This window comes from Desmodus rotundus, chromosome 5 (genome assembly GCF_022682495.2).
Source record: "Desmodus rotundus isolate HL8 chromosome 5, HLdesRot8A.1, whole genome shotgun sequence".
Classification (NCBI taxonomy): domain Eukaryota; kingdom Metazoa; phylum Chordata; class Mammalia; order Chiroptera; family Phyllostomidae; genus Desmodus; species Desmodus rotundus.
In genome coordinates this window covers 139,005,049-139,293,406 of record NC_071391.1, presented here as the reverse complement: position 1 = coordinate 139,293,406, position 288,358 = coordinate 139,005,049, and the positions used below count along the sequence as shown (strand labels likewise).

The following is a 288,358-nucleotide window of genomic DNA, read 5'->3' as shown; positions in this document are numbered from 1 at the left end:
TCTTAGGCCATACATTAAATACACAAACACTCATGAAAACTGATGTGCCAAAAAAAATAAAGGTTTTAAGTAAATTTACGATTGTGTGTTGGGCTGCATTCATAGCCATCCTTGGCCGGGTTGGATACTCCTGTGACTGACTTTACACTTACATGACCTGACCAAGAGGGGATCACTCCAAGTATCTTCCTAGAATAAAGAAAATCTGCTCCAAGATGATTTCCTGCCTCTACCAAGCCCTGGAAGCAGCAGGAAGCCCTTAGATTGCTGCTTTGAGGGCTTAAACAAAGTTGCCTATTTTGCTTAGCCATGTACCCATTATATCCACAAGCCTGTCAGGTAAGAGGATCTGGCTTTGGGCCTGAACTGCACAGAGCAGCACAGTCAGAGGTTACTTGGGTGTGTGGGGGCCTCCGTGCATTGTGGGCCGGGGAGAGGTCCATTTCACTCCAAGGGTACACAGTGTGATCCATGGGGTAGTGAGAACCCTGGGGGGCTTCTCTGGAGCTTATCAAGGTCAAGGTCTTTTCTAATGAGGGCCATTGGTGTTTAGGAGTGGCTGCCTTCTGTGACCAAAATTCCCAATTAGGTGCAGAAAAGAAGAAACTTTATTTAGGTGAAACAGTTTGCAAACCAGCAAAATGCAGTTTCCAGTGAAAACCAAAACTGCACTCCCTGAGACAAAGGAGAGGCTGTCTCTTGTGGAGAAAGTTCCCTCCCGGATTTCCAATTGATCCAATTTTAAGCAAATGAGGTTTCCAAATTTATGCAGTTCTGATCGGTTCGAATCATGCTGCTCTGATTGTTTGGTAGCATGCATGCTGATTGGTCAGTATAGAGTAGTTCTGATTGGTCAGTGTAGATGCAAATGGAGATATAGTTGTGAAGTTCAGATTGGAAGGGACAGGTCTCAGTCTATTGGTTGAAAGACAAACCCAGGAAGTCCCTTGTAATGGTTGACTCAGATGGCAGGAGCACAGTGATGCTAAGAGTTCAGTCTGAAGTTGTTCTGGGTGTACAGAGTACATGAGAAGCTGGTCAGCAAATGCTGCTAGACTCTTCCTAGTCATAAAAGTCGGGCCCTTGGTTGACCACAGAAAGTCCACCTCAACAGAAATTTCTTCTTGGGGTTCATGTCAAATGAATCTGTCTTCTTGGGTTCCACACTTCTCTTCATCACAGCAGGAGCTAGAGACCTGAAGAAGACAGGCATGGGTCCTTGTCAACCCTGGCCAAGAATGGGAGTGAGAGACAAATTCTTTGCATTCACCTTCCCCATGCCAGGTTCTGCTTCCCAAAAAGCTTCAAGGGAGCGCCTATTTTTGTGCAAGTCAGACTCCTATGTCCTGAGGGATTCAGAAAGAGATAAAGTGACAAGAAATTTACCATCTGGCAGAGGACAGGCACACAAGGCAAGGAATTAATGTCCCAAATAAAGTGTAGGAGAAGAAAGACTTTCCCTCTATCTCCTTGGGTTCAGCAGCTGGGTCTATGGAAGAACTGACTACAGGCAGATTAACAAGAAAAAAGGTATACACATTTATTAATTTTTAATATTACATGGAGAAAAGAATTTGAAAAAGCGAATACCCAAAAATATAATGGGATTTGTGAGTTTATATGCCATCTTATTAGAGTAAGGGCAGGGGAGATGTAGGTCTGTTAGGAGAGAGTAAATAATTTTTAGGAAAGATGAATGGACGCTCAGAAAAATAGACGAGAGATACTATAGTGGGTGACAAAGTTTGTCTGGGTGTGGTGTGGACTTCTTGTCACCTCTCCTGTGATAAGAGTCAATCTTCCCAGGCTGATGAAAATCCTGGGGAGACAGGAGGGGATTTATGACAATTGGGTTCCTTTTGGAGGTTGTGTCTTTAGGTAGGTAAGTGGAGTTCAGAGAAAGCCTCTCTCTGTATTTGCTGTTTATCAAGTGTCTTCAGCTCAAAAGAATCAATACACCAAAGCAGCATATTTTGGAGTGGCATGTCCTTCAACAGCAAGAGAATGCAGAATTCTGTTCACAGAAGTAATCCTCAAGCTGTGGGGGGTGTTGTTCTGTGAAGGCTGTTGCGTTGTTTTTACACAACTTCGGTATTCTTTGAAATAACAGCAGAAACGAACATCATAAAATTTTATTAGGTTCAGATGTATACTAAGCACTCTAAATGCATTAATCTGTTTAGTTGATATAACAACTCTAAAAGGAAAGTACTGTTATTATTATCTTCATTTTATAGACGAGGTTAAATGCTGTTTAGAGATGTTAAATGCTATTCCTGAGATGGTCCACCTGTTAAGAAGGGGACCCAGAATTTTGGCCCAGTTTGCTGTAATGCTAAAGCGTGAGTTGTTAATACCAGACACCCAGATGTATTGACAGGCACATTGAAGGGATCTCTGAAGATGTGGGTGCTGATTTTGGATCCAGTACTATCCAGCCTACAGCTTCTTAAGTCAGTACTTTGCTGGCCAAGGCTTTGGTTTCGTCCTAACTTGTTTGTTGTTTTCACTTCTGAGCTCAGATCAAGTGTAGACACATTCATAATTACAAAGGTCAGTAGTAAAACCTTTTCATCATTGCTCAGAACTGATCAGACTTTCATACATATTGTACATGTCCTCTCCCCCCAATCGGATTCCTCCATCAGCAAGTCCTCAGTTACCCGTTGTCACCTTTATACACACACACACGTGCACACCCTTATTGTTATAAATTACTTTATACTTTTGCTTCTCAAAACTATAGAGATTATGCATCAGGTAGATTGGAAGGTCTTCTGATGCTCAGATTTGGCCATTTTCATCTTTGATCCACTTCGGTAAGAGCAGATCTCAGAGAACCTCCTCACACACGTGCCTCCCATTTCTAAAATTCCCTCAGTCTCGGATTTGCATCACTGTTTTATATGGCTGATCCCAAAGAACACTGAGGAGGCAAGTAAACTGCATTGTACTCACATACTCTGACTTCTGGGAAGGCTGCTAAAAATGGCCGAGTTTGGTGACAGGGCTTGAGAGTGGAGTCACAATTGCATTTGACAAACTTGCTCTAATACTTATATAGTGTGTATCAGAGTTGACTGCTTTGTCAAACAGCCCCCACATTTTAATGGCTTAGCCCAAAGGAAAGCTTCTTTCTCACTAAGTGGCAGTCCAATCTAAGTGTCCTAGTTCTGTGACTCTCGTACGCGAGGCTCCCCAGGAACCCGGGCTCTTCCTGTCTGCAGCTCTGTCTGTCTCTTAGGTCCTCAGAGCCCTTTTCTTCCAGCTCTGGAGGATCACATAAAAGGCTTTTAGGGTTCAAGTAGTGATATCTCTTACTTCTGTCCCCTTCCATTGGTCAGGATTGATCACATGATCCCATCAAACTTCCCAGGACAGGCTGTGATCTGTAGACTCAGTGTGTGCTCAAAAGGAAGCTGCCTTTGATGAGTACATAGTATTCTCTATAGAGGTCCATAAGTAGCCAAGCCAATCTTAAGAAAAGTAAAACGGGAACTTGCCCAACCAGTCACGGAGACTCTACTGCTGTCCTCTGCAGGTTGTCAGTGGACCCCTTTCCCACCATAACTGCTCGAAGTGCTAACTTGAGTATCTGTGGGCAAGAATAAAGTGGACCCCTTTCCTTCTTTGGTTCTTGCAGAGAAGGTAATAAGGCTTTCTTAAAGTGTGTCATAGTGTTACCGGTATAAAGTCCATGTGCCTGATGCTTTAAAAGGCCAAAACTCAAAATGTCAGAGTTTGGAGTAAGGAAAGGTTTATTGATCCAGAAGGCACTAACCAAGAAGATGGGAGACCTAGTGGTTCCTCAAATGTCTTCCCAAAGTAAAGGGAAGGGGAAATGGGAAGAGCAAGAGGTGACTGACCACCGCAGACGTCTGGGAGTCAGCCGGGGTCCGAGGAAGATCATGCTAGTTGATGTCAGTCCACTCACAAGGTTCTTGCAGTCTTTGATAAACACCGTGATTTTTATACATACTTCCCTATCTCCTTAGGAGAGACACTTTCTGGTAAGGGGCTGTTTTTGTTACACTCAAGCAGCAAGCAGAATTCTTCCAACTGATTCGCATGTCTACAGGCAAGACTAAGCAGAAGCTGTTAGCCCGAAGGCCATGGAAACAAAGCAGGCTTAAACAAGGTGGGGTCAGAGAAGCCAAGTGTTTCACTCTTACAATAGCACTTTCTTCAGTGTCTTTTCCTGGGATCAGAGGTAATAATAATAATAGTAACTAGCATTTATTGAGCACTTATTGTATACCAGACACTTACACACATGACCTTAGAGTATGAGTAAATCTCAAGGTCTGGATGAGATATGAGGAATTGAATAATTCATTTAATTTTATTTTTTAAATAAGTGGCCTTAATTTCTATTTTAAATGCTCATTCTCCTGGGTAGCAGAAACTTAATCTCAATTAATTTTAGCTTCTGCTCTATCTCAAGTTTGTCCAAGTTCTAGGTGAGAGGGAGTGGCTGGGACTCGACGTCCTACAGTTCATCTATCCATAGTGGCCTCTGCCATTGCATCCTCTGAATGACAAAACTGACACAATTTGAGTTTGATACCCTTTAGTCAAGGAAAAACAACTAATAGGCTAAGTACAGTGCCTCAAAGGCAGTGGAATACTCTTTCTGAGGGATGATTGTGCAAGAGCGACTTTTATATGGACTGTTAGAAGGATCCAGCAACTCAGAAACAGAACAGGATTGGCTAGGATGCCAGGGATTTCCTTATAAGGCTAGTAGGTCCTTTTTTCTAGGGTAAGATAAACTAAAGCTGAGTTGGAGGCTTGTGATTGGTGTATGCTAGGTTTCCCTGACAGGTATTTCCTTTATCTGCAGGCTGATTTAGGCTTAGATCTGTGCCTCCATGGGCGGCCTCCATTTTGTGGGCCCCAATATACTAATTAACTTCGCCAATCCAATCGCTAGACTTTACATTCCATCAGGCCCCTGTCTGGGTTTCTTCTTTGCTTCACACCTCAAAGCCGTGGTTCTCCCTGCCGTCTCAAAACCACCTCCCACTTCACAGAGAACAAGCCAATGTTTCCAGCGCCTGGAAAGAGCCATATATATTTCCCATCTCCCTTCTCAGCACTTCTGCCTGACAAATTCCTCTGTCTTAGAGCCAGGAGACCTACCCTCACCCCACCTCCCAGGGAGCAAGCCCATTTCTCTGGGACCCTACTATCACTATTTTGCCTCCTCTCCCCCTCTGCTCTCCCTTCCATAGTCTTGATAACCCTTATATGCCTAGTTCTCTGTTTTTCCGTTTTTATTATTTATGGCACAAACTTGATGCTTCAGCTATTCAAGGGTTAAATTTTTACAGGTCAAAAGCCCTCATTCTTACCTCTTGCAACTAGTTTTCTGGCTTTTCTGCCTTATCACTCCTCCTCTGAGACAATGACTGCTACGCCTTCCAGATGATAAGGAAAGACTGCAGACTAAATTGGGAGTGGAGTAAGGGACCTTAGAAAATACATAATGGGTAAAAAATGTGTAAATGTCTCAAAATATTTTCTCATCACAATCTCATTTAATTCTCAAAGTCCACTCTATGATACAGGTGCCATTACTACCTCTATCTGACAGGTTAAGACCCTAGGCTGTTCTGAAGAGCTATTCTGTCAGGACACTTTGGTGTATGGTGGGAGAAAATGGTGAAGGTCATTTTGAATTGGTACAAACCATTTTGAATTGGTTTGGAGAAGGGCTACTTGAAATACATTCACTGTTATTACTTTTGTCGACATGAGAACATCCACACCTGTAGAGAATTTTTATGAGTTTATCTGAGCCAAACTGATGACATATGCCAGGGAGCAAGATCTCAGATCTCCAGAGAATGAGAGTTTTGCAGCTTCTTTTATTCATTTGAAATTAAAGAGGGTCTGTGAGGACGATTGGAACAAGATTATGTGCTCTCCTGAGGGTTAATACACCTTTCGAGGATTATTACTTCTGGTATTTCAAAGGTGTGTTAACCTAGATGCACAAGAACAATGGACAACACTCACTTAAAACCTTTCACTGAAGAAGTTATAGGCCTGGGGTGTGACTACCCACCATGGCCTGCCCAGTTAGAAATTTATGATTCGATCACCCTGTGCGGTTACTTTCCATGCATGCCCCCCCCTTTTTTGTCCACACTTTTAAGTGCCAACCCAATCTAACTGATCTGAAATCTTGTCTCATGGAGATAATACTTAGGCTTTCTTTAACAAATACCTAAGGTACACTTGAAATTTATATGAAGCCTATTATTCAGAATGGATAAGACAATAGGTTTGAGAACTATCCTCTTAATTAAGTTAAACTCCCTCTTGCAATGTTTTCTAATGATTAGTTTATTAGAAAAACCCTTTTACTTACCAACAGTGTGAATATAAAGTTTGCTTAATCATTCAATAAATATTGATTAGAACCATTTCGAGCTCCACGTCTAAAGAATAATCAGGTTTTAAACTCTCCAATTTGACACACTTGGAGTCTTTAAGCTGCCTCCTTTTTTTGACTTTACAACCTTTTTCTCAAACTTAATGGTAAAGTTTCTTTACCATTGAACACAGTGAAGACAGGAAGCAGGAGGCTCTGCTCTGTGGGTGGAGTCTGGAAGACCCTCAGAGGCAAGAAGGTAGGCGAGGCCAGGGAAGAGGTGCTTAGGATGACAAGAGGGCAATGGCGGAGCCTGGCACAGTGCAGGCTCCAAGGAAATGTTTGAGGAGTGAATGAAATCTGCATGGTACTGAAGGAATGAAACACCCTCTTCACTCCTATTGGGAGAATACCTCAATTTTCCATAGAATGTTTCCTCACTGACCTGCTTTGACTGACCCTCAGTGCTTTGGGGTGACTAGGCTTTTCTTGTACACCCCAGTGAAGCCCATTTATCCCTTAGTCTTATGGCGCCAGACAGCACAGTGGAGAAATTGAGACAAGCATTGGACACAACAGAAGAAATGGACCAAAGATGCATAGTATGCAGACGGGTCTTTGAAGAGGTGGGTTACCATTGGGACAGCGGGCAAGGATAGATGTCAGGGGACTGTGGCTCAAGCTCTTATTTCTAAAAGGAACCATTGTACAGTTGTTTTTGAGGCTCACAGACATTCACTCAGGATTCCAAAAAGCACTTCTTAGAGAACCCCCAGAGAACTCCTTAGAGTGTTCAGGTTCAACTAGGGCCCATCAACTCATGGTAAAAGAATCAGCCACTTCAGAAGGAGGCAAGCCTGGCATCCCAGAAGCTTTACAGGCATTGAGCTCAATGATTCCCAAGACACTCTCATCTTTTATTAGAAAAGACAACAGTTTCCTATGGGTCATGGGAAGAGTGGGGTCCTTCCTGGTAGAGCTTGGTGCATCCTGCACTGGCCTCTTTATCAAGAGTCATCTAGCCAATGTTGATATTACCACCCAACTTCCTTTTTGCAGACCAGAATCGATTGTGGCCATTTCCAATAGTTGAGCAGGTTCATAATTAAGCCTGAAGGTGGCTGTAAAAGAAGGAGTCAGGCCAACTGGAATTCAAGTTCTGACTTTACCATTTTCTAGGTGTGATAGATTAAAGGTAGCTACAAATTCTTTTCCACTCCCCCTCCCATGAGAGATAGAGTATATTCCCCCACCCCTTTAATCTAGGCTGGGCCTGTGATTCCCTTTGACCCAGAGGTTGCAGTAGAAGTGATGCTAAGACAGAAGGCTTGCAGCTTGCACCTGGGTCTGCCAGAATGCTTGTTCTTGCGACACTCTCATTGATAGAGGTCCCATGCAGGCACTCTGGGTGACAACCCCAGCCAGTATTTGTTCAACAAGGTTACATGTGGACATTCAGCTCAGTAGAGCCTTCAGATAACTGTAGCCACAGCCAACGTCTAGCTGCAACACATTAGAAACCCCAAGTGAGAACCACCCACCTGAGCTCCAGAGAATCCTAAGTAATAATAATAAAGTGTTCTTTGAAGCCATAATGTTTTGGGGTATGTGTAGAGTATGACCTCAGGTGAGATCCTTAACCACTCAGAGGCTGGGTTTCCTTCTGTAAAAGGGGCAAAAAAGCAGAAGCCACTTCTTAGAGTTTTTGTAATGGGAATATAATAGTGGTGGAAGTGCCTAGCTTAGTGCCTGGCACACGGGAGGCCGTCCATCAATGCCAGGTTCCTTCCTGCCCCTGCTCCAGGAGGTTATATATCCCAGGTGTGGGTGAATCTTGGCTGCTGCTCTGAACTTCCTGGGCAAACACCCAACTTCCCTCAAAGGGAATGCCTAGGTTCACATTTGAAAAGGGGGTTGGAGAGAGATGATTTTTTTTCTTTCTCGGGCTACCTGTGATCCCCTTAGGAAAAAAATATCAGAGTCAGTGCCATCCCGTATAAGGAAAATTGTTTGTTTTTTCTTACCCTTCAATGAAAAGGATCAAACAATTGTCTTCACCTCTTTAAAAAAATGTTTTTAAATAACAAGAAATATGCCTGCTGACACTGAAAAGTAGCGGCATGAAATAAAACAACTCCCCTTCTGTTTCCCAGCCGGCAGGTTTTCTCCAACACCGCCAGCCCTGGGGGGCCACAGATTGCACAGCAGGCAGACTTTGTTGAACAGATGAACGACTGTGGCTTAATCTGTTTTGAAAAAAAAGTCCTGAAGCAATTGATAAACAAGAGGCTGAGGTCAGTGTGAAGGAAGAGTAAATGCGGCCAGATTGGGGAACGTTGAAACTTAAGCCTCTTTTATCCCCTGTCCTGGATTGGGTGTGTGAGAAATAGTCAAGACTAATCTGTTGGGAAAGGGGCTGAGAACCTCTTCCATTGTGTGAATTTGGAGTTGTTTTCATTTTTTTCACAATTATTTTAAAACTGAATTCCATATAATTTATTTACTTATCTTGTTTATTATTCCAAATTAGTTTTAAAAACTTTGTATCAGAGTACAACACAGAAAAGTGCACAAATCCTAAATACAGACAAATGACCATTCAGCAATGGAACGCCTCACGTAACCAGCACCCAGGTAAAGAGCGGCACCCTAGAAGCCCCCCATGGGCCCCCATAAGGAGAATCCCTATCCTGACTTAGAACTCTGTCGTTATTTTTAGTAGCTCATACACAATCATGTGTATTCTTTTAGAGATATTTTACACATCTGTAAGAATATGCACATGTTATTATTCTGTTCAAATGTACTAAAATGTATTTTGCACACTCTGTAGCATGTTATCCAGACGTTCTGCCTCTGGCTTTTTTCACATTTATCTTGGTGGTCATCTCAGACCAATACGTAGGAAGCAGCCGGGTTCCTTTAGTGGTCATGCAGTGTCTTATTGACTGAATGCACCAAATTTATTTAATTTTATTAAAAGGCAAAGAGGTTGTGTCCAACCTTCTGGAGCTGGCTTGTAAAAAAAAAAGTCTGGGGGCACCTTTTTTGTCCTTTAGATTTAAGGTGGCAATGAGGCACTGCTCTCTGGAAGACTTAAAAATGCTACTACTAGCTCTTACTCTATCCTGCAGTGTGCTGGGTGTGGTACCACCTGTGGTGGTCGCCTATTTTATTGCCTTGTCCTGTTAGAACTCAGTTGTTCCATGTTTGATTATGTATCCAGGAAGTAGAAATAATGTCCCTGACACCCCCACTTCCTTTTCTGGCAAATCGGTGTCCGGTGAATGAGTCCAACCACTTTCACCCACCCCCCCTTCCTTCAGGCAGCTGCTTACTTACCCAGCATTGTTCTGGCTGAAATCTGGAGACTTCAGAAGCTGGATCTCATGAGCTCTTCCAGACAGGACTAGATGGGGGAACTATCGTTCATTTTGATTAAACCAAGCCTTCCCTTTCTGTCTGCCTCTGCCTCCTCCTGTGGGTTCTCTTGTCCTTACTGCCAACCCCGGCCCCAGTCTCTGCTCTCTCTGCGCTCTGAACTCAGATCTCAGAATCATTCAGACTTAGTGTGAGTTCAAGTCAGTGCCAACTTTTTTCTTCTAGTGGTATTTGTCCTTTAAATTTCCTACCGTAATTATAGAACAAAAGGTTTGTCTCCTTAAGACTTTTCAATTCCCTGACAGCAGGAGAAGTTGTATATCTGGGGGCTGGGGCACTCTCCTCGCCTCCCTCTTTTACTACCAGAATCTTGCCTGTCCTTTCCCAGAGGACAGGCCACAGAGGGCAGGCCTGGCTGGTTTGTAACCTCAGGATGAGGTCAGAATGTCACAGTATCTGTTACCTGTAGCAGAAGGGCAAATGCCACCAGCTTGCGAAAAAGGGGTGCTAAGGCTGAGCTGCAAAAACTTGTCTTCCAAAGGCAGGGTCACAGTCAAGTGTCAGAGACCCAGGGTTAAGGGGGACAGAAGAATCCTCAGGGGGTGTAACACCAGGAGGTTAAGGATCACAGGATCTCCTCTTGGAACTGGTAACCACACACTTTCTCTGGGCCTCAGGGGAGGTAATAACACTAACCCCTCCTAGAGCCATAATAAAGATGAAATGAGCTGCTATATAACCATGGTAAGGGCTCTGTAAATGTTAGCTCTAATTACCATGTGAGGTGGGCCAGACAGAGCGGCCCCACTTCCAGATTAGCTCTGTCACCACGGCACTTGTCTGACTTGGTCTGCTCTCCTTTCTGGGTTCCAGGGGACAGACAGCTCAGGCTCTTTCTGCCTGAGCCACTTGCCAAGTCTCTGCAGACCCTTTCGCGCCCCTTCCTCATGCCTGCTGCCTTGGTCAGGAAGCCTTCACTCTTCTGCTGTTCCTCCGCAGGATCACCACTGCCTCGCCCTCCTTTCACGAGGGAACGGGGATGGGGGGGAGAGAGCTTTCTCTCCTAGCACTTGTGTGTTTCTTTTGTTCCCAGTCTTTGCATTGTCCAATCTTCTTCTGAACTTCCAACTCTGGTGTCTCCTCGCCCCGCCCTTCTTGTGTACCCAGGACAGACTGGTGATAGAAGAAAAGAATGCACAATTCTGATGCTTGGAGACTCTCCTGAGATCAGTGACAGCCAATCCAGAAAGATAAGGGCCAGAACTGAACATTTTAGCACAGTGAGGCCCTACTACAGACCTGGCCCTGTTCTAGGTATTTTGCATTTTACTCTTTCATTTAATCCTCACAGAGGCCTGCTGACGTAGGTATTAGGACCAGTCTGTAGATTTTCAAACAGGTTCAGAGAAGGTACATATCAAGGTTTCACCATTTTTAAGGAGCAGAAATGGGACTTGAACCCAGGTCTGCCTGACCCCAGAGCCCATGGATGTTAAAGAAAATTTGAATCAGTGTGATTTTGAATAGTAATGTTTTACACTCTGTTTTGCATTTGGATCAACTAGCCCAAGATGCAGTGTTTTCTTCTTTTGAACTTGGCATGCACAATGTCTTAACTGAGGGCTGCAAGCTTGGTCTTGTCCACACTTAGATTTGATTTTGAAATAGCCAGATTCTAAGCATTTGAAAGTAGTTGTGCTGAGACTTACGTGGCACTTACCTTCCGAATTACATTCCTCCATAAATAAGTCTCCTTAGCAGGGAGGGGCCCATCAGGACAGAAGCACAGCAGAAAAATGCTGACAAGAGACCCAGGGAATAGGACATGGCCTCCCATTGTGGGACCTTCTAAAATGACTTGAGAATTTTATTCAAAGTGAGCAATGCTCACCTCCATGGTTGGCCCAGACAAACAGCATTCAACTACCTTCTTTTGGAGCTCCAAAACTGTCAGAGATTTATGACATGTCTAAGTGAAGGGTCAATCTTACCTTCTGCCTGTCTTCCCAACCTGTTCTCCTTGAGATGTACACTGCTGCCCCTCGGATCCTTTGCCTGAGGCTCTCATTTGAGCGTAGTCGGCCTGACGACATCTGTAGTTTTTCAGTTAAACAGAGAGGCTGCCCTGGGTTGAGTGGTGTGCCCCCAAAATGCATGTCACCCAGAACCTCAGAATGTGATCTTCCTTGGTAATAGAGTCGTTGTAGAAACAATTCGTGAAGATGAGGGTGGACCCTAAGTCCAATGACTGGTATCCTCCTAAGAGAAAGGAGGAGAATCGGACACACAGACACGAGCAAAGAATAAGACCATGTGCCAATGGAGGCAGAGATTAGAGTGATGTGTCTACAAACCAAGGAACACCAAGGATCGGCAGGAAGCAGCAGAAGCTAGAAAGAGTCAAGGAAGGGTTCTCCCCGAGAGCCTTCAGGGGAAGCGCGCTCCAGCGGACACCTTGATTCGAGACTGCTAACCTCCAGAACTGTGAGCGAGCACATTTCTCTTGTTGTAAGTCACCCCGTGTGTGGTCATTTGTTATGGAAGCCCTTAGGAACTAGTACAGGGACTCTCATTTGTCTCTTTAAATAAAAAGTTTCCTTTATTATGAAAATTTCCATTGGTTTTGTCTTGTTTTTAAACAAGGTTCTGGGCCTCAATTTTCTCACCTGAAGATTGTGTCTCAGCCAGCTATTTGTGCATTAAAACCACTCCGCAACTCATTGGCATAAAACAATAAGTTGTACTACCAGGCTCACAAGTCTGTGGGGTGACTGGGTGGCTCTACTCTGTGTCCCTCGTTCTTCTGTGACTTACAGGCCTCCTTGGCATTCTCTAATGGCAATGGCAGAAGTCCAAGTCGGGAAGTCCCACTGTGTAAGCACATTTAAAGCCCCTGTGAGTGCACATCTGCTAACATCCCATTGGGTAAATCAAATCGCAAGGCCAAGTCCAGCATTAATGGCAGGGGAAGTACACTCTACTCATCGTGAGTGGGGAAAGGGAGGGAATATTCATTCAACAATAATCCCAACTGTCACAGGTGGATCACACCTGCTGCTATGGACTGAATGTTTCTGCCCCCATTCATATATTGAAAACTAATCCCCAAAGTGATGGTATTTTGAGGTAGGGCCTTTAGGGAGATTATTAGGTCCTGAGGGTAGAGTCATCATGAATGGGATTAGTGCCCTTGTAAAAGAGGCCCCAGAGAGCTCCCGCACCCCTTTCTCCAGGTAAACACACGGTGAAAAGACAGCCATCAGTGAATCAGGTAGTTAGTCCTCACCAAACAGAATTTACTGATTCTTTAGTATTGGGCTCCATAGCCTCTCAAACTGTGAGAAATAAATTTCAGTTTGCTTATAAGCCACCTAGTCTGTAGTGTTTTTGTTATAGCAGCCAAAATGGGCTAAGACACCCATTTAGCAGGGTCATTGAGAAGTTTATACATGTATAACTAAACTAGTATAATAATAATCAACATATATGGAATGCCTAGGATGTGGCAGGTACCTTTCCAAATGTTTTACAGTTCTGGTTATCTATCACAGCGTAAAAAACAGTGCTAACACTTAGGGGCTTAAAACAACAGCCATCTTACTTGCTCACGTTTTTGCTGGTCAGGAATTCAGGCAGGCTCAGCTGGATGGTTCTGTTCTACATGTGCCAGCTGGGGTCACGTATTCCACTTCATTCAGCTGGTGGCTGGGCTGGGCTGGAAGGACCAGAAGGCTTCACTCACTTGTTTGGCAAATTGCCATTCCTCCATGAGGAAGCGTGGGCTTCCTCACAGCGTGGTGACTTAGCATAGGTGGCCTGCTTACATGATAGCTGACTTCCAAGAGGGATGAAATTGGAAGCTGCAGATCTCTTAAGGCCCAGTCTTAGATATTACATGGCATAACTCTGCCCTGTTCTATTGGCCTGTATTAGTTTTGTATTGCAACTGGAAAAAAAAAAAGCCCAGAAATTTAATGGCTTAAAACAATGCAAATTTATTATCTTACAATTTTGGAGATCAGAAGTCTAGATGAAACTCACGGGGCCAAAACCACAGTGCCATCAGGGCTGTGGTGTTTGCTGGGGGCTCTGGAGGAGAATCCGTTTTCTTGCCTTTTCTGTTTCCTAGAAGCTGCCCACATTACTTGGCTAGTGGCTCCTTCCATCTTCAAAGCCAGCAATGGCTGGTCAAGGCTTTCTCACGGGGTGTCCTTCTGACTCTGACTCTCCTGCTTCCCTCTTCATTTCTAATGACCTCTGTCATTTCATTTGGTCACTTGGGTATCCCAGAATAGTCTCCCCACCTCAAGGTCAGCTGATTAGCAACCTCAATTCCCCTTTGTTATGAACGTAAAATAGTCACAGGTTCTGGATACTGGGACAAGGACATATTGGGGAGCGTGGGTCATTATTCTGCCAATCACATGATTAAAACCAGTGATAGGAACACACCAGGCTCAAGGGGAGGGTAAATAGACTCCACTATTTAACGGAGGGGATACTAAATCATTGGCGGCTTTCTCTAACCCACCCAACATGCATTAACTCACGCAGTTTTCACAACAGCCCCCAGAAGCTGGTACGAGTATCCACATTTGAAAGTAGGAAACTGAGAGCAGAGGTGTTACTAACGGGGCTCAGGTTAGCCAGCTGTAAGCAGGAGAGCCGGGTTTCCAATCCAGGCCCATTGGTAGCTGAGTCAGACCCCTGTTGTTCCTGGCATGCCTGGTGCTCAGCAGAGGTTTATTTTGTTCTTCTTCACCGATCCCATTTTTTCAGCCCCTTATTAAGGGCAGGAAGTTGGCACCACTGGTACCCCATTATACACACGAATCTCTCTCACACATATACGCACATGCACCTAAGGGCTTGTGATCAAGTCCCCTTAATTAACAGGATGATGGAGTGACACCCTTTTAAGTCAATATGAATTCCGTTTTGATTTTCTGACCGTGTCCTGACTGATTATTAGTTTTCTTGTGATTTTTCTCTGTCTGGTCCTGGCCTACCCATGGAATTACCAACCAACTTCTACACTTCTTTGGCTTTTTGGGCTCAAACCCACTTTTGGCTGCTAGCCCTCATTCTCAGATGTTGTCTTAGTAATGTGTGGGCCCCTTCTCCTCTCTGGGTGACCCCCAGGCCCAGAATTCCAACCCCACCCCAGGCCCAGACTGGTCTCTCAGAGCAAACCTCAGCTCTGCCTCAGTTGGGACTTCACACAGCACAGGCCCCAGAACCGGGACCAGAAACTTATAAGGCTCTGTCCAGAGGAGTGGAGGTGGCAGCCATCAAAATCAGCATCTTGTCTGAATACATGAGAATGTATTCGCCCGTTTTGAAATCACTGTGTGGAGCACTACTCCAAGCACTGGAGTATCGTTGTGGGTGTGACACGTTAGCCTAAGTAACCGTTTGGTTTGAGCATAATTGATTAAATCCTCAGTCACTGGTTATTGATTTAACCTCTGGTGCCTCTGCCCTCCCCAGAGGTCAGGTGGGAGGGACTAAAAATTCCAACCCTCGAATCCTCTGGTTGATTCTCCTGGCAACCAGCCCCCATCCTAAGGTTATTTTGGGGCTTTCCAAAATTCACCTCATTAAAATAAACTCTGGTGCATTTGAAAGGGGCTTGCTATAGAAATAACAACAGACACCCATGTCACCTCTATGGCTCTTACCATCTAGGAAATTTCAAGGGTTTTGGAACTCTGTGCCAGAAATGGGATGAAGACCAAATATATTTACTTCTTACTGTAAATCACAACATCACAGGGTCCTTGCAATGCTTGCATTAGGTTAACCTCCTGTTACACCAATGCTTTCTATATTTCTTTATATTTAACAAATATAGTACAGATTGAGGATGACATTAGCCTAAAATGACTTCAATTAATGCTGGCGTTGGAAGCTTAGGGAGATGACCGGCTCAGTACAAAAGGAGGTAAGAAAATGTAACACAGTTTGTTAGTTATTCCTGGGAATATGACTTCACATTTGCAATGCTGTAAGTTGCTATAAACAAGCCTTTTACGATGACTTTAAAAAGCAGAACAGTGAGTAGTTATGTTGGAAAGACCAATGAAAACATGAACTGACTAATGCTATGCGAATGGGCACTTTGTGGTTTGGGGTAAAATTTCCAGTGACAGCGTTCCATACCGGGTCCAAGAGAATCTCCAACAATCCAAATGAAAGTGAGAGCGCCTAACAAATGGCTCAAGGAACAATGAGGGTGCTGATGACCTAGAGGCGCGTGAAGAGTTTGAATAGAACTGTTTTATGAAATATGAGAGTAGAGAAAAAGCAGTATTTATAAATTAATTTATTACATTGTATAGGTGGTTTTAAACATGTATGTATAACTAAATTTATAAACTGAATAAGCATATCACTATTTTGTCTATGTCTCTAAAGGTTTTATGTGCTCAGATTGACCAAAATATTCTGGGAGGATTCCCCACTGGAAAATTTGGGGCTGCTTTATATTTGGTGCCAACTTCTGTTGGAACCTTTTCCCCAAGTCAAACAACTAGGACGGCAGACTCAGATCTGTCTGCCCCACCCCGTGTGTTTGCCTCCATTCTTCTGTCAGACACGATTCCATAAAATCTAAGACCATGATCCCTGATGACATTGTCCATCTGTTTCACTCCATTTCAACTCAGAGCATTTATTGAGACCCCGATACAATGGAGGAATTGTTTTTTTAAATCTGTAAATCACTTTTAGCTTTGAACTAAGAGTGAAGAGCCTGACTTTTAACTGAGGATTGAGGGAAAAGAGTCATTTTGACTAAGAACAGCACTGAATTTGGGTTTCATAGGCCAATCTTCTCTGTACTCTTGCTTACTTCTTGAGAAGGATTAAAAAAATGCCTGTAACTTCAGGCCCAATTAGGACAGTCACATGGAGCAAATAAATGTACAATTTCCCTTTGTCAGCTTTAAAATAATAAACAAACAACCCCCATTAGTCAATTTGGGTAATAAGATTTTACTTTTTAAAAATTTTTATGTTTTTAAAAGATGTTATTTATTTATTTTTAGAGAGAGAGGAAAGGGAGGAGAAAGAGAGTGAGAGAAACGTCAATGTGTGGTTGCCTCTTGCACACCTCCTACTGGGGACCTGGCCCACAACTCAGGCATGTGCCCTGACTGGGAGTTGAACCGGCAACCCTTTGGTTCACAGGCTGGCACTCAGTCCACTGAGCCACACCAGCCAGGGCTACTTTTTAAAACATTTTAATACTTTTCAGTATCATGTAAATTTTCTACATGAGCATGTGTTATCTGTAATCAGAAAATATCAGTAAATATTTATTTTTGAAAATATGCAACTATTAGACTACAGGATTTCAATTTCACTTGCCAGACTTGTATTGAGGCCACGTCACATTTAACCCCTTTTCTTCCTGGTAATGCAGGATAAGAGAAACAAAGCCCTTGCCTGTGGGTAATACAGGCAGGGCTCCCGAGATGCCCAGAGAACTGTACATGAAGGAAAAGAAACAAATATGCCCAGCGAGCTCGAGCCACATTGCGTGTGTATGTGCATGTGTTTCAACATTATGGTATCTCTCCCTGAGATTGTCCTTTAAGGCCACCTTCTTGAAGATACATCAAGTTCCTGAAATTTCTGTGAAATAAAGTGGAAGACCCTGTGTGACTCAGAGTAAGCCCTGCAACTTCTCTGAGCTAAAGTTTGCTCATCTATAAAACAGGAGGTTGGATTCAAAAGCAAAAAGGAAAAAGAGCATGGCTTATGGAGACAGACGTGACTGGATTAAAATTCTGGCTGCTTATCTTGGAACAAGAAGTTGAGCCTCGGTTTCTCCATTTGAAAGCAGGTGTCTTGAGAAGATTAAATTTAATATATACTCTATGCTGTATAACATATACTCATACATACTATGCACTAAACAAATTGTAGTTATGTTTTTCGTGATAATTACTACTATTACTTATGTGAAAGGGCCCATTTCATTCAAAACCATAAAGCATGAGGCTGCTAGTTCAGCAATAAAAGCTGTGCACTGCACACCTCCAGGGGGTGCTGTCCTGTCCACATGGAACACAAGGTCATGTGTCCTGTGACAGCTCTACACAAATTTTAGATATTACTTTTATTAAAAATAACAGGGAGGTAATACAAAACTTTATGGTATAGCTCAGGCATAGCTGAGGCCCCTTTAATTGAAATAAATAGGCGATAAGAACACCCTCTTTTTAAAGAAAGGTGATGGACCTTTGGGGCAGGATTCGTTAAATAAAAAAACAAAACAAATCCCCAAAAACTAGAGTTCTGCATTTCTTAATCTATCACTCACACACCTTTAAGTGATTCATTATAAATGTTAGTGATGAAGATAGTAGGGAGAGAGTTGCCCTGGAGTCCTGGACATTTTCCTTTCCCTTGGGCCAAGTAAGGGGACCCCAGAGGTGGATACAGAGTGTTTGACATGGATTTCCTACAGCTGGGAAGATGGGAAGAAGTCAGAGGAGAGGTGTTGGCTGCCTCTCCTCCTGCTGGTGGGGCGAGGGGCACGCTGCAGAGGAACGAGCCTATGTCCCTCCAAGGGGTCTCCAAGGGTCTCTCTCCAGCAAAGAGGGACCAGAATGCACATGGAGGAGGAAAAGAATTAGCTGGAGTTGTTTTCAATTTCTTTTAAGATCTTTTTAGCTCTACTTGCTGGGGCAGATGACCATGCGGTGGGGGAAGGGGTGGCTTGTGTGTGTGGAGCCGAAGTGGGGTGTAAGTGGTGGGCTGCAGGGGACTGCCCTCAGTAAGGAACACTGAGTGCATGCCCACTGCCCCTGCCCCGGGGTCTCCAGAGAACCTAACAAACCTGCGGGGTCAGCTGTGCCACTTCACGTGGCTCTTTACTATGGTCCCAGACTTTGCTGAGCCTGAAGTTGGAAGAGGGACGGAAGAAAAGATAAAAAAAAATGTGAACCATTTAGGATTTGCAAGCCTGAGGGGAGCGAGAGAAGCTTTAAACTAAGTGAGAGAGTGAAGGTGTGATGGATGTTGGGCTAGGAGGAGACTTTTGAGTAACACCTAAGACAGACTGGAAAAGCAGCAGGATCTGTCCTGGTGATGTCCAGAGGTGGGGGACCATCACAACAAGATGTGACGAAAACAAAGCCATTTCCTGATTTCAGCCAAGGGCCCAGCTGCATTCGTTGGAGTGACATCCTTGGTAACTGACAATGCTGCGTCTGCTTGTCCCTCCTTCCAGGCTCCGGCCAGGAAAAGCTGCCCTCCGCTGCAACGTCTGTTCCAAGCACCTGCCTCTCTGAACCTACGTTTGCTTATGTCTCCCAGATAAAATAAATGTCCCCCAAGGGCAGGGACTTTATCTCTTCTCATCTTCACTCCTTAGCACAAAAGCCATTCAAAGTTTATGATCCGAGAGGATGAAAGACTGTGGGCACCAGAGTCCAGGTGTGCAGAAAATGATGGTGGGGGTGGAGGAGGACAGAAAATGGAGCCGATGGCCACAGCAGACAAGGTTCGTGATCATCATCTCCCCTCACATCTGAGACGGCCGTGGGACTGTGCTGTTAGAGCTTGGGAATGAGGGGAAATCGTGCACTTCCCTCATAACCTCTCCAAAACAGTATGTCTCTGACTTAACAATTCAAATAGAAACTTTACAGAATTATATAGTGAAAGCTTTGTTTTTCTGGCCTTCTGAGATTGTCCAATTTATTACCTATCCACTTCCCATGAGATTAACTGGTGCCCCTAGCAATGACGTGAGACGCTGAAAGACCCTGAGTGCTGATGTCCTGGCCACCTCAGAAAGTCTAGTTCCACGGCGTCAGAACTGGGTGTGAAGCACGTGTCCTGTACATTTAGTATCCAAACGGTTGCTCTGTATCGACAACTCATTCACCTGGGCATCCTATTCCCCAATCACATCAGATGAACATTTCTGATATTTGATGACCAGGATCAACTCTGAGAGATGTAAAAAAAAAGTGAGAAAATTTCCTTCTTCTGTTGCTCAAGCAAACCTCAAACTGAGTCTCTCCAGGGCTGACTTCAGATGAGTGACGTTCAACATGAAAGAACGTGATGGACCTACCTGGAAACATAGACTCCTTTTCTATTTACGTTTATAGACGAATGCCTCAGGAACTCAAGAAAATGCCTTTCCCCCTTCAAAATACTGACTCTACAATTTCTTGATGGTTCACAGGGTACACTGGGGAGACCGAATTACTTTACTTTAAATGTGTAGAAACATATTGTTCTCAGAAAACTGTGCTGAAATCCATCTGTGTGTCGGCTTGTCTGATCACTTAGGGCTGCCCCAGCTGTGCAGTAAATGTTGGTTTATCCTTCTGGACATCACAGGGTTGCTAAATCCACCCAAAAGTTGTGAGTTTATCTGAATAACATCCTTATGGCTACAGGAAAGTGTATGTCCACGGTGGATTGATGTATAGGAAATTGTTAGATGTTGAGGGGAAGGATGGGGGATGATAGGGAGAAAAGTTTTTTTAAAAAAACAAACAGGGAGGTTATCTCAGAGAATTAGGAAACCCACATCTTTTCTCTTATAAGCCTCAGATCTTTCAGGGATTCCATCTGGCTTTCATTTCTAACTCCTTGTCTTCTCACGAGGAGGATAAAGATGGTTTTAAGACTAAATGTGAGCCCTTGCAGGAAACAAGAGCTCCTCTCTTCCTCTCGTTAGCCTAGTAGCAGAATTTTCTTTTGCACTATTAAAAATGGCGTGGGCCACCTTTTCTCCAAAAACACACGAAGCTGCTACATAACTCTTTTCCAAATAATTAATCTTTCCAGTGGAATCTTTCAAAGCCCCACATTTCCTGTTATTTTATACAGCTGCAATTTGTAACTGGAGCTCCTGCCCAGTGTTCCACGGGCAAAATGCCAAATCCACTACATTTCACCTACCAAGGTGCCCCGCACAAATAATCCTTAACCACAAGTTAAACAGTTAGGTCCTGTTCTAGCTGAAAAGAAAAGCCTAAGGAACAAAAGACTTTTTAACATACTTCAGTATTAAAATTTTAGTGGATGCTCACAATATTTTATTTTCCAGGGTAAACCTTTGGAAGTATCGCCATGATGCCACAACAAAAGAAGAGTTTTCAGAAATAGATTGGTTCTTGTGGAAAGCTGATATTTTTGAGTCATAAAAATGACACCCTCTTAGTTATCTGGGAGCCAGCAACTGTGAGCTGCTGTCTCAGACCCACCTTACTGCTTCCTTGTCTATGATCTGCGAGACCAGAACTAAGATTGGTTGAAGGGTAAGCAGAGAGGCAGAAGTTGGGGGGTTGTCTGTGACCCCCTTTCTTCTTCCCTTTGCATTTCCCTTCTTCCCTTCACCCAGTTACCTGTCCTCCAAACTGCCCAGGAAGGAAGTTTTTTCGAGATCACTAAGTTGGGAATTTCTTCTGTTTCAAACCCTGTCCACTCTCCTCTTACCCTTCCCATTCCTACCACATATTTCTGCATATGACCTGCATCCTACTTTTTGAAAAATTGAAGCCATTGAACCAGACCCTCAACTTCCTGCTGCAGCCCCACCTTCCCTGGCGCCATCCTCCTTCCTTTCCTCCCATCCCTCAGTGGATGCTTTCTACCCCGAGGTCAGGCCCTGCTTCCGGACCTCCACCCCTCCTGCTTTTTCTGAAGCCTCACACTAGAGCATGCCTCCTTTCCCCTGGATGCTCAGCCATTCCCCGACACTGAATCCTTCCCATGCTTAAGTCACTCTCAAGATAGGAAAAAAAAAAAAAACAACCCGAAACAAACCCCACCTGTCTCAAACCCACAACCCCTTCCTGATATTTTTCTTACTTCTCTCCTTCCGAAAGAAACCTCTCGAATGTATTGTTCACATTCCTCTTCCTTTTCCTTAGCTCCCCTCACTCCTCCGTCACTTTGGCTACAATGACTAAGGCACGCAATGTTGCTAAAGCAGAGGACTCAGTCCTCAGGTCCCCTGGCCTCTCTGGGTCTCTTCCCTCCTGAAGCTCTCTTTCCTGAGGTTCCAGGACCCGCAGCTCTTTTGGTTTCCTCCTAACTCGTTGCCTGCTCTCTATCTTCTTTCCAAGCCCATTTTTCTCCACAGAGACATTAAATGTTTAAGTTTTTAAGCTTCCCTTCTCATTCTATATTCAATCCCTACCGCCCACTTCTACAGTTCCAATAATCAGACTCATATATTCAGTTGCCTGCTCCAAATCTCCAGCTGGGCTTCTCATAGGCACAAGTCCAAACTCCAAGTCAGGCACTTTCCTCCCAAACTTGTTTCTCCTCCGCAGATTCCTATCTCAGCAAATGATGCCCCCATCCACCCCACCAGGTTGCTCAGGTCAGAAACCTGACATCCTCAATGCTTTTCCCTATTTCTCAAATCCAACCATTCCCTTAGCCTTGGCAATTTTACCTCCTAAAATTTCTCATAGCCGTTTACTTTTCTCCATTTTCATATTCACCATCCCAACTTTAGACGCCATCTGCCGTCTTCTAGATCATTGCAATAGCTTCCCAGGCGGTCTCTATGTACCCATTCTCCACCCTCTCTAAGCTGTTCTCTACAATGTTGCCAGACCATGTCACTCTCTTGCATAGAATCCTTTAATGGTATGTTGGACACAAACTCTATGTACTTCTCAGATCCCCCTTGACTATGTCCTTCTTTTCCTTGTGGTTGGTGTACTGCCCACATCTCAGCTTCCAGGGTTCGATGAAATGCGTGCGCATGACCACTGAGGGGCTGCGTGATGCAATCTGGGAAGCACAGGAGAATGTGTTTTCTATAGAGTAAAACACAAATAATGGGCAATAGCAGATGGGAGAACACTATGCAGATAAATTACTCCCTCCTTTCTTCCTGTGAATTGCTCTGAAATACGGTGTTCCTTGTAAGCTCCCTGGAGAAATCCTGTGTATGAAATGAACACACCTGGTGATCAATCACCTGTGTTTCTTTGCAGCTGCAGCTCCTGTGACTCAGTGATCAGGTGATAAGTACAACCTCTCATGGCCTCACCTCTTTCCTTGCCTCACTTCCCTTTGCCCTCAGTCCCGCTGTCCTGGATTTTCACATCCCAGTATGGGGTCACTACTTAAGTCTTTAACACCGACTTTACTTCCTAGAGGTCCCAGGTGAGACAAATGCTTAGGATAAAGACCAAAATATCTATCCAAGACTCATCAGGGATTGATTCCTGTTCTGTTTTTTAGCCTCTCATGTCTTACCACTTTCTCATCATTTTTCTATCTCCATTTACAGTAGAGAGTTCTTCACTCATGACAACTCCTCACATGCAAGAAAATTTATCTGGAAAACTCTTCTTTCCACTATGCCCCCTGCTTTACCGGGTTAACCTCTTTCCCACCAGATCTCAGTTTCCAAGTCACTTCCTTCTGCCAGAGGAAGTCTCTAGACATTCTCCCTGTTCTCTCATGCCTCACATCAAGTTCCCTTAGCTAGGGACTATCAGTGACTTATGTCAGGATTTGAATAGTGTCCACCCCTCCCCACAGTGACTGAAAATTCCACGAGAGCAGAGAGGACATCTGTTGTGGCTCTCCTTGGCATCCTCGGCACAGACCTAACACTTAGCCAGCATGCACCGAGCAAACGAACTTGTCAAACCCAGCTCTCTTGCTTTACAGTGGAGAAGCTAAAATTAAAGAGATCAGGGACTCATTTAAGCTAGCTAGTCAGTGGTAGAGCTCAGTTGTACCTTCTACCTTCTTCTTAAACTAAGAGTCATCTGCCCTAACTGGTGTGGCTCAGTTGGTTGAGTGTTGTCCCACAAAGCGAAAGGTCCCCGATTCAATTCCTGGTCAGGACACATGCCTGGGTTGTGTGTTTGGTTCCCCGTTGGGGCGCGTATGAGAAAGGCAACCCATCGATGTTTCTCTCGCTTTCATTCTCCCTCCCCTGCCCTCTCTCTAAAACTGAGTAAATAAAACCTTTAAAAATAAATAAGTAACCAAATAAATTAGGAGTCATCCTTCTTAATTATCTGAAAGACAGATAATAAGTCAATGAAACAGAATAGAGAATCCAGAAATAGACCTAAATACTTGCTTCAACATGTGAAGAGTACTTGCCCTCATTTATACAGAACTACAAATGTAAAATATGAGGTGACTTTTTAAATCTTCCTAATTGACAAAATTCACAAAATTTGGTCATATTTTCTCTTCACGAGGGCACTCTACAACAAAGCGCCGAGTACATGAGGGCAAGTCTGTGAGTGCTGGCGGAGTGTGTAAGTCGTCTCCCTGGAAGAAGGACAGCCTGCCATAGCGGTCTGATGGCCGATAGGCCTCGAAACTGCAAGAGCGTGCGCTCCTTGCAGTTCAAGCCAGTAGTTCAGGTCAACTTCTAGATATTTGTTCCAGAGACAAATTTGCCCAGGTGGGAAATAGAGAATGGATAGTTACTTATTACAGCATAATTTATAATAGCAAAAGATTTAATGTGTATCATTTAGGCACTGATGAGGTAAATTGTAATATTTTCAGAGTAGCAAATTATGTAGCTGTTAAAAAGTAGGTAGTTCAATTCTTTCAAATTCATATTCCTATATGTAAACTATTTCATATTCCTATTCCAAAAGGTTCCTAACCTGGAACCCTTCCCACAATACATAAGCAAAAAAACAAGGCACATAGTAGTTAATATAGTATACCACCATCTGGGTTAAAATGAACAAAAACTACAAATAAAACCAACTGGATTGGAAACTACACTCAGTAGTGCAGGGCTTTCGTGTAACTTGTCTTTCTTACATTACACACAAACACTCAATTAATGTTTTTTTATTAAGTTTAATAAGAAGAAATGTTCTAAGTGATAAAGAAAAAGGGGGCAAAGGAAAAATAGATAAGTAGTCGTCATTTACACTGTCTGCCAACTGGGTGAAATTTCATGAAAGGAGAAAATGAAATGATAGTCAATATGATGGTTTTAGTTCACCTGTGGAGTTTTTGTTACCCTCCATGAATTAGTTAGCTATGCCCATGAGAACTGAAGAGCGGCGCATTCTTAATTATATTAACTCCTTTCTACCTCAAACTAGAAAGAAAAAGACACTCAATAAAGCTGTCTGCCTAAAGCATACTCAGAGCAGGCCTCTGTTATTCGCATGTCTTCACTGCTGGGTTGACCTGATTTCTCACTCACATACCACATCAGGAAGATCAAGTGAAAAGATGCTTATGAATTGGCTGAGAGTTTTGCTCATGCTAAAGAAACAGGTATAGTTTGATTAACTCTTATTTTCTTATTGCTGCCTGCATGTTCTTTTGGAAGATGTTTGCTATATAGCGTAGTCCTGGGAAGTAATAACTGTGAAATATGGCTGTTGCCAAAGTAAATATCTGCATGTTTTCCTGTCAAAATGCTCAGTGTGTATGCTCGCTGTGCCTCAGTGGGGACGTTATTGCTACAGAGACACTGATGTTATTTTTCCCCTTGATTTGAAGGCTTTTTTCCTAAATAGTATTGAAGTCTCTCAGTACAAAAGATGTTTTCTAGTGTGACAAAGACCCAATGATATTTATAACATTAGGATGCTGTTGTTTTCTTATCCTGAAGTAACTATATTAGTGGCAAGGAGGGTCTTTTCCACTCACCAGAGAGCAGGCAATGGGCTCTTGGTAGAACTAGCCTTGACCCTTAGGCTTAATCTCAGGCATTGTAGGTAGGTAAATAGACAGACACATACACATATATACATAGTAGATACAGATGTAGACAGATAGAGCACTGCCTTACCTAAAGAGAGGCACGGAATGAAGACAACATTTCCCAGCCTCTCTTGCAGCTAGATATGACTAAACAATGATTTGTTAATAATATCGTTGTGTGGGTCTTTGAAGAACTTAAAGGAAGCTAGAACTTATATGTACAACCCATGGACCTGAACGGAGGGGGGAGGGGATGCACGTGGAAGGTGGTGTGCAGGCTGGAGGGGAATGGGGGGGAATGGGACAACTGTAATAGCATAATCAATAAAATATATTTTTAAAAAAGAACTTAAAGGAAGCTGAATTTGCTGGGATGAACCCCTTTCTCATACTTGTGGGTTTGGCGGCCTGTGGTAGAATGCCCATGATGCAACGTGGAAATGAATGAGACGTGGCCCTTTTGTTTGAGGCATTCATAATCAGACACACATCAGAGGTCTAAAACTTCCAGAATGTGGAAGAAAATGGAGTTAATTCTGAGTGAAGGAAATCTTGAAGGCTTCACAAAGAAAAAACAACCCAAGCTGGCCTTTGAAGAATGAATTATAACAATAATAAGTCAGATTTATTGAGACCTTATCACATTCCAGGCAGTTTACAAAATACTTTCAAGGCATTATCTCATTTATTCTATATGACATTGCTGGCATAGTCCTTATGATTATGCCCATTTCACAGATGAATTACCTAGAGGGCAAGGAGGTTAAATGACCTGCCAGAGATCAGAGAGCTAGTGAGTGGCTGAGCCAAGGTCTGAAGGATAGCCCTTCTGACACCCCTAAGGCTCAACCCCAGCACTCAGCTGCCTAGGACTGAAATGGATGGCGAGAAGGGAAGAAAAGCATAAGCCACTCACTTTGATCATGAAGTCCAACAATGGTCAGTGCAGGGAATTCAGACTCAACTGGTTGTTAGATAGAATTTAGGCCAGTGTTTCCTAAAGTCTGTTAGCATATTTGGCAGAACATCAGTCTTTTGAGATGCTCTATAAAGAAAAAAATAAGATAAAAGACAGATACAATAACATTTAAAGGTCCTGAGAAAGTCTATGGTAAAAAATTGCTTAATTTAATTGTGTTAAAGTTAGAATTTCTCAAACTTATTTGATGACAGAATGTTTTTTTACTTTGAATTATAAAAATTGTTGAATGTAAATAAAAGTGGGGAGTGTAAGAACATTTATATACTCATCACCCAGCTTCACCAACCATCACTACTCTGTTCTGCTTGTTCCCTCTGTGCTCACTTTTCTTTTCTCTCTTTTTTTTGATGCAGTATTTTAAAGAAATTCCGGATAGTATGCTATTCTATCCTTAAATACTTCAGTGTGTATTTCTAAAAAAAGGTGGGAGGGGGAGATTTTCTTACATAAAGTGTCATTATCATGCCTATCAAGATTAAAATATTTTCTTCATGTAATTTAATATCCAGTTCATATTCAATGTCCCTGATTATCTAAAAAAAAAATCAGAGCTCTCCACCCTTTTTTTGTAAAAACCGTTGGAAGTCTCTGCTTATTATTTTGATTCATTTTTACAATCGAATGCCAGTCCCAAGCAGTCACACATTAGAAAAATGTACAATAGTTGATAGTTCTTTTTTAGGACACTGTTAAAGAGTTAAAGCTCCCTTAATAATTCAGCCCCAAAAATACAGGACAGAGTATGTTCAGTCCTTCACCCCCAAGATGTCTCTTGGCCAGGGGAGGGTCTAATAACTAGATTGTACCACTCCTTTTCCCTCACTTGACTTTCCAAATAGAAACAAAACAGAATCCTTTTAGCATTCCAAGAATATGTATTCTGAGGAACACATGTTGGAAAACCTTGATTTAGACAAAACAACCAGCTAAAAGAGGCTTCATTTTACTTGACTGTTTTGGTATTTAATAGCTATAGTTTTTGACTCTGATTCTGTTGGTTTTTCTTTTTTAAAGTCACTTCATTTTTAAAGGGAAGGGCTTAGTAGTCAGTCCTGGTTGTGACTCCTAGCATATCTGTGATATTAACACACACACACACACACACACACCCCTCTGCAAATCTTAAAACAGCTAGAGAAGCATGGTTGTAAAGTTTAAGTCAGCTCAAAACTATCCGAAGCAAGTGACTAGGTTATTCAAGACCTACGTGAAGGAGACGAATATTACAAGAGATTCCGGCAGTATAGATGTGCCAAGTGACAAAGTAATAAACCATACAGCATGACAGCAATTCAGTTCCCCAATCTGTGATAGCAGCTAAAACAAACAACTCACGCCAGCACACTGCCAACGGTATCTTCTCAATTAAAGAACAGAAGAAATGATTTAATTAATTGATGCTTCGATGTCTCGCTAAACATTTACACACCCCACAAGCACTGTACTCAAAATTTACAGTAGCAAAGCAGCCTGCAGCAACCAAAATATTGATTGAGTCATAAAAACTCAAGGTCATTAACCCAAATATCTTCTTGCTTTGTAGAAAACTAATTGCTAGGCCAGAGAATGCAATTTCTGAGACAATTACCAGGAATTGGGGCTTTAATGACTTTGTCTTAATGTTTTACATAAATAAATACTAGCTGCCTAATCCAGGACACTGGGTGAGTTTCCTTCTGCAGCTCCAGGTTAATCAAACGCATCTCTCACCATGAGCCGCAGTGATTCTTTACCTAAAGTGAGATCGGTGCACACTCCACATTTGAAATGTGCGTTCCTGAGGCAGTGCACGTCCTTAGGCCAACATCAGTATCTGATGATACATGATTAACTGTGAATTCGTGCGAAGGAAAACAAAGACGTATCAGCCATCAAACAAGGAAATGCGTCCCTGTTACCAAAGCCCAACATACGACATTTGCTGCTTTGACATTGCAAACAGATGTGGCACTTACAAGGTCTGTTTCCTGCCAGGAGCCAGACAATCCTTTCCTCACATACCTCAGGACATAGTCAGAGGTGGCCTAGTACAGGGCAGGATGGACAAAGAAAAGTCAGGACCTAGAAGCAAATTTCCCTCCCGGAGTGGACAGATTCCAGGGACACAGAATCAGCTGAAAGGGCAGTGAAACAAGAGCTTGGAACATTTAGGCCAGGCAAACTTTGGTAGTGCCAGCAAGTAGTCCCCATTAGGCAGCTGCACGCAGTTTAAGCCTTTCTGACTTTATGTACCACTACCTGGACCTCAGTCTTTGCTAGCATCTTTTGCTATTACCTTTCTGCCATAGATATCCTTGTAAGACATGCATGTAGCTCTTCCACTGGGAACTTGTCAGCGGTTGCACCAGATAAGCTTAACTTTTGCATCACCACCCCTTGGACTTCTCTGGAAACTGGAGCGGTCTCCCTGGTTACTGGACTGCTGGCTGTCTCATAAAGCGCATGGCTCCAGCTGCCCTGCTTGGCTTATGCTGGGAAGCAGCCTCAATTCCATCCCCGCAGTTGCATCTGGTCCCAACCCCTTGGCTTACCTCTCTGTCTCCAAATTCATTCTCTTAAGCCATAGTGGGTTTGGCCCAGCATCCACCGCCTCTGCTCAGATAAGCTGGTCTTCTTGCCTTGGCCTGGCACCTTTAACCTGAAAATCTACAGTCATAAATGGTGGGTTTTGACTCTTCACTGGGGCTCTGTCTGCGTGGGCACTGCTCTCCTGTGCCACTATAGCACAAGAAAGTCTTTGTAATCAACAGGGCCAGCGTCAACCTTTTCTCCTGGGTCTCCCCGTTGGCCTGGAGCAGGCAATACAGGCCTGGTACCAGTGGGACCTCTGCTCCCTTTCTGAGCCATCACCATGGAGACAGATGACACAGTGGGGCCGTATTCCTCCCCTCCTGTCTGTTCCCATTTCCCAAGTGCTCACCTTCCAGGGGGCTCTGTCTCTCCCATTTTCCCTTTGCATACGTTGCTACTATTAAAACCTTCTCTTGTGCATATGAAGGTAAAAGTGGCTGATATGGTGGGCCCTGAACCCCTAGTCTTCAATCTTCTTCAAGGAGAACAGGACTCCAACATGAGAATGGGTGGCCCCTGTTAATCACCCCAGACACAGATACTGGTGGCTCCTAGTAGGGTAGAGGGACATTCGCTTCAGAGGATTCAAGGCCAGTGTTCAACCCTGGACTTTTGGAAGCTAAAGGGTCTAAGCAGGGCAGAATGAATCACTCTGAGGTGTCAGGGTAAAAGGCTCCGTCTGCCTCACCCCTCCCCTGGTGCAGAAATTCAGGTGTGCCCTGCTCGTGGTCACACCCTCGCTGAAGCCGGCCTCCCTGGTATGCCAGGTTGCAGTCTCCATTCCTTGACCTAGTTGCCATAAGCCCCACTGACTGGAAAGCAGATAAAGCAAAAAAAAAAGCCAAGGGATTCGGTGAACACTTCTGTGCCACTCATGCAGACTTCCCCTAGCCATAATCTTCTAGAACTCAGACAGAGCTCTAGTGGGAGCCTGGGGTTAGATCATGAAGGGTCTCGAAAGCCATTTGTAAATGTTGGTCTTTATTCTAAAATGATGGAGGGGCCATGGAAGGCTTTTAGGTATGGGGTGACAGGCTCAGATTTAAACGTGGAAGATAGCTTTGGATTCTGTGCGAAGAATCGACTGGAGTGCGGTCATAAAGAGTGAATGCTCAGAAATCAGATAGGGACACAGGTGACAGAGAATGGCAGCTTGAATAGGGCATTGGCTGTGGTGGTGGAGAGAAGTAGACCGACTCCTGAGATATTAAATCTGGGGGGAGAAGGACAAAGAACACACAGAGCACTTACTATGTGTTACGTACTGTCCTACGTACTTGACATTAAAAGCTTACAGTGACAATCTTATGAGGTCTGTCCTATTATAATCCTCATTTTTCAGATGAGGAAACTGAGGCACTGAGAAACTAAGTAACATGCCCAAATAGTTTCTGATTGGATGAAGAGATGAGAAGGAGGGAGAGAGGAAGAAGTAAGCGATGGTGCTGGTTTCTGACATGAGTACTGGGTGGATGCTGGAGCCATTTCTTGAGATGGGGGACAGGAGAGGAAAAGAAGGTTTTGGGGGGAAGGAGATAATGAATTCTTCCTTTGACCTGGGTTCAAGAGATGGAGCTTTCCAGCCATATCTCTTTAATGTTCCCTTTAAAAGCAGCCAGTGTGATGCCATTTAAGCATGTCTACCAGAAAGGGTTATGAGGATGGAAAAATATTCAGGTTAAAAAAAAATTCAGGTGTGAGGAGCTGTGAGTTTCAGTGATGCGGAATTACTGGTGTGGATTATTTTTAGGGCTGTTGGGTTTGGCCTATCCTTTGAGATTATTATCCCCAAATCATGAAAGGTAAACCTTTGTCTTTTCACTAGTAGCCACCACCTCAGAGCTTTTAATTCTCTTGCTTTGCATGTAAAGTCACTTCTTTGAAAAGGATTCTTCACTCCAGAGACCAGAATGAATCAAGTAAATATGTCTTTAGACAATTCCTAAAAATCTGTAGTTTAACCCAAGAGACCAGAATGGTTCCTGTCTCCTAGGTAAACAGCAATTAAATGGTGTATTAAAATATGTATTATGTAGCCGATTGGTCCACGGGGTAATTATGTATTTTAGGAATATTTTTAAACATGTGTTCTGCCTCCCTCAGCACTGTTTCAATCCATCAAGTAACTGTATACTTAGAACATGTGTTCTGCATAGTGAGAGTCGTTTTAGAAAGCTCTTGTTAAAGGGAACCAAACTAACAGGCATCAGCTGCAGCCCGTTTTTCAGAAGTGTTTATGCCAACCAAACGTAGACAAAGGAAAACAAAATCATAGAGGCAAGTTGTCCACCATGGACCCTCCCTAACTGACTGCAGAGCCTCCAGGGTGATTCCAGACCATGAAGAGCAGATGTTGGGGCTCACTCCTACACCTTCTGGACTTAGGCTAGAAGATGTAGAAAAAGAAAGCAGGAAGAAGTGTTATAACACAGGTTATCGCCCCAAGGGAAAAATTCACACTTCCCCTGAAGAGAATGAAAAGCAGGTGTTCTCTTGACTGGTTGGTAATTGAGAAGCAGTAGGCCAAGGTCCAGCTCTGTCCAGTATGGGGTGTTCACCAAGGGGTTGGAGCGGATGCCAGGTAAGTTGGGCACTCGAGGGAGGCGAGGGAGGGAGGGCACAACAGGAGAAGGAATGGCAGGGCCCCCCTATCAAGCCTGTGGCCACTGGGTTGTCTATACCAGCCAAGGCTTCTGAGCTCTCCTGGCCTCACCACTGTTCTCCAGGAGACACGGCAGGCAGTGTACTTTCTTTTTCAGGCTCTCCTTAGTATTTATAATGTGCTGTTTGCATGGTAACTCTTCCAGCCTCAGAGTCTCTAAACCCATAGCCATTAAATAGAAGGAAACAAGTCTTCACACTCACTGTTGGTGGGAAAGGGAATTAGGAACTTTCTGAGCCAAGGTGGCATCAATGGTATCTTAAAGGCCAAACCCATTATGCAGGAGGGGAAAGGAGCTTAGGAATGTTCCCTCTGGTAGGGACTTCAGGTGAGGCAGGTGACAAAGCAACTCTCTGGAGGCTAATAATGCACCAGGCAAAAGTAGAGAGAAAAGCAATAGAAAAGAAAAAGAAGAAAAGAAAAGACAAGAAAGGAAAAGAAAAGAGAAGAGAAGAGTAGGCAAACAGGAAGATGAAATAATAGAGAGGCGCCAAACAGAAGTAATAATTGGAGGGGAAATGTGGAAACGCAAAAGGGAGGAAAGGAAAAGGAAAACTTTCAGAGGAAAAGTCAGGTAGTGTCAGAACACGGGCTTTCAGGGTGTCGATCAACAACCTGGTTCACCAGGGGGAGAGACAGCAAGTTTTCCTCCGCATGTAAAGAGGAGAATTCACTCTGCAGAAAAGATGGCAGCACCTCCTTCTTTTAACTGCAGTATCATAACAGCTCACGGCACTGGCTATTATCTGGGAACTGGGGAATTCTTTTGACGTTATTTTTGGACCCATTCCTAATCAGTTTTAAAGCATGACACAGATTCATTCTTCTAATGTTTAATGTCTAAAGTCATTGATGCTGCTGGATGAGGAAGGAAATGAGCTACGTGAAATGCCTGAGTGGGCCTTGGCAAAGTCTTGCTGCCATAGAAATAGCTGTGTCCTCAGAACCTGTGGCCAGGTAAAGTGGCCAAGTGAACTTGGCCTTAAAAATCAGTCACATATGTATTGCCATCAACATTGTTGCTGCACTGGAAGGGGTGGTGGGAGTATTAACCCCACCTCATCATCGAATAATCCTCATTTATTGGGCACATACTATGCACAGGCATCACCACACATGGGTCCTGTTCATCATGCCTGATTCCTACAGCAACTTTGCAAGGTAGACTTCATCTGCTTTGTTTTTACGAAGGGGGGTATCTAGCATGATCCTGGCCCCACGAGTGACTTTATTCTTCAGTCCTGCCTGCATAGCTACCTGGGAGTGGTGTCCTTACTGAACTGAGTTATAGGTGCTCCTTCTGTACAGGACACCAGCTTGTCATCTGTCCAGACTGTACTCCTGTTAGGGTATAAGCAGGCCAGCAAGTTGAAGGCAAATAAGAGATAAAAGGAGCCCTATAGGGGACAAGGAGTGTCGGGTTCAGTAAACTAGAAAGACAGCCCACTCACCAGAGTCTACTTGGTCATCTGCCAGGGGCTGCATGGGACATTAGGGGATCCTTATGTCCGAAGAGCTTATGGCCTATTCAGGAGATGAGTCATAAAAAATGGTTCAGTTGATCAACCACAGTTTATTGAGCATTTCTTCCACTATGTGCTGATTAAGGCCTGTTCTAGGCCTTGGAATAGAACAGCAACCAAAATAGAAATGCCTGCCCTCATGGAGCTTATAGTCAATGAAAAGAGAGGAAAATAACTAGAATACATAGCATGTTAGACAGCATGGGGGAAAGAGCAGTTTAAAGAGGGGAAGGAGCAAAGGAATTGGCAGACGTTTTTGCACTTTTAAGTAGTGTGGCCTGCGAAGACCTCCATGAAAAGGCGACAATTGAGTAAGGACCTGAAGGAAGTGAGGGCACTGGCTAGAGGAGGAGATTCCAGGCTGAGGGAATGGCAAGTGCAAAGGGTCTGGGACAGGAGAGGGCCACGTGCAGCTGCAGCAGAGGACGCCAAGGAGAGCGTAGTGGGAACTGAGCGCAGAGAGGAAAGGAGGCAAGGGTTGGGGCCAGAGAGAGGAGGACCTTACAGATCCTTGTAAGAACTATGGCTTTACCAGGACAGAAATGAGATGTCATTGTCAGGTTTTGAGTGGAAGAGAAAAAGGATGCTAATTTTTTAAATCATCTCACTGGCCACTGTGTCGAGAACAGTTTGTATGTAGTTGAGCCTTGAACAACACAAGAGTTAGGAGCACCGACTCTCTGCACAGTTGAAAATCTGCATATTACTTTTGACTCCTCCAAAATTTAACTACTAATGGCCTACTGTTGACTGGAAGCCTTACCCCTAACATAAGCAGTTGATTAACACATATTTTGTATGTGATATGTATTGTATACTGCAGTCTTACAGTAAAGTAAGCTAGAGAAAAGAAAATGTTGTTAAGAAAATCATAAGAAAAATACATTTCTAGTACTATGAGTATTTAATGAAAATCCACATATGTGGACCTGCGCAGTTCAAACCCACGTTGTTCAGAGGTCAGCTGTAGTTCTTAGACAAGCAAAGACTGATGCCAAAAAACCAGTTAGGATGCTCTAGAAGTTTCCAGAGCTTCAGTCCTCCTTCCCCACCATCTAATCCATCACCGATGTTTAATGATTCTAGCTACATTCCCTCCTTGCTGTTCCTTCTGCTACTGACTTCCTGCAGAACCTCATCTTCTTTCAGGGGGAGCATTGCCAAGCTCCTTGGAGGAGTCTCCCTGCCTCTCATCTCTCACTCCCAAGCCTTCCTCCACATCACTGCTGGTGTAATTGCTTTAAAACACCAGTCCAATATTGTCACTTCTCTAGATAGCATTGATATGCCAGATGCTGGGTAGATCAAAACATGATACACAGATGATCCCTGCCCTTGAGGAAGTCACAGTCCAGTGAGAGACACACAGGAGCGATGACCTGTGACACCTGGTGATGTGTGCCACCCAAGAGTGGGGACCCAACATCTGCTAGTTGCGCGGGAAGTGTATAACAAGCCCTTTAGCAAAGCCAATGAAGAAGGCAGGAGGATGTTACAATATGCCTGGTCTTAATGGACTATAAACAATTCTTCAGTGGTAAAGAAGAGCATCCGAAGCAGGGAGAACAACCTGGGTCCACTTATTTCAACTCAGGAAGATGAGGTGACCCTCTCGGCACTCCAGAAGGGGCTCTGTCTCTCAGCAGCAGACCCACATAAGCCCAACTCATAATGTTTACATCAGTGTGAAGTTTTAAAAAATAGACTATTTTTAGGAGAAATTTCAGATTCACAATAAAATTGACCAGAAGTTACGGAGTTCCCACACACCCTGTCCCCCGCCACACACAACCTCCCAACTATCACAATCCTAAACTGGAGTAGTACATTTGTCACAATCTATGAACCTGTATTGACCCAGAGTAATCACCCAAAGTCCATAGTTTACATTAGGGTTCACTCTTGGTGTTGTACATTCTATGGGTTTTAAAAAATTGATTGTGCTATTACAGTAAAGTTATATCATTTTCCCCCTTATACCCAGCACATCCACTCCCTCCAGCGATCCCCCCTCCTTTGTTCATATACATGGGTCATGCATATAAGTTTTTGGCAACTCCATTTCCTATACTTGCTTTTAACATCCCCCTGCCTATTCTGTAACTACAGATTTGTATTTCTTAATCCCTTCACCTTTCCCCCAGTCCCCTAGACACCCCTCCCCACTGGCCACCATCCCAATGCTCTCCATATCTATGATTTTTAGAAAATAAGATTGGTTATTTTTTTAAAAGATTTTATTTATTCATTTTTAGAGAGAAGGGAAGGGAAGGAGAAAGAGAGAGAAACATCAATGTGTGGTTGCCTCTCATGTATCCCCCACTGGGGACCTGGCCTGCAACCCAGGCATGTGTCCTGCCTGGGAATTGAACCAGTGACCCTTTGGTTCACAGGCCTGCACTCAATCCACTGAGCTACACCAGCCAGGGCCATATCTATGATTCTGTTTGTGTTCTGCTTGTTTGCTTAGTTTGTTTTTTAGGTTCAATGATTGATAAAAAAAAATTTTTTTTGCCATTTTGTTGTTCATAGTTTTGATCTTAAGTCCCTTCAGCATTTCATATATTAATAGCTGGGTGATGATGAACTCCTTTAGGTTTACCTTGTCTGGGATGCACTTTATCTGCCCTTTAATTCTAAATGATAACTTTGCTGGATAGAGTAATATAAGTCGTAGGTCCTTGTTTTTCATCATTTTGAATACTTCTTGACAATCCCTTCTAGCCTGCAAAGTTTCTTTTGAGAAGTCAGCTGATAGTCTTATGGGAACTCCCCTAAACTTCTTTTCTCTTACTGCTTTTAAGATTCTCTTTACCTTTAACCTTTGGCATTTTAATTATGATGTATCTTGGTGTAGGCCTCTTAGCCTCCATCTTTTTGGGGCTCTCTGTGCTTCCTGGGCTTCCATGTCTATTTCCTTCACCAAATCAGGCACATTTTCTTTCATATTTTTTTCAAATAGATTTTCAATTTCTTGCTCTTTCTCTTCCCCTTCTGGCACCCCTATGATGCGAGTACTGGAATGCTTGAAGTTGTCCCAGAGGCTGCTTACACTATCCTTGTTGTTATGGATTCTTTTTTCTTCTTGTTCTGATTGGTTGGTTTTTGCTTCCTTATGTTCCAAATCATTGATTTGATTCTTGGCTTCATCCAGTATACTGTTGTTTCTCTGTAAATTGTCCTTTATTTCATTAGTGAGTCCTTTGTTTCTGACTGGGTCTTTGTTATGCTGTTGAGGTCCTCACTAAGTTCCTTGAGCATCCTTATAACCAGTGATTTGAACTCTGCATCTGATAGATTATTTATCTCCATTTCATTTAGTTCTTTTTCTGGAGTTTTGACCTGTTCTTTCATTTGGGCCATGTTTCTTTGTCTCCTCATTTTGGCAGCATCCCTGTGTTTGTTTCTGTGTGTTAGATAGAGCTACTATGAGTCTTGGTCTTGGTGGCATGGCCTAATATAGTAATGTCCTGCAGGGTCCAGTGGCACAGCTTCCCCTGGGTACTTGAGGTGAGCCCTCCATGTGAGCTGAGTTCACCTTCCTCTTGTAGTTGAACTTTGATTGTTGTTGGCAGGTCAATGAGAGGGATTTACCTAGGCCAGTAAGCTGCAAGGACTGGCAGTGACCACTGACCACCAATGTCTGCCCTCCATGGAGGGTCAGCTGTGCAGGGGCAGGGTGGGGGTGCTCCTGTGTGGTCAATGCTGTCCACTGGGTGTAGCAGGCCCTGGGATTTCCTGGGTGGTACAAGCTAAGCTCAGCCCCACCTGTGTTTTGCCCAGGGCCACCCTGCCTGGGCTATAAAGCAACCTGAGATGGTGCTACTTGTTTTGGGCTTGGAGATTCCCAGGCAAAGCCAAGCTATGAATCTAGACTGGCTGCTGCTAGTGCCAGGCCTGGGACCACTTAGCAAATGGTATGGGGGTTAGGGGCTCACTGAGGCAGCTGTTGCTTGTTTGAGAGGATTTAGGATGTTGTGAAGTGTGAGCCAAGACCAGCCATTCATATGGACAAATCATGGTTAACAGGTTGGGTGGGCCTGTAGGTTGGATGGGGTGGAGCCTCAGGGGATCTCCAGGGTGGGGCATACGTGTTAGTTAGCCAGGTTGGTGGAGTCTCAGATATGGCACCTGCCTGCTGGCTCTATGGCTCTGTTCGGGGAGGGTTCAGGAAAGGGACAATGGCCTCTGCCCACCTTTCTGTCTGGGAAAAAGCTGCCCCCCAACTCTCACCTTGATGCCAGACAATTCAGTTCCTCCCTGTATGCCACTGGTGCCTTTCAATCTGCTACCCCAGTGCTGGAACTCAGAGGGAGTGAGTTTGAGTAATTCCATGTATGGGTTCAGAGGAACTGCTTGGGGCTCCAGAAGTTTCTTCTACTGACTCAATCCCTGCTGGTTTTTGCAGCTGGAAGTTATGGGGACTTACATTCCTGCCACTGGGACCCTGGGCTGGGGGCCCTGCTTTGGGACTGGGACTCCTTGCCTGAGATATCCTCCTGATTTTGTATCCACCACATGTGGGTGTGGGACCAGCCCATTTCATGTCTTCGCCCCTCCTACCATTCTGGATGGATATGGTTTCTTCAATTCTATAGTTGTCAGATTTCCATTCAACTCAATTTCTGACATTTCTGAGTGATGGTTCTTTTATATTTTAGTTGAAATTTGATGTGGTTGTTTGAGGAGGCGAGCTGTGCTTACTACCTATGCCACCGTCTTCCTATGGGTTTTGACAAGTGTATAATGACATGTATCCACCATTGTGGTATCAAACAAAAGGTTTTACTGCCCTAAAAATCCTCTGTGTCTTGCCTATTCCTCCCTCCATCAATTTTCACAACTTCTGGCAACCACCGATCCTGTTATTGTCTCCATAGTTTTAGTTTTTCCAGAATGCCACATAATGGGAAGCATGCAGTCTGCAGCCCTTTCAGTTTGATTTCCTTCCCTAAGTAATGTGCATCTCAGGCTCTTCCATGTCTTTTCATGGCTTGATAGCTTATTTCTTTTTATGACCAGATAATATTCCATTGTTTAGATGTGCCAACATTTTATCTATTCACCTACTGAAGGATATCTTGGTTGCTTCCAAGTATGGGCAATTATAAATAAAGCTGCTATAAACATTCATGTGCAAGTTTTTGTGTGGACATAAGTTTTTAACTCATTTGGGTGAATACCAAGGAGCAAGACTGTTGGATCATATGGTAAGAAAATGTTTAATTTTGTAAGAAACTGCCAAAATGCCTTCCAAACTGGCCATATCACTTTGCATCCTCACCAGCAATAAATAAGAGTTCCTATTGCTCCACATCCTCACCAGCGTTTGTTGTTCAACTTGAATTTGAAATAAGAAATCTGAATCCCTCAGAAGGTTTCCATAGACTCACATTTACTGATTGGATTTCTCTTACCATAGGCAAACCCGCATGGGAAGCCATGTGAAAACCAGCAGGTTGTTTGGCAAACAGGCAGGTTGAACAAAGGGAATTACCTGTATACTCTTAATAGCTGGTATCAGAGTTGGTGGCCTCTGTCCTCAAATCAACTCCATGGTTTTGTGAGCTGAAAAAGTGATGTTCTCTCCTTTCTCAACTTCCCATTGCTTCAACTCTCCCACTGATTGCTACTTTCTATACAATATGTAATCAGATCTGAGGCCATTCCTGCTCTTTGAAGTAAACATGCTTAATTTAACCATTTTTGTGCCATGGGCCTCTTTGGTTATCTGCTAGAAGCTATAGACTCCTTTTTTTGGATTTCCTTTTGGAACAATATTTTTAAATGTGTAAAATAAAATGCATGGAATTACAAAGGAAACCAAATACAGATATCAACAAATAAACTGTAACACAGTTATATATGTACTTCTTTATTAAAACATTAATTAACATGAACTAATGGTGAATCTAATAACTACTATAATTTTGAAAAGATATGAATGTTAAAGGTATTTCCAGACATATGTAACAACTATAATGTGATTTGAAGACATCAGATTTCACTGTCGACAGAGTCATAGGTACTGCTGATGCTATTGTAGTTTGTTCACACTCAAAATTGGATGGAATGCTAACCTTCAATTACAGGTTAAGGAAAACAAGTTTGTATCTTTTCTCATTTATGTTCATTGAGCCCCTGAATTTTACCCACGGGCCTTCAGAGTGAACACCTCTGCTTTAAGCTGATGGCTGTGCGAATCTTCACTTGCATCTACTATGTGTGGTTTTGTCACTAACTGTCTCCTGTTTTCCTCCAGGAAGCTTTCTCAGACTTCTCTGAGCAGGCCCCTTCCTGTGATTCATTCCAAGTACAATGAACCTCTTTTTCGTAACTGTCCCCACAGTTAGAGCATTTATTTGTGTTTTCCTTTTTTAAAAAAAGTATTAAACATAACAATTTTTTTCCTAATTATATAAATAATACATGCCCATTGCAACAATTTGGAGCATTGTATACAAGGTCAAGGGAAGCAACAAAAATCACCTGAACCCCAGCTCCCTGTGATACCAGAGTCCATATTAGGTCAGAAAAAACTTGCCTTTATCTCTTTGTGTGATGTCTTGATACCTGTTGGTCTCCCCTGCTGGACTATAAGCCCTATGAGGATAAGAAACTTGCTAAAAAAGGAAAAATAAAAGCTAAGAGCACAGAAATTAAGCACTGAACGGATATTTTTTTCTCTTCTAAGAGAGCCTGATTCATCACAATATCTGGGCAATGGGAGAGGAGGTGGGGGGAGGAAAAACAAGGTAAATCATGTAAAAACAAAACCCCTGCTTGTTATCTCTGTCCCACATTAATTAGCAAGTGAATTAGTGCTGGCTGTGCCAGTTGAAAAAGCACTGACCTGTTTGGGTGCACACCCTGGGCTTTAGGTGTCCAGCTGCCTTCTATGGCACTCAGGTCTGAGCCGTGCTAGCAGGCTGGGGGGCCAATTCATGTTTCATCATTGGAATCTGATCTCCAGCAGTGCCTGGCACATAGTAGAGGTGCAGTAAATATCTGATGGACTTTATCTCCCTGTATTCCCTACAAGGTGTTCTACCTGGTGATAGTCTTTGAAATACCCTCCTTTCCTCCTTTGACCCTGCCCACTCTGGGTTCTCTTGGTAATAGACTTTTCTTCTCCTGTCTCTGAGAGATTTTGAGCTCTGCTCAGTAAGCTATTCTGTACTTCAGTGGCTATTCCACACCATGCTTCATTCACTTGAACACTAGAAAGAGCTTACTTCATATAGAGCAACACACTGAGTTTCTGTCCCTGAAGTCTCCACGTAACTTCAGAGACTGGGTTGCTGACTGCTAAGAGCTGATGAGGGAAATGAAAATTACAAGGTCTTCCTGTCCTCAGAGAGGCCTTCCCAATTCACTCTGCAAAGAGACCCTCCTCCCTAAACCATGCTCTATTTCAGCTCTTTGTTGGCTTTCTTCATAACATATCAGCACTTGTCATTGCTTACTCTGTTTACTTCATTTTTGTCCTTCTTTCTGACTAAAATAGCAACTCGATGAGGGCAGAGACAGTGTATTGGTATCTGTGTCTCCCAGGACACATTACATGGCATACTCTAGGTGCCCAGTAAACATTTATTGATTGAATTTTTAAAATGAATGCATGAGTAATTTCTCAGACATAGTCTTCACTCCCATGATAGGTTAGGAAGCCCTCTGTACTGGGTCTGCAACTTGGTCTGCATCTCTGTTCTCCCTGCAGAAAATGGGTCTGCAGTGATACCCACCTGCCACCTGCCGCAGTCTCCACTTTCCCTGCTTGTCTTCATCAACCTCAATGCTACTTCTCTCGGCTTCACATGTTTTTAGTTCATACCATATGATCAATCATAGCTGTTCTAGTAATTCACCGTCTTTGCAATTCTAGCAATTACTAGAATTACTAATTCTAGTAATGCGTCTTTGACACATCCTCAAATTCCTGAAATTTGGTTGTGCACTTAAGACATTAAAAGATTCAAAGAAGTGAACAGCGATTACAAAGCAATGTCTTCCAGTAACTTTACAAGTGCCTATAGTTCCCACGGTGGTATCATCAGTTTACTTATCTGACTACATACCCATCCATATTCTAGCATTAGATGTTACTTCGTTAGTATTTAATATATTCCCAGCAAGTCATTCAGAGGTCCATACCAAGTTGCAATACTCGTTGACTAAGGTTGTGATAATTGATGTCACACTGTACAAAGAAGACATTTTACACACTATTCTAAATTCATCCACCCGTGCAGGGTTTGCAGCTCATCAGCACATTACTGTCAGTCTATGGACTGTCAGCCTTCTGGTGATTGGCTCGAACCAAATGCAATAGAGCCACTGTTGATACAACTTCTCCCATTAAATATGGGTCTCTAAAGTGAAGGTATATAACTCTGTAGGTGGCACAGTGGTTTTATATCTTCTACTGAGTATATTTCTGTCAGGTGGAGCTGGGTATTTCTCTCGAGCTATGTGAGGATCAAAGAGTGGATAAAGGGAACTGAGAGTCAGCCAAACTGGCCCTGGCCAAATTAGGAACTGTACCAAGAACAGGCACGACTGATTGGCACCGGTCACCACACACGATCATCAGAATGAAAGAAGATGAAAAGCCAAGGGCAGCCACATGTCCAGAAGAGCACCCTGCAGGTACTCCACCCACCCTCTGTCTCCTAGGAAACCACCCTCAATAGCTCTCTAATTATGATGAGGTAATACCAAGACAGAAGAGAAAATATAGTCAACTGAGGTACGATATTTTGTAGCTAAGACATTGTGGAAAGAAGGGCAGAGCAAGGAGGTGCCTGAGCAGGAGTTTAAAGTGGGAAAGGGCAAGGAACAAAGAAGGGGGTGAGAGGGTTGTAGTGTGTGTGGATTAGACCCCACACTTCATCACTGAATTCATGGGCTGAGGGTTTGGAGTTCCCTGACAGGAAAAGTTGTTAAGTGGGAATAAAGTGCAAATCATTCCAGATACACAGCTCAGATCTTTCAGTAGGGGTGATACTGATGCTGGGTTCCTGATGGGCTCCAGGTGATGATCGCAGGTGTCTGTGCCAGTTATTAGGCACCACTAATATTCTGGGTCTATAACCAATGTTTTGTTATTCAAATATATTACTCTCAGGAGTGGTTTATACAAGCTCCAGCCTCCCCTACTTCTCACTTACCTATAATTTACATCTTGTAAGATCTTCAATGTAAAAATAAAAAGAGCTAAGAGAGTTTGTAAAACTCAAATTAGTTTTACTACTATACATACAAGCTCTGGTTTAAGGTTTTTTTTTTTTTTCTGGGGAGGAGATTAAACTGACAATATTAGCAAAAAAGTAAGATCTCATAATTTTCTATGGATTTCATTTAACACTATGAAAGCACCATCTCTCATACCACTAATTATCAAGAATTAACCACAGTAGAATGAGAAAACTGAAACAGTTACAGATATAAATATAGACACATATGCACACATTCCAAATTTAATATTGAGAAGTCATTATAAATAGAATGATTTATTGTTAACAGACATTCCTGAGTTATTTTACCATGGGAAAAATTACAAAGTTTTATATATTAAATATTACTGCTCAAAAAGCCAAAATAAAAAGTATCCTATTTGTTGAAAGCTAAAATGTAAGTCACAGTGGTACCTCGGCACTCGTCGTTAATTCATTCTGGAACTCGTGAGGAGGGCTGACACTGAGGAGAACCAAGCATGCAACGAGCAATGAAGTATTTTCTCTTGCGGGGCGGCATCTTGACTCACGAGTTCTAGCAAGTGCGATGCATCCCGAGCAAGCGCAGACATTGCTGAGACGTTGTTTTCTTGCCAAATGTGACAAGTGCAGGGTTTGACGAGTTCTGAAGCCAACGAATACTGAGGTATGGCTGTGTTTTATTTTATTTTTTTTCTTTTTCATGCAGTACATAGAGCTCTACAAAAAGTATTCTTTTACTGTATTTTAACTAACACACAGACAAATGGATGGGTTACAGTAGAAATCAGAAGTGGGAGAGACTTAGACATCTATTTACATGATCTATTTGAACCAAATGAAAGATTTCACTCACTCAGCGCTAAGCAGATAGTATAGACAAACTAAGAGATTAGGCTAAAATAGCCACACTGTGACCAAGTTTTTCTAAATTCTTGGTCTTCATCAAGCCAAAGTGACTAATCTCCCTCCTGTGTTATACTGGGCACAGGAAAATAGTGGATTCAATTTCAAAACCAGGTCACCAAGTCAACAGTTTTAAAATCAGTTTTTCATAACTTAATGACTGATTTCTTCCCAGTTCACCCAAACACCAGCTCTTGGCCTATTTATTTCTTTCATTTACATATAATAAAAGGCTATAAAGAGTCTTGAACCTATTCTACACTTTTTAGTGAGTTAAATGAGGGTTCCCTTTTTATTTAAGAGGGGAAAAAAGGCTTTGATTATTCCACACAGCTATTTGAGGTTCAGAGACATGGCCTTGCCTGAACACCACTCATTTATTTCTGTATAAAAAAAGCATAGTCATTTAGAGTTGAAGGGGAGAATCTTATAAAGAAGCTAATCTATATCAATCAGGGATTTGGAGGTTACAAGTGACTCAAGAAAACAAACTTGAAGTAGTGTGGGCAAAAAGGACAATGAACTGGCATCAGCTGAGAGTCTCATTTAACTGCAGGCAAGGCAGGGGTACCCATGGGTCTCAGAGACACCTGATCCAAATGCTACCAGAATGATTGGTCTCTTACCTCTGTTTTTTACTGCATGGAAACTTCTTATACTTCACCTGTTGGAAACAAGACTGCTAAGTGGTCCTGAGCCCTCTTCTACTTACTCTACCCAGAATTACTATCTTTTCCCAGTTCCAGTTCAACAATAAAAATAGATATCTCAAGGAAGCACTCTGATTGGCCCAGTTAGGGTCACATGTCAACTCCTGGATCAATCAACTATGGCCAGGCATGTAAGAAAATGGAGGTCCCAATAGTGGGTGTATGGGAGAAAAACAGTTCCCAGAAGAAAGGGGAGATGATGGGAAGACCCTCCCTATTATACATGCGAGAAATCCACTCCTACTCATTTTACAGATGTGGAAATTTAGGCTCAGGGAAATTAAGTAACTTACTCAAGGTTACAACTTATATGTAAACTCAACTCATCTAGCACCTAGTCAAACGCTTGGCTCACTCCCCAACACTGCCACTCATTCTGTGGAATCATTTCCTGCTCTTTCAGTAGAAAAGGCAGGAGGACAGAGGTGGTGTGGAGTGGAATTAAGAGTCTTATGCTATGCTTAGACTTCTTTCCAGTCTTTTGCTGGAGCTCTAACTCCACCAGTCTTTTTGTTGTCTGGTTTTGCTTCATTTTCTTGTTGGGGAATGTACATGTGAAGCGGGAATCTCCCTCCTGCCTTCTGCCCCTGTCGGTCCCAAGGGCTCATCCTGTGTCAAGATGGATGATAGCATGACAGCTTACACTGTGAAAGGACTTACACATGCCAGGGACTGTTATAAGTGCCTTGTATGCATTCTCTCAGTTAACCCTTGCAACAGCCCAAAGGGAGAATCATTCGCATTATTATCTTCCCCAGTTTTCAGAAAAGAAAACAGAGGCACAGAAAAATTAATTGACTTGTCCAAAGTCATAGTGTTGGCAAGGGATGGAGGAAGGCTTTGAACCCAGCAAGTTTGGCTTCAGAGACTTTGCTCTTAAACACTGCAAAGCGCTCCCTCCTAGACAAACACCTCCAGCCTGTGGCTGCTTGCAGGAAGCCCTGTTAGTGTCTAGGACTCTTCTGATGACCCCTGACCTAGAGTCGGCTCATCTCTGTTGCCATCCTGTCTCTGATCAAGGCCCCTCCCACTGCAACCTTCCTGCCTTAGACCCTCATCTTTCACCACTGTGCCTGTCTTGTTTGTCCCATCCTACCCCAGGCCTGCCTAGTCACTGCTGACAGAGGCTGCTCCTGTGGCTGTTGCTGGTAATGAGTCTGCCCTCTTGCTGCTGCAGAGAGCCAATCCTTCTGCCCCCAGTGGATGCGGGTTTGTTCCCCAACCTTGATGGCAAGGTTTAAGGTGGAGTGTTTTTGTCCTCTCAAGGAAGCCTTGCTCTTTCAGGTTGACACATTTTCCTTAGAAGAACTAGAATCAATTTTCTAAGGGACAAAGGTGACTGTCATAGTGAACTTGTGCAGACCCCCATGGCAACACAAAGTGGCTGGCCCCTGTGTGGCACACAGGGCAAGTCACTCCAAATCTCCCCCCAACCTCAGGATGAGTTCCCAGGTCCTCATAGCTGGGGACAGCCTTTATCTCCTCCCCTTGTTGAGAGAGGATTATAAAAGGTGCTTTGAAGCTAAATTAGGCCTTGAGTCCTGGTCTACCACTCACTAGCCTGTCACTTTGGGAAAATAAGCTCTTAGCCACTACTCTGTGTCTTGGTTTTCTTACGTGTAAAATGAGGGTAGTAATAGCTTCCTCAAAGTTTTGTTGTGAAGATTAAATGATACAACGTTAACACTAATAATACTAGCATAAAATAAGTTGCAGTAAATGATGATATTATTATTTTTGAGTCTTAACCCCAGAGGCTAGACCTGACTTTTGGGCCCCAAAATCCTTAACACTTTTTTGAAGGGTGTAAGGATGGCTTATGCAAATACGATTGCTCATGACCTATAGCTTGCTCTTGATCCACCTTCAACCTAGACCCTGGCTGGAGGAACGTGGGTTTGGTAACTCAGACAGGCAGGCGGAAGTGGTGGCAGGATGGAGAGAGGCCCCTCAGTCCACAGCAGCTGCTGAAAAAGGCAAACCTGCCGCTTACCCTCCACTTCCCTCTCCTTAGTCAGGTGCCTCTTCCTGTTCTCTGGATGTTGGCTGTTTTTTTCTCTGTCATGGCTGCACCAAGTTTATTTCTGATGTCACCTGCATAGAAATGTGATTTGTGCTATCTTCAGGCCCCACCCAAACTGAGGATCAGCCCTGGCAAAGCAAAGGCCTCCTTGAAATGTGTAATGATTACCACCCCCCCCCCACCTCACCTACAGCCATTCATTACCACCTCCAAATATTTCAGCCACCAAAGGTGCTTTTTAAGGATTCTAACCATTCTTTTGCCTGGGTTTCTTTCTTTCTTCATTTTTTTTTTCCTTTTGGCTTGGCTTTTCTTTAGGTCCCAAGTCTAGGAGTTATTTCTGATTTATGTGGATGATAAAGGGTTACACTTTGTACTGCAGACCAGACTCAGAGGAAAGAGCCAGGTGGTTAGATTCATTCCACAGAGGGGAACAAGTACAAAACAATGACCAAGGAGAAGACACTTCATGGATGAATGAAACATACCCACGTCCTGACTTTCAAATGCTGTATGACCAAAATTTGGCTTTAAAATAAGTGTGTATGTGTGTAAAGTCCATATTCAGAGAACTAATTTGAAAATACTGCCCCCCCTGCCGCTTTTCCTACATGCCTTTTTATTATAAGCAAACAGCCCAGAACCCAAGACATTACAGAGCTATGTGATTTCTTCAGCTTCAATGGCCTGACCTATATATAAATATAAAACTTCCCGCTAGCCCAGACTCTCTGAATGTGGAGCTGTATGACAGTTCTCCGAGATAAAATGCAATGAAATCCTCTTGGTTTTTGCCAGGAACCCTTGAGTCTTTAAGGTGACAGAACTTTCGGCAATAGGAAGGAAAAAAAAAATCATGCAAAAGTAGTTGCTGTGAAAGAAACACAAAGGAAAGAAGGAAATAGAGGAAGCAAACTGCAATTAAATCAACACATAGGAAAGGGCAGGGGAACCCAATGCAGGTGCCAGTCAGAGGGAGAAAGCACTGGAGGACATGCATGCACACACATGTGGGTGTACACACACATAAATTAGAGAAAGGGTGCAAAGGAAACAAAATTGTATGTGGGGGAGAGAGGAAAAGAAGGAAGAAGAGAAGAAGGAGAAGGAGAAGAAGAGGAGGAATAAGAGGAAGAGGAAGAAGAAGAAGAGACAGGGTCGAACTGGAAGAACAGGCAGAGTAAGACTGGAGACTGGCTGGGGAATCCCAGAACAGTCTGTTTACAAAAAGGGTGGCCTGTGGAAATTCCACAAGTGACTTAGAGATTCAAATCCGAAATAGAGAAGAACCCCAATACACACGCCGTCTGTGTGCATTTTAACCAACCGCTGATGTTTTACATAGACTAGAAAAAATTCTCCTGGCCTTGAACAGACACTGAAATTTTAGATTTCGACAGACCTAAATCACCTTCCACGTGGCCTCCTACACGGCGCGTGGGGGCCGGCTGGCGGGAGCTCGCTGGGCGTGGGGGGCAGCCCCCTTGGAACTCCCCTTGCATTGTCTGTTGGGCCGCTTGCTAGGTTTATTGTTCTCCCTTCGCCCGCAGGGAGGCGGGGTAGGATGGGGTGGGGGAAGCGGCCTGGAACACGGCAGTGGCGCCAGTGGCGCCCCGCCACCACTGGAGCAGGGGCGCCTCAGTCCAGGGCGCCCCACCTCTCCGCCGGTGACCATGTGCCCGGGAGTGGGTCTAATCCAACCTGGGGCTGGGCTGATGTGGGGACTGAGGGAGGGGTGGTGCCTCCGCCCACCGCATTCTCTCTCCTTCCCGAAAGTCTCCAGCTCTCGGGAGGGAGCGGGCACTGGCCGAGCAGGGTGCGGACTCCGGGGTAACTCACTGTGGCTCCCGCGGCCGCCAGCGATTTCATCTTGGGGGAGGGACACTGTGACGCACCCTCCCGGTATTAGAACACTTCACCTTCTATTTATAGACACTGCTCAGACCACAGACCGAGCTTGCCCTCACTCTCTTAGAGCGAAAAATCATACCTGGAATGGGAGAGCCTAAACATAATGATAAGGAAGAATCCTATTTTGTGCCTTCCTTTATAATTCCAACTACTGTATACATTGCAGCTCTGGTGAGCTCTCTCGGGCACAAGGAGTTCCCCAATTTTCTAAAGCTTAAAAACCTACAGGACTTTATTTTACATCTCCTAAACACGGCCAGTAAATTCGTCTCTTGTGAGTCCATGAAATATTCGCCAAGAATTCGCTCAAGTTGGGTAAGACGCTGACCCACTGAATTCAGGGAAAGGATGTTTCTAGCTGGCTTTCTGTATTTTGCTAAAAAGCAGCCATTCTAACCGTGCAGTTTACTCTGGAGAGGGAGCATGTAAAAGGAAAATGTAGCACATTTCAAACAAAAGCAAAGTTTGTCTTGGGGCTTTTGTTTTTTTAATTGTGGCTTTTGGATACTGACTTTGTGTTTTTAGATGTACAGTAGCCATATAATTATAGGTGATGAAAAATAATTCTTACCTAGTGACATTAACATTTGCAGTAATTAAAACAGGGAATTTTTTAAAACTGTAATTTATTTCTCATAATTTGGTTGCTTGTGCTGCAGTCAATGCTAAAGAGGAAGCCTTGATGACTATTTTTCATCTTGGTTTCCATTCAGTTTCACTTTCTGAACTCCAGAGTCAATCAAAGAAGTTCTGCCCTTTAGATTTATTAAGAAAAGGGATATGCATATGTAGCTATAGGACTTTTTAAAAAGACTTTGTTTTTTAGAGCAACTTTAAGTTTAGAACAAATTTGAGAGGGAGGTACAGAGATTTCCCACATGCATTCTGCCCCAACACACACATAGCCTCCCCCATTAGCAACATCATTCACCAAAGCGGTACTTTAAAGAAAAAAACAACAACCAAGGATGAGCCTGCACTGATACATCATAATCACCTAAAGTCTATGGTTTGCCTAAAGGTTCACTCTTAGTGTTCTATAGGTTTGGACAAATGTTTAATAATATATGTTCATCCTTGTAATATCATCCAAAGTATTTTCACTGCCCTAAAAATCCTCTGAGCTTTGTACGGGACTGTTTTTGAAAGCTTAGCTGAACCACAGATGGGTCACCAGGCAGGTAACTCGAAGACCACAAGAGGCAAGCAGAGTAATATCCAAGGTGCCATTCTTGCTAACACCTAGTCTATAAAGTGAGAGGTGTCTTGGAATAGCAGCACTATAATGTGATTTTGCTGTGGAGAGTGCTGTGGCCTGCATAAGAACTTAATAAAGTTACAGAACAACCACAATACCAATTGTTATAGTGCATTATAAAATACCCATTTGATGCTAGGACCCCCATGAAAGACAATTTGGCAATAGCCATCACATTTTTAAATGCACACTCCCTGGGACTCAGCGTTTTCTCTCTTGGGAGTTTATCAGAGCAGCATACACAGTGTTTGTACTAACAAAAGGCTAGAAAGAAGATACATGTCCTGCAGTTACGGTACATGTATAGGATAAATGATTGTATTACATAGCCTTGAGGCTATTAAAGCAGCCCCTCTTTGTACTGGTAGGGAAGTATCTATAAGGTATGGATACTTCTTTTATCAGTGAAAAAAGAAAGATGCATAAATAATATAAAACATTATATTATCAAAAGATATATGCACATATTAACTTTTAGAAATATCAAATATATGTGGAAATGTTTTTGAAACTGGTAACAATGTTTGCCTCCTGGGAGGTAACTAGGAGGCTAGGATAGGAAAAGAACTTATTTTCTATTATTTATCCTTTTGTATCTTTGAATTTTGTTCCATGAGTGTGCATCATCTGTTAACATTTTTTTAAATTAAAAATACCTTTCATTTTTTCTTTCTAAATCTATCCGTACACAGTATATCTCTCTTTAATTAATGGAAATTCTATATTGGGGCTTATTGCCACTTTAGAGAAGTTTACTGTGATGAAACAAAACTAAGCTTAGCTTTTATTCTCAGCCTTCTTTTCACCTCTCTCTACCAGATCCACGAAACATCCAGAAATGCATTGCCCAGAGGTTGCTAGAACTTTATTACCAGCAATTTTAGAGAAGGCGCTCTGTTGTTGATTTTTTTTCCTCTGTGCTTGTGCGCATGTTATGAATGGACACAGGAGGAGAGTTAAAGGTCTACTGAGTACCTATTATAAAATAACTATGCAAAGAGACATAACTCATCCATTTTATTTTGCACCATTTTATCACCTAAAACAAAGTCTTAGATTTCAAAATGTTGTAGTGTGCACAGAGTACTTCTACCTCCATTACAAAGTGAAAAAAAACAAAACAGGCATTGGGGTAGAGGAGGGGTGTGCACTGTGGGGGTTACACGAGAAGTGAGCCAAATTATTTATATTTTTATTTCCATTGTAGGTATTTTTTTTCTTTTCGGCTTTATTGAGACGTAGTTGACATACAACACTGAGTAAGTTTTAGGTGTGCACTTACTGTGAAGTGATGTTGTAGGCATTTCTTTCATAGGTTCATGTAAGTTTATGTTGTTACTCTCCAGTATAACAACAGGAATGGGTGCAGTTTACTGTTGCCAGGGTGGCTTCCTCTGAGGACCCACCAACCAATGCCTTGTGATGAAGAAGATAATGAAGACAAGGAGGGGTATCTCTAAACAAACAGAAATGTCGCGTTTACATCTATATGGGCTGATGTATGGAGAGCACTTTGCCAGAGTCTGGCAGATAAAAAGGGCTCAGAATAGAGTTACTATTACAACGGGAGGTTTACAGTAGTCTCCTGGGTCATGAATTGTGTTTGAGGTCATAGGATAGGACTGCCCACAGCCCATGTTCCACTTTCTTAAGAACCAAAAAGTCTCTGTGCAACCACTTTCATAAACCATGTCCATGAGAAGCGAACCACTTTTCATAATAGTGAAGCACAGCTATACTATTACTCATACAGTTTAAAAAACCCCATTAATTTAAGCTAACTTTGCTCTCTAGCTTAGCTTTGCCCTAAACAATAATCATGGCTTTTAGGTGCCAGTGGTATGTAATAGTGTGCATGCAATATTAGAATAAAAAATGTTTGTCTGTGAACCTGCTGACAGCATCTTCTGTAGCATGTGTACTAACTGGAAGGCAGGAGAGATCACCATGTCATTGTTTGTCCTTGACAATCTTGCCATAACATGAAGAGGACCTTGTGAGACATTTGCCAGCTACTTCTCCCCTTCAGCATCTTAGATTTGGTTTGGGATGGCTGCTCCGGAAGCTGGAAAAGCCTGATATGCACCTGCTACTCATGCTGCAAAGGCAGACACTTTCAGAGCAGAAAGCTCTTCCAGCTTGTGGCCATGCATGATTAGACCTGCATATATTCATGTGTCTGCGTATTCATAGTCTGATGTACGCTTGCGTTGCTGCTGGTCTCAGCTCAGAAACGACATTTTCAGATAAATATACTCTAGTCAGCTATTTAAGAACAACAAGATTAAATGCTGTGCACAGAGAAGAAGTTGGGGAGGGTGGGGATTTTGCGGGGTCAGGGAGGAAGAGCCCCAGTTTGTATAACTTGTCTGCAAAGCCTCATGGTACAGAAGAATGAGGTTGGGGAAAATGTTATCTTTTGGAATTGGCCTAAGATATACTGGCCTATATTGTATCATACAAAAGAATATAAAAAATGAAAGTCTAACATGTTAAAAAATAATAAATTGAACACACGAGTGTCTACAGCCCAGCTTAAGAAACAGAACATTACCAGTCCCTTAGAAGCCTCTGCATGTCCATCTCTCAACACGTCGCCTCCCAGGCCTCTCCTCAGGAACCACCTTCCTGAATTGTATATTATACTTGTAATGGTTATGTATGTATTCCTGAACAACATAGTGTTTAGTTTGCTCTGCCTTTTGAACTATAAATAGATGGAATCTTTGATGACTTGCTTTTTTCACTCAACATTCTATTTTGAGCCTCCTCCAGTCCCCTCCTCACTTTCCTCATTGCAGACTCTAGCCCAAATCCCCTCTTGAATTCTTGCATTTATTTCCTGACCAGGCTCCCTGCTGACAGATTCTTCCCTCTAGAATTCATTGTGCAAAACACCGCCAAATATTCACTGTAAAATGTGAAGTTATATTTAAAACTATTTTCTAGAAGAATATTGGGTGGCACGAAAAATGTTTACCACACATTGTTATACATTTATAAATTCTGTACACATATAGACCAAAATTTTAATAGTGGCTGTCTCTGGACAGCAAGATAATAGATAGTTTAATTTTTTTCGTTGTGATTTTCTATGTTTTCCAAGGTCTCAACAGATGTCATGAAGCCTTGGTAGCGAGGTTCAGGGTTTTACTGCTTTTATTTTGCTCACCTCCCAGTGATTTCTGGGGTGCGATCTGGTGGGAAGATGGAAGAGTGGGCAGAAGAGGAGGACACAGCCCCTTTTCTCAGAGACACATTCATATTTAGAGTTCTGGCTCTCTCCCCACCCTCAGTTTAGAGCATCCTTAACTCATCTGCAGCAGGGCATCCTGGCCCTTCATCTGTCTTTCAAACAGCGTCATCAGTGCAGTTGCACAGCATCTGCAGTCGTAAGGGCACTCTGTTGCTGTGCTGTCTCAGATATTGATTTTATTTCTGAATCTGTTTTATATGGAAAATCCAAGCAGCCCTGGCTGGTGTGGCTCAGTGGACTGAGTGCCGGCCTGCAAACTGAAAGGAAAATCCAATGGGACAATAGAGCATGAGCAGAGGGATGTGCACGCACTGTGTCTCTGCTGCTCTTGCTGCCCCACAAGCACAGAATCCTTGTTGTCTCACAGTCCCAGGAGTTCAGCAAGATGTAAGCTGTTTCATCTTTGATTGTGTAATTGGCAGTGTTGACAGCCCTGTGGGGTTATGCTTTCCTTCAAACCAGGACTCTTTTGAATGCAGAAAAAGGGCAATGGTGTTCTATAAACACGAACAGCCAAGGAGTCTTATCGTACGTATTCTTTCTTACTTTTGGTACTTCCCTGTATTAGCCAAACACATATGCTGAAAATGAAGACATAGTAGGGAAGGGAAATATAGGGCACCCCATAGTTCCTTTCCCTTTCAGTCCTTCCTTACTCATCAGTAAGGTAAAAGTAGAGTGTTGATAGAATGTATGAGGGGGGACCCCAAAACCCCCAGAGTTTATTTATAAAAAATGTGTATTTATTCTTACATGTTTAAACTTCAGTCGCCTTCAAAGTACTCTCCATCTGATGCAATACACCTATCGAGACGTTTTTTCCACTGTTCAAACCAGTTTTTGAACTCATCGATTTTGATGCTCTCTGCTGCTTCTGCCGTTTTTTGTCTCACTTCTTCCACATTGGCAAAACATTTCCCTTTGAGGTCTTTCTTCATCCTGGGAAACCAACAAAAGTTGCTCTGGGCGAGATGGAGTGAATAGGGAGAGTGGGGAATGGGGGTCATGCTGTTTTTGATCGAAAACTTCTGAACACTCAGCATGATATGGGCAGATGGGCATTGAAGGAGTCTTCAAAAAAAAATTCACTAAAGCCTTACTCAGCCTCTCGCAATAATGCCAGATGGTACACTAATACAGATGGGTTCCTAGAACACTCACCTAGCAGGGAAAGCCTGTACTACAAGGGGCCCACTCTCTGAAGAAGATAATTCTGGGGGTTTTTTGGGTGCCCCCTCATATAAACATCAAAAGGTGAAAAAGAAAAACTATTGAGTTAGTTTTGTGTAGCATTTCCAGTGTTCTGCTGGGGTAAGAATAAAATATAATACGTGTCCAAGCTACAAAATATGAATTGGATAATTTCAGTAATTCTGCTTGGAAGTTGTATGCTCTTATATTTGCATTTAAAAGTGGTATTGCACAATGTAAAAATGAATAATAATACTCAGGCTAATAATTTGAATTTTTGACTACTTAAAATGACATTAAGTAACACATTAAAAAAACCAACACAAGTTGAGAAAAATACTGTAGAAGACAGAGAAAACATCTATATTCTAGTACCTTTAACACACTCTTTTCTGGGCTCCACAAATTATGCTTCAAAATCTATGGTTTAATGTTGCCTTGTACTTTATGAAAACTCAGGCCTTTTCTCTAGAACTAGTGTCTCTACTTTGAGTTCTTAAAGTGCTTTTAAGACCTGAAAGTCAAGAGTTGTCCCTTCTTTCTTTCTGAATCTCTGCTGTGCATACACATACGCTGAGGGAATGGACTGGGGCATAGGAAATGCAGGGAAACTACGTTGGCTAATATCTGTAAATACTACCCCCTATATTAAAAACAGACACAGAACAATACCTAGCAACTATACATTCTTTGAAGGCAAAGAATTTCCCTGTGCTTACCATATAGGCTTTCCTGTAATAGGACTTAATAGCTTTGTCTTTTCCCCCAGTAAGTGTTTGCTCAATTAAATTTAAAACATTTTTTTCATCATGCCATTGCAGTTCTCAAACACCTTCAAAGGCTCCCTATTGCCTTATCCTATAAATTGAAAGTCTTAACTAGGCATTTAAGGTTCTATAATCTGGGCTCAATCTACTTTTCCAATTACATCTCCCAAGACTGCCTAGAACTCACTAAGTAATTGTTCAACAGATGGGATCACACAGCTCCTAGGAGTTACAGAAACTACAGATGGATAAATCATTAGACCTTTTAGGGTTAGGGTTATATAATAGATGAAAACTAACATTAATGCTCCCGTTTTGGGAGCTAGTGATGAACATTACAGCCCCTAAATGGAAATCGTAAGATAAGCTATTCTGAGAACAATCATTTCCACAGGCTCACATTCTGGTTTTTGCAGAAATCAGGGACCCAGAGCTTTTGGGAGAGAAGCCTGCAGCTATTGCTCAGTCCCCCAGGAAGGGGTATGTGCAGCTGGGCCTCATTTGCTACCCTGCAGAGCTCCTACCTGGGCTCAGGCAGGCTCCTGCATATGGGAGTTTGAGGGCCATGAAATCATAGCCATTATGAAGGGTCAGAATTTCATATGCTAGTAATGAGCCATTAAGGAAAGCTTTGGGTAGAGACAGGCTTTTAAGGCAGTATAACCCGAGCAGGGGCTATTTTCAGTGTCCATTTGTGGGAAACAATTGTGTTTCTAACATGCCCACTCGGGGAGATTCACAACCTGACAGGGCTGGGAGAAATTTCAAGAGCCATCGCATTCATTCCTGTCTTCAGGTTAGAAAACCTGTAACTCCTCTATCTATCCGAAATCTTCTGGTAACTCCTTTACTTGTTTATCAACCTTGATTTCAGGGATCTATTTCTGATATCTAACCTAAATCTCTACAGCTCATCATTTTTTTTTCATCTCATCCCTCTCAGTCAACTTTAAAAGGCCTCAGTGTCTACTGCTTATTGACACAAAGCTAATATTACAATTACTGTCATCTCATCCTTATGGTTATTATTAGCACTGACAGCACCGTAGGAGGAATATAAAGATATAATACATAAGCAAACACGTTTTTAGGTCAATCTCGAAATAAAGCTTTCTAAACTCCGGAGATGTTTGGGTGCTTCTCATTTGAAAATGGGGACATAGGCAGGTGTGAGTAGCACAGTAGCAAGATTGTATTTCACGTCTCTTGAGGCCCACTCCTCAAGACCCATCATTCATCTCCCACCCAGCCTGAATAGTAAACATGTAACCAGATAAATGTATACTAAATGTGTATGGGGAGCAGGGAGGTGACAGGGGATGCCATGGTGGTGGAAACTGTAGGGCCTGTAGAAGGAGTCAATGTGGAACATGGGGGAAGGGCCTACGTGAAAACCCGCAACAACTTCATGTGAAAACTGTAGGGCGATGTTGAGAGCAGTTAGTGGTAACAGCACCTTCCTGGTCTTTCCCTCTAAGTGCCCCAGCTAAGAGCAGAAACGAAAAACACAATGATGTTTTTTATTTCTATAATGAAAGACATCCTGAGGCCTGGGGCTTACGTGATCTCGTTCTGTTTCTTACCTTTTTTCACTCATAAAACCTTTAAAAGATTTATCTGTGTTGCGAGATGTACATTTAGTGCATTACTTGCAACAGCTGCATGTTATTGCAGAGCATTCACTGTCTTACCATTTTAGAGGTGATGTGTACTAAGTTCTCCTATAGTGTGCTGCTCCCTCAAATGTTGCTGTGATGAATATTCTCAGTTGTGTCCTCTTAGGGACTTGCGCAAGATTTTCTCCGTGTGTACCTTCCCAGGAGTGGAACTGCTGGGCCTTTCAGGAAAACACGTACTACATCTCATTAAGTGTTACATGATGATTCCAAAATGACTGTAACAGGACTTAAGTTCTAACAACAATGGCTTCCTCCCAGCCTCGCCAACACTGGGTGTTAGCCACCTTTCACAGTTTTGCCTATTTAATGAAGTAAAGAAGTATCTTGTTGTTTTATTAGGCATTTAGCTGATTATAAGTGATGTCGTATATCTCTTTATCTACTTGTTAGTCTCTCAAGGTTCCCTTCTGTAAATTTGAACTGTTCATATCCTTTGACTATTTTTCTATTGTTTCCTGTTTTTTTTTTTCTCAATGATTTGCAGGAATTCCTACAATACTCTAGATATTAATCTCCTTTTGTTTTAAACCTTTAGAAATACCTCTAATCTATCAATTTTCTCTTAACTTGCCTATGATGTTCTCTGTTGAAAACAGAAAACTTCAATTTTAATGTAGTCAAGTTTATCATTCTTTTGGTTTTATAGTTTATGTTTTCAGCATCTTATTTAAGAAGCCTTTTCCTAGCCTAAGATTTCAAAGCTATTCCACTTTTAATTTCTATTGGCTTTGTAGTTTTCCATTTCACTTTTTAGGTTTTTAAAAATTCATTGAGAGCTCACTTTTGCATATGGTATGGGATATGGATACAACTTTATTTTTCTCCACAATGAAGCAATTTTCCCAACATTATCTACAAAACAAAACCTCTGTTAGATTGGTTTATTGTCCCCAATCCTTCATATTCTTCCTGCTATAGGATGATATACCCAGGCCCTTTGCTATGTGATTTTGCAGCACCTTCCACTATTGATGTTGGACTTGGACATGTAACTTATCTGGCCAATGGAATGTTAGAAGAGGTGGTGGGAGCAGTGGACTTACATGTGTTTGAGGGATTTGGCTTCACCTCTTCAGCTTCCTTCATTGCCAGAATGAAACATGTGATGAAGACCTGAAATTAACCTGTGTCTTGAAGCCAAGCCCAGCTGAACTTGGCTAAACCCAACCAAGTTTTGATGAGCCCAGGTGAGATCAGCAGAATCTCAGTTCACACACAGGTCTGTGAAGGAGAAAAAACAATAGTTGCTATAAGGCACTGATATTTGGGGACTTTTTTTATTAGTTAGTTTATTATTGCAGCCAAAGTTGACTATCTCGGCATGATTTTGTTATAGATTTATGTGTGATGTTACCATTATCGCAGACCAAGTTCTCATAGGTAAATGGGTTGTATCTGGGTTCCCTATTGTGTTCTATTGTTCCACGTGTCTGTTACTATAATTTATAATATGTCTTACTTCACTGGGAGGGTAAATTTTCCCTCCCTCTGATATTCTGTTAAAAAATGGCCAGATTAGAATGGAATTTAGTCTTCTTTATGCATTTCAGAATGTTTAAATTTCTCAAATCCTGCTACAAGTTTGAAAGGTTTACACTGAGTTTATGAATAAATTTGAGATCATTGAGAGCTTAATAATTTTATATCACCCTATCTACACGTATTATACAAACCCCTACTTAGGTCTTCTTTGGAGTCTTTTAATAGAATTAACATTTTCTTCCATAAAGGTTTTGTGCATTCTTTCTTAGGTTCATTCTTAACTTTATAGTTTTGTTGTATTTTCTAGTTTGTTAGTACTAGTGTGTAGGAACAGTTTTGGTTTTCATGAGTTGATTTTGTATTTAGGCTTCTTACTACAGCAGTTAAATTAGGTTTGGCTATAAGTAAAAACAAAGGCACACTGAGAGACACAAACTAAAATAACAGCAGCATAAGTGAGACAGAAGTTTATTTGAGAAATTTGAGAAGATTGGAGATGGACACTTTAGGGTTGGAGCTGGTACAAAAGGTGCTCTGCCATGTGTGGCTTCCATACCCAAAGTCAGCTCATGCTCTAAGTCTAGATGACTGCTGAAGCTCCAGTCATATGTCTTCATTTCAGGTGGCAGGAAAGAGGAGGAGGCACACCTCTTTCTTTTAAGGATGTATGTACCAATAGTGCTTTTAACCCATTGCCTGCAACATGGCAATACTTAGCTACAAGGGATGCTGGCAAATGTCTTTTGATAGGTGGCTAGATCTGGTTGGCCAGGTGTCTTGTTTTTAAAAATCCTGGTACTGTGCTATGAAAGAAGGAAGAACAGCATCTTCATCACCTTGCTGAATTCTCTTATTATTTCTAATAGCATACTGTTTTTTACTGGGTGTATCATGTGGTTGATCATATTAGTGCAAGCAATCTCAGTTTTATCTCTTCTGATTCTTCTATTTAATTTCTTCTTCCTTTTACAAATCGTGTTCTGTTAGCCAGGCCTTTCAGTATCACATTAAACAGCAGTGGCAACTTTTAAATAATATTTAAAGTCAACCCATTAAATAATATTTTTGCTATATATTTGGTCCTGTATAAAATTAAGAAAATTCTTCCTATTCCTAATTTTCTAAAAGTTTTTATTATTAAAAGTGATATACTTTCTCAAATGCTTTATTTTTGTTGTTGTTGTTGAGTTACAGTTGTCCCACCTCTTTCCCCACTGCTCACCTCCACCCTGCCCCCCCACAGTAAATGCCCCTCCATTGTCTGTGTCCATGAGTCCTCTCTTCATATTTCTTTGCTTGCCCCTTCCCCTTCTTTCCCCCATTGTCCCCCTCCACTCTGGTCACTGTTTGTTTGTTCTTTATTTCTAAGTCTGTGGTTCTATTTTGCTTATTTGTTTGTTTTGTTGATTAGGTTCCACTTATAGGTGAGATCACGTGGTATTTGTCTTTCATCGCCTGCCTTATTTCACTTAGCATAATGCTCTCCAGTTCCATCCATGCTGTTGCAAAGGGTAGGAATTTCTTCTTCTTTCTTTGTGCTGCATAGTATGCCATTGTGTAAATGTACCAGTTTTTTGATCTACTCATTTACTGATGGGCACTTGGGCTATTTCCAGCTCTTGGCTATTGGAAATAATGCTGCTATGACCCTTGGGGTGCATAGGTTCTTTTGAATTGGTGACTCAGGATTCTTCAGGTAGTCCTAGCAGTGGGATTGCTAGATCAAAAGGCAGTTCTAGCTTTAGTTTTCTGAGGAAATTCCATACTGTGTTCCACAGTGGCTGCACCAGGTGCATTCCCACCAACAGTGCACTAGGGTTCCCTTTTCTCCACATACTTGCCAGCACTTGTTTGTTGATTTATTAATGATGGCCATCCTGACTGGTGTGTAGTGGTATCTCACTGTGGTTTTAATTTGCTTCTCTCTAATGGCTAGCGATGTTGAGTATCTCCTAATTTTTTTGATATGAGTTACATGGATAGGTTCTCTGATGTTAAATTATACTTGAATTTCTGGAATAAACACTATTTGATTTATCATGTTTACATGAGAGGTGGCTAGATAGGTAGCTAAATAGATGTATGCTAAACTAAAGACAGGAGCGTGAGTCCTAAAATTTCTCCCAGTTCACCAGACAGAGTAAACATGTTGGATTCAGTTATCTAACATTTTATTTAGAATTTTTATATTTATGTTGATAAGTGAAATGGGCCTATTCCTGTTTTTTGAACTATCCTTTTTTATTTTTTAAAAGATTTTATTTATTTATTTTTAGGAAGAGGGGAAGGGAGGGAGAAAGAGGGAGAGAAACATCAATGTGTGGGTGTCTCTCACGTCCCCTACTGGAGATCTGGCCTGACTGGGAATGGAACTGGCAACCCTTTGGTTTGCAGGCTGGCACTCACTCTGCTGAGCCACACCAGCCAGGGCTGAACTGTCCTTTTTTAGATTTAGAATCTAATTCTGCTGTTTTATTTCTTCTATCTCTGCTTACTCTTGCATATGGTGGCTTTTTCTTCATTCATTCTATAATTTGGACAGTGAACTCATGTTTGTCCAGGATCTATCTGCAGGAATTCTAATGCGGCCTGGTTTGAATCTTCTATCCTCAATAAAGAATTTGCTGTAGCTTCCCAGTCCATGTGTGCAGTGTATATTCAAGTTCGTTGATAAAAAGCTTATAATTTAATTGAGAAGATTAGCTACAACCATGTAAATATCTAAATAACAGTAAAAAGGAAAGTTTTATTATCACATATTGCTTTAAAAATTTTTAATTTAGATTTTTAAAGAGTTATACATGTAACTCATAATCATAACAGATTAGAAAGTACAGATAAGCAAAGGGCAAATTGATAATGAACGAAATCCTTCTTATCTCGAACAAACACACTTGAAGTGTTCCTAGACTTTTCCTCAGGTTTCTATTTAAATATTGCATGTGTGTACTTTTGAGCCTCTCAATTAGACTGTAAGTTCTTTGAGACAACAAAAATATCATGCAGTACTTTTTTTTGTAATTATAGTAGTTCTTAGGACTTTATCAGTCTCAGCACACTGTTTGGAAGAAAAACAACAGTAACAATTTAAATGTATTATTTGTATGTTGAAATTTGCATTTTGAAGTGTGGCTCCTACATATGAATTCCATTTCTGTGTGCTTTGAAATCATAAACTAGAAAGTTTCCTACACATTGTAGATTCACATACCACATCAACTACAATGACATTATTAAGCTTATAAAATTAATTGATTTTCCTATACTTCTAAGTATTACAGTAATATGTTATGCTGATGGTATTTATGAAAGACAATTTTCCAGCTTCATTCTCATTTTTAGGGATCACCCTGCCAGTGTGTAACACAGTTCTGTGTATAACAAAGGTAGAAAGGGAAGTAATCACAAAAATGAGAAATGGAAAACATTTAGGAGAAAGGAAATATATGTGGAAGAAAGGAAACATACATGAAAAAGGAAAAGAAAAAAGAAAGGAAGGAATAAACAGGGGTTCTCAAATCCAACAATTTATTTTAATATTTATTCAAGTCACCTAGGGTATTTGTTTAAAAAGCAGATGTCCAGGTCCAGCCTACAGAAATAATGATTCTAAGAGCAGATCCAGGAATCTGAGTGGGCCTTGGATGACCATTAAAAAATACTAGAAGAGGGAGAATTAGAAAATGACACATGTTTGGGACTGGAGGTGTGCCAATAACAAATGACAAAGGGGCGACATCTACCACAGGATGCTAACCCTGAATATCCGGAGATCCTTTGGAAAGATTTTAGTGTATGTCTAGACTCAAAATCTTCTGTGTTACAAGTACCCTCCACAGTAAGCTAACATTCTCACCAGTTATATTCACCTGAGCCACAAAATGACCTAACAGTGGAAGAAACAAGAAAAAGGCTTTCTCTAGAATGCATCATTAGCACATTCTTAAAAGTAGTACAATAGTTCATATTAGAAGGAAAGGTGATTTTTCCCATATGAGGGATCTAGTTTGTCTAGATTATCACACGGTGAGCTGGCAAAGGGAGCACCGTTCACCTTCTGTGGATCACTGTGGCCTGGGGTGAGGACACTGGCCTCCTCCCACTGCTGAATTTCAAAGGAATTTCAACACACGGAAGGGCAACACACACACCAGCTAGGCACTACAAAAAGTTTGCAGCGCAGCTCGTTTTCTCGGGTGGACTCAGGATTACAGACTGAAATCATGGAGTAGGGCTAAAATAGAAAGGGAAGAGGCAAAAGGTGTCAGGCGGAGTGTCACAACTACAGTTCAGGGGAAGAATCATACCCTAAAATGACAACAATCAAGAAAAACTTCAATATGACCAGAGTACACCTTCATGTTCTCCTCTAATTCCAGACCATTGTAGGTTTTGATCTTACAATTATGAAAAAAAAAAAAAATCATTATCTCGTTCAGGACCGTGAACAGATTCTAGTTCTCTCTAGGTGACTTGTCTGTGGCCAATGGACAGTGGCTATTCTAAGTAGTTTTGAAAATCTCTTTTTGTAGAGATGTGATATGAATTGCCTTTCCTTGGTTTCTTTATAGGTAGCAATTGTAAATTTCATGGTGCAGAAATGCACCTTGTGGGAAAGAAGGTGGATTTGTGCCCGTGTAACTGCTTTTGTGGGCATTTCTATTCAAGTCTATTGCTAATTACAATTACTTCCACGTACACATGCGTACGTAGAAAGGGTTAAGGTCTGTAAAATGATTACTGGACCGTAGGCAAGAAATTGAGAAAAGCCACAGTTCCTGGGAATGAGCAAAGATCTAAGAGTGAGTGCTCCTCAGCATTGCCATCAGGTAGCAGCTGAGGAGGGTGGGCAGAGAATGGGAGAGAGTGGTGCGGAACGGAGTACTGGAGGAAGCCAAGGTACATACATGCATTTAAAAAACAAAGCCCGTACAGTTTCGCTTATGCCAGATTAAGAAGTGCCTTTTCTAGAAACTCAATCAAGAAATGGTATGTATTCAGGAGCTGTTCCAACCTGTCCGCACCCTACGCTGACTTCCCCAGAAAACAGGCAAGGAAGGACGCAAATGCCATTGCCAAGCCTCGGGTCTCTGGCTTCCAGCTTCCTCAGATCCCAGAGCACAGCCTCACAGGATGTCACACGGAGCTGTCTCTAAGAGCGGGCACTGCATGGCGGTGGGTAAAGTTTTGATCTGATTCACTCCAAATTGGCTGCTCCTCGGCTGTGGAGTTTGGCCGCAGGGGCTCCCCGGCAGCTCAAGGCAGAGGCTGAGCAGCAGCAGGAGCAGCAACACAGCAGCCTGCAAGCTAAGGAGCCAGCCTCCGCCACCGCCTCCTCCTGCCGGCATGGTGTCGGCAACACAGCCAGTTCCTATCGCTGTCACGCTGCCAGCAGCGCGGCCCCGCTGCCGTCCGCCACCCCCACCCCCCGCGCGGCCGGGGCCCTCGCACTGTTATTTGCGTGACTGACCCAAACCCAGCTGGAGGGAGGACCTGGACGCAGGAGGGAGGGGAGGGCATTGGCCCGCCTACTTCTTCCCCTCTGTCTCGCCTAGAGGACCTTCTTCTCCTAATTGGTCACACACTTGCATCCATCACCCCCATGCCGCCCTAGGATTGGTGGAAGGTGCACTTCTGAAGCGAGGCGAGGAGAGTGACTCCGCGGGTCTCCGGTGCCTCATCTTTCCCTCCACCCCTACTTCAACGTCCACCCACCTCTCCCCACCCCCCACTCCACTTCCCCCGCCTCATTCGCAGCAGTGTCCTTAGTAGACTCATTGGGATAGGGGCGAAGCCAGCCGCCTATTGAGCAGCACTATTATTGGCCGACACTCACGCCCGTCGAAGCGGGGGGCTTCCCCATTGGGTGAGTCCTCTTCGTTCCCCGCCCCCAACGCCTCGCCCTCTCAGTCACCTCCTCCCCTCCCGGCTCTTCCACGGACCCCCTTTCCCCGCCCGTCCCCGCCGCATCTCCCCTGTCCAGCTGGGCGGGGACTGCTGTACGACTCTGTAAAGTCTGTGAGTCACTGCACAACCCATCAATCCAATTAAATGTCGTGAGGGAGCTGAGCTGGCGGTGCTGCCGCCACCACCGCTCGCCCCGCCACGGCCGCCCCTGCTCGCAGCGCCCCTCTGATCCATGGCTGTCTGTCTGTACTTGTTACGGTGTAACCTCCTCCGCCTCCTCCTCCTTCTCAAGAGCCGCTGCAACTTCCCCTCAGCCAGCCTCCTCCTCTGGTTGGGGACTGCAAAGGCATGGGATAGACCCAGAGGCACTTCTCTCTATCTCCCCTCCAGTCCTCGCTCAGTTTCCCCGGTTTAAATTAAAGTCTGTTCCTCGCTTCTCATCGTTTTAGAGGTTTATTTACCAGTCTATTATTCCCCCCGATTTTATTTCCTCTCCCTGGGCCAGAAGGTCGCAGGGGCTGGGGAGTTTATTTTAGGGAGGGGGCTCTCCACCCCCACCCTGTTTCTCCTCCGCTTTCGGCCGTGACTTGATTTCCCTGCTGCTCTCGGCTCCCAGCCCTCGAACTCACCGTCCGACACTGGAGTGACGCACCGACACCCCCCGCCCACAGCGCAGACGTCCCCTCCCTTGCTGCCACCCCGACCCGTCTGGGAGCCGGACCCGCTGGCGACTTCTTGGCGGAAGGGTGAGTACTGTGCGGGATCTTGCAGGGGTATGGAGAGATGTTGTAGTCGTCCACTTTGGGGAGGGCAGGGATCACATCGTGGGAAGAAGGCTCCTGGTCCCGCGTGGATTTTAGGTGGCGACTGCCTCCCTCCGTAGCGCTCTCTTCCTCCGCCCCTCGACTCCTTATTCACCAGCCCTGCTGTATTTCTAGGATTGCCAGAGTTCCACCATCGGAGCATTATAACGCTTATAAAATGAGCGATAATGGCATGCTTTCTGTCTTTGGGATGCTTGGTGAACTGTAATAGTCAGCAATGGGATCTGATAGACTCTGTGACCTGCAAAAAGTGTAAAATGGCTAATGGGTACATTTTCCTCCAAATCAAAGTTAAACTTTTATTTAATAAAGGCAAGACAAAAGGTATTTCTAATTTGAGTGTGTGGTAACAGAGCAAGAGAACACAGATTGCCTGGTGGTGTGGCTTGCTGTTTTTATTTTAAAATAGTTTTATAGATTCCTTTTTGAAAAGAATATGAATTCAGTATTAAAGTAAAGGTTATGAAGTCTTTGAACCTGTTGGAGGAAAGCAAGGTAAATGAAAATCCAGCTTCACACTTCAGCTTTAGTTCATTTTTTTCCTAGCAAGAAATTACAACACAGAATTTTTTATTTCTCAGTCACTGGGCCCAGTGGGGTGGGTTAAGGATAAAAATAGGTATTTTTTTTGTTTTGATATCCCTCTTTTGTATTCTTGATTGCTCTTAAACAGTGTCATGCCACGGAATTTGTAAAATTTTAGTTTGGTTTCTTGATTGTTGGTAGCTCAGAAGTACACACGCTTGCCCATATATGCTTTATGAGAATCTTTCCTTATGCATCTTTAGTATTTAATTGGAGATAAAAGTAAAAATTATGAGAAGTAGTTGCTCTGAATTGGCTTCTGAGGTCACTTTTGAGAATTCAGCCTATTTAAAATGGTACTACTCTTTTTGAATCAAGTTCTGGTCTAGATGTCCACAAGATTCAAATTAGGCTAAAACAAACAGGTTTTGAAATATTAAAGTACAGGAAAGGCCTCTTAGTAGTTCATTTCTCCTTCTCTTTCAGATTAATCAGAATAAGTTGTTACTAAATTTAATTTTAAAGCATAGACTGTTCCTGTACTGAAATCTGCCATTTTTCTACAGAAAGATTTCTTTTTAAAGAGCACAAATGTGTTTATGATCAGCCCAAAGTAGTAAAGTTGACTCAAATGCAATGCTATTGTAAGGAAATGCTTGTCATAAGCCCCCAAACCTTGCAAAGTATTTCGGGAAGACTTATACAAAGCTTTTTTGAATTGTTTAATAAATTTTATCATGTGGCCTTTTTCATGAGGTCAAGACTGGATCACTAAGAAGCCCCACAGCACAGGAGCCAGACTGCCTGAGTTTGCATTTTGTGCCGTCCTTAGATGGCTGTTGCACCTTGGGCAGGTTTCAAACCTGGCCTGTACTAGTTTTCTCCTGTGCATGTGAAGGATGACTTTTCCTCAGAGGGCTGCTGAAAGGATAAAAAGAATGCGTGTCACAGAGCACTTGTTTGTTATTAGCTGTTCCATCATTATCACCACGCTTAGAGAGGATGTCTAACATAGTGGTTAAGAGCGGGGACTCTAGAACTAGCTTCTGTAGGTTCAAATCACAGCATTTCGTTTTGCTGTCTATGCGACCATGGTCAAGTTAACCTCAGACTCCCCATCTGTAGAATGGGGATAATAGAAACAATTACTTCATAGGGTTATTGTGAGGTTGGGGTGAGTTAATATATGCAAAGATCTTGACTAATGTTGGTACATCTTTACAAAGATCTTGATTAGCATTTGGTACTTTTCAAGTTTAGTTCTCTGTTATGCTCCTTGTATGTCTTGAAACATGAGTAAGTTTTGGGTTTTTTTTTTTTTTTGTGAAGATAAAGAATTAATTGCTGTCAAGCATGGATATACCTGGAGAGCATTATGCTAAGTGAAATAAGCCAGTCAGAGGAAGACAAATAACCATATGATTTCACTCATATGTGGAATCTAATGAACAAAATGAAATGTCAAGCAAAATAGAGACAGACCTATAGACTGAGAGCAGGCCAACAGCTGTTGGGGGTGGGGTGTTGGAGGGGCTGGGGGGTGGAGGGATTGAGGGGTAAAAAATGCAAAAAAGAAAAACTCATGGACATGGACAATAGTGTGGGGACTGCCGGAAGGAGGGGGTGTGGGGGAGATGGAGGAAAGCATAGGGGGGATAAATGGTGATGGAAGGAGACTGGGGTCGGTGAACACACAATACAGTGTACAGATGTGTTGTGGAACTGTTCACCTGAAATCTGTATAATTTTGTTAACCAGTGTCACCCTAATAAATTCAATAAAAAGGAAAAAAGAATTATTGCTCTCAAAATAAGCAGAATTCTTATCAACATGCATGATGTTGTATGGGAGTTATACTTTTAAACTAGTGTCTATGTGAGTCTTTATGAATTTTAGTTATTTGATTAGTTGAGCAGATCACTCTTTCATTTAAACTTGCATAAGAGGATATACCTACTTCTGTTATTATAATCACACCTATCATGCATTTGCTATCATCTGTGATTTTCTCCTCTACTAAACAGAAAGCTCTTTGAGGGTAAGAATAGTGTTTCATTCATAATTTAATCTCCAGTGTCTAGCAGAGTGCCTGGTACATAAAGAAATTTAGTGAATGCTATTATTTGTATTGTTGAGTTGAATTTTTACTTATTACTTTTGTAAATAGAGGACAAATGAGGGGAATTATAATTAACATTTTATTAAGAAGATATTTCTCATTTTGAAGATTAAACTTAAAATAGTCTGAAAAGTACATTTGATACCTGACATGTCCATTTTTTATTGAAGATTTTCTGACTCCCAGACTTGTCCCTGAGGTAGATGTTATTATAATTAATATGAATTATCCAAATTAGATTTTTGAATGTCCCAAATGATATTGTGATATTATTATCAGCTTCAGAATTAATAATAATAAAGAGAATTTATCAAATTAACACTGAAAATAAAATGACATCATTTCCTTAAGGACCAAAGCTCTATGTCTGTTTTCGTTCAAGAATGAAACTCTTTCTCTTGAGTAATCTTAATGAATAATTAGCTTTTGAAATAGCTGTAGTAAATAATGTAATAGGAATCATAAAGGACGAGTACATAATTAGTAAATAAAACACTTTAAACTTCACCACACACTTAATAGGCATTACACAATTAAGGGAATATATATTTTTTAAATAAACAAAATTGATGGGGCCCACTCCCTGCTTCATTTACAGAATTACTCTATTTTACTTGTCAATAAAATCCAGTTTAATGATCATATCCCCTGAAATTATAAAATGCAAGAATATCTTTTATGAAAGAGAGATCTTTAGTAATAAAATCTGAATACTAATAGACTCAGAACTGTTACAGTGTTCCATAACATTGTTAAAACTTTTCAAATACATATACAAGGTACTACAATGTGGGTAATTTTGTATCCATGATCCTTTGTTTAACCTAATCATTAGTTACTCAATTTAGCTGTATATTATTCATTTTCATTGGCTAAAAACAAGTAATTTAGAAAACTTGCCCTTTTTGTTCATAAACTTTTAAAGTAGCTAATTTAAAATGAAACCTAAAAAAATTAATTTGTAGGCACTTGGAAACTACACTTAAGTGTCTGGTCTTCAAGATGGAAGGTCACTTGTTTTCTGCTTCACAGATTTTAGCACGACATTGTCTCTGTAGCTCACATCTTTTATCTCTTCCGTTAACGTTTTGTGCAGGCATTTGAGTATTAGTATTTTACAGACATGTATAATGTATCCAACTTTGTTTTCTTACTTTATTTTTTATTGTTTATTCTAGTACAATTGTTCCGACTTCTTTTCCCTTTTCCCCCCTCCACCCCGCCCATTCCCCTCGTCCACTATCAATCCGATCTTCACTGTCCATGTCCATGAGTCATTCATACATGTTCATTGACTAATCCCTTTCCCTCCCTTCCACCATTCCGTTCTCCCTCCTCCCTTCCTACAGCTCTCAATCTGTTCCATTCCTTCAGGTCTTTCTATTTTTCTCATTAGTTTATTTTCATCATTAGATTCCAGTTATAAGTGAGGTTATATGGTATTTGTCTTTTGCCGACTGGCTTATTTCACTTAGCACAATAGTCTCCAGTTCCATCCATGCTGTTGCAAAAGGTAGGAATTCCTTTCTTTCTGCTGTATAGTATTCCACTGTGTAAATGTACCACAGCTTTTTAATCCACTCATCTACTGATGGGCACTTGGGCTGTTTCCAACAGTTGGCTATTGTAAATAGTGCTGTTATGAACATAGGGGTGCATAAGTTCTTTTGAATTGGTGTTTCAGGATTCTTAGGGAACATTCCTGGAGTGGGCTCTTTGGGTCATAAGGCAATTCTTTTTGGTTTTTTGAGAAGATCCCATACTGTTTTCCACAGTGGCTGCACCAGTCTGCATTCCTACCAACAGTGCACTAGGGTTCCCTTTTCTCTACATCCTCACCAGCATTTGTCATTTGTTGATTTATTAATAATTGTCATTCTGACAGATGTGAGGAAATACCTCTTTGTGGTTTAAATTTACATTTCTCTGATGGCTAGTGATGTTGAACATTTTTTGGTAAGTTTATGGGCCATCTGTGTGTCCTCCTTGGAGAAGTGTCTATTCATGTACCTTGCCCATTTTTTAATTGGGTTGTTTGTCTTCCTGGTGGTAAGTTGTATGAGTTCTTTATATATTTTGGAGGGTAAACCCTTGTCCAGTGTATCACTGGCAAATATGTTCTCCCATACAGTCAGTTCCCTTTTCAGTTCGATGATGGTTTCTTTAGCCATGCAGAAACTTTTTAATTTGATGTAGTCCCATTTGCTTTTTTTTCTTTTATTTCCCTTAATGTCTCCAACTTTCTAAAAAGCAATGTTTTTGATGCAGAATTATTTGGAAAGATGAGAAGGAGGTAGATAAAGCCTTTAGGGCTTGTAATTTCTGTCCTGTCTTCTAACATTAGGAAAATGAATAACTATATACTAAGACTTGACTTAACATCATCTGTTGCATCTGTGACTTTAAGTGAAACAATGTAAAACAAAACCAGTTTTACCATAGCCTAATTGGTATAAACAAGAGTTAATTTCCTACATTATAATGAAACAATGATGAGCTAAACTACATCGATTGAGGACCTGCTATACTGTCAGTGATCAAAAATAGAGGAAAATTATGTATGCATTATCTATTGACATAAACTGAGAATTAAGGTCCATGGAGTTCTAAACTGAGCAACACTTATTGGCACATGACCTTGAGCTTTACACTTAACCTCTATTAGGGCTGTTAACCCTACCCTCATTCACGGGAGATGTTGTAGGGGAAAGTTGTAAGTGCTTTTTGAAAGCATTGGAGAAGGACAAAATGCAAGCAAATACAAAGTAAACATCAGCATTTAGAAATGGATATTTGTTTATTCTTATTTAAAAATTGTGACCTTTTAGCCCTGGCCGGGTGGTTCAGATGGTTGGAGCATCATTCTGTACACCAAAAGGTGGTGGGTTTGATTCCCGGTCAGGGCACATACCTAGGTTTTGGGTTCAACCCCCATCCGAGCACATATGGGAGGCAACTGATAGATCATTGTTTTTCTTTCACATCGATGTGTCTCTCTCCCTCTCTCTCCCCCTCTTCCTCTCTCTCTAAAATCTATTTAATAAAAATAACTCATATCCTCTGGTGAGGATTATGACATTTTAGATCTTTTGTCCGAAGGGTGCTTCTCCTTTTAACTTTATATTTGAAGAGAATTCTTACTGACGTGTTCACAAGAATATATAAGTTACCTTTTAGAGGCAAGGAACTGTGGTTTAGTTGAACAGGATTTCCAATAGTAACACTGAGTTTTGGTCCATCCTGGGCTATAGCAGAGGTTGATGTTGTAAGAACAAACTTTGGGTATCTAAGACATACTGCATCTTACCAAGTTAGAGCTTGTAGAACTTGCTTGCACATGGCAGAAAACATGTTCAGATATATCAGATGCCATTAGAAGTATATTCAAAGAAAAAAATTAGTTACTTACTTTTAACTTTCAAAATGATTATTTAGCTTTTGGACCCCCCTTATTTATTTTATACCTTGAATACAGTGAAATGTGCACATTTCAGAATATAGTGGTTTGGAGGATTTAATTTATTCCAGCTAATCTTTTATTGAGAAGGTGAGTGAAGACACACGTGCAAAGGCTATATATTAAGAAATTAGTCTTTCTTTTCCTGTCCCTAAAAGTGAGTTGCAGGTCTTCAGAAGCCAAAAGCCCAGAGTTAGAACATTATGTAAGTTTGTTTTAATTCAGCTTTACCTCTTGCTTGTTGTTAGTAGAAGAGTTGCCACAGCCTCATGATAGTACTTTTTTAAGTGGAAGTGAAATTCTAGTGTACTCAGAATAAGACCTGTCAAAACAAATGGATGTACAAGGAAATATTATTTATTTAAACTAATATTGAGTATAGTGAACCAATACCCTCCAACATGCAGTTGCTAAGCAGAAAGCAACTTTTAAAACCAGAGTGTCCTTTTGTCCTTATTGTTCAGCCTCCAACTGATGACAACTTAGAATGTTAGATTTTTTCTCCACTTTGAATTTAAAGTCCACATTGATGTTTATAATCTTTTGTGTGGTGGTATATATAACTCTTTAGTATATTGAATGTTTACTTTAATCATAGTAAGTAAAATGACCCAGTTCACTTTTAATTTAATTTTTTCCCACAATCCTCTTTCCTTTGTTCTACCATTGTTTCTCAGTTTTCTTAATATTTCCACTAAGTTTGTCTTTTCTTTTTACACAGCATCTTAATTTGTTCTATCTTCTTTTCACAGTGGTATTCTTTTTCCTGATCACGGCAGGCTTTTTCTTTAGCTGTCTTTTGCCTTTGCCTCTGTGTAGGGTATGAAGTTAGCAGTTTTCATTCATTTCAGTCTGCTTTTAGGAGACTGAAGCAGAGTCCTTCTACATGGAAAGTTTGTTTTGCTTTATCTCAAAAGATGAGCTCTCTGATCATCTAATCTACCCAGAACTTAAGGAGCCATTTTGTAAACCTAAAAACAAGTTTTAGCTTAAGCGAGGTGGGGAAAGGGAAAACTGTAACATGTTTATTATTTACTGCTTTCCTATTAAACTCTTTTATGTGGGATACCCACAGAATTTTTTCTGTCCATATTACCTTGAAACATCTCAATCATCCAAGCTTTGTTTTGCTCCACGTGCAGTGCCCTGGTGAGCTCTGGAGGCCGGCTGTTTCAGCAATGACCATCTCCACCTGAGTACGTGGGAGGTTGCTGGCCTGAGAACATCACATTAGACGGAAAGAGCAGCTCCTTTATTTTGTTTTGAGCTCCTTCAAACCAGACTGAACATCAGACCAAGTCCACTGCGAGGTTTTCCAGAGTTCACCATTGTTAAATGATTAATGGTTCCCGGTGAAGCAACGATCAGCTTCATTGTCTTCCAGGGCTTCAGCTGAAATGAAACGTGGCCCTTTGAGTTAACTTTTGTTTTATTTTAAGGGTTCTTTTCACCCAGGAAATCAAAGGGTAGAAAAATGCATATGTTTTATTAAACAAAAAAAGGTTTACATAAAAATCCTTTGAGTAAAAAGTTTTCCTAAATACCAAAATCCATTGATTTGGTGACAGTGTTTTATAATTTCTCAAAATATCTGACATTCAGACATCGGTAATAGAAAACCTTTCAATTTGATTAAACAAAATGAATCCTTTTGATTTAGAAAACAAACAGTCCATTGTTATTTTTTATTTAAACAATTAAACTATAAGTTTAGATAAACTGCATTGTGGAGTTAGAGATTTTCTAGAAATTATACTTTATAAAATCTGTGCCTCATGGAAGAAGTTTGGTATTTTTTTTCTTTCTTTTTTTTTGCGTACCTATGTATCATTCCCAATTCTTTCTTTCTCTCTTTCCCTTCCTCTCTCTCTCCTTCCTTCCTTCCTTCCTTCCTTCCTTCCTTCCTTCCTCCCTTCCTTCCTTCCTTCCTTCCTTCCAGTTCATTCAATGGATATTTATTGAGCACTTACAATGTGTCAGCTTCTCTTACTAGGCACATACATTACAGCAACGAAGAAAAGACAAATATTCCTTTCCTTGTAGAAATTACATTCAAACAGTTTACTGTTACAGAGCTTATTATCTACTGTTTGGATTAGTCATACTAAATATTGTGTAATAATGGTCTGGAAAAGAGTAAGATTTCTTTATATGGATTTTATGCCCTTTGACTTGGTATAAAAGGAATCCTAAATCTTGAAACAATACTCGTTTGCGTGGACAATTTTCATTTGAGTTTGAGCTGAAATATTAAAAACATAATGTAACTGGGTGTTTCCACCAGAAATCTGAAATCATCCTCATTTGTGAACCCTAGAAACCAGACAGTGGACATGGTCTGAAATTTTTCTTCGGTTTTCTTTATATATTTTAAGTTTTTTCTCCATTTGCTTTGTTTTCTTTGTAACAGAGCCTGAAAAAAAAAGTGTAACACTGAAAATTGCACAATGGAAATGTATCATCTCAGTTATATTGCACAATTAACAATAAAATCTTAAATTTGCTTTGTCTAGTGCACAGAAAGAACTAATCTTTTGTTCCTTGATTGTAAAACTATGTAATTTCCTAAACAAACAAATAAAACTCTTGTGTATATTTCTACCTCAAATATTAAAGTAAATAAATCTAAGTATTTTTTAGTAAAATAGCATTAATGCGATTTAATATAATATAAAAATTTTCATCAATTTAATTTTTATTTATAAACATTTAATAGATGTGACAAGTGCTTGAGGGTATCACAGACTAGTAAGACATGGTGCCTGTCCATAGTGGTGTTCACAGTCCAGTTGAGACAAGAGAGCTCCATGCGAAAATGAAATCTCTTGTATTAAGGGTTATAGGATTTAGTTTGATGGGAAGTCTGGTGTAGGCCACTGTAGTAAACTGAGGCCTGGATCAAATGGGCTTGCCCTCTGGAGATCCTGGGTGGCCTTCGCATGAATCTGTCCTTTCTTTTAAGTTGGGGCAAAGATGGTTAACAGGTATTCCTTATGCCTTAGGCTCCTCAGGATAGAACAGGTCCCCTTTTTAGCTACTGCAATTGTTCAGCAAGGAAGGGAAGGGGAAGGGAATGGAGCACATGTCCTAGCAGTTTATTACCTTCCCTAGCTAGGACCTCATGGGAAACAGAAACTCTGCACCTGAGAGTACAGTGTGTGGACATAGCATGGGTATGGATTAGGTTCTCGAGGACAAAAATTGCTCCATAGCTTTGGGAAGCCTGGTGTGTCAGTGAGGGTCCCATAGACAAAGGAGTTCACTGAGAAATGGAAGAAACACTGAAAGGGGGAGGAAGGAAGTGGAGGTAGAGGCTTTGAGTTACTGGAGCACACTTTTTTCCCCCTTCAGTTTTGCCTGAGGTAGCCCTGCCTGTGAAATGGAAGTGCTGTAGGCCTAATATTCCAAATTTAGGAAGTCTGTGTACATTGCGATGATATGTAAGTATAATCTTTCTAAATTGTTATGCTTTGGAATAGTCAAACTCCTGATGTGTGTGTTTAAGTTTTCAAACATAATGCTGTGTGACTATGGCTTTTGTTTTTATTTTCCTGGATGTTTGAAAACATTAAGAATCTGTTCTGCCTGGTGTAGCTCAGTGGATTGAGCACAGGCTGCAAAACAAAGGGTCACCAGTTCGATTCCCAGTCAGGGAACATGCCTGGATTGCAGGCCAGGTCCCCAGTGGAGGCTACATGAGAGGCAACTACACATTGATGTTTCTCTCCATCTCTTTCTCCCTCCCTTCCCCTCTCTCTAAAAATAAATAAATACAGTCTTTAAAAAGAAAAGAAAATGTTAAGAATCCCTGTTTTTAGAGGGCCTTTGTTTGTTTATTTGGACCTAAATCTAAGATAAAATAGCACAGTATATGCTTATCTCTTAAATTTCAGTTAGGGGAGGAAAAAATCAAAGCCTGATGAAAGCATTTGGACATTTCTGTGGAGGCTTTTTTTGCTTTTTTCAAGAAAAATTACAATTTCCATCACAAGTTTTTTTTTTTTTCTTGAAAGCTATACCTATGTTATGACACATCTATTTGATTCAGAGGCCACCTAGGATAGTTATGTTTATTATCTTGATTGCTGTAATGGTTCTAAGGGTATATATGTATATTAAAACTTACAAATTATACATTTTAAATAAACACATTTATTACATATCAATAAAACTTTTTTAAAGCCACATAGGTTGTAAGTGAAACCTCCATCATAAGAATTATATTTAAAATTTTTTTCATTTATTTTTTATTTCTCTATTTTATTTCCTCTACCATTTATTCACCTCTATCCTATACCCCAGACACACATATATTAAGAAATACAAATAGAACTGAGGAGGCCTGTGTGTGAGCTGAAATTTAGATATAGGACCTTAGAGAGCTTTTTTCCATATGTAAGGCTCACTGGAGTATCTTTAGGTAATTTGCACGAATTTGAATTTGGAGAATTGGAGTTGCGTATTTTTTAAGGAATCCTCCTTTCCTTATAGTTTAACAGATTATGACTCATCTTTGGCATGGAGTAAAGAGCAATGATTTAGTAAGACTTTTTTTTTTTTAAAGAGGTTAATGGCTTAATGCTTCTCCTTAAATATTGTTCCTTTTTTTTTTTTTTGACATTTTTATCATTCGAATTTTGGCATGTTGGATCCTAGACTCTATGAATAGATTTGGTAGGGAAAATCTAAGTCTGTCCATTCTTTTTGCCCTCATGGTCTTGAGCACAGCACAGGAAAGTTAACACAGATTTGTTAAACTGATGGTTAATATTAATTGAATATTTCTTATGTCACCCAATGTATGTTTCAGGGAAGTTTCTGTATTTGTTGTTAAGTTTAAGTTTAAAATTATGTTAAGTTTAAAGCCCTGGCAATTTTTTGTGAAAAAAAAATAGTCTACAGAAATTTTTGGGTTTGTCTTTATGGAGCTGGGACTTTAATGAGGTGTAACTTTAAAATTCAAGCTCTTCTACCATGCCAATGGGATAAATTGGAATTACCCATGCCCAGGCCATAGGTCCGGGTGAGGCCCTGGCTTCAAGATTTTTCAAAGTCCCCACGTCATTCTCCCGCAGAGCCACATGGTGCTCTGCAGTGCTGTGTCCCACACCATATCCCCCCATACCCATACTTTCTCTTGTAAAATTTTGCAAACATGTAGCAAACTTGAAAGCATAATTCAATGTACACCTGTATTCCTTTGTACTTAGATTCAGTAATTGTTAACCTTTTGCTGTATTTGCTTTATGACTGTCCCTTTCTTTCTCTCATACATACTTTTGTATCATGGGAAAGTACGTTTCATATATCATAACTCTTACCATTAAATACTTCACTATGCATCTCCTGAGAGTAAGGGTATTCTCCTATATAACCACAATACCATTATCCCACCTAAGAAAATTAATAATAACTTGGACTGCTTTTCAAGAGCTCAATTCCATTTATTAAAGGCATGTGAATTCATATTCTACTAGAAATTAAATGCATATGAAGTGAGAAGTTCTGCAGAATATAAAATTCTAAGAACTTTTGCTAAAGATATGTAGATGAGGCCGCTACATTTTCATGAGGTACAAATGCATTTTGTTTTTATGGTGAGGTAAGATCCTTTCTAGCTTTAACATTGCATGATGGTATCATGAGAAAAACATTCATCAAAGTTCATGCCACAGTGTGGTTTAGTGGAAAAAGCTCAGTTTTGAGCAGGAATGATGTTAGTTCATATACTTGCTCTGCCACTTACTGTAGGTGACCTTGGAGAAGTTATTCTTTATCAGTTAGGGTATTTTCAGAAACCACCCTCGAGTTTGCTGGAATCATCGGGAAATTTATTATTTTACAAGTTCAGAGGTAGAGCAGGCTCAGAGTTGGTCACATCTGAAGCTCAGGGTCTTAGTGTCTCTCTGCTGTGCCAGACTCCTTGCTGGCATCCAATTTCTTTTTTGGCTCCTTCCTCAAGCTAGGTCACGTTCCTATACTATAGTATTCAGAGGAAGTCAGATACCTCTTCACAGGCGTGGACTGTCAGCCTTTCTGTCTGATTTGGCAGCTCTGCCCCTATCTGAACAATAACCTGGGAATGGGGTACTCTTAGGGGGAAGAAGTAGGAGTGGACATTGGTGCTAACAGTGTTCATTATTCCTCTCTAAGCCTCGGTTTTCTTTGCTGTAAAATGGGAACAGTGGTATCAACCTCTGTGGTTATTAACTAATACACAATAGGTAAAGCAATAAACACAAAGCCGATATTTAATAAACGTTAATTTCTATTTTTTCTCCTTTCCATCTTATAGAAAACTTTGTCTTCCTTTGACACTGCCACACTCCATACTAGTAAGCATATACGTAAGTGACTCTCCTTAACTGGTCTTTCATCTGTCCTGTCAGCTCAGTATCTAGGACATAGGATTTTGTATACTTTGCAATTGGTTAGATGCCCTCCATTAATCTGTCTTGGGCCAGCTTACTTTTTCCTTATGTATTTCAACTTCACTTATATTATTCCAAAGCCACTGATGAAAAACTGTGAATAGCATGTACATACTTATCAAACTCCAGATCAAACATGAACAAAAATCTCTCTAACTCTCTGTAAAAACATGAGTCAAAATAGATTTTCTCCTTTTATTAAAAAAAATTGCACCATGACCTTTGAAAAATAAAATGTTCTATTTGAAATATAGTATCTTAGTTGTCCAAGATATACCAGGTTTTTGATACTTTGGGAAAACCTGGGCTTATCATGGTAGTTTAGCTGCTTTGGTTTCTCCAGAACTTAACTTTCTAAAAAGAATTGTGTCTAATTTACCAGCAAGTCTTTTTTGAATTGTTTGGTCTTGAACCCTGTCTCACCCACCATGAGATAGTCATCTTCAAAAGGCGTGTTTTCCAATATATGTGCACACTCCAGGGTCTTTGTTCAGGCATGCCATTTTCAAAATATGTAGAGAAGGATTGTCATTTTCCCCCCCTGTGGGGTTTCTAAAGCACTCCCGAAACACCTGCAAAATTATCACAATCACATGGGAAGATCTTCACATTAAAAAAGAAAAACAATTCTACCTAAACAACAGGGTCACTCTTGAAGGAGAACAATTGATCCTTCCTGACCCCTAAAGTAAAATGTTTAATTCCTGCCAGCCTCTGTGGCAAGGGAGCAGAAGGGTGCAAAGTCTGGTATCTCTGTTGAATTGGAAGATGCTGAACCTTGACTTGTCTCTTTTCAGTTACAGTTTTTTTACTTTGTCTTTAATTTTTATATTTAGTGTTGACAAGGTGTCTATTGATTTCAATACTGAATACTGAAAATACTTAGATTTTGAATGGTTCCATCCATAATTCATGCTTCTGCTGGCATGAATCATTTTGGCCAGAGGGACACTTTCTAAAGGAACTACTGAAGTGTGTGTTGATGTGTCTTATACATCTCAAATGAGGTTCTGCAAATATTAAATTATAAAGCAGCACAATGAAAGCAGAACTCTGAAATAAATAGTAATTTTATTAAAGAAGCCAGAGAAGGGGACACTGTGGCTATAATTTCAGTTAAAAATGCTAGAGTTTAAAAAAAAATGTTTGAAATTTGTGTTGTGTTTTCTTGAAGTGCTATTGGTTACTTCAAAAAATGGTGACATATGATTTGGGCAAATTTTTAATTTTAGAATCGTGTAGAAAAGTTTGTGGACAAGCTTCCCTTTGCTTTGTAACAAATGCTTTTACTGTTTAGCTAAGGTTTGCTACCAGTGGCTCCGAGGCTGAAATGAAAAGTGAAATGGCTGTTGTTTCCCATCTAATACCAGAATTTATTTTTATTTCCACTACCCAATGTTAAAAAAAGAAATGAAAAGAAAACAAAGATCAAGATCCAAAAGCTCAAACTAAAATTTAATTTCCTAACTAGAATAAGGCTGGCTTTGCCATGATGCGAAAAGGCACGCATAGGAAACATTTGTTCATGGCTGCACAGTTGGTCCTCCTGATTGCTGGGATTAGCAGTTGAATCAGAAATGCATTTCTGTCTTCAGACACTCAATCAGGCAGGTAAGAAACCAACCAAGGCTAAGCAGTTGGAACTGACCCAATTTCTTTTTTACCTTTCTACTGAGAAATGTTTCTTCTGTGCTTCTTGCCCCTACTTTTTAGTCTCCTTGAGAGAATGGAACAAAAGTCCAAATGAATAAGTTGGAGAACAGTTCATTATCTGCCTCTCCTTGCCCAGGACTTAATACTGTAATCATACAGTAATTGCCAGAGTTTTTGTCTTCCTTCTTGATTCTATCATTTCTGTGTTCTGTTTTGGAGCTTCTCATGGGTGGGATCTAAAGTGTGGAATGGATTCTAAGGGTAAACTCTTTTTGTCCCAGGTCATTTATTGTTTTCATTTTTCATAAGGAGATCTTATTTTGACTGAATATTGCAGTGTGACCAATGAGCAACTCTTAGCCACCTAAGAAAATATATTTACAGTAGCTTTTACAAAATTTTAAAAATGTGTTTATGATTTTAGAGGGAGGAAGAGAGAGAGACGTGGAGAGTGGGGGATCGAATGGTTCCCTCCCCTACACGCCCTGATGGGGGATTGAACCCATAACCTAGGGATGTTCCCTGATGGGGAATCAAACCCCCACTTCTGGGTGTTTAAGACGACATTCCAACCAACCAAGGCATACCAGTTAGGGCTGTTTATAGTAGCTTTTAAAAATTATTTGGAAAAGTTGATTATACTTGGAGAATAATTTTTGTTATTTCTGAAAGACCCAAATACCATGGAGAAGTTTTAGGGCCATGAGTCCAATTTTGCCATATTAAGCATTGTGCCGTTCAGTTTGGGCATCTTTAACTGTGCTCTGTGACTGAGTTGAAGCATTTGGGGACACTTTCTGGTCAACTTGAGTTTTGAGAAGTAATTTAAAAAATTGCAATTGGACAGAAACAAAGGGTAGTTTGAGAGTATTATTAGAATTGTATTGTGGAAAAATTTGATGGTCAGAAAATTTATCTGTAGTTAGCCATAAATTTAGTTTTGTTGTGGATGAATTCTTGAACTCTGCCAGTGATGCGGTTGATTTTCCCAATTTAGCGACAAAATCTTGTGGTACGGAGACACTCCTGTTTTCTCAGCACTCTTGTCAAGTTCTGCAGCTCATTTCGCGTGTTATTGCCAACATAGCGACTACTGCGTAACAAGTGCACTGAGTTGACGGGGTCGTGGATTTGGGGTTTTGTTTTTGCAGTACTTATCACTGTAAGAACAGTATGGTGAAGATGGACCAGTGTCACCCCAATGAATTTAATTAAAAAAAGAAAATGGAAACATTTTCTATTTGGGCTAATTCAGGCTCTCTGAATAGAGACATAAAAGCATTTGGCCAGTATTTGTTTACTTGCTTTGCTCTCACATGATGACTGGACACAGAGATGGGTAAAGAATCTACATGTGGGGGTGGGTGACAGAGAACAGGTGCTTGTTGCCGCCACTTTTTGTTCATCTGTGTAATCACTCAGCACTCCACATGTTCTCTGGTGCATGTTCTGGTGACTTAGGGGTCACTTCTTTTGGACTCTTCTGTGACTCTTATTTTTGAATAATTATATGAGTAAGAAAGGGTTTTTAATGGATTTTTTATTTCTTAAAATAAAATGAAAGCTTTTTCTTTGACTCTTCTGCTTCATCTTATATTAGCCATTTGCACACTTAAAGGAATTGCTGGAACAAGAATTACTCTTTTGAAAACTATCAAGTTGTTTTTCGGTCCAACTTGTTAATATTGCAGCTAATAGTATTCCTACTTCTTAGCCTAGGGATACAAAATGAGATGCACTTTGGAATGTGATTCCTATAACTTTTGAATGCTGGATGCAGGTGCTAGTGCAAACTCAGCACACCATTATGTGATGAGGAAACAAAGAAAGAAATGTTTAAGAGTAGGAAAAAGTACTTGGCAAAAAGTGCTGCCCTGTTCAGTCAGTTACTGGAATGGAACTGAGTTTTCTTTTATCAAGTATGTCTTTGAAGTTGCAATGATTTAGTAGTCACCTATGAGCATTAGTGTAGTGACTTCCTGAAGCCGTCTGTGCTCCTGAGGAGTCAGTTTGTGAAGCAAAAGTGTAGCAAACCATAGAGCAGACGATGTTTTGGCATACTGGAGGGCAGCAGTTGAGCCATAATATGTTAAATGGCAATTCAGGCACTTGGTCAATCCAGTTATAAATTTCCACTCTTCATTTGCCCTCGTTTTCTTGGTGTGCATTTGTAATCGTTTATAGTGATCCTGTCCATTTGACAAACAAGAAGAAACAAAAATAAAAGTCCAAATTATTGATTTTAGAATTTTAAGTAAGTTAGATAGGGGAGCATATTAAGTATAAAGATTACTATTAATTCAGTTTTTCTTACTGTTCCTCTTGCTGATTGCTCTGACACGTTGACTGCTTTACTTTATGGAAATGTTTATTTCTTTTAAATTAAAGTTCATGAACCTGTACTGACTCAAGATAGGTGAGATTCTGCTCTAATCACTCTTCTCTTCGGTCAATAAAATTCCTGCACTTTTAAAATATCCCAACTGCCGGATTATTAATGTTCCTACATGCCTCCACTTTGTTACCAGTACTTTGCATCATCACTGACCTCTGTATTCAGGTGTCCTTCCCTACATGAAGGAATGAAGTTAGTAACAGCCACTTTCAAATATAATCTAAAATTACTTCCATATTTTTCTACAAAGTTTTCCGTTGTCCATTTTTAGTATTCATGTGAAGGAGGAGCCCAGGTATGGCCCTTCAGGTTTCTTGATGTGTTTAAGAAGATGTGGCCAATGTTACTTGTTGGAACTAGCCCTGGAAAAGTTGAACTGGTGCCATATTTTTCATGCTACTGTTATGTCTCGCTGTAAAATGAAGGAAGTGTTAATAACACTTCCTACTTGTTTAGCACGTTTTCCTCCCCAGCTCTCAAAGGAGTTGGCCAATATCGGGCTGGATTCCCAGCCCATGTTTCTATTATTTTCTAATTCCTGTAATGTAATGTTAAATGAAAAGTTTTCACTTATTATATTTTTTCTTATGCTGTCCTAAAAATTGAAAAATAATATTTGCTACTAACACCCTCATTTCTCAGATACTAAGAATTTGACCTAGGATTATACTGTAATCAACCACAGAGCCAGAAACAGAACTCAGGATTCTTCCTCAACTTCATTTTATTACTGAGCCATAGTTTCTCCCTTTTCAGATATACTTACAACAGGACCAAAGAAAATACATTTCCAGGTACCACAAATATTTTCCGTGTCTCTTCTTCAGTGTTCCAGTGCTGGATTTACACTGGATTCATTGTCTGAAGTAAAGTTTCAGCGCCAGTTGTAAACATGATCTGTTCCCATATTATTCCTGATTTGACCGCTATCCCAGAAGGTGATGGATAGTTGAAGAAAGAGTATAATGAATGCAGCCCCTATTTTCTTTTTTCCCTTCTAAATTTGATTTAATATAAAGTTGCTTTCTGCCAGGAAATTTCATGAATGGGCATATGTTAATAAGCCAGATTTTTTTCCCTTTGTAGTCATAAACTTAACAAAACATCTCCCCAAAGTGGACTCAGTTAGAGTATGTTAATACTTGAGTGAGCACTTCCTGAACTTATAGGAGGAAGCAACTCCAACCACTCTGAAAATGAAGTTGTTCCTGTAAAACTTGGCTAATGCAGTCTGAATATATTTTGAGCTTTGAAACACATCTTCCATAATTCTTTTTTGTTAGTGAATGTTTGTCAAACTAAAGGAGTCTGTAAAAACTAGTATTGACTGCTCTGCTTTAAAAATGTTTTCAAGAAGTCAAACTGAGGAGGAAGTTTCTGAGTGGCAGTTTTTTACATTTTCCTTCAGAGTAACAAAGTGAAAGTCACATTTTGATTGATTTTCGTTAGTCTTCTTAGTGAAAACGTAAGCCCCAAAGCGTGGGCTGGTGCGCGCACACAAAGCAGTTTTCTTGTTTTGGTGCCCTTGCACGTGAACCACTGCATGTACACACAAGCCACACGGAAAGAGTCCGTTCTTGCTCACACTCTGCCAAAGGAGGCTGGCCGCCGCCGCAGTCTTCTGCTCAGTGGAAATTGGCAGCCTTTCTTCTTCTGTAAACGACAGCCCCACGTCACTTCATGCAGCAGTGATAGCAGACCCACTTTAGAGATTCTCGAAGAACTGCTGAAGTCCTGTCATTGGCTTAATCATCGTCAGTCACACTTGAGTAAATGCAATGCAGAGAAATTCATTCATGTCAGGCATACTGGGGAAGCTCTTAACACTGTTTATAAAGCGCCTATCCTTGAATTTCCACATATAATCCTAGCAAGACACCTGTGTAATGAGCAGGAGAACTGTAGTTATTCCTAATAGAAATGAGCTAACTCAAGTCCAGAGAGTTAAAAACTTAGCAACTGGTAGAATGACTGAAATTCAAGCCTTCAAAACACTGTTTTGTCTCTCTTTTCATTATATTAAATAACTTCTCCAGTAATTGTTAATTGTTCTATTCTGTTACTTCCTCTCCCACCTAAAATGTGTGGGATGATGATTTATGAATTTTTTCTCCAGTCAAGACATCTGTGCATTAAAATCAGTTACAGTCTTGTTGCATTTGGGAACTCCTAGACAGTAAGGTCACCTACTCCCTTGCCTCAGAGAGAGCCTTTTGGAAAATCTAGCGTAAGTCTGCACTCACAAGCTTAATGGGAAAGATTTATTAACAAGATGATCCTGTTCTTCATTTAGCCTCTGAGAGCTACGTAAAATTGAGTGGGTGAATGATAGTAGTTCTTTTGTGTTGTTAACTGGAGGAGACAAAACCAACATGAAAACTTCTATTAGGAAGAAATCAGAATTTTATCGGGAATTGAGAGGGAGAGTTGAGCCACTGGTTAAAATATAACTTGTTATATAAAATAGTTGTCTTTCTCACTTGCCCACTTCTAGCTTATTTTCAGGTAGTTGTACAAAGTGGAAAAGAACAGTTATCTTGCATGATTTACAGTTGCATATATGGTTTGGGAATACTTCAGACTGTAGATAATGTGGTTTTCCGTTTGTGACTCTGAGCCTGTTTTCCAGTGTGACATTAAGAATAGGTGGGAAGCGTGTTTAGATACGTGTGGACTATCCACAGTGAATTTCTCACACCTTAACTTCCTGCTCAATGCCCCGCTTGAGCTCGCCCCCTGATTGTGAGGGATGTGTGTGTTTAGGGATTGCAAATTAATGTTGATTTTAGCTTACCTCGGCAGAAAATGTGTTAAAACCCTAAATATTAAAAAGGGCAAATATAATTTTTAAAAATTAACTGCTTTCTTAAACTACATGTTGGTACATAATGAGCATTCAAAAATAAATGAAGCTGTGATGATCAGCAGTTAACTGTGTTAGCAATCTCCACAGGCAAGCACAAGTAAGTTGACTAAATTATATCCAAGGCAAAAAGTGCATTTGGGGTAGAAGAAACATATTCTATTTTATAACTTCAAATGAACCAGAAGAGCAGTTTCTTCTGTATTTTATTAATAGGAAAAAAAATGCTTTGCCTTTAAAAGATGATACTGCTGATTTTAAAAATTACAATGGGAATAGAGGTGAAGTACATAAAATCTGCTTTGACAAAGAAAACAAGTCACGACCTTCTCACCATCTTCACTTCTTTCTGTGAGTGACAAAGAATAAGGAGCAAGTAACAGCTGCCAGTCCGAGCCTCTCACTTCTGTTGTGCAGGGAAGTTTCAAAGTCTAGGTCTGCTGCAGGAGCAGAGCAGCCTTTGCAGTGAGTGGCCCATGCGGTGTGCACACCAGTGGCGGGCTTCCCCGTACTGCCCTTGGGGGAAGCCCACACCCACGTCTTACAGGAATGGCCGCCCGGGTCTGCCCAACCCCACTCTAAGTTAAAAAAACTGAAGCCCAAAGTGTCCCAATTTATCATTTAACGGCAGTGGAGTTTCTCATCATTGCAAGAGGCTATTTGTAATGTAAACAAATAGTAGTGAGGGCAGAGGACAGATGTGAGATAACTGACGTCCGTGGAAGAGCAGTGGAAGAGCCAAGTTGGACTTCAGTTTTAACTCAGGTAATTATTGTGTCGTCTCTTTCATGGCGGACATAATATGAGCAGAAAACAAAGTAGAATTTTAATTTTTACCCTTCATTCCAGCATTAGCTTTTTATTTTAACTGTTCAGAGTTTGTTGAACACCATTTCGGCAGATGTGTGACAAGTAGCCCTACCTCCTGGACTTGTATGGTTGGTGCCTGGCAGTGTATAAGCATTCTCAGGACCATTATTCTCTTTAGCACCTGCAGCTGCAGCCACCTTGTGTGAGGTATTGCCCTTCCCCTTTGTAAAAGAGGAATCAGAATTCTGAGAGTTTATGAGTTATCGAAGGGCACACAGTTAGTAAGCAGTAGAGCCACGACGGGAATCCTTGTCTTCAGACTTCTGCTCCACTATTCCCTTCACCAAGCTAGGAACAAGCACGTTGATAACGTCCAACTTTATGGTCTTCCATCCCTCTTTCTCTCATTTCTGCACACAAAACCAGTCAGCAAATCCAGCTTAGTGACCAGTCATGTTGCTCACAGTAAGAACATACGTATCATCAAAGGGCAAGTTCTTGATTGATTTTGACATTAATATGCCAATAAAAAATAGGAGCCTCGTTATTTCTTGCTTAGAATCAGAATGGCAGCACTGAATGAACCTTAGGAATCATTCAGCTTTAATATACAATTTAAAAAATTTAGAGTAAACCTCTTTATAAGGAAAGTGAAACTGCAGCCAATGCGGAGACTAGGGACCATTTCCCCAGACTTAGACCCAGTGTTCTCACACCTCCTTAGCCCTGGCTGGTGCGGCTCAGTTGGTTGGAGCATCTTCCTGAACATTGAAAGGTTGTGGGTTCCATTCCCAGTTAGGGCATATGCCTGGGTTGCAGGTTCGGTCCTTTCCCATCAGTTTCTCTCTCTCTCTCTCTCTCTCTCTCTCTCTCTCTCTCTCATCAATGGATATATCCTTGGGTGAGGATTGAAAAGAAAGAAAGAACACTTCCTTAAGCAGAATTTCCAGTTCTCATCCCAGGAGACTTTCCTGAGCATCTATGCTTTGCAAAGCCCTGTGCTGGAACCAGCCCTGCAGGAGTTAAGGATCTAGTAGGGGAGACTTAATCCAGGGTAAAATGTGCCCAGTGCTAAGTGTTCAGCCACATAAAAGACTAAGAATGTCACAGATAGATTCATGGGTAACCCAGATTTGGTCTCAGTCTTCTGGAAACATTTATGATGAAGCCCTTTTTTATATGAGCATGTCTTTGTATGAAAAATGACAACTGTAGCCACTTTGGGACCTTTCAGAATAATGCTGCCTGTCCCTGAGAAGCTGAAGTATTAAGATCAAAAGCAAATCAAACTGATTGTTAGCACCAGATTTCTCTTTAGGCATTGTCCCTAGAAGTTTTGAGTGTGAAAATCATATATTACTTACGCTTTGTTACAAAGTTCTACTAACTTTTAACCCCTTAGCATTTATTTTCAGAGAGCTGATGGTGAGCAAGTCACATGCTTGCTAGCCTTCTGTAAGAGCTGTTCAGCTGAGAACCTAGAGAGCCTTTTTGAAACTGCTGATAAATTGGGCAGTCTCCAAGTCAAGCTGAATTGACAGGGAATGCAGAATTGATCGGAATAATTAGAAGTTTCATTCTATAAAAGGGATAACTATGCCAGGAAAAAACCCCTCACAGAATGCCTTTATAGACCTAACTTGCACCAGAATTAAGTGTGTCTTTCTCGGTAGTTACTTCTAAAGCTGAACAAACTTTATTGTGTAAATGGGTCAGTTTCTGCAGTGTGCTGCATGAAATATTCAGGTATACACAAAGGCAGTTGGATTATAAATTTCAAGGGCAAACTAGCCTCCAGTAAAACAGATATAGGATGAAGCTGTATTTATAGTCTTAGAAGAAGAGAAGTTTCTGTTAAACTTAAAAGCTGCATTCAGTTTTCAGTCTCTTGGATTGGATTGTACTCACCTCTGTCAGCTACAGGTTTTGCTCTTCAGCCAACCTCTCTTAATTCTCTCATATTTCTGTATTTAAGTCCTTGAATCATACTCAGCATATACTTGGCTATAATCAGGTGACCTTGCCCTCACTCCATTCTCCAGGCCCTAAGAACTTGATGAAATGATTTTCGGATGGCTTAAAAAAAATAAACAGATACCCTATTGACTTAAAGTCTGTGCAGTATCTTCTACCATAATGTGTCTCACTGGTTGCATTTCAGGTCACAGAGGCAAAATTTTATAAATGGTACATATGTGAACTTTGCTGAAGAGGCTTTGAGGGTCCTGCTTCCACTAACTGTGTTTACCCCAAAGTATCCTTCATTTCATTTTGGTAGCGAAGACCAAAGTTGAATTTCAATAACAATCTTTTTTCTATTTGGAGCTTTTTGTGACTTGTACCAAATTTCCCTCTTAGGTGATGAATGGTGGAGGGGGAGTTTAGGGCAAGAACCTAATTCATTATTCATTGAAACTTAAAATTTCAGCGCATCACTACAGCCCCCAAGACTTCAGGAGAAATACAAGCGTTGCACGCATATCTCTATTTGACGGGAAGTGTCAGAAACCTACGAATCTGAGAAAGGCTTGGGCCGCCAAACTGTGGGAAGAGCAGTACTGCAGTTGGCCCAAATATGGCCAGAACTCTCTCCATCTTTCACCTCTGCCTCTGTCTGCATGTTTACTTTATTCCTTCTAGGGCAGACCGTTTTCCCACGTGGCTGGAAACATGGCCACCACCAGTTTATGTTATAACTTCTGTCACCGAAAAGTTCTCTGGATGTCAAATTTTAAGAAGTCATAGGCAGTGAACTCATCAGAACAAGATTGGTCATGTGTCACTGAGTAGGGGTCAGGGAGGTGGGGGTCATGTAGAAACATGGCAGCATGTGTGTTTACCCATACGCCTGGAAGTGGGTAGGTATTTTCCAGGATAAGAGACAGTTGTTGGGAAGAAAATTCCCCAGCATGTATTGCTCACTACAGCGTATCAGACTAGTACCTTTTAAATGTTTTGACAGAAGCCCATAGTAAAAAGTAGACTTTACATTAAGACACATATAAACACACACTTAATTGAAAAAAAATTCATGACATAATACCCTCACTATGTAAGGACATTCTGATCTATTTTATTCTATTCTATTCTATCATAGTTCATTAAAAAAAATACTGAGTATTACCCTGGTGTGACTCAGTGGATTGAGCGCCAGCCTGTGGACCAAAAGGATGCTGGTTCGATTCCTGGTCAGGGCACATGCCTGGGTGAGAGAGGCAACTGATAGCTGTTTCTCTCTCACATCATGTTTCTCTTCCTCTTTTTCTCCCTCCTTTCCCCTGTCTCTAAAAATAAATAAATGAAATCTTTAAAAAATACTGATCATAATTCACGTAATTGATTTTACTCATTAATGGATAATGATCTATAGTTGGAAAAATACTCTCCTAGATATTAAAAGTAGCAGATGGGTAAGTTCATGTTTAAACAGATATTTTGGCATGGATATTTATTTATTTAGTCTTGTTGAAGAAATAACTTACATTGCAGAAAGATGCTGGTGTCTCAGAGGGCGACAAATATGTGACAGGAATGCCCTTTCAAGTTCCCATGGTGAATATGACAGTGCTTTTCCTACTGAGGAATATTCTGGAGCTACTCCCCACCCTCTTTAAAGTAAGGAAAACAAATGCATTCAACTGCACTCCACTGTTTTGGATTTACCTTTTGCTGAGAAAAACTGAAATCCTGTAGACCTAGAAAATTTCCCAGAGTGCTTTCAGTTCTGTCTTAAAACAAAACATCAACACAGCCTTCTTGAAAACTTTGTTGTGGTAGCATGAAGAGCAGCTTTCTTGTTCATTGTCACATTATAAAGGGGTGGATGATAGCTTTCCTTATCCAAGTGGCAGTTGAAAAACTAAGGTCTCTTATTTGTGATCTTCTATTGAAGCATTTGAATCCCCAGCCTTCTGTCTCTTAAGGTAAATTGAAAGATAACCGGTGGAAATTTGACAGTGATACAGAATGACTTCTGAGTGAGACATGAAGACACAGAAGAGTGGTTGAGTTTCTTATTGCAGGCAGAAGCCCACAGAGATCCTAAATAACTAATAGGATAAGCCTGTAGTAGATGATAAGCCTGTAGTGCCACGGATCTCACTGTGAAAAGCAAAACAATAAAATGTTTAGAAGAATTGGAGAATAGAGAGGTAGGAATATGGAGAGGTTTCATAAACAAGACATGAAGTACTGACCATAAAGGAAAAGATTGACAAATTTGACTACTCTTGATGCATTTCTATTCACTAAAAATATTGGAAAAATAGATTGGGGAAAGTATTTAGAACACATATAACAGACAAATATATCAGGACTTATATTCAGAATACATAAAGAACTATTGGTAGGAGTGTAAATCAGTACAACCATGGTAGGAAAACGTTGGGCAGTATCTAGTGAAGCTGAAGACAAGATACTCTGAGATCCAGTGGTTTCACTCCTAGATTTACACCACAGAAGCAGTTCCTCTAATCTTTCGATCTGACTGTACCCTTTTAGAATTGTTGAGCAACTCAAAGAGCTTTTGTTTATGTGGATCATATCTGTTGATATATACCTTATTAAAAATAGAGAAATTTAAAAATATTTATTCATTAAAAACCCCTTGTGTGTTAATGTAACTTAGTTTTTATGAAAAATTACTTAAAAATTAGTGGGAAGAGTGACATTGTTTTACAGTTTTGCGGGTCTATTGAAGGTCTGTCTTTACAGAAGACAGTGGAGTCTCCTATCTACTCCTGCATTCATCTGTTGCGGTATGTTGTTTTGGTTAAAGTATACAAAGAAAAGGTGACCTCACACAGATACATAGTTGGAAAAAGGAGGTGTATTTTAATAACCTTTTCAAACAATTGTAAATATTCTTCTTTGATACTCAACTAAAACTACAAAAGGTAGTTTCTTAAAGGTTGGTGGCAATGTGAAATTTGAAACCATACCAATAAACTTTTAATTATTTTGCTACATTAAAATCTTTTAGTTTACCTCGCATGTTGAGTAGATTTTTACTCACGCAGGATTTTGTAACATCATACAGTGATAATTTGGAAGATGCTGGCTTACTCAGTTATGCAGATCTTTTCATTGTCGACACATTTCATTATGTAAGATTAAAATGTCACATTCTTTAACTTCACCACTGATCCCATCAGAAAAGCGTTTCTGACGGGAGTATCGGGAAGTTGTCAAGCACATAGTGGCAGATACAAGTTTTCTGAAATTGTAATTTTCACTTGAAAGTCCAGATTTTATCATTGGCACCCAAACTGTCAGTTGTTTTCTCAAAGAGATAGGCTGACTCGTCTGCCAGATACTCGAGTCTGAATAACCATGGTTTGTCCCGACTGTCACTCCATCAGTAAAAACGGTGTCCCGTGAAAAAAGCAGCTGTGCTCACCCAGCTCCAAAGCAAACAATTGCCCAAGTGCCTTTCTCCAGGCAACCTTTGTACCTTGGTATGTGGCAGAAGTGCTTTATGTGTACTCTCCCACTTCGTCACACAGAATATTAAAAAGACATGTGCTGAAGGGTAGAGATTGAAACATTTTTAACTTTTCCATTACGGTTGACATACCACATTGTGTTTACCTTAGGTGTACAACGTAGTGATTAGACATAGTTGTAACTTACAAAGTGATCACCCCAGTAAGTCTAGTACCCATCTGACACCAGACACAGTTATTGCAGTAGTATCGACTCTATCCGCTATGCTGTGTTTTACATCCCCGTGACTGTTTTTATAACTGGCAGTGTACATCCTAAAGAAGAAATTTAATAAAATTTATTTTTACTGTTCACAAAGAACATTTTAACGTGAACTTGGCATATTTAGAGCGTGGAGGTGAGGAATACGACTGCTAGTACAATTGGATGCCACTGCCTTCATCATGTCATCTTGAACCCACCCACATTTTTCACTTCTTCCCAAAAGTGTAAAAGGCAAATAACCTCTTAGAACAATTACGAAGATGGTTTTGACTTTGTGCACTCTCTGAATGGATCTGGAGATCCCCAGGGGTCCTAGGATCCTTCCCTCCTCCAAGAGTTGGACCACAATTGAGAACTGCTGCCCTAGAGAACTCACAGCTCTGGTGTACCAGGACCCATCAAGGACACATGTACATGAGTCGGGGGGGGAGAGGGCATGTGATCAAGGAGGAGAACGTGGTGGCAAGGGTGCTTCTGGGATGCTGACGGTGTTCAGTTTCTTCATCTGGGTGGGGACGTTTGTTCTATAATATGTGAATCTGTTCATTTATATTTATGCTCTTTTCTATACCTCTCATTTAAAAGAGCAATTCTCTTACTACTATTAGCATTTTTAGTTTCTGGTTTAGAGATATAGAGGGTGTTCAGAAGTGAGGAACTCCCCCTCCAGAGCATCCCTCTTTGTATTTTCTGCAGGATATAATTTGTCCAACCTTGTCTTCTTTTTGTTCCATTGGTTACGTTATAGTGGAGGTGGGAATTCAAGTGCCTCTAGTGTGTTTTCCCCCTCATGGTTAGTGACATGGCTAAGGCAGCGAAAATTATGAGGAGAAAACATTTTTAAAATTTAAAACCTTATGTAGTACTTAATTATTTGAGACTTAGGAACCTTACCATAGAAGCTGTTTCCCATATCTTTATTTTCTGGAAGGACAACAAAATGAAAAGTGACGAGTAAGAACACAAGTGAAAAATAAAACCTTTTATAACTTCTTTTGCTGTATTAAATCATAAGAGTATGGTGACTGCAAATGAAGTAAGTTAGTAGTAAGATTTTGGCATTACTGGGTTATCTTCTGCTCTTAGAACACATTTCACTTCAGTTGTCTAATTTTTATCTCCATACCACTGAATTAGGCACAACAGGTACTGATAACTTCCATTTCATAGATTAAAAAAAACAACAACAACTGAGGCACAGAAAAGATCAGTAATTAATTCAGCAGCAAAGTCAGGACTCCTAGAATTTCCTTTTCCTACCAAACTAGTTTAATTGTAAGGGATTCAAGATAGTCATCACAACCCGGGCATTTTTGCCTTTGCCTCGTGGGTCCTCTTGCTGTAAGCTGAGCTCTTCCAGTTTGGATCAGGAACCCCTGTCACTGTTCTGTATGAACATGAGCACCATCTACTGTGCTTCCTGCTGTTCTGAGACTTGGAATGAGAACGTTTAGAAAACCACAAAGACTTAGTTCCATTTCAATTTTGTCTGTTAGAAACTGAGTCCATTGAGGTATGCATTCGATGCTGCTAATCATAGCCTTCAGCTTGAACTCAGATGCCATAAGCTAGAGGAATGTTTATTCTCCACTTATTAGCTGTTAGGATGACTGGAAAGTAGTGGAGTTGGACTGCAGGTAAAGCTGATTAACTTTCAGATGTACCTGATCTCCCATCAGGACTATCTTGTTCCTTGGCAGAGGTTCAGACACTTGGGATTTGTGTGTGCGTAAGAGCGCACGCACTAAGAGAAAAGAATTACCCCAGCTTGGTTGCAACAGATCGGGGAAAGATCGCCTGGACTCTGGAGGATGTGTGGAATGGCATGCCCATAGAATGAGCTCTGATTTAAATGGACATGTGAAGGCTTTACGAAAGTAGCTAACAATCTCTGGCAACAGAGTGACATATTTAGCATAGGTACTTTTTTTTTTAATCCTCACTCAAGGATATGTTTGTTGACTTTAGACAAAGAGGAAGGGGGAGAGAGAGATTGAGAGAGAGAAGAAACATCAGTCAGTTGCCTCCCATTATGTACCCTGACTGAGGATTGAACCCACAACCTAGGTATGTACCCTGACTGGGGATTGAACCTGCAACCTTTTGGTGTATGGGACGATGCTCCAACCAACTAAGCCACCCAGCCAGGGCCTTTTTTCTTTTTTTAAAGTAATAGTTACCTTTGTTAAATGTTAGTGTCCCTGAATAAATACAAATATGTTTAGATATTATAATCCCTGTATTTCACAACCAGGATCCAATTCAGTAAATATCTTTCTCATTAGTTCCTACCAGGATATTATTTCTAAGATTTAGGTCCTAATCTAAGTCTTTTCACAAGTGAAATATAACAGAAATCTAAGAAACGAGTCTACTAATTACACTTTTCCTGATGCATTTCAAATAGGGCAGTCTAATTATAAGCAGCTCCTAAAAACAAATGGCTGCTACTCTTGCCCCAGTTTTCCCCTCTGACCAGGCCCAGATGCCGCTGCCATGGAAGGCATTGTCAGTGCTCGCAGAGTCTGAGAGTCGGAATCAAGGAAGGACTGGGCAAGTGGACCCCAGGAATAGAGCCCATCTGGTCACACTAGCAGTGTCCTGTCCTCTTGCCCACTGCCAGAGTTCTTTTTGTTATTTATCCTTGTCAGGTGCCATTGAACAGATTGACACGTGTGGGATAATAAGGAGTCTTCTTTAACATACAGCAAGGAGAATAAGAGCACGAGTTTGGAGTCAGACACTTCAGTCTTGATATTGGGTGTTGCCACTTCCTAGCTGTGTGACCTTTGGGCAGGTTGCTTTACGTCACCTGTCAAATCTGTTTCGTCTTCTGTGAATGAGGGTAATTGTACCTACCTTCCATGGTTACTCTAGAATTAAACAGAGACCTGTATACATACAGTGTACATGACCCCATGCCTCGGATGTAGTCAGTTCTCAGTTCTCAGTATATGGTAGTTCTTACTGCGTATGCAGACACCTAAGAGGTTCATTCATGGTTCCTACAGCATAAATTACTTTATATGACAGTGCTTGTTATCCCAAATATCTATAGTAACTGAAACTATAAAACTTGAGAGGGTTAGAACTGTAGGGACTTTTAGCAGGGAGATACTAGGGAAAAGGGCAGGTCAAGGTGAGAAACTCAGGAGATTTAGAACATCATAAGATCCTGAGGAAATGAGGAGAAGATGACTAAAGAGTAGGACTGGGCATATTCTTTCCCCAGAAAACAGGGAGAATTCTTCTTCCTCTTCCTTTTCCCTGTTGAACTTTATACACTTTGTTGCCAGGACCCCAAATTCAGGCCAGCATTGTTAATACTATATCTGCACATTCAGTCACCTGCAGAACTTAAAAAAAGTACCCATGCCCTGGCTGGGAGGCCCAGTTATTTAGGGTGTTGTCCTATACTCCTAAAGGTTGTGGGTTTGATTCCTGTTTGCGGTACCTACCTACGTGGGAGGTTTGATCCTGGCTTGTGTGCGTATGGGAGGCAACTAATCCATGTTTTTCTCTCACACCAATGTTTCTCTCTTTCACTTCCTCTCTCTCTCTAAATCAATGATAAAAACTATCCTTGGATGAAGATTTAAAAAAAATAAAAGGTACCCATACTTGGGCTCTGCCCCAGTCTCTCAAGTGTGAATTTCATAGGGGATGAGTCCCAACTACATGCAGGTCAAGTATACTTGGGAAGGCTAGCCTGGAAATCTGCCCATTCTGAGTTCCAAACCAGTGGGGACTCTCTATGCACTCATCCACACACGGGCATGTGCGTGTGCAGTCTAAATTCACCAACACTTGATCCTTCATTGATTCAGTAGTCATGAGGGATATAGAAGAGATGTTATTGTCAATTCTTTTAAGGTGGAGAAATCAACTCACAAAAAACTACAAAATGTCTAAGCCATCAGGAATGCCATCACAGAGGCATAAATTAGGATGACAGTTCGGAGGAAGGACAAAGTACACCATTAGTGCCAGCAGAGAAGGCTTTTGGGAGGCAGTGCAATTTGGACTGAATCATAAAGGACGGGTAGGGCTTTGGACAATGAGGATGAAGAGAGGAAAGGCATTTCAGAAAGACGGAATGTTGTGAGCAAAGACCTGGAGATGGAAAGCCCAAGGCATGGAACAGTAGGTCAACCAACTGGAGAGAGAGCTGGGGTTTATCCTGGGGACTTTGGCAAGCCTACACAGGTTTTGAAGAGGAGGATGACATGGATAGAGCTGTCTGTTAGGAAACTGAATCTGATAGTACACTGAGGAGAGAGGACTGGACGTGGATGCGTTTTTATAGATGTCTGCTGAAGAAAAGAGGCCATGTGAAGGAAGGAGGGAATGGTACACCTTGAACAATGAGCAATGGTGGTAGGGCGGCATGGAGAGCATGGGAAATGGGAGGGGAGGTGGCTCAGGGGAGAGGAAACTCATTCTTCCACTTGACCCATGCCTACATATTATTTCCTAGTGTCTACATATTATTCTACAAGATCTATGTCGGCCCGTTTCAAACCACTGTTTGGCTTGTTCCTAGAGAAAAAAGCTGAAAAAATTTTTTGAAAACTACATTTTTTCCCTGGATTTTTTTCAGAAATTGAGTACAGAATACTGGAAAAATTAAGATAAGGTATTTGTGTTACAACCTATTCATAACTACTGATTCCTCCCAAATTATTTCTAAAAACCTGGCAGTAGAAAGACTTCTTTAGAAAATCATCTGCAGCTCTCACTTCCATCAGTCTCTGTCTTTGTCAGACATTCTTAATCGAATGGCCCAGATAAAAGGAACTCTTTGGGAGACTCCAAGGGTGTTTTCAGTTGTGAGCGCAGAGCAATATTTCTTTAGAAATAAGAAGGGTTTCGTCGTAAGTCAATCCATGTGGCTACAGAACCCTCCTATCCAAAAACTGAAAAAGGTGGGTGAGTATGAGAACACTTCTCTTGGATTTGCCTGAGTTAGCCCTGTACTTAGAATGTTTTTAGAAGGGATAGTGATTTATGTTATTTTTAGTTAATGTAAGTATTAAGAATGAAAAGAAATATTATGAATTATGCCTAGAAATGAGACTAATCGAGCAAAATCATATGTGGGAGAAGTTATATGGAATCTGTGAGATTAGAGATGAAAGGTGGCTTTCCCTTAGGAAGTTTCCTTTACTTTAAAGACATTAAAAAATCAATATGGATAGTAAAATGACAAAAAGACAATAGAATAAAATTTACAGTTTTTATTTTAACTACAACTCTCAAACTACTGTTTTTACTTTTGATATTGCCTTAGTCCATTTATGTTTTTATATCCATACAGTAATGTATTCTGGAATATGCACTTAAAATATAACAATCATCTTCTTGGATTTCTATATCATTTTTATAATTGAAATTTATTTAGTATTATAACTATTATATTTACAAATCACATTTATCAAGCAATTCTAGAATTCTGGATTATTAGATTGTTTCTTACTTTCAGGTACTAGAGAAACTGTATTGTATATCTTCTACAGATGCCTTTTTGCTTTCATTCCCTAGAATAGATTCATAGGAATAGGGCTATTTAGTCAAAGGGTATAATATCTTACGGTTCTTATATCAGTTCCTTTCAGACAACGGCTACTTTCTGTATCTGCTCAACACTCTAATGATGAAAATCCTAGAAACTATAAAAATTTCCTCATTTTGCCACATTTTTTATTTTAGTTTTTAATCTCAAATTGACAAAAACTATTATTTCCTTAAGTTTAGCATGTTATAAGTATATTTACATCTATCATAAATTAAAAATAAATTTGGTTCCTGAATTTATAATGATTTAAATAAGGCATATCCTTTATTGTATAAAATAAACCCCACATACTATCTTCTCTTTTCTTTACTATTTCTAGAAAGTCTATATCACTAGTTTCTAAATCCCTATAAAAATCCTAATATTTTTCTTCATATATGCTAGGTTAATTTAATGATATTTACATATCTTTTATGTCTCATAGTTTACTTTAAAAATTGATGTTTGTGCATATATATGTATATCTTTTGTTAATTTTAAAAAGGAAAACCCCAACTTTTATTTGGACTATTATAGTATATAGATCTGGAATATTAAAATGAAATTTTCTGCAAGCTACATTTTGTGTTCAGGTGGGTGTTTTTCCAGGCAACTTATTTTCCGTGTCTGACATATAGCTATGTTAAGACCAAAATAAGCCTTGTGGCTTAGAACAGTCTCCTTGCCAGTCAGCCTCTGCCACACTTTCCTTTCCCCTCCAGCCCATCCTACTCATTACTCCCAGATTAATTTTCCTAAAATACTGCTTAGTGAAAAACCTCACTAAGCTGACTGAAAAACCTTAGCTGACTCCCCATTTCTAGATGAACTGAATATAAACTTTTCACCTTAGCATTAAAGATCTACAACAAAACCTCTTTGCAGGCTCATGAGAACCACTGGTGGCGAGGAGGTTAGCATGCTACCATGGTTCCCTACCTCAGATTTAGTCAGAAACCTCTGGGGGCAGGACCCTCTGAAATCTCTCACTCTCTCTTTAAAGCTCCCCAGTTGAAGCACCGCTAGGCAGGGTGATGAGTTCTGGTCCTGGAAAAGCGCAGACACAGGTTGACATCCTGGTGTTGCCACTTACCAGCTCAGTAATTTCAATATCAGTGCAGGCCTCTCTACGCTTAGGCGTTCTTTTTCTTTCTGAAAATGGGATCAGATAGTATCTTGTGAGAATAATTGCAACTATGCGTACGGTAATTGGTACAGGCTAAGTACTAAACAAGTATTGGCTGCTGCTATTAGTCGTCATAAATGTCACAAGCTTTGCATTCAGGCAGATGTAGGCTCAAATCACAACTCCGTTTCTCCTCTGTCTAGATCTTACCCAGATCACCTAATTCTGACCCTCAGTTTCCTCATCTACAAGCAGGGCTAATAATGCCTCCCTTATTTAATATAAGACATAAGGTATTAGCACATTTCTACATAGTAGGCAGGAAATTATAGCAAATGTTTTGTTATGAGCCAGGTATTGTTCTAAACTCTTTGTGTTATAACAACTCTTCCCATGAACTCTATGAGATGATACCACTATTATCATTATTTTACAGATAAAGAAATTAAGACATAAAGAAGTTAAGTGACTTGCTCAAGGTCACACAGCTAGGAAGCCAGGAATTTGGACTCAGTCCTCTGACTTCAGAACCCACCCTCACACACCATGCAGTTTTCATTCTCATTGTATTGCATAGTTCTTCACTAACTTTATTTGCCTATAACCACCTCTATCAACATTAGCACCCTTAGAAAGGTAATTTTTCTTTATATCTCCTAGCAGGTGCCTGATCTGTAGAAGATACTTAACAAATGTGTGTTCAATTGAGCATAATAAATATACCTGTTTCTCACATCTGGTCACAAGGAAGCTCCTCTTGGCTGTAGGCAGCTGTCTTCTGGGATCTAGACCCTCAAATCAGAGGACTTTAATATGTTCATTTAGCTGCTTTCCAGCCTCTTCCCTCTGAGCTTTAAAAACCTGTGTACTGAGGATGGAAGCATGGGTCATAAGACTTGGTAGGGGCTCTCCGGAAGGATCAGGCACCTGGAAGGCAGCCTGGTCAGGGGTGCTGGAAGGTAAGAGGCCAGATCAGGAAACAGCTGTCTCAGGGAAGGCAGGTTTAGCTGGCCACTATGTTGCCCTTCCCCCATGACTGCACTGGTGAGAAGCTTCCGCCTATAGTTAACCCTGTACACCCCATGGGTTTCAGAGATGTTGAATTCATTTCCCAAAAGTATGCTTCTGTTTGACTTACTGTTTTAAAGGGGTCATTTCTGAGGTGATTGCCGTGTCTTCTCTAACCTCTTTCCCATACTACCAGCATATTGTGATGATCATTCCCTTTCATGCTGCTACACTTTGCTGGATTTCAACTTACTCCTTAAAAGATCCCTTTTTCTTAACTTTCTCCAAAGGAGAAATTTAAGTGTATATCTCCCTTTTTTTGGGTCACTTAATATTCTAAAATTGGGAGATTTAGTCAAAGTTCCTATTTTCCTGAGTGATCTGAAATTCTGTATTACAGTTGTGATTATTTTTCTTTGATATTAAAAGTTTATCAGTATCTTTGATTTCTTCTTTTATAACACCTGTTGTATTTCTTCTTATTATAAAATCACTTCATCGTAGCCCTGGGTGGTGTTGCTCAGTGGATTGAGCACCAGCCTGTGAACCAAAAGGTCGCTCGTTCAATTTCCAGTCAGGACACATGCCTGGGTGGTGGGCCAGGTCCCAAGTTGGGGGCATGTGAGAGGCATGCGATCAGTGTATCTCTTACATACGTCGACACATCAATGTTTCTCTCCCTCTCTTTCTCCCTACCTTCCCTACTCTCTAAAAATAAATAAGTAAAATCTTTTTAAAAAATCAGTTCATTGTAGAAAACTGTAAAAATGCAGAAAAGAATAAGTGAAATAAAAACTAAGCTACATTTTTATATTTAGTGATAGTTGCTTTTAATAACTTGACAATAATAGACATACATAATATGAACATACATATATAATGTATACACACAAATACCTTTCTTTTATAAAATTAGGATTTGGATGTATGCACTGTATCTTGATTTTCTTTTATTGTATGATTTACAAGTATCATTCTTTGACTTGTTTAAAAAATAATGGAAATGAATGAAAAGGGGACTTTGTGTACATTCCTGATAATTAACTTTAAGCATTAATTACTGACACATTTCTTAGGACCTAGGCAGCCTTTTGCTGGAGCTCCATTTAGAAGTCTGTCTCAGTAGTAAGAGTTGCTAAAAGAAAATGAGCTTGACAGGGACTTCTGAGGTGGTTCCCTCTGCGGGTCACAGACGCTGGCTTCCACCCTGCCATTTGAGTCCCATTACTGAAAACAAAGCTGGCTTTGGACTGTGCACTAGTGTATGTGGTACTTGATTCTATATACCTTGGTTTTCCACATGCCTTGCCAAATTGGTTTCCTGACTGTGACCTTGTAGTTCAGCATTTCCCCTCCCCTCCACCCGTTTCCTGCCTTTGCTTTTGATGATCAGGATTTCTTTTCACATGAATCCCACAGTAGTGATGTAGTAGTCAGACCTAACGTCAGGAGACCCACCCTTGCTTGGTCTCCCAAAATTCTTTTGGAAAAGTACATTGTACAGTTCTATACTCAATAATTGTAATATGAAACCACAACACAATTTTTTAAATGTCTTTTTAATAGCAAATTTTGGAATAGACAAACATTTTTTCATTATTGCTGACATTGATGTTACCACTAGGGAGTGTTTTCAAATCTTACCTGTATGCATGTGACTCCTACATTTTGTTCAGCCCTCACCTCTCCCCTCTGCTCCAATTCTGTATTTCTATACACTTTTAGGACATCTCCAGTTCAGTATAACCTTGTCACTGTCAACTTAACCTGTCTTATTCGGACCTCATTATCTTGCATACAACCAGCTTCAACTACCTGTCTTTTTTCCTTCCTGTGGAACCTAATACTCTCACTCTTCCACAGAACTATTAGAACTACTAAGAGGAAACAGTAAGGTGGCTGCATGCAAAGTAATTATGCAGAATCTAGCAGCTTTCCTTCACATCTTCAGTGATCACTTTGAAAATATAATTAAATAAAGGCCCAGTCACCATAGTAATTAAAACTATAAGGTAAGTAGGAAAAATTTAATAATAACTCTATAAGATATATATTATAATTTTTTTTTGCTGCAGGGCTAAAGATGTAGAGAAACATATTCCTAGATGAAAAGATGCCACTTCTTTCCAAAGTGATCTATAGATTCAATGCAATTACAACCAAAAGTCCTAATGGAGTTTTTAATAGAATTTGATAAGCTGATTTCAGTGTTTCTTAAAATTTGAATAAAGAAAAATGAAAAGAATCATCCTAGCAGGTAGAAATGTCTACCTAAAATCTAAGATAGTTAAAATATGTTTTTGGCACAGGAGAAGACTAACAAATCAATGGAACAGAATAGAATCCAGAAAAAAAGACATAGAGCCAAATTTAATATATAATAAATACAGCATTTACAGTCAGAGGGAAGAGGATGAATTGTCCTGTAAATTAGAGAGAGAAGACAAAAAGAACATTGCAAAGGCCCTCAAGTGAGAGAGCATGCACGGAGCATGTCTTGGAGCAAGAACTTCCCATGACTGGAGAGGAGGAGTAGGGACAATAGAGAGGAATGATGTTAAGGAGATGAGCAGAGGTCTTTCTTTATATGTCCTTCTGAGGAGTTTGGACCTTTTATCCAAGTGCCTTATTCATCCCCAGATTAGTAACAAAATTATCATGTATTTTCTTCTGTATTCTTTTATGGTTTCCTTTATTACATTTAGATCTTTAATTTATCTGGAATTTATGCCCATTCATTATATGCAATAAGGATACATCTTTCATTTTTCCTAACTAAATAGCCAATTATCCCAACTTCATTAGTTGAATTGTCTTCCACTGATTTTAAATGTTGCTTTAAATGTTCATATATAAAATTACTTTTCTGGGTTTGTTTCTGAACTCTATTCTACCCCATAAATCCATCTGACTATTCCTGTGCCTATATAAAATGCGCCACGTCGAATAATCTTAAGCAGCAGAGTAACATGGTCATATTTACACTTGTAGAGAGATCACACTGACCAGCTAGGATTCTGCTGCAGTAAAATTCAAGCTAGAGATAGACTCAGCCTCAGCCTGAATTGAAATGAAGCAGTTGGGGCAGACTGCGCAGAACTTGGTGCTTGCTGAAGTGTGGTGGGCTTAGAAAGAAGAGATGAAGATGATGCCCAAGTTTCTGGTTTGAGATACTGGGTGGATGATGGTGATGCCTTCAGCTGAGAAAGAGGAAGAACAGCAGGTTTGAGGAGAGGTGTGAAAAGAGGATGAGTTGAATTTTGGACATGTTGAATTTAAAATACCTATAGATGAGAGTTTGCAGGGAAAGAGATAAGGGAGCAGATGAGGACTGCATCCTCAGGAATATCTTGAAGGAGAAGATCCTCCAAAAGAGACTGAGGCTGAGTGGCCAGAGAAGTAGGGGGAACTTGACTGTAAAGTATTTTGGAAGCCAGGGGAAGAAGAGAGCATTTTACATGGATAGAATGGTTATTAGTGTACAGTACTGCAAAGAGTTTAGGAAAAGCTAAGTTCTGAAAGGTTTCCATGGACTTAGTAATAAGGAGGCCCTTGCTGACTATGAGAAGAACCAGCTGGATGGAGTGGTGGCATGGAAACTTGTTGTAGTGAGTTAAGCAGTGAATGGAAAGGAGAAAAAGTGAATGTAGACTATTTGTTAAGAACTTTGACTGCAAAGGAAGAGAGATGTGGTACCCAAGAGGTTATGTGGAGTTGAACAATTTTTTTAGTTTCTTTTTTGAAAGTGGGAAAGGCCTCAATATACTGAGATGCTGATGGGAAGAATCCAGAATGGGGAAAGGAGATAATTAATAGGTCTTAGTTCCCAGGGTGGCTGAAAACAAGAGCCTCAGCAGGGTTGGGGTGCACAGAAAGAGTGCATGTGTAGGTAATTTTGTCAAGTTGGGGTCAAGTGAACGTTGAGTGTAAAGGCTTGTATTTTCTCTATGAAATAAGAGCAAGATTTTCTGCTATGAACAAGAAGAGATGTGGTAGAACAAAGAGTTTGAGAAAAATGCAGAAAGTTTGAAATAGCTACTACGTAGAAAGGATTGAGAGGCAGCTAGCACAGTATTTTGGGCATGTGGAGTTTGAATTCAGAGGGACTTCATCTCTGTGAGGTAAGAGTCTAGAGCTGAGGCTTGAGTTCAAGATTAGATATGGAGATTTGGGATTGTTAGAAACCTTAAATTAAGGGTTGAGAGGAAAATGAGCAATTGGCAGAGCAAATGGAATCAGAGAAGGATATGCCAGACAAGGATATCAAAGAGGAACAGTAGAAGAAACAAATAGTAAGTAAGTATGAAACAGAAATATTAAGTATGACAATAATAAGTATGGTGACCAAGAGTTTCAAGTAGAAAAGTTGAGCTAGGGAGTGGAGTCCTTGTTGTAGAGCTGTGGTTCTTGACCTTGGATGTACATTCAGGAGCACCTGGGGAGCTTTAAGCAAGTACCCAGCCCTCTGCCAACTCAAGACCAATTAAAGTGGCCCCAGGGTGAGACCCTGGCATCAGTATTTTCCTTGTCCTTGTAATTTGTAGCCAGGGTTGAGAATCACTGCTGGAGAGAGGGTGATGAAGACTAAGACATGATTGGACTTGGCAACCAAGTCATCAGTGGCTTTTGAGAGAGCAGTTTCAGTAAAGTGGTGAGACTAGATTTCAATTTGTAGCAGGAGGGGCTGGATGAGGATATAGTTTTGTGGTGAAAGTAGGATAAGTGGAGAGAATTGATATGGCATGGTCCCCATCTTCTTAGAAAGTTAGTGTCGATAGCTACTACCTAAATGGGTGTGGATTTCCCTGAGACCTTGCAGAGTGGGGGGAAAAAACTGAACAGACACTATGAGGAATGTAGGAGACTGCAGAGCCATGGCAATGGCCTAGATGAGCATGCGTTGCATTCTGTAATTATCCGGCCTCTATTACTGCTGTGAAGTAATGCATACAGCTGTGATGTGTGTAGTGGAGCTGCATCTAAGGCAGGAGATAAGTTTTGAAGTTGCGAAGATTGCATTTGGTCAGAATTGCTCTTGTTAATCCCTTAGGAAGGTGCACGGTAGAGACTGACATTCCATCTCCCTAGAAAGCCAGTTTTTCCCAGCAGCAGTTTCTTTAGCTGAGCACCAGATGAAATAGTTGACTTACATATAACTAATGTTACATAAAAAATGTCTCTTTACATTAAAACCACATTCAACTTAATTAAATACTCTCATTAAGGAGAAGTACTTGGGTCATTAAGGATGGGTACTTAAATACCGAAATGGAGTAAGGTTACAAAAGAATTAGTTTCCCGTCTCTGTCCTTCTGGGCATACAATGAGTAAAACGGACAATTATCTATACTACCTAAATTGTTATTTTCTAGTGCTCTTTTTTCAGTTGAGTACATATAGTTAAATTTGAGTATATTAAATGCATGATGATGCAGTCATACCACTGTATTTTTATTTCTTTCTTGCCCAAAATTATCTTTGAGAGGGTGGTTAAGAGCCTGAGTCCTGACCCAGACCACCTGGGTTCAGATTATGTCAGTGTCACTCACAATATGTGTGACTTTGGTCATGTCACCTAATCTCTCTCATATTTTTTATCTTAGAAAGCTAGCATGAAAATAATATCTAAGTCATGGGTTTATTGTGAGGACCAAGTAAGTTGATACACGGAAAACACTCAATACTATGAGAAATTATTACTGTTAGTTGTAGTAACAATGGCATATACTGATGCATAAGTGTGATCTCATTACAACTTACATCACGAGGTCAGACATTTATGAGAGCTTAAGCTGTGGCCCAGTAGACCATCTTTGCTTTTCAAATCAAGGACCAGGCAGAAGAGCTGCTGGCAAGGTTCAGACGCTTACCACCAGAAAGGGGCTGCATTTGTGACTTTTAAACAATTGAAACTGCCACAAAGGGGCCTCTCTCAAGTCTCAAAACAGAACAGATGCACCAGTCAAGTCACAAAATCATGGTCTTTCAACTAGGATCAATGGTAAATACATCAGGATGTTTCTAGTAATACAAGTTTTATAGATTGTCTACCAAAAGCAGAGGTGCTGTGTGTTAAAGGCAGACTCTTTGAGGTGAAATGATCTGATGAGTTGCCAGTACTTAGGCCTTGTGATTTTTTACAAAAATGGAGATACATTTATTTTAACAGGCCATTCCTATTGGAAAGGGACAATGAGATGAAGTCTAGTGATATGTTAATGAAATTAAGGGATGGTTAAAAAGTGGAATCATAAAGAAGTAAAAAGAAAGAAGCTTTATTTTGCTAGAGTGGGGAAGGGAAAGTACATCTAGGATTAGAGTACTTTCTAGTGCAAGGCTTTTCATATAGCTGGATTTGCAATGGTCCCTTTCAAATTTATGGTAATTACTGCCATAAACTCCTCATTACCACTTCTTTGAAGTATATGTGTCATGTTTGGAAAATTTTGGGTTTTTTTTTTTCCAGAATAAAACCTGCACGCAACCAATAAGCATATTCACTTTTAGAAATTGTCTATTTGGAACAAAAATTATCACATTTTGGCTCAGAAAATAAATAATTAGATTAAGCCTTTGAGTTCTTTGAAACAATTGTACTATATAATCTTGTGAATAACATTTAGTTAATGAAGAGCTTTGAGGAACCTCAAAGAATTAAAATTAATTATTCACTACTTTTTAAAAAAGCCAGAACCATAATGAGTTGAATTATATAATTCCTTAAAACTTAAATTTAGCTTGGTTAATTCCAGGGCTACCCCACAGCATTAGAGTACTAGAATCATCTTTATGTCCTGTAATCACATAATAGCTCGTGTTTGGGGGACATTCTCTGTGTCAGGAACTATTCTAAGTGCTTTGTGTATATTAACTCAATTAGTCATTACAGACCTGAAGCAGGTCTTAGTTTGCCCAGGACTTGCTGGCTAGTATGTGGCAGAGTCAAGACTTGTACGCAGATCACTCACCTCCAAGGCCTTAACCGGTATACTAGACTGCCCATATTTGAATATGTAAGTTCTGGGGTGGAGTTTAACATGCTTGAATTTCTAATATCTTAATTTTTAAAGAAGTGGAGATCATTTACAATATTAACGTAGATTTATTGCACAAATTATGGTACCCTGCTGAGAGGCTTCTGTTTCAAAGGTAGAATTCTTGAGAATTTAAGTGCTTTAGAATATTACGGGCCATTGAAACAAGACTTTCAGGTGCACTGGTTGTGCTATTTACTGTATAGGGCTGACAGCTTGTATTGTTGTACCTGTTCCTGGTATCAGTCTTGCCTTCCATATTACATGCCAAGCGTTTTACTTACTACTTTTAAAATTGATTATATGTCTCAGGATTTTGGGATAAGTAGTGGGTGAGTCTGTTTGAGTTTGCAGCAGAATAAGAGACATTCTGGCACTGTTGGACAAAAGAATTCCATCGCAGTTTGGATGTTTTCAGATGTAGTTTTCTGACTGGTCAGAACTGATTCAATGCGTATCTGAGTAAGTGATGGCCTTGGTTTGTTCCCTCATAGTTCCTCAGATTCCTTGCTTTTTTGTGTTAATTCAGAAGAACATCATTTATAAGATTTAATTACATTTCTTTTCTTAGGATGCTTTACCTGGGTAGCTGCTCTATCCTCCATCTTTCCCTTGGGTCCTATACCTCTAGAATGAAAAGGGGAATTTTATTCCCTATTAGGCCATTTTGGTAAATTTTTAGGCTTACATTGCCATAATGAAAAGATTAAGATTCTCTCATGTCTTATCTGACTACACATTATATGTAATTCCTTTGGAAATTGCACTAATTCTGTGTATGTGAGTATATGTGTCATTTTTATTAATATTTGGTACATTTATAAAGATAAAATGTTTTTTCAGTAGATTCAAACCATAAAGTATAACCTCCCCTAAGCCCTGCACTCAGAATCCACTGGCATCATTGTAGTGAATAAGCTTTTAAACCATCCCCCAGGGGATATATAAGAAATAAGTAACTTTATTAAATAAAGTAATACTATAGATGCTGTTTTGCTTTCTGTTATTTTCAGTCATGGAACTCTTTCCATGTCAGCATAGATTATCTTTTTATATAGCAGCATATTATTCCAATGTGAATGAACATAAAATAATTTATTCAATAAACCATTATTGCCAGACAATTGTGTTGTTTTTCATTTGTCCTCCTGGAAGCAATCTACTGCTGGGAACATCACTTACACTTAGATCTTGCACACTTTTTCATTTTTCTCAGTAAGATAAATTTGTAGGTATGGGCTTGCTGAGTCTAGCGGAATGTACATTAAAACATTTTATAATATTGCCGACTTGCTCTCCAGTGTCTGTACCAGTGTGTGCTCCTACTAACAGTACATGAGAAGATCCGTTTATTATACCCAATTGCTCTTTTCTAAACCAATTCATTCATTTATTTAATAAATATCTGAGTGTGTATTATATGCCAGGGTATTTGGGGATTTCAATAATAAACAACACGGAAGTAGTTTTTGCCTTCCCAAGATTTGTTGTTTTTGGGATTCCAGTATTTTTTTTAATCTTTATTTTTTTCTTCTCATTAATTTGAATATTTTTAAATGTATGTATTGACTAGTATGCTTTCATGAATTGCATATTCACATGCTTATTTTTCTGTAATTTATTTTTCTTATTTTATTACAAGTATTAGATTGTTATGTAGTCAGATCTATCTTTCTAGGCAGACTGTTTCCACCCTAAGATCATAAAATTGCTTGCCCATTGGGCTAGCAGCATTCTTGGTTGCAAAAACAGAAACTGACTCTGTTCTAATTAAGCCAAAAACGGTATCAGGTGCTCACAGAATTGCCAGGAAGGATGGAAACAAGGAGTCAAGAGAAGCTGGGTGGCTTGCAGCAGAGTGAGACACGTGACAGGGATCGGCTGGTAAGATCAACCGTCATATCCCGAATCTGCCACTGTCCAGATAATAGCATCAGGAATATGTAATCTTACTTTTCACTATCATTTTCCCCTGTGTTGTCTTCATTCTTAGCTATATTGTCCCCATGTGGTGGTAAAGACAGCCAGAAGCAATAGTCTCTTTAGTGTCCTTAGCAGAAAGAGGGCACTTCTTTCTCAATAGTTTGTGAAGAGCCTTGGCATTGAGTCTCATTGGCCTATCTTGGGGCATGTATGTATCTGTGAACAAATCACTGTGGCAAAAGAGGATGAAATGCTTTGATTGGCCAGGCATAGGTTAGGTGTCCATATCTGGTAAAAAGAGTAGAATCAGCTGGATGATTGAGAAAAGAGGAGGTTATCAAAAGTGGGGTGCTATTATGGAAGAAGAGAAATGGTTGCAACAAAAGTAGCAGATGTGCCCTGTGATCACGGTATTTGACATTTTTAATAATACCAGATTCTGCATTCTTTCAATAGAGCAAAATGCCACTTTGCAATTTATTGTTTCAGAAAATTAAACTGTCTTTTTATTGAATCAGTTCTTTCTCAGTATACATTCTTACTATACAGTCACTACGTAGAGGAAATATTAAAATCCTAATGAGGAAAGTAAGTTTCATCCTTCATTTTTGAATCAATTATATTGAATGCAAGAGAGCTGTATAGAGGAATAAAGAATTGCTTCTTTTTCATTGTGTACACAGAACATGGGTTCTTAAGGATGCAAGATTTACACATGGTGGAGATGTACATTTTACTAAAAATCCATATACTACTGACACCTGATAGAGTGTTAAAAGCGTGTTTAGAGGCCCAGGTAGTAGCATATACTAGGAAGGCCAAAAATAAAAAACTGAAAAGAAAAATGTACATACACTCAATCACGTGGCACGAAAACTCACTGCAGCGCATCACAGCACACTTCTGCAGTCATTCAAAACTGCTTCCTCATTTGAGTCAGTCCTCGCTCAGTGTATTTTCTCCCATAAGTGTGGGTGACAAACAGAAAAATATCAAGAAACAGTGAAGTGTAGTGAAACAAACATAGGTTTTAGACTCAGCCAAACTTGGGTTTCAATATGACCTTAATGATGTGACCTTGAGCATGCATCCTTATCTGAAAAATGAGGTAATACTTGTCTCATGAGTTAAAGGATTAAGTGATGTTTATATAATAACGGTAACTATTGTTATCACAATTTGGAATTATTTGGGGGAAATGTAACATTCTTTTGGAAAGGCAGTTGTGTCTATTCAGAGACAGTTGTGTACGTGAAAGAAATAGAATGCATTTCCAAGCGTGTACTGGGATCTTCTTTTGATTTCTGCAGTTTGCCAACAGGTGCGGTAAGCCTCTTGGGTGAAAAGGTGGATTTACCAGAGATAGGCTATACTGTTCTGACTTGAATTATCCCAGTGCTTGAGGATATGTGAGACACTTTCTATACATTTTCAGGTGCAGGAAAGAACAGCAGTGGCCCAGAGTGCCTGGTCACTGTGCTGTCGCCCACCACCCTAAAATTGAATGAACTGTCTGTGGAGTTAGCCCAGTCTGGCTCAGCCGCTTTGGAATCTGGGCCACACTTTAATTTGATTAACACTTTCACTTATTGATGGTCTTGTTGTTTTGGCACTTTGTCCTTTGGGCAGAGCATGTATTTGTTGTCTAACTACAGAGCTTAGCATCAAATACTTTTTATGACAGACCACATTTGGCATGCCTAGTTATTCAGGGAATTTTCAAAGAACTGTAGTGGGACTTTTTAGTCACACATCCTCTCTGTTCTTAGTCATCTGTTCCTTTTATGGTAGTCATTAGCAAATATCTTTCAATCTCTTCTATAATGGTTAACAGTGTAAGCTCTCTGTAGTGTTGGCTGTTTTGAGCTCTGTGTACTTAATTATGATAGTCAGCATATACTTGTAAAAACATAAGCTAAACGTTGCTATATTCTCCACATGGTTTCTTTTTACAGAACTACAGTTGTTAATGCACACATTAAACTCCTTCAAAATCACTAATTAAAAGATTTTTCTCTTATATACTTTTTTGGGGTATTTTCCCTCCTCCGGTTGTACCACTTATCTAAGTGTGATTGATTCCTTTCAGAATTAAGGGCGGTGGGGAGAAAAGAACTGAAAGGCAGGGTGATTAGAAGTTTTGTTTTAATGCCTAGGAAAGTAGATATTTTTACATTCTAGGCAATCAGAAGCACCTTTTACATTTAATTACTTGATCCTAATATTCTGGTTGAATTCCAATGTTGTACAATTACGTTCTATCTTCCCTAATCCCTAGTAAATCCAATTGTTTGGCTACCAGCTATTCCTTTAAGTTTAAAATATGTTTGTGGGGTACTCCAGAAAGTGTACTTGTCATCTTTTCTAAAAATTTGATAATTTTTACTCCAACTCCTTCTAACCCTTCTACTTTCTCCCCAAACTCAGACATATTTCTTCAAATGAATTCAACAGTGTCCTTTTTCATACATCCAAAGACATTGAGCATATGGTTAAAAAACACCACTAAGGTAATAATTAATTAAGGTAAGAAAAGGTGATAATGGGTAGGAACTTTCTCCTGATCTCCAGGAAGATGTTACAAAGGGTCCTTCTATGTGTCTTGCAGGTCCCTGACTTGGCATATTCTGAGTTAACTTGTCTGTCTCCCCAGCCTCTAGCTTACCTTTCTAAATGCTCTGTCTCCTGGTGTGGCATTTATCTCCATCCTTTCATCATCTTAACTGGAACCTCAGTTCTGTTCCTCACAATCCATATCTAATCCTCTCAGCCCTTGGGGGGGGCAGGTAGGGGTGGCCCTGGGAAGCCTCAGTTCCCAGGAGGCCCATCTACCAACTGGCAGGTCTGGCCCCTCACTGCAGCATGCTGTACAAATGTCATTTTCTTTGTGTGCCATGGTGTGAAAACATTTGGGAAGTCTTGCTCTACAGGATAAAATGTGTATTCCCATAAAGACTGTGCCAAAAATGACCCCAACAAGCTTCAGCTTCTCCCATCCCCCACCCCCAGCCAAGTGCATTTGATGTTACAATCTCATTAGATGAGTCTCTACCTAAATACACTTCGCCATTTCATTCTCCTGCCTAGTTAGCTAATTTTGTGGTTGCCTCTCCCTGTTTCTGCCAGGTGAAATTTTATTTATCTTTTAAGGACAACCCAAATGTTTCTCCTCTTGGGAACCACTAGGCAGAATTAGTGGTGTGTCTGTTGTGACTCCAGACCTTATTATGCTTTTAACCACTGTGGTGTGGTGAACCAATGAATCTCTATTGTGCTGCAGTTGGACTACCTGGGTTCAAATCCCAGCTGCGTAGTGGCTTTATGATCTTGGGCGATGATATAAACCTTCAAGGACTTAGTTTCCTTGTTTGTAAAATGGACATAATAATATAGTCCCTAACTCATGGGGTTGCTGTGAGGATTAAGTGACAGATAAAGCTGTTCAGTACTCAGTAAATGTTATCTTAAAGCTCCTGAAATGTTACTGCATTTCTTCTTGTTGTGTGCCCTTTGCTGAGTTGTTAACTCTTTGGAGGAAAGGCACTATGTCTTCTTACTTTTGTTCAACATCCACGATAATACTTCGCACTATTATTGTTATTATTGGTAGTAGAAGTAAATGCTCTATAGATCTTCCTGTGTACAGGTACTGTTCTAAAAACTTTATTAACAGTATCTCCCTCATAGTCTTGTTGAGAAGGTCAAACACCCTCATAACAATGCTATGAATGAGATACTATTGTAACTGTTTAACTTATGGGGAAACTGAGGTATACAAGGCTTAAATGTTTGTTCAAAGCTACACAGCTAGTAAGAGGAAGAACCAGAATTTGAACCCAGGCTGCCTGGTTACAAATTCTGTGCTCTTAACCACTACACTAGGCTCCCTTATGGTAGATGCTTCATAAATATCTACTGAGACAAATAAATGAAGAAGATTCAGATAAATAGGCATGTGGGACACAGTGCTAGGAGATGGTCTTAGTCAATGAGATATAGGTAAGAAGCAAAAATATCTTCAAGTGATAGATTGAACGACTGAAGCAAACATTGGTAAATAGTGGTAACATAGGAGATTGATCAGCACTAGTGACCATGCTGGCTAGTGCTTTACAGATGCATGATTGTTCAGCAGGCAGTATAGGACTGTGATCTCTGAGAGAGAGAAGTGGGGTAAGCCCTGAGATCATCACAGGTATTGGCCTGTAGGCACTGTTTGTTCGCATCGTAGCTGAGCTGAAGAGAGAGAGAAATTAGAGTTTACTGAGGCTGAAGAGACTGGAATTTGTGAGTCTGAGTACCAGAGAAGGGGGAGCTATGCAGACATCTGCACAGAGATTGCTTGAGTCTGTTGCTCAATGCTGAGCTATGCATGTCTGTGGTTAAAATCCAGAAGGCTGGGTATGTTGGTGGTCCCCAGATCATCATCAGTTTGATGATTCTTTAGGAGGACTCACAGGAATTGGCATATAGTCATACTCTTGTGAAAGGATACAAAGCAAAAGTCAGCAAAGGGAAAAGGTGCGTGGGGGGAAGTCTGGAAGAAACCAGGTGTAAGCTTCCAAGAGGCCTCTCCCAGTGGAATTTCTGCAGCAGTGAGTTGTGGCATCACATGTAGAATGTTGTCTACCAGGGATGCTCATTAGAGACTTAGTACCAGCGTTTTCATTAGGCGCTAGTCATATAGGCACATTCTGCCAGGCAAATACCAAAATTCCAGACTTTCACGAAGAAAACTGTTTGTACTAACAGTTTAGGTACAGAGAGTCACTCTTATTAGTTAGGGTGTTGGGAGAGCACCTGAAATCCAAGTTCCTAGATGCCAGCCCAGGACTAAGCTTTAAGTAGGCCTTTCAAAAGATAGCAATCAAGCCTGCTATGTTAACTAACTCTTTTCTGTATACCAGGCAAAGAACTGTTTACAAAAAAGTAAACTACACAAATCAAAAGAAACTGCTAGTGGCTGAGTCATTATCAGACAAAGTAGACTTCAGAGTAAGAAATACTACCAGGAATAAAGAGAGACATTGAATAATGACTGTGTTAGTTTTAAAATGTGTCCTCAAACTGTTTGATATGCAGTTCTCTAAGAAGTAAAGCCTAATTCTTCTGCCTTTGAGTGGGAGTTTGACTTTGTAACCCGTGAGTAGAATATAGTGGAAGAGATAAAAGGTATTGATAAAAGATCAAGTAGAGAGCAACTTGGTTGTTCTCCATTGAATTATTTGCTGTGGAGGAAGCCAGCTGCCACTTCATGAAGATAGGTTCCTATGATGAGGAACTGAGGCCTCCAACCAAGAGCCAAGTGAGAACCCGTCTTGGGAGCGGATCCTACAGATGGCTGAGCCAGCCAACACTGCAGCTGCCACCTCATGAGAGATACCGTGAGCTAGATCCACCAAACGAAGCTGCCCCTGAATTTCTGAGCTTCAGAGCCTGTATGAGATAACATTTATTGTTTTAAGCTGCTAAATTTTATGGTAATTTATTACACAGTAATAGCTCTAATAGAATGATTTAAAAAAAGGTGGACTTATCACGAAGTCTTCTAAATCTGTATGCTGTTATACTTGTATGCCCTCAATAACAGAGCTTCAAAATATGTAATGTAAAACCTGGCAGAATTAAAAGCAGAAATCTATAATCCATAATTACATTGGCGATTTCAACACTGCCCACTGAGTAAATTGATAGAATAAATAGACAAAAATTAGAAAGGAATTAGAAGACTTGAAAAACACTATCGACCTAACTTAATTGATTTTTATAGACTATTCCATCTAGTAGAAGAATGCACATTCTTTTCAAGTGCATATAGAACATTCACCAAGATAGATCATACTCTTCATTATAGAAAAAGTCTCAAAAAACTTTAATAGATTGAAATTATGGAGAATATGATCCATGACCACAATGGAATCAAAGTAGAGATCAATAATAGAAATATATATGGAAAATTTCCAAATATTTTGAAGTTAAACTTCTTCACATTTTTCAAGTAAAAAAGTTTAAAGAAGAAATCACAAGGGAAAATAGAAAATATTTTGAACTGAGTGGAAATGAAATCTCAACATATCAAAACTTGTGAAATGCAGTTAAAGCAGTACTTAAGGGAAATGTATTATACTAGAAAAAAAAAGATCCAGAATCAATGACTTAAAGTTTCCACCTGGATACACCAGAAAAAGAAGAGAAAATGAAACCCAAAGTGAAGAGAAGGAAGAAAATAATAAAGAGTAATCAATAAAGTAGAAAAAGTGCAAAAAATGTTTTAAAAAAATCTTTGAAACAAAAATTGGTTCTTTGCAAAGAACAATAAAATTGATTACTTGTATTGTGAGTCTGACTAATTTTTGCATGCTTAAAACAATATAATACACTGTTAAAATGAATTTTTGAAAACTAAAAAGCAAACTCCTTAATTGTCCTTTCTTTGAGGTAGTTCACCTTGTTTTGAGATCTAGGTATTGAGCTACAATAAAATTTATTTAAACATGTCAGTTACAAGTTTAGTCATGATCGATTGTATTTATTTCAGAAAGATTTCTTTGAAAGATAATTAGTGATACAAGAAATAGCATTTGGAAAAAAATCATCCACAGTTTCTCTGTTAACCTCTGTATTTTATTTTCAGTTTTGGACAAAAAAGATATATTATGCTAGTGATGAAAATTTTCAGATCAAGAGCAATAATATAAAGTTCCAGGAAAATTCAGTTAGAGATGCTGAAAAACACACATTGGACATTTGTAGGTATCATTTGCAAGAAACATGTTTTCATAGAACTTATTTACTGCAGGGTGTCTTACTCAGTATCACAGGTATTAAACAAATACCCGGCACAACAAATAAAACTGTACAGAGACCAAACCACCAACCTACAAAATGATGATGTACAATCTTAATAATCTGTGCCACTATTTATAGTGTTACTCAGTTCCAGAACTCTGATGGAAATGATGAAGCAAGGTAAAATGTATACGGAATAATTTTGTCCTTAAAGAAAGTGATCTTAAATATTTGATTTTATCCAAATTGTAAGATAATAAATTACTTAATTGTACTTTTCACCAATACTGAATACGAGCCAAAGGAAAAACTAAAATCAAGTAAAATTTTCTTAATCACTAGGATATTTGGTAAATTTATATCCTTTCTTGATTATTCATTATCAGATTATTTTGTTCATGGATTATATAGGTTTTCTCTTTTGCTTATAAAATATTAGAATCAAATGACATAATCCAGCCCCCTTATTCAGTTGCCTTTTGCTCTTCATCTTTTGAAACACCTCACTGATTATGAGCCTCCTAGATAGAGGAAGAAATACTTAAAACCAAACTAGTCGGTTCTACTACATTCTAATAATGTTTTTAAAAGGTTTCTTAATGTAGGAGGTGGCAGTAGGGGAAAGATATACAGGGGTTGGCAAAAATTGGTTTACGGTTGTTTGTATGGAAAAATAATACAGTAATAAAAAACCAAGAATAAACTGTGTTTTGTGTTCTCACAACTATAAACCTACTTTTAATTTTTTTTCTTTTTATTGATTCTAGAGAGAGGGGCAGGGGGATAGAAACAGAGGGAGAAAAACATTGATGCTGGAGAGAAACATCTATCATCTGCCTCTTGGACACGCCCTGACTGGGGACCGATCCTCAATCCAGGCATTTACCCTGACCAGGAATCGAACTGGTGACCTGTTTGGTTTGCAGGTTCACACCTAACCAACTGAGCCACACCGGCCAGGGCACTGTAAACCTACTTTTGCCCACTCCTGTATAATGATATAACAACCAAAATTAGGATTTCAGGATTGTAGGTGGAATTCAATTTCAAGTTCTAATTTCTGTCTGCATTTAGTCATCTCATAGTTTGTAATATGCTCATCTACTGGGTTCTCAAGAGAAGTTTCTTTCTATTTTGGGTAATCTGCCTTCTGAAGTATGAATTTTCGTCCAGGCCAAAAACAAACAAGCAAGCCAGCCCACACCTGGGAGTTAATGGACTGGTAAAGCAGATGCAAGGAAAATTTTATAAGGATTCCTTTTCTGGGGGAATTTTGATGATTTGATTAGACAGAGTAGAGTGCTCAGAATTAGTAGGAGACTTTGGACTGGCCCAGAGCAGAGCCAGTTGTGAGGACAGGAGTATCATTCGTCCTGCCTGTTGTACAGTTTCAGCTTCCAGGAATTCTTTCAGTGCTGTGAATCCCAGAGATTAAGTGTGACAGGGTAATAGCTATACTCATTACGGTTGGGAATTGGTTGCACTCTTGTTTCCTTTATGCATGTCCTTCCACATTTTTTGAATTTGCTCTATGTATTCGACAGCTGTGCATCAGTGGTATTTTTATAGTTCATAATACTGTAAATAGAATGTGCTATCACTGGAACTTTGCAATTTTTTTTCTGAGTCTCTAGTAGGAGGGTTTGTTTTTGTTTGTGGCTGTATTTATAAAATAGTGGGCGAAAACACCAAACAAATTTGAATTCTAAGATTTATTATTGCAGAGGATGAAACCAGAAGCCATCATACATTACCAGAGAGATGTAAAATTAGTAAGTGTTACATGTAGACAATGGAATACTACTCAGCCATAAGAAAAGATGAAGTACTGCCACTTGCAACAATCTGGATGGATCTTGAGAAGATTATGCTAAGTGAAATAAGTCAATCAGAAAAAGCTAAGAACCATATAATTTCTCTCATATGTGGGATATAAGACTGAACCTCATAGACACAGACAGACAACAGCATGGTGGTTACCAGAGGATAGAGGATGAGAGGGGATAGTGGAGGGTAAAGGGGGCCAAATATATGGTGACAGATGATTTAACCTTGGGTGGTGGGCACACAATGCAATATACAGAACATGTATCATAGAAGTGTTTACCTGAAACTTATATTACTATATGAACCGATTTCACCCCAATTCATTTAATTTAAAAAATGAATGAAAGTGACCATCCACACTCAGTTTGCTTTTTTTAAATAGACTTGTTATAATGATTGTTTCCCTGTTCTGAGTTCAAGTTCTCTACTTATGCTTTCCTTTTTTTCTTATTCCTAGTTGTCTCCTCCTAGGCCAGGCAGTTCTTGATTATTTCTCCTCAAGACTTCTCTATATAAAAAGAAAGGCATGACTTTTCTAGAATAAGCTTTCTTACAACGTTTATTTGGCAGATCATATTTTTTTTAAAAAATGAGAATTGTGAAATCTGTAAATTTTCCAGTAAAATGGTTTTCTATCATAGTGGGCAATCATTAATGGTTTAATGAAATAAATTCTTACACTTACATTTAATACAGTATTGAGAAATACCAGATCATAGGAGTCCCCAGAAAAGGATCAGTTCATCCCAGATACTAAAGAACAATAGCGTGTTCCAATGGTTTTGTAATTTTGCAGAGTCTGACAAAAGTGAACCTTTAATTATTCAGTCAGATTGCATAAGAAGAGGAGAGTGAACTCCATTCAGCCAAGTTGCTTCCTACCTGGAATAAGCCAGGCACTTTGCCGGTTTGGGATATCATGATGAACAAGATAAAGAAGGTGGCACTTACTTTCCAGGTCCGCTGAAAAGGCATTTCCTTAGATAGAGGCAGTGTCTCTCATCTGCTTTCCATTTTCTCCTCTTTTGGTTCTCAGACTAGGTCTAGGAGCCTTCTGTTATATGCTGTGACATCGTTACCTTCGAGCTCATATCACAGTGTATTATAATTACAGGTATACCTTTGGAGATACTGTAGCTTCAGTTCCAGACCTCTGCACTAAAGCGATTAGCACAATAAAGCAAGTCACATGGACTTTTTGGTTTCCCAGTGCATATAAACGTTATGTTTACATTATACTGTAGTCTGTTAAGTATGTGATAGCATTATGTTTTAAAAAACAATGTATATACTTTAATTTAAAAATACTTCATTGCTAAAAAATGCTAACTAACCACTATCTGAGCCTAGAGTGAGTCATAATCTTTTCACTGACAGGGGGTCTTTCCTCATTGTTAATGGCTACTGGCTGATCAGGATGGTGATTGCTGAAGGCTGGGGGTGGTGGTGGCAATTTCTTAAAATACGACAACAATGAAGTTTGCAATATTAATTGACTCTTCATCCCAAAAGATTTCTCTGTAGCGTGCAATGCTTTTTGATAGGATTTTACCCACAGTAGAAACTTTTTCAAAACTGATGTCAACCCTCTCAATTCTACTGTTGTTTTATCAACTAAGATGTAATATTCTAAATTGTTCATTGTCATTTCAATAATCTTCACATCACCTTCACCACAAATACATATGATCTCAAGAAACCACTATTTTCTCATCCATAAGAAGCAACTTCTTATCTGGTCAAATTTTATCATGAGATGCAGCAATTTGGTCACACCTTCAGGTTCCACTTCTAATCTAGTTCTCTTGCTATTTCCACCACATCTGCAGTTACTTCCTCTCCTGAAATCTTGAACCCCTCAAAGTCATCCATGAGGGCTAGAGTCAACTTATTCCAAACTCTTGTTAATACTGACATTTTGACTTGAATGACAAATGTTCTTAATAGCATCTAGAATGGTGAATCCTTTCCAGAAGGTTTTTAATTTACCTTGTCGAGATCTATCAGAGGACTGGGCAAGGAATTAGTATCAGAGGAATTAGTATTATGACAGCTACAGTCTTTTGAAATGTATTCTTAAATAATAAGGCCTGAAAGTCAAAATTACTCCATGATCCATGGCTGAAGAATGAATGTTGTGTTGTCCTACATAAAAACAACATCCATCTCATTGTACATCTTCATCAGAGCTCTTGGGTGTCCAGGTGCAGTAATATATTGAAAGGAATCTTTTTTTTTTTTTTCCTGAGCAGTAGGACTCAACTGTGGGCTTAAAATATTCAGTAAACCATGTAAGTGCATGTGCTGTCACCCAGGCTTTGTTATTCCATTTATAGAGCATAGGCAGGGTAGATTTAGCATAATTCTTAAAAGCCCTAAGATTTTTGGAGCAACAGATAAACATTGGCTTCAACTTAAAGTTACCAGCTGCATTAGCCCCTAACAAGAGAGTCAAGTGAAGTTTGTAAAGTTTGAGGCCAAGAATTGAGACCCCCTCTGTAGCTATGAAAGTCCTAGATGGCATCTTCTAATAGAAGGCTGTTTCATCCACACTGAAAACCTGTTGTTTAGTGTAACCACCTTCATACATGTCATAGCTTGATCTTCTGGATAACTTGCAGTTTACACAACAGCACTTACTGCTTCACCTTGTACTTTTATGTTATAAAGACAGCTTATTTCCCTAAACCTCATGAACCCACCTCTGCTAGCTTCCAGCTTTTCTTCTGATGCTTCCTTGCCTCTTTCAACCTTTATAGAAATGAAGGCAGTTAGGGCCTTGCTCTGGGTTAGGTTTTGGCTTAAGGGAATATTGTGGCTGGTTTGATCTTCTATCCAGGCTACTAAAACTTTCTCTGTATCAGCAATAAAGTTGTTTCATTTTCTTATTATTTTTGTGTTTACTGGAGTAGCACTTTTCAACTTCCTTCAAGAACTTTTCTTTATATTCACTTGGCTGTTTGGCACAAGAGGTCTACCTTTCAGCCTGTTTCAGCTTTCAGCATGCCTTCCTCACTAAGCTTAATTATTTCTAACTTTTGATTTAAAGAGACTTGCAACTCTTCCTTTCATTTGAGCGCTTAGAGGCCATTATAGGGCTATTAATTGGCCTGCTTTCAATGTTGTTGTGTCTCAGGCAATAGGAAGACCCACAGCAAGGAAGAGAGAATAGGGAAGAGCCAGTTGGTGGAGCACTCAGAACACACACGATATTTGTCAATTAATTTCACTTTTTTATATGGGAATGGCTTATGGTGCCCTAAAACAATTACAAAAGGAACATCAAAAACCACTGATCACAGATCACCAGAACAAATATAATAATGAAAAAGTGAAATACTGCTAGAAGTACTGAAATATGACACAGACACGAAGTGAACAAATGCTATTGAAAAAACACCACTGATAGACTTGCTCGACACAAGGTCGCCACAAATCCTCAATTTGTAAAACCAAAACAAAACAAAACGAACCCTGCAATATCTGTAAAGTACAATAAAGCGTATGCCTGTGCTTATATGTCTCTTCTTCTACACTATAAGAGACTGTCTTTTTTTTTTAATTAATGTTCGAATACAGTTGTCTCCATTTTCCCACCACCACTTTCCCCAGCCCTGCCCACCCCAACCTACCACCCTCAATCCTACCCCCTTTTGGCTTTGACCATGGGTCCTTTATACATGTTCCTTTATGACCCTTTCCCTTCTTTCCCACGTTATCCCCTTCTCTCCTCCCCTCTGGTTACTGTCAGTTTGTTCTTAATTTCAATGTCTCTGGTTATATTTTGCTTGCTTGTTTGTTTGATAGTTAGGTTCCACTGATACGTGAGATCATATAGTATTTGTCTTTCATTGCCTGGCTTACGTCACCTAGCATAATGCTCTCCAGTTCCATCCATGCTGTCACTAAGGGTAGGAGCTCCTTCTTTCTCTCTGCTGCATAGAATTCCATTGTGTAAATGTACCATAGTTTTTTGATCCACTCATTTACTGATGGGCACCTAGGCTGCTTCTAGCACTTGGCTATTGTAAATTGTGCTGCTATGAACATTGGGGTGCATAGGTTCTTTTGAATTAGTGTTTCAGGATTCTTAGGGTATAATCCCAGCAGTGGAATTGCCAGGTCAAAAGGCAGTTCCATTTTTAGTTTTTTGAGGAAATTCCATACTGTGTTCCACACTGGCTGCACCAGTCTGCTTTCCCACCAACAAAGTACTAGGGTTCCCTTTTATTCACAGCCTCTCCAACACTTGTTGTTTGATGATTTGTTTATGATGGCCATTCTCACCAGTGTGAAGTGGTATCTCATTGTGGTTTTAATTTGCATCTCTCTGATGGCTAGTGATGCTGAGCATCCTTTCATATGTCTCTGGGCCCTCTGTTTGTCCTCCCTGGAGAAGTGTCTGTTCAGGTCCTTTGTCCATTTTTTAATTGGATTTTGTGTCTTCCTGGTGTGGAATCGTGTGAGTTCTTTATATATTTTGGAGATCAAACCCTTGTCCGAGATATCACTGACAAATATATTTTCCCACGTGGCTAGTTCCCTTTTGTTAATGTTTTCTTTAGCCTTGCAGAAGCTTTTAATTTTTATGAAGTCCCATTTGTTTATTCTTTTCTTTATGTTCCTTGCTCTAGCGGACATATCAGTGGAAATATTGCTGGGTGGAATATCTGAGATTTTCCTGCCTCTGTTCTCCTCTAGGATTTTTATGGTGTCACAACTTATATTTATAAGTCTTTTATCCATCTTGAGTATATTTTTGTGTATCATGTAAGTTGATGGTACAGTTTCATTTTTTTGCATGTAACTGCCCAGATGTCCCAACACCATTTGTTGAAGAGGCTATTTTTACTCCATTATATCCTCATGTTCCCTTTGTCAAATACTAATTGACCATGGAAATGTGGGTTTATTTCTGGCCTCTCCACTCTGTTCCATTGATCTATGTGTCTGTTCATATGCCAGTACCAGACTGTTTTGATTACCCTGGCCTTGTGATATAGTTTGATGTCAGGTATGGTGATTCCACCTACTTTGTTGTTCTTTCTCAAAATTGCTGCGGCTATTCAGGGTCATTTATGGGTCCATATAAATTTTTGAAATGTTTGTTCTATACCTGTGAAATATGTCATGGGTACTTTAATAGGGATTGCATTGAATCTATAAATCGCTTTGGGTAGTATGGCCATTTTGATGATGTTAATTCTTCTAATCCATGAACATGGTATATGCTTCCATTTATTTGTGTCTTCCTTAATTTCTTTCTTCACTGTTGTGTAGTTTTCTGAGTACAGGTCTTTTACCTCCTTGGTTAGGTTTATTCCAAGGTACTTTATTTTTCTTGTTGCTATAGCAAATGAGATTTTTTCCTGATTTCTGTTTCTGATATTTCATTGTTGGTATAGAAAAACGCCTTTGATTTCTGAATATTGACTTTGTATCCTGCTGTTTTGCCAAATTCACTTACTAGGTTGAATAGTTTTTTGGAGTCTATAGGATTTTCTATGTACACTATCATGTCATCTGCAAACAATGACAGTTTTACTTCTTCCTTTCCAATTCGGATGCCTTTTATTTCTTCTTCTTGTCTAATTGCTGTGGCTAGGACTTCCAATACCATGTTGAAGAGAAGTAGTGAAAACGGACATCCTTGTCTTGTTCCTAATCTTAGTGGGAAAGCTTTTAGTTTTTGTGTGTTCAGTGTGATGTTGGCTGTAGGTTTTTCATATATGGCCTTTATTATGTTGAGGTATGCATCCTCTACTCCCACTTTGCTGAGCATTTTTATCATAAATGGGTGCTGTACCTTATCAAATGCTTTTTCTGCATCTATTAATATGATCATGTGATTTTTATCTTTTGTTTATGTGATATAGTACATTTATCAATTTGTGAGTATTGTACCATCCTTGCATCCCTAGGATGAATCCCACTTGATTATGTGTATGATTTTTTTGATGTATTTCTGGATGCGATTTGCCAGTACTTTGTTGAGGATTTTAGTGTCTATGTTCATCAGTGATATTGACCTGTAGTTTTCTTTCTTTGTAGTGTCTTTGTTTGGTTTGAGGATTAGGATGATGCTGGCTTCATAAATAGAATTTGGGAGTCTTTCCTCTTCTTGGACTTTTTGGAATAGTCTGAGAAGTATTGGGGTTAGCTCTTCCTTAAATGTTTTGTAAAATTCTCCTGTGAAACCATCTGGTCCAGGGCTTTTGTGTGATGGGAGTTTTTTGATAACTGCTTCAATTTTGTCAGCTGTTATCAGTGTGTTCAGGCTTTCTGCTTCTTGGTCATTCAGTTTTGGAAGATCTTATTTTTCTAGAAATGTGTCCATTTCACCTAGGTTTTCAAACTTCTTGGCATATAGTTCTTCATACTAATTTCTTACAATACTTTGTATTTCTCTGGTATCAGTTGTAATCTCTCTTCTTTCATTCCTGATTTTGTTTATTTGGGTCCTCTTTTTTTTTCTTGATGAGTCTGCTTAAAGGTATGTCAATTTTGGTTATCTTTTCAAAGAACCAGCTCCTGGATTTATTGATCCTTAGAATTATTATTTTAGTCTCTATGTTGTTTAATTCTGCTCTGATCTTGGTTATTTCATTCCTTCTACTCTCTCTGGGCTTTGTTTCTTTTCCTCCAGTTCTTGTAGATGTAGGGTTAGGTTGTTTATTTGAAATGTTTCTGTGTTTATTTAGATAGACTTGCATTGCTATGAACTTCCCTCTTATGACTGCCTTCACTGTGTCCCATAAGTTTTGGACTGTTGTGAGTTATTTTCATTTGTTTCCAGAAACTTTTTGATTTCTTCCTTTATCTCATTCTTAACCCATTCATTGTTTAATAGCATGCTACTCAATATCCATGAGTTTGAATGTTTTTGAGTTTTTTCCTTGAGGCTGGTTTCTAGTTTCAGGCCCTTGTGGTCTGAGAAGATGCTTGATATGATTTCAGTTTTCTTGAATTTATTGACGCTTGTTTTGTGTCCTGTCATGTGGTCTATCTTTGAAAATGTTCTATGTGCATTTGAAAAGAATGTGTACTTTGCTTCTTCAGGATGAAAGGCTCTCTATATATCAGTTAAGTCCATTTGATCTAGGACATTGTTCAGTGTTGCAATATCCTTGTTGATATTATGTTTGGAAGATCTGTCCATTTTTGACAGTGGGATGTTAAAATCCCCTAGTATGTGTTGCTATCTATATCTTTTTGAAGTCTTCCAAGATTTTCCTTATATATTTGGGTGCTCCTATGTTGGGTGCATATATGTTTATAATGTTTATGTCTTCTTGATGAATTCTTCCCTTGAGTATTATAAAGTGTCCTTCTGGGCCTTTTTTTATGGCCTTTGTTTTGAAGTCTATTTTGTCAGATATAAGTATTGCTACCCCGGCTTTTTTTCCCTGTCCATTTGCTTGGAGTATTTTTTTCCAACCCTTCACTTTCAGTCTGTGTAGGTATTTTATTCTGAGGTGGGTCTCTTGCAGGCAACATCTGTGTGGGTCATGTTTTCTTATCCATTCAGCTATTCTATGTCTTTTGATTGGAGCATTTAATCCATTTACATTTAAGGTTATTATTGATAGGTACTTATTCATTGCCATTTCCTCCTTTTGTACCCTTGTTCCTTTCTCTCTCACTGTTTTTATTCCTCTTCTTAAAGCAGTCCTTGTAGTGCTGGTTTGGTGGAGGTGTATTCTTTTAGCCGCCTTTTGTCTGGGAAGCTCCTTATTTTGCCTTCTGGGTACTCAAGGGCTGTTGGAGGGAATCTCTTGGTTTATGGGCCTCTGTCTAGAGTAGCTCACAACATGGCATCTGACTGCCATCAGAGCAGTCGAGCAAGAGAGGGTGAGCGTGATGGAAGCCACAGACTTTTTGAAACCTAATTCTGAAAGCAACATCCCACGTTCGCTGCATCTATTTGTTGGAAGTGAGTCACTAGGTCAGCTTCTGCTGAAGGGAAGGGAATTTCACGAGGACATGAATATAAGGAGGCAGGAATAAATGTGACCATGTCAGAGGCTACTTCCCACAATATTCCTCTCAGAAAGTTCTGCATATATATATTTTAATTTAGAATTCATTTTTATTTTATTTTATTTTATTTTATTGTTATTCAATTACAGTTGTATGCCTTTTCTCCCCATCCCTCCACCCCACCCCAGGTGAACCCACCTCCCTCCCCACTCTCCACCCTCCCCCTTGGTTTTGTCCATGTGTCCTTTATAGTAGTTCCTGTAATCCCCTCTACCCACTGTCCCCGCCCCCACCCCCCACCCCCGCCCTGGCTATTGTTAGATTGTTCTTAACTTCAATGTCTCTGGTTATATTTTGTTTGCTTTTTTCTTCTATTGCTTATGTTCCAGTTAAAGGTGAGATCATATGGTATTTGTCCCTCACTTCCTGGCTTATTTCACTTAGCATAATGCTCTCCAGTTTCATCCATGCTGTTCATTTTTAATTAAGAGTACTGTGGGCCAGCCTCACTGTGTCCGCCATTTTCAATTTTTAGAGTCTATTGACTGTAATCTTGCTGCTTATATGTATCTGTGTTTATATCCGATCTTTATTTCTGTCCAGCCTTCTGCACAGAAATAAAATGATTGCTGGGTATATTGGAAGTGCGCCAGCACTGGTGAATAGAAGAGTCCTTATGTTGTACTATGTTGAACAGGGATGGCCTACAGCATCCTCTTCATACAGTAGCTTGGAGAAATACCTGACTTTAATTGCTATTAGATTTCAATGTAAAAAGGGGGCTTATCTGCAGAAAATAATAGAAAGAATGGTTAACTTTATCTCTGAGATAAATTTTCAGCTGCTGTTCTCTATTTTGTTATTGGACCAATGTTCTATATAATAACGAAATAACGGTTTATTACTCAGTTTGTAACAATCTCGGTACTGTCACCACAGCATTACATTATGCAGATGTCATTTTGTCATGTCCAATGCCAGTTTTTACTGAGGTGTCTCTAAGGTATACATAGTCAGAAGAAAAAGGTAAACTATTCAAGTTCCTTTCACTGTGATTTGGAAGTGATGTATCTTTATAGAATGAGACAGTATATTGGACTAGCTATTTTATTGAAAAAAAAAGGTTCAATTTGTGTTGATAAGGATTGCTTTCATATTTAATAATACTTGCTTTACCTCTGGCCTCCCTGTTTTGAGCATTAACTAGAGTACCTGTACCCTTACTGAACTTTGTAGTTTACGACAGGTTTTGAAACTCTTTACGACTTAAGAGTAGTTTGGGGAAAATTCATATTTAACATAAAAAAAGTTTAGAACAACTGACTGGTGTAGTAGCCTCTGAAATCTCTCTGGTTAAGCATAAATTTGACCGGTGAACTGTCATTCTCTAAAACTACATTCTTGGAATGAAAAGAACAAAATAGAACAATTTCAAACTGATAATCCTCAAAAAAGAATATTGTTGCATCTCTTGAAAATAGTAGTGATACTTAGACATATAACAGATAAAGATTGGGGAAAAATATGCTAGAACTGTTATTACATCCCTTTCTATCTTACTGCTCCACTATTCCTGGAGCATTACTTTTGTCCAGGATGGCTCAACACCCACTGAAGCAGCCATTGGAAAGGGGAAACGGAGAGGGGGTTAGGGAGTGGCAGGGTGGATGGGCACAACCCAGAAGTTGTAACTGCCATTTCAGCTCATATCCCATTTGCCGGAACATAGTCACATGGCCACATGGCTACACTCAGCTACAAAAGAGGCTAGGAAATTTAGTTTTTGGTTGAGTACTCATAGGCTCAGCTAAAAATTATTACTGAAGAAAGGGGAAATATATATTTGGGGAAAGCCAGAAACCTCTTCCCAAAGTTTTCAACAGCATTAAAATCAACTGTCACATGGCCGTGCACTAATGTATTTTACTCAGAGGTGAGTAGAATCACGTCCTCCTTTGGAGTCTATTACTCTTAATTTAGACAGAATTCTTATTGACTTAGTTACAGGGCTTCCCAAACCACTGCAGATTAGGAGGTAGTGAGAAGCAGGCATCTTGACAGTTGCAAAAATTGAGAGCAGAATGTCCAGTAACAAATACAGATGCATAAAAAGCCGAGGCAAAAACTAGGCAGGCTGTTCAGAGGAATTTGGTATAGCGGCAGCCAGTCCTGTGAACTTTAATAGCTCTGAGGCATTGCTCATTTAACAACATTACCACAAAATAAAATACCTAGATTTAGTAACAACGATCCACAGTCTTCCATAGTAGTTAAAAGAAAAAACATTTTGGCACTCTGAAAGAGGTAAGCTTCATCAGTTATCTGGAAAATTCATTTCAGTAGAACAGCCTATAAAAATGATCATGTCAAATAAAGGAGAGGCCCCTCTCCTCACAATACTCTTCACCTTAGATAATTACCACCACATTATTTGTATAGGAAAATTCTTCCTGTGTTCCATTTCTGGTATCTAGAATTATATATTGTCTCAGAGTGCATGGCATTAGTAATTTCTTTGTTTTTTTAAAAAAGTGTCTGTGTTAGCCAATCTCCTGATATTTCAAATGGTAAATAAGAGCAACTACCCCCCATCCCTTCCATCCGGTAGAGGGTACAGGAGTATTGTTGTAAGTATGGACTTGCCACAAGGCTTCTCCAATTCTCACATTTTGAAGCCAGCTGACGGCATAGCTAGTGTTGCCATTATCATTCTTTAGCCTTGAATGTTCTTTCCCCTTTCTCAACCTGGGCAAACTCTTAACTCATTTAACACTCAGTTCTGTTACAAAATAAATTGTATTACACATGAAAAGCATGATCCATAAAAGGAAGAATTGAACAATTAGATCATCAAAGTTAAGTTTGTTCTTTGAAAGATTGTATTGAAAGGATGAAAAGACAAGCTCCAGACGGGGAGAAAATATTTGCAAACCATATACTGACAAAGGGCTAGCATCTGGAACAGCGATTTTCACCTGGTGTGCTGCAAAATTTTTTTAAACATGCAATACCTATTTAGTCAGGGGCACTGACCTCTTTTCCTTTATTGTCAAATTTTAAAAAATGACCACCAACACATCAATAGCTATTTGTGTGAATGAATCAAAATTATACCTATTTTTTGTTAGATCAGCAAAAAATATTTTCTGGTGTGCCGCAGAAATTTAGTAATTAGTTTATGTGTGACATGAGATGGAAAAGGTTGAAAGCTGATGATCTAGAATATACAAAGAACTCTCAAAACTAAACAATAAAAAAATCCAATTAAAAATGGGCAAAAGACATGAAAGAGACATTTTACCAAAGAGGATATACAGATGGCAAAAACCTGTTTGACATTATTAGATTAGGGAAATGCAAATTAAAGGCACAATGAGATATACACGTATCTCTCAGAATGGCTAAATAAAAAAATAATGATGACACCAAATGCTGATGAGATGCTGAGAAACTGGGTCATCGATACATTGCTGGTAGGAATGTAAAATGTTGCAGACACTTTGCAAAACCACTTGGCAGATTCTTTAAAAACTAAACATGGCACTACCACACAACCCAGCAGTTGCATATCTGAACATTTATCCCAGAAAAACAAAAGCTTAAGTTCATACAAACACCTATATACAAATGTTTATAGCAGCTTTATTCATAGTAGCCCCAAACTGGAAACAACTCAGACCCTTCAATGAGTGAATGGTAAAACTATGGCATGTTCAGCACTAGTCAGCAACAAAAAGGAACTGAATAGTGATATGTGCCATTACCTGGATGAATTATGCTGAGTGAAAAAAACCAATCCCCAAAGGTTGCATACTACATGATCCCAAGTACATAACATTCATGAAGTGACAAAATTATAGAAATCGAGAAGAGATTAATGGCTTCTAGAGGTTAAGGAAGGGGAGGGGACTGGGAGGGAAGTGGGTATGGCTGTAAAAAGGCAACACAAGGGATTTGTACCACGACAGGAAAGTTCTGTATCTTGACTGTATCCATGTCAATAACTTGTGCTATATGGTAGTTTTGTAAAATGTTACCCTCGGAGGAAACTGAGAAAGGGCACATGATATCTCTCAGTATTGTTTTTGACAACTGCATATAAAAAACAATTATCTGAAAATGAAAAGTTTTAAAAAATGTGAGCTCCTTAGAACTCCATTGTACTGTGAACTTCACAAGGGAAGGGGTATGTGTATTTCACCTGCAGCTATTATAGTGCCTGACTCATAGCAGATGCTTTAAAAATGTTTAAAATTTTGTGAGTTGCCATAAGAGAGATGCTGCACATTTGAATGTAACCCCATTAGGCACTTGTAACTGAAAATATATCCCAAAATGGTGTTTTTCTGTTGACCAATTCATTTAAAAACTATCTATTGAGCATCTACCTTATTGTACACATTCTTCTAAGTGCTGGAAATAAAACAGTGAACAAAATAGGAGGGGAAAATCCCCGTTTTTCATGGTGCTTACAGTTTAACTGACACAGAAGACAATAAATGTAATGCATAAATTATACAATTAACATTAGGAGGTAAGTTCTATGGAAAAAAATTTTAAGCAGTGTTTAGGGGGTGAGGATATGGAAAAGGCTGCAGGAGTGAGTGGGTTGTAATTTGCAATTTTAAACAGGGTTTAAAAACTCTGTTTTTAAAGTCTTGAAGGAAGTCGGAGAAAACCCGTGTAGGTATATGGAAGGAGAGAGCTCCAGGCAGAAGGAATACCCAGTGTAAAGGCTTTGAGGTGGAAGAGTGTCTAGCATGTTCAAGGACTAGCAAGGATGTGAAGACAGTATTGGGAAAGAGTAGTTTGGTGAAGAAGTTAGAAAGACAACAAGAGTCTAGCACTTGTAGAGCCTTCTAGAGTGTTACAAAGTCTTTGGGTCCTGCTTTGACTGAAATGGAGGGGCATTAGAGGGTTGTGAGTGGAGGAGGGACATGACCTGACTTATTTTCAAAAGGGTTTCTCTGGCTGCTGTATTGAGAATAGACAGTAGAAGAATGGGGTAGAAGCAAGGAAGCTTTTACTTCAGAAGCTGTTTCAGTACTCCAGGCAAGAAGTGATGGTGATTCAGATTGGGGTGGTAGCAGGAGAGTCATGAGAAGTGATTGTTTGTATTTAGATTTTAAAGACAGAAAAACTGGATTCGCTGCCAGATTGGATGTTGGGTATGAAAGAAAGAGGAATATTGATGACTCCAAGGCTTTGGAGCAGGGACTCGAACAAACAAATGGTATTGCCATTAACTGAGATGGAAAAAGAAGCTGCAGGGGGAAGTTGAGAAGCACATGTTGAGTTGGGGACATCTGAGTGGAGATGTTGAGTAGGCAGTTGGATGTTCCAGTATGCATTTCAGAGGAGAGACATACAGACTGGAGATATAAATTTGCAAGTTGTCAACATTTATATTATATTTAAAGCCATGAAGCTAGATGAGATCTCCAAAGGCTCAGGAGTACATATAGTGAAGAAGTCCAAAGACTGAGCCCCAGAGACCCTTTAGAGGTCAGGGAGAGGGCGAGGAGCCAGTAAGAGAGGCTGAGAAGATATGGCCAGTGAGAGAAGAAGAAAACCAAGAGTGTAGCATCGTGAAAGCAAAATGAACAGTGTGTCTTGGAGGAAGAGGGAGGATCAGCTGATCAACTTTGTAGATCAGGTAAGATAAGGACTGAGATTGACCATTGAATTTAGCAATGTGGAGGGAACTGATGACCTCCATACAGCAGAGAGGAAGAATTTTAATTATTAAACTGATCTATGACTCATTACAAGGACAAAATTAAGCTTTAGAAGATTTATTTTAAAAAGCTACTCTTCAGTTCCTCAAAAAGTTCTAGATATGATCTAGCAATTCCACTTCTAGATCTGTACCCAAAATAATTGAAAGCAGGAGCTCAAACAGATACTTACATGCCAATGTTCATAGCAGCATTATTCACAGTAGCTGAAAGGCAGAAGCAATCTGAATGTCCATCAACAGAGGAATGGATAAAGAAAATGTAGTGTATATATATAATAGGATATTACTCATTTTTAGAGATGTAATATTAATACATGTAACAACATAGATGAACCTGGAAAACATACTAAATGAAATAAGACAGACACAAAAGACAAATATTGTATGACTCTACCTACGTAAAGCGCCTAAAAAATCAAATTCCTAAACACAGAATGTAGAATAGAGGTTATCAGAGGCTGGGGGCAGGAAGGAATGGAGATTTACTGTTTAATGTATACAGAGTCTCTGTTTGGGTTGATGAAAAAGTTCTGGAAATGGATAGTGGTGATGGTTGTACAGCAGTATAAAGGTACTTAATGCCACTGCACTGTGTACTCTAAAAAGGTTGGAATAGTAAATGTAAATTCCACAATATAAAAAGTATAGGATGCAGGTAAAACACTGCCTAAAGTGAAATTGATGATATATGTATGTGAATATATATATATAATACATATACACACACACATATATATATATAAATAAAATCAACAAATGAGCAAAAAAAGCCTTTTTCCACTTATTTCTGATCTAACAACTAAGTTTGCTTAAGGCATCGTCTGTGGCTTGGCTTTATTTGTAGATTCTGTAGAACATGTTTGTTACACTCCTTTCTTAATGGCTCAAACCTTAGCCATTACAGTGGAAAAACTCCTCTTATGAAGGTCATTATCATCAGAAGGGCAGGAGAAGAGTCGATTGTTAGAGTAATCCAACTAATTATGATTTTTGGAAAAAGAGCTCATCTTTTAAAAAATCTATCATCTATCTATTCTCTCTCTCTCCGTCTTTCCCCCTCCCTCCCCTCTCTCCCTCTCTCTCCTTCCCCCCATTCAGAAAAACCTTTCTCATACAATGGTCCTTTAAAATAATGTTTCCTGAATGTACATGTAAATAATTTTCCTGCTAAAGCGAGCATTTTTGATAATTAAGCAGAGCTGATACGGAGAAAACCTTGACTACTGGAAGGTTCTGTGGCAGAGCATATTTAATAACCGTGACAACTCAAGAATTTTAAGCAGACTCGCCTCCTTGTCTGGGATCTGTCGGCACCAGTATGTCTCTACTGGCAAGCCCTTAAATGTACTATTTCAGCCAAAACTGTGCTAATGACGGTCTACCAAAATTTAGCAGGATATTTTTAAAACTTGATATTCTCACGATTAAAAAAAACAAAACTTTCCCCCATTGCTTTCAAAAGCTGCCACTCTAAAATATGCGGCAAAAAAAAAAAAAAGGTCTAAAATTGCTTTACAGCCGTGATGAAACAAAGACTGGTGTGTTGGTGCGGCTGCAGGGCGCTCTGCGCTCTTTTGTATGATTTCAGAGGTGAATTTAGATGGCTGGAAGATAGATGGCTGCCAGATGCGGTTTGACATAGATTCAGGCAGCTGCTCCTGGGCTAGGTTTCATTAGCGGTAAGTGCGCCAGCAGAAGCAGCAGAGCGAGGCCCCAAATGCCAAAATGACAGTGAGAACAGTGGAACAATACAATATTCACTAAGTGATTTTAATCTCAGAGATTAAATGTCACCCAATCAGTTTGCAGGTTTTAGAAATCAACTGGTAGGAAGCCATTAGAGGGCCCAAGTGTTTGTCTATTGGGGGGGAAAAGTTTTAGTTAAAAATTTTTTTTTAAAGATTGTATTTATTTATTTTTTGAGAGAGGGGAAGGGAGGGAGAAAGAAAGGGAGAGAAACACTGATGTGAGAGAGAAACATTGGATTGATCGATTGCCTTTTGTATGTGTCCCAACAGGGGACCAAACCCACGACCCGGGCATATACACTGACTAGGACTCAAACCAGCGAACTTTCACTTGGCGGGATGATGCCCAACCAACTGAGCCACACCAGTCAGGGCTAAATAATTTTTTAAATTAGTTTTAGAGCAAACAAAAAGTGTTACAAACCCATTTTGGTAATATACAACTAAAAAATCATGTCAACCCCCTCTACTTACACACCACGGTAAAAAGAAATGTATTCATTATTGCAACCAGGCAAACACTCCTCAGTAATATTGTTGGTTTGTTTATTTATCTATCTTAAAATGAAAGTCTTGAATGAGCTTCCCAGGCCTCTTCCACCTTTAAGGGCCCCTCTCCCACCACTACCATACCCATGTTTCTTTGTAGAAAGACCAAGGTCTCAAAACAAAAATGTGCTTTTGGGGCCTTATGATCTGCAAAGCTAGCAGTGAATATGTACCCAACCACATAATTGTGAATTTAAAAAAATTTGAGTAAAGAGTTTTTACTCTAACTACTTGTGGTGTCATAAGTAATTATGAAACTGACTCCAGAACTCCCCATACTTGACTTCACCTCACGTGTTTTCTTGGCTGAGAAAGGGAACCTTTATTTAGTATATTATTTAAACTTACTAAACTTATCTTTGCTTTTCTGAAAGAGTGTTATGATCTAATCCATCAGTGATGCAACCATTTTCTGTGGGGTAATTTTTTAAATTTTAAAATTAACACAAAATAAATAATTGATTGGACATGTACATATTTGAAAACTGTAAATCTAACAACCTCTACTTTTCTTATTTAGTCTTAGGAAGATAATGCACCACTTCTAATAGTTCTGAGGCATTAACACGTATTTCTCTTTTTCCTCCAAATGCGTGTGTGCTAAGCTCTCTAAAAGCCGTGGGAGTTGTATATGTGCTCAGAGAAAAATAGCTGTTATTATGTCCTATTATTTTTAGTATTTTGTTTAGTAATAATATTGTAATACTACCTTTTTTTTTTTTAGTCTTCAGAATGGTTCAAGATTTAAGGAAAATTTCTAATTGGTTACAGACTTCATATGTTCAGGAACACATTATAATGTTAATTAATGGCTATATGATATTCTACCGAGTTTAAATATATTCTGTATACATGTTCTCTGAAAGTTTAATTTCCCTGGGACAAAGCTACCCATCTGTGAACTTATATTTGAATTAAAGGGAATAATGCCTTAGGTGACATGGTTTTACTTCATCTAAATGTTTGGTATTGTTTCATAGTGATCAAAGCTCTGCCTCTCACCCGCTTCCCTCTATTTGTCCTCTCTTCTTTTGGTCTAGCACTAACAATTTGACCTAAATATTGAGACTTCTTTTGTTTCACTGTACATACTACTTACCAGGGCTACGCTTACAAACCTCTTTGATAAGGGATGAGTATTGGATTAATGAAGAGTCCGTTTGGTTCAGCACACCCAGTTTGGGTGAACCTAACTAGATTCAGACTGCATTTCTCATGAACAACTTTAAAAGCCTACCTAACCTTTCTGAATCCTTCACGCTGGGAGGAGAAAATGAGGCAGCATATATAACACATTTAGCATAGTACTTGACACAAGGGATCATTCTGTAGTTTTATATTCTATATTTCTTTCCTTTACCTTATGCAAATATTCTCTGGGAAATTTTTCATGTAACTTTGTGAGAAAAGTTAATAGGTGTAGAAAACATATGGGGATCTGTAGAAAAAAGTGCTCTATGAGTAAGTCCAAGATGTCATTATGGTTATTATTTTTAATTACCAATCCATATACAATCACTTCAATTGTTAATAATCATTTGACATTTTAATTATTTTTCCCCACAATGAATCGTAAATCTTAGCTGCAGTCTCTTACCACTTATGGCAAATTCTATTAATATAGCTCTATAGTTATGCTGTATCTCTTCCCCCTGTTCCCTCATTCTGGCTTTTTTTGTTTGTTTTTGTGTTATTCCGGTGGTAGCATACATACACCATTTAACGTCTCAACCATTTTTAAGCGTATAGTTCAGTGATGTTCAATACATTCATGTTGTTGTGCAGCTGTCACCACCACCCATCTTCGTAATTCCTTTCGTCTTGTAAAACTGAAACTCTACTGCTAAACAATAACTCCTCATTCTCCCTTACCACCAACCCCTGGTGGCCACCATTCAACTTTCCTTCTTCAGGGTTTTGACTACTCAAAGTACTTTATAAAATTGGAATCATACAGTATTTGTCTTTTTGTGATTGCCTTATTTCACTTAGCGTAATGTCCTCATCCATGGAGGAGGTTCATCCACATTGTAGCATATTGCAGAATTTCCTTTATTTTTAAAGATGAGTAATATTCCTTTGTATGTATATGTATGTGCTTATTCATTCATCTGTTGATAGATACTTGGGTTACTTTCACATTTTAGCGACTGTGAACAATGCCACTCTGAATGTGGCTACACAGATATCTCTTTGAGGCCCTGCTTTCAATTTGGGGTAGGGGGATATACACCCAGATGAGGAACTGCCATACTGTTTTCCACAGTGGCTATGCCATTTCACATTCCCACCAGCAGAGCACAAGGGTTCCAATATATCCACGTCTTTGCCAGCACTTGTTTTCTGTTGTTTTGTTATTAGCCATCCTAATTGGTGTGAGAAGGTATCTCATTGTAGTTTTGATTTGCATTACCCTAATGATAAGTGATGTTGAGCATCTTTTTCTCTGCTTATTGATTTTACTTATATCTTGTTTGAAGTAATGCTTGTTCAAGTCCTTTGCCCACTTTTTGATTCAGGTTTTATGTTTTTGTTGTTGAGTTAGGAGTTCTCTGTATATTGTGCATATGAATCCTTTATCACATATATGATTTGCAAATATTTTCTTTGTTGAAGGTATCTTTAGATGCATAAAATCTTAAACTGTTCATAAAGTCCAAGTTGTCTATTTTTTCTTTTGTTACCTGTACCGTTGGTGTTATATCCAAGAAATCAATGCCAAATCCAATGTTGTGAAGCTTTTGTCATTTATTTTTACCAAGAATTTTATTGTTTTAGGTCTTACATTTAGATCCTTAATCTATGTTGAGGGGTTTTTTTTTTGTTTTTTTTTTTAAATAGTGTTAGGTAAGGGTCCAGCTTCATTCTTTGCATGTGGATATCCCGTTTTCCTGGCACCATTTGTTGAATAGACTGTTCTTTCCCCATTGAAAGGTTTTGGCACTCTTTTCAAAAATCATTTGAGCATGCATGCAAAGATTTATTTCTGTGTTCTCTATTCCATTGGTGTATATGTTTGTCTTTATGCCAATACCACGCTATTTTGATTACCGTAGCTCTATAGTACATTTTCAAATCAGGAAGTATATAAGTCCTTCAGTTTTGTTCTTGTTTTTTGAGATTACATGGTTTCAGAGTCCCTTGAGATTCCATATGAATTTTAGGATGGTTCTTCTCTTTCTGCAAAAATAAAAATACTGTGATTTTGATAGGGATTGCATTGATTCTGTAGATCACTTTGAGTAATATTGACACTAACAATATTAAGTCTTGGGAGGTATTTTCATTTATTTATGCCCTCTTTAATTTTTGTCAGCAATGCTTTATAGTTGCCATTGTGCAAGTATTTCACCTCCTTGGTTAAGTTAATTTCTAAGTTTTTTTATTCTTTTTGAGGCTATTGTAAATGGAATTGTTTTTGAAATTTTTTTCAGATTGTTCATGTATAGAAATGCAACTGATTTAAAGTGATTAACAACAAGAAGGGACTTACTTCTGCCATTGTAATATTTGTTTTCTGTATGACTTAGAGAATTTTTGTCCCTCATATCCTGTATTAACTGTCTTTTTTTGTGTTGAGTTGATTTTTTGTAGTGAAATATTTAAATTCCCTTCTCATTTCTTTTTGTGTATATTGTATATCTATTTTCTTTGTGGTTACCATAGTGATTACATTTAACCTCCTAAAGTTATAACACTCTAATTTGAATGTATACCAACCTAACTTCAATAACATACAAAAATTATACTCCTTTATAGCTCCATCTCAACCCCTTTTGTTGTTGATGTCACAAAATTACATCTGTATACATTGTGTGTCCCAAAACATAAATTAGTAATTTTTTAAATACATTAGTCTCTTAAATCATAGAGAAAACGAGATTTGGAGTTACAAACCAAAATTACAGTCATACCAGTTTTTATACCAATAATTGTTTTTTCTTTAAATCTATTCCTCTTAAATTATGTAGAAAACAAAAAGTGCAGTTAAAAATATTTATATAATAATATTAGCTTTTAAAAAATATTTTATTTATTTATTTTTAGAGTGAGGGGAAGGGAGAGAAGAAGAGGGAAAGAAACAGCCTTGTGAGAGAGAAACATTAATCGGTTGCCTCCTGTATGCACTCTGACTGGGGACCGAACCCACAACCCAGGCATGTGCCCTGACTGGGAATCGAAACAGTGCTCTTTCCACTTTCAGGCCAGTACTCAATCCACTGAGCCACACCAGTCAGGGAGAAAGTTTTTTTGTTTTTTTTTAATAATATGTCTCATTGCAGGGCTCTCTTTGAGTTCATATGACATGGAGTTTGTTTGAGCTTCTTGGATGTTTGTGTCTTTCACAAAACTTGGAGAGTTTTCAGCCATTATTTCTTAAGATACTCTCATTGCTCCTTTCTCTCTCTCTTCTTCTTGGACTCCCATGATGGATATATTGGTTCAGTTGTCCCACAGGTCCCATAGGCTCTGTTTGTTTTTCTTCTATTGTTTCTCTTTCTGTTCCTCAGACTCAATAATTTCCATTGTCCAATCTTCAAGTTTCCCAATTCTTTCTTCTGCTCAAATATGCCATTGAAACTAGTGAATTTTTCATTTTAATTATTATACTTTTCAGCTCCAGAACTTCTTTTTGGTTTCTTTTAAGGTTTTCTCTCTTTATTGATATTTCCATTTTGTTCAAACCTCAAGTCTCTGTCTGTTGTATCTTTATTAGGTCTTTTTCAAGGACAATTTCTATAGATTTTTTTCTCTTTGAATGGGCCATCCTTAACTTTTATATACCTCGTGAATTTTTGTTATTGTCGTTGAACACTGAACAATTGAATCTAATAATGTGGTAGCTTTAGAAATCAGATTCTCCACCTTTCTCAGGGTTGTTGATTTTTGTATTGCTTTTGCTTTTTTAACTGTTGTAGTCTGTCTCTATGTCTCAGCCTGAGGTGTAAGCTTAAGGCCTTCTCAGGTCTTTTCTGAACCTTTCTCTGAGTGTGCATGGTCACTTTCTTACTTTCTCTGTCTATTGCAGTTAGTTTTTAATGTCCTAGTTTTTGATGTCTGGTTCCCAGAAGGGGGGAAAGTAAAAAATGAATGTGGGGGATGGTGCTGGCCCTTTAAGTTACCTGGAAGACACTTCAGTTGGAAGGGAAGGGTCTTCCTCCAGAAGCATGTGCACAGTTAGTGGTAGACAATGAGCAGCTGCTATTGTGTTAAGAGCTGAAATTGACTGAAATTGACTGCAATTTACCATAGAAGTCTCCCCATGCCAATTTGCAAGCCTTCGAAAGACTCCACAGTTCCAAAACAGTTATATCAGGCAAATTCTGCCAGTGTAATTGTTCCCTAGGTGGAGAGACAGATTCCTGGTGCTTTCTACTTAGCCATCTATCCAGAATCTTCTTTCATTCATTCAGTTTTAAGGGAACCCTGATTTTATTTGGGTAGCTCTGAGCTAAGCTAAAATACTTGGTGTTCTGACACCCTTATAGATGAGGTGGCTCCATTCCAGCTTAGCTCTGGCCTGTGAAATGTCCCTGGGGAGGATATCCTTTCTTGAATGAAAGGGGAAAGCCTCATCAAAGCAAGGTTTTTGACTTTACTCTTACATGGAATGTGGATGAAATAGCTGGTGGAGAGCAGCCTTCTTATGACCCTGAGCACCGTGAGGATGGTGGAACAAGTACCTTTCAACCTACCATCTTTGCAGTCCTGGATGACCTAATTTCAGGCTTCTCATATGTGAGAAAAAAATAAGTATATAGTCACTCAGCCACTGTTAGTCAGTATGTCTTTGCTCATAGCCAAATGTAAATCCTGATATACAATTCAAGCCCATAATCCATCAACCTGGGCAGAAGCATGGGCAAATGGAAGTATTTGTGTTTGTGATGAGCACCAACATTTTTCAGAGCTTTCTATTGTACATTTTTATGTACATTCTCCATTTCTTTGGGTTCACTTGCCAAGCATTGCTACCATTTTTTAGGTGGAAAAAGAAGTATTGTAGGCCAGTTATATTAGTGAAAGTAGGAAGAGGCATTCAGATTACTCCTGTTACTTGTATTTTAAAACCGTTGAAGAAAGTAGTTGATCATTCCTAGTCTTTATTGTAACTTGTTAGGTACATATTTTCCCATCAGAATATAGTTAAAGCAAAGAGGCAAGAAAGAAGGGATCACAAATAAATAAGAATCCAAACGTCAGACACTCTCAGTTATTTGTGAGAAAATCTTTTCTCAAGCTTAGACTAGAGTATGCAAGACAGTTAGTAAATCTTTGTTGGGCAAAGAAAAAAAGTGGGATTGGCTTTATATTGAATTGTGAGGACAGAAGTGCATTTGGAATTCTAGTCAGATGGTGAAATTTATTCACTAAAAACATCTTTTTCCTGTCCTTCAGTCTGCCCTAATGCTTTAAGTGAATGGAGCGCCGTCTAATCTCTAGTGTGCTGCCGTGTGTACCCCAAGCCCTTACGTAAGATGCTGTACCGTTGGCAGCAGTGGCGAGGCCTGCTGGGGATGAGAAAGGGATTTCTCCTTCCAACACCAGTGACCACCAGCATAATACTGACTTTAATGAACATTATATAATTAAGTAATTATTAAGAACAAAAATAGTTACCTTTGGCTGTCATTCTCAGAGATTGTGCTAACTCCTTCACGTAAATAATCTCATTTAACCTCACAGTAACACTATGCCTCAGGTCCTGGTTCCGCCCGCTTTTTCCAATTGACGGAATTGAAGCTTAAGCAAGTTGCCTAAGGTCAGAGAGCCTGCACAGGGTCAAGGTGGAACTTGGAACGGTTTGTCCTAGGAATGTTTGACGCCAAAGTTAGTGTTCTTAGGCATGTCAGAAAATGTTGACTGTAGTTTGCTTAATTACATGTTAAATAATATCAAAATACTCTATATTTTGTACTTTGGTTCCTATGCAAAGAGCTAAAAGGTAATGGTAGAAAATGGCCTAACTCATAATGAAGACTTTTTCACTGTTAATGTAGAAAAGATGATTTCTGACTAAGGGTGCCTTTATATAATCCTTTTTTATTTACTTCGTTTTCACAGCGTGTGCCCTTCCTCAGGTGGGAGGGTGGGTCGGAGGTGGGTGAATACGCTTTGCTGGAGTGCGTGGTGGGGTCAGAGGAGTGAGAATGTGCATTACACAGAGTGCAGCTTCACATCTGATGGGCGCATCACTGAGCTGCCCGATTGGCAGCCTTGGTGAATCACTGCATTTTCAGCTCTGGATGTGTCATCAATGTATGTGGGTTGAAATTGCCCAGAAGCATAGTAGAGTCCACTAGAAGTATAAATAAAAGAGAAATACACCGATGGGATAACTGTACCATTTTATACAGCACCCAGGTACTTGTGAAATCAGTACATTTTGAGCTTTCTGTTTTTAGAGTTAATGATTTTGTTTACTCACTTTTATCTTAGTATTTTTTATTTACTTAAGTGTTTAAGATTCAGTCATAAAATTTTACTCTGAGCTAAAGCTCTTTATATCGATAGAAACTTAGCCTATGTAAGGGCATATTAAAAAGAAAAAGATATGATATATTTTAGAAGATATATTAAACTTTTTCTGATTCATATTGTCAGATGGGTGAGCAGATAGATGGATAGGCGGATGTGAGCTAGGTCACCGTCCTGAAAGATCCCCTCTGAGTTTGTTTGCAGAAATGTATTTTGGCAAACAGTCTTCTTTAGATGGTTAAGTGGAGTCTGATATTTGCAATAATGTAAATTTGAAAATGAAAACTGGATATTGAATCCGGGCTTTACTGCTTGGGTATTGTGACATCCTGAAAAAGTTTTCTCTGAGCCTCAGTTCCTCAGGTGTGAAACAGAACAGTAGTAGCTGATTCTTGAGGATTTAGGGAGTGTGGAACAAATGAAATTATGATTCCAATGTGCTTTACAGTGTTTAACTAAGTAATTATATAGACTGAAAGGTGTGGTATTATCATTGTTATACTCCACAGCCAGCAGATGGACTGATTTAACCCCACCCTTCGTCCATGAAGGTGACAATGTCAGTTCCAGTCTCTCAAACAACACAGATTTATTGAGCTTTTATGATATGCGAGGACTTCCTTCACACCAGCAGATCATATGTATGGATTTACAACAGCTATAGTTTCTGCAGCGAGATATTACTTATATAGCGTAACAGGCATTCTGTACATGTACATTTTAAAGATATTTGAAGTGTTTCTTTAAGCACCCAAACTTTTTTAATGTAAGCTTATTCCATTAAAATCTTCACCTATGTTACTGTTGTTGTTGTTGGTATTACATTTTTCTCCACAGAGAGCATTGAGCATAATGCTACCTTTCCTTCGTGATTTGGGGTCGTTTAGATTGCTCCGGTATCCTGTTGGAACACAGATTCTCGGGGCAGGGCTAGTGAGGGGCATGGTGCTGTTTGCCCCTACTTTCAGTGATCTCAGATTACTAAATTGTTTGAATTCTTATACCAACATTTTTTAATCACTCCCCTTTTTCTAGTCATTAAGGCTTTTTTTTTCCTGGTATCATGTGCTTGCCTCTTATTATCCATTCTCCCCTCTAATTTCCATTTGCAATTTTTGGTTTGGGGCAAAAAAAATCATCTTTAAGATAAACACTCAGGGAATATATGGTGTTTGTAATGTGTGAGGTTCGGTGCATGGGCTTTGTGACTTCTTCTTCTTTCTCCAGGCTTTATTTTTGTTTGCTGTTTTAGTTCCAAGTAACTGGATGAATTGTTTTGCCTAACACCAGCATTCACTGTCTGCATCAATTGCCTCTACTAATAGCCAGTGATAATTGAGTATCTCGTTACCAATTATAAAATACTTCCACATACACTGTCTCCCTCGGTCCTCACATGATCATAAGAGATAGGCAGGACGTACATTATTTTTATATTTTACAGACAAGAAAACTGATGCATAGTTGGAGGTCAGTCAGAGGATTTTAGCCAGGGCTTGCAGCTGAATCGCCTGGGGAGGCTTGTTCATCTGTACGTGCCTGGTGTCTCTGCCTGGATATCCCAATCCCATAGGTCTGAGGAGGACCCAGGTATATATATTTTGGGGAAAGATCCCAGACGATACTAATGTGCACAGCTTTTCCCTGATCCTTTTCCCCATCCTCCACACCCCTATCCCTGTTCCCATTGAGAGCCACTGGGTTAAATTTTTACTACCAGTAAGTGATTTATTAAGATGTTTTCACTTGCAGGTTACAGAAAAGCCTACAGTAGCTTAAATCCTTGATTACTGGTCCTGTAATCAACTGTTGGGGTGGTCAGAATAGTGTCCTCCTCCCATGTTACTTTATGTGGTAGAAGAGACTTTGCCAATGTCATTAAATTAAGGATTTTGAGATGCGGAGGTTATCCTGAATTATTAGCCTGGGCTCCATGTAATTACAAGGATCCTTATAAGAAGGAGGCAAGAAGGTCAACAGCAGGAGGAAATGGAATGACGGAAGCAGGGGTTGGAATGATACATTTTAAAGATAAAAGAAGGGGCTACAAGCCAAAGAGTGCAGATGTCCTCTAGAAGCTGGAAAAGACAAGGAAGCACATTCTGCCTTGAAGCCTCCAGAAGGAAAGCAGCCCTGTCAACACAGTACTTTCAAACTTCAGATCTCTAAAGCTGTAAGAGAATTAATTGGTGTCATTCTAAACCACTGAATTTTTGGCAGTGAGTTACAGCAGCAATAGGAAAGCAGTACATCTGGGAAATGTAAAATGCAGGTTCTTAAGCCCCTCCCATGGGGATGTTTTAGCAGACCTGGTGAGGTCCAGGGATGTGGGGTTAAACTAGTCCCTAGATTCATTGGCCTGTGGTTCTTGGAGCCCATCACCTATAGGTACAAATACACACATAAGACCATTCATTCCCCCCCCCCCCCCCCCCCGCCGCCTTGGAAGTCTAGAGGAGGGTAGTCCTAGCATCAGTTGTTCTCATCAGCTCATCAGCTCAGTGATGTCATGGAGGGCCCAGGCTCAACCCCAGCCTTTGCCCCACCACCCTCAGCACGTTGGACTTCTGTCCTTAGCCGCCTTACATCGTGCACCCAAGATAGCAGAGCGGGCACAGCTCCTGCCACCACATCCTCTTCCTCACAGTCAGGAAGGAGAAAGCTCCCCCTGCATGTCTGTGTCCCTCCTTTTTGCCTCAAAACATTATCCTGTTCTCCTCCTCCTCCCAGGGAACCTTTGCATCTCCTCAAACCACATTTACCTCAAAGAGGATCCTTTAGTGCCAGGTCCTTGTACCTTTTAAAATCACTTCATGTACCACCCATGGCACCCTTCACTTTGGAAAAAAAAATTCATTATCTTATTTAATCTTTGTAACACTGTGAGGTGGGCAATATTTCCTCTTTTTTACAGTTAAGATTCAGAGTCTGCGAAGCACGCCCAGGATTTGAAAGTGGAAAGCTCATAAGTGGCGGACCGGCCTTAACTGTGAAGCTCAAGCTCTTAACTGTTACACCGACCCAGGGCTTCTCCGTTGTTTAGTGTTAGTAGCACATTTTCAAAGAGTATTAGAATTTTGACACACTTGGAGGGATTAAAAACTCAAAGCAACACTGAACAAATCAATCATTACAACCCAATTGCCATCATTGGAGGGTTTTGAGAGAGGAGTGACATGATCTTACTTTTGTTTAAAAAGAATCACTGGCTTGAGAATACACACAGAGGGGTCAAGAATATCGCAATAAGCACTTGCCATCTGACTCAAGGTAAAAGCCAAAGTCATGGCATCAGCTTATACGGCCCTCCACAACCGGCTCTTCCCCTCCAAATACTCCCTCTTCTACTCTACCCTCACCCACTCCTCCCCTCCGTGGACATCTTGAGCCCTCAGGCGTGTTCCGTACCCAGGGCCTACTTGCATTTTCTGTTTCTTCTGCCTTGAAAACTCTTCTGCTTGGCTTGAGTCCCGATGACCTCAGGTCTTTTCTCAAATGTCATCTTCTCAGTGAGACTTTTTCTAACCACGTCTTCAGGTTGCACCACACCCCAAACAGTGCACCGACGCACACATTCCTCATCTTTCTTCCCTCTTTTATTTTCCCAAAAGTACTTACTTTCTAATAAATTATATAATTTACTAATTCTATATTCTCTTTTTCCCCTCACTAGAACATGAGTCAAGACAGTAGGGAGTTTTGTAACATTCCTAACTCCTAGAACCTAGGATATAGTAGGCATTCAATAAATATTTGTCAAGTGAATTTTTGTTTAGCTCTAATTAGTTCTACAGGGTAAATTCCTAGAAATGAAATGACCACACTACAGGATACAGACATTTAAAAAGGTTTTTGATACACATGACCAAACACTGCCTTCCCAACGTCGAATCCGTTTACAGTTGACCCTTGAACAGTGCAGGGGTTAGTGTGCCAACCTCTGTCCCACACACAGTCAAAAATCTACATACACCCTTTGAGTCCCCCAAACTTAACTGTTCACCAGAAGCCTTACAGATTACCTAAACGGTTGATTAACACATAATTTGTAAGTTCTATGTATTATGTACTATGTCTCACAAGTAAGGTAGAGAAAAATGTTACTAAGAAAATCATAAGAGAAACATCATTCAGTAGTATACGTACTGATTGAAAAAATCTGCGTATAAGTGGATCCGCACAGTTCTAACCCTTGTCTTTCAAGGGTCAACTGTACACTCTATCAGCCCACTGTGCCCTCCCATTGTTAGCAGACTTAACATATCTGGAACTAGCTTGGTCTGTGGCAATTATATTTCTTTTTCATTTATATTGCTTTGATTAGGTGAATTTGCATTTGCTCTTCCAGGCATCTCTTCCTTTGATGATCATTAGCTGCGCCCTTTGCCCGTGTTTCTAATTTCGTTTCAGTGTTTTCTAACTTAGTGTTGGCGTTTCTCTAATTGATTCATAAGATGTCTTTAGGCTGTAAGGTTGTTGAGTCTTTGTTATCTGTATTGCAAATATTTTTCCTAGTTTGTCATTTTTCTTTTAATTTTGCTATGTTGTTTCTTAATATATAGTCTTTTAGTGTATTTCATTTTAACTTTGTGGTTCTTTTTTTTATATTTGGAAAGGTCTTGCCTGCCCGTAAGATCAATTATTCATCTGTAATTTCTTTTGGTTATCTTACATTTTTAAAATTATTTTTATTTTTTTAAAGGTTTTATTTATATTTATTTTTTAGAGAGGGGGAAAGGAAGGAGAAGGAGAGCGAGAGAAACATCGATGTGTGGTTGCCTCTCATGTGCTCCCTTCTGGGGACCTGGCCCGCAGCCCAGGCATGCGCCCTGACTGGGAATCAAACCGGTGACCCTTTGGTTCACAGGCTTGCACTTAATCCACTGAGCTACATCAGCCAGGGCATATTTTAAAAAATATATTTTATTTTTTAGTTAATCTTTAGTGTTTTATCATATGGTGAGAGGCAAGAATCTAAAGTCCATTTTTCCCTTGAAAGAGTAGACTGTTGCACACGTCTTTCTTTTGGGCTAACAAGAATGCCATCTTAAGAACATACTAAGTCTTTATAATAAGGTGTACTTCAAGTTTTTCAGTGCAGATATATTTATATTTTTCTTTTGGCAGAACCTGACTCTTAATTACTAATAGCTTATTAATGTCTGCTTTTAAAATTCATTTTTTTCTTCATATGTGGTCATTCTGAATAAATTTTAGAATCACTTTGTCAAGTTCAGGAATAGGTGTGGAGCTTATATCCCTAAAATAAAAATCACATCGTGTCACTCCCCCGAGGAAAATTGTGTACTGCTTCCTTATCACCTTCAGAATATAAAGGCCAGACCCTTTAATGTAGGATCCAAGGCCTTCCTCGATGTGCCCAGGCAAATTCTCTAGTCTTGCATATTCTACTCCTTGCCTGAATTTACACTTCAGTTCTGCACCCGTATCCTATGCTATTTGTCACCTCCCTATCTCTGCTGCTCCATCTGCTTTTGATGCCTGGACTAACTCCCATTTGCCCTAAGATTTATTTCCACCTCCCTGACACTTTTGCACTGGCCAGGCTATGTGTATGTCCAATGTCAACCTGTGTATGCCTCTGTCACTGGTAACCTGTTGCATCAGTGATGCAGTGGTGAGTTAGTCTTTCCTGTGTATGTCTAGTAGTTAGAGTGCTACCTGTCACACAGTAGGTGGTATAGATGGGTTAGTGAATATCCACAACTGGAAGAAGGGAGATGGATTGTAATAATCAAAGTGAAAGATGTTTAGGGTCTTGACTAGGTCTGTGATGGGAAAAGTGGAGAGAAAGAGATACATTTAAAAACATTTAAGAGAGAAAATTGACAGGACTTTATGTCTGGTTAAATGTGAGAGAAAGGGGGAGAGAAGATACTTTGAATCTCAGATTTCCAGCTCAGACACCAAGGGTACCTTGTGGTGCCTTAACCATATTTGGGCGTTCAGGAGGAGGTGCAGATTTAAGGAGCTATGATTAGGACAATTTTAGATGTGCTGTGAATTGGAGATGCCTTTTTGATGCCCCATCCCCGGTGGGGATGTCTAATATGCATGGTATAGGTATAGGCTAATTATATACTTCTGTTGTTCAAACCAGGACCCTTTTGAGATTGAAACAGGATGCTATTATTAGTTATGCCCAGACAAGCATAAACTAGAAATGACCCTCACAAACTGAAATATATGGTCTCTTTCTATATAAAGTTCAGATATGAAGCTTAAAGAGAAAGGCTTGGAATGTGGTTAATGATTTGTGAATCATTAGCATATAGATGCCCTGAGAGTGGTTGAGTTGCCTAGGGAGAGTTTATAGGGTAATAAGAAAAGAAGGAGGAAAAACAAAACCATAAGGAATACAGACATTTACATAGTAATTATCAGTTGGCAGAATTTTTTTCAAAACAGTTGTGTCTCCAAAATTTCCTAAAGATTGTGATACCAACCACCCCTACCCACTACTCACTTCCATAACCCTCTCTTGGTCCCAAGTCGCAACCTAAGGTGGTTTTTTTAAAGTTGAGAACTATAGGTTTATAGGATGGGCAGAAGAAGAGGAGCCAGCAAAAACAAAACTAAACTAAACTAAAACAAACAAAAAACTATGGGGCCAAAGAGGTAAGAACCAGAAGGCTACATAGTTCAGCCAAAGTTACTGAAAGAAATGGTTGGAGATGGTCAGTAATGTCAGTGTCAAATGGCACAGAGAGGCTCAGTAACATAAGGAACAGAGAAGTGTCAATTGGCCTTGACATTTAGTGGGCACAGGTGCTCTTTTCTGGGGTGGTCATATAGTTGCCCTGCAGAAGCCAGGGGTAGAAGGAGGAAATAACGCTGTTGAGGCTAAAGACAGGAGTAGGAGTAGCCACCAGCATTCCTGCAACATTGAGGTAGGGGAAGATTGTTTTACGTTTTAAACAGAAGATAGAAAACATTGAATCTGTAATTTATTTATTGCAGGAAGGAACCAGTAGAGAAGGCAAGGCTGAGTGTATAGGAGAGGGAAGAAATACCAGGCTGCAGTCACTTTCAGACTATTTTTGTCAGGCCCATTTTCTTGTCACGAGTACCTATTCTGTACTATAGTTGAATGCCACCAATTCATTTCACTTGGAATCACTTTGACTTTGAAAACCATCATTCAGATGTCTTTCTATTTGGTTAGCTTGGAGTCTAGATTTGTCTTCCTCTTTTTCACTACAGACTCAAGATGGGAGCCTTTGAGTGCATATAAATTTACCTTCTGGTTTCATTGATTTGTTGAAATGTCACTGGTAAAGTGATTGAAGGGTGTTAATAACCCTTCAATCTAGATTTATGGGTTGATATGATATATCCTAGTTGATAGATTTAGAAATATATACTGCAGATTAACATATTCCTTTAGAATACATGTGTGTGTTTACATGGTATTGTATGTATTAGAAGGAAAATTGAGTTTTAAACTGTGAATTGACTATTTTTTCCCCTGAGACACTCCATTAAGAAAAAAAAATGTTGAGTTTTGGAATAGAAACTGTTCCCTTTGCTGATCTACCTCCTAGTAAAAAATTAGTAGTAAGATTAACTTCCTTGGAAAGAAGAAGGCAAGGACACCCTCAAAAGGAAAAGAGAGGTTTAATTGCTCTACAAAGGCCCAAACATGCTCTGAAAAGTAAAGATTTCGGGCTTAATGTGCAGGGAACAAAAGGCCGTTGTGAACTGTGTACAAGAGTTGGTGAGAGTTTGTATTCTGCCCCTTTTTTCTGTGGGAGTTATTTCCTGTTGTTGACTAGCGTTCTTTATTTAGAACCACCTAGCTTCAGAATGCCTGCTAGCGCAGAAAAGTGTGTATTTAAAACATAGGCTTATTTCAAGACGATCTCTGAAAAAAGTCACACTACCCATGCACTGAGACGACATCATGTTCTTAAAGGTGGAGAGAGTAAAGATAGTTGTGGACTCTATTTCTATAATCTCCATATCAAAAGACATAACATAAGAAACAACCAAAATGCATTTGGTATAGCAGTCACTGGTCACCTGAACACCAAGGGAAACGTATTTCATAGGAAAAGTGTGTGTCTGTTGTTGTTGTGTTTAAATCAACAAGATTTCACTTTTTAGTGCTAAATGCATTATTTGGCATATTAAGAACTAATAAGAAGCCTTCCACATTTTGAGGGGATGCTTTTATCCTTTCTAGCAAGATAGAAGTTAGCCTGGAAGGTGAGAAATACACTCTAGGCACAGGCTTTAACCCAATTATTCTCTTATACTTGACCTATTAGCTCAGCTTCCTATTAAGAACTTTTGGTTAATCTGCATTATTATTGAATTTTATAGTCTATTATTAGGAGAGAGAACAATATATTAAAGTGAGTGAAAGGAATAAGTTATTACTGAAATAATGGGAAATAAATAAATGCATGAAATAAAAATATTATTCAGTGCTTTATTAATAAATATTAGAAATTCTAGGAACAATCTTATGAGGTTCAACTTCATAGAAACTATAAGGAAAAAAGAAAAAAACCTTTTTTTAACCTGATGATATCCAAAACGATAAATTCAAATTGTTTATCACAACATATTTATTTGTTTTTCATGTTATTTTTAATTTGATACGTATTATTTTATTAAATACCTACTTCCATTATCTACTATGCTGGGCGTAGACATGCAGATTATATCAACTGTTTATGCAGCATGAACACATCTGGGTTCAAACCTCAGCTTCTTTTTTTTTTAATCAGAAAATGACTTCAGTTTTACACTTGAATGATAGTTTGAGTATAGAATTTGAAGTTGCAAGTTATTTTCCCACAGCCTTTTACATATATGGTGGTGTTGTCTTCCTGAATCCGGTGTTGCTGATAAGAAGTATGAAATTAATCTCATTTTCGTTATTTTGTAGATAATACAGCCACCCTCGACTCTTGCAGCTTGCAGCTTTTATTTTTGATCCTAGATATACTGAAATTTCACTTCAGTGTGTCCGAGTACAGGGAGTGGAGGCATCATTTACTTCATTATTACCATTATTGGCCCATGCAAGGCCCCTCTCTAGTTTTCTTTTTATTTCTTTAATATATTTTATTGATTATGCTATTACAGTTGTCCCATTGCCTCCCCCTTTATTACCCCCTACGCTGCACACCCCATCCCACCTTCATTCTTCCCCTCTTGGTTCACGACCATAGGTCATACATATAAATTCTTTGGCTTCTACATTTCCTATACTATTCATACACTCCCCCTGTCTATTTTGTACCTACCATTTATGCTATGTATTCCCTGTACCTTTTCCCCCTGTTCCCCTCCTCCCCTTCCCCACTGATAACCCTCCATGTGATCTCCATTTCTGTGATTCTGTTCCTGTTCTAGTTGTTTGCTTAGTTCATTTTTGTTTTTGTTTATTCTGTAGGTTCAGTTGTTGATAGTTGTGATTTGTTGTCATTTTACTTTTCATATTTTTGATCTTCTTCTTTTTCTTAGATAAGCCCCTTTAACATTTCATATAATAAGGGCTTGGTGATGATGAACTCCTTCAGCTTGACCTTATCTGGGAAGCACTTTATCTGTCCTTCCATTCTAAATGATAGCTTTGCTGGATAGAGTAATCTTGGATGTAGGTCCTTGCCTTTCACGACTTGGAATACTTCTTTCCAGCTCCTTCTTGCCTGTAAGGTTTCTTTTGAGAAATCAGCTGCTAATCTTATGGGAACTCCTTTGTAGGTAATGGTCTCCTTTTCTCTTGCTGCTTTTAAGATCCTCTCCTTCTCTTTAATCTTGGGTAATGTAATTATGATGTGCCTTGGTGTGTGCTTCCTTGAGTCCAATGTTTTTGGACTCTCTGAGCTTCCTGGACTTCCTGGAAGTCTATTTCCTTTGTCAGATTGGGGAAGTTCTCCTTAATTATTTTTTGAAATAAGTATTCCATTTCTTGCTCTTCCTCTTCTCCTTCTGGCACCCCTATGATTCAGACGTTGGAACATTTAAAGTTGTGCTAGAGGTTCCTAAGCCTCTCCTCATTTTTTTGAATTCTTGTTTCTTCATTCTGTTCTGGTCAAATGTTTCTTTCTTTCTTCTGCTCCAAACCGTTGATTTGAGTCCCAGTTTCCTTCCCATCACTGTTGGTTCCTTGTGCATTTTCCTTTTTTTTATTTTTCATAGCCTTCACTTTTTCTTCTATTTTGTGACCATACTCAACCAATTCTGTGAGCATCCTGATTACCAGTATTTTGAACTATGCATCTGATAGGTTGACTATCTCTTCGTCACTTAGTTGTATTTTTATCTGGAGTTTTGATTTCTTCTTTCATTTGGACCTTTTTTTTTGTCTCTGTGCACCTGTTACTTAGTAAGGGGTGGAGCCTTAGGTATTTGCCAGGTCTTGGCAAGCCATGTTGCTGCATTGAGGTACTGTATGTGGGGGAGGGGTCTGAGAGGGAACAATGCCCCTTACTCAGCTCTCTGTGGCTTTCAGTCACTTTCCCCGCCACTCACAAGCAAATTGGGCCCTTCTGGTGCTGATTTCTGGGTGGGTGGGTTTGTGTACGCTCTAGGCCCCTGTGAGTCTCTCCAACTAACTCTCCTGTAAGGCTGGGAGTTCTCCCACTGCTGCCTCAACCCCCACACGTGTTTTCAATCAGAGGTTTGAGGTTTTATTTCTCCTCTGGAACCGAGGGTTACGAGGTCTGTGTCCCTCCCAAGTTGTTCCTCCCAGCTTATCCACACGGGAATGTGGTACCACCTGCTTCGCCACCCGCTGCCTCGCCTGGTCCACCAGTCCCCACCTTGCCTTGAGTCCTCTCCACCCGGCTGCCTGGCTCCACCCCTCCTACTGGTCTGGATGAATGTTTCTTCTTTATCTCCTTGGTTGCTGGACTTCCATGTAGTTTGATTTTCTGTCAGTTCTGGTTGTTTTTTGTTTTTAAATTTGTTGTTGTCCTTCTTTCAGTTGTCCGAGGAGGCGTAGTGTGTCTACTTATGCCTCCATCTTAGCTGGAAGTATCTCTTCAAACCTCAGCTTCTTTAGATTTTATAGATTTGATCTTGGGCAGATCAGCAACTTTTTTTTCTTTTTTATTGAATATAGTGAGGTGACATTGGGTTATAAAATTATATAGGTTTCAGGTGTATGATTGATTCTATAATACATCTTCTGTATATTGTATCATGTGTTTACCACCCCAAGTCAAGTTTCCTTCCATCACCATTTATCCACCCCATACCTTCTTCCTCCCCTCAGCCCCCTTTCCCTCTGGTAATCACCATACTGTTGTCTGTGGCTATGAGGGGTTTTTTGGGGTTTTTTTTTTGCTTAATCGCTTCACCTTTTTCACCCAGCCCCCCAGCCCCCCTCCCCTTTGAAAGCTGTGAGTCTGTTCTCTATTTATGAGTCTGTTTCTGTTTTGTTTGTTAATTTATTTTGTTTGTTCATTAGATTCCACATATGAGCGAAATCATATGGTACATGTCTTTGTCCGACTGGCTTATTTCACTTAGCATAATGCTCTCCAGGTCAATCCATACTGTCACAATGGGTAAGATTTCCTTCTTTTTAACAGCCGAGTAGTATTCCATTGTGTCAATGTACCACAGCTTTTTTATCCACTCATCTACTAATGGGCACTTGGGCTGTTTCCAAATCTTGGCTACTGTAAATAAAGCTGCAATGAACATGGGGGTGCATGTATTCTTTCGAAGTAGTGTTTTGGGTTTCTTTGGATATATTCCCAGAAGTGGAATTGCTGGATCCTAAGGCAGTTCCATTTTTAATTTTTTGAGGTAACTCCATACTGCTATCTACAATGGCTACACCAATTTGCATTCCCACCAACAATGCGTGAGGGTTTTCTTTTCTCTGCATCCTTGCCAGTACTTTGTTGATTTATTGATGATAGCCATTCTGACTGGTATGAAGTGTAACTCAATGTGGTTTTAATTTGCATTTCTCTGATGATTAGTGACGTTGAGCATCTTTTCATATGTCTATTGGCCGTCTTCATGTCCTCTTTGGAGAATTATCTATTCAGGTTCTTTGCCCATTTTTTAATTGGATTTTTTTGGTGTTGAGTTTTGTAAGTTCTTTTTAAATTTTAGATATTAACCCCTTATTGGATGTGTCATTGGCGAATATGTTTTCCCATTCAGTGGATTGTCTTTCATTTTGTTGATGGTGTCCTTTGCTGAGCAAAAATTTTTTATTTCGATGGTGTATCATTTATTTTTTTCTTTTACTTCCCCTGCCAGAACAGGTATGTTAGAGAAAAATATTGCTACAAGCAGTGTTTCATATTTTACTGCCTATGTTTTCTTCTAGGATTTTTATGGTTTTGAGTCCAATGTTTAAGTCTTTAATCCAGTTTGAGTTTATTCTTCTGTATGGTATAGGAAGATGATCTACTTTCATTTTTTTGCATGTATCTGTCCAATTTTCCCAATACCATTTATTGAGTAGACTATCTTTACCCCATTGTGTATTTTTGCCTCCTTTGTCAAATACTAATTGATTATAAGGGTGTGGGTTTATTTCTGGGCTCTCTAGTCTGTTCCATCGATCTATGTGTGTGTTTTTATGCCAGTACCATGCTGTTTTGATTACTGTGGCTTTGTAGTATAATTTGATATCAGGTAGTGTGATTCCTCCAACTTTGTTTTTCTTTCTCAAGATTGCTAAGGCTATTCCGGGTCTTTTGTGGTTCCATATAAATTTTTGGAATATTTTTTCTAGTTCTGTGAAATATATGCCATTGGTGTCTTGATAGGAATTACATTGAATCTATAGATATTTTGGATAGTATGGACATTTTAACGATGTTAATTTTTCTTATCCATGAACACAGTATGTGGTCCCACTTATTTTTATCTTATTCAATTTCTTCAGTGTCTTACAATTTTCCACGTACAGGACTTTTATATCTTTGGTTAAATTTATTCCTAGTTTTTTTGAGGGTAGACTTGTGAATGAAATTGTTTTCCCAATTTTCCTTTCCGATAGTTCATTATTGTTGTATAAAAACACAACTGATTTCTTGATATTTACTTTCTATCCTGCTACTTAGAGTCTTTAGGGTTCTCTATATACAGTATCATGTCATCTGCAAATAATGACAGCTTTATTTCTTCCTTTCCAATATGGATGCCTTTATTTCTTTTTTTTTGTCTGATTGCTGTGGCTAGGACTTCCAGTACTATGTTAGAGTGGTGAAAGCAGACATCCCTGTTCTTTTCCCAATCTGAAGGAAAATGCTTGTAGTTTTTTCCCATTGAGTATGATACTGGCAGGGGGGTTGTCATATATGGCTTTTATTATGTTGAGATATGTTCCCTCTAATCCCACTTTGCCGAGAGTTTTAATCATAAATGGGTGCTGGACTTCATCAAATGCTTTTTCTGCATCTATCAATATGATCATGTGGTTTTATTCTTCATTTTATTTATGGGGTGTATCACGTTGATTGATTTGTGGATGTTGTGCCAAACTTACATCCCTGGAAAAAACCCCACTTGATCATGGTATAGGATCTTTTTACTGTATTCCTGGATCCAGTTTGTTATTTTGTTGAGAATTTTAGCATCTATGTTCATCAGGAATATTGGCCTATAATTTTCTTTCTTTGCAGTGTCTTTATCTGGTTTTGGAATTATAATAAAGCTGGCCTCATAAAGTGAGGTCTTTCCTTCCCTTGAATTTTTTAGAACGGTTTAGCAGGATCTGTGTTAGTTTTTCTTTGAATGTGTGGTAAAATTCACTTGTGAAGCCAACCGGTTCAGGACCCTTGTGTGTTGGGAGTTTTTTGATTACTGCTTTGGTATTACTAGGTGTTATCTGTCTATTCAGATTCTTAGATTCTTCCTGACTCAGTTTTGGAAGATTGTGTATTTCTAGGAATTTGTACATTTCGTCCATATTGTCCAATGTGTTGGCATATAGTTGTTCCTAATATCTTCTTACAGTCCCTTGTATTTCTTTGTAGTTATTTGTTCTCCTCTTTTATTTCTTGCTTTTCATGTTTTCTAAAAAGAAATTAAACATTATAGATAAAACAGGAGCTACCTATGTGTCTCTGATACCATTATCCTACTCTGTTTACCAGAGTAACCACTTCCCTGAATTTTTTATCTCAAATGTTTTTATTCTATACCTGTATAAATATGTATTTGTAAACAATATGTAGCAATGTTTTGGATGTTATAAAATATTTTATGTAATGATATTGTACAGTACATATTTTGTAGCTTGCTTTATTTTACTCACCATTATGTTTTTGAGATTTAACCATGTTGATACTATATGGTACCTTTAGTATCTCAACCACAATGGTTTTCAAATGTATCAGTTTATTCTCATCTTGATAATCATTAAGGTTGTTTCTAATTTTTAACTATTATGAGCAAAGCTGCCAAAACATTCTTCCAGGTCTCCATAGGGAATAAAAAGAAGAGTTTCCAATAATTGTCTAACCCTATGCTATATACCTGAAACTAATATAAAATAATATTGAATGTCAACTGTAGTTGAAAATAAAATTTAAAAAATAAGTGTTTCTCTAGATTCTAGATTTAACCCTTCTCATCCAGAGTTCCTCTAGAGAATTAAGTCCCTAAACCTTAAAACTTCCATTGTACTTGATGAATTAACCTCTGTCTTGAAAGTCTAGAATGGTTCAAGTGTTGGGCTGGAAGCTAGATGACTGATACTTGCTCCAATTGTGCAAGTCTCTTCCTAGTTCTTGAGTTCAGTTGGGAGGCTTAAAATCAGCTTTGGTGGGGTGGGCACCACAGAAATCAGCACGTGGCTACAGATAAGGGCTTCCTTCCCCATCCTCCCAAGCGGTTGTTAAACATTTACCAGAGCACTACTGGTTTTCACTTTATACCATCCTTGGGAGGATTGAATCATTTTCTGTAGTGCTTATTTTCTTAGGGAACCCCAGTTGAGAAAGACTGCATGTATGTAGGCAGGGTATATGCATCTCCAACTTTCCTGGGTAATACCAAATTATTTCCAAAGCGGTCACTCTGATAGCTGTGAACTCTCTCTTTATAATTTGCATTTTTCTTATTACTAGTGAGGTTGAGTATCTTTTCACATGTTTGTTGGAATTTGAGTTTCCTCCTTTACCCATTTTTCTATTGGGCATATATGGCTTTTTAAAAATTGACTTAGAGAAGTTCTTTACTAATTTTGAATATTACTAATCTTTTGTTGATTGCATGAATCACATGTATCATTTGATAATTTCTATTGTTTTTATCTCATGTACATTATGTTTAATTTTAATGAATCAAAGTTATTGATCTTTTTCTTCATAGTTTGTAAATTGGGTTTTTTGTTTCTATAGTCAAAGTCTGGGCAGAAAATAGAATTCTACTAAATGATTCAACTAAAGAGACTTTTATGAAAGGACTTTGTACAGAGATGTGACAGAAGTTGAGGCATGGAAACCCAACAACAGCAGCAGGCTGTAACTACCCTTAGGATAAAGGGGGAAGGAGAGAAATGGTGTTGCTGGGATCCGTGAGCCTTGGCGCCCTGGAGAAGGGGCCGGTGCAGAAGCTGTGGTTGTGGTTGTGGAGGGATGGTTACTGCTATAACAAGGCCCAAAGCAGGAAAGAGCATGGGAAAAATGCCCCAGCCTCTCTCCCGTCTGAGCCACTCTGATCTCTTCCTGGTGCTTTCGTTTGGCTGAATGCAGTTGGAAGCTAGTTGGCAAAGGAGGGGTCAACATTTCAAGGTACAGGGCAAAGCAGAGGCAAGTAGAGAATGAATCTTAGGAAAACAGTAATCATACATTCTTTATCCTGAGGCCACGAAGATATTTTCCTATATTCTCTCCTAAGAGTTTTAAAGTTTTGTTTTACATATTTAGATTTCAGTCTGCCTGAAATGTGCTGTTTGGAAAAATATTAGATACCTAATTTTATTTTATTTTTCATGCAGGTAACCAGGTGACTCTTAGACATTTATTTAATACAATCTATTCTTTCCCACTGATCTGTAATCTCATGTCTGTCGTATTTCACGGTTCCATGTATGTGTGGGTCTATTTCTACACTCTCCGTTCTGTTCTATTGATTTATTTATTTATCCCTATGCCAACACCACTCTGTTTTAATTATAAGAGATTCATAATAAGGCTTCATAACTGATAGGGCATAGCCCCCAATCCTGTTCTTTAAACTTATTACAGCTGTCTTTAGCCCTTTGCTATTCCTGATGAATTTCTGGATTTGCTTTAGCAAGTTTCATGAAAAAAAAGAGCTTTATATTGGAATTGCAGTTAATTTATTGATGAATTTAAGGGAGGATTGGTATTATATAGTATTAAGTGTTCTTGTTCATAATTGATATGGATCCCCATTATTTCCAATTTTTTCATCTCATGAACTTAAAAAAAAAGGTTTCTATTTTCTCACTTTTCATTTTTGCCTGTAACATGAAAATAGTAATTCTGGAGTCTTTATTTTTATAGCTGTTAATTTTTATCACTAAAGCTAAAAGCCTGATATATAACAGTTCTAAAGTGGCAATATGTCAAAATGTGTTGAAAATAATATCTCGTTCATTAAGTTTTTTCTATCTTTTTGTAATTTGGGCTTTAATTTATTAAAGAAAGTTAAAAGGAAATATAACTGGTGCTGAAATTATCAATATTATTACCACAAAAGCTATTTATCTGCAGCCCCAGTGAATGAATCACAGTAACCAAAGAAGGGAATCCAGCACTTTTAAAAATTTGACTTGACTCTTTCACATGTATGTTTTCTAAGACTCATCTTTAGGGATGATTAAATACATGCGTTGTTTGAGCAAACGCAAGATTGTGGAGTGTGTATTTATTTATAACAGAACAGAACGGCAGTGGGTGTTCATGCTATATAGATGGTATTCTCGTGGTGTTTGCTGCATCCACTCTCCTGTCTAAATTTAGTGTTACAGTATCAACTTCTGTTTTTAAAAAGGGAAGTTACATATAGCTCACTCACACTATTATTTTCCCCTTAAAAGCCAGTTTCTCTGATAATTGCCCATTTAAGGAGTTTCATATAACTCAAACAAACCTTAGCTCTTAAGACAACAGTTTTGAAACACATATTACTTAGCAAGATCAAATCTTTTCTTCACTATTTAAAGCATGTTTAGAGAAACAATTGACTGGTTACAAAATACATCTAATTGGTGTTGGTGTTTATCTCAGATTCTTTAGTTTCTTCTTACATGACATCACTCTGCATTTCGGATTTTAAATATGAAAAATTTAAAATTAAAAGTATTTTAATTTAAAGCAAGGGACTGAAATTATCGGACACTTGGGTAGTTTGGAAAAGTCTTGTGTATTCTGGCAACAGGTCTTTTAAAAAACAGTTCTACACTGGTGACTAAAATAAAAGATAAAGTCTATACCATCTTACCTAAGTGTTACCTTGCCTTCAGAAGACCAATGTAAGCTCGGAGTGGCAAAGAGCTGATTCATTTTGAGTTGTGTACTGTGATTACATTTGAACTGTGTTCTCTGTCCGCATGCTTGTTTCCTCATGATCCCTCACAGCCTGCACTTAGAAGCATTTTCTGGGTCTCTAACACATTAAAGGTTTGGATTTTTTAAATTCTCAAAGTAGAATTTTTATAGCTATGATTAAAAAATGGTTCAAATATGAATCGCCTTTTCCAAATCACTATACTTCTCTTAAATGACCTCGTTACTCCTATAGGTGATTTAGAGGTACGCAATCCTAGATAGTATAAACATGAAAATATGTACAGCAGATGATAGAATTTAGCCTAGCCAGTCATATAAATTTGCTTGATTTTGAAACATAAAAACAGCTGGCATTAAATAATACTTTTAAAAATAATTATTTTTCCTGTCATTTTGCCGAGTTTTCCTGGAAATTAATATTGATTGATGATATTCAGAACATGTCTGATTATTGGCATATTTTTGTATTCCATGGCCAAGAGGTCATGCAAGTGATAAATATAATAAATGGTTATTTGAACCATTCAAGTCATCACTTGAAAATTTGGATAGGCAAAAATTTTTTAACCTGTAATTATCAAATGCTGCTGTGTATTTAAATATGATTTAACTGAGACTTTTATTTCCTAAAGTAAGTAGGAAGAGAATACCTTCATAAAGAAGTAGGGGATGGTGGAATTATGGCAATAATTTGTTTATCTGCAAAATTGTTCCACAATGGTGAAGCTGTATAGATTAACTCTTTAACAATGAGTACTTTGTGAATGCTCATCGGTCCTTTCAACTCTGTTAAACCTAAATGGCATGTTTTAGAAGTGCTGTAAAGCAGTTATAGGTGCAATATTATATCACTCACAGTGACACCTCTAATTACGACGGTTCCCACATACTGCTAAAACAGTGTATGTAAATAGTTATTTATATGTATATACACACATGCAGAGCTTAGTGGAAAGGTAATGAGATGAAACTTCTAGCCAAGGGTTGGAGTTCTTTGTGTAAGAAATAGAGTTGTTATTTCATGCCTAGCCCAGGGTTGAAGCAAAGCGGTATTCGGATCCTGGCACAGCACGACCCTCCTGGTGGCCTCTGCATTCGACTCTGTACTTCCTGCCTATAACCCACCTTCCCCTTCTTGAGGAGTTCGTACTCTTTTTCAAGACACCCGGCTTCAATCTTTCCTGGCTATTACAAAAAAATTTTAATGAACATCAGAAATCTTTCAACCTCCAGGTCTTCTTTGTCCCTGAGCATCATCTTGCTAAAGAAAGAGTTCAATTGGCAGGTCCTTCTCTAAGCCTGTTTACTCATCTGTAAGATGTGGAAGAAGTACCTGTCCTGCCTGTGGCACAGGGAAGATGTTATGAAGAGCAAACAGGTGAATCCATACGAAAATGCCTTGTAAACCGTCTTGCTTCTATACAAATTTTGGGGTGGGGAGTATTATAGATTTCACAGCTAGGTGACTTGAACAATAATGGGTAGCGAAGCCAGGAGAGTACATGTAGGACCGTTCAAATCTGTCTTCGGGATATAACAAATAATTGAAAGAACACGTCCTATTGAAGAGAGCATATTATTATTTGTACTTTTAGAAATATGTGCATGTGAAGTTTTTATATTCTTTCAATGAGCAGATTATCTCATTTGAGCCTTAAAACTCCTCCATGAAGGTAGTCTCCACTGTAGTCACCTTTCATAGACTCCTGCTCTGAGAAGGGGCTACAGAAATCTTTGAGCTCAAACTCCTCCTTTTATGGGAGGTGGAAGCATCCCCTATGAGGTCCAGGGTCTGATTCAGCCTCACTGCTGGCTGTAGCTAAAGAACTCTACCCAAAACCTCCTGACCAAAAACCTGCGCTTTTTTCACTGGATCCCATGGTGATTCTAAATCTGCGTGACATAGCAGATTGAGAAACTAAATATATTAACAATTAATCATAGTTGAGTGATTTATTTGTACAGGATCTTCAAACTCCTACTCCAGGCCTCTTCATTGCTAAGCTGGTTCCCAGGGACAAGGACGGACTGGAGGCTGAGTGATTTCCAACATCCATTGAAGTGTTCTGTGGAAGCCAGGAGCGCTGAGTGTCTTGAGAAGAGTACAGACTCCTCAAGAAGGAAGGATGTTTTATAGACAGGAAGTACAGAGTCAACATGCAGAGGCCACCAGGAAGGGAGTGCTGTGTGGGGAACTGGGTACAAGAAGAGATGTTTCTGAGAAGTGACTACCAGTCTCGCTGGAGCGACATCTGGCAGGGAAGGCACACAGGAGTTGTCACCTCACTTTTCAACTGAGGAGAGAGTGAAAGCAAAATCTCAGGTCTTTTAAGGAGAGCTGCTGCAAATTGGGCCTCACAATTTATCTGAGGACTTTAAAAGAAAATAGTGGCCAATGGCATAGGAAGGAAGCTAATGCCCAATAGAAGCCATCTTCTCTAGTAAAGGTTAGAAGGGACTAATAAAAAATACTAGGAAAAAAGTGGTTTTAAAAGCATTTTTTTTCAAATATCGTCATTAAGATTTGATTCCAAATTAGAATTTAAATGTTGCCAGGTTTTAAAACAGAAAAAGGCCTATCTTGAAACACTGTCTCTTGAAACATAAGGGGCGTCATTGCAAAGCACTTCAGTAACAAATAAGGGTAACTTTGCAAAAGTAACCCTTAACTGAAGTTGAAGTTCTGTGTGAAGCATGACTTCAGGGACAAGCAGGGAAAAAACCTGACTAAATCAAGAGGAAGAAGAGATGACGAAGAGTTTGCAGAAGAGATGAGTTAACTTGCTCCTTTGGTACAATGAAGTCTTGACTTGCTAGTGGGTGAAAAGTGCTGAACCTGTTTGTGTTATCTTTGTGATAGCGTTTAGTTTTCCAAATCATCGTATCCTGAATCAACTCCTTGATAATCAGTTAGGTGATGTGACTTCCAGAAATTTATTTTAAAGATTTGTTGACAGTTTTCAGTTATCAGTGAAAGAGAAGTCCACATTCAGCTAGGATCTCTGTATTTTCCATGAAAAGGTTTTGTAGCACAGCTGGCTATATACAATGTGTTTAATAACTGAATGTTTACCTTTTTTTTTTCTGTAAGACCAATATTTCCAAGGTATGTAGGTAGATGATTATTACCAATATTTCATGTGAAACCGGAATGATAAAATATAATAAAGGTGAAAGAAAAAGTTTGAAACTATTTTAAAGTCTTGTTTTCTCAGTTTATGTAACCAGCTTGTCCTTCTGTCATTTCTTTCACGCATGCTGATTAAGTGCTAGAAGTGGCCTACGGTTAGCGCAGTACTCTAGTAGTTCGCAAAATCGAAGGCACAGAAACTTTCAAGAGGAGCAGTGAAGTGCAAACTAGTGCCCAGAACTACAAAGCAATGTTGAAAAGTGCCTCTCTGAAATTAAACTCCTGAGTATTTTAAAAAATTATCATCACAATTCTATACCTAGAAAAGCAATGTTTCTTTTCTCCCTAAACAGGTATGTTCCTAGTAGTTAAATGTGCACGACTGGCCTAATTTCTTATAGGTGCAAGCGAGAGAAAGAAACTCGAAACTCTAAATCCCCAGGGCAGGATTATTTTAAATGGGCTTTTAAATGTCCCAAAGAGTGAAAATGACACTTACATGTTCACTGAATATTTCTTCCTCATTTGCTAGGAATAAACAATTTTTAAAAATTATGCCACTGCATACTGAAGGGAGTTGACTTCAAAAATTCTGGGAGGGCCTTTTCTTATCCTCATGGACTTGGATTCCCAGAGCCAGCCTGCAGGGACTCCACCTGGGGGAGGGGGTTGGTTAACCACCTGGTGTTGGACCACATCAGCAGCTATTGAAGCTCCACTGCGTACTTTGACTTCTTGGTGAAAGATGCCGGAATCTAAAAGTGGGGGAAGTGGGGCTCTTTATAACATGTGCACTGATGGAATATTATGACTTTCAAACTCGTGGAAAAGTGAAAACCATTTCACCTCAAAACTCAGGTTGCTTTCTAAGAACTCAAACCTTTACTGAGCACATACAGAACACCCTGTATCAGAACCACAAGTCCACTATGGAGACACAAAAATTGTCACTTTGATCTTAGTTCATGTGTGCAGGAATACTGCATTTGGAAGTCCATTTGCTAGAAAATATCCAAGTGCCACAAAAATCCTGCAGCTCTTAACTTGTTGCTAACTTCAGTTCATAAATAACAGTTTAAATTCATTTTAAAGGCAACAGAGCCTCTGTCCTCCGCTACAAAGATATCACAGGAAGAGATTATTGAAGATTCTATTTCAATGGCTTTTCCTTAAAGTGAGCACTGAAAGTGTAAGTGAGTGGATAGTTAGGAAACTGTTAGTAGTTAGTGTCCTCTCTAAAAGGCAGAATTCAGGAAATGAAAAATATCGTGGCTTCCCGGCAAAATGTTTGAATGCGATGCCACCCAGGCACAAACTGAGCAGGACCTGCACAGGGCCCTGAGGACACCATTACAAGACTTTCCAAAGACATCCATGAATAATTAGCTTTTGGCATTGGTTATACTTAAAGAAAATCTGTATAAGGTTTTAATTATACTGTGAGTTCAGTAAAAATCATTTTCATTCCCCTTAAAGATAAAACAAGAAACATTGTCTCCTCTACAAATATTTTAAGCCCAGTTTTAATTAATTTCAATAAGATCATCGATTTGATTGATAACAAATCATTACAGAACAGTTTGAATAGGCTAAACTTGTCTTGATGTTAACGACGTATAATCACCTTTATGTGAGGTCTTAAAGCTTTATTATCCTTAAATATAACCGGCATAGTGAGCCATTAAATGGGAAAGTGATTTGAGATGATATTGATTGGGGTGGCAGCCAAAATTTGAAGGTGCCTGAATTACTTTATGTAACATTTTTACACTGAACACTCATGTAATTTTTAAAATAAAGTAATTTTTATTTTCTAGGGGAGCTGTCTTTATTTTTCCAGTGCTTTTAAATTCACATCATTTAAACACATACACAACTTTCCCAACTAGCATGTTTCCCTGCTAAATATAAGTAGTTCAAAGTAGAAGCTTTCTTAAGGAGAGGAAAAACGCTATTAACATGAAAATTCTGGGCAGAGGACGGAGCCTCTGGCCTCCTAGGGCCATCTCAAAGCCTGGCTTCCCAACCGGTGTGAACTTTTTCAAGGTAGGTGGGCGGGCAGGCAGCGGGCTGCTGGTTCTGCACCTGGGCGCAGCCTGGCACGAAGGATGCAACTCAGTTCCCACTGTCCTGCTCGGAAAGTACTGTTGACTTGGTGAATCATTTAGAATGTTGGGCCGAGGCCACCACGGGCAAGGAGCATTTTCTCTCCCTGGCTCCAGCTGGAGCCGCCATCCTGCCATTGGGATATCTTTGCTGGTCACTTGTGAGTCCTCAGACCCGGGCTTTGGGTAGTGTCCCAGCTGCGGACGTTGCCGCCCGTGCCCTCTTCACGACTCGCGTCTTGAAAGCCCTGTGGGCAGCGTGGACGTTGCACCTCAGGGTCTGATTTTTGCCCCAACCACCACACTTCGGGACCCTACCCGCCCTGCTGACCCGCCCCAAGTTGCCGAATAGCTCAGATGCTTGTCATTTTTGCGGTCGCACCACTCTGCAGGCTGTGCGCGCGCTTCACTCGCTGACGCCTTTGTCACTAGCGGTTCCGTCATTTGCATTGAGTATTTTCTAGAGTGCGAGGGGATTATTGGTGGTTAGTAGTGATCCCCTGGCCAAAGTGTCTTTTTTCCGCTCGCCTTCTCTTTAAGCCTTAAGAGAAAATGAAGGGGGCGCTGGCCGGAGAGGGAGCCGTGGGCCGTACTGCCACCCGGCGTCTCCCCTGCTCCGCCTGCTCCTTCCTGCTCCTCTGGCGGCCGGGGGCCGCTCGGCATTTATCGAGCCTCCCGGACCGCCAGGGGAGGAGGCGGGGCCGGCGGTGGAGGGGCGGGGCGGGGCGGTGGGGAGGCGGGGACTGTTTAGCCCCGGCCAGGAGCTCGCGGGAGGCTCGCTGGCCGCACGTCACTCCTGCACGGCTAGTGCTGGAGCACGAGCTGCTGCTGGGTCAGGGCGCCCCCTTCGCCCGCCTCCCGCTTCCTCCTCCGCTGCCTGCCTGCCGCCGCCTCCTCCTCCACCATTGTATAATGTTCGGAGCGCGCAGGCAGAGGACGGCGGAGTCTTAGCTTCAGTCTCGCCTCCTGCCCGCTCCCTGGCGCTACCCTCAGGACCCCGGAGCTGGGTACTCTGCATGGAGAGGGAGTAGCTTGAGGAGTGGGCAGAAACCCCTCCCGATGCGTTAGTTCCCAGGTGGAACTGCATGTGGTAAGTTCTCCCGGCGCCGGGCTGGAGGGGATCTTCGGATGCTCCGGGTTACCAGTGGGTGGGGGCTGCGTTGGGACCCGGCCAGGGGTCGGAAAGCCTAGAGAGCGGAGGAGGGCCCCAGGGGGTCGCGAGGGTCGCTTGAGCCTCCCCGAGATGGACCTGGGCTGAAGCAGGTACCCGGAGGAGAGCTCCCTCCATCTGCCTTCCGGCCCGGCGCCCTTGGACGCCCGGAGAGAGGGCCGGGGACCCCCAGCGTACGAGGGCAGATTTGCTGGGGGAAGGGCAGGGGACGGGCAGTCACGGACGGGGGTCAGGATGGGGTCGGGAGCTAACCAGAGCCCGCAGTGAGACCGGGAGAGCTTGGAGCTGTCGGTTTTACAGCTGGGATGTGTGTGCGTATTGTGGCGGTTGTGTTGTTGTGAACGTGCGAGACTTTTCTCTCTTTTTTTTAAGGCTCGGGTTGCTGCCGCGAAGGCTGCTTTACTTTTGAGTTCCGTGCCCGGGTTTGCATCCAACTTGCTATGGTGTGTTTCTGTGTTTTTAGCTTAATAATCCTTCTCCGCCCTCTTTTTGCCAGTGCACAAGTGAATTGATTTTTGAATATACATGTATATTAAACTTAAGGTCTCATTGGTTTTTTAGTTAGAAATCTACAAGTCATCTTGGTGGTGACCGCCTATGACTGAAAGGGAGGGGGTGGAGGGAAGCCAGCTGTCCCAAGCCCTGGACTTTGTACCATTAAGACAGAGGGTGCTTGGTCTAAGAGAGCCATTGCATGGGGAAAAAATCATAAATGGTTCTTATGTTTTTCCTTGGTTATTAGTTATACCTTTAGCAGAAGTAACAGTAATAGATTGAGACGGGAGTAGAGTTTGGGGTTTAGTCTTAAGTTGCCAAAAAGATTAAATATAATTTGTCTTAGAATAACTTTTTGCTTTAACACTGGGTAGTTTCCGGATGTTTCAGGAGGTGGAAAGTAAGTTTCTACAGGCACTGAATGGAGAAGGGCAATCAGCAGGGTAAGATATCTAGACTCAGACTATAGCAGTTTTTATTTGAATTGGATTGAGCAGCCCCAGATGGTCTTAAGGAAGATAGTACGTGAATGTTCTCAAGCTTTGTTCATGAAATACGCTTTTTGATTTCCCAATACATGTTAAGAAATGTCTGTAATGTGTGTAAAGAGCCTAGGAATTGTAGTAGCCAATAGGATCCCTGAGGCCTTAAGTGTTCAAAGTAGCCTTTTATAATTAGGGACTAGTCTCTGACAGGAGTGAAGTGGGCTCTTGGCTCCACTCAACCCCTGGAGAACAGTCCACCTGAGAGCCTCTAGGTTGTTTTGCTGATGGGGGGCGGGGGTTCCTCAGCTAACCAGAAGGCATGTCTCACCCCAAGAGCTCCTCCCATTCCTCCCCCTTTTTATAGCAGTCTGTTCTGATTTGAGTGTGCTAGGGTGTGCTGTGAGGATGAAAATACCCATCCTAAGATCCCAGCTTCTGGCATGAGCAATTATAGCTTGTTCATGGATCTCTGCTTTCCTGTTCATTTTATCAATGTCTTCGTTGAAAAAGAAAACTGCGAGAAATGTTAGCAAGTTTTCCTTTCGCTTCATTGTTTTACTTAGAGGTATTATATGTTAATGTAAAGTTTGTTTATGTTGTTCATCAAGTTTGGCACCCTTAAAATAATTTTTACTTCTTTCCCCTACTCCTAATTAAAATGTGTATAACCATGTTGTTCTTAGATGAGAAATCCTAAGAAATGGATTTGACAGCCTTTTTGTTTGTGTTAAACACTCAGTTGTGTTTCTTGCTTTCCTACAACAGAGAGGAGAGAGGACTCACACTTTAATACCAATCAAGTGTAGACAAGAGATGTCCTAGGGAGCAGTTTTATTGTCAGGCAAGTGTCACAGCTTCTTAGGTAACAGCTGCTTGCATTTGTTTTCCTTTATGAACTAAGAGAAGGATATTAACTCAGATTTAGAAAATCTTTAGGCTCCTCTTTGCCAAATTGCCTCCACTGGAAACTTTGTAAATTTAATTCAGAAGCTAAAATATAAATTTTACCCAATTACCTTGCACTGATTATTAATGAGCATAGTAAAATAGTATATATTATGAGATTGTAAAACTCACTCAAATTTGTGTAGCAACTGATAGCTTTTGGCATCCACTATTTTATTTATTTATTTATTTATTTATTTATCCTCACCTGAGGATATATTTATTGATTAGAGAGAGAGAGAGAAACATTGATCAGTTGTTTTCTGCAGCCAGTATGGGGATCAAACCTGCAACCCAGGTAGGTTTGAATCCCTGACTGGGGATTGAACCCGCAACCTTTTTGGTATACAGGACCATGCTCCAACCAACTGAGCCACCCAGCCAGGGCATCCACTATTTTAAACAGTGATTCAAGGGCAGAATAAAAGTTACAACACTACTTTGGAAACATATACAAAAGAGATCAAAAAGGTATAAGGGAGGTTAAAGATATATACATATATATACATTCATATAAATACTTAAAGTTTTTTTCTGTCAATAAGTAAAGTAACAGATTACATATTATCAGTATCAAATTATACTAAAAGTTACCCTCAGCCAAAGCACTTCAGTAGCTGAGAAGGGTAAAAGCTACAATAGGAACTTTAAAAGGTTTTTTTTTTTGCTGTTTCTTGTTCAAGAACACTAGTGAAAGCATGAAGGGTTATCTTATATTTCATTTACATCAGAAAAATCAAGGCAACTTTGTCAGTATTACATACAGATTAAAACATGTATAGATAATTATGGTATTTAAGAGTGTGAACTTTAATTCACTCATAGAATTTTTTTAAAACTTTGCTGCTACAGAAATTTCATGTTTATTATTATGGCATATCCTATAGCACAGGTGGCACACACAAGGCCCGAGGGCCAAATCCAGCCCTCCACCTTGTTTTATCCGCCCGGCACCTTGTTTCTACCCGGGGCAGCACGCCGAGCTCGCGTATAACTGTTAAGGAGTAGTTACATTTATACAGTCCTAAAACTGCACTCATCCCTTTGAAGGCAACGGAGAGGCTGATGTTGCCCCCGGTGAAAATGGGTTTGACACCCTTGTCCTATAGGAAATAGCTATAGTTGCATTAGTTTCTGGGCAAAGGAGAGAGAGAAAAAAAGACTGAGAGACTTTCTCTCTGATTACTGAGTCCAAAGGTCAGGTGTATACAAAAGGCACCTTAGGGCAAACTCCAGTTTTATGTAAAAATGGCCTCACAATAAGGGGAACCGCCACCATCATAGGTCTTTCCATGAATTAATACAGACCAACAGAACACGAAAATGAAAAAGTGCGGTGGCCACTGCATATACAGAAATCATGTATCTTCTACCCACTGTTAATATTAACACTCCTTAAACAATTGACAGAAACTTACAAGTTAGTACTTCTGCTTAAGTGTGTGCATGTTTAATTCAGTTTTAATGTTCTTGAAGGAAACATCTACTGACCAAAGTTGGCACGTCTTTCTCAAAGGAAGCGTTGTCTCCAATGGCCAGTGCAGTTGGTATTAAAGGCAAACTTCTGCCCTCTGTGCAGATGCTGGGACACCCTGTGAACAGAGCTGTCCCTGGAGCGCCCGTCGCTCATTGTGTGGAGCAGCGCCTTTCTCCATGGGCACTGTGTGGCAGTTCACTCTTTGTATGAATCCATGAATGGCATATGTCAGGCCAATAAGACAATATTCCTGTCTGGGTAATAAATAGATGCCTGTTTTGTTTGTTTGTTTGTTTTTCCTTAAAGATCATGAGACAAACAAAGCATGCTTGGCTATCTAAAACAATTTTTTTAATACAAATAAAAACTGAAAAATAAAAGCACGGTGTCTTTGAAAACATATGATTTCTCATAGGACGAAACAGATGCTTATTTTTTTAACAAGCACCCTACACAAGCAAGGCAAACTCCCTTTTGAAAATTCTGCTCTCTTTGTGGTCTGAGGGCCCCTAAAGCTGGAAAGGCTCGTTTGTCTGCTCTCAAGATCTTCTGTCCCTTATCTGAACTTAATTGGGAATGCCTGCTGGGTGTCACTGAAGCAAACACCACAATTTATCTATTTTAGAAATTTGGGATCACATAAGCTGTATTCTGCTTCCGGTTCCGAATGGAGTTGGCATCTGCCGCCTCTTGTCTGGCCTCCTCTCACACTTGCACGCTGCGTGTCCGGAGCTGGCCCTGCCTCTGAGCAGGGACAGCAGAACGAGGGGTGAGTGTGCCCGGCTAGGCGCCGCCCTGAGTGGAGTGAGCTATGCGGATGCGTGGGGTGGGGGCCGGAGGGAGGAGAGTGGAGGACAGATCTGGAGCTGACGGTGCAACTGCTACAGCAGGTCTGACTAGTTTTGGGTGCCCAAAGGCAGCTTTGTTTCTCTCGTAACTCCAGGTAGCAGCAAACCTAAGTTCTTAAAGCGAGTTCATGTCTGTATTACTGTCTTTTTGCCTCGGTGCAAAAACCTGTATAGCTTTGCAGTTATTATTTAATTCTAAGCTTTGTTTCCCTTAAAAAACCTTCACAGTTTTTTGTTTGTTTGTTTCTAAGGAGTTTCACATAGAATAGTGAAGGGAAATGGATTCTGGCTCTTAAGGACATTTTATACACACACACGCATACACGTCTGTGTGGGGCTGTGCAAAAAGTTTTATTTGAATATACCGTCAGAAAATTGAATACTGAAACGTCACTCTCTGCAAATCAACCTTTAGCCCCTTGCTCCCTTCTCCCCTGGCTGGCTGCTTATCATTCTACACCATGCTCCTGGGGCTTCAGGCAGGCCTGCGGGAGTCCCCACCCTGGTGTTTAGAAGGGTTGCCCAAGTTAAACTCAGGGAATCTGAAAGTTCCAAGGTCATCTCTACTCCAGAACAGGTTGGCATAAAATTCTAGCCACACTAACGAGATAACGAGGTGGCAAGTGTTTTAAACTGATCTGCCCTCCCTGAGTGGTTGTCCCATTTTATAATAATACATGATACAGATTTGCTTTTCAGACTTCTTTCCTTTTTTGAGGAGGGAAACTCCATGTATTGTGTGTACTTCTGCGTCTTCCCTGCTGCCCGAGAGAACCAAGCCGGCACGGGAGTTTGAGCCCAGTGGTCTGCAGCTGAAGAAGGGAATTTGCACTGCTGCCTTGCTTGCAATTAGCCTGGCGATGGTCTTTTCTGAACAGTTTTTAAGACAGATTAATTTTTAAAAGTATTTTTACCATCTCCAGAAATATAAAATAGATTTCATCTGGCGATGATTTTTTGCTTTCTAACAGTAATTGGTTTACAAATTCAAGATGCAGATTCCTCAGGAAGATAGGTGGGATGAATTGGAATGTTGGGGGCAAGGGGGCTCGTTTGGGGGCAGTCTCTCCTTAAAGATCATTGAGGATGCTTGAAGTAAAAGTATGGAGAGGTTGCTTCCTAAGAAAATAAATATGTATTACGTTCAGTGTGGTACTCTGATTATGTTTATTGTATTTGACTAAATGACTGTGTGTAAAGTTCTATGGGTCATTAATTATCAATATACAGAAGTCCTCCAGAAAAAATACACTTGACATCAAAATAGCCCCAAAGTAAATAAAAATGAATGGCTGCCACAGTTAGGAAGTATCCTTCACTGTCCTCAGGTTTAGTTTGTAGCCTCATCTCCTTTTTCTACTTTGTGAATTATTCAAGTATATGATGTAAAGTTTAAATTGTCTTGGTAAAACCTTACCACTAGCCTGCCTAGTTCATTGAAGTAACTAAACATTCAGAATATATATGTTGCTTACATGGGACAGATATTTACATAGAACAGTTACTTCCTCCCCTTTACATGCCTATTTTTATACTCATCTGTCATATTGTAGAAATTTGAGAGTTTTCTTTTAAGGAATTCAGGTTTAGACCATATAGTACAAGGTTTAAATTCAGTCAGTAAGTAAACAAAGAAATAACATTTCTCTGATTTTCTTCTTTTAGACTGCATGGGGAAGTTAAGAGATAAAATATGTATGTTCAGTGTTTGTGAGGAATATTTTATAGCATGTCTTTTAAGTGATTTTTTTCACAGTAGTAAAGCATTCCAACTTTGAAAGAAAAAAATTAAAAACTAATCATAACCTTTAAGAAACATCCATAGAAACCTTTCCTGATGTAGCATACTTAGTTTTTAATTTGTTTTATTCTTGGCCAGTAGTTGGTAACAAAACCTAAAAGAAAACCTTTTGTTTTAACTAATATGCAATTTTGTTTTTCACAAATTTCTCTAACAAATTATATTTATCTGTTTTAGTGTGACTTTCATATATCTGATAGCCCTCTTTAAAAAAAAAACTGTCACATATTTTTGGCAAAGCATTTGGTTTCTGCCTTAAGCTCTTTCCCCCTTGACGTTCATTAAAGGTCTCTGGTGTGAGGGGAAAAACAAGGTGTCTTTAGGGGGTGGAGGGAAGTTGACACCAGAATCCCATTCAAGCAATTATAAATACAGGAGCAAAAAATATTTTCATTATGCACAGGAATGGGGGTGGGGTGAGGCTGGCAGATCTTTACAAGCACATAATCTTAAGGGAAAGAAATTCAAATGGAAGAGTTCCTTTCCTTTATGTTAATGAGGCTTTAGATTTTGCTAAAGATGTGTTTCTGACACCAAATTAGTAGGAAGTATCATAATAATTTAAATGATAATATTATTTATAAAAATATATGTTCATATTCACTAAGTTTCAAATGGAAATATTGGTAATAATAGTTCATCTCTTATGAACATTATTACTGAACATACATCATAGCATCTGACTTTCTAATTTGAATAGACAAAATTCCAGCAAGTAGTTATACAGTAATTTGCTTCATTATCTCTCTAAGGTTAACCGTGTTGCATTGTATAATGACTCCTCCCCAATACTTTTTATGAAGTTTTCCCAAATAACTGCTGATCTGTTCAGCGTGTAAGTAATTTCCTGATATTAAGAAGCAATAGGATTATTGAAGGCTTTTCTATACTAGTAAAATTCTTAATGCTTACCTTGAGACCACTCATTGTGTGGTTGGGACTCCACTTTAGTGCCCCCAGTGGAAACTGAACTGCTGGCTTCTCTAAGTCCACATCTTATAGTATGGGTTTTGTATATATGTTACTGTGTGTGTGTTCTCACTTCAGAAAGCCTCCAGGAATTTTAACCATAGTTTTTGAAACATCAGTGTTATGTACAGGCAACAGCCTTTTTCTACATACAATATTTCAAGAATTTGAACCCATAGCATAATATAATTTAGTTTGGCATTGGCAAGCCTCTTGGCTTGCTTACCAGTGTCCTGCAGAGACCGGAATTTGGGAACAATCTTGGAAATGTGTATACTCTGAGAGATCTGTAGGTATAAATTGCTGTGAATACTCAGACTTCAGGAGTGCCTTGTTGCTCTGCTGCGCCCCCTTGTGGCTGACTGTGGAGTGCTGTCTCAGAGCTTAAAAGGAGTTCTGACTCCTACTGGGCATGCTTGTTTACATAGAACTTTTAATAGTTTTCTTCTGTGTAAAATCATCTATCAAGTTAATAAAATAGTTCTCGGTGAGAGTGTAAATAATTTATTGTGCTTACTTGATTTTGTAAGTTTATAGGATGTTAAAAATATGTATAGGTGTGTTGTATGTTTTTAACTTTTTATTGTGGAAAATTCCAAACATACTCAAAAAGTAAAGGGAAGCGCACAATGCACCCCCTTGTACTCATCACCCAGCGTCAACAGTTATCACCATTTTGTCAGTCGTGGGTCATCTACACAGCCAAGTATTTTTTCTAAAGTATTTCAAAGGAAATTCCAAGCATCATATCATATTGAGTATGTTTTTGTTAACCTCAAGTTTAAAAACTGTGTAATTCTGGCCAGTCTTTCACTTTAAGTGTGTGGTGCTTTAAGCCACAGTCCTTAGGTAAAATAGAATTGTTTGCAATCCCACTGCCTTTGGAAGAAGGTGGCTGGTGTCCCTAGCTTTGTAAGAGTTAGGTTTAAAACCTAAAATTCCCAGCTTATTGGAGGGACCAGTAAGACAGGATATTGAAACATGCTATACTACTTAACAGTTACACTCTAAAAAAGCCCATCTTTCCTTCCAGGTGTTTATTAACTAGGCCATAATTTATTCCAAAGAAATATTTACTTGAAACATTATCTCCCAGAATTTGACTCCATTTGCCTACTACATGCAGTTCGTAGTCAAGCTTTCATTTTTTTTTTTTTCAAGAGAACGGGTTATATTTAACAAACCAATAGTATCAGAAACTGTCTTCAACTTAATACAAGTGTGTTAAAATCATGAGCGCGAAAGCTAGAGTTTCTTAAAATGTGGACTTTAGAAGACTTCCCCAAATAGTAGACGTTTTTCTTTTTTTTAATTCACTTAGAAGTTGACTTCCTGGCCGAATTTCCGTTTATCTCCAGGCTTTGAGATGCTGTCAAGAAAGCAAAGGCGATTGTTCCCATTGGTTTCCTTCGAAAGTCAGTGTCTGGTGATTAATAAGCTGCGGGTGCGGTGCCCCGAGGCCGAGCCCCTGCGCAGGGGGAGAGGCGGGAGGAGGCACGCAGCAAACAGTGGTATCGGGTTACAGCTGCAGAATAGCGCCCCAGCGTGCCTAACTGGCTTCATCTAGTGACTGGCTTCATAATGACATTGCTGATTTGTTAGGGAAGGCTTTGTCTTACTTACCAATTAGCATGGATGTTACTGCAGGGACCTCATCCTGGATGAGCTTTGGGTTTTTTTTGTTTTGGGTTGGTTTTTTGTAAAGGGCTTCCCAATCCAGGCAGCTTTAGGGGTTCTGTTACTAACATCCCTTGTCTTCTGGGAGTCCCCATCCTTGTCTGTAAATAATAGGAGAGGCTCTCCCCACAGTGAAATTTCCCCAGTATCTGCCATTCCCCTAGGCCAGAGGCAGCCACCTTGGAGTCTGAAGGCAGCCTGTGGGAATGCTGGTCGTCCCCCTCCTTCTCCTGGAGACTCACCAAATTGCCACCCAGACGCATAGGGGCACTGTCACTCCTGTGCTTGCCACAGCATCACACACCCTCGGATAGCAAACCCTTGGAGGATTCACCTGTTTCCCTTAGCTATCTCTCTGATCCTGCCAGCACTACCCCTACCGTGGCCTTTTTGGGTGGCCTTCTTGTTCTCTCGTGTGTGTTTTGTTGTTACTTGGGGGAGGGTGTTAAGACTATAGACATTATCAGATTTCTGAGTCCTGTGTATTTTTTAAGATGAAGTATTTTAACAGTGTGGAAAGTTGTGTAAGCAAATGTGTCTTCCCCCCTTGCACTGAAGTAGGATAGGCTTTTCCTTCCTGCGTCGGAGTGGCGGTGTGACAGTCTGAGGGCGGGAGGCCTGCAGGGGTGTCTTGTTACTCTCCATTTGGACCACCTCAAAGTTGGGGTCCAACACGCATCTTAGGGCAGCTGGGTGGGGGGAGGAAAGGAGAAATGAGAATATTTTCTTTTTCAGAAGTTGTCTCAAAAACATTTCTGGCCAACCTCTCTCTTTGGTCCTAGAAGAAGTCTGTCACAGACAAAATTTTGCCAGGGGCACTCCTTTCTTCCGTCCCCGCGTCTGAAAGAAACGGAAAGAATGTGTGTTTTCCTTTCCACCTAAAGGTCTTTGGGTGGGGACACAGGACCTCAGAGTGAGGAAATCGCTTCTGCTGGCCTCCTTGAAGACACTCGTCAGACTTCGTAGCTTCTTTCTTCAAATGAGGCAGATCCATGGGAACAGATCATTGTTCTGAATTGTTGGCATTGCTGTGAATGTCTCATTTTTGTGGTTAGCAGTGTCAGCCTTGGCTCTTCTGGACTCTCCAGCTACCAGGGGTCACACCTGCAGTCACACTGGACGGTGGAGTTGAAGAGACTAGCAATGTGGCTTCTTTAAAGCCCCCTTTTGAATTAGGAGCCTTTTTCTTGAGAGCTATTAACTAGTGTGTAAAAAGTTGTTTTTTTAAAAGTATAGCATACAGATCCTAAGTGTACAGGCCAGTGACTTACCCCAAAGCAAACACTGGTTTCTTCGCCACCCAGGTGAGGAAGTAGAATGTGACCAGCTCCCCAGAAGCCACGTGCCCCACTGGTAACCACCCTTCCCCGACTGCAGACACCGTGGCCTAGTCCTGCCTTGACCGCTGACTTTTAAAACAACGTGTCACTTAATCATAGAGTCTGCTACACTCCTGAGAAGGAAAACACTAGATTTCTATTTGTTCTTTACTAGTGCAAAAGGAAGCTCTTGAAAGTGTGTACAAGTTAGGAACCACCTGGGCCTTGAGGTATTCAAAGTAATGATTTCTGGGATCCCCTGTCGCCCAGCCTATGTGACAAGCATCCCTCCATGTGGGTGCTGCTGAGCTGGGAGCCATTTCCACACCCTCCCCATGTACAGGGCCAGGTGCCTCCCCTCTTTGCTGCCTTTCGGACCATGTGGTCAGTCCCACCCTCCCCAATCATTTCCTCCCTTCAGAAATTGGGACCAAGCTATCAGTTTTGATCCTGTTAAAGACCATTCACAGCATTAATTCCCTGGATACCGAATAGGATGAGATGGAGGGTGTTCCTTCTTTTTGAGGTCATGGCTGTTGCTTGGGATGAGTTAAGTTAAAGCAAAATGCAATGTTTACATCTCTTTTTGGACCTGCACAGTTGGAAAGCCAGAAAGGCAGCCCTGGTGGTGGGCGCAGGAGGCTCCCCATTCAGGCCCCTCACAAGCCCCAGCAGTTGCTGCCCAGAGAGGGCCACAGCCCCTCCCGGCGCCTACCAGTCAGTGACCACCAGGCTCTGGGTGTCTAGGAAGCACTAGTGGGTCCCAAGGGCTGTGGTGAGCCTGCAGGTTAGAGCACTGGGTTTCGTTGTCAGTGGGGCCAGCAGAAGTGGAGTTTGCACAAGAAGATTTAATATTCTTAATTTTAAAATCATAACACTTGAAAGTCCAAATAACGTTAAAGGAGAGGGTTTTTTAAATTTTTTTTTAAAGACATAGCTTAAGTACGTAGTTGAAAAACATTGAATTAAAGAGAATGTTTTTGATTGCTTGTTTTTTTTACATATGCATTTTTTTCTCTTAATGCCTCAAAAATGTAAAAGCAGTGAGATGTTACCTTTTGAACACAGAGGTATTATTTCAGTTCCGTCCGGCACCCAGGGCCTCACTGCCGTTCATTCACTCTTAAGATCACAGGGAGGAGAATCTGGGCCCCCCTGAGCCACTGGGGTCTGATAGGTCAGTCTGGGAAGCTGAGCTTTATCAATAAAATTCAGCTGAAGACATCTTAATTCCACATAGTCTTTTTTTTTTTAATGTCAGTTGTCGGTTGCCATCACAGAAACGCTGTTTGTTCTTTTTTTCCTTACTTGCTTGGACACAATAGGGAAGACCTTCAGACTCAAGTTTCATGGAGTAAAGGTATTCTCAGGCTTAAACATGAAATGGCCAGATGGGGAAAAAAGGAAGTTGTGGTTTTCAAAGCAAGGTCCCCAGGCCAGCATCACCTGGAAACTTTCTGGGAATGCAGATTCTTGGGCCTCCCACCAGACCTGCTGAATGAGAATCTTGGGTTGGAGGGCAGCACTGTGTGTTGACATGCCCTCCAGGTGAGTCTGCCGCCCACCCACGCTCACCCAATCCAGAACTAAAGAGAGAGGCATTCCCAGGAGAGCTTGCACAGCAGAGCTCCCCTGCCCACCCTCTGTGCCCCGGGCCCCAGCCGATTTCCTTAGCCAGGTCCAGCCTGTACGGGGGTCACCTCGTGTCTTCTCATAGCCTCCCTCCTCTCCCCAGTTCGCACTCAGGGCCAAAGACACCCATCTCTGTCTTTGTTTACAGTTCTTCTGGGGCTGCTCCTCAGTGTCTTTTCTCACTCCATTTACCATTGACTTATTTCAGTGACTGGGGGGGCATCTTCTGTGTGTCAGGCTCTGCCCTGGCCTGAGGACACAGCGGGGAGGGGAACAGGCTGTGCCCTCATGGGCGGGAAGCAGACATTAAGACACAATCCGACCTTAAATCTCAAATCCTGTCTCCAGCAGTCTCTCCTGATCACCCCAGTCCATAATAATCTCAGATTCCTTATTGTGGGAGTCTCTCAAAATCTTGAAATGCAAACCCCCCACATAGTCAGGACTGTTTCTCAGTCCTTTTTCTTCTGAGGAATCTTCTAGTGACACTTATTACTTTTGATTATCTACCCAAGGGGATGGTAGCTTTTGTGGGCAGCTGGGTCCTTCTTAATGAAAGCTGCACAATTGAAAGCCAGGTTTGGTATATAGAAATTTATTCAGTATTAAACTTCATGGAAAACTCTGGAAGAGAAGTTTTCATTTACATTGCTTCCTGTGAATGTTGTTGTTTATTTTCAAAACTTTGTTTGCTGTAGTTCACAGTTCCTAAAAATTATGCTAAGAAAATTGGAATGCTGGGAGTTCATTTCTAACAAATGTATTGGAGAAGGGAGGGTGTTTTCTCTCAAACCTTTTATTAAGAGCCACTGAATAGTCGATGGAATGCCTGTGGTTAGTTTTAGGCCCCTTCACGTGGGCAGAAAAGAGAGGGAGCACCCACCTTCCTCCTCCACTTGGGCGTCTCTAACCAGCCCTGAAACTCAGGATCCCTTTTGGGTCTTTGAAAGATTGGGTAGAAACACAGGCTTTGGGCTTGGGTCCTCACAAGTTGAAGAAGAGACAGAGTGGGGTGTCACACCTCAGGGTGGCCTAGAAACCTCGCTTGTCACAAGCTCCTCCTTTTGGTGAACTCCAGGCCATGGGGCCTTTGAAACAGGAACAGCAGAACACCCCCCTCCTCCTATTACCTGGAAGCCCTTAATGAGCTCCAGCCACTGCTGCTTCATCTTCTAGATGCCCGGAGTGAGGCCGTTTGATAGGTCACGTGCCTCCCCAACAGCCTGCTTAAAGAGCCATTGTTACTTCGTTAGAGTGCCCGAGGAAAGAGGCTGCTGAGGAGCTGGCCACTCTGGCCTCGGCCTGTCCAGCTCCAGGCCCCGAGACGTTTGGCATCTTGCCCTCAGGTTCTTGAGAGACTTGTATTTTCGTGTTTGAGTTGTGCCCTGCTCCAAGGAGGTGGAGAGTGAGTTCCTCTCACCCCCTTCCAGTTCCTGGAGTTGGAGGCCTCTTCTGAAAACGGTCAGCGGGAAGACTTGATTCTGAAGTCTTAAGCAAACTTTGGGCAAACTTTAACTTTTTTTAAATTAATTTTAATTTTTAAGTGAAAGCGTGAACTAGATTTTATTATGTTTCATTTTATTCCTTCCTATAAAAATCTAGATAGAACTAGGATTACAAATCGTGATTGTGTGTATTTTGCAGTCTTACTGGGTGTGTGGAGCTGGTTTTGCCTCATAAAAAGAAATAGAGAAATGAAGGCAAACCTGATTGGAGGCATGCTCTGCCATGGGTCCTTATTTACACTTTCGAAAAGCATCCAAGACTCGATTTGTCTATCTGTTCCTGCTCACACTTCTGCTTGCACAGGCCCCCTCCTTCCCTGTCCAGGCAGCACTGCAAGTGTCTGATCAGGCTTTTCCCCGATCGTCGGGGTTATCACGCAGCTGTGCCCAGCTGGATCATTCTGATTGGAAACTAGGTGCTTCTCACATTGAAACCTCTTTAAAACTATCTCCGCAGGTCCTCAGGCATGGGAATTCTTCTAAGTGCGCACAGTAATGAATGCGTTATAAATATTTGAGTTCCATAGATTCAGTGATTCTTTCTAGAGAAATGTGAATTATTGAGAAAATCCTGTTATTCTGGCAACAAGTCTTTAAAAGACAGTTCTCTATCAGTGACTAAAAGAACAAGAAAAGCCCATACTGTCTTACCTTAGTGTTACCTTTCCTCAAGAAAGCCAGTAAATAAAATTCAAAGTAGCAATAAGCTTACTAATTTGTTTTTCGTTGTGTGTTTGGCGTACATTTTAGGAGAATGTTTCTAGAACTTGCTGTGATGAAGAACTGCCTTGTTTGATTTACTCGTCTTTCATGGACTAATACCTTAATAAAACACAATGAAAATAATTGCTAGAGGAATGAAGTAAGTGGTACAAAGATGTAAAAATGGAATCCCTGATTCTGTTGGATTTGCAGACATACAGCTATTAGTACCTCTCCCTACCCCATCACAGACCAGTAGCCGTTTCCAGACCGGCACCATCTAGAGGCCACACTTTGGGAAACGCTGTTTTGGAGCATGTGTGCATTTTATGGGTCCAAAGTCCTTGTGCCTGGCGCTTCAAAAGGCCAAAATCAAACCTCAGAGTTTGGAGTAAGGAAAGTTTACTGATTGAGGAGGAGCCAGCCAAGAAAGACGGGAGACCTAGCAGTGCCTCAAATCCATAAAAAAGTACAGAGTTCAGACATTTTTTATGTCAAGGGAAGGGGAAATAGGAGGTGCAAGAGGTGACTGACCACCACAGACACCCGAGTGCCTGCAGGGGTCGGAGGAAGGTTGTGCTCAGTCCGTTGACCCTAGTTAATGTGAGTCCAGTCAGGAGGTTCCTGCAAATCGATGATAAACCGTACATACTTCCCTTATCTCCTTGGGAGAAGTGCATTCTAGCAAGGGGCTGTTTTTGTAAAACCCAAGCCGCAAGCAGAATTCCTCTAACGATGAGCAAGTCTCTATGCAAGACTAAGCAGAAGCTATTAGCCTGAGGGCCAGGGAACAAAGCCGGCCTGGACTAGACAGGGTCAGAGAGGCCGAGCGTCTCACTGTTTCGTGGGTGTGTATTTGTGCGCTCTGTCACACATGCTTAAATGTCTTGGGTCTGGTCACATTATAACATATAACATAGATCATCTAACAGCTTTATTTGAGAATTAAATGCACTTAGAAAGCTTTTGGCAAAAGCAGAATTTTTCTGGGAGTATTTAGATGCTTAAATTGTAATCAAATACAAACAATATAATTGCTAATACAGTTATCTGTGTCAAAACACAGTTGTCCAGTAACACTTCTAAATGCATAAAGTAGAAAGTGTTTTTGTAATGTGAAATGAAATCACTTCCTCTCTAATTCACACCCAGGTTTAAATGGGCACAGATACTTTAGATAGGAAATGTTCTATGCAAAGTGTATATACAAATTAGACTTTTAGCACCAAACAGTAGGAAATGTTTCTGTCATGTGAAGTATTAGATAAGGAAGTTGTTACTATCATACCTTTCTTGCCTTAGGGAACAGTTAATTATGGGACTGGCCTTTGGTTCTAGTGATTGACAGCCATTTTCTTAACGTTTATAAAATGAGTGTTTCATACAAGTAACTCTACATTTTTATGAGCATTAACAAGCTCTTGAGCTGATTCTGACACTGACGCGTGGTAGCTGCCTTCATATTTCTCTCCTGAAGACTGAGGCACATGGATGCAGTCATCTCAGGCGAGACTTGCATGCCGGGCTCTGTGACCACCTGCACACCTGTGTGCCCTGAGGGGTGGCGTGACCTTCTTTATCAGAGTGTTGGAAGGGATTTCTGTGAAGTTTTATTATGGCTAGCCTTATTCCTTTAGGATGAGACTCATAACTCAAAATGCTAATGAGGTGTAGGAGAAATTACTGAGTCCCCTGAGGACCAGGCTTTATTCCTCCTAAGGACTTCCCACTGCCTGGCAGCGTGCCCAAGACAGCATAGATGTGGAATGAGTTAATAAAGGATTGAATGAGGTGCCATCAAAATCAGCCGAGACAATTCAGTAAAAGGCAAGTCACTTTTAAAAGAAAAATGGAATAAGTACAAAGCCCTTGCACATGAAACTATCAGAAAGAGTGGCATTGAGGAGGGGGTTACCATCACCCATGGGTGAATTTAACAGAGTGGGTGAGAGAGCAAGCACGGGCTTGGCCTAATTAGAGCCATGTCTCCTGGTCTAGATGACGTAAGGACAACTTTCTTGATTAAGTAGCTAGAAATTAAGATCTTTGAGGCAACAGCTAATGGACTTGCGATCGTTCTGTGTAGATGGTGGAAGTTCTGAGAGGAAGGGCTGCACCCCAGAAGGTGCAGCCAGCCGAGGGTGTCTTCACCAGGGCCCGGGCCGGGGAGGAGGCACCTCGGCCCAGGCTGTGAGCGTCAGGCACCTGTAGGGCAGGAGCGAAAATCCAACCCATCCCCGAATGCTCAAGGGCTGAGATACGAGATTGTTGTTTCTTTGAAATGCATATATATCTCTGAAGGCACAGTAAGTATTTTGTTATAAAATATCTTAAGTACCCAAACAGCAATGCTTATAATCAGAGCAAATTATTTTCCAATTAGTCCAGTTGCATTCAGACATAGCTGTATGCAGTGAAATTGAGGAAAAACAGGGGCTGGGAAATCCACATTCCTCCACTTGATTCGAGACTGAAAAGCGGTGGCAGCTCAATCACAGTGGTCATTTAACACAGGCCAAGTGCTTCACCACGTGTCCCCAAAGAGGCAGAAAGGCTCTCTGCATAATGAGGAAGGAAAAGGCATTTTGAAAGCACACACAGTTCTACCAAAATTGTACATGTTCCCTTTTCTCCAAGTTGGTTCTTTTAATCATTCAAGATGTGTCCAAGCTGTAACCTATGACACCTTTATCTGTCTAGGTCATAGCATTGTAAGTGTTTCCTTGGGCTTTATAAATAAATCTGTTTGGGGGAGGGAAATTGAACCTGTATGGTAGTGTTAGGCAAGTGCAGGAGCTGAGAAAGTCAAAATTACGGTTGCCATGGTAACATTTAACTGGTCTGGGTGGTACATATTTCCCAAGAAATACATTCACCAGACTACATAGTGATAAAAATTGCTCCACGAGCATACAAAAGTAGATTTCCCAATTCTCATTCTAAAAAGTCTTCCCCCAATTAATTCAACTGTTCTAACAAAGCCTGGGCAAGGCACTATCAGAAATCCACGTCCTGACCTCTGACTCAGCATCTTTTTTATGGTAGCAGTGAGTTCTCCTATGATTAATTCCATTTCCTTCCTTTCTCCTTTGCAGATATATGTTGGGTAAAGGAGGAAAACGGAAGTTTGATGAGCATGAAGATGGGCTGGAAGGCAAAATCCTGTCTCCCTCTGACGGTCCATCCAAGGTGTCTTACACCTTACAGCGCCAGACTATCTTCAACATTTCCCTTATGAAACTCTACAACCACAGGCCCCTCACAGAGCCCAGCTTGCAAAAGACCGTCTTAATCAACAACATGTTGCGGCGGATCCAGGAGGAGCTCAAACAGGAAGGCAGCCTGAGGCCCGCGTTCACCCCCTCCTCCCAGCCCAGCGACTCGCTGAGCGACAGCTGCCGAGAGGCCCCGCCCGCGCTCAGCCACCCCGCGGCCCCGCCCGCTCACCCCGGGGACCTCGGAAGCACTACACCCCTGGAGGCCTGCCTCACCCCGGCCTCGCTGCTTGAGGACGACGACGACACTTTTTGCACTTCTCCGGCTGTGCCACTCACGGCTCCGACCAGACTCTCACCTCCAGCCCTCCCGCAGGCCAAGGACAGCTTCTCCTCGGCCTTGGACGAAATTGAGGAGCTCTGTCCCACATCTACCTCCACAGAGGTCGCCGTGGCAGCGACTGACGGCTCGAAAGGGGGCGCCAGCGAGTCCGGCGCCCTGAAACCCGAGGGGCTTCAAGAGGGCCGCCCCGACGACCCGAAACTGATGGACTCTCTGCCTGGGAATTTTGAAATCACCACGTCCACGGGATTTCTGACGGACCTGACCCTGGACGACATCCTGTTTGCTGACATTGACACGTCGATGTATGATTTTGACCCCTGCACCTCCGCATCGGGGACAGCCTCGAAAATGGCCCCCGTGTCAGCGGACGACCTCCTCAAGACTCTCGCCCCTTACAGCAGCCAGCCCGTCGCCCCGAGCCAGCCTTTCAAAATGGACCTCACAGAGCTGGACCACATCATGGAGGTGCTCGTCGGGTCCTAAGTCCCAGGGACCCCTTGACTGTACCCAGCCAGGCTCTGCGAGTGTCCCCGCGCCCTGACAGCTCTCTCTCCGCACTGTGCATGCACCCTTGCTTGCCTTTTTCAGAGAAGAAGAACATTTTACAAAAGGATCACACTAGTTTTTGCTTTGAGCAGAGTTGGAGTGCCTTCATCCAAGGATGACCACTTTCAGAGTGCTTTTGTGAGTGGTTCCTCAAAGACCTGCTACCCTGGAATAGGACAGAATACGTTTGCAGACCGTGTTGCTATATCGAGTGGCAAAAACAGTTCAAGTGAAGCACAAGGAACAAGTTGGGAAAGCTGTAAATTGCATGTGCATATTTGTCTATTTTTTCTATAAGTTTTATTGCAAGAGGTAAAAAAAAAAAAGAAAAAGTATATATATATATTATTTAGATAATCTCAGTACCTTTTCTGGCATTTTCGCCCTGTATAGGTTGACTTGGCAATTCAGCCTTTTTAGAGGCATTAACTCCTCGTAAGTGTTGCATTTACATGGCTGTTTAGAAACTGCTGCCCAAATTTATTTTATATTTTTGTACAGATTCTGCAGTTTATGATATTGTTTTTCTAAAAAACAAATGCTGTTTATACATATGAGATAGCTATTTTGATAGGATTTGCTCACATAGTTCCTGCAAACTTCAGATGTACAAGTTGCACTTGTACTTTTATAGCGTTGTAATGTTTTATATCTGTTTGGTGCAAAGAGAAAATTGTATCAAATCAATCCGCAGTTGATGTCCCCAAATGCACACACACACACACACACACAGCGCTTTAAGAAAGGGCCAGGCAATATCGCACCCAAATTTCACAGGCACCGACCTCCTGGCACGAACACCCGCCAGCACTGTGACCTCCAAAGCCAGAGCCACGTCTGCTCATCAAACTTGCATTAAGCAGTTGGCGGGAGGTGGCCTTGGAGCTCGGGGTCGAAGTGATGGTTCTCTTTTAGCTCCCTCTCTTGAGTACCCACTGTATTTATGCCAAGTTTGTGCTTTTAATTGTTTTTATTTTTTTTAACGAAAACCCAAATCTTTCCTTTTTGGCATAATTTTTATGATGACCTCAAATTTTACATGTGAACAAAATTTTATGAAAAGTAACCAACCTCTTCATGGAAGTAAACCCTATTGCAGTGCTTAGGGCTCCTAAGGAAAAAAAAAAAAAAGAAAAGAAAAAAGAAATCTCCCCCAGAAGGCATCCATCATGTTGCCCGTTGTCTTTTCCAGCTTCCCTTCCCCAGAGCCTTCGTTCCCTCTGTTGCTAAGTGCTGAAAATGTTACCTTCGTGATCACCACAGTGAGCTCGGCTCACCTCGGCCGAGCTCGGGATGCACTCTTGAACCCGCCGCAGCTCTTGAACCCAGAGTTGGTCCCCTTGTGTCACAGCTTCCAATCTGGTTGCTTTCTTGTTACCCACACTTTACAAGGCTGTTTTACCCAAATATGCAGACAGGACTTTCTATGCATGTTTCTCCTCCTTCCCCCTTGCCATCCCCCAACCCACCCCCGCCACCCCCTGCGCGCGCACACACACACACACACACACTTGAGAAGTAGCTTTTTCTTCCTAGCGGTGTACATTTAATTTTAAAACATTTGCAATGTATCATGCTTGTTGCTGAAATTGTTTATGGCCTTTTCCTTTCAGTTTTTTCTTTCTTCCAATGGTACTTTCGCTGGTTACATCCTATATTGTTGAAATGCAGATGGCTTCTTTAGGAATAACTTTTATATTTATTTAAGAATTTTTAAATTATGGGATTTGTGTTGTTGTTGTTGTCTTTGTTGTTAGTCATTTGTCAATATTCAGTCACCAATTCTGCTCACTTCTTGCCATGGATAAAATTGAGTCTTTCTGGCCAATTAAAAAAGACAGCTTTATAAAATGGCACTTTAAACAAGCCATAGATAGTTTTATTTTTATAATGCACATGGCAAAACAAATACATTTGTGATGAAGGAACTGCTCATCTAATCAAAAGATTTGTCATGTATGGTATGATTAAATCTTTCCACATTCTAATTTACCCCCCCCCCCCAAGGCTAATTATCAACTCCGTAGCGCAGTAAGAAACAGATCAAATGCTCTTGTCCTCCTACAAGCCACGTCCCCCGGGACACCTCTCAACTGCTACAGATGTGTCATCTCCTGTGATAGGACCAGGGACCACACGCATGGTTAAGGTGAAGGTTGTAGATGCTTCCAGTGTCACCGTGCCTGTCCACGATAAGGGCTTCCTTTTTCTGGGGAGAACAAGTCAGCCCAGATGCCACGCTTCTGACGACTGGAGGACCTGGCACACTCAGCACATGCTGCGCACGTGCACGCACGCACACGTACACAATAGTGTTGATTATTCCGAACAATAACAGGGTGAGGCGGTTGATTTGCCATCGTTAAAAACTGATTTACAGGAACTTAGAACAACTGTACTTTAGTTGGATTAGCAAATCGTGTGTTTAAACAAATCCCATATGTTGGGCAACCGTTCAAATGAGCGCAGTGAAGTGCTGCCCAGACGCGGTTCTCTGACCCGCTCGTATGTGTGAGGCTGGGCTTCAAAATCAAAACACCAGCAACGACCAAAAAACCAACAGCAGGCAAACGCTTGTTAACTCTGGGCACCCTTGCCATAAATTCTTGATATTCAAGGTCTTCCGAGGAAGACACGGGAAATTAGTGGCCCGTTTTAAAAAGAACAAAACCATCAAGTGTTCAAGTATCTTTGTGTCTTACTTTTACAAATGATGTCCCCACAGGGAGGAATGGGAGCCTGTGTGATCTCCACGCCCCAGTCTGAGTGTGGGACGTGCTTCCAGATGCCACCTGGCAGCAGTGCCGTCCCCTCTGTAAAGGACATCGTGTGGCATGCAGAGTCGGGCAGGCAGCTGGGTGGGGCAGGGAGAGGACAGTTACTGACAGTGATGTGCAATGAAGTGACAAGATGAGAGCAGAATAATAAGAGCTTTGAGTTTGAAGTGATCTTTTCCTAAGTTATTTATTCCTTTTTTCTGTGTAAATATATTTATTTTACTGTGGAGCTCTAACAACATCTGGATCGTAACATGTGCAGAACGTACGGTAGGAATGTATTCTCTTGTAGGAATGTCAATCTGTATTAAAAGGGGGTCTGAGCCAGACCCCTGGGTCTTCTCATCGTACGCACAGTCCACATTCATTTTTACTCTCTTCGCTAACGTGGGTCTATTTGAAATATGCAAAAGGTATGGATGAGGAATGTTTTAATACCTCCAAATTTTTAAGAAAATCAAGCATCAAAGGGTTGATATTTTTAAATGTTTTTTTAGTAGCACTTTCTCTTTACGACAGAAGGGGCAACCACACTGACACCCTGTTCACACCAAAAGGTGGGACCAGCCAGAGCCTCCGCTCCACCTCGAGTGTCTTTATCAATCAAGCTTTCTATTGCCATAGCCCCTTGGAGTGTCCCAGCTGCCCTGAGGTCAGTCAAGGAAAATGTCTTACATAAATAAGCTCCTAAGAGCCAAAGTATCAACTTACGGATCATTTTTAAAGCTTAAATTTATTAACTACCTTTGTGGTGAACAATGAATTATGAATACTGCAGGGCAGCCTTCTTAAATGACAGATGTTAAAAAAAAACCTCTTCTTTATGCAACAATTGATATTCTCTATATGAATTGTCTTAATTTCAAAACCTTGCTGTTACAAATTGGGCCTTTATACGTTTTATGGAAATACTGAAAAGAGCATATTTAACCTGTTCTGGCTGTAAATGGTTAATTTCCCTAATTGCCAGCGACAGCGAGGGGCACGTGTCCTGCTTGTGTACAATTGTTTGGGGGGCTTCTGAGAATGAGTCTGAGCGGTTCCTGACGACTAGCCAGGACCAAATACTGTTGCAGACAAAACCAATAGAAATTTTGGACATCCTTCGGGGATGACAAGTTGGGAAGAGAAGTGCAGTCCATACAAGCAAACAACTAGGATTTTGGGAAAGATGTATATAGTGACATGTTTGGTGCACGGTTTTTGAGGCGGGATTTTGTCTAGGAAGGAGGTGTAACCTTTCCCCCACAGACCTGAGAGCTGTGCCTTTTCTATGCAATATTACAGACGTCACATCGGAACCCAGGTGGCTGTATTCACATGTAGGTTTGGGCTGTAATCTAAACAATTGGACAGATTAAATGTACATGGAAATGAGCAGTCTTACTTTTGTAGTTTTATATTATACAATAAACAGTTAAAAGACGAGAGAGGTGTGTTTGCAGTTTCCTTCCGACCGCAGCGCAGCCAGTTCACCCCACAGTCTGCGTGTGTTAAGGAGCAGTTGCCCCACAGCCTCCGCTGGGGTTGACCTCCTCTCCCTGCCTTGGTCCCAGGAGCCCCTTTCTCTCCTGGTTCTCTGCCTGTCTCATGGGCCCTTCTCGAACTCTTCAAGCTCACCCAACCTCCTTATTCTCGCTTCTCTCCCTCAATTCTCTCTAAACAGTTTTTTTTCCAGGGGTTGGTCAGTGACTGGGTTTTTGCTGAGCCTCTGCTTTTACTGCTTGGTTTCTTAAGGGAATCTAATCCACTCAGGTCTCTTAAAACTTGCTTTAAGGTCTTCTCCTCTCTCCCGAGCTCTGGACTTAGGTATCTACCAACTTTTTACTTCCGTCTAAAGCAGCCTCATTTTCCCCAGGGGGCCGATCCTTGCCCTCTGGGCCTCTCTGTGACCTCATCACCCTTTACCCAGGCCTGATCACTCCCCCCACCCCACAACATGTTCTGTCCACGCCGCTCTGTTCCCAAATGTTTGCCGTCCCCACTACCTCCTTTCCATTCCTACCACAGCTTCCCGACTCTGGCCCTTTTCCCTCCTAACTCCACTAACTGCCACAGTTGTTTCTCTAACGCTCTTGTTGCTCAAGTTGACATCCAAAGCACCCGTGGTTCGGGCATTGGTCACGTCCTCCAGCAGCCCCCTGGCGCATGCAGCCCGGCCCTCCCTCACCACCTTACAGAGGTTAATGCAGTAGATCCTGTGCAACTTCCTTAGCAGCCAGCCATCTTGGATGGACTTGGGGCACCCAGCCTCACGTGGTCCAGGGAGTTCTGGGCCAGGACTGGCCTGGAGATGAGGGACCTGGGAAATGAAGGCTGTGTTCCATCAGCGATGAAGTATGGGGTGGAGGGGAGGGGGTTTGGAGAGGTATTATGGGTTGAATTGCGTCCTCAAAAAAATGTTGAGTTCTAACCCCTGGTACCTCAAAATGTGACCTTACTTTGGAAATAGGGTCTTTACAGAGATAATCAAATTAAAATGAGGTCATTAGGGTAGGCCCTAATCCAACATGACTAGTGTCCTTGAAAGGAAGGGGAGCAGGTTTCAACACAGACGTACACACGAGGAGAACACCGTGTGAAGATGAACACAGAAGCGAGGGGAAGGGAGCAGATCTCTTTTCTCCAGCCCTCGGAAGGAAGCAGCCCTGCCGACACCTCCGTCTCTGGCTTCCAGCCTCCGGAACAATAAATTTCTGTTGTTTGATCCACTATGTTACAGCAGCCCTAGAAAACCAGTACAGAAAGAAGAACAGGATGAGTCTTCCAGACATCTCAGTGGAGATACTCATTAAGCAGCTAGAAATAAGAATCTGTTGCTCAGTACAGTGGTTTGTCTCTGGAATATGAGCAGCTGCTATTAATTAGAGATATAACTTTGGCAACTCATTCAATCTCTGTGCTTATGAGGAGAAGATAAATTCATAGCTCCTAAATCTCTTTGCAAATGTTGACAATGCAATAAAAAAGCAAGTTACGGATGTTGTCTATCCTCTCATGCCTCCAACTATGCCTAGCACATAGTAGGCACTCAAAACATTTGTTGAATTACAAGAAGAAAAGACCCTGTGGCTCACCCTTCTCTAGGACATGAGAAAAGCACAGAACTCAAGTCTTCATTGTCTGAGGCCCAGGCCCGCCCCATCCCGACCCTCTAGTGGCCCATTCCCAGAACACTACACGCCCTGGCTTCTGCTGATAGAAATTCTGCTCTCACTCTAAGGCCAAGCTCCAGTGCCCATCCATGAAGCCTTCTCCACATCCCCCCAAGTCAGAATCCACCTCCTCTCTTCTGAAGGGTTCCGTGACTCTGCAAACAGACTTAGCAAATCCTACCATGTCTTAGGTTAGCTGCACGCCATTTGTTTCCTCTGCCGCCCTCTGCGGCTCTGAGGAGCAGAGGCCCAGTGATGTCCGTTTTGGGCCAAACTCTGTCCACTGCCTGTTTTTGTAAGAAAAGTTTCGAGAACATGGCAATGCTCATGGAGTTCTGTATTGTTTGTGGGTGTTGTCCTGTTACAATGGCACAGAGAACATAAGGCTCAATCTCAAAATCGAAAGTATTTGCTCTTCAGCCCTTAACAGAAAATGGTCGCCAAACTGTGATCTTTGCACAGCACAGAATGCTGAGGACGGTGTCTTACCATAGCTGGGCCAGGCCTCAGTCCCCGTTCTCAGGGGCTTACGTAGACTGGGAAGTACACCCCAGGAAAGTGAATAGGGTCCAGGTGCTGGAGGTGGGGGCGAGGGCCGGGGCGGGCAGAGCAGTCGGAAAAGTCACGCCAGAGTCGACATCTGCAGAGGCTTGGGACCTGGAAGCAGCCTTACACATGGAACTTCTGGTCAAAGGGCCCCATCTTACAGATACGAAAGCTGAGACACACAGGGAATTATTGTCTAAGGTAAGACACAGTTTATAGCATTGAGTTTCAGAGTTTGGCTCTGCTCCCAGACCACCTGAGTCTGAATTCTTGTTCCACCATTTACAGACAGCCTGTAGCCTGGGCAAGTTTCTGACCCTCTCTGTGTCTCAGCTTTCCCATCAATACAATTGGGTTATATTGAGCTGATCTTATGCAATGGTGGGGATTAAATGAGTCCATACATGTAAAGCGCTTGGAACAGTTCTAAAACATTTTTAAAAAGGAAGCTATAGCCCTGGCCAGGTAGTTCAGTTGGTTGGAATGTCATCTTGTACACCACCAAGGTTGCGGGTTCGATTCCCGGTCAGAGCACATACCTAGGGTGCAGGTTTGATTCCTGGTAGGGGTGCATATAAGAGGCAACCAATTGGTGTTTCTCACCTCTCTCTCTCTCTCTCTCTCTCTCTCTTCTCTCTCTCTTCTCTCTCCTCTTTCTCCCTTCCTCACTTTCTAAAAGTCAGTTAACATATTCTCAGGTGGGGATTATAAAAATAAGAAGCTATAGCCAACACGACAAGGCGCATGGTGAAAATCTAGGTCTCCACTCCGTGTGCTGTTTTAGGTTGTGCTGTTTTAGGTGGGGCCTTAAAGCAAAGCTGGGCATCTTAATGCCGAAGGCACATTTTGTGGGCACCCCATTCCCTAACACCACGCTTGTCATCATATGGTCAGCTATGTATTCACTGAGGAAACTGCTCCAACTTGTGTGGCAGTCTGGGGTCCCAGAGTCCCTATTGCCTTTTACCTTTGTTTTTAACGTGCTTCTGCTCCTCTTGGAAGGGACTCTTTGAATCCACAGTAATAGTCCCCAGAACAGGTGGCAGAACAGACACCGCCCAGTGTGAGTGTGTGTGAGCTCAGGGACTCTTTGCCCCAGCCCTTGACATTTATCTTACCACCCCTGCTTTATAGAGGAGGGAGTCCAGGCTCAGAGACCTTAAGCAGCTTCCCAGAAGTCACACAGCTGGCAAGTGGCAGAGCTAGGATTGTAGGCCGGGCCTCCCTGACTGTTTCAATGATGTCAGCACACTCTCCCATCGCCCCTGATTTCACCGGGTCCACGGGCAGGCTGACACCTGAAGGCTGAGCCACGTGAGAGAGAGAGGAGACTGTGGCCCCATCCAAGCTTTACTTCTTTAACTTGCCTGCCCTTGAACAAGTTGCTTCATACCTCTCTTGTTCTCTACTGCGGTGTGAAGAACACAGAGGCATTGCCCTGAGGGGCAAGAGGAGGAAGACGTCCCAGTGGGACCACAGTGAGCCAGGGATTGGGAGAGCCCTCTATAGGGCTCACTGCTCCCTAAGGCCTCCAATCCTGGCTCTGTGTGACCTTTGGCCAGTCAGTATCCCTCTTGGGGACTCAGTGGCTCAGTGGTGAAAGGTGGCAGAACTACATAGGAGCCCTGTGCTTCAGGTGGTGGCTCTCCCTGGGGGCAAGTTAAAGTCCTGGGGGCCTCTGCCAGCACGTGGGAATGGGGTCCGGCGGGGGGGGGGGGGGAGCGGGGGGGGGGGGGGTGTTGGTCACAGAAGCTCTGGTGTCAGAGGAGCGCCACCGCTCTCAGGTCTCCCCTGCCAGCCATCGGGCTCCAGGAACGCAGCAGCCCTGTGCACCCCCGGGGCGGGGGCGCAGCGGGAGGGGGGGGCGGGGGCGGGGCACATGCTGACATTGTCCCTGGAGCTGGGAGCCTCTGGCAGCAGGCTGCTGCCCCAGCCCACAGCCCGCCTGGAGGCCCCCTCTCTTCCTCCCTCCCGCCCCTTCCTGGGGTCGGGCGGCCAAGCTGCCAGCTGCTAGCCGGGCCTATTGTTCAGCAGTGACAAGAAATGGCTGCAGGAGCCAGGAAGGGGGAGGGGTGGGGCGAGCTGGGAGAAGTCTCCCGACACAGACAGCACTTCATAGGGCTTGGCCTGCCAACCTCCAGAAGCCAGAGCACAAACACACCTAGCAGACTTTTTTCCCACTTGTCTTCTCAGGATGTGATTATCGGAGGAAGTGCGTGCCACTGTTTGGTGTGTTAGTGCCGAGCCAGGCTGCCTCTAGAAGAGGATTTATGGTCACTTATCTCCCAGCTGAGTGCCTGAAAACAGTGCCAGGTGGCCGAGTGCTTTTGAAATGGTGTTGTTCAAAGTCAATGCAAGCCACACGCTCGAGGGGAATGCAGCTTCCTTGGGCCTGGAGAGGTTCCAGTGACGGTGATAATCACCCTCGACAGGCGCGTATGGCTTGACGGTGCAGGAAGCAGGTCGTGGACATTCGCTTTACTGGATTCTCTTGACCATGGGGGAGGGGGGGCAGGCCGAGCAGGCGCGGGGAAACTGAGGTACAGGGAGGGGCCTGGTCTGCTAAGGGAAGGAGTTGGGGTGAGGTGCAGTTCCAAGCTCTGGCTCCTACTGCTAGTACCTTCTGCTTCAGAGTGTAAAGAAATTGGGCAGAAGCTTACTTTTGAGCTGTGAACCGTGCAGATCTATGCTCTCTAGGAGCTTTGTAGCAGGCTCAGCGGGGCCTGAAGCCGTCCTGAGCGGCCCTTCTGTTCTTTCCGCACCTGCCACCCTCTCTCCCGGCCCCCCCTCCACGCACACTTTCCTGGAGCTGAGGGGACAGTGGACACCCTGTGACGGTCCGGGTTGTTAGGTCCAGGCCCCGTGTGACCCATGGGGTCTGGGGACCTCTGAGTCACTATGTGAGGGCTCCCAGAGCCCCCCAGCAGGGGGCTCACCTGCTACCCTAGGGCCCTGGCACTGCCCCTGAGTGTCCAGCTTCCCCATCTGGGGCAGCCCAGCCTCCCAGCTATGGGGTCTGCTGGGGAAAGAGGCTTTCTGGCTCTGTTTTCCAGGTTGGCCTGAGCAGCTGTGATGGGACTAAGTGCCACTGGCCTGTGGGCAGGGCGGGCGATTCTGGGCTGGCTGAGCTGGTGGGTTGCCAGCTGCTGGGGGATGTGGGTTCTGAGAAGTGTCCACCTGGGAGGGGGACCGGAGCCAGTGGTGCTGATGGAAGAGTCATAGGTCATTTTGTTCTAAGTGGCCTGCAAACAGACCACACAATGTGGGCAGGGGCTGCTTGGGCCCCCAAGTGAAGGCTGTGCCCGGGAGGTGAGGGAGAGGGGGGACATGGAGACTACCTCCTGCAAAGCCCCTTCTCTCTGCTGGCCACCAGGCCAGGCCCACTCTGGTTACCCTGTCCCGGATCCAGACAGCTGGTGGTCAGGAGTCTGCGTGTGTCTGTAGCACGCTGTCTTGCACAGCTGTCCAGGGTGTCCAGGACACACTATGGCTCATTGTGGAGGCGGTGCCACGCAGAAAGCTTGGGTGAGATCTGTAGCGGTCTCAGGGCGGACTCAGAGAGGAGTTGGGGTATGAAAGCAAGTTCTGGTCTCCAAATCCTAGCAGCTAGCACCCCTGGCCCACAGACCCCTCAGGTGGGCGACAGGGGAGAACAGAGTGGGCAAGAGAGGATCTCCGGAGGCCAGAAGTGCTCCCCCCACCAACGTGATTTGTGTGGGTCACAGCAAGTCCAAGGACAGGACCCTTCCCAGCTGGCAACAGCGTGGGTGAGAGTGGGGCAGGCCGAGGAGGAGAGTGGGGTCAGGCTGGATCCTGCCCCGAGGGAGGAGGCCTGTGGTCATCACGCAGGCCGGACCATTCATCAAGAGAAGGAAGTGTGTGCCAGTCTTGCTGCCGGGTGGAAGATATTTCCGTCTCCCAATGGAGACAGTTTTGTGCTTTCAGCCTGGACCCCGCCCCCTTGCCTGAAGGGGCACCCTGGGCTCCCCGGTGCACCATCCAGAGCTTTGTGTGGCGTGGGGAGACCACCTGCTGGCAGCTGGTGCTGAGGGAGAAAAGTGGGCATCAGAAATCTTTTTACAATTGTTTTTTAGATATTTTTAGAGAATTTTTAGATTTATAGAAAAATTGGGGGGAAAGCCCAGCGTTCTCCTATATCTACTCTCCCTGCCTTCCCCCAAGTTTCCCCTGTCGTTAACCTTTTGCATCAATGTGTTACATTTGTCACATGAGCCAATGTCGGTACATTATTGTCACCTGAAGTCTACAGTGACACGAGGGCTCACTTTTTGTTCTGTGTATCTACTGGTTTCAGTCAATGAGTAATGTCACGTGTCCACCATTGTCACGTCACTCAGACGAGTGTCGGCACCCTGACATCCCCTGTGCTCCCCCTATTCACCCCCGCCCTTCTCCCTGAGCCCCTGCAACCCCTAATCTTTTCATTGTCACTACAGCTTTGCCTCTCCCAGAATGCCACATAATTGGAATTATGCAATATGCAGCCTTTTCACATTGGCTTCTTTCACTTAGTAATATGCATCTTAATATTTCTCCATGTTTTTCATGCCTTTAAGGTGCATTTCTTTTCATTGCTGAATAATCTTTCATTGTTTGAATGTGCCACCTTTTGTCTATCTGTTCACCTACTGAAGAATTCTTGGTTACTTCCAACTTTTGGAATTTTAAAAAAGTGAACAAAGCTGAGATAAACATTTGTGTGTAGGGTTTTGTGTGGACATAAGATTTCAGTTCCTTTGGATAAGTACCAATGAGCATGATTGTTGGGTTATATGGTAAGAGTATTCTCTCTCTCTTTTTAACCTTCAACTGAGGATATGTTTTAACTGATTTTAAAGAGAGAGGGAGAGAGGGAAACACTGATGTGAGAGAGAAACATCAACTGGTTGCCTCCCATCCTCGCCCTGGGGATCCAACCTGCAACCCAGGTATGTGCCCAGCCCGGGAATCACAACATTTTGGTGTCGGAGTGAAGGTAAGCATATTTGTTTTTAAGAAATTGACAAACTGTTTTCAAAGTGGCTGTACCAATTTTGTATTCCCATCAACAATGAATGAGAGTCCCCATTTCTCCTCATCCTTCCCAGCATTTGGTATTGTCAATGTTTTGAATTTTAGCCATTTTAATAGGTATATAGTGGCATCTGATTGTTGCTTTATAGTCAACATCATATGTCAGTTCCCTAATGACATGTGATGTTGACCATCTTTTCATATGCTTATCTGTCCTCTATGTGTCTTCTTTGGTGAGATGTCTGTTCAGATCTTTTGTCCCCTTTTAATTGGGTTGTTTGTTTTCTTATTGTTGAAAAGTTCTTTATATATTTTGGATACCAGTTCTTTTTTTTTAAATTTTTATTGTTATTCAATTACAGTTGTATTGGATACCAGTTCTTTAATCAGATATGTGTTTTGCTAAGATTTTCTCCCACTCTGTGGCTTCTTTTAATTCTCTTAATACTATCTTTCACAGAGTAGAACTGTTAAATTTTAATAAGTACAACTTATTATTTTTTTCTTTCATGGATCATACTTCTGGTGTTTTATCCAATAAGTTATCACCAAACCCAAGGTTATCTAAATACCCTCTGATGGTGCTTTATAGAAGTTTGAAATAGTTTTGTACTTTCAGTTAAAGTCTATGATCTGTTTTGAGTTAATTATTGTGAAGAATGTCAAGTCCAGTTTAGGCTCATTTGTGTGTCTGTGTGTGTGGTGTGAATGTCCAGTCGTCCCAGCTCCATTTGCTGAAAGGGCTGCCGTTTCTCCATTGAGCTGCCTTTGGTCTTTTGTTGGAGATGAGTTGAGGGTGTTTGTGGGTCCATTGCTGGACACTGTTCTCTTCCACCGATCGATCTACTTGTTTATTCTTATCCCTGTACTGTGCTGCCTTGACCACTATAGCTTTAGAGCAAATCTTGAAGGTAATCAATCCTCCAATTTTGTTTTTCTCCTTCAATATTGTGTTGGCCATTCAGGGTTTTTTGCCTCTCCATAGAAACTTTAGAATCAGATTGTCAATATCCACAAACTAACTCGCTGGGATTTTACTGAGATTGTGTTAAAGCTATAGCTCGACCTGGAAAGACCTAACATCTGAACAATATTAGGTCTTCCTCTCCATGAACATGGAATATCTCTCCATTTATTTAGCTCTTCTTTGATATATTTCATTACAATTCTGCAGTTTTCCTCATACAGATTGTGTACATACTTTGTGAGATTTACACCTAAGGACAAAGCACTAATGTAAATGGTGTTATGTTTTCAAGTCCAAAATCCAAAATATTCAACATCTCAACATTCTAAACATGAATCAGGCTGCATCCTGGCCCACCGACAACTTCCCATTGAGCTGAAACTCCTAACTCCTTCCTTCCCTGACCAGCCCCCCCTGCACCCTCACTTTTCCTGAGAACCCCCTTGCCCGGGGCACGGCCCTGGCCTTTGACCTCGGACCGCCACCTGGAGCACGGTCCTGCCTCAGGACCCTTGCACCTGCTATTCCCTTCCCCTCCATATTTGTATTTCTTTGAACCTTATGAAATTACTATTTTTGTAAATGAAAACAGGTTAAGTTGTAGAGGGTTCAACTTAATAGTTCCCATTCATTCTCATCCTCCAAGTCTCTGCTCCAATGCCACCTCCGCAGAGCAGCCTTCCCTGACCCCCCCACCCCAGGCCAGGCACTCCAGCCTTTTATTTTTCCCACAGCATTTATCACCAGGCTGAGTCATCACATTTATTTATCTGTTTCCTTGGTGCTTACCTGTTTCCCCCACTAGTGTATAAACCTCCTGGAGGTTAGAGGCCTTGTCTTGGTCAACCAGCTCCTCAGAGACCAGATGGGCTGGAGACCCCAGATGCCTGAGCCACCCAAGGCGAGGAGAGGCCATGCCCCCAACCCCAATCACCAAAACCTGACAGATGTCATATTCCCACCCACTCTCTGGCTGGGAAAGCAGTCTGATTTACCTGACATGGAGTAAAAGGGAAACATGGCATTTCCCCGAAATTCAACGCCTCAGTGACCACGTGGTTGAACAGTAGCCTGGATTGCTCAGAAAGGGAATTCTACTGGAGACAGGGGGACGGGGTGAGAATCTCTGCTCCAGCAACACTCATTTATTTTCTGGGCGCCTACCTCCTCCAGCCTGTCCCCCATTCAACCACAGAAGAGTTCTCCTTATACCCCACTGTGTTCCCCCAGCTCCCACTCCGATCCACAACTGTTAGTGGCTCCCTGTTGCCCTGAAGAATGATTCAAAGCCTTTTCCAGGCCTCCGAGGCCTTGTTCTCTCCTCCCCCACCGCCTCTTCAGGAGGGCCCTGCCTAGGATGCCCTCTGCCCTGCCCTACTTCACAGCTCCTGCCCATCATTTGGAGCTCGGCCCCACCTCCTCCAGGACCCCTCCCTGTCTGCCTGAGCTTACAAGCTCCTGGGGGCCTCCTGTCAGTTCCCCATTATTTTGCCCAGCTCACAGGGTTTCTTGAAGGATTGCTGGGCTCTGTTTCAGAGTTCAGGCTCCTGAAGAACAGGGACCGAGTCCAGGGACCAAATCCAGGGACTGTGAGTGCCAGCCAGCAGCTGAGTGTGACTTGTTGGATGGGGAAGGAGGAGACACTGAGAAGCCTCCCAGTGGGAAAGGACCTTTGTCTCCTCCTTGACGGGGCCAGGTCCCCAAGCGCACACCAGCTCAGAAGGTGGGGCTCAGCTCAAAGAGCTCCCCAGGGGGAGGCATGTGGCCGTCCCCCCTCCCCAGAATGTGGAGCCAGCCAGGTTGACTCTAGTGGCAGGAAAAATGTCCCCCCCACTCCCAAGCTGCTGCACATCTGTGCCCAGACAAAGCCAGCTATTAATCCTAGCTTTTGTGTGAGTGTTTGGGTGTTGAATTCCACTTGGATCTGCCGCTTTTGGAAGGGGAGATCGGAGGGGATTTAGTGACAACAAAAGGAACCCACTGAGGGGAATGGGAGGGGCCAGAGGAGCTAAGAAACCCAAGTGCATTCACTCCGAGTCTGGTGAGGGCCCCTGGGAGCCCAGCTTCAGCCAGAGACAAGCAGGGCTCCCAAATTCCCAGGGTCTGAGTCACAAACAGGGGCCACTCCCCAGGAGGAAAATACCAGCTTCACAGGCCTGCCTTCCACTCCAGGGGCTGAGGCCCCAAGCTAGCAGGGCCTGGGCACTGCCCCTGGTGTAGCTCCATTCAGATTGGGGCGGCACAGTGCCCAGGGGAGTCCAAGAGTGGGACACAGGAGATGGGGACAAGCAGAAAGCTGGAGCCCCAGGGTCTGCGTCTAGATCAGGGAGAACCTCAAAGTCATCAGGAATTCACAGCCAAGTCAACAACACGGAGAGCCAGAGGGCCGGAGGCAATAGGCTGCCTGGGGCCTGGGTGCGGATCTCAGGAAGGCCTCTTGGGCTCCCCATCCCCACCAGGAGCTCGACCTTCAGGGAATGCAGTCCACACAAGCCCCAACTCTGGCTCAAGCATCAAACACTCAGAATACAGAGGACAGGGTCACACAGTGTGTGTGCGCGTGCATGTGTGGAGGGCACGTCTTAGAGTGTCCGGCAGTTCAGAGGAGGAAGACCTGCAGCTCAGTTGGGTGTTGTTTGACTAGCTTAGCAGAAGCTCTGGCCTCTTCCCTATCTTGCTGGGAGAGCAGCCTGGGGCTGAACTGAGCCACCCTGACCTAGCTGTGCCCCTCCTGCTTTGTTAATTTCACCTTTTTAAACTGAGCTTTCCATCTGTGGCTGCTGGACCCCAGGCTCCTGCAGTTGCCGGGTCACACCAAGAAGCACAAGTGGTTTTAACCTATGTGGGATGGAGACACACCCAGAGCTCCCTCCCCTTTTCCCTAGCTTATGTGAGCCGTCTGGTAATATCATTCATTCATCCATTCAAGAGGTGACCGATCTATTACACCGTGGGCCAAGTTCTGGTTTAGCTGCTGGGCAGCACATGCAAAATGGGGCTGCCTGCTGATACTTGTGGACTCTACTGAGCTTCCAGGCTCATTAACTGTGTATATCCTCGTGGCTGGTAGCACATCCACGGATGTTTTATTCTTTCTCTACCTTAATTAACTCTAGAAATAAGAGGATACACTCAAGTCATTTATTCATCCATCCATCCGTCTATCCAGCCATCCCCTCACTCACTGAAGAGATGTGAAGTCCAGGCTGGCCCACCAGGTCCTCTGTACTAACCCCTCAAATGTTCTCTCAACTCTTCCCTGGATTTGGGACTCACAGGTGCTCAGCCTGCTGCTATAAAGTCTCTCTCTTCTAAACATGGTTTCCGAGGACCTGGCCTCAGGGATCCCTGCTCTGGAGGATGTAGAGAATAGGGAGGGCCAGCTGCAGCCTCCAGGAACATGGCCTCCTCTACATTAGGGAGTGGGACAAGTTCCCCTGACTACCAGATGGGAAATTCTAGAAGACCAGAAAACCAATCTGTTCTGGATTTTGTCAGAGAGTCTGCACTGTTGCTGAGGAGCCTCCCCACACCTGGGTCACAGGCCCCAGCCTCTTCACTGACTGGGAAGCTCCGTGCCTCGCAGACACCTCGCTCTGCACTACAGAGCTCAGCGACCAGCAGGAACTTGCCCTCTGCGCTGACAGCTATGGGCTTGGAAGCACAGAGATGGTCACGGGAGGATGGGTGAGTGAGGGTGGTTTTTAATCCCTGAGTCCCACATTGTAAAGAGCAGGGGGTGAGGAGCAGTAGCAAGGTGAGTTCAGAGGCCGTGGGCAGCTCTGGAGCATCACCAGGTCGCCCCAGACAACCGGAGTTACCGAGGAAGAAAAGGTCAAGACAGGGTACCAGTGAGGGCATTTATAGGACGGGGTGACAGGGCACGTGGGCAAGGGGCCGAGGCAGGGAGCTCTTACCCAGTGTGGCCCCCAGGAGACAGGTCCAGGCACAGAGTCTAGGAAGGTCCTTCTGGAGTCCCTGGCTCTGAGACTTGGCTCCTCTCCCCATCTTCCCTCTTGATATGGCCACAGGGGTCTCAGTGAGGGTCACGGCCATCAGAAGCTCCCTGTGTGTGTCTGCCCACCCCTTGGGCAGGGAAGGACCTGGATCTCCAAATGAATCAGCAGTGCCACATATTGAGTGCTGAGTGCCAGGCAATGTGCTAAGTTGTTCACATTCCATTATCTCAGTAAAACTTCATAACCACCCATGAGGTCAGCACTATGATTAGTCCCAGTTCATGGCTGTGGATACCAAGGTCCAGAGGTTAACAAGGCTCAGAAAGCCAATCAGAGGCGGAGCCAGGACTCCGAAGCTTGGCTCTTCTCCACTCTGGTGGGGACCCCTCAGCCCTCCGGATTCTCTTCTTCTTCCCCAGCTTCTCTCCCCTCAGCCGTTTCACAGCCCAGAATTGTGGAAAAGGCCTGGAAGAGAAGGAAAACAAAATACAGTTGGAGCCTCTATTTTGGCTTCTTGATCTAAGGTGAGATGCAGAGCAGAGGACAAGCGGTCAGGGGCAGAATCTGGAGACGTCAGCACTCCGAGATGTTGGCTCCTTCCCTCCCAGAAGAGAACAAAATAGCAAACTTTGCTCTGGAGAGTAAAATTTAAATTAAAAATGTTTTTTCCCTTTTGACAAAAGTAAATATGTCCTTTGCAGGGCAAAGCTAGGAAATATGGAGAAGCAACAATAAGAACATAGAATGTAAACTAATCACCATTGTACTACTCAGAGGTGAGGATTGCTTAAGCCTCCTATGTATTTTTGTAAGTTCCTTTCTAAGTTCAGACACAGACACACGTATATTTTTTACATTTTGTCTTCTTAAGGAAGAAAAATGTTACCACTGTAATTTGGAAACTGCTTTTTCACTCAATACTTTATCTGAACATCTCCCCAAAAGTATGTGGGGACATACTTATTCATTCACTGTATCATATACAATAACTGTGTGGCATTCTATCCTACAGTTGAACCAGAATTCAGTGAATTGCAGTGAATGAATGTCCTATTGTTAAATATTTAGAAATTTCCCATTTTTGTCTTCCTGCTATTAGTACAACTCTAGTTGAAATCTCAGTAGAGCCTTAAAGTGAAATTGATGGGTTGAAAGGTGTGTGCATGTCACCCAAGGTTGTAGCCACTTATTCTCACAAACAGTGTTTGAGATCCTCCCTCCCCACCCCAACACACACACAAACACACCATTGCTCTTCCTGGGAATATTCTTTCCTTACAAAAAAAAAAAAAGGTTGACAATTTGATACATGAAATGCTATCTCATTATTGTTTTATTTAGCATTTCTTTAATTATTAATTGGGGTCAACAGTTTTTCATGTGCCTATCAGCCATTTTTGCTTCTTCTCTGAGAACTGCCCATTCATGTCTTTTGTCCATTTTTCTATTAGATAGTTTTCTTTTTAACACAGTTGTCTTATTTAGGTAAGTCGTTATCAACTGTGGCATACTAGAATCACCTGGAAGACTTTTTAAATCAGGGAAGGAAGAAAAGAAAGAAGGAAGAAGGGGAGGGAGAGAGGAAGGGAGGGGGGAAGGAAGGAAGGAAGGAAGGAAGGAAGGAAGGAAGGAAGGGAGGAAGGAAGGGAGGAAGGAAAGAAAAGAAAGAACCTCATCATCTCACAGTAAATACTTGGAGGAGCCTGGATATCAGTACTTTTAAAGTGTTCTTGTGCTTCTAATTTGCAGCCATGGCTGAGAACCCTTGTTATAAATTAGATTTCTCCCACTGTCTGGCTCCAAATGCTTTTATTGCAGAATCTATTCTCATTCCTCTGACACCCGGTTTTCTCTTGTGAAAAATGGGCAGCAGAACTGTGAAGCAACACAGCACCTCCCTCCCCAATTCTATAAATCCCATGGAGGAGGCCAGAGTTTCAGGAAACGGTGTATGGCAGATGCTGTGGTCGGGCTTTCTGCCAGGTGGATTGGAAAATTAAAAGAGTTCACTCAGGCAATCAGACTTTGCCTGAAGACAGCCTGAGCTCTAAATGGAGCAGGACAAAGCCAGGGTTCTTTGGAGAACTTTTGTTCCTCTCCGTACCCACCTTCAGCTGCTCAGCAATCTTGCCCTTTCTGGGGCTTCCAGGTTTAAAATTAAAATCTTATCTGAGACAGTTCATCTTTCAGATGTCAGCGTGAGAGAGAGGAGGAGTGAGGGCCCAAGGCGCTGACTGGGTCCTTCGGCAGGAGGGGGTTCAGGGGTGGGGACCAGTGCAGGCTCCTAGGCCTGCCCAGGTAAGGCAGAGACCCCGCCGTGGTGCAGGGGCTGCCTGCGCCACCTCTGGTCCTCACAAGGGGTATATGACCTCAACAAAGAAAAAAACAAAAGGACTTCATTTTAATTAATTTACAGTAAAACCTAAGGCATCTGCCCACTCCCTTCCCCACTCTGGTCCATCTAGTGCAGGGGGTGTGGTCCCACCATGGAGGACAGGAAGGGATGAAAGGGTCTTTCTGCTGATTCAGTCAGGAAGGTCCCTGGAAACCCCCAGGCTGGCCCAGTGCCAAGGCAGGTCTCGGGCTGCTGAGGCTTTCGGAGGACCACAAACCCTGGTTTTCCAGGAGCTCGTGCACAGCGAGTTGGAAGAACATGCTTTGAGGCTTGAATCTTAGTCTACTAGGTGCTAGTGTGTGACCTTTGTCCTCAGTTTCCTCATCTGTGAAATGGGCACAGTGATGTTCAGGGTTGCTGAGAGGACAAAGCAGTACGTGGTGTGTTGTAGACCCTCAGGAAAGGCTGGGCACTCTGCGTGCGCCCCTCCACGCCCTCTCCCTCCACTCCACAGAGCTACGGGCTCTGAGTCCAGCTCCGGAAACCCCACCCTTGCTTTTTTCTCCACTTTCCCCACGTACTCCTTTGATCAGGGGAGGATGGACAGAACCCTACACCCCCACCTCCACCTGGCAGCCTCCATGCTGAGCAGAGCTCACAGCAGAAGTTGCACCCCTCTGCCTGTGCCCAGCTCCCTCACCCAGGCCATGCCCACTCCCCTCGCCTTCTCTCCCCCACACTTCTGGTGAACCCCATACCCCACAACCCTGGTGCTTTCCCACCTAGTCTTGACCTTAAAACTTTTACTATAAATCTAATTTTTATTGAGCAGTTACTTTGTGCAGGGACTATGCTTCATTTTCATTATCTTATTAATTGTCCCTCTTGTACAGAAGAGGAAAGCCAGACTGGTTTGAAGCAATTTGCTTACAGTCACAGGGCATTAGGGAGCCCAGCTGGACTCTGATGCTGCCCACTCTGTGTTTTGTGTCACTGTATGCTGGTCTCCTCCCATGTGCCTGCCCCCAAGGAGCTTAAACCTCAGCACACGCTCTCTCCGACTCCCCTGAGCGCCCACACACCTGGCTGGCCGCTTCGGCATTGATCCACTACTTCTGTTGGCATTTTCTGGGTCCCTCTGATGTCATTTAACCGTGGGCCCAGGGCAGAACATGTGCCTTGTGTCTTATTCATCTTCGAGTCTTGTACTGTAGGGTCTTAAATAGTGTTTCTAATTCTAAATACTTATTACAGGAAAAACTGGAAAACAGAAAAAGTAAAGCAGAAAACAAACGTCACCTATGAGTCCCTTATCCAGAGAAAACCTTTGTTAATTTTTTGGTGAATTTTTTTCCAATCCACATGTATACTTTATATATAGATATTTTTTACTCAGACAAATAGTATGTATTTTGCATAAAGTAGACATCATACAGTACTATTTCCTATGTGACTTTTTTACGTTATATTATGAACAATTCCCATGTCAGAAATTCACTGATGGATAAAACAGCTATGGTACATTTACACGATGGAATACTACTCGGTTGTAAAAAAAAGAAGAAAATTTTTCTCTTTGCGACAGCATGGATGGACCTGGAGAACATTATGCTAAGTGAAATCAGCCAGTCAGAGAGAGACAAATACCATATGATTTCACTCATATGTGGATTCTAATGAACAAACTGAACTAACAGCAAAACAGAGACAGACTCATAGAGAGCAGGCCGACAGTTCTGGGGAGAGGGTTAGAAGGTGAAGAGATGGAGCAAAAAGGAGAAAGAACTCATGGACACAGGCAACAGTGTGGTGATTGCGGGGGTGCAGGGGGCAAATGGAAGAGGGTGTAAGGGGGATAAATGGTAATGAGAAAAAACAATAAACGCTACCAAAAAAGATTCAAAAAGAATAAAAGACATCCTTTGAAAGTGGGGTTTTTGGTGGCTGTAGGTTGCTCTGTGATGTGACGCCTGCCCACCCCGATTAAACCACCCCCATATTGTGGTTCTCTTACAGCCTCTCTGCTTGCTCCCACAGGAGGACAACCCAAAGAGGAGCTGTTGGGACAAGAACGGATAGTCCTAAGGCTCTTGACGTCTCATATTTGGCTGTGCTCTAGCCAACCCTCTCCCAGCCTCATCCGCCCAGGTGCCCCAGGGACCAGCTAGAGGCCCTATCCTTCCAAATCCCTCTGCCCTTTCAGTAAACTGCTCAGAAACTTGTGGGAATGTCACCTGGGAGATGTGACTTGAGGCACCTGGCCGGCCTCTGCCCAAATCTCCCCGCATCTCTGATCTGGGCTCCATCATCAGAATTCCTCCTTTAGGTGAAGGTTACTGTGGCTCCAAGGTTGTTGGTTGAAAAATGGATTTCTATTTGGAGACATTGCCCATTAAGCCACAGCCACTTGGCTAAACTTCTCTGTCACTTGGTTAGCAGCAGCGACTTGGCTTAGGGATTGGGGCACATTATAGAGTTTTGTGGGTTAGATTTTATTGAAAGCCTTATGTAAAAATATTAAATACCATTCTGGGGAAAAAAGACAAAACACTGTGGCTACCTCTTCATTTGTCCATGTTTTTATAGGTCAGGGCAGTAGCCTCATACCTGAGAAATAGGAATGACCTTTATTTTTTTTAAGTATGTTTTGTTGACTATGCTATTACAGTTTTCCCAATTCTTCCCCCTTTATCCGCCCCCTGCACCCTGTGCCCCCCCAGCCCTCCAGCCTCCCCACCTCCCTTAGTTCATGTCCATGTGTTGTACACATAAGTTCTTTGGGTCCTCCATTTCCTATACTATTCTTAACCTCTCCCCGTCTATTTTATGCCTTCCATTTATGCTTCTTATTTCCTGTACCTTTTCCTCCATTTCCCTCCTCCCCCTCCCAGTGAAAACCCTCCATAAGGTCTCCATTTCTCTGGTTCTGTTCCTGTTCTAGTTGTTTGCTTAGTTTTTGTTTTCAGTTTTTGTTTTGTTTTGTTTTGTTCTTAGGTTCAGTTGTTGATAGTTGTGAGGGAATGACCTTTAGATCAGTATCTCCACGTTCCCCAAAATTTCTTGGCTGAATCTTCACTTACCCTATCAGTGACACCCATAATGCAATGGCCCATGCTCTCCAGCAGAAGGCTGGGACGTGTGAGCCACTCCCGGTGCTGTGAGCCCCTCTAGGCCACCGGCAAGAGTCAGGGTGCTTTTCCAGCTCCACTGTAAACAATTTAGGGTTTAATCTAAAGAGACACTAAGTGGATCAGTTCTTTGAGGAAATTTGTGTCAATTCCCAAGTCACTCCTGGTCATCATGACAATTTTCTTAAAGAAACCCATGGCTGCCTGTAGAAGTGAGTCCCACCAGTCAGTAATGAGCAGAGGTGAGCGGCTGAGCAGAACAGCCAGCTAGTTGTGGAGCAGCCAGGATGCTGTGCTCAGGGAGCCCAGGCTACCCTCCCAGGCAGAGCTGGACGAGGCGGCGTCTTTGCTCCAGAGCCCTGGTTCTGAAATTTCAGCGGACCTGTCACCTCCAGGCCAGTGGCACACCTCTTGCTGGAGCTAGAGAGTGTGATTCAGTAGGTTTGGGCTGGCCTCAGAGATTGCATTTCTAACACGTTCTCTGGGGACAGTGATGATGTTGCTGGTCCCTGGGCCCCCTTTAGAGGACGCTGGCCCGGGGGTCGGAGGGAGACACCCAGGGATGGTGACTCAGGGTGGAGTGGGCTGGAGCACGCCGGCCGGAGGCCGCGGAACAGCAAGCAGGGTGCGGACGCCAGGCCAGGCGGGGGAGAGGTGGGGAGCGGGTGGAAAGGGGAACTCCGGGCTCCCGGGCGCGTGGCGGCGCTGCGAGTTGGTGCGCTTCCGCAGCGCGGGGCCGGAGGTCCAGACCTCCCGGGAGGCTCGACGTTTGTCCCCAAAGCCAGGCGAGTTGGGTAGCTCAGGGACACAGCGGGAGCAGCGGAGGCGATGGGGTGGGGGTGGGGATCTGCCCGGGGAGTAGCGGTGGGGGGCCTCCTCCCGCGCAGGCGACCGCACTGTCAGACACTGCCCAGCGCCAGACCTGCTGCGAGCCGGCTGGGCTTCCCTGAGCTCCTGCGCCCGCCAACCCGACAGAGGGAGACGGCGAGTCCGACCGGGAACAAAGAAAGGCACGAGATGGGGACTGAACTGATGTTTCCCCCCTGAAATGTCCACGCTGACTGGGTCCCTGACTCTTAAACCCTCTTCTTCTCCAGCTGCTTGTCACTGGAGCACAGGGCTCCCTTCCTAGTCCACAGGAGGAGAGAGAAGTCTTCAAATGCCCTCACCTTATCCCACACCCCAGCCCCTCACCGCGTGCAAGACCACTGGCCACTAGTTTAGACCTGGGTTCTCAATCCAGAGCTGCTCTTCACAGCTCACTTCATCTTGCTGGCCTCAGTTTCTCCTTGTGTAAAGCAACTGGGTTGCAGGGGGGTGGATTCTGGGATTCCTTCCAGCTCTTGAGTGTTGTGATTCTCCAACTTGACCGTGTAAGTGGCAGATGACGGGATGGGGTCTGTGACAGGGAGTGAAGGTGGGCAGGGGCTAGGAGGTGGAGAGAAAGGGTGGAGGAACGAAAGGGTGGAGGCCAGGGAGAGGGCATCCAAGGGACCTTTGCCAGACTAGCCCCACAGTCCTGGCCTCCAAGATGAGGCTGGCGGAGCCCCTAGCGCCTCCACGAGGTTCCCCCATGGGAACCCCCTCCCTATCTGGAGCCTGGTTTGCTGTCACATGTTTGCCAGAGGATGAGGGAAGGAACAGGAAGGAACGTGCAGGCTGGACTGGAAAATCCAGCTGGGCAGGAGACAGCCCTTGGCTCTAGCTCGCACTGGAGGCTGAAGCCGGGCTCTGCCCTGCCCCCGCATCACATGCCCTGATGGACCCTGGAAAGTAGGTCTGGGGACTTGGCTGCCACTGGGCTGAGAGCATTGAACAGAAAGTCGAGTAGTTTTGAGCTTTGAGGCCAAACACACGTGCTTCCAAGACTATGGAAATGATATTATGGTTAACTTAAATCCATTTTCTTATAGATGTACTCAATGAACTCAAAGATGCTAGTTCTTAATTCATAAGCTTATGCCAGTTTCCAACACATTAATCCAAAGGCCTTCTTGTCCTCCCCAGCCCACCCTTGGCCCCTCTGCAGGTAGGTGAAGCTCCCACAAAATATGGGATGGTTCACAGAAGTAGATGAGACAGTATGGTTGCCAGCAGCAGAAACGCTCCTTCAAGCAGCTTAGAGGTATGGGTACATATATAATATGTAAATATATATGTATATTTGGCTCACAGAATCTAGGTAAAGGTTCAAAACACTAGTAGGAAGAAGGACAGGGATGTGATTGGGCCCCAAATGTGACAGAGCTGTCCAATGGTAGGCCTCAAGCTTAACAACTTGAAGTCTCACTGACATTCTTTTCCAAAAATCTAGAGCCAGGGAATCCTTAGCAAACCACACAGAACATTGAGAAAGCTCTGCGGGAGGCCCAGACTGCTTCTCCTGGCCCCAGGTCCGGGGTGGGCCTCCTCTGGACCTGAGTCTGTGTGGGGCATGTGGCTTACTTTCTGGAAATGGCTCCAAGGCACGAAGACCCCCCACTCCTCAGCACTGATGAAGCCCACACAATTCTCAGGCGGGGGCCCACCGGCCGGGTCCGCCAGAGAGGCCCTGTGGGACTCTGTGCTAGGTACTTCTCCCGGCTTCCGGGGGCCCGCGGGCCACCCCCGAGCTCCTTGACTTTCAGGCACATCGCTCAAGCCCCCACCTCCATCTCCATGTCAGTGTGCCCTCTGTGTGTCTCTTCTTCCTTCCTCTTCTCTCTTTGTTAAAAAGTTGAATTAAATTAAATTTTTATGGTAGTAAAATATGCACAGCATAAGATTTAACATTTTGACTATTTTTAAATGTACATTTCAACAGCATTAAGGACACTCACATCCCTGCCTCCTTTACAAAACCAGTGTCATTGGAGGCAGAGGCCACCCCAATCCAGGATGGTCTCATTTTGATATCCTTACTTTAATTATATTTGCAAAATTTTTTTCCAAATAAGATCATATTTACAGGTTTGGGGGAGACTAATGTTTTGAGGAGCTCACCAGTCAACCCAGTAGAGCCCCCAAACCTCAGTTTTCTCATCTGTGAAGTGGGACTCATCATACTTCCATCTCTGTCTTCTTTGTGGATGGCTGTGGGCCATCTGTGCTGAGGGGTCAGTGGCAGAGGCCTTACCTGTCTAGTAATTGTGTGACCCCTAATGACCCAGGTCGCCACACGGCCCGAGTTCTGGAACCATGGGGATTCCCTCTCCCCATGAGAGAGAGAGGGGGCTTCTCCTGCAGAGCTGTAAATAGGCACTGGTAGGTGAATGTGGGATACCAGGCTGGAGGAGGAGGGTGAGGATGGGGACAAACTGGGGAGGCTGCCTTGTTAATCTCTCTCCCAGTGACTCAGATGCAGAAAGGGGATGAAAGTGTCAACCTTGAGACAAGGCTCCATTCCTTTCTCCACAAGCCACCTTTCCCAGTGGGCTGGGGCCTCTGGGAGGAGGCCATGAGATGGGGCAGAGACTAGGACCTGGGCTTGCTTGCCTCCAGGAGCTGCCCTTCAGGCACACACATTTTGGTGGCCTTCCAGATTTCCACTGTCCCCTGCTGGCTTCCTGCCCTGGTGACCCCTGGACAGAGTGACCTTTGCCCCTCTGAATTCCTTCACCTCTTCTTTGGCTGGAAGCCCTCACGGCAGGAGGTGTGCAATGCTCAGGTGACCTTGGGCAGGTGACCCAACCTCAGCGTTATCACCTGCAGAGTGGACATTATCGCTGTAGATACTTCAGGGGGTGGATGTAAGGTTCAAATGAGATAACGAGCTTGAGGGGCCAATAGACCTGGAGCCAGTCCTCCGGGTTTAAATCTGATCTGCTGTGGGCAACTTTTCAGCCTGGATAGGCCTCAGTTTTATCAACTGTAAGGTGGGGCTCTGGGGAGAGGAGATGGGCTGATACACGGAAGGCACTGCGAAGAGTGCCGGGTGGGAGCCAGTTGTTACTGTCTTTGTTACTGTTACAGACTTTAAGACGGCGCTGTGCATATAAGAAGTCCTGAAGAAATAACGTATGAAAAACAAATCAAAACCCAAACACCCCAACCTGCCTCCTCCCATTGGGCCTATTTTCCCAATTAACCTGAGCTTCTGGGTGGCCTGGGGACATAGCAGAAGTTTGACATAACTTTATTCACATATCCAAAGAGCTGCCAGGTGCTGTCTCTGTGTTTTCCTTACCTTTTTTTTTTTTTTTTTTTTTGGTGGTGGTGATGGTGAGGGGAGGGGAAAGGCAGTGTCACAAACTGCACTGGGAAACCGATACTAGGACCTTCCCCCCAGAAAGGCACTCAGGAGCAAATATTCACAACATGCTGCACAGAGTTTCAGGGGATCCCTGGACCCCCTGAGGGCCAGGCGAGAAGCCCCTTGTTAGATGACACACTCTCCAGTTCGTGGGTTTTACTCCAACAAAACAAAAGCTAGCCCTGCTCCTTCACTCCTCAGTGGACGGCACCCGGCTTGCACCCTGGCTCCTAGGCCCCTGTTACCTCTCCCAGGCCCCCTGGCTCAGCGCCCACTGTAAGCCACAGCCCTTGGCTAGGAGGTGAATACAGCACCTGTTCGGCATTTGAGGGCTTAAAAAAACAAAACAAAACAGATCAACGTTAAAAAAATCAGACAGAAGGATCGTCCTCCCAGCAGAACATCATATCTCCCAGGGCTCTTATCTGCTGAGTGGGACGAAATGGTATTTATTACCAAGAGGCCCTGGACTCACCCCGAGGTGAGGATCCAGCAGCTGGCCAAACTCTGGCGGCAGGGGTGACTTGAGGGCTAGGCGAGCAGACAACTTGCTGGGGGAGAATTCACTGTTGTTCTTTGCTGATGACGTGATTCCCTGCCCCCCCTTTAATGTTGCGTAATTTTAGAATTTTAGTACATGTTTCTGGGGAGATGATAATCCAGACAATAAGTTTACCTGAGGTTAGTTATGTGCTTAAAAAGGGGGTCATTGCTGTGGGGCCCATTCATTCATTCACTCATTCATTCTCCCTTGTTTATTAGGTGCCTTCTTTATAAGAGAAGCTATTCTAGGCATGCAGCAATGAACAAGGCAACAAAGGTCTTTGTCCTAATGAAGTCTTGGTAGGTGAGACAGATAACACAAAATAAATAAGAAATACATGTCAGATGATAATGTGTGCTGAGAAGAAAAACGTGGCCGGCAGGAGGCTGGAGAGGGCCAGGGGCACAGTTTTAGCTAGTGTACAGGAAAGGCTTCCTTGAGCAGAGGCCTGGGGGAGGGAGGGAGCCATACAGAGGTCTGGGGAAGGTCCCAGGGAGGAAGGAGGGCCATCCAGCAGGTGGTCAGTCCTGGTTGGGTTGGGACAGCCGAGCAGGATTGATAACCCACAGGACTAGTTCCCACAGTTGGGGTTTCTGGGTGATAAGGTTGCTGGATGACCCCAGCCCTGGGCTGGACCCTTTCTAGGGCACATAGGCCCCTCCTGGCTGTGGCTTGCGCCTTCCTGCCATCCTTACAGCTCCCGAGGATTGGTTCTTCCTCATTCTTCCCTCTCCCTATTGCACCTATGCTTTGCAGAGCCCAGTAGCTTCTGTTGAAGCCTGGATGAAGTTGGTGATATTTCAGGACATTGAACTTTAGGAAGGTTATATTTGCTAGAGATAATGTGTGTGTTCCCCAGATGCATCTGTTGAAATCCTAACCCGCAGGGTGGTGATAGATGGAGGTGGGGCCTTTGGGAGGTAATTAGGTCATGGTGGTGGGGCCCTCGTGAATGGGATTAGTGCCCTGGTAATAGACTCCAGAGAGCTCCCTCACCCCTACTGCCATGTGAAGACACAGTGAGGAGACAGCTGTCTAAGAACCAGGAGCAGGCTCTCACCAGGACCTAGCCAAACCTAGTGCCTTGACCTTGAACTCCCCAGCTTCCACAACTGTGAGGAATAAATTTTTGTTGTTTATAAGCTACCCAGTCTGTGGAATGTTTGTTAAAGCAGCCTGAAGGGATTAAGACCCCATCAGAAGAAATCTAGGGGACCGAAGGACAAGCCAAATGACACCAGGAGGAAACGAGAAAACGATCAGATAAATGCAGAACGTGGGACCTGCTACAGGACAGCGGGCCTGGTCTCTTAACAACAACAACAGCAACAACAACAACAACAACAACACATGAAAAATAAAAGGATGGGAGAGCTCTTCCAGACTGAAAGGCACATACAAGCCAGTGGGACGCACATTCCTTGAGCAGACCCTGATTTGAACAGACAAGCCGCAAAGGACATTGTAGGGACGTTTGGGGGATTTTAATAGACTGGTTTTCAAATGCTAGTAAGAAATTATTGTTATTTTTTAGGTGTGATAACAGGATTAGTAGAAGAATATCACTTAATTTTGGATCCGATGTTGATATGCCTGTGTGGGTGGGGGCGGCATAATTTCTCTGACATTGTTTGGCAAAGTAAATACGGAAGCACAGAAAATCGAAGGTATCCAAGGTTCAGCGCAGTTCAAGGAGGGAGAATGAATGCCCCAAGGGACACGACTCACCCCCTGGGCTCTGCCACGCCCCAAACGCTTGATAAACCCGAGTGTGCACCTTCTGCGTGTCCAGGGATGGAATGTGCACCAGCACCTGGCACATAGTAGGTGCTTAGTTGAAGTTGAGGGAATGAATGGATAGTCTCTGTGGTATTCCTCTCTTAGGATGGGCTCTGGCCGAGTATCCCCTCCCAACATATTTAATCCTACCCACCCTTCAAATCCACCCCAGGACAATGAAAAACTCGGGCCCACCACAAGACGTGGACAGAGTGACAACAGGGATCACCTTTTATGGAAGTACCTGAGGGCCCTCTGAGGTCTCTCAGGGTGATTACAGGCACCGCTGCCCTCCCCCCTCCCTGAGCCCCCTCAGCACCTCCTGGAGGCCCCATGGTGGAACTCAGTTACTTCTGTCACCTCTTGGTTCAGGTCAAGAGTAGGCTGTTCATAATCACTCGATTGTGAGCAGCTGGCCTGCTGGTCCCTAATTATTTCCCTGAATTGGGTGCTGCATCTTTAGTAGCCTGTTCCCTAAAAGTCTTCCAAGTCAGGTGAGACCCATCGTAGGCACTCAGTAAGAACTTGCTGATAGTAATAACAACAACAACAACAATAATAAAAACAGCTAACATTTATTGAGCAGTTAGTGTTTCCAAGTGCTATGCTAAGTGTTTAACATGAGTTTATCTCTTTAATTCTCCTAAGAAGCCTGATTTGGTATTTTGTTGACTTTAATTCCTGTCCCCATTTTACAGACTGGTTCACAGTCTCACAATAGGGGAGAGGCAGTACCAGGACTCGATCTCCCTTGCCTGGTTCCTGCTTCCTTTCCCAGGGCGATGATCAGGCCAGATCTGTGGCCCCAGAAGGCTTAGGAGCCCTTCGTGCTGGTGAGTGCTTGAGGAGAGCTACCTGGGGAAGCCGTGAGCCACCAGCGCACTAAAGCTGCGACTCGGGGCAAGTCCTTCGTTTCCTGCCAAACTCTGTGATGAAACGATTATCTGAAACAAGACTCGTACCCCTTACTCTCACCGTCCTTCAGAAGCACACCACAAGACAATGACAACTCAGGCAGATTGACAAGTGTCTTGTATGGAAGTGCCTGGGAGGACCCTTCCCCCAGAGGTCAGCTCCGTGGAGGTGGAGGTATAGACCATGGTGCAGACACGCCCCTTCAGCTGGGAAAATGGCTTTCTTATCAGTCATTAGGGAAAGGGCTTCCTGGAGGGGCCCCCCTAGCATCTGAGCCTGGACAGACTGCCCTTTCTTGCCTTTGCTCCTCTCTCTACCAAGCTCCAGGTTGGTGGAGGCTGATACTAGATAAATACCAGTTGTTGCCGCGGGCTCTGCCCAGGTGTTCTGCCCCTGAGCACACCCTTTCAGCAGGTACCTGGTGACAGGCCCATGGGCTCCAGCCTGCCTCACAGATGTTAGGTTCCAGCCACAAAACGAAAAAAAAAAAAAAAAAAACCCATAGGGTTGGAAAGAAGAGTCCAGATTTCACTGAAAATGAAACTTTCCAGAGCTGCTGAGTAAGGATTTTTCTTTCCAAACATCTGAAACAGCAAACAGATTGTAAATTAAGGGGGAGTTACAAGATAGTAGCTGAAGGGAAACAGGCCTCCCTGGTTCTGGGTTCTAGCTGTTGCTGCTCTGACAGGACCTAGGCAGCCAGGAAAGGTGATTAACCTGGGGCGGGGGCGGTGCTGGAGAGGGGGTCTCAGTGGAATGGGTGCTGCCGGGGCAAGTCTTAGGTCACTGGGGAAAGAGTTCAGGCGTCTTCTTTGAGCCGAGGGAAAGCAGTTGGTTCTGATGGGAGGTGGGACTCTGGTCTGTGTCACTCTCTTGAGCCAATGAATTAATGATTCCCACCCAGGTCAAAGTTCATGCCCCCAAGGCAACTCAGCAAAAATGAAGTGAAAGAGAGTGCAACCCTACTCTGTTTGGATGCTCCCCCTGACCGGAGCATTAAGCAAGGAGGCGCACGGTCCTTGGACCATACCTCTCTCCTTCCCCTGAGTCAAAATACTGATTTCAGTGAAATGTTTCCAGCCAGCTGAGGTTTGACTTTATAACGAAAGAAGAGCCCCTGCTGCGGCAGTAACCCTGCTGGGTTCTTGAGGCCACGATGGGGAGCCTGGGCCCAGAACCTCAAAGTTAGCAGCAGCGTCCCCCCTGCCCCCAGCACCTCGGACCCCAACAGGCAAGCCCTGCTCCAGCCAACAGAAGAGGAAAAAGGGGCGGAGCAAATGGGATGTTGCAAGCTCACGGGTGGCCGGGCAGGTTCCAACAAGGAGCGTGCCTTTAGGTATCCTTCCCATGTCACTGAGTTTAATGACTATCCATGTGACGTCTTCTTTCAGGAATATCGAGCTTTGTCTGAGGGCCTAAGAGTGTGGTTATCTGAGTCCCTCTGGGCCACACTCAGGCCTTGCTCAGGGACCGGGAGGCACGTCCGTTGATTTTCCACAGACACCCAGGCAGGGCTCCCTGGGGAATGGCAGCGCGAGTCCAGGTTTGGGAGGCTCCACAAGGGCTTCCTGGTGGTGTGGGCTGCAGAGCTGTGCCCCAGAGTGCTGACATCGCCCCACACTTACCTCCTACTTGTTGCTGTTACAAAGCAGGGATTTAGACAAAAACGAACAAACCAAAACAAATACTTTTTGGCAAAATGGAAGCCCCATGGGTTTGGCATTGGTGTTTGGGTTTGCTTCAGAGCTTGGAGAATTGAACTGGTGATCAATAGAATAGGGTGTTTTTGGGAAAACTGAGATGGAGCGACAGGTGGGGCTCACACTATTTTCCAGCAAAGACAAAGCACAGATTGCGGAAGGATCGGTGTCCGTTTCGCAGAAGGTGAAATGAGTGAGAAGCAAATGCAGTGAAAGTAGGCCCATGGCCGGCACTGTGCCAGGGGCCAGGGGCACAAACCTGACCCAGACACGGTCCCTGCCGCAGCTGGGGGTGGCGTGGAGAAAAACTATAGCAAACTGGTCACATAGAGCAAGGTGACAGGTGCTGCAACAGCCTCATCACACGAAGAGGCCGATACTCGGGCTACGCGTTCAGGCTCTGAGATCAGACAGACCTGGGTTTCAGACTCTTCTACTTCCTGGCTGAGTAACCCTGGGCAAGTCACATAATGCTGCAGGCTTGGTTTCCTCACCAGTACACTGGAGGTAAGTTCAGTTCAGGTGCCCCTAAGGGTGAGTGGGCGGATTGAGAAAGACAGAGTGTATGGAGCTCAGGAGCGCTCTCAATAAATATAAACTAGGCTTAGCCAGAGAGGGCTGCCCTGCACTCTGTGAGGCTGGAGAGCTGGCTGGGTCTGCTGGGGTTGTGGGGCGGGGGGGGGGCGGGGAGCAGAAAGTGACATCAGCCAGATGGTGAGAAAGAGAGCTTCTCTGGGAGAGAGGGTCGTCTGGGCCATCCCCCCCCCCCCCCCGGGGCCATTTGGTAGTGGCAAGAAGCTGGCCGTTCAGGCAGGAGCTCATGGCCCAGACAGGACGAACACCCCAGGTGCACTGTGACAAGCTAAGGTGTTAAGACTTTACCCGGAAGACAAAGGGGTTACCGTGAAGGATATTTAACAGAAAAAGAGTACTCTGTCGTCATACTGGACGATGAGGCAAGGTGGGGGAAGGTGAGTATGGAGGCTGTTTCAGGGATCAACTAAGAGACTATGGGGCCTGAAGAGGGAGGAGATGGGTATTTAGGAGGATAACTGACAGGACCCCAGACCATAGGATTAGGGGTGAGGAAGGGGAGCAGGCCAAGAGCGAGTTGGGAGTTTGGGCGTTCGTGGAGATGAGGGTCCGTCAAGGCCAGGGAGCACAGCGGGGATGCGGGCAGAGGGTGGGAGGTAGGGGACAGCAGGCCTTGCGGTGCCCTTCAGTTCGGAGCCTATGGGATGTCTGGGCGGGGATGGCCAAGGGTGCTGTCAGAATCGTGGTGCGGAGCTCAGGGGAGGGGCGAGGATGGGGTGCTCAACCAAGAACAGTTTTATCTGCTTTGACTGAGGATGCCATACAGGGAATATTATGCACCAGATCAGAACAGCTCTTTTCTGAGGCAGACACAGCACTGATGTTGTAAGCTCTCATTCTTACTCCTTGACATTTGTGATCTTTCGTAACCCTAGTCGCTGAACCCTCAGGAGACACAGTGACCCAGGAGAGGAGCATGAGCTTAGGTCAACAGGGTGGGAGCTGAAGGGGCTGCAGTCACGGCTCACAGTGCTTTTCAGGGTACAGATAAGGTGACTATTGTTTCAGTCCCTACACCCTGGTTTTGGCAAACTAAAGGGAGTTTTTGAAAGAGGTCAATTAAAAGTAAAATAAAGTACATGAAGTGATACGCAATGCTGTCTTCACAGTTAGTCCAGGCTGAAGAAAATAAGCTCCAATGATAACTTAAGCATAAGAGCTGTATTAAGAGCAACTTGAGTGTTCTGGAGGTCAGCCTGGCTTCTTGACGATTGTCAGGAGGCAGCCCCACTCTCTACTTCAGCCTTTATGTGCATCAGCAGTGCTACTGTCCTGGAGGAACGATGACCCAGAACCAGTGACTGAGCGCTCACCCTGTGTCCGTGATTACGCGGGTTATCCTCATGTGATCTCCCATCTTCAGTAGATGTTATTTTTATCTTCTACTTATTTTATCCCCTTTATGCTTCATCTGGAGCATGGGCTCAGAAATTTTCTAGCTGAATGAGGTGTCGGAAACCCTTTTGTAGGAATGCTCAGCTGGCCCATGAAATGCCACCAGCGTAGTGGGACCGAATGCAGCAAGGCTGCGCCTGTTTTGAGTTGTGTGCAGGGTGGAGGAACGCAGTGGTGTCTGTGTTGAGCAGCCGTACTCCGAGTCTTTCCCAGGAGGGGAGCTGCAGAGTTTGAGCTGGTCAACATTTGCATGGTTTGGATGACGGAGGTTATTTTTGAATCTGTAGATGACAAAGTTGAGGAAGGAGGGAGACTATATGCTAAATGATACAGTTAACATTTGATGAGCCCTCACTGGTGTGGCTGTTTGTTGGGCATTGTCCTGGGAACTGAAAGGTCTCTGGACAAGACACATGCCTGGGTTGTGGGTTTGGTCCCGGGTCAGGGCATGTACAAGAGGGAACTAACTGATAGATGCTTCTCTCCCCTCTTTCTTTCTCCCTTCTCCTCTCTCTAAAAGTAAGTAAATAAAATCTTAACAAAAAAGATTTGATGAGATAGCTGACTCATCTAAAGCCAACCAAATAAAGTTGTAAAGGCATAAATGTAGAACTTTTACATTTTTAAAATATTTTTTTCAATTACAGTTTAAATTCAATGATTTTGTATTAGTTTCAGGTGTATAGTATAGTGGTTAGACAACCATGTACAAAGTGTTCTCCCTGATATTCCTAGTGCCCACCTGGCACCATACATTACTATAATATTGACTGTACTCCCTCTGCTGTACTTCACATCGCCATGGCTATTTTGTAACTGCCAATCTGTACTTTTCAATCCCTTCACTTTTTTCACCCAGCCCCCCCACCCCCATCTGGCAACCATCAGTCTTAGAATTGATTTGAGATCTAAAAATTCAATGAAAAAAGTAGGTAACAAAGAAAATCTGGCTTGATGACAGTTATGGGGAAAACGCTATTTAGACAATGAATTAAGAGAAAACATTGTTACCATATACAATAATGCAACTTCAGGCTACATTTAAAAGAAGAGTCTTAAATAAAATAAATATGAGCCCCATGCCAGCGGTGAGGCGACATCTGGTCCAGTTTGGAGAACACATGAAGAGGGACCTTGGCAAACTGGGGCAGCGTTCAGATAAGTATGGTACATATGGGAAAGCCCTGAAAATCATGTCCTCATGGGAGACCTGGTGGCAGAAGGGGACTGGGAGCATGATAATGGTCTTCAAGTATTTATGGAGAAGGGATTTGGTTTATCTCATGAAACTTGGAGGGGATAACTTGAACCAATAGCAGGTTATGAGGAAGCACTTTCCCATTAAACAGAAGCCCTAATAATCAGTGCTGGGTTGGGGGCAGCCTTGAGAGATTCTGAGCCCATATGAGGTCCCTAAAAATGCTCAGGCAGAGGCTGAACTGGCCACCCATTCCGAGGGGAGACGCAGGAGGGTGTAAATGAAAAGGCCAAGAGCCAGGAAAACTGGATTCAGGTCCTGCCTCTGGTTATAGATGTGTAATGTTTTGCAAGTCAGTGTCCTTGTCTAGCCTTCATTCTCTCCAGCTCTAAGCATCTTATCATCATTGGCTTTGAACTTCTGGTAGCAACGGAACCAAGCATTTTATCAAATGAAATCTTCTGCAGTCTCCTCTTCCTGCAATATATAAGCCCACTGTTCCTGCTGGACCCGTCACTGCACGGCTGAGCCTTGCTGGATGCAGAAGCGGGGCTCCTGGGAGTGGTTTGCAAAGCACTGGACCAGCCAGTCTTCCAGCCTGACCTCAGTTTTCAATTCTATCCACTCAAACCCCTCATTTACGCATGAGGTATATGGGAGACTTTAAAAGGGGACTTATCCAAGACGTTAGTTGATTGGTGGCAGTTACATTTGGAACACAAAACTCCTAGTCTAACCCAGTGCCCCTTCCTCCCCACCAGGCTGCTCCCTGCTTCCCACCCATGATTGTCTTAGCATTTGTTCCCCCTAAGGTCCCAGGTCTGCCCTCTGTAACCCCCCCAACCCCCCCGGAAAAACCCCAGGAACACAAGAGGTCTGCCCTGCAGCATTGTTGCCATTTGAGACAGTGCTCCGGAATTCGTTTCTCTGTGTCCCTTCAGCTCAGGGAGATGCTGCTGTTTGTCTGGGCTGGAAGTCACAAACAGGTGTGGGCCGGACTTGGGTTGTCCTATGATCTCTGGTCTCTCCTTTGCCTTTACTATTAGACTCCTTTTTGAACCGCGACCCAGAATAAATGTATGTCCCAGGCTCTTTTGCAGCTGCAACTAAATTCTGGCCAATAGAATGTAATTGGACACAATGTGTATACTTTATGAAAGTGTCCTTAATGGGAGGGAGAATCCTCTTCTTCCATGACTAGAATGTAGGCATGGTGGTTGTACCCTCCACAGCCACCTGGGAGCCTAGGGTGCAAACTGTGTGCGAGGACAGGGGAACAACGCTGTAACAGCTTTAGTCTCTGAGGGTCTCGTGAAGACTTTATCAGCTCCAGGCAGGTTCCTCCTGTATTACAGGCAACAGAAATACATTTCTATTCTTTAAGCCACTGTTACCACTTTTACCAACTCTGTCATTGACTGTAAGGCAGTATTATTTTATACATCACTAACAAAACAAAACAAACACTGCCAAATAAATGGGTACCCTATCCCACCATAGGATCCATTCCAATTTCAGAGTTCAACTGTGACAGTGTGAGTCTTATTACATGAAATGCAGTATTTTGGGTTTTTGTTACAGCTAAGTCTAATCCTGATTCAAGAAACATGAGGAAATGAAAAGATGACAAGTTCTAAATAAAGAACACGATAATCATGTAGAGGGAAGAACAAGTTTCTATATAAAAGAATGACTCACGAAAATAGTAGTGACACATGACTCAACCTAGGAAAGTTTCTCCTATACTTCCCAGCCTGGCTGGGATTAACTGCAGACTCACATATGGCTATTTGGATTTGGCCATCCAGTGAGACAGGACTCCAGGCGATGAGTGAGCTCGTTTTAAGATGTCAGGGACACAAAACTGATTGCTAAACCAGTCTCCACTGAGTAATTTGGCAGTTAGGGTTGCTGACTCTTTAGTTTCTTCTCCCCAATTCTGCAGGGCTCTCCTGGTTGACTTTGAGAAAAACAAATCGACAGCTGATGACCAAGACAATCCTGCAGCATCTGACAGTCTCTCCCTTGGCTGAGATCACAGGGTGCTAACGGCTCTTCCTGCAGCAGCCATTACTACTGCTTTCTGGGGAGATTTGAGCCCTGGTCTGGTGCCAAAAAAAAAAAAAAATCTGAGCACTTTTGGTTAAGACTATAGCCCTGACTTTCAGCTATGGCAATCCAATATTAATGCACCTGTTGTGACTAAAACATTCAAGAACAATACGATAAACGAAAGGGAAATCTGGCTTCTCGAAACGTGGCTGCAAAATGAAACATCCATTCTGTGAATCGTAAAGCAGGGTTACTTTCATGAGGAAGGCCCACTTGACTGTTTTAAGATAATAATACATTACCTTGTTATTTTCAGTGCTTCTTTCTATGAATGTTTCTTAAATTTAGCAGGATTCCCGAGGCCTTCATAGATTTTGCTATTATTTATTGACTATCTACTCATGTGACGAGTGTTTTACCTTTATTATTTAATACATCAACCCCACAGGTAAGCAGTATCATTCCCATTTTAAAAGCAAATATATAAGGCTCAGAGAAGTTGATTAACTTCCTCACGGTCACACAGCTAATAAAGGAGCTCTAAACTTAGGGGGTGAAGGCTGCCATTACAATTTAGTGGTAATTTACCATAGAAGCCACCATTTAAGCTTCCACTACTGACACATACCCAGTTCTGCTAAGAATAATTTGATCCTTCCATTCAGGTCACTGGGCACTAAAGCCTTGTGGACTATTGGGAAGCCTTCTCAAAAAGACAAAAAAAAAAAAAAAAGTTGGGGAGATGACAGAGATGGACTGGAAAGCATGGTCACTCCAGGCCACAGGTAAGTTACGCTGAGGTGACTGTTCCAATGACCTGTGCAATGACCTGGCAACACAGGGGGTCTCTGTCAGTGAAGGAGGTGTGAAGGCGCCCACTGGCACATTCCCACATTGGACACCAGGGGTTGGGTTTCTGGGCTGACGGCCCATTTCCAATGAAATACATCATGTGATTTTGGGGCAAAGCAGTATTTAATGTTTTAAAATTAGTTTTTAGAAATTTTCTTCCCACCTTAATTTCATGTATATATTTTCTTGGAAATAAAAATATCCCCTACATATCCCTATTTAACCTTGCTAATTCTGATGAAGATACATTATAATGAATCATGGGAATTTCTTTTATGATCTCATGTTCTACATAAAAACAGCTCAGCTACTAAAAGGACTGATCCAATTCTTATCGACCAGATTCGAATTCTTCCTAGTTTCAACAAAGTGGAAGCCCTACCAAATAATTTCCTATGGATTGAAATACATTAAAACGAAATAAAACTCAACACCCAAACTTACTACATTTTCCCAGATACCAAAGTACAAAGACACCGGGCTAAATTTCTTTTAAATTATTTTATTTTTGTGTAAGCTAAAAGGAAATTTACACACTGAAATCTCAAAAGACCTTGGGCATGCACATTACCCTTGTTCTTCTACATCTCTCTTTTTTCCATAGGAATTTCCCCAAACATTTAAAACCCATAGTTTTTACTGTATATACAGCCTAAACCATAGCAATCTATGATTATGTCATTTTACACTGTGCAAAATCCTCAAAAAATAGTGGTATGATAGAACAAAAAAAATCAGTAACAAGTAAATTTCATGGTAAGACATTCATGTAATTTGGTCCTTCTCCAAACCAAACTGATTTAAAACAGACAAAATCCCTTTACACCCTCCAATCAAGTTCTGACAATGATCCACACCCTGTAACAAAGGAACACCTGATGAAGTGCCTTGCAAAAGGTCGAACAGCAATACGCCAGATTGAGATGATTAAAAAAGAGCACAAAAATGCTAACAAAAGCCAGGTCTGAAACAAACCCACCACACACAAAATTTAAAAAAATATTTAACGATGACTTTGGAGCTTATTTATGACAGCAAAGGTAATTCGACATATGATATGAAAAATCAATAGGACATTCAATGCAATCTGAAAAGACTGAAGGGGATTTCACAGACAGTGGAGATTTGAGTTTTTAATTTTCTTTTTTTTTATTTCAAAAGTTTTGTAAGAAGGACACCACCAGTGTATTTCACAAAGACATAAATGTATACACCCCAGCAACACAAAAAGAATAAATCTTCAAAAATGTTCACCCCCGATTATTTACATTTTTTTCTAATATAAATTTAGGACTTCAGTATGTAAATAAATATACATTACTATGTATACCTTTCTAGTGTGGCTTACCAACAAATCAGCTGAACTTGAAATTTATTTTTTAATTACAGCAGGTATGCTTTTGATGGTAGGGAAGGGATGGAGGGAAGGAAAAGCAATCGAAACTGTCCAATTCCTATCAGTCATCAGTCTGCTTTCTCCCGGGAGCTTGTGGAAGGTGTTAACGTGGCTGGGAACATCAACACCTTGGCATGCATGAATGTTAAGTCAGGAAGGCTAGTGATCACCTTGATGGCTTCTTCACTGAGGTGCTCTTCTCTTTTCGGTTTCCTATTGACAAATGAAAAATGAAGAGTGTTAATGTGACCTTGTTGTAGACCAAATGGAAGGAAATCCACTCTCAGGGCAGTCAGCAATCCATGGAGACTTGCGTATCTTTTTCTCTGCCAGTTCTTACACCTCGTAACACTTTCGTGCCGTGTGCTTCCTATGCCAGACGCCACATCTGTCATGAAGATGCATGCCTGACTTACGTATGCCCGTTACAGCTAGTATGTACAGACAGGCACTCACATGTAGCCATGGACAGCTCGCAGCTTTACTTCTAAGGCTAGGGGCATCTACCCGGGATTACTTTTAGAATGTTATTAAGTAGAAATATAATTCAGAAGCCCTAATAACACTCCACCCAGCTGGACTTCCCCCTGCTCCCAGTGAAACTACCAAAATTACCTCAACATAAAATGAAGTATGCCTGGCACAAGACCTTGTAAGTCATTGTAACCTCAGGCACCCTTCAGCCCTGATGGGGAATTCCAGGAGAGAAAGCCCTCAGCTCAAAACACCCATCTCAGCCCCACTGGGATGCAGACAGCTGGTTCAAAAGTGGCATCACTGGGGCCGCCGCTGATGCTGAGGGTATACACAGGCAGGAGGACCTCAGGAAGAGGGGAAATTTTGAAATCCTGTGGGTTCTCTGGATGAAGTCCATTTTACTATAATGGCCCCAGGTTCTAGAAGTGGGCAGTTTGGTGCCTAGCCGAGGTACAAAGACCCCCTGGTAACCCATGTCTTCCCAGCAGGCACTCTACAGGAAATGCCAACACAGCGTCAAATGTGGCTCAAATTGAGCATGTGATTGTAATCCGACATTTATTTTTTCCAGGAGGTTAAATATATTGAAAGAATTAGTTGTAGTGATGAAAACACTAGCTTTAGACTGAAGTTCATTTAAAATAATTGACTCTAGAGAGCCTAATCTCTTTTATGATAAAGGACAGTTGGTAGGTACTCTGTTAGGTGTGACACCAGTTATTCCTGCCACCTAAATACTTTCTTTGTTCTGGGGATGACTAGCAGAAAGTCAGGAGATAATTCAAGAAAGATAGATGCAGACATTTATTTTGTGCCTAGGCTCTTCTGTTACTACTTCTGAATTCAGGCTGAAATCAAAAGATTTTATAGAATGACTGAAAAAATCAAACATCAGACTTTTAGGACCAAAGTTCTTCAGTGGGGCACAGGTCAGCTTTAGGCACAGTGAAACCATCAGCACACCAACCAATAATGAACTCACTTCTAGAGTTTTTCAGCACAATGGAATAGCACTCAATTTTTTTCTGCCTAAATCTACATTTAATTGTACTTAAATGGTGGCAGAACTATCAGGTGGCTGTCTGATGGGAAATTGGGTATCTGCATCATCCTAAAGTAAAACCAGATAGTTCACTTTCTCGTCTCAAAGTGAAAAACACATAAAACAGAAAATGTTAGCCTCTCACCAATGGTTAATCTTAGTATCACTAACAAGGAAGTTGACCAGACGTGATGTGTCTTCTGATGTTATACAACACCTATGATAAATTCTATTCTTGCCAAAATGGTTTACCTGACTTCATCAAACCTTTAGATATACTATCCAGTTTAAAGGAAATAAGGGGGAATAGAGAAATATATTAAGTACTACTTGAAGGAAGCAAACAGAAAAATCCAGAGGTTGGGACATTCTTCAGCACAACTGAAGTGATCTTCTTTAATAAACTAGTGTTATAAAAATGAAAACCAAAAGGCTTCAAGGGTAGATATGCTAGGTTAAAAGGGACTTAAGAGCCATAACAGCCAGGTACAACAGTGTTAGACTGAATATTGGTTTGGACAAAGCAGAAAGGACATTGTCAGAGAAATCAAATCTGAACACAGCCTGTGGACTAGTATGAAATGAAAGTTTGCCGAAACTGACAGAGGGAGATCACTGGTTGCAAGGAAAATTTCAGTGTGGATTATGAAATCTCATTTTTGGTTAAAGTAACACACAGACATGTGTATTTGCATAGAAAAAAGCTGAAAGACTATGCAGTAAGAAGTCATTTTTGTTGGCTTGTATTTTCTAACTTTCTACAATATATATTGTTACTGTTTTTGTAATGATAAGAGGTTCTTAAAAACAGTAACGACATTGTACCTGAACGGACTTCATTTGTGGAGAACAGCTGGGGTATGGGAGAGGAAGGAACTTCTACGCGAGGAATGGTTGGTAAAGATCATTCAAGGGTTTCTGCCAACTGCCTTGTTTTAGAGGCGCTACTTGGAGGCAATATGAAGCTGTATTTAAAAATAAGAAAAATGTTTTCTTTGTGCGTTTATCTGCAGTCACTGTGTATTGATGTAATTTAGTTTCCTTAAAATATAAGAAAATTCTTGTGAAGGATCTGAAAATAAAAAGTTTTATCATGACCTTTTCTCAAAGCCAAAGGCAGTGACCTAATTTTGATGTATATTCTCTCAATATTTACCTTTTCTCAAAGGAATACAATTAAAGGTCCATAAATAAACCATACATTTATGGTAAAATGATTTTCAACAAGGGTGCCAAGACCATTCTGGGGGGAAGAACAGTCTTTTTAACGAACAGTGCTGGTACAACTGGATAGCCACACGCAAAAGAACAAAGTTGGATCCCTATGTCATGCCACATTAAAAAAACTAACTCAAAATGGATCAAAAACCTAAATCTAAGAGTTGAAACTATAAAACTCTTGAAAGAAAACCTAGGTGTAAATGTTTGTGACCTTGAAGTAGGCATTAGGTTCTTCAGATATGACATCTAAAGCACAAGCAACAAAAGAAAAATTAAGAAACTTTTGCTCTTTCCCTTCAACGAGGTGGCAAGCAGCCTCCCCAGCAGATGCAGACACGCAGATCTTTGTGAAGACCCTGCCAGGTGAGACCACCACCCTCATGGTAGAGTCCAGTGACACCACGGAGAGTGTTAAAATTAAAATCCAAGAAAGGAGGGCATCCCACCCAACCAGCAGTGTCCGACATTTGTGGGCAAACAGCTGGAGGATGGCTGCACTCTCCCAGATCACAATATTCAAAGAGTCCACCCTGCGCTTGGTGCTTCATCTGCAGGGTGGCATCATCAAGCCCTCCCTCTGCTAGTTCACCCAGAAGTACAACTGCGACAAGACAATCTGTCACAAGTGTTACGCCCACCTGTGTTCCCTGTGCTGACAACTGCTGCAAGAAGTGTGGCCCTGCCACCAACAGAATAGAAAGTACATTACTGGTGGCCAGGGGCTGGGAAAGTGGCAGGTAGGGAGTGCCTGCCAGTGAGGATGAGTTTCCTTTTAGGAGCGAAAAGATGTTCTGGAATAGATAGTCACGACGGCTGTGCAACCTCATGAACTTACTAAAAACCACTGAACTGTACACTGGAGGGGGGTGGGTTCTCTCTCAGTTAAAAGGTAAAAAAGAGATGTATCCCTTTTGACAACTACTCCTTTGGTTTGTATAAACTTACTTACAGGTCTGTGGCTACTAACTAGCTGGCCACCCACTGATTAAAATGAGGAAGTATTTTTTTCTCTGTATTAGAAGAGGTAAGCAAGAAGATGAAACTATTTTAAAACTAAAAACTTCCATTTCTTTAAAAAATGAGAAGTCACTTTCACAGCCTATGTACGGAAAGAGAAGAGCACATGTACTTTCACACGTGCAAGAGCACGTGCACTTAGAAGAGTATGGGATCTTGTTTGTCACATGTCAAATTTCCTCTACCTAGACCACTGTTTCTTAACCTTTTCTTACTTTACAGTCCCCCAGTGCTCTTCTACTCCACCTTCTATGCACTGTCAAGAGCCAAGAAGATTTTGCTAAGCTTTACATTTTATAGTTTACTTAAAAACTAAAATAAAAATAAAACAAACAGAAGGAAAATAACAAAGACATTTAAAACGGTTTCTAAAGCTATTATCTGCCACCCCTTTTCTCTTCCCTGTACAACTGAGAAGCACTTATGGGGACATTTTATAATATTACCTTCTAATTGTAAGACCTGTAAATATTTGCACTTCTCACCATTTTCAAACAATTAATTCCCCAAAAGAGAAAATATAAAGTTGGCAACTTATTTTCTTTTCCATTTATTGTATTTTAAATACAGAGCTGAAGCCCCTGGCCGGGTAGCTCAATTGGTTGGAGCATCGTCCTGATCCACCAAGGTTGTGGGTTTGATCCCTGGTCAGGGCACATACAAGAATCAACCAATAAATGCGTATACAAGTGGAACAACAAATAGATGTCTCTTTCTCTAAAATTAATCAGTAAAAAAAGTAGTTCCTTCCATAAATATGGAGCTGAACAGGTAGTAGAGAGTAATTCAGTGAGCTCCAACAATGATGGTCACTAGGACACACATTATACTTTAGTTCATTCCATAACAGCACAGAGTAAGGGAAAAAATGAAAATAACTTCTTGAAGTGACAGAGGAGTTGGAAAAGTTCCCCAGTGTACATACAACACATTTCAAGGATGAATTAAAAAGTTAGGAGAGCAAGTTAACAATGTGGTGTAGGGCTCCTCCTAATGGTGCAAAGAATGAATTCTCATCATTGGGATTTCCAAAACTCTAACTTGTTCTTTCAGTGAGACTGCAAAGGAAAAAAGGTAAGGAAAACAGTATGATTGTTCCTACAAAAGACTGCACTAAAACTAGCAGGGTAAAGCCCAAAACAATATAAATATCAGGGTTTTTTAAAGTTAAACATGCATTAGCTTTTGGTTAACATATACATAGAAAAAAATGGGTAAGAAAATTGTATGAGAAGAATTTCAATTTGAAAATATAATTTATTTGGGAATAGAAAAAATTAGAAAGCAAGCAAAACACCCACAATGGCTTCACTTACAAGTAGGTTCAATTAATAATAGGCTTTAACAGTGCCAAGCAGCATTACATCAAAGGAATAGGGGTGATGAGAACAATGAGAGAATCTGGACAAATAAGCACATGCATGCCATAAATCCATCAGGGAAAGTTAAGGGTATCCATAATTACAATTATAAAACAAATAATAATGGCTTTTATAGTTATAAATATTAATAGCATTAACAATAAAAAATATTTGAATGGATACTCAAACATTTTAAAATGCAGATGTATCATGACATAGGACAGCAGACATGGTATGCCGATCAACACTTGCTCAACACTTGCTCTTGCAGTAATCTGGCTCCTAATGATTAGTTTCTTACTAGGAACTGGCTTATTCTGATGGTTAACGTGCCAAAGCAATGGCTTATTCTAGTGCTTGACTATGGAAAATTAAAGGCCCCGAATCCTAAACACAAGGCCCAAGTGACATTTCTCTTATCTGGTTATCTGGTTATCTTATCTGGTTCTGCTTTTCTAAAGGCGTGCCCTGCAGGGGCTCCCAGAAACCTTGATGAAGTAATGAGAGGTGCTGCACACCAGCAAAAATTCAGAAAGTAAGATAGTGGCCATCACCCTATCTTAACCTGGAAGTAAAAAGATTAGCCTTGTTGACTCTGGGAGTGTGAGGCTGGGTTCCTTCCCAAAGGTCTCAGTAAGTTATGAAGGGAAAGAGGGAATGTTTCTACAGTGGCTTCATGATCTCAATACTTAGATTAATAACCAGAATTCTTCTCTGCAAAGCTGGAGGTGGGGGAGGAAAAAAAAACATCTGTTAGCCCTTGCTAGTCATTCTCTTATGAAATAGCCTGCTCTAAGTATATCTTCTAATTAAACATTTGATACTATTTTCTGAAATTAGGCATTAAATGAATTTTAATGCAATATAATGAAATAATGCCAACTTATTTGCTTTCCCATTGGGGCTGTTTCAACACAGAAGTCAAAGTCAGGGTGTAATAATCACTAATTGTTTACCTGGTAGATGTGCTTGTCTTCTCTACTGTGGACATGAGTCTCGCAAATGCATCAGTCACTTTGAGGCTTGAGGTGGAGAGTTCCAGCTTAGAAGTTGTTAACTCATACAACTCTGGATCCACACCTTATAGTATAAAATGATAGTCAGTGGTGGCGAGCTGCAATGGGTCACTCAATTAGCCACAATCCAAGATGCAAAAGGCAATTATTCTGTAAACATCTGAGTCTTTTACAAGTACAACACATCTTTAATACACCGTACCTTTATATTTATTTTTTAAATTACAAGTTCCACTTTTGAGTCCTTATAAAATAGGAAAACACTTTCAAAATTCCTCTTTGATATAAATATAATCTCTATCTAACATAATACCATCCAACACTTATGAAAATTCTATCTGCTATAGAAAACTCTCTCAATTTTGGATTAGTTTGAAATATGAAAGTTAACATCTTATCAATAGAATGCACATGATTTGTTATACAATTGAACACCTCAATTTTTAAATTGATTGATAAATCTCATTTTTTTGAACTCCCTTTCCTCCTACCTTCTTGACCAGTTTACTGCATTATTTTCTTGCACACCAAAAGATTTTGAAACAAATATGGTAAGTGATTTGGTTAGTTTAAATATTCTGGCAATCTGAGGGCATAAGATATTACTCGAAACATCAAATTATTACTAAAGATAAATTATATACCATGCTGTTCTTTCTAAGATGTGGGAGGGTATAATATTTTCAGAAAAAGTGAAAAATAACTACTCCTGGATAAAATAAAAATTGTCTCAAGAGTTAATTATATTTCTATAGTCTCATATTTAACTCTAGTAGCTAACAGTTCAAATATCTTGTTAAATGAATTCCAAATAAAATTGTTAGAGGATTAGATTTATTGTAAGTCTACAAAAATCCTCTCTTTATGTGACTTGAGTAAAGTATACCTAGATATTTTTGTATCTCTTGAATATAGATTTATATTAGATATGACTATGAGAACAATGAAAAGAACAATTAAATATTTCAACTCAAGCTAAACTTTAGATAATACAGATAATCAGATTTTAAAAATCTTTTAATTGTATAGTCTTCTTGGTCCCAGCAAATTACTTGAGAGAAAAAGTTCCGTAGTTTCAGGGTATAATTGAAAAAATTTCTTATAGCTTCATCAATCTTTACTTACTGTTTCTAAAAAAGCCCTGATGATCAGCTGATAAAATATAAATGCATATATTGCTATTAACAAGTTTTTTCCTTTTAGTATATTTCAAGATTAAGGAAAAAAAAACCCAGAAACTGCCTTCTATTAACCAACTTTGCAGATGATTAGCAGATGTAAACAGAGATCTCAGATGTTTAGAGAAATCAAACAAGCAAGAGCAGCTTCCACAATTACCACGTCCAACAAGGGAGGAAGGCTATAGAAAATGTTTGTTGACTCTCCCAAGTTCTTAATATTTCATTAAGGAACAGTTTCAAAATATATTAGAAGGCCTTTTCTTTATATTTTTATAATACTAAGAATATAGGCAGCAATTAAAATGCAAAAAATTACAAATGCCTGTAAAGGGACCAAACGAACCCAGAGTATCTCTTTTCTCCACTGTGAAAGGTTAGCTTCTAAGTAATCACAAAATTTCAGTATATGTCTAATGAATAATGCAGAATAAACTGCATTCTGACTGGCAACAGTAAAAGTGCTGGTAAAAATTTACTGGGATTTGTAAAATACTGGCCACCTTGCCGTCAAACAGTAAAGTAGGAGTTAAAAAAACGACAACAAAAAATCAACCTCCCGAAGCTCAAAACAAACACTCACAAAAAAAAAATAAAGAAAAATAGTATTATGGCTGTATTTTTCAAAAACAAAATAATTACCTACTCTATACTAATAATTAGAGAGTAATTCTTTTTAATGGAAGAGTTTTTTTTAAAAAACAAAACCTTAATGAGGCATAGTTTAGTTACATAACTAAAGCTAGCCAACCAAGTTCTATGCCAACCTCCTAAGTCTCACACACAAATAATTAAATAACCGCAAGCTAAGACAAAATGACTTTCCCAGAAACAAGTCAGAAAAAGTGCAAGCGAGTGGTGGAATGGAATACTAAGGAAGGAAGGTGTCAATAACTGTAGCTTGATGGTAAGTTTTAACAAAACCCAATAGCAATAAAAAGAAGCCAAAGCAACTTTGTTGTAATCAAGTTTATACAACAGCTAGCGCATATTAATGAAAATATGGAACAAAAATATTTAAAAGGTTCCAAAGAAATGAGGACTGCATTTGACCATGCTAATTTCACTTCCATCACAGCTCTAAGCTTCTGAAACGCTTGCTCTTCTCTAGCTGTGTATACTGAGCCTGGTTATCAGGTCATTTCTGTACTTCTTTATATGGTTAGATTATCTGTACTCCTATGGATGGTTTTTAATGGAGTTTGAAATGTAACCAAAAATTAAATTTAAACCAGGTGTTTAGGCATCCAAAAATAGTGGACTCATTTAAATTATAATACAGTCATGACAAAACAAAGCTGAGAGCAAATTAAAAATGGGAGTTTGGTAATTCATTTTTGGGACTACAGCAATAAGGAAATCAATACACACTTTTTTCCCCATTAAGTATAAAAAACAACTAATTAGCTCACCCAGATCATTCCATAGATCAAGTGTATTTAGAAGTAATTTAAGTAAATAGTGAAATATCATTTTGAACTCAAAACCAGACACAGATTGGTTTTTTCACATGCTTGCAAATCTTGGAAACTATGAACATGATAACCAGGGCTTAAATTTGAGGAACCGAGTCATTCTACCAAATGGCCTTGGACCTTCCTTAGAGCAGGATCAGATTTCCAAAACCAGACCTTGGAGAAGGGCATCCTCATTCCAGGCTGACCCTTAGCTGACTCTTTTACTCTCCCCCATTTCCCATCATGGCACCTAAAACTGCTGGAAGTAGGTGGCAGGGTTATCTAGTTGAATAGAACAAACCCAGCAAATTCTCAGGAACCAGACTGGCTGTAACTGGACACTAGTGGGGACACAGAGGGATCCTCGCTATGCATTCTGGGCATCAACATCTATATATAGCACCCCAATGGCGTCTGATGATCAATGGGCATGATTACCAGATTACAAGTTGGGATGACAAGAGTCATTAAAATCGTAAATAAAATATAAACATAAACATAAAAATGCCATTATATTTTAATCTTTTATTCAGTTAGAAAATGACAAAGTACATTAGTTCTTTGGTCAGTGAACTGAACTTTTGCAGGGCTGAACATTAATTTAACAGGCACTCCAAGTAAGGTTTAATTTCTAACTTTCAGTATCTCATAGCAATTATTTTCTATTAACTTTTGTAACTTTTTTGTCCTCCACATGGAAAACTAACAGTATACTTTCTATTTAAAAGCTACATAAAAACAATAATAGTTCTATATGGGACTAGATAATTAAGTGCTAGACTCCAACATTTTGGAACCTAATTATACATTCAGCAGCACTAATAAACAACTAATTGAATGCTAGCATTTGTAAAGATTCTATTATCACAAGCACTACAATGTAAAGTCATCTTTATGTACTAAAATATTCTTATATCTCTAAACTTTTATTTTTTCAAATGGCTTTATAGAATATGCTTAAAAAAATAAGCATGTAAAATATCACATTTTTCATTTACAGGAAAAAAAAAAACCCCTGCCTTCAGCTAAGGACATTAGGGCAATTTTATTCCTAGATACTACTTTGAGCTCTGAATAGTACATTCTGGGAAAGCTTTCCTTAAAATACATTTCATGTAAGTCATTTGCTATAGTCAGTGACTAGAAAATACAATAGATAGGTGAAAGAAAAGTACTAGAAAGACATCATAGAGAAAACAATCTACTTGTTTCCTTGTTTATAGGAAAGTCAAGTGATGTGGTCATGCTTTTAGTAAATAAACTATAATTGTGGTTTTAACACTCTGCTGACCTGGGATTGTGGTGCTGCTGCTAGAGCTACTGTCATCCACGGGCCCAAAGAAATCAAGGTTCAGGAGAGTGGAACCTCCACTAGCTTGAAATTCAGTGACCGTGTTGGTAGGCAGCCACACAGAAGGTAAGCCAAGGGAGGAGGGGTTATGTGTAAAAAGGGGTAAGACACACACTTGAACATGCAGGTTATAATTAGTAGTCATTACACATTTTTAAATCAACATTAAAACAATGTGTACAGTATTAGTTTTTCATTACTAAGGACATTTCGGAAATAACAATTTAATTCAATGTACATTTTCTCATGTACAAGGTAAATAATTTAACACTTAGTAAGGTTTTAGTTAGAAGTTCAGTTCTTTCAATCAAACTTGAAGCCATACCAGAAAGACCAAGGGGAAAATATACCCGTTAAAGGGAAACAATACTTGTATTTCAACCCAATATTAAATCACTACACATGCCCAAATCAATCTTTCATGTTAGTAATATTGATTTCCAATTAATATGTTTTTAAAAGTGACAAAGTTTTCAGTTTTAGGACACACACCAATACATTAACTTAGTTTAAAATGAAACAACATAATAAGGAATGTCATAACTGCCCTACCCTGATGTGCAACCTCAAGCTGTACTGTTCCCCTTTAACTCTGAAACAGTAATCAGAAATAGTATACATTTTTAAAGAAGTTGTTTGTTAATAAAAAAAGCACGAGTATTTGACTAAATTAAGACACCAGACAACAGCAAAAGGTTCATCCAGGCTTTCCTTCGGCACTGTTATTCAATTGGATGCTTTCCCAATATCCCAGAACCCCCACTCTCTGGCAAAACTGACAGAATGACAGGCGTTTCGGGCAATGGCTCAAACAACTGATGAAGTACAGGAGTAAGGGTAATTGTTATCGTAGGGTGCAATTAAAACTTGTGGTGTCAGCACACTGGAAAGCTAGCATTTTGTGTTATTTTAAAGACCCCACACTAACTACAATAAGTTATTTCTTTTTCAGGAATTTCTCTTAAAGCCATGAGTGAAACCAATTATTTCCAGAACTACCTACTAGTATTTTGAGATACATTTTAGAAAAGGATCGTGAAAATCATTCACCTTCCATTTGCATATAAGTGCTCTATAAAATATTATTAAATCTGAAAACTACTTTGAGTCAATAAGTATGGGTCTATTTGCACATTGTATTTGGTTAATTGTGCTTTGTGCTTTAAAGCGGCCTCTAGTCACAAGAATTTACATCCAAGAAAATTCTATAAATTAAAACTACAGAAACTAATATCGAGGGAATTGATCTTATCTAAAATATCATTTAAGCTACCTAGATAGTTGTAAAAAATAAAGAAGCTTTTTGACTTAAGATAAAGAAACTAAAATTTTACCTAGCTACTTACTACCTATATTTGGACATTAATAATGTTAATAATAGTAATGGCTAATTTCTTGAGCAATTACTATTCAGAAAGAAAGCCTGAATTTCCAAAGATAAGAATAAGAAGTTATGTTCAAACAAAAAAGGAAATCAGCAGAGAGAAGTTTGTCTGAACTTTGTAGCTTTCTTAACTCTAGCTCTGGTGCTAGAGGCTCTACGGAGAGACGTACCATCTAAAGGGTTAGTAAGGCCACTGCTACTCCAGTCAAACTGGACGGGTGGTAGAGACTCCTAGAGTTGAAAACCAAAAAATCAAAATTAATCAGTACAAATTGTAGCAATGTGAAGAATCCTTGAAGAAACAAAACAAAACAACTATTAGAGCACAATAATCAGGCAATAAATTATCTAAAGACAAAATTGGGATAATTTACAATTTCAGAAGGTTATCTACAAATATTACCTCAAACTGAAATTGCAAAATTTACAAACAGTACAGTTTGTTAACATTAAAAAAGTTGTTTCTGAAAAATAGAGTTATCTTTACATTTCAAACAGGTATTTATGGACTGTTTCTATGTCAATATTTCAATCTACTCTCAAATCATAAACTATTGGCTTGATTACAATAAAAACATTAAAATATTTTAAAAAGTCCTAACTTTTTTCACTAGTGTGATTAACTTTAAATGACTAGCCACTTAAAATTTCTTAATAGCAAGTATAATGCAATAGAGAAGGTACCCTACTAAAAATGGGGAGATCTGGGTTGAGACTGAGCAACTACTAAGTAACTAGCTGTATGACCATGCATGGTTAGTTTAATTGGTCTTGTTATACATAAAATGAGAAGGTTGAAAGTCCAAGGTCTGGTTCTTTACAATTTTCCAAATTGCACACATAAGATGAAAAGTAGTATAAAACATTTTTAAAATGAGTATCACTTTATTTTAAGACTATTCTTGATGGGGAAAAAATTGTGGATTTTGGTTTTGTCTTCTTTTATTTTGAGGTAGTGCTATCAACACTTACTGAAAAAACCCTGTGTTTTATTAGGCTCTTAATATTAATGTCATTTTTTTGTACTCCTTTACTGTGTGCATATGTACATGCTTTATTGTAAGGTAGGTACAATGAAAACTTGGTACTCATTTTTTCTTCTGTGTAGATAAAGACACTGTTCCCTGTAGGAAAGAGCATGAATCCATGATTTTTGAAAGTCTAAAACCACGATATTATACTAACAATTGTCTTGGTAACTGGAACACCAATGATACGCATGTTACTATAAGCATCTTGTCGCCCCCAGATCAGGTCAGGACTGGAAGTTCGGGGGGATACAAACAAAGCAAAATGCTAATATTAGTGGACACCAGGGGTTGGGGATGGTTGTGGGAGTGAGATGAGATGGTGACGGGGGCGGGGCATATTGAGGGAGTTCTTTGTGGCTATGGAAGAGTTCTGTATCTTTATTGCAGTTGTGGTTCTATGAATCTTTCTGAATGATAAAAATGCCACAGACCTATACACACATATTTTACATATGTCATATTGCTGGTTCTGATATTGTACTGTAATTATGTAAGAAACAATCAGGAGGGAAACTGGCGAAGGTACAAGGCACCTCTTCTGTATTATCTTTGCAGCTTCCTGTGAATGTATAATTATTTTAACAAAAAATGCTGGTGAAAATCTAGTTTATAACCTGCTTACCAGACTGATAAACACCATTTAGAAAAGTTCTTCTTTAGTTGATCTCAAAAACGAACAAACAAAAAGCTCTAGGCATTCCAACAGATTCAACTTACAATATTCTCCTCCTTCATCAGTGACACCTTTGTTATATTCAACCTTGACTAAATGGACAAAATCCAGTTTATGCAGTAACAAAATTTTTTGATAAATACAGCAAAGCTGTTTCATTAACATGTTTTATCTAAATGATGTCAAGCAGCTGGACACTTAGAAATATTTCAGTAATTTGCTAGACTTTTAGCTTCTCGTACAGGTGTACGGCATTTTAAAGACATAGCCAATAATACAGGGTTGGGTAAAAGTAGGTTTACAGTTGTTCACATAGAAAATAATACAACAATTAATAAATAACACAAGACTATACTCTGTGTTTAACTATAAACCTACTTTTGCCCCACGCTGTATAATAATGAGGTGTTAAACAATCAACACTTTATGGAAATGAGACTTATGAAAAATAGGACATGTAAGCAATTTTGGCTAATGACATTGACAAGAAAAGGCATTTTAAAACTAACTGGAAGTAATGTGGTATGAATGATTATTGTAGAGACAAAACAAGGTCATAAAAAGAGCAAAAAAAAAAAAAAAGAAAAAGGAGACTAGAGACAGGAGACTTGGGTTTTCTGGTCTTATTTATACACCACTGATTTTGGGTATATCACTTAGCCTTTCCAAATATGTTCTATTATGGTAAAAGGGGAGCATAATGATAGATGATAATTTTCCTTTCTTTTAAAATTCTGATTCACGACTGAAATAGCCACATCAAGTAGCCTAAAAGAGGAATTTTGTGAGTGGTGACTAGTGAATTAACTGCTAGTCAGAGGGCTGAATTGTACCCAGCAGTGAATAAAGGGTGGTTATATGTATTGATACTACTAAGAGGGGAATCAATAATGACACTACGGATGGTGTGAGCTTGAAATTCAGTGGATAAGGATTTAAAAAAGGAAAAAAAACCCCAAAGGAATCATTATTGCTTTGTACACATAAGCTGTCTTTTCAGTTAAAAGTATCTTCAGAAAAAAATGCCATTAACAGTTTTTGGTAAGTTATTAAATTCCTAAAGAAGAGATGCAGCGGCTACAAGATTAATGAGTACAAGGTAATTTGGACGAAAGAACAAAAAATTCAGTGGGTACCAAAACTGAGCTAGAATAGATAGATCAAAAAGCATGTAATCATAATAAGAATTATGGAACTATGCCAAGTTTGAAAGTCAATGTTTAGTGCTGCCAAAACCAAAACCTTCATGAAAGGAAGTTTGGCATATGTTTTTTTTTAGGAGGCCAATGCCTTATCCATTAGGCCACTGGGGCTTCTGTGGTATATGTCTTTTTTAAAAAGAGATATTAAACAGCTTTTTCCTGACACACATTTTGTTAATAAGCTTCTAGCACTGAAGACTATAGCTTTTTCATTGAAAACTATGAGTAGCAGGTTAGAATGAAGACTTATACAGACTGAAGTCAATTCAGAAATAAGTTTGAACAGCTTCCATTAGGAAATATTATTTTCATTGATTCTTAGAAAAGCTTAAAAACTGAAGCTAATGCGGATCACAAAGTATAACAAAAAAAGGATAAAATAAACTTTTTAATTCACTATTTAAATGTGTAATTTTTTAAAAAAGAAATGTGTGCACTAACAATAAAAAGGTTAGATAGATCTTTTTTATACAAGTAGCAAGAGACCAAGTTCCATCTTCTAACAAAAAAGTTAGATATGTTTAAATGTTCCTAGAAATTTCTATGCTTGCCTATAAACAGGGAGTCACCAATCCTTTGATTACAAGTACATAGGGGTGTATGTTCATGAATAGAGATGGCAACATACTATGGAGCCACAACTAACTTCCATTACGTTAACACACATTAATTTCCATTAGAAGTCTTTCATGAAATGAACATGTTTGTATTAGGTCATCTAGCCTACTTTTAGACATGTCTATTACTGTATTACATAAAATAAAGATATATATGACTAGAATTAAATACATAAGATCAATCAAATCAGCAAGGGGCACAGTGATGGGTGATAGCTAACCCTGATAAAATAAACAATAGTTTATGGGGCTGTAACACATGGAAGTGGATAGATGGAGGAAAAGGGGGGAAGGAGAAAAGCAAAACTAGCAACAAGTGGCCTCAAGTAAGAACAGCATCATTTTCAGTAAATGAACCACCAGGACTGTGAGAATAAAAATGGTGATTAAGGCCGAAGTGGAAATGTACTGTGGGAGAAGTGATTTTGGAATCTGCATAGAGAAGGCAGGCCTGGGAGAGCAGTTGATTTCCAGAAGGCAATGAAAGGAGGAGAACTAAGGACAGATCTTCCTACTGAGACATTTTGCCCAAGCAATCTTGCCTGTTGACCAGACATCGAGGCCAGGAATTTTATACATCGGCCTCCTTGCCCATGAATTCAGTGCCAGCTGTAAACTCGTTTCAGTGCCAGTTGTAAACTGGTTTCAAAGGGATTTTTTAATTTTTTATCCTCAACCAAGGACATTTTTTCATTGCTTTTAGAAAGACAGGAAAGGAGAAAGAGAAGCACTGACAGGCTGCCTCTCATATGTACCTGGACTGGGGATCATACCTGCCTCAACAGGGATTGAACCTGCAACACAGGCATGTGCTCTGACCGAGAACTGAACCCATAACCCTTTGCTTACTGGATGACACTCCAACCAACTGAGTCTCAAGGGATTTCAACCTGTGCCCAGATACAAACCACAGTGGTCCACTGCAGTAATAGCAGCTATTTCTTGAAACACACTTGAAAGGGCAGAAACTTGCTTTACATAATTATCTTCTAAAGTAGGTTTTTCAAAACATTAATGCTACAGGTGTTAGGGCTCTTTTCCCCTACTCCCAGCAACAAAGGTCCTGTGGCTAAGTGAGTTTGAGAAATGAATTAAAATTAAATAGGGTTATTTACTATAGGATTCTTCAGAGTCCTTAATGTGTATGATGTGAATCTCCAAGTAGGGTATGATATGAAGTTATTTCCCAAACTTATTTCACCCCGAAGCCCCTTTTTTAGTGGCACTTCTCTTGAGGTTAGTATTTAATGGAGCGCACATTTTGGGAAAGGCTGTCCAAACATACACTTATGTGTTAGATACAACTGAGGATGATATTAGGTTAAGAAATGACAAATGCAGCAAGGATATGGTTTCAAAATGGTAATGTTCACTTAAAAATATCAGTCTTCTAAAAAACAGTATTTTACCAGCACTGAGTCAGTTTCTGATTTGATATGGGAAAAATGAGCAAACTAAAATGGTTATTTTCCCCAGATAAAGAGTGAGAGGGGAGGCTTTGTATTATACATATTAGACTAAAATAAAATTTGTACTTAAATGTGCTTATGAGGTAAATAATAAGAAAGGTAAAAGAGCTTTCTTTTTTTTATTTCATAGACTGTTTTATTAAATGTCACATCATTTTCAACCTGAGTAACAGTTTCATCCAAACTCCCCAAACAACAGTTTTTGATGTAATAAACACATTCAGATTTTGTTACTTTATGAAATTTTGCAAGCTTCAAGAAAAATACCTAATAGCAAACCTGATCCCATTTTTTTTTTTTTTTTTGGAAATCCAGCACTTACCAGATTTGTGTGTCAGTAATTATGACCACACAATGTTCAAGCTGTGAGGGATTTTTAGAGATGCTTGTTTCAAAGTCTTTGTTTTACAGGGAAAGAGACTAAGGCTTAGATAGGTTTAAAGGACTTACCCATAACCAGCCAGTCCTCAACTTGTGCCTTTCTATTCTTGGAAATTAAAGATAATTTGTTCATTGTATTCCAAGAAATGTTATTTAACAAGTAATCAAAAATCGTATCTATTAAGAAGTCAAATTTTTTAAATACCTTAAAAACTAAGTTATATATCAAGGGAAACAACAGTGTGTGTGGACATATGAGTATAGATACGCATGAATCTACCACACACACAGATATTTTTACCTGGAATTGGTCAGATGTGCATGTGTTCATTTCTGGTGACATGGCGGTTGTCTGACCTATGGAAGCAATTTTTTCTGCAGCAGATAGTGGTTTCAGTGGTTCCTTGGTGGGCTCTAGCATACCCTGAAAAAGATATATTAGCCATTAATTTGGGGGGGAGATATCAACTTATAAACTTTACAAGAAAGTTAATCTATCAGAAAGCAGAAAGGAAAAAAAACAGGTCATTTGGAAAAGTCACTAAAGACAAAAGGAACCATCCTTAAGTTTTGTTTAGAGAAAACTGTACAGCACGATGGTGGGAAATGTTTCACAATAATACCTTGGGGAACACAAACTTTTTGAGGTAAGAACTTGTATTTTAAATCGAAGTTGTTTTAAAGTGCCAGGTTGTCACTGCCACATAAAAGCAAAAGCCTAAGTTGTGACGGTGGGGATGGGGAGAGTCTAAGAGGCAAGCAGAGCAGTAGAGCAGATCCTGGCCCTAACAGTGCAAGAATTTTTATGATGTTTCAGACACTGAATCTGCAGGAGAGGGCACCCTTCATACACATCACACCACGGTGGTGCCTGGAGAAGTGAGAGCTGATTTTAAAACATACTATCAAATGTGATGACATCTACATGCTTCAGTGTGAGGTTAGCGTTTGATTCCAGCTCAACTAAAAAATGGGAGCCTTAATACTTAGTTCTTTGGCCTGGCAAAGCAGAGACACATCCATTTCAGCGGGGAAAATGTCTTACATGTTCCACTAGGTTTGTAAAAATCTAATATACTTTTTGAGTAAGAAAGACATTCAGAATGAATGTAGAAACAAAGAAAAAAATCAGCATTTTGCATCAACACTCTACCAAACACTAATAATAATGGGTAATAATCCAGGTTACTGGCCTGAAAAAAGCTAAGCTTTTACACAATTTAAAATAATACTTGATAACCTCTTGAATATTTATCAATCAGACCCAAATAAAAGTCTCCCTTTACTGTGAGCAAGGGGGTGGGGCTGGGCAGGATTAAAGCCACTAAGTAAATAATGTTAGAATCTGTGAATTTCTAAAAACAAGTTTTCAGGAGAACTCCCTCCCCCACAAAATAGGACATAAGCTACCTAAAGTAATTAACAGAATGAATTCATGAATGCATGGTCTAACACTACCACATACATTATACAGGCTTTCTAGTGTGCCCTTACACAAGGAAACTATGCATTTGGCAATTACTGGTCTTAGCCAACTTTTTAAATGTGAACTATCACTAAACCAGTGGTTCTCAAAGTAGTCCCAGATCAGTAGTTTCTGTATAACCTGGGAACTTGTCAGATGTGCAAATTCTTGAGCCCTGCCTCAGATCTACTGAATAAGAAACTGAGGGTGGTATCCAGCAATGTGTTTTTAACAAGTCTTCCAAACAATTCACATTAAAGTCCAAGAACCAGTGACTTAAATGATCATTTCAGATACTATTCCTCCAGATGAGATCAAAAGATATTGAACATAGCATACATGAAAAGCACCACAGGAAAAAGTGGGGTATAATTAAAATTTGAAGCCAGAGATGAAAAGAATAAATTTCTAAATGGATGAGATGATGCATTCACTAAGTCATCTCTGGTATATTAAAAGCTTTTAAAAATGATAAATTATTACTAATAAAGACTGTAATTAAGAGAGCAAAATAAAGTATAAATATTTGTCTCTAACTTCTAACTAAACTTCAAAAAGTGGCTAATGTGATGAGCCGACACACAAGCATTAAGTAGATTACTACTGAATGAATGAGACAATAACGACAACTTCTAGAATGCTTCTCTTTTGAGAAAAAAAAATACAAATAACCAAAGCGCTAGAGAAATGTTCTGGATTATATTTACCCACAACAGAAAAGAGTGTAGGGATAATCAAGGTGTTTTGAAAATTCAAGATAACTATTTATTAAGGAGCAGAAACTGATAAGAATGAGCACAAAAAAGGTTTTTGTCCAATTCCACAAAACAAACAAAATTACAAAAATAAAGCAAAACAGTCCAATTTAACATCAATAATTAGAGCTTATTCATGGAGTTTTTAGATTAAAGAAAGGTCAGGTTCCACGGCAAATTCATTTTTACATGCACACAAAGGGCTACAATTCAAATTCCACACCAAGAGTTTCTTAGTTTTTTATTTGTTTCTTAAACATAGTATTTTCCCCTTATTTTCAAGTTATTGGCAAAAGAATTTAAAAATATTTTTAGTTGAACAGATTGGACATTTTTATTTACCAATAACTCAAAGACACACAGAAAAACACAAACATATCCAACTTTAAAATGTGACTGAATCTTGATAAGGTACAGAATGAAAATTCCTCAGTTATCCTGGACTACCTGGTATATCTAAAAAAAAAAAAAAATTCAACACATTTAAAACATTAATGGAAAAATTAAGGATCAATTATGCGCCCTGGTCATTTTCAGTTACTACAATTTGGTATTTCCAAGCTTGTATATACATCCATCATCTCAATATTTCATCATTTAAATTGATCACAATTGGATTAGAAAAAAATGGTATCTAAACCTTCAGATACCTCAGCTTCTATTTAAAAGCAAATTTAGGAAAAAAGAAAGAAGAGAGACCTTTAGAGGTACATTTTACAAAGACTTATTATGAGCACTAATAGTACTAAAATAAGTGATTTTCAATCTAAAACAAAAGTCTGTAACTAATATAGAAAAATACCCTCAGATCAAGATTTAAATGGATTTATGAGATCAAAAAGGATATTATATTTATTCTCTTAATGTTCCCATACTAAATGCCCTTAAAATACTTTCCATGTCATACTATATAAAATGATTTTACAGAATAAATGCAGTAATGAAAAATACACACAGACAAACTTGTGTACTTACCAATCCTGCTGCATACATGGGCACTATAACAGGTTGCTTCTTATTGCCTGTGAAGAGCTACACACATGTGTTAGGAGAAAGAACATATATTTAGAGAATGATCTGTCACACAATGAAATGCTTTCCAAAATGTACTTGCAATGCTTTACTATGTACATTATAAATGATAAATTGAAGAAATTGTCAAATTGCCCATATGGGGTTGTATTTTTGATCTCCTAGTCCAATTACTTCATTTTAGAGTTAAGAAAACATGCTAATCAACTTTTTCTAAAAATAGGAAATGTTGCCTGGAGAAAAATTTAGATTTATTTTTAAAAGTTGGCATATACAAAACACATGAACATTTACATCAACAAATGTTTATTTTTCTGAGCAGCTTAGTTTATCACCGCTTGAATAGAAACATAACCATCTAAAACATCCATAGGTTGATTAAAGGATTTTCTAAGGTGCTAACAAACTCACAATGTTTCGGGTGTCTATTCCCAAGGAGCACAAAAGCTTCTTGTTGCTATGGGAGCCACCCCATTGATATCTCAAGCCATGTGCATCATGGATATCCTGTAGCTCGGTCCACACATCCAGCAGTTCTCTGTAAAAGGTCACAATGAAGCCACCAATAATGGTTTACTCAATAGCTTTCACCATGAATTCTACTTTTAATGTGACTGTGAAATACTATACATGCCAATTAGTCTTGAGGCTATCATGAATATACAATTAATCTGAATGAAATCAAGAGCCAACACTTACAGTCATTAGAAAAGTAACTAAGTTAAACTCATTTGAAACAATATGCCAGTAACCAAGCAAAAATTTACCCTGTATGTTTTTTACAAATTAAAGCAAACATACCCATATTTTGCACTGTATAATGCGCTTCCCTGTATCATGTGCACCCACATTTTTGTGTGCACGATACATGGGCTCATTACACCCATATTACACACACGGTATATAATCATTATACCCAAATATAACGTGCATCCTTATTTTCCCCTCAAAAATTTGGGCAAAAAAGTGTACATTATACATGGCAAAATACAGTATTTATTTAAAGGGAGGAAAGAAACCAACTCAGCATTCCACCTTCTTATTACAGCCATTTAATATTTGTGTTTTCTCCTTGAGTCCTGATCCCCCAAAACACAGTTGTAATTATAGCATATATATAATTTTGTATTATTTTTTCAGATTTTAAGAACTTCCCGTTACATATATGTTTTTCAATGGTTGTGTAATATTCTATTAAGACATCCGCACCATCATTTATTTAGCTATAATCCTACAGCTTTAAGTAAGATTTCCTGTTCAGCTCTCATTGTAAAGCAAAGTATCTCCTTGTATTTTATGATGTGTGTTGTTGAGTTATTTCCTTAGAATGAATCTCCTGGAAAGAGATTCTTGGACCTAAGAGTATGAACTGTCTGTACAACTAGCAATTAAAAAAAATACATCTAAACAATTTCAAGCTGGCAAAATATAAACCCTTATGTCCCTTTCTCTCCTCAGATATCACTCTAAAACAAAAATTGAGAAGCAAAAATAATCTCCATCTCCAATGAAATTAAGAGATACTTAGACCCTGAACCAGAAATACTGAGGTCACAAAGAGGGACGAAGGAGAGATCTGTGGAGGGAGACAAAGTCTTCAAAGGTGAAAGTAATAAAATACAAGAATCTAGGAATGAGAGCAACATTGAAATTAAAATTAGAGAATCAATCTAGACCGTCTAACAGCTTATAACTAATAGGAAGTCCAGAAAAAAAAAAAAACAGAGATAATGGAGGGAAGGTAACTGTCACTACAAGAAAACTGCCCCGTACTGAAGAACAGAAGTCTCCAGATTGAAAGGTCCTACCCAGGGCTCAGTCCAATGAATGAATAAAGACTCATATTTCATTGTGAAATTTCAGAATACCAGCAACAAAAGATACTAAATTATAAATTTAATGTGACAGTATAAGAAAATAAAACTTTATCTCTTATGTACCTTTTTTTTACTCAGGAGGTTTTTAGACAATACACTTGACCAAAATGGGGTCTAAGTGAAAGGAAGATGCCAAGAAAATGTGTGTCTAAGAGGCCTGGAAAGGAAGTTAGGGGACTCCTGAAAAAAAAATGGAATGGCCAGCCTGACAGGTTGGATCACAAGTAAAACTGCATTAATAGGCTGTTAACTGCTAGGGAGAGATTTAGAAATGAAAAAAGAGAGCTAACTATTAAGTCCATGAAAAAGTTGTACTATAAAGAAAATAGGGGCTAAGCAAGGAACCTTATTTATATGATTACAATAATGAAAATACCAAATAAAAATTTAACTGAAACCTATAAATATATTGGGATGATAAAGGGAGGAGAATAGCAGATATAAGATCTAAATTCTCATCTATCATACTATGAAGTCAAAAGATAATATGTAAGACTGAGCAATTAGAATACTGGTTTTATATATATATAAAGCTATATATATGAGAGAGAGAAAGAGCGCATGCAAGTACGTGCGCTTAAAAATGGAGAAACAGAGAGGTTTTTTTAAAAAAATCACATCTTTTGCCCTGGCTGGATGGCTCAGTTGGTTGGAAGTTCATCCGTACACCAAAAGGTTGTGGATTTGATCCCTAGTCAGGGCACATACTTATTTGGTTGCAGGTTTGACCCCTGGTTGGGGCAATGGATCAATGTCTCTCTCTCACATTTCTCTCTCTCTCTCTCTCTAAAATCAATAAAAGCATCCTCGAGTGAGGATTAAATATATAAATATCATGTCTTTTAGCACATTATGATTTTTTAAACTTTAACACAATGTTTTAGAACCTTAATGTTTTAAGATAGCCTTATAAATTACAACAGTTGAAATTAACACATATAAATGTTATCTAACAACTGTCTACTACTTACTTACCCACTTTCAGCTAAGGCCTCTCTTGTTTTTATTGGCAAGGTGCTTGTTTCCAGTAAGTGCTTCAGGGAAGTAACTTCTTCTTCAGTATCAGGTACAAGTATGGAAGGAAAACATGCTTCGAAAATTCGCTCCAGGCGGTTTAGTAAAGCTGTCTGTACCAAAACATGCCCCAATTTATTTTCACTTCTACAGTTTTAATAATGTCGTAAGTTTATCATTACACACACACACACACGCTCAGGGAAACTACCAGTCAGGTAGCACAATTACTCACACAACAGCTGTTTTAAATGATTACTTTAAATAATCATGGCGATACAGTGGTGAAAAATAAATGTAGTTACACACCAAGCACCATACCTTGTAGTTTAGAAACATCATGTTATTTAATCCATTAGGAAAATCTACAAAGAAGAAATTATTACCTAATTGTAAAGTGAGAGAGCAGTCTCAAGTTTTGAATAAGCAAAAATAAAAACAAATACCAGACAGCATCCATATTCTTTACAGCACATTGGGATGCTTCTTACTACCACTCACATACTCTAGGAACAATAAGATTGGATGCTTGTAAAATATCCTATCATAGTTGAACAAACCTTTTTTTTTGGATACAAACTTGAATTTTGAAACTCTGCTGCTAACAGAACAAACCCAAGTAGGAAAGAATGTCTCAATTTTTACTTAGAAATTCAATAGCTCATTTACTATTCTGATGATCAGTGTCATCTTTTAGAACTTTCATTTCTGTACTCTTTTTTGGTGTGCATACATATATTTTTGAATAAAACAATGCCTTTCCTCCAAGCAAAACCTGCATACTCCCATGTATTTTCTCCAAGAACATTGGCATTTGGAGTATTTACATTAATTAAAGCTTATTAGATTTAGATTAACTTTTTTGGTACCACGAGGTTTATTCTACATGTGCAAACCTACAGTAACATTTATTTCCACTTTCCTATTTTAGATACATGTAAAATTGAATAGTAGCTCAACTTACTGCTTAAACATCAAATAGAAGTACAAACTGTTAATAAATTAAAGCTCGTTGGAAGATTAAGTGTACTTCTGAAAGTGATACCCAGTGTACAAGAAAATGCCACATCACTGTGGTACTTCCTACCAAGTAATGAAAAGAGGTTAGCACTTGATTTCTGTTGTTTAGTATAGTCAGCAAATAGGAAAATGAAAACCAAAAGGAAAAATTTTCACATATATATTTTCCCAACTCATTCCCCTTTGAAAGCAGTATCAGAGCAAAAAATTTAACAATGCATAATTAGTCTCAGGGTACTCTTCTGCTATCTCTGCAAGTTACTCTAAAATCTTTATTACAGTCATGTCTCTGATATGAGAAAAGTTCTCAGTATCAATTATGAAACAAGTAGGCTCAAGATCCCAAGGCCTGTGAAACTTGAGTGTGTCAAGGGGACCTGCTTAAAGCTTCAACAGAGGGAATGGGCAGACACTACTTTTAAAGGGATCAGATAACCATCTAATTGGAAACATGAGGAGTGTTGGCCTCTCCTGGGCAGGGAAGGTAAACAAAAACTCACATAAGACAAATTTTATTTGTCTGTAAATTAAAACAGAATCTTTCTGATATCTTCTTTGTTAGCCTTTTAATGAGATAGAAAAAAAAATTATCGAAGGAAGAAATGACCCCAAACACATTCAATCATTTGGGTAATATTACATATAACAAGTTTTAGGTACACCAGTGAGCAAGTTCTTAATTTAGTGGAATGTACTTGAGGAAACAGAACATTAATCTAATCACCTCAATTTTTCACTTCTTCTCCAAGCTTTTCTCATTAAGAATATAAATTACATGGAAATTTTAAAAGAAAGTTCCGTATATCTTTAGGATTAGATATTATATTAAATAGCTTGAAATCTATTGTTGAATGAAGCAGGCAATTTTTTCTGAATAGGGTCAGATAGTATTTTCGGCTTTGCAGATCATCCATAAACAAATAAATGTATGTGTGTTTCAATGAAACTTTATGTCCTAAAACGGGCAGCAGGACAGATTTGTCTCTCAGGCCACAGCTTGGCCAACTGATGTAGAGCAATAAACAAGTAACAAGGATTCAAGTAACCAGGGTCCACTAACAGAACAGCCCTGCCCAACAAGGACGAACTCCTTAAAAATTCAACAAGAAAGTAGCTAACAGAATTAACAAAGATTTTGATTAAAATTAAATTTCCTCTAACATATTACTTTTTAAAGTATATCAGTTTACAACTATCCACAAGACCTGTTTGGTGGTAAAAAGGCATCCTCTGAAAGGAGTTTCTTACTACTCTACTATCTTGTTCACGGTAATAAGTAATCCCACATTTTATTTACTACTAGTTAATTCCAGTTAGTAAATGGCTGATGTAATTATAACACTTTTAATAGAGATCTGTGGATTAAAGGGGCCGAGACTCAGATTCTGGATTTATAAACTTGGAGACCGAAGGGTTTAACCTCACAGGGTATATGATAAACTAGAGGATAAGTACTTGGCACCTAGTGTGCGCTCAGGAGGTGGTAGTTTTATCACTACTATGTTGTTACACAGATAATACACATACACACAGTGGCCTGCCAGGGAATAAAAATGTCAAAACTAGGTTCAAATCTCATTAAGAATGTTTATCATTATTTAGCATTCTGAATCATTATGAAAAAAACTTGTCTCAATCTATCAATTTCTACCATAGTAAAACAGGAAATTAAATAATCCCAATATTTTGTGTCCTCCCCAAGATCCTCCTATTGAGTTGGCTAAAAGTACCTAATTTAAAAAGATCTATTTAAAAGCAAAACAGAACCTATTACTGCTACTATCTATGAATATTAAACTTTGGAAACTGGTGAACATTTTGGTTGGCTTGTTGGCATTTATGATTTAAATCTTGATCACATTATGAAATACAAAATGTATAAACCACACATTATGTGTGATTAAGAGTGTTTTACTTTCCAAGAAGCACAATCAAGTTAGAAGTTCAAAAATGTCACAGAACAATGTCCAAGTTACCTGGCAAGTATGATAGGTAAAAGATTGTAACCAACATAGTGCTCAAAAGACAAGTTAAACAACATACCACAAGAACAGTTTCTCTAGTGACCAAGCAAACAGGTTTCTTTTAAGAAGCAGATATTCTAAAATAAATCATAATCATATACTAAATTTTAAAAAATCATTGTTATTTTGGACATAAAATTTGAGCATGAGATAAAAGGGATCCAAAAATGTTATAGAGGGGTGAGCAAGAGTAGGTTTATAGTTATAATACAAATAATAAATAAATAATAATAAAAGAATGAATTGTTTTACATACTTACAACTGTAAACCTACTTTTGCCCACCCCTGTATTGGTAAATGTTTTGGTTTTCTTTTTTTAATTAAGTAATTCTAAGTGCTTTAAAATATATACTATTTTTCCTCAACACTATCATCCAAGGATAATTTAATATATACAACAACCTTAAACCAAATCAGTAATGCAATTAACATCACATCAAAATCAGAGTCAACAATTAAGTAAAATGTTACTTAAACTTGGGTTTATTCTATTGGGCATACCTAAAAAGGAACCTTAGCTATATTATCCTGGTGATATGAACTCTTCTTCCTAAATAGAGTGTATCTAACCATAACAGGAAGTCTACTGCTGGTTTTGATTAAATTAGGGCACTGCTGAAATTTTAAACTCCACATAGCTTATTAACTCAGAAAAAAGATGTGAATTGAACAATAATATTTATTAACATGTTACAGTACATGTGGACTTATATGTAAAATTCCAAAAGATTATATTATTTGGAATTAGTGGTAAAATTAAACTGGTTTAGCTCTAGTTTCCCTAGGCAGGTAAGGCAGCACATGTAAAGCAGACAGTATCAGTATAACCCAGTCCAGGAAAAAGTGAGGGCCTAAATTCAGCAAAAGAGTGAAAGATGCTTTCTGAAACACGGCCAGAAACTACAAAAGCCTCTTAAGGTGCATTATGGCTTTTATTTAACACTTATATAGTGCTTACCATGTGCCAGATTATTGTAAATGCTTTACAAATATTAGCTCACTTAAGTATTAAAAGAACCATATGAAGGCACCCTGGCCAGTGTGGCTCAGTTGGGCATCGTTCTGCAAACTGAAAGGCTGTGGGTTCGGTTCCTGGTTGGGGTGTGTACAAAAGGCAACCAATTAATGTTTTTCTCTTGCATCAGTGTTTCTGTCCCTTTCTTTCTCTCTCCCATCCCCTATCTCTAAAAATCAATAAGCATGTTCTCAGGTGAGAATTAAAAAAAAAAAAAGAACCGTACTAGGTTATAATAATACTATCACCCCCATTTTCTAGATAGAAAAATGGAGCACTAAGAGGTTAAGTTAATTTGCCCACGATCTCAAGAATATTACATGAGGAAGCTGATTCCTAACTTAGGAAGTATAGCTTCTGAGTCTGTACTTTTAACCACTATATTATGTTATCGTCAAAGCAATTCTAAATTCAATTTCTAAAAATTACAGGAGCTTTGGGGACATGGACTATACCTTATCTTGAATGTCTCGTATCTAGGTTTCTAAACACAGTTGGTACAGGAATACTGACTATATTAATGTACAATAGATTTTTTTTTTTAAAGCCCTTCACTTAAGACTGTAGGGGACATATGCGTTTTACTTACAAAAGTATATATTATTGTAAGCCATCTAAATTACTTTTGTACACAGGTTAGATATATTTATATAATTATAACATGTATAAATAACAGCTGAATGAATGTCTTTTAAGGTACTATGCTTGATGCTCTACATATATTATTACTTGATAAATCTTTTAAAAGAAACCCTGAAAGATAGGTATTATAGTTTCCATGTTACAGATGAAGAAACTAACGTTAAGGGAGATTAAGATAACTAACAGGTCTCCTGCTGGTATGTTGCACAGCAAGAATTTGATCCAAAGCCAGATGCTAAATAAAGCCTACTTTCTTTTCATTAAATTTTGCTTTTATCCACTTTTTTGGTCGTTCAAACATTTCCAGCTATCAGATAAGGTATTCAACTATTAACTGCTGAGGTGATGAATACACTTTAAAAAGCAAACTATTTCATTTAATGCAACAATTCATAGTTTTCAACAAAGCAAAATGAAAATTTTTACTAAAGAGTTAGTGCTGCATACTACATTAATGTGAGGGTAACAAATAAGTACACACACTCAGTGTACTAAATTTTAGCTGAGGTTACAACAGTAACTAAACAAAATATTATCAATTACTTAAATTTTAAATGGCTTTGACTCCAAAGTCAAAGAGGAAAAGTAGTCATCAGCTCTCCCTTAAACTTGGAATTAGGAAACTGGTGGCTGGTTAGCTGAATACCAGTTTATATAACTTAGTCGTGTCCTTCAATTCATACAAGTCTCAGATTTTAAGTCTAGCAAACAGCAGCACATCTAGCCGTTAAACATTTTAAGAAGTGGGGGCTCTAATAAATGTAGGGTAGAAAGACAAATGCTCTTCAAGGTAGACTCCCTTTTGATTTTCTCTATTCACGCCTAGAAAGCCAAACAAGGAGGTCTGCTACTTGCACAGAAGAGCACTTATGCTCAGAAGACTTCCTACCTGTCAAAACTATTCTGAGAATGGAAACTAGCCCAAAGCAGCAGCTTTGCTCTCAAAAGTTTGATGGGTGAGTATACAGCCAGAAGTAGGAGTACTCCCACATAAATTCTCATTTACCTATTACTTTCCTCTGTTCACCAAAAAAATCCAGTTGGCAACATTATTTCTTGCACCTTTGAAGACCATTTTCCAAGAAGTTCATTTCTGGGATTATTCAGTAACAATTAACATTTATTGATCACTTATTATGTGCAAGACACTGTACTAACAACCTTTAGATGCACAACTTCATTTTATCTTCATAATCAGTGTTTTGAAGTAAGTACTTTGATTATTCTTTAAATCTGAGGTTCAGGAAAGGGGACAATGCAAGTTGCTGCTGAAATGTGAATCTGAACCTGGCAGTGGGACTCCAGACCACTGCTTTTAAGCACTATACTGTGCGCAGGACCAACTTACGCAGTAGGCACAGGGCCTAGGGCCCACAATGATTTGGGGGCTTTATGACAATGTTTTAATATCTAATATTAATATACCCATCTTTATAACATCATAAAATAAAATTTTAAATATCTTTTATGGGGAAGAGGCTTACAAAAGTCCTATGTGGCCTTGGAAAGCCAGTGTACTCTCCAAAGGTTCACTGGCTTTTATAGCATTTCTCATTTCAAACATGTGTTTTCCTGTCAGGGTCCCTTATTACCTTGAATGTCTTTACATTTTTATTGTTTTCAAACCAGACAGGATTTCTGGGAAAGCAGGAATGAATAACTAACCGATTGTTTAATTCATCAGTGGGGGCAAAGGATCATACATGAATTCATTTATACTCACTCCCAGTTCTGCCATACCTTCTGTCTGGAGGAAGAAAGCCCTAGGGTATATAAACAGCCATTTTCATTTTACTCACTTGTGAAAATAAGTTATATTATCTAATACAGAGCTTCCCAACTGGTATGCCTCAGTCACAAACAGGTTACAAGTTTTCTAAAAATCTTGAAAGCTATATATAGAGACATGTAGTGTTCCCATTTGGTTAATATTAGGTGTCAACTTGACAGGGCCATGAGATGCCTAGACAATGGATTAAACATTATTCTGGGTGTGTCTGTGAAGGAGTTTCTAGATGAGATTAACACTTCAACTGGTAGACTGAGTAAGGCAGACTGTCCTTCCTAGTATGAGTGGGCCTCATCCAATCACTGAAGACAGCCTGCAGACTACAGATCTTGGGACCTCTCAGTCTCCTCATTCCAATTCCTTGTAACACCATCTCCCCTGCCCCCACCTCTGCCTCCCCCACCCATCCATCCTCCTAGTTGTTTCTCTGGAGAATGCCAACTAATACACTTCTATTTTATAAACAACTACACTAGAGTATGAGCAGATTAAGGGTATTACAAGTCTCATTCAGTTTTTCAAAGTGGTGTGTAAGACTGGCACACTTAGGGTCCTAGACTCTGGATTTTATGCCACTCAAATGTGTATCCCCTTTAAAATACCTTGTATTGAAGGTAATTCCTAAAATTCCTTAAACATATTTCTAGTCAGCTTTCCTTTCTTTCTTAGGAACAGAAGTTGATTACTGTTAAGAATTTTAATATTGACAGCATTAGGTCTTGCTCTTAAGTGGAAGTTTAGAAGAAACATAAAATCTACTGGGTAACTTTATCTCCCATTTAAAAGGATACCTTATGCTTCAACACCATTAAATATTAAGTAAGTTATCAAGTATTGTACAACCTACAATTGTATACTTATCAATTCCTAATTTCAAGGTATATAAGAGTGACGAGTGCAATATATATCATACTCTAAAAGATGCTTTGCACCTTCTGTATAATATCTGGATAAATCTAATAAAGTATTTCTATCTACAGGGCCCGGCAGAGGTAATGCCTGCTTCAGTGTGGTTGGTAGGGTAACAATATGGGTGTAATAATTTGTAGTTTTAATGAACACTTCACCCAAAATGTTATACGGTGTGCTTGAGTGTGATATTGTTATGTTACAGAATTATATGCTTATGATTTTGTAATAAAAAAGGGTGTTATTTATGCCAGACACTGTATTTTGGAATCATAGCCCAGAATTTCACATTTTCTGAGGGAAAAATAACACAAGGTATTTCTACCCAAATATTTCAGATTAGCAAAGAGCTGTAAGGCCAAAACCTGAATTTTTTCAGATATAACTGACATATAACATTCTATTAGTTTCAGGTGTGCAACATAATAATTGGATATGTATATACTGCACAATGACCACCACAGTAAGTCTAGTTAACATCACCACACAGTTACAAACTTTTCTTGTGATTAGAATTTTTAAGATCTACTTTCTTAGCAACTTTAAAATATAAAATACAGTATTATTAACTATGATCACCATGCTGTGTATTATATCCCCAGGACTTACTTATTTTATAACTAGAAGTTTTTATCTTTTGTTGCTTACAATTGTTTTCAGTAGTAAGTTCAAGTGTCCTCCAAATAAAGGAAAACTTGCATATATCTTAGGCAGATAATTAACAAACAAAGGTGAAAATACAGGATTAGTTACACTTAGTTTGAGAATGCTGACTCTGGTGAGCAAACCAATAACTTAATCTCAAAATAACATAAGCCAAAATATTAGTGATTCTCTTCATTTTCCTTTTTGTGATACTCTTAATATTTAAAACTCTCAAAACAAATCTTCATCTAAAATATTTTCCCAGTAGTAGTATCAATTAGATGGCTAATAAGAAAGAATGACTCATAGCTTTCTTTTCTGCAGCCAATTAATACAAAAAATTACTCACTAATTACCTAAATTCTACAATAACATCACGGCACTACAAAAGCTCAAAGTTAAACGTAGTGCTCATGACATTATCTCCTTTACTATACATCTAAGAAAAAGGCATCCTGGCTCTCAGTCAAGGTTCCTTTCTGGCAACATTAACAGGTAAAAAAATAAAACAAGGAGGGAAGGAAGGGAGGAAGGGAGGGAGGGAGGGAAGGAGGGAGGAAACGAACTATAAAACAGTATACACAATGGTCTTTTGGAAAAAAGGACAGCTTTGAAAGTAAGGAGGATTTTGGTTTTTGTTGTCATTTTGTTTTGTTTTAAATCTTAGCCCAAAAAGTAAGAATGGATACCACTGTTTGCTTTTGTTTACAATTTATAAGAATGTTAACAAAAGGATGAAATAATACTGAACTCTGGGTTCTAAAAAAAAATTCACTGTAGAATAATATTTCTCCAGAAGTGATCATGTATGGCTTTTATATCAAGGTTTAAACCCATCATTGAGGCTTGCTGGATCCACACCTAAGAATTAATTTGTCTAAGAACACTTTATAACCTTGAAAGATTTCTTCTTGGACGACCTTTCCCCTAAATAACAAATTACTGCAGTAAAGCTGCAATACCTGATTGTCCCTTAACCCAAGGAAGATATATTTTATTGAAAAGATGAAGATATCCTCTTGGTAGGCTGAAAAAAGGAAAGTACTACAAAATAAGGACAATGCCACATACCAAATGGAGTGAAAAGTCGAAGAAATCTGAAATGACAACTGTATTCTTTGTCTGATTTCACAAAACAAAGAATCATTCCTCATGTTTGTTTAATTGAATTAACTGAGCTCTGAATTCTAAGACTTTCACAATATCTTGTTAAAGCAGAATTTGCACAAAACCACTTGAGAGCACTATTCAGAAGAGAGTTGTTGCATCCAGGTTAAGACTGAAAAGGAACGAGTCATTTTAAATTATACCATTAAAAAACCTAATGTTTACTGTCATTAATTACTTGAGGGTTTCTGTGCTGTATGCAACATTGTAGTAACTACGAGAAACATTTAAAAAAGTATTAATAATTCAACCCTCTCCTAGAAAAATAATGGACTTTTCCAGCCGATTCTGGAAAAGGAAGAAACTGCAGGCCACAATCCTCCTTCACAACAGCAGAAAAAGAATGACAGTCACTTCCAACTACTCACTTAGCTAGGAGGGCTTACCCATTCTCTACCTCAACTTTCTTCCAAAGTTCTCTTCCAGCCTTTTCCAGCAGTTTCTCCATTCTACCACCCACCTCCAAGCTCTGCTTATTTTGCATAACCCATTCAGCAAAAATAAAAACCTAAGGACTGAGCTAAACAAATCTCAGAAGTCTTAATGCATCTTGCCACATCTACACAATTTATTTTTACAAAACAGAATCATATACAAAATTCTGATTTTTCAGTAGATTTTTTCACTCATTTAAAAATTTACTGTCATTTTATCTTCACTAAACATTACAGATAACTGAGTTCATAGGTAACTTGTCATAAATCATAAAGCTTAAAAAGAGGCTGAGTCAAAATTCAAACTCAGATCTGTAAGATTCCTTAAGGTCCATATACTTTATTACCTCCTATATTGTTATCCAATTATAAATAACTTCGATCAACTGGTATGATGCAAAAAAATTTCCTTTTTAAAGTGGTCCTTTAAAAATTCATTACCTGATGATGTTAAAAGTTCTAAGGCTATAAATGAAAGATAATCCAATACCAGTGTTACCTTATACTTGAGTAAGATGAAACTAAACAGGAAAAGAATTAGGTCAAAATCAACAGTATTTGCTTTGCATTATATAATTAATTCACTCCTTGTTTACAATGGCAAGTTTCTGCCTCAACAATGAATTCTTCATCAGAAATAACACGTATTAGCCAAACCATGTAATAACTAAATTAGCAAATCAAGCTATTCAGACACTCAAAGTCAAATGAAAAGTGATTAGCTGTGTACAGCAACTGGTAATACCATAATTTTGACAATATCTTAAAGTATTAAAGGTGTTAAAGCAATGATGTATAACCATTTCAATTAACCTTCAGACTTTGGAAATATTTCCAATTAAAAATGGTTTGCTTAGCAAACAATAACTGGAGAAGTAGAGTTTATAGATTCTGATTTTGTTCTCAGTATCTTTAAAATAAGCCTGTGGGCCAAGTGCTACGTATGTCAATTGTCTGCATAAAGCAGTTATTTCCAAGTGTTCTCTTTCACACCCCCAAGGTTGAAGAAAGGTAGAGCAACTTGGGTATCAAGCTGCACCTCTAGGGATTATTTTACGTTAAAATAAATGTTAATGAATCTTCTCTGAAAGAGACTAGACCAGAAGAGGATAAAATACAAGGGGGTGAAAAATATTCTCCCTGACATTCCCACTCAACAAGAAGAGGAACTGTAAATGTACATTTTTGCAAGAAATTATAAGCAAATAAGTACAGCCACAGTAAGTCAGTCATGGTTGTTTCTTACTAAGTCTAAATTTTAATTTCTCTCTCACACCCTTACCCCAGGTCTTTTGGTAGCTCTTTGAGGTCCAAAGACCAAATCATGAGGTCCAAATCAGCTTTTTTCAAATTCTTTTTCTATCTTTCAAGTTTCTACAGCCTTTTTAGCACAGGCTGAAGTTTCAAATTCTGATTATTCTCTTCTGCTATCAAAACTGTACTCCATTCAAAATAAAGACTTTTTGGCTATAAAAAAAAAATTCAAAATAAAGACTTTTTGGCTATAAAAAAAAAAACAAAAAAAAACTGTACTCCAATTTCCTAGGTCTTTGATAGACAAAATTAAGAAACTGTTTTCTGAAGCTTAAAAAAAAAAGCCTTCTAAATCTCAGCTTAACTTTCTTTTAAAATCACTGTTAAGCTGAAAAACTGACTGGAGTAATTAGCTAATTAGTGAATTTTTACATGTTATATTTATATTAATCAAAAAACCAGGTTGATGAATGTCTTTAAATGCTAAAAAACACAATGAGATAAAGAAAAATTTTACCAACCATTGTTGTAGGACTATTTCAAGTTTATCAAAGGCTTGTAAAACTGTAACTGATCTATAAATCAGGCAAGTATTATGTATCACAAAGAAACTCCTTAACAGGTACCCAATTTTAAAATATTTTTTTTTGAAAAGTTAAATTAGAAGCCTCCACAGCATATGTCATATAAAATAGAGAAAATGAGTAAATACCTGAACTGAAGTGGCTGTTTCCTGTAAATGGCCACCAGCAACTGCTCCTTGGGAAGCTGTTAAAGGGACACTGTGAGTTTTGGAGGTTTCCACAGCGTAAGTCTTTTCATCTGTCCTATGTGACTGCCAGGCTTCCTTTCGATGATGAGATTCCGCAACATGCTGGTCTCCAAAAGCAGCCCAAGAGCAACTATCTTTCTGTCCATCCTCAAAAGCATTCCAATCTACAACTTGGCTAGGACCAGCTGAACTGAAGTCTGCAAAATCATCAGAGTCTTGAAAAGCACTGCAGTTATCTTGACTATTTGGCACAGAATCAAAATTTCCAAAATCACCTTCTTGCCCAATGTTTAGTTTTGAAACAGGTTCCATTCCTGCAGGCTTTCTTGCCAACTTACATTCCTCTGAAAAACTATCAGAATTCTGTCTCCGGTCTGCCTCGGTAACTATAATCTCCTCTTGGCAAGAAACAGCATTTGTGTCCCCAAATTCTCCAAAGTCATCACTTGGTTCACTAAAATGTGGAAAGTGCTCAGAGGACTCTTCAAAAGTGACATCACTCATTGAGTCTTGAGTACCAGTAACAAAAGGTGGAGTTGTGCCACTGGCGGTGCCAAAGTCACCAAAATCCTCCTCATTGGTATCTTTGCAAGTCACAAAGTCGTCGTTACTATCACCATTTTTTACACTGGTAGAATCATCCAAAGTGTTTTCTTCTGTAGGATCAATGCTGGGGCTTTGGGAATCAGTAAACTTCCTACTTTCTTCTTCGGAAGAACTAACTTTATCTTTAGCATCCAAAGTTTTAATAGAATCCATGCATACATCACTACATTTAGAAGTAAATAAATCAGGTTTTTCCTCAGTTTTACATTTTTCTCTCCTACTGGCTTCTGAATTATCAGCTGAGTCTACCAAACTCCAAGCATTTGATTGAATACTTGAATTTAAAAATTCATCCTGCGGCAATGTTGGAAGGCCTTGTTTTTTAGTACTGACACCTCCATTACTCTTCATGCTTGTTTCTGAAATGCAAACCTGATCCTCTCCCTCAATGTCTCCTTTATCATCAAAACTTCTACCCAAAGACACTTCTTTTACAGAATTCAGTTCATTGACTCTATTAATTTTATTGTTTTCCTGAATGGTCAGTGCTTCTCTATCATTTAAAACTGCACATCCTATTTCTTCTACTTGTATCCTTTCCTTTTTGGAAAATGTGGCAAAATCTGCAAATTCCTCAGCAGGACTATGTGCACCATCTAAATTATACTCAGTACTATGAGTGCTAAGAGGCTTTCTTCCTTTTGAATCCGCTACATTGTCCAGGTCATCTGTTCCCTGAGGATTTACAGTTTCCAATACTGCAAACCCATTTGTTAGAATCTCCAGACAAGGAGGCTTTTCACCATTGCAGCTCTCTAACTGCTTGTTTTGATGAAGATTCATATCAGTTCTAAAATCTCCTGGAGAGAAACTTTCAGGTGACCCAACATTCTGTCTCTGCTCTGTTATTTCATTTAAATTTCCTGGACTTTCTATGCCATCATTGGAAGTATCTAAAGTTTTAGATGGAATTACTTCTTTGCTGGTGGTAGAGAGTAAAACATTAGACTGTCCTTTCACAGGAGAAGAAAGTTCAGCAGTGATGTCTTTATCATTACCATTTTTAATGGACTTAAAGCTTGTAAGGCTATCCACATTTTCTGAGAAATCATGAATTGGCATAAAATGGTTTGAAGATAGAAACTCTTCCTTGGGACGAGTATAATCTGGTGTATCAAAATCAACAAATCCTACACCAGAAGGGCTAACTTCTGAAAACCCACCAAATTCCCCAAATTCATCCTCATCTTCATCCTCAGCTCCATTGTCTAGTGGTGGTGGGGATGAAGAGTACATTCGAATGATGTCTGGCTCCATTGTTCAGCTGCTTTCAAACAATTAATTTACACCTGAAAAAGAGAGAGATTTTTGGAGGATAGATTGCATATAACAAGATCTTCAAAATTCTCTACGTTACTTCAAAACAATGCAAATTTACAATGCTCTGTTTTGTATCTTTTAAACTATTTTCCTCCTAGGCGAGATTACTTTTCACAGGTATAACAATATGCCCAAAATTGTTCCCTCTTCTAGTGTATGTTTCCAAGGGCATTCATAGTGTATTATTAAATTTGGAGATTCCAGAAAATTTCAAGTAACACTTACAAAAATATATCTACAAAATTCTCTTTTGGGGCACTTCTTTCTCTCTTAGGTCCTCTTTCCAGTTCACTCAGGGCTTACCTTAAGAGTTCGTACGAGTTCTTTATAAATAAAAGACATGAAGCCCTTGCTGGTGTGGCTCAGGGCACATGCTTGGGTTGCAGGGCAGGTCCCCACCTGGGGGGCATATGAGAGGCAACGTATTGAAGTATCATTTGCACATTGATGTTTCTCTCCCTCTCTTTCTCCCTCTCTTTCCCTCTAAAAGTAAATAAATAAAATCATTTAAAGAAAAAGACATAAAATTTTTATTGCTAATAATAGCTACAAATATTTTCCTCACTTTGCTTTTCAATGTTTATTTCTGACTCAGGTTGACTGTGGTCTTGTTTGTTTGAACAGACTTTCTGTTTTTGGTTCATAGCAAAAGAACAGAAGGTACAGAGATTTCCCATATGCATAGCCTCCTCTATTATGAATATCTTCCACCAGAGAGGTGTATTTGTTACAACTGATGAACCTACATCAATGCATGATTATTACCCGAAGTTCACAGTTTATATTAGGGTTCACTCTTAGTGTGTATTCCTTGGGTTTGGATGACTGTATAAAGACATGTGGCCACCATTTTATTTTCGTAGAGTAATTTCACTGCCCTAAAAGTCCTGAGTGTTCATCCCTCCTCTCCTCTGCCCCTGGCAACCACTGATCTTTTTACTGTCTGTATAGTTTTGCCTTTTCCAGAATGTCATATGGATGGAAACATACAGTACATATGTAGCCTGTACATACTGTATGGTTGGCTTCTTTCACTTACTAATAGGCATCTAAGGTTCCTCCATGTTTTTTCATGGCATGATAGCTCATTTCTTTTTAGCACTGAATAATATTTCATTGTCTGCATGTACCATAGTTTATTTTTTATAATTTTCAATTTTGAAATCATTTAAAATGCAGAAGAAGTTGAAAGTTATTGTATATATTCCACTTAGTTTCCCCCCAATAATATGGTAATGATAGTATGCGATTAAACCAGGAAACTGACATCAGTACACTATTAACTCTGCTCGAAACCCTGTTTACATTTCACCAATTTTTTTTCTTTGTGTGTAGTTCTAGGACATTTATCACATGTATACATTAGATTTGAGTAACCATCACTACAATTTGGATAAGAACTGTTGCAAAAATACTTTAATAATATTCATCAATATAAAGTCCTTCATGTTTCCCCTTAATAGTCACATCCTTCCCTAAATCCTAACTCTTGGCAACCACTGATTGGTTCTCTATCACTGTAGTTTTGCCACTTCAAGAGTGTTATATAAATGGAATCATACAACATGTAACCCTTTGAAATTGTCTTCCTCCACTCAGCTTAATGCCCTTGCCATGTCGTTGCATGTATCAATAGTTCATTCCTGAACTTCCAGCCAAGATGGAGGCGTAGGTAGATACACCTGCCACCTCGCACAATCAAAAGGGCAACAACAAATTTAAAAACAAAAAAAAACAGAACTGCCAGAAAAATCGAACTGTATGGAAGTCTGACAACCAAGAAGTTAAAGAAGAAACATTCATCCAGACCAGTAGGAGGGGCAGAGATGGGCAGCCAGGACAGAGAGGACTTGTGACAAGGAGGCAGCAGGAGGAGCCGGTGGTCCCACATTTACATGCAGATAAACTGGGAGGAACAACTGTGGAGTGAGACAGACTGCACAACCCAGGGTTCCAGTGTGGGGAAATAAAGCCTCAAAACTTTTGACTAAAAAAACCTGTGGGGGTTGCAGTGGTGAGAGAAATTCTCAGCCTCACAAGAGAGTTCACTGGAGAGACACACAGGGTCCTAGAACATACACAAACCCACCTACCCAGGAATCAGCACCAGAAGGGCCCAACTGCTTGTGGGTGGTGGGGGAGATGACTGAAAGCCTGCCGAAAGCCAAGAGAGTAGCACTGTTCCCTCTCGGATCTGACCCCCACATACAGTGCCACAAGACAGCAAACTGGGTTGCCCAACCCTGGCAAATACCTAAGGCTCCACCCCTTACTAAGTAACAGGCTTGCTGAGACACACACACACACACACACACACACACAAAGGCTCAAATGAAAGAACAGATCAAAGCTCTAGAAAAAATACAACTAAGAGATGAAGAAATAGCCAACCTATCAGATGCAGAGTTCAAAAAACTGGTAATCAGCATGCTCACAGAAATGGTTGAGTATGGTCACAAAATAGAGGAAAAAGTGAAGGCTATGCAAAGTGCAATAAAGGAAAATGTACAGGGAACCAATAGTGATGGGAAGGAAACTGGGACTCAAATCAACGGTTTGGAGCAGAAGGAAGAAAAAACCTTCGACCAGAACAGAATGAAGAAACAAGAATTCAAAAAAATGAGGAAAGGTTTAGGAAACTCCAGGACAACTTTAAGTGTTCTAACATCAGAATCATTGGGGTGCCAGAAGTAGAAGAGGAAGAACAAGAAATTGAAAACTTATTTGAAAAAATAATGAAGGAGAACTTCCCCAATCAGGCAAAAGAAATAGACTTCTAAGAAGTCCAGGGAGCTCAGAGAGTCCCAAAGAAGTTGGGCCCAAGGAAGCACACACCAAGGCACATCATAATTACATTATCCAAGATTAAAGAGAAGGAGAGAATCTTAAAAAAAGCAAGAGAAAAGGAGACAGTTACCTACAAAAAAAGTTCCCATAAGATAAGCAGCTGATTTCTCAAAAGAAACCTTACAGGCAAGAAGGAGCTGGAAAGAAGTATTCCAAGTCATGAAAGGCAAGGACCTACCTCCAAGATTACTCTACCCAGCAAAGCTTTCATTTAGAATAGAAGGGCAGATAAAGTGCTTCCTAGATAAGGTCAAGTTAAAGGAGTTCGACTGTAATAGCATAATCAATAAAATACATTAAAAAATAGTTCATTCCTTTTTATTGCTAAGTAGTATTCTATCGTATAGATGCACACAGTTTTATTTCTCCATTCTCTCCATGAAAGATACTTTGGTTGTTCCCCATATTTTATAATTACAAATAAAGCTGCTATGAACATGAATGTACAGACTGTTATGAGAGTATGAGTTTTCATTTCTCTAACATTAAGTGCCTAGGAGTATGAATGCTAGGATATAGTGTGTATGTTTAATTCTATAAAAAACTGCCAAACTATTTTCCCAAATTAATTTTTAAGGGTCAAACCAAATTGATCTTCTCATTTTCTTCATTTTTTGTTACCATATAAGCTTAAGATTTAAAAAATAGTATTACTTTTTTTTCCAACTTTTAGAGTGCACTTTTTGACATTTAATTTTTAACCATCTATAACTTATTTTAGTGTATGATCTAAAGCAAAGGTCTAAGTAAATTTTTTTCCTATACAGTCAAGCAATTATTATACTATCATTTATTTAATAATCCGTCCCATATCCTTTAGTTTATCATGTCTTTTTATAAACACATTTAATTCTTAAGTGGAATATACGTTTGGGTTATTCTGTTCCTCTGTACTAAACTGTCAAAAGTGCCACAGGCAGACTAACATTAAAAGGAAAGGGAGGATTAACCACCAAAGTCCTAGAATAAAATTAGCCCATAAACAATGAATGGCTACTTCCTGCAATTCACAGTTGCCAGTCAGATATATGAGGGAAATGTTTACTATAAAATTCAACCAGTTTTGCAAGCTAAAAAATATCACTTTCTTCTAGCTCTCAGGATAAAATTTCATATGATCTTACAGTTTTACAGAGAAGGTACCTTAGAAGCCATGTTAATTTAATTTGGAGATAAGGAAAATGGGGCCAACTGATGATCGACTTTCCCAAAGGTCATATAGCTGGTTAGTAGAGAATGGCTTCAAAATTCTGAAAAGGATCTCTGAGGTCAATGACTGGTCAGTCACTGAGAGTTACTTGAAAGAAATGAGCAGTCATGAGAAATCATCCCCACCCAGCTCCTGCAACCACTATTTTACTGTCTCTATAAACCTGACTACTGTGGGTACTTCATATAAGTGGAATCATACAGTATCAGTTCTTTTGTGACTGGCTTTATTTTTCACTTACCATAATGTCCTCAAAGTTCATGCATGTTGCAGTAAATGTCTAAATTTCACCCTTTTAAAGGCTGAATATTATTTTCATTGTATGTATATAAACTATTGTCTGTTGACGGATAGTTGGGTTGCTTCCACTTTTGGCTATTGTGAATGCTGCTGCTATGAACATGGGTGTACAACATGCCTTATTTTTTTAACTTTTTATTTTGAAATAATGATAGACTAACAAAGTTGCAAAAAATAGTACAGTCCTGCAAAAAATAGTATAGAGCTATATAACTCTAGTAAAATAGCAAAACAGGAAACTGACCTTGTTGGTACATTACTGTTAACTAGACTATTGAGCTTACTCAGTTTTGTCATTCACAACAAAACATTGCAACCCTTTGTGTTGGTGCGCAGTTCTGGTCAATTTATCCGGTGTACGGATGTGTCTAACTACCACCATTATTAAGATATAGAACTACCCCTATTCCCCCACCCCATCCCTGTCCCTGGGCAACCACTAATTTGTTCTCTATCTCCATAGTTTTGTCACTTCAAGAGTGTTATATAAATAGAATCTTATAGTATGTAACCTTATGAGGTTAACTTTTTCTACTTAGTGTAATTCCCTTAAGGTCCATCCTGGTTGCTGCATGTATCAAAAGATCAATCATTTTTACTGTTGAACAGTACTCCACTATACAAATATACATTTGTCCAACCATTCACCAACTGAAAAACATATGGGTTATTTCCAGTGTTTTATTATTATAAATAGTATGTTTACTACATAAATAATATACACACTAATGTATGTTTAACTAGTATACATAATAAAGATGCTAAGAGCATTTATGTACAAGTTTTTGTGTGAACATAAGTTCTCATTTTTCTGGGATAAACTGCTCAAGAATGTGATTACTGGGCCCTATGGTAGGTACATGTTTAGTTTTGTTAAAAAACAACCAAAAAAAAACACAAAAAATGCTTAAGTATTTTCCAGAGTGCTGTACCATTTTACATTCCCATAATACTTTGTTTTTGAAGAACCACCTGTGATATTTGTTTTTAGTAAAATCTATTCATGGTTAAGCTATTCCTTTTTCTAAAACTTTTGTTTAAAAAATTTTTTTACTGATTTAAGGCCTATTTCAAACTTGGATATTAAGGCAAATACCAAGATCTGTATAAGGGACTTTGGAACCAAACCAATGACTCAGAGAGTAGTTTTTCTTCTTGTCACACCTTGGCAAAGCACGCTGTTTTTCCTTCTAGATGCAAAAGGTACTATCAGCTTCCCAGACTACTATCATTTCCATATTTCTCCAATCTGTGTCACCTATTGATAGAAGAAGTTAGGTGCACATTCCCCTTCAGCAGGTCTTGGCTCTGGCCCGACGTACCCTTCAGAAACCTGTGACAGTGTCACTCCCGAGGTGCAGCCAAGAATGCCAGACATTCGGTGTGAAGGAAGCCCAAAACATTCCAGAAGATTCTTCTGTATCCAGGCCAATTCAGTAATATTTGGTAACTGAAGTATTATTTATTGTTAGCTGAAGTATTATTTGTATAGTGAATTTACCTATTAAGCTTTACTTAGACAAATCCACTTTTTACATAGAAAACATGGACTTTATATGGTTAGTCCTACTTAACAGAAAAGAGAAAAAGAGACAGATGAGCAATTTACTGTGCCTGGCACATAACAAACTCAATAAATGTTTCTTCGTCCTTCTTAATGGGCTATTTACTCCATACCACAAGGAGTCCTAATCAGTGGTCCAATTTCTTTATACCCTGAACAAGTACACTTATATGCATGCACAGGGAGGGATGTGTGTTAATCTTGCTATTTTTATTTCTGCTTATTCCAAAACCTATTAGAGGGGAGTAAACAAGTAATAGGGGTATCCAGAAAGATTCAAGTCACAGTATATATACACAAGTAGTAGACATGAGGCTCTCATGATTGAGGAGTAAATGGGTTATCTTAAAGGTAGTTAAAACATGAAGACAGAGAATTTGGGGAGACTACCTGTACTTTGGAGATTTGTCCATAGGAAATCTACGGGACAACATACCCTTTTCAACAAATGGTGCTAGATCAATTGGGTATCTTCACAAGTAAACAAGAAATATTTGATTCTACCTAACATCTTACACAGAAACAGCTCCAAATGGATTGTAGGCCTAAATGTGAAGAGTAAAATAACCTTTTAGGAGATTTCAGAGATTATTTTTCATGACCTGACCTTAGGGAAGGCAAGATATTTTAAACAAGACCCAGAAAGCAGTAATCATAAGAGAAATAATTGATAAATTGGACTTCACTAAAATAAAAAAACTTATGTTCATCAAAAGAACAGCACTGAGAGTGAAAAGACAAGCACTGCCTGGGAGAAGACATTTGTAATACATGTAACTGTCAAAGAACTCATATCCAGAATATGTAAAGAATTCCTACAAATCAATGAGACAACCCAATTTAAAAAATGGCCAAAATATTTGAACAGGAATTTCACAAGAGTATATCCAAAGGCCAATAAGCATATGAAAAGTTATCAAAGAAATACACATTAAAACCACAATAAGATACCACCACACATCCATCAAAATGGCTAAAATTAAAGCAAAACAATTTTAACCATAGCTACTGATGGCAAAGAGCAACTGGGATTCTCACGTTTTAATGGTGGGAGTGTAAACTGGTATACTCACTTGGAGAACTGTTTGAAAGTATCTACTGAAACTACCAGGTATATACCCCAAGAGGTGAGGACATATATGCACTGAGAGACATGTAAGTCTGTTCATGACAACTTCATTCTTACCTGAAAATAATCTAAATACCCATCAACAGGAGAATGGTTAAAGTAAACCACGATATACATATTCAGTAAGATACATGGCAGTAAAATGAATTATTACTACAGGCAATGATATGGATGACTATCACAGACAATAATGTATGAAAAAAGCCATTCACTAAACATACGGTATAATCCCATTTCTATGAAGTTCAAAATAGGCAAAACTAATCTGTGGTGGTAATTCAGAATAGTGTTACTTACGGGGGTTGAATACTGACTAGAAGGGGACAAAGAAGAGCCTGCTGGATGCAAATATTATATCTTTTTTTTTTGCTAATATTATATCTTGATCTGGGTAGTAGTTACACACAGGCACAAATATTTGTAAAATTTCATCCCATTATACACTTAAAAGATTTGTGTGTTTTGCTGTATGTACGGTTATGTATCAATAAAAAACAAAAACTACTTCTTAGAAAAATCAACATCCTTAGATTAACAGCAACTACATTACAAATAAATGTGGATATATGACCACAGTTACACACACACTGTTCTACTTTTTAAAAACTTTACTTATTTATATCTCGCCTTATTCTGAGATTTAAGGCAATACGAGGTCTGTCCAGAAAGTATCCAGCTATGTAATACAAAAAATCGAGACATTTATTGAAAAGGATACAAGACACAAGAAATATTGTACATAGGACAATGATGCCTCAGTCCCCTTCAAAGTAGGCACCCTCGACACCTCACTCAGTTCTCCCAATTGCCATCAGCTGCACCCTCGTATCTTCCTGAATCTCATCGATGGTCTGAAATCTCTTCCTTTTCAAAAGTGATTTTAGTTTTGGGAAAAGCCAGAAGTTGCAGGGTGCCAAATCTGGGCTGTAGGGGGACTGAGTCGCCTGGGTGATTTGATGTTTTGCCAAAAAACTGCACATGATATACAAGAGGCTCGTTGTTGGGATAAAGCTGCAAATCACCAATAGCCCATAGCTGTAGCCTTCCGAATCATCTGAATAGTTTCCATGGAGGAATGTTCAAACTTAATGCAAAATTTGATGCAGATTTGTTGCTCTACTAACTCAGTAATTTTGAATATGACAGCCACACAGTACACATGCTCACTCAACAGCCTCTACTGTCCCCACTGACTAGTACAGTGACGTCATCATTGTTCACACATGCGCATTTCAGCCCACTCTCCTTGGCTGCTGGGTTACATCAATGTTGTGCAAACCATTCTCATTATATTAACAATGGCTGGACTTTGTCCAGACAGACCTTGTGTAGGTATGTCTCAAATGGCAGGCAGCATGTTATGGGGGAAAGATCTTGGACTTGGAGTAAAATGGATCCTAGGTTCAGATTCCAGTTTCCTCATTTACTAACTAAGAGTTTGCCTTCTCTGAGCTTCAGTTTCTTGTCTATAAAAAGGGGCTAGCAATTCCTACCTTTAAATGCTGTTGTGAGAATTATAGAAAACAGACCTTCAGTACATGGTACGTTCTGTAACACACTTTAACTTTCACCAAGTCTGTGGCTCAAATCATAATCTATCCTTAACAAAATCTGAGCCCATGTTTGCTTAGTTGGCACAAACATTCACATGACTTTGCAAGTACTTTAAAAGGTCACTGAGAGAGCAAGTCATTTAAGAAAAATACTAACCATACTAAAGATACATGAAGTTGACTTTACTGCTAATTTCTATAACCAAACCCTAGAAAATAGGAAACAATGCCTAAGGTTAAAAGACCAAGACCACAACATCTGAACCAACTCCAGGGACCAGTCGGTTAAAAGATGGAAGTTTTGAAGTGGAATAGGATAATGCAACACAGAAGTTGTTACCAGTACCTTCAAGTAAACTGACTGTAGGTATTATACAGATAAAGGAAAGACCACAAGAATAAAGATTTCTAAAAAGGTGCCTTTTTGGGGATGGAAAGGATTCTACATATTTCTCTAAGGCACAGAGGAAAGCCCTCTAGGAGTCCCCCAGAATCAAACACTGAATAAAGAGTTACTTATAGACAAGCTAAAAACTCACCACAGAAACTCCCATTTTTTTTACAGGGCACCAGCAGCATCCATATGTACATCAAATTTCAAGGCCAGATAAGCACACCTACATCATGCAATCCAGCTTTACCGAGGACCCTCCACTTCAAATTTATTTTTATGGGGACTGGGATGGGGAATGAGTGGGCGTGGAGAACCCAAGAAGGAAGGGTGATGTAAGAAAAAGTGAAAGACAAATAATTGTATCTGAAGTTATGCTACTGATATAAATACAGATTATAATAGCAAAGTTTACTTAAAGGATCACAAAAAAAATCACTACCTTTCTACCACAATATGTCTGAGGTTTATAATTAGTCATCTGTTAAATCATTTGGTGAGTGAAGAAAAAAATCTGTATTTTATTTAGAAAAATTAAGTGAAAATGTTACATAAGCAATTAACAACACCAATTTGCACTACAAATGTTCCCTGTTATTACATAAGTTCACATGACTAAAATCTTCACTGTAATATCCTCATGGGAGTTTTAAGATACTATCAAATGTACTGTCAATGAATCTGCCCAGCCTACATTCCTGCTTAAGAATCATCTTGTATTATAGAGATGTACACCTGAAACCTATATAGTTTTATTAACCAACATCACCCCAATAAATTCAATAAGAACACATTTTTAAAAAGGTCATTTTGTCATAAAGAAACAGAAGAGTCCGTCTTCAGAGCCCTGTGAAGTTTTGGATTTTAGTTAACTTTTTGGTTTTCAATATACCTAGGGATAATTAAACCATAATGTCGAAAAAGTTTTCATGCCTCTAAAATTTGTATCTACAAAAAATGATCTTTTTTATTTTCTCTTTTTAAGTGCTTTGTCCTCAGCATATTAGCTCAATTGGTGGCTGACAAAACAGGGAGAAGCCCTAAAATAGATGCCTTTTAGTAAAGAATTGAGAAAGGTTTTGTTTGTGATCAGGACTACCATCCTCCCCCACTTCAACACAGGCTGCAAACTTTAAGTCTACTTAATAAAACTTCCACAATCCCAAAGCTACATATTTTTTAAGAGATCTCATAATTCCTTTGAATTGTCAATTCAAAAACAAAAACCAAAGCCATCAGAGATATCAATTGTATCAATATATCACTATGTCCTCAACTGTATAATATGCAGTATTATTTAAAACATCTGTTTAAAAATAGCATATTCCATGTGTTTTCATTCTTTGCTTACACCAGTATCGAGTCAATATACACTCAGCACTCACTGTGTGTGGATACCTTGTGAAAACCATTCATTAATTACCTCATTTAGTCGTCACACTATACTATGAGATAGGACCCACTATCATTATTCTACAGATGAAGAAATAAAAGCTTAAAAAGGTTACATAATCCCTATATAATATAACTAGTAAGTGGTGAATCAGTCACAAGCTAATGAAGTATCTGAAAAATGTCTTACTGCATTACCTCCTGATATAATTACAGCAAATGTTGGAACTGGTCTTTTCTAAAAGATTACTGACTTGTTCAGAAAAAGGTTTTTAACACTTCCAAAAAACTTGAAGGAGGAAAAAAGGTGCTTACCAGCTAAGATGAAGAAAGTATAAACAACAAAAATGCTAAGAAGTGAATCTCGTTTCAATATTAATGTACACATTAGTAAAAATGTAGTAAACAATGAAAATAAACAGCAAAGTATCTTTATACCTATACTGATCAGCCTCAAAAGGCCAGACTGCCAAGAATGACAACCAAAGTTTTTGTCTTCCTGGTTTTGATGTCAATAAGGATCATTCACAAAAGTACAAATATCACATACATGTAAATGACAACATGATCAGTAACACACATTCATTCTTCAATGAATGTTGCTAAACAGCAATGAGTTATCATTTTACAGAAGCTAGTTTTAAAAAATTCCTAAGAGCTTTTCTTTTATTGCATATTTTAGCTTTTTATGCAAATCCATAAGCCGTTTTACTTGTTTGCATAGCTTCACAGTAAAAATTAAACAAGATAAAAACATTAGAAATTGTTTTACCTTAAGTTGTCATATCAACTGCCCATGCTTGAGAGTTTACTAGCTATTTTTTCCTCAAAGGCACTTCTAATTGAAATTGAATAAATCACACTGGATAACTGCTGATAACAAAGGCAACAGAACAGAAGCAGCAATAAGGATAGATGCATTAGCTCTTAGAAAATAGCCCCCGTACCCCTCGCCCCCAGTACTACTCTCTGCTCTTATTGTATTATTGCAGAATGAATTGCTACTCTAATTTCCACCGTAACATTCCCAAAACTTTACAATCTAAAAGCAGGAACTACTTCAATTTCATGACCCTTCACTAAAATCTACTTCCACAGTATGGTTTAGAGTTAACCTCTGGACATTCAGTTTATTTTCTCAATTGCTTGCTCAGGGGTTTCTTTCAATTTCTTCATTACTGATGCCTTCTCATCAGACTATAAATGTTCAAGACTCAACCATCCTCAGACAAATCAGATCAAAACAAAACCTCTTCCTTCCATGCCCTTCTAGCTCTCCTCCTCCTCCTCACCAACATTCTTGAAGGGCCCTGTCTGTTCACTATCTTTTTTCCTAACCTCCCACTTACTCCTCAACCCAGCACAATCTGGCTTCCACTGTACCACTTCACTGAAACTGCTCTTACAAGAGTTACTTTAGTTGAGCTCAAAAGACTGGAAATGTTGTGCAGACATAGGCCTCTGTTGTTGAACTTGCATCCTCAGGGCCTGGCTCATAGTAGGAACTGAATATATTACTGTATTATTGTTCTTGCTGGGGCATTATTCCACTGGTTACTCTTGAACTGTCTCCTCCTCCTCCACCGGCTCCCGCCCTCCTCCCCTCACTATATTTCTACAACCCTAGCTCTGGTCTCCTAGTGCTCCACCAAAAAAGATAGGAAATATTTAAATTTAGTCTGAGGGAGGCTGGCCTGAAATGTGACGCATATGAAAGCAAGTCCAATCATTTGTTGCAATGTGTCTGAAGAAAGAATATATTGAGAGGGGTAGCACTCACATGCAAGCCAGGAAAAAAAAAAACAGCTTAAGAACAAAAATTTATTCACGTATTTCTAATATACCAGGTAACATGAGTACCTTGCTTTGGCATGATGCAGTTTCTCAGCGTAAGTAGAGGTGTCAGCTGGTGTCACCAGAGTGTGATGCTACTCTGGATAGTCCATCTAATTTCCCTTGCTCTTATTCTATGCTTCCAGCAACTTCCTTTAGTACTTCATGTAAATTCTCCCACAGGTTTTGCAATCAGCCAACATGATTAGCTGGCATGCTTTGAAAGAAATTTCTTGCTGTAAAGTTTTAACTTAGTATTCTGATCAAGACCGATGAGTTAAACCTCAAGATCCCAGGGAATTTTGGAAAAAACAAAAACAAAAACAAAACAGGACAACCTACTTTATGGATGTTCTTAACTAAAAACACCACTCCAGTCTGCAACTAAAATATGTACACCTTGGCAGGCTCTTGGCAGGCTCTTGGCAGCTGCTCTTCCTCTGATGGTGCTACTCTCTACACTATAAACGCCTACCATGAGAGTAACTCACCTTTTAGAAAAGAAAACATCTACTTAAAGTTATAAAACTACAACCAAATGCAATGAGAATTCAATTATCTGGGCTAATGAGGAAGGAAGCACACAATGTCTTAGATAATCTAAAACGTATCAATGTGGCTTTAAAATATGACCCATGTAACAGCAGATTTATCTCATAAACTAGTATGTCTTTGCCAATTAGTTTTACTTTAATTTGTTTCTTGACCACCCACCAACTGAGAAAAAAAAAATGACCTAGAGACATGTGAGGCAACAGAAGGAAACCAGAATTGAACCAAGCTTAAAAACAGTCAATACATTATCCACACATAATTACATATAATGGCATTCTTGGGGCGAATTATCCTAAAACAAAAGGTTTGTATAGTTCAAAAATCAAATATAAACACATTCCAAAATAGTGCTCATGATTAGTATATACAGGTAAAACCAAAAGTGGGTCTACCTGTACCAGTAACTTCATGAAAACTATGAAAGGAATTCCCACGGCAAACAGATTTCTAGCTGGCTGACTTTTTAATGGTGTTATTGCTTGGTTTAAAGTTTTACTTTCTCCTGAGAGTAGAAAGGCTAACGGGTAAAAAGAAAACAGGTTATATTTATTACTTGCAATGCACCATTATACCTTTGGTTAGAAATTATTTGAGAACTAGCCTGTCCTATAAACAGAATTTTTTAAACTTTACCCCCATGATTATCCAACATATACATACGTGCATTTAAAAGAAAAAGTTTCACAAACTTTATCCTTACTCTCTAGGCACTCTTGATATCTGTAGTTCTATTTCATTTTCTCTTAAAAGCTAATTGTGACCCCCTAAATTGATTTTACAAAGCAGAAATAGGTCACAACCCAAAGTAAAAAGAAAAAGGGGGGACCTGATAAAAGGGACACTGATGAATTTCGAGAGAATGACAAACAACTAACAATTTACCCACAAATACTATTAGTATCACTGAGGTTGGGGAAAGGCGGTGGTTCCTTCCAGACAGGTGTTGCAAACAATGTCAGGTAAGTAATTAAAACAAAACAAAAAAGCTGGGACATTTGTCCATATATTTGACCTTTCAATTATGTAAGCAGTATAATTTTGGTGACTTAAACTTATGCAGTATTTCTACTTTGGTATTTTTTAAGTCATCAATTGACCAATGATCAGTTTTACAAGAATAGCCATTGCTTCAAGTTTTCTACAAGAAGAAAAAAAACTCAAAATATTTATGTAAAAATTCTTAGCACAGAAATTGTATTGGTCACATCAGTATGTCTATGACAACGACAAGAACTGTTTAATACATCAATTTTGTTCCAGGTTTGATCCATCTCACAATAATGCCATCCCTCTCTTTCCTCTGATCCACTTCGTCTAAATCCAATTGCTGCTTCCAGCACCAAAGAGGGGGAAACAGCTTCTTTTAGAACAAAGAACTCCACCTTGATCTGATGTTTCTGAAGAAAAAGTGCATTCATAAATTACATTATTTGAATGAAACAATTTGATAAAAGTGTACCTTTTCCCTTTAAAGAATTATGCATAAAAATAATAAATAGAAAAATAACATTTATTATTCAAATTCTACTACCCTCAATCTAGGAAGAAAGCCACTTCAAAGATAAGAATAAAGATACTATTGGTGGGAGTATATAGTTAATGCCAGGCAATTCAGTAATACATCAAAATTTTAATGCACATTCCTTTAACTAGGCAACTTCATCTCTAGAACATATCCTACAGATGTACTCACACAAGCATGAAAAGCTATTTCCACAAAATTATTAACTCCTGCATTGTTTGTTTTTTAAAAAGCAGTGGAAAACAACTTAAATATCTATCAATAAGGGATAGGGTAAATTAAAAGTTTAGTCATTAAAAAAAAAGGTAAAACTATATAACTAATAGGTAAAGGTGTCTAAAATACATTTTTAAGTGAAAAAAGCATTTCTAAGCATTTTATTCTCCTCCTACCTGTTAAATCTTTTCTCCTCCTTCAATGGATCTGCTTCTTCTGCTTGCTTACAAATGTCTGTGTTCCCCAGGTCTTGGCCTCGGCCTCCCAATGTTCTTACTCCTGAGAGATGTCACTCAGCTTTTGTTTTTATAGTCACATAATGCCCAAACCTCTATCTGTGGGCTGCCCAAACTCCAGATCTGCCCACCCAAATACCTTTTTGAATACCTTTACCCGAATGTCCCAAAGCCATCTCCCAAACTGAAGTTAACCTCCCTCAAAAAAACAAATCTAAACCACTTGTTTCTATACAGTATTCTGAATTTTAAGTTTAGAATCTATTACCCCTGACTGCTCCCTCTATCCTGTCCCCTTCCCAAATTAAACCAACTCTAAATTAAATCCTTAACATCTTTTGACTATATTTAACATCCCACGACCACTATCTTATTTCAGGGCCTCATTATTTTTGGCCAGGATTACTTCAATCCACTTGAAACTCCTTATCTTAGCCAAAACAGCTAAGATACTCCCTCTTTGCTCCAGCTGAACAAAAGTACCCCTTAGTTCCTCCTCTGGCACCATGTTACCTCCAAATTGTCACGTATGCCATTTTTTCTAATTTCTTATTCTTATCTGTCCGGAGAACCCATACAGTAAGTCTTCAAAACCCTATTGAGGCATGTGTGACAGGTACTGTGCAAGGTGCTTATTCAAACATTACCTAATTTAATGCCAACCATCCATTTTATAGGTGAAGGAACAGATTCAGTGAGGTCAAATAATCCACTGAAGTACCCACAAAGAGTAAGTATGGAAAGTAGGGCTTTAACATTAAAGCCTGGGTTCCTTTCATTATGTCAGGCTGCCTGTCTGAATTAAGCATTCTTCTTTATATCTACCTCTTTCATTATACTTAACAAAGTGAATTAAATTTGTTTCCCTGTTTGTCTCTCCAGCAGACCGTAATAAACCAGTACTTCTCAATCTTAGCTTTGTATTGTTTTTAAAAAATAGAATAGATGCATTTTAAATATGGATCTTAATATCTGCATTTTAAAAAAAGTTTCAAAGGTGATTCTGATGTTAAATGAAGGCTTAGAAACACTGTGTTAAGTTTCCAGAAGATAAGAATATCACTGGCTTTATAATTCTGGGGATGACATAATGTCTCTAACTTCACTGCTGAACTCACTGAGAAAGGTAAATCAATGAAACAGTACTTTTTCTTTTAAAAAGTTTTCCCTTACAATTAAAGTTCTGTCATATACACTTAACTATCATTAAGAAATTTAACACTTAAGATTTCAAATATAAAAAGTTCACTAAATCGTCAACATTTTTCTTAAAAAAGAAACTTGGAAAATTTCCATAAAGGATCAAATTTAAATTACTGCAATAATCCTTGAAACATATAATTATGTATATGATTTAAATGGTATACAATTCTTGGAAAAAATTTAAAAAATTAAGTACAATTTCATTTGCAGTTGAACATTAAGAAATGAGTGTGAGCAACAACAGAAACTTGTTTCCACTTCTAGAAATCAAGGTCACTAATTAAAATCTGCACTTTTTATTTAGGTGTTAACACTTGCACTTCGCTTCAAGTAAACTTCTGAAACCTAATGAGACAGAAAGCTATCAACTGCTGGCTCATTATGATGCAGGGGAAATAGTCTGAAATATGTAAAGGAGTGAGAAGAAATGGTGACTTAACTATTTTCTTTAGGAATAAGGATGCTATTACACACATTCAGTGTAAAAAGAGTTAAGTAATATCTCACCCATAGGTTCACTACTTTTTATAAATAGCTACTAAAAACAAAAGCCTTAAGAAAATAAGTCAATGCTTTACATTTTGAATGCCACTGCAGAAGTATTTTATTGCAAATATTCCACGTCAACACTTCTGCATCCTCCCAATAAACAAGATGGGAGATGGTAAATCACAGCAATAAAGAAAACAAAAACAAAAACGAACAAAAACAGAATACTGTAAAACATAAGCAATGACGAAGAATAAAACAACTAAAATACCTACTAGGGTGGGTGGGTGAGGCAGAAACATTCATTTCATCTATTCAAAAAAACTGTGGTCTCAGTAAGACAGCAAATATTAAAGATCCTACTCCTAGCAATCTTGCTTTCAAAAGTATTTAAAGTTAACATTTTAAGAATAAGAACGTGTGACTTAGGGATGGTCCCCTCTATTACCAGAATTGTTAATTTTATTTAACATAAAAATTTAATCTGTTGGCAATGTAGGGTTCTTACATTTGTTGTAAATTTATTGTTAGGTATTATACCTTTTTTTTTCTTGCCTGCTCATGTAAAATGAGGTTTCTCCACTTCTACTTTCTAACTGGCAGGTACTGTTTATAAAACTGAAAGCTCTTGGTACTTGTATCCCACACCATCACATTATAAGCAATTGGGGTACCTGACTCTTTTCTTTCCAATTCTTTATCTGTTTTTCCTTATTGATTGTTGATGGCTCCAACACCAAATCTAATGTGATCTTAGGAATCTAGTATTCCACCGTAATCAAGATACTGATTTTTGGTTTGAGGTTTATGTTTTACAAATTTTCTCCTAAGTGTTAAACACACTCAAATTGGCAGCAGGTCTCATCCAGGCTCTCTTCTTACAACTTTTACCCTGACGATCTTATCCACCTAAGGCTTTACCCACCACATTCGAGGGCTCCCAGACTGATCCCTACAGCCCAACCCTCACACTTGAGCTCAGTCTAGCCGAGCCAACTCTCTACCAGTCCTCTCCACTTGAATTCCTTAAGATCTCGGCCTGAGCTTAACAATAAGAGCTCAAGCTCTTCTTCCTCAAATCTGTCCCTCTACCAGAGCTCTCTAACTCAGAGAGTGATCCTACCACCCATCCAGTTACAAAGCCAGAAACGTAAGCACTCCCCATCCTCTGCTATCTTTAAAGAATAATTTTTTATGCCATAAGTCCCTTAATTCTGAAATACCTCTTTGCACTATCTTTGATGCCACTCTGGTCTAAGCAGCCATTATCGTCTAGTCACACTATTATTTTTAAAAGTCAGTCTGATCACGTCTAACGTTTGTGATATCTAGAAAAAAAATCTTTAACACAGTCTACTAAACCCAATTCCATCTCCTTAGCCATATCCCCCCTCCCTTCCCCTATTGTTTTCAAAGTCTAAGCTAGACCTTCTTTCAGTTTTTCAAATGCAAAGACAGTCACATTCTTTTATGCCAAAGGGACTTGGCAACTACATTCCTGTTGCCTGAAACATCCCAGATATCCTTCAATTCTTAGATGAGGGGTCAATTCCTCAGGTAAGTTTCCTAACATCTTCTCCCAAGTCCTCGTATGTATTTCTTCTAGAGCATAAGAACTGTAGTAACTTATAGTTTGTAATCAAACACTTATAATTTGAAAAGTGACTATGCAAACTATGTGAAGTGTGAAAAACATAATGACAGGCTTAAATGTATTAGGGATTTTTTTAAAAAGCCACTTATTGCCCTGGCTGGTGTGGCTCAGGGGGTTGAGTGTCGGCCTGTGAACCAAAGGGTCGCTGGTTTGTTTCCCAGATCAGGGCACATCCTGGGTTGTGGGCCAGGTTCCCAGTCGGGGGGTGCATGAGAGGCAAAAACACATTGATGTTTCTCTCCCTCTCTTTTTCCCTCCCTTCCCCTCTTTCTGGAAATGAATAAATAAAATCTAAAAAAAAAAAAAAAAAGGAAATCTCAAAAAAATAAGCCACTTACTACTTTCTAGAACAGTGAAAGTTAATCTGGTATTTCTTCTCCACAGATATAAGTAAGTCAGTGTCATGCTCTAGGGGAGCACTGACCACTTTACAATACAAGCCTCATGTATAATTTTAAATTTCCCAGTAGTCAACTAAAAAAGAAACAGATGAATTTAATTATAACATTTTACTTAACCCAAGTATCAAAAATATTATTTTAACATGTAATCAGTGTAAAAATACTACATACTTTACATTAGTTTTCAAAAACTGATATGTATTTTATACTTAAAACACATCTTACTTTGGACTAACTTCATTTCAAGAGCCAAATGTGGCTGGTGGCTATGGTACTGGACAACACAATTCTTAAAAATAATATTCTATTTCTTGTACTTAAACAGCTTGCTAGCAGAGTCACAGTTATTTTTAAAAGAGCATGGTATTAAGCAATTTTAACCTCACATCAAACAAGGACATGTCTCATGTTTAAACCCTTCAAAAAATATTAAATAATGCCAACAGTGTATAGCCATACCATCCTGAATGCATCCGATCTCATCTAAATGATGCAAACATCCCAGTGTTGAAAAGTCTAAATCCAAAGTAAAAATTCAGGTAAACAATTTAAAAACTGCATATTTACTTTCCCCCCACCATCTTGGAACCTGTGGAGGCCTGCTGGGAACAGGACTTCATATGTCCGGACGACAAATATGTTTGCAAGGCTGTGGTGCAAGGTCATTTCTGCCAGTTATAAGCACACAGCTCTTCTTAAAAATTGAAGGTACTTACGCTCAAGATGAAACTGAATTCTATCTAGACAAAAGATGTGCTTCTGTGTACAAAGCAAAGAACAACACAGTGACTCCTGGTGGCAACCAAACAGCAGCAGAGTCACCTGGGGAAAGGTAACTTGTGCTCATGGAAACTGTGGCATGGCTCATGATAAATTCCGAAGCAACCTTCCTGCTAAGGCCATTGGACCAAGAATCTGTGTAATCTGTACCCCTCAAGGACTTAAACTTAATTGAAAAGTAAATAAATAAAATGGATTTGTTCTCTTGTAAGAACAAAAACTGCAGCAATTACTGATCACCTGAGGAGATTACAGAACGAGAACTGCTCTCAAGCACTGCTGATAGCAATGTTTTTAGACTCTCTTGGAAGGCAACTGCCTTGCCCTTTTACTTAGTAACTCCACTTCTAAGACTCAGTTCCATGGAAATAACCATGGACAAAGTCAAAGATTTACACCCAAATGTATTCACAGAGATGTTTTTCTATGAGAGCAAAAACTGGAAAAACCCAAACAATCTGTAGGAAATCACAGAGAAAACGTGAAACTCACTGGATGCCATTCTACACAGCCATTAACAATCATGTTTTAAAGAATATTTAATAACATGAGGATGCTCACAATTTAATAGTAAAGGAAAAAATCTATGTATGGTTCCTACATATATGTTGTTATGTGTATATACACACATATAAATGGATGACATATGTCCATAGGGAGAAAAAAAAAGTAAAGGAAAACCACAATGTTAACAGTTATCTCTCTGTAGTGTGAGTACTAGTGATATTTGTCTTCTATTATTTTTCTTAATTGAGTCAATTAAGTCTTAATTGAGTACTACTTTGGGTCAGACATTAAAATAGATAAGCCACTGCCATCAAGGGGCACGCTAGTTTTCTTTACATTTTCCAAATTTTCCATAATAAGTAATTATCCTCTCATAATCTTAATAACCATAAAAATATAATACAGAGTGGATGCTAATTTTGGCAAATCAGCTGTAAAGCAACATTTTTGCATCAGCTGGGTAAGAATTTGAATATGGCCTTGAATATTAGTTTAGATGAAAATTTCCTGTGATGGGGAGAAGAGTCTAGCTAGCTAAAAATAAAAACAAAACAAAACTACAAAGCAATCTGTACAGTAAGATTTCCTTTTGGTAAAAAGTGCACATATATAAATATATATGTGTGAAAAGATATGTACTAAACTGTTAACATTGGGGATCTCTGGGTGGTAGAATTATGATTTTTTTCTTTTCTATTTTCTACAATGCTTCTGTACTAAAAAACTTTTTAAAAGTTAAAAAATATGTGCACCCACTATTTATTCAGCATCTACTGCATACAAAAATACTAGGTTCTACAAGGAGTAGAAGTGAGTAAAAGGAGTCACAGCCTTCAAAAAACCAACAATTAATTAGTGGGGACAATACAAGAAAACAGTAAAAACAATGTGAGGCAGAATATAAACATATGAACTAAAATGTGTCTATAAGGATTCTCAGAAAAAGATCTGACTTGATTGGGAAGAGGAAAAATGGTGAAAAGAGAAAAAACCTTCATAAAGGAAAGAATTTGAAATGGGAAGGATTTTAATTAAGAGAGGAAACAGCAGGCGCTAAAGATAAAAAGCATGTGGCAACTTTCAAGGAGCAAGAAGTCACGTAATAGAGCCTGGTTAGAACGTAGTACAAAGGGAGCAAGGCAGTATGCTGACAGCCTTGAATTTTCAGGTTTTCTTACACAGAAAACCTCTGTGTAAGTTTTCTAAGTTTAGCAATAGGTAAATTATTAAAGGTTCCAGTTCAAGAAACTGTCCTACCCACTTTTTTTTTTTTATTGTTGTTCAAGTACAGTTGTCTCCATTTCCCCCCCACTAGTCCCCCCCGGCCACTCATCACCTCTATTGCCACCACCATCTTGGTTCAAGCCAGTATCATCTCTTAGCTGCATCACTATAACCACCTCCTTCCTAATGGAATCTTCCTGCTTCCACTCTTGCCAAACAGATCCTTTTAAAAGATTGTCATATAGCTACCCAAAAACCCTGCGATGGCTTCTCATCCCACACAGTAAAAAGACTAAGGCACTGGAATGTCTACAAAGCCCCTACAACGCTGCCCTCTTACCCTCTAACTTTCTGATCACGCCTACTACTCTTCTGCTTGCAGTATCTTGAATATTATGGGCGTACTTCTACCACTTTCCCCTTTATTCTCTTCACTTTCTTCAGGCCTTAAGCCTTTTCTGAACCGATCCTACACAAAACTGCAAGTCCCACCAATCTCCCACCCTGACTCAGTCAAAAAGTTTGTACTTGCCGATCTCCCCAAAATGACTCTATTTTTCTTCATAATACTTAACGTAACATGCCATCTATATTTTGTCTATCCACATACACAGATATGCATGTGTGCACACACGTAAGAAACTGAAGCATGAGGGCTAATTTTTCCCTTGTTTATTTTAGTGTCCCCAGGTAAAACAAGGCCTGACATATAGCAAGTGCTCAGTAAGTACTTGCTATATGAATGCTGAGAAGAGAATACCATGGTGTTGGTAGATACTTAGTTGAAACAGTTGGTGGCATATTGTAAATATTTATATATATAGAATCTATGTGAATTTATTCTAATTTACTTGATTTTCCTCTGGTAACTCTTCACCAAAATAGTGCTTGCAAATTAAGCTTTGAATGTACAACCTTTAATTCATTAGTAATTTATCTCTGCAAGGTTTACTTAAGTTATTGAGAATGAGGTGGTGGTGACTGAGGAATGATAGGAAAGAGTCTTAAATCTCCTATTTTCCTTCTGTTTTCACGCCTCCAAAACTAATGAACAATGATTCCCATCTTCCCACTACTATATAGTTTTAGACCTTTTCCCTTCCCAGGGAATAGGTCTAATCCAGATCAATAAGCCCCTACCCTAGGATATGGGCAGAAATAGAAACCAGGAGTGTGATACAGGGCCACTGAGAGGGCTGCCAGTGGCCCTGCTTCTTTGCCTGGGATCTCCTGCAATTAGAGGAGATCCCAGGCAAGGAAACTTACTACAGAGGAACCTGGAGAGGGCTACATTTCTTAATTCAAATACTTTGAAGTTAGAGGCCTCTTGTATTTTAAAAGGAAGCCAACACAAAATAATACCAACTCCTTCTCAGTCCTCTTTTAAAATATACTATGCTGAAAAAGAGTGATACTTTATATAGCTTTTTAAATAAAAAACCTGAACTTTTAATTTTATTTTGATTTTAAGCAGACAACAAAATTTAGGGGGAGAAAATGTAATGAACGACCAAGTATCCACCACCTAATTGTGTTGAATCTTAATCTTTTACCAAATTAGTTTCTGATTTAAAGACAGTAAAGCTATGGTTGGAAACCCATGGGCCCTTCCTAGGTCCTTTATTCCTCTCTCGTTCTCCAGAGATAACTTTTATTCTAATTTGCCATTATCATTCCCATGCCTGTCTTTATACTTTTGCTACATAGTCCCTGATTCCCCGAATATACTGTATATTTTTGCATATATTAAAACCACATAAATGGCTATTATAACCTGGCTGTCACTTATCCGCTGTTCGACTTTAGGCAAGTTACTTAACATTAATTTTCTCTCTAAAAATGGGGATAATGCCACATACTAGATTATAGAGTTATTGTGTGGATTAAATGAGTTAATATACTGTATATAAATCACTTAGAAAAGTATCTCACTCATACCCAGTAGTGTATGTCAGTGTTAGTAGTTATATAGTTGCAAAAAGACCTGTAACTATATATGTATGTGTATATATCCAGCATGTGCATATATATGGATTGAGAAAATATTAATTGTCAAAATGATATATTATCCATATAATGACAAGAGTTTCAAAATTGCATGAAAACTAGAAATACTTATGAAGTTTAAGCAGGAAAGGTTCATTAGCCTACTTAAAGAAGAAGTGAAAGTGCTAGGCATAGAGGGGGGGAAAGTATTTTTAACTTACAAATTGTAGGTAACATTAACTTAGAATATGAATATTTGATTTAAATAATTTATAACTTATGACTTTTGGGGGTAGGGTTGGGAGAGATGGGGTAATCTATCAATATGATGCTATACAAAGACTTCTCAAACCATTAAGGGGAGGCACTTTAGATTTCATACAAAATAAAACACTTCTGATACTCAAATTTCACTACTTTTCTGAGTTAGTTTTAACTATAAATTAATATTTAAAGTGATATTTTACAATAGGATTTGCCTAGACACATGATTTTCATAAAGGCAATTGGATTCTGCAAAATTTATCATTGCCATTAAGGACACATCATCTTTGTTTTGATGTGGAATTATTTTTATAACAGCCTCTAGGTCAAAAAAATCAGAAAACATCAAAACTAATGCTCTACATATTATGTGAAATCTACTCAATTTCTTTCAAAAAGATTTAAAAATATCTATGCGTTGAAGGTAAATTAACATATCTAACTGATATATAAACAGGAATTAGAACAAATGAGGCATTTACTAGGTGCCATTTACTGGGCTATCTGTTTTATAAAGGATCTGTCTTTTAATCCATGTGAAATATCTTCATGGAAAAAATATAGAACACCACAGATACTTCGTTTAAATATATAGAGTACTTCTGTGAAGAGTTAAAAATAATTGCCAAAAGGAACATGTAAGCCGGCAAAGGGCATAAAATGTTGATAAACTGTATCTTTATCAACACCAGAGTGTTGAAACATTGTTTCACCTAGAGTGTAGCAAATATCTGTGTCTAAAAGTTTAACTGAAAGCAAAAGTTAAATATAACATCGAGGATCAAATTGTTTCCCCTTCCCACCCTCCAACACACCCCCACCCCCATCGGAAGTAGGTGAACGCAGTTAGTGAAAGGGAAGATTCAAGTTCAAAAGTAAAGTTCTACTTTTCTTCTCCTTAAAACGAGAACTCTGAAACGGAGCCACTGCTTTTGCTTCACTTATCCTCAGTAAAAAATATTTACATATATGAGTTAGGAGTTAATCCTCCCCTGGCCCCCACAGAAGATTCAGTGGGAAACCAAGCTATAACTTGAATTAACCAACCAGAGAAAGAAAAATCTAGCCCTGCTCAGTACTTTCCTAATGGAGAAAGGGCCCTACCACCGTTCACCTTATATATACTCTGCCCCCAGCCCAAGCAGACATTAGCACCTGCCAAACTGTGCGATGAAAGAATAAGGGTCCGACTTTCCGAACGCAATCTGGAGAGGAGACAGATTGTTTCTTGAGGAGTGCAAGAAGGGAGCAGAAAAAGTCCTCTCAGGAAGGGATGCGTGAGCTTTGGGGTCGTCTCCTTCGCCCGTTGGAATATTCAAAATCCGCTTGCTTCGGGGACCACTGGAAGCAGCACACTCTGGTCGCTGCCGGCCTCCAACCTGGGCGAAGCAGGCAGTGTTTACACCTGTCACGAGGGAGGAGGAGGAGGGGGAAAGAGGGAGCACCAGCAAAGCCTCAAAGTTCTCAACAGCTCCCGGGAGGGAACGGCCGGCGCGCAGCTGAGGGCAGGTGAAAGCGGAGGGGCAGGGCGAACCGGCGGGGGCCGGGGAGGTGAGAACGGCTCGTACTTTCCCGGCAGGTGCCCGGGGTGGCAAGGAGGAAGCCGTGCGCTTCGGGCGCCGCCGCCGGCTTCCCCGCACCCGCCGCGGAAGAGGGCAGAGCCCAAGCCCGGAGCCCGCAGGCCCGCAGAGCCGGCACCTCCCCACAGCCTCCGGTTCCGCGGCCGACAGGTGCGCCCGGCCACGGCGAGGGTCTGGCAGGTGGGCTGGGTCCCCTTACCCTCTTCCCCCAAGCGTGGCCGGGGGAGAGGAACGGTGGCGCTTACCTGGCTCGTCTGGGGCGGCCGCGATGGGCATGGCTCAGGGGGCCGGGGAGAAACCGGCTCCCCGAGGAAGGACCGGCTATTCCGACGCGGAGCTGGTGAGAGCGGAAGGCAAGGTACACACAGCCCTGTCAGCGAAGCAGCGCCATGGATGCCCACCCGGAGTTTCAGCGCTGCCGCGGAACCCCCATCCCATTACCCTCCGCCCTCTTCCGCCGTCGCCGCCGCCTCCACCTCCTCCTCCGCGGAGACCCCCCGCCCACTCCACACACTCTCCCATCATGCAGCGGGGGAACCGCTGCCGCCTATACGTCACTTCCGGGCGCAGGCGGCTAGGTCGGGCCAGGCGCTGGTGGGTGCTGGGGTGTGAGAGGGAGGGCACTCTGAGGAAATAAGTGTCACAGAACGCTTACCCCGCGCAGGCGTCGTAGCGCAGAGCGCCGGCCGCCATTTTGGGTGAGGGCAAGTTGCCCTTTTCTTTACTTCCCTGCGAGTCTCCGAGCTGCGGTGGGGGCAAAGACGTCCTTCCGCACTCCGTCGCCCGCTGGGGCCGCGCTGCGGACGAGGGACAGGTGTTTCTTAGCCTGTTGATGTTAACCTTCAGTTCGGTACCGAATTAAGTCTCTCGCTCTTCAAATAAAATTGCAAAGGTTTTGATATACAGAACCATATCTTCAAAAACCTGTGGAGCACAGATCAGCTTGTCCTTTTCGCCCTGAAAAACGACTTTTTCATTCACCGTCAAAGTCTCTTCCTCTTTTTAATTTAATGTGACAGAAGAGGAAGCTGACATTTAACAAATAAAGAAGAGATTGTTATAAATGAAACTTAAGATGGAAAGCAAGAGGGAATGCAGCCGCCGAACTGACAACTCGTCTGCGAAACCAACAACAAAAATTGGGGATTTTGCTAACGGATGGAGACGGTGATCGTTTTTTATAGATGCTGCCGGAGAATAGCCAATGAAACTAAAGAAATCAAATCAACTTCTGCTTTTCTCTAGCAGAGGTCATAACAGATTCTTTTTTTAATCATCAGTCTTGAGCAGTTGGTCATTTATGTTTTTATAAGCTTCCCCCCGCCTTTACCATGAATTGTTAAAACACCTGCCACTGTAAAAATCAGATACAAGGCTACAGGGATTATTATTACCGTCTGGGACGAGCCGGGGGTCCTACCCGGCAAATCACAAGCCCTGCCCGGGTGCTCTTTCTGCTCACATTTCCCAAACCTGCACCGGTAACCTGGGTGATTTAAAATATTTTCGAACAGGAAAAGCTCAACAGCTACGCAGAGAAACAAGGATGAAAAACAACCCCTTCAGCCACCAAGAAGTGGCAACCCCTTTGAGTGGAGGAATTACACGAATGGTGAAGATAAGGACAAAAGCAGTTCGTCATGGTTTATCCCGCCTCTGCAATGTTCTAGACAAATTAACTTGGAGCGCTAAAATAGCCCCGCGTTTGTCTCTACAACTCAGTCGCTGTCAGACATACGTAGACTACATCATTTTAAACTGGAGTACCAATTGCTCTGTGGCCGTGCTGGATTTTTGGTTATTGTTCAGTCAATAAAGCAAGAAAAATATATAGGGCTTGTCAAAATTATTCCTATTGTATTTCGCCCCCTGCTGGTTTCGCTCTCGTGCAAGCTTGTATATACACACATATGTTACTATAAGTATATTAACCAGAAAGGAAAAAAACAAAAATATGTGTGTGTGTGCAGAGAAATTGGAAATTATTCCAGATGACACATGCCTGTTTTAATTTGATATCTCTACTCAATAGAAATATCAGAATAAAAACATATGACAAAATCTTGAAGCTAAAACTACACCAAGAAAATGTTTAAACTGAAATAAGGAATTTAAACATAAAAACATTAAAAAGAAAACCCTGCTTTAGGAAAAATACATTTCTGATGTCATACATAACATGATCACAAAATGATGATTTATGTTAGGTAAATGCAGCAGTCAGTTCTGTTAAAGACAATTAAGAAATCAGTGTCCAACTTTGTACATGGAAATAGAGTAGTTATCCAGCCAGCTGACTTGTGTATACAATCAACCAATTGTAGTTAGTAATCTTACCATAATTCTGAAGACAGCATTTCAATGCTTATGAAATTGTATTATGAAAGGAAAGTCTTTATCTCTGAATGTTTTTTTAAGATGATGAATCTGTGGGAAATATTAAAATACATTGCATTTGGGCACTGTATTTACTTTTTAAAAATTATGACCATAACTACATTGCCTAAGATTTTGCATCAAGAAAAACATTAATGACCAGTTATCATTTGTTGTATTTACTTCTAGTTTTTCTTCTATGCAGACTTTTTACAAAGTTGTAATCATAAGTTGATTTTGTATCACTTTTTTCACTTAATATTATGTTGTAAGCATTTCCTACTATTGCTTAACATTTTATAAAGCCTTAATTTTTAATTGCCTACATAGTATTCAATGGAGTAGATAGACTCTGATTTATCTATTATCTTCTTAGTAGATATTTTCCACTATTACAAATAATACTTTGATGAACATTTTTTACATGTGGCTTTGTCCAATTTTAGGATTGTTTTTCTGAATATAAAAATGATTGAGCCAAAAATCTGTGTATATTTTATTGGTACTGCATCATCTCAAACTTTTCTCAAAAGACTATACCAATTTACAATACCACCAGTGATACAAGAAGGTACCAATTTTATCATCTCACCAGGAGTGGATAATAATTAAAAGAAATAAAAAAATAGAATTTACTTCATAGACTAAGAGTTGAAAGGAAGTTAAACTCATATATATTGTGTAAAAAGTCAACAAACAAGCAAGCCCCAAACCCCGGCAATATGTTGTTCTAGAAAAGCAATATTTATAGATCTGGTTCTATGAAAAGACTCCATTCAAATCACTAATTTTTCAAAATCACTGATTGTGTGTAAATTACTTAACCTCTCTGGACCTTATATATGTCAAATGAGAAAGGAGCTATATGACAGATTCTCAGCTCTATTAGGTAAGTAATACTGTATTTAGCACATATATCTCTTTGAGAACTTGGTCAAAGCTTTGGCCCTTTTTGTAGAAAATACTCATCCCACAGACACTCAAATTTTTTAGACTTAAAGCTCATTAATGGAAGAGGGTCTATGAATGCCAGCTTAAGAAACCCTGCAATAGGTCATCTCCAAGGCCCTTTCCACATACAAATATTTTCCTATGGTTTTATTTTATAACCCAGTAAATGTTTTCTGGCTAAATAGTACTTTTAAAAAAAGATTTTGTTTATTTATTTTTAGAGAGAGGGGAAGGAAGGGAGGGAGAAAGAGAAGGAGAGAAACATCAATGTGTGGTTGCTTCTTACACACCCCCTACTGGGGACCTGGCCCACAACCTAGGCATGTGCCCTGATTAAGAATTGAACCAGTGACCCTTTGGTTTGCAGGCCTGTGCTCAATCCACTGAGTTACACCAGCCACAGCTAAATAGCACTTTTTAGTGCATAATTAAATTGTGATATATTCATAAATGGATTACTATTCAGCACTTAAACTAGAGCTATAAGTATCAGTCTGGTTAGATTATAAAAACAAAACTGAATTAATTTTCAGAATGAATAAATATGAATTTTATAATGCATGGTACTTTAAAAAAATAAACCAATATTTTATTATTTATGAATATACATTTTATTATAAAGTACAAAAACGTGGACTGGAATAATATATACAAAATTCATTATGGGCTAGTATGGAATGGGTCAGAAAGTATTAAAGAAGACTTTATCTATAATTGCAATTTTTAAAATATCTTAAAAAAATCTGATGTGTGACAAACCATGTATGTTTTTTTCCAGCTTTATTGAGATATAATTGCCAAATATTTGTATACATTTAAGGTGTACAACTTGATGTTTGATCAAACCATTTACATTTAATTCTAGGTACATGGATGTTTGTTTTATAATCCTGTGATATATTCTATAATTGAACATATTCTAAAAATGAATATGTTCTATATTCATGTTTTGCATGGGTAAAAAATAACTTTTCCAGAACAAGTTAGTTTAAAACTGAATTGTGAACAGCATCCTAGAGATAGTGCCCGATGTATTGTGCTAAGGCTAAAAGCTTAGATTAGTGGAACTTCTCAAAGTGGCTTTAAGTGTATTATCTCTTCTGATCCTCATACAGATCAACGTAGAGCCCATTGATGACATTTATCAGAAGATGTGATCACAGATTTTGAGATCTGTACAAGACTAAAAAGTTAGAGATGAAATTAGGACTGGACCCATGATCTCCTGAGTCACCATTTGGCTTTCTCACATTGTAGAAGAGAAATATCACACTCCCTTAATTCCCTCACGGGTAAAAGAAAATTTGCCCCATTTCATCATTTAAACACTTTTCTCATTTTCTTGTTTGAATTATTTTCTAATGGAGATTTTTTTTCTTCTCACAATGAGTATCGTTAGTAACTTGAACAACCGTCACTGTGATCTAAAATGCTATGTATATAGATTTAAGCCATTGAAAAAGTTTCATCAGCTTGAGAAATCTTCTAGTCCAAAAAAAGCAGTCTCTCCCTCGCCAATTTTACAGGTACGATTCATAATGTTCTAAGAGGTTAAATGACGATCATGTCCTCAGTCATCCGGTTGGGTTGTCAAGAACGAGAAAGTAGGTTTCATGTTCCTATTACAGAGTAAACTCCATTTTTACACCACATTATTTCTTCTTTGATACAATCTTCTCTTTTTAACTACAGCACATAAAAAGCCAAAATTATTTGGGACCCATGTTTTCTATATGCTCAGCTGGTTATGGCCATAATATATGCTGAAGATAAACATTCATGTTAGATATCATAATCATGATAGATAGATAATCATATGGAGTAACACTATGAAAAGAAACTTGTTTTATAATAAGAATACAATTAAACATTTTTTATTGCTATTGTGTTTGTTGCTGGTTTGATGGGGATTTTACCATTTTACACTTGGTAAAAATGTGCTGGGCAACAGAGGTTTTGTTTCGTAACCATTCCCATTGGTCTTTCTAGGACTTGCTTCTCAAGTTTATTGCATAAATGATAAATGTAATAATTTGATATTTTCTACTACTGGGTAGCTAGAACATTCTGGACACACATTCAATATGTAAGGGCAGTATAGTCCTTTCCAGAAGTAAAGTTTTTAAGGATAGACTTCTGGTGGTAGAAATTCACATTAATATTGCAATACATAACATTTAGAGTAAGGACCCTAAGGACATATCCTAAATGTAGGGGAAGAAGAGCTGGTGCCTAAATTTGACTCCTCTTCAGTTGGCTTTCCTAATGTGTTGAAATGACCATCATGGAAGTCACTGGCTAATTAAATGTGCTACTTAAAAAAATAACTAAATCTTCATTGTTTGATATGGAAGCTACTAACCACATTGGTTGTTGAGCACTCAGAATGTGTACAGTCTGTACTGAGATGTGCCACAGGATTTTGAAGGCCTAGTACAAAAATTAAATTTTTAAAGATATTGATTGCATTTTAAAATAATATGTCAGATATATTTGATTAAATACTTTCGAAGTTAATCTGTTTCTTTTTGCTTTTAAAAATGTAGCTACTAGAGTGTTTTACATCACATATGTAGTTCAAATTCTATTTCTATTGGACAATGCTGAACTAGACTATTATCTTTATGGCAAACTTACATCTGTCTTTAACTTTGTGTGGTAGTAGGATCCGGGGAGATGTGACAAAGATAGTTTCATGCAAATTGTACTCACACAAGGGCAGAGATTTCTGTCTGTCTTATCCATTTCTATATTCCCAACTTCAAAAACATTGCCTGGCACATGGTTGGTGACAATAATATTTGTTGAATGAATAACATTCTCTTAAATCAATGGACCATTTCTAGAAAAAAAAATTTAAATAGTTAATTGTTACTACCTTTTTTGAGGCTTTGCTATGTATTGTGTTCTTCAATGACTTTATAGTTATCCTATCCTTGATTACTTTTCTATTTTGTCTTTTAAAATTAATTAACTTTTGGTTGTCACAACTTGGGTGGAGGTATAACTGGCATCTAGGAGGTAGAGGCCAGGGGAGCCACTAAGCACCCTACAATGCAAAGGATGACTTCCACGACAAAGACTTATTCAGCCCAAAACGTCAGTAGAGCTGCAGTTGAGAAACCCTGCCCCAGACCACCCTGAAGCCGCCAGTTGCTCCTGTACTGTCTTGGGTAAATCCGTCCAATGGGGTCACTAATCCTGGGTCTTTCAAGTGTCTGCTACTGCTTCCAAAAGCTTAAAAATCAATCCAGGAAACAAATTGCCATACGAGCTTTCCAGAGAACTCCCTACTGCAAATTTGAGCCTCCACTGGCACATGAGAACTAACAGAGACAATAATTCTAGTGTTCTGGCCTCTGGGCCCGTATTAAGTGCACCAAGCCATTAATTCTTATTGCTCTGGAGATCCCATGAAGTAAATGTTGCTGTACTACTTTTCCTACTAGGAAATCAGACCAGACTTCTCCCAGAACAGGGCATGAGAGACTTGGGTAGGGTGTCTGCTGGGACCTTCCTCTTCTATGAGGTACAGGAGGACATGTCCTCAGATCCTAGCCAGGATCTTTGCCTCCATTAACACTATCAAGATGAGTGACTCTCCTCTTAGGTGAGCCAGTCAGCTCAAAGCTAAAAACCCAGAAGCACACAGTATCCCTGGGAGCTGGCTCTCACTTCTCTTCACACCTTCAGTCCTGCTGTGACCCTGTCTTAGACTATTTTGCCTCACCCCTCCTGGTGTTCATTACTTTTGCTCCCCACTCCCCAGACTGAAAGACAAAGACAGCCGGACACAGCGGCCTCCCGATGTGACGCAATGTGAAGTACAGAGAACACGGATGAAACGGGCAGGTCGCAGCAGCACAGAGAGGCAGAAGTACAGAGTGTTCGTGCCAAATATATTTCACCTGAATCTAAATAAACCTTTAAATCTACCTCCCCGTTTACAGGAAATACTGGAGGAACAAGTTAAACAGGACTACAAAGGAACAGTCATACCAATCCAGTATGTAGATTATTCTACGAAACAAAAAACTTCAAAGGGGATCATCTAGACGAAAAGAGACTTTAGAGAAATAAAAACCAAATGCTATGTGGGGTTCTTTATGGGATCC

At 40.3% G+C, this 288,358-nt stretch overlaps 2 protein-coding genes, 1 long non-coding RNA gene, 2 other non-coding genes and 1 pseudogene across 13 annotated transcripts; 2 read left to right on the top strand and 4 right to left on the bottom strand.

Annotated features, from left to right (window-relative positions):
- Window positions 1-2,513: 2,513 nt before the first annotated feature.
- LOC112298184 (small nucleolar RNA U2-30) lies at window positions 2,514-2,583 on the bottom strand. Its single transcript, XR_002974105.1, has one exon. It is a non-coding gene; the product is annotated as a small nucleolar RNA U2-30 (small nucleolar RNA).
- A 149-nt stretch (window positions 2,584-2,732) lies between these two features.
- Window positions 2,733-2,812, bottom strand: LOC112298185 (small nucleolar RNA U2-19). Its single transcript, XR_002974106.1, has one exon. It is a non-coding gene; the product is annotated as a small nucleolar RNA U2-19 (small nucleolar RNA).
- Window positions 2,813-11,757: 8,945 nt separating this feature from the next.
- Window positions 11,758-29,148, bottom strand: LOC139440931 (uncharacterized). Of its 2 annotated transcripts, XR_011651258.1 has the most exons (4): window positions 28,973-29,148; window positions 26,376-26,504; window positions 13,362-13,475; window positions 11,758-12,019 (listed from the first exon to the last, which is right to left on the bottom strand). It is a non-coding gene; the product is annotated as an uncharacterized lncRNA (long non-coding RNA). The 2 variants fall into 2 exon arrangements; XR_011651257.1 differs by lacking the exon at window positions 13,362-13,475.
- A 34,231-nt stretch (window positions 29,149-63,379) lies between these two features.
- SERTAD2 (SERTA domain containing 2) lies at window positions 63,380-185,108 on the top strand. 5 transcript variants are annotated; one of them, XM_024552719.4, is made up of 3 exons: window positions 63,380-63,461; window positions 64,119-64,248; window positions 179,894-185,108. In XM_024552719.4, exon 3 carries the CDS (start codon window positions 179,898-179,900, stop codon window positions 180,840-180,842), a length of 945 nt encoding a protein of 314 aa, XP_024408487.1. In that variant the 5' UTR covers window positions 63,380-63,461; window positions 64,119-64,248; window positions 179,894-179,897; the 3' UTR covers window positions 180,843-185,108. The 5 variants fall into 5 exon arrangements, 4 of the variants coding, with proteins under 4 accessions (XP_024408487.1, XP_024408486.1, XP_045045311.1 ...); XM_045189376.3 differs by lacking the exons at window positions 63,380-63,461; window positions 64,119-64,248 and adding exons at window positions 162,575-162,862; window positions 166,971-167,114; XM_045189377.3 differs by lacking the exons at window positions 63,380-63,461; window positions 64,119-64,248 and adding exons at window positions 163,209-163,386; window positions 166,971-167,114.
- LOC112298058 (protein kish-A pseudogene) lies at window positions 123,361-124,258 on the top strand (annotated as a pseudogene).
- Window positions 185,109-218,548: 33,440 nt separating the features above from the next.
- On the bottom strand, window positions 218,549-281,298 carry AFTPH (aftiphilin). 4 transcript variants are annotated; one of them, XM_045189378.3, is made up of 11 exons: window positions 281,162-281,294; window positions 280,492-280,715; window positions 254,095-256,049; window positions 242,444-242,595; window positions 240,003-240,129; window positions 239,535-239,591; window positions 236,641-236,763; window positions 231,137-231,197; window positions 229,523-229,606; window positions 225,537-225,660; window positions 218,549-219,675 (listed from the first exon to the last, which is right to left on the bottom strand). In XM_045189378.3, exons 3-11 carry the CDS (start codon window positions 256,015-256,017, stop codon window positions 219,531-219,533), a joined length of 2,796 nt encoding a protein of 931 aa, XP_045045313.2. In that variant the 5' UTR covers window positions 256,018-256,049; window positions 280,492-280,715; window positions 281,162-281,294; the 3' UTR covers window positions 218,549-219,530. The 4 variants fall into 4 exon arrangements, with proteins under 4 accessions (XP_045045313.2, XP_045045314.2, XP_024408489.2 ...); XM_045189379.3 differs by having other exon boundaries at window positions 280,492-280,741; window positions 281,162-281,291; XM_024552721.4 differs by lacking the exon at window positions 280,492-280,715 and having other exon boundaries at window positions 281,162-281,298.
- Window positions 281,299-288,358: the final 7,060 nt, after the last annotated feature.

What these genes read in the sequence shown, in the direction of transcription:
- AFTPH (XM_024552721.4), bottom strand. Translation starts at nt 256,017, where the DNA reads ATGGAGCCAGACATCATTCGAATGTACTCTTCATCCCCACCACCACTA. An exon ending in GAGGCCTTAGCTGAAAGTGG is followed by an intron (nt 240,130 to 242,443) that starts GTAAGTAAGTAG and finishes GACCTTTTACAG; the next exon opens with AGAACTGCTGGATGTGTGGA. An exon ending in GCACATCTGACCAATTCCAG is followed by an intron (nt 231,198 to 236,640) that starts GTAAAAATATCT and finishes TTTCAACTCTAG; the next exon opens with GAGTCTCTACCACCCGTCCA.
- SERTAD2 (XM_024552719.4), top strand. Translation starts at nt 179,898, where the DNA reads ATGTTGGGTAAAGGAGGAAAACGGAAGTTTGATGAGCATGAAGATGGG.